This window comes from Cebidichthys violaceus, unplaced genomic scaffold (assembly GCF_023349555.1).
Source record: "Cebidichthys violaceus isolate CVI_PGR_0920_01 unplaced genomic scaffold, fCebVio1.0.p SCAF_24, whole genome shotgun sequence".
Lineage (NCBI taxonomy): Eukaryota > Metazoa > Chordata > Actinopteri > Perciformes > Stichaeidae > Cebidichthys > Cebidichthys violaceus.
In genome coordinates, this window is record NW_027176417.1 from 3,601,167 (window position 1) to 3,828,577 (window position 227,411).

Below are 227,411 nucleotides of genomic sequence, written 5' to 3' on the forward strand. Positions count from 1 at the left end.
ATGTTTTCTCTTCAAAGTACAATCCAACAGCCAATCATCATACTGAACGATATATGCCCGGGCACTAGGACCTTGGGGAGGCTGCTGCGCTGGCTTTCTCACTCTGCCAAGTAACGTCTCTCGTCAACGACAGCCAGAATTATAGCCAAGGAGTTTAACGTTAGCTCAAAGTAAATGATGCACGGAGTGAAATTGTAAGTACAGCTAGTTACAGAATGTGGCTAACTGTAGTTGTTAACGATTGTTACCTGCTTACATTTAGGTTTACTTGAGGCAAATTAAGGGAATTTTGTAGTGGGTTATGTTAACACTACGCTAGCTAGCTAGCTAGCTATTTTGTTGGAAACTGTCTCCAGTGAGCGCGAGTGTGAACGAGCCAATTAAAAATACAAGAAATAACTGTCGACATCTCTCTATTCTTTGCATTAATATATCGCTCTAGTATTTCGAAACAATAATATCAGTCCCCATAGAATGTTGTTGTTTATAATCAGTTAATGGCATATTTGACACTGAACTAGTTCATCTTTATGTCAGTGATAGTGTCCAAATGAGCATAATATATCACTGGTATGTAAAAACTACACGGACCACAAAATAGATGTAAATGTTGATCAAAATCTTATCTCACGCGGATATGAAAGCTAGTTTATCCGTCTTTCCTTTACAAGCAGGAACATTATTTCTCTCTTTATTTGAGAAAAGTTCATATTTGTGTTGTCAAATTTCACTATGAAAATCACACTCTTTCTGATTGAACCAATCTATGAACTGTCTGAAACAATGGATATCTGCGACCCCAAATGGGCCCCAAAAACAATTGCCATCTAAGCCTCCCCCCTCCCCTTTCTTTGAATCCTAGAAACGCCCCTGGTGCTCACTGAGAAGTTAAAGGGTACATTTGGGAGAACAGATTGGCTGCAGAGTAATGTAACCCTGTTATTTCAGTTGCTCTTAAAATCATTCGCCAGAGGTATATTTTATTACCTGTCAACAATTGCAAGCTCCTTCCTCAGACTATGGCGAGTGTTAAATGTATAAAATGCATACTATTCCCCTCAAAACAGCCTGAAATATCAGCTGGTAACATTGTTTGATCCTAAAACTTAATAGGTGAATGCATTATGTGGCAAAAGTGATATTTTATCTGCCTGATTTTCCATTCCCATAGTAATGTGCATCACTGTGTTTATAGTGTTTCTTTGTTTTGGAGTACTGTGATTGCCATCTTGTGGTGTTTTGTTTTCCCTCTGCTCTTTGCAGGTGATAATGATTTAAGTTGATTACTGCCTCTACAACAAATGCCTGTTTTCCCGTTCCCATCTTGACGAAAATCTTTGCAGATTGAAACGATTGAAAGAAAAATAGACTATTTATCTGGAGCCCAACGCTGCGGAGACCTCTTCTGTGCCATGCAGCAGTTTTGGCACTTAGTGGAGCAGTACCCAGGGACAATAACAAGGTAACAACATGGACATTTAACATCTTTTCTCCTTCAGCGTCCCTCTTTCCTTGTAGTCGTCTCACTCCATCCACCTCCAGTCTCTGCTGTTAATTTGACCCGCTCCCTCCTCTCTCAGTGTTGCTGTCTCTGTTTTCTCTGTCTGCTTTGCTCGGTCTGTCCTCTCCCGTTTGTCCCTCTCCCCCTTCTCTCTGCCTTTCAGCAGAGATAAGGAGATTTAGGAGGAAGGGAACTGCTCCGATGCCTGACAAGTGGGAAGTGTTTTGCCTTTGCTCGTTTTTTGTTTTTTTTCTGTCCGTTTCCCGAATGTTCTTATTTGCTTAGGAAGCAGGCCGACTTCAGTGTCACTACGTGAATTTAATGTTACTCATTGTGACAGTTTAGTATTGGCCATATCCAGTATGTCCTCTTCCTCTCGTGTTTACAGCGTATTGCTCTTTCACGTTCAAGGCCACAGTGAACTTGCTGTCGAAACAAATTCAGGGTCTGTGTGTCCAGACAAAGGACACATTTGAGGAAAAAACGTGAGGCAGCACCTTGGCTTTCAAATCTTTATTGTGTAGTGCACAAGCTTGAATGATTTTTTTTTTGTGTCAGTAGCATGGATGGATTACTGAATGGGCCTACTGGGCACAGGCCCAGGGGTCCAACTGTCCTTCGCCTACAAAATGTGACTCGAAGAGACACAAACCAAAGAGGAAGAGACTCAAAGTAACGAATAAGAGGCACAAAATGACCACAAAGAGACACAAAAACAACCGCAGAGACTCAAAACCATAAAGATACGTAACGACTACAAAGAGACACAAAAAGAGGCTAAAGAACTATAACGTCGGTGTATCGTACTCCTATGTGGGAGAGCTGGTGGGGCCTTTTGCATGTCTGTGCCCAGAAGCCCATTGTCTCATAATCCGCCCATGGTCAGTAGCATTCATCATCAGAATTCAGTCCTGTATAAATTGGTTTAATCACTTCTGAAACAAAAGGTCTGCACTTGTTAAGATTTAGTTCATAGCAACTAGGTATTAGCAAGAGTTCTACTGTCACGGATCACATTGTTGGCTTTCGCCTCTAAAGCCCAATAAGTCGACTCCAGATTGGTGCCGACAGATCTTTGCATCTTCCCGCTGCACAGTAATTGCTGGGATTAAAGCATTTTCTGGCTTTAAGTGTGTGAAGGAAATGTGCCGTTCTGCTCTGCCCGGTCTCACACGATCTGAAATGTTGTGCGATTATCCAGAAGACACTCGTCTTCTACTCGGCTTCATCCTCTCCCTTTGGTTTCATGGTGGTTTTCTCTCATCTTCATCCTGAGCACCGCAAATAGTTTCTATCCTGATATCACATCGCTGAGTCTTAGTTTACCGATGAACTGGATTGTAGTCACTTTGTCTTACAGTACAACAAAGTATCAGCAGTCAATGTTCAAATCCAAGGCTGTGATTGGTGATAAATGTGTATAATTAGACTAAGTAAGGGTCCGTAGTCGTCCTATCGATTTCTTGGCTCATTTAAGGAATTAAGGGGTCCGCAAATTCCTAAGCACGGCAGACAGGACCGGGGCTTTAACTGGAAAAGGTCCCATCTGTCAGGGCGCAAAACTCACTTTCCTGCACGTGCTCACAGATATTTGTAGAAAGTCTTGTGAGTGAGATGCACACAGGGTGCCAGACCAGTTGCAATAAGTGATCTAATTTAAGCTTTTTTTTTTTTTTTTTTGCAAATGATCTCTTTGGAGAACACCCAATATGCTTTCTGTCTTGGACTATTTGTCAATGCTCAATTTTTTTTATTTGTGCTGTGCCATTCAGAGTAAATCAATCACAGCTGAAATATGTCTCTCTGACATTGTTGCCCCTGTCCTATTTATTGTTGCCGCCACCTCTGAAGGGAGAGTGTATGATCTGAACACTATGTTCACCTTGAGATGTCTCCCCTGGCTCTGGTGTGTTTTGTCGACCACGGGGGGGTCTTTAACCTACATAGGTAGCTACATTAGCGGGGCTAAACGCATGCCACAAACCTCACAGGAAAACAGCCAAGGCAGCAGCAGGACTTGAGCTATAGCTGGATGTTCGGACATAAGGAAGGGGGGGGTGGGGGGGGATAGCTTCCCTCAGGCTCTTTCCGAGCTTGTCCCAAATGAAAATAGCCACAATCCTGCTGCTGTGTTCCAAGCATGCATCCTGTAATGACCAAAAGGAGGACAATGAATTAGATTGTATAAATTTATATATTTGTTGGCGTTATGCTCATTTCAGTGCTTGCGTTTTGAGGCGGCCATTTGTTGATAAGAGCCGGTAATTTCCTTCATATGCAGCATGATTTGAAGCAGTGTGAATCTAACTGTGAAGAAGCTAAACAAAGATATGTCTCATTTGTGATTTTTAACAGCATTGTTGAGTTTAAAGCGCCGTCTGTATTTCAGTTCTCCTTCGTTCCACCAAACAAGAATCAACCTTCCCCTCTCGCTCGTGGCTGGAGAAGGTGAAAGCTGCACGCTGTGAATGATTTGAAGGAACAGAGTGGAGAGTCAGGGGTCGATTCTAATTTGGCCTCGGACTGCAGCTGATTGCTGATAACGGTGCTGTTGAGTTGCATTACGCTGCTGTCGCCTGGCTGATACCTGATTGCAGCTTATCAGGGGCATTTACATCACTGATTACCTTCTGCCTGCTGCGGCTGAACCCAGATCGTCTGTCCTTATCCACACTGTGAGACAGTGAAACTGACAACAGAACGCCTGGAATTCTGGGTAATGACTATATGTCAAAGCACACAAATGCAATATATCGCGGGAGAAAAGTCTTGATGCATTGAAGTGAAGGGTCTGCGTTTAATAACAGAAAAAGCGTACTATTTAAAACGGTCCCCACGCTTGCGCAGGCGTGCCACTCATCAGTAACATGAAGCAGAGACCTCAGACCACAGCGACATCCTTGAAAGAGACAAGAAACATGAGCCATAAGACGAGCAGGCAGATTTGAAACAGACACCCGGGTTAGCCAAACTTATTTGGGAGAGAAGATCAATGCGAAAACCGAAAAACAGATCCATCATAGTTTACACACACTTTCGGTCTAACCTCCAAATAAACTAACTCTTTTTAGCATGTCGTCGTGTTCCCAAACCTCAGCAATTACTCTCTGCAAATTACTAAAACATCATCCTAATCCAGAATTGTCAAACCTTGAAATTTTGCAAATAACAGTGAGGGCAAATGGACCATGCTGTCGCTAATGTCTTGAGAGAGTGTACATCCACTTCTCTGTCAATAGCACCATCGTCACCACTTCCCTCCTGTCTTTTCTTCTCCCTTGGGTTTCGCAGGAAAGGTTGGAACCTGCCGTGTGTGTGTGTGTGTGTGTGTGTGTGTGTGTGTGTGTGTTGGGGGGGAAGGGAGCAGACATCACTGGATAACTGAGTTTCCCTTGGCAGCAGGCCCCGGAAGTGTCACCGCTCATAGAACTACACTCTTAAGCGCATCCAGGAGCTTCCCTGTCCCGGCACATAATTTGCTCCCGCTAAAGATGAACCTGTCACCCGGAGGTGTTTCCCCGCGCAGAGACGGACTCCTCGTGAGCGTCGTAAAAAAAGATCTTCACCATGCCTTTCCTTTCATTCTTGAGGATTATAACATTTCGCTTCAGACGGTTACAATACTGAACCATTTGGAGATCACTGAAGTACAGCCATCCAGCGTCATTGAGAATCACTGATCAAAGCACCATCACTTAATAGACTGACTCATTGATCACAGGCCATCAGGGTCACCTCTGTCTCTGCAGTGCTTTCTCTTGGATTAGATGTGATGAAGAGGGACATTTCTGAAACAACGAGGTGTCGTCATTATTATGTATTATTATGTATTATGTATGGCACCCTGCACCCAGGAGTAAGGGTTGGCACGCCTGCAGTGCAAGTGCACGGGATGCTTGTATTCTGTGTGCTGATGCCCCATGCATGTACTTTAATTTAGTCTTAAAATGATTGATGGAGAGGATTTTGGATTGGTGTGCGTTTTAAATAAGATGAATTTGAATCTGTTCTGGGCAGATTTTGCATGGGAGAAGAATAGTAAAGAGGGTACGGAGACAAAACGGTGTCTCTCTGCTGTAAAGAGCGAGGCTAATACTAATAAAATGAGAAAAGGGCAAAAAGGGATGTCGAGGAGAAAGTGAAGAAGAAGGGAATATAAGGGGCGAGGGGGAGAGAAGTGGGAGGCAGATGAGGCTGCGTGTTAGTGAATGATGAGGTGTGTGATGGGACCTAATCTGCTGTCTGCTCAGTACAGTGCACACCCTGTGCTCTGAATGTGAATGGGACGCTGGTGCAGAAAACTAAACTCTGCACCTCCTTCTGTGTCTCTTGCAGGCTGCACAGCAGGCCGTCCAGCTGTCAATCACAACCGTGACCAGACGGCCTCCGCCTGAGCGTCGTGTGACATCGCTGCGAGCCTGCAAACTGTGGCGGTGAGCTGCTTTTAATAATTATTTTGATTATGGGTGGGACAGACTTTTTCACACCTGGAAGGTCACACTTTCCGGCTGTCTTGTGTCCGTCAAATGCATAACGGAAACCTCAACCGTTTATTAAATACACTGATTCACTTTCTTGCTTATAGCTAGATGAGAAGCTTGATGCCACTCTTATGTTTGTAGCCGCTTACTTAGCTTAGCATAGAGTGGTAGCAGTTATCCTGGCTCTTTAAGGTTAACAGGATCCACAGCAAGCACTACAAATAGACACGTATACAAACATATTGTATCAGATGGTCAGGTGAAACAGAGCGTCTTCAACACTGTGTGTATTCTCATCAGAGCGGGAACTAATTTGTCGATCCCTCCTTTGAATCAACAAGAGGTTTAATGAAACATTCATTACAATCTTGAAAAGCATTAACTCAAATTAGCTTTCCTCAGATTTTGTTTGCACGCGATTAAAAATTCACACAACCTTGCTGTGAGCAAATGAAAACACCGAAGATGTGAGTGCGCAGGTGCGGCCGTAGACCGGGAGGAAGGGTTCTCATTAAGTTCAACATTAAACAATATTAAGGGACAGGATTTCATATCAAACTGTGCATATATATTTGGACAGAAGGGAAAACAGCCAACGTTCGATAAATATTGACACGCAGTGTTGCTAGAAAACCTGTGGTGCAACAGAGGATAAGAAAAGCCAACGCTGTGTCTGTTTTTTGTGCACTCGGTGAAAAATGATTCGGATCTTGCTGCAGATGACGGGGGGGGGAAGTCATTGAGGGAGAAGTTTTTTTTTTGTTTTTTTTTTGGCAGCCGCCACTTTTTCACGGGGTTTCCAGTCAAACGGATAGGCAGCGTGACAGGCCAGTCAATAGAAGTCAGCAGTGATTATGCAAGTTGCTTATGCCTAATGAGAAAGGTCAGCGCGTTGCCAAGAGAGTGGGACACAAGCCCAGTCTCACACTGAGATGTACAGAACACACTGCTGTAGAAAACTGTGCAGCACAGAAACGCTGATGAAAATGGACCTGACTGTACTGTCAACAAAATACCTTCCCAGTTTCATTTTATTACAAATATTTGTATAAATGTCAGCCGTTTAGAAAGAAAAGCAGTGAACCAGTTCAGTGTAAAAGGAGCAAGTCCACACCACCAATAATGTTGTCAATGTTAACATAAAGGGAAAATACACTGTTCGCTTTCAATTTCTGCGCCCATTTGCAGAAAAGTAGCCATTTATAGACGTGTGATGATTTTTTTTTCTAGGATGTATGTCAGGGTTTGGTGTTGGTCCATCAGACAGTGAGAGATTCTTTCTATAGAGCTGCCATTTTGCATCAACATCATACTGACATCATACGTCGACCATTTTTGTAAAGACAGATACTTCTGTTTTTCCCCCCAACAGTGGCTTCAGTAGACCAGAATGCAATGCAGCCTTAAGGATTGTTGATTATTAAGGAGTTGGCTCTCTGCATGCCCATTAATCTCACTTGAAATTGAAAGCAACAAGTTCAAACTCATTCTTGAGGATCTTGAAAGGCATTCTGGTGAATGTAGGAATTGCTATAAATATTCTAAATGCAAGGTATGCGTACCTTTATGTTGATCCATACTCCACATCTGTTGCATGAATGGGATCCCTCCGGATGTTGTGACAACAGGTGGTCGTACATTTTTGTCCCCGTCTCTGTTCAAAGATGGTCTCTGGTGTCGAGTGTGTGCGTCTTCCTCGGTCTTCCTCCGCTCGCTCTCCGACTCCTGGCCGATGTTGTGACCAGTCGTGTTGTTTGCAAACAGCTGATGTCGGTCTTGTCCCCGGGGTCCTTTGACGTCTGACCAGCGCAGCGGTCATCACAGTTGTTGCAAGCGATGTCGCGATACCACCCAGTCGTTCTTTTTGGGGGTGTCCCAGCAGAGACCAACAGTCGCTGAATGGTTGTGCGTGATTGGTCCATCAGTACTTTGGTTATGAGTGACCACAGCCCTCTACTTTTTAGAATATTTACCAATGATTTCTGTCCTAAACGGCCAGATTCCATTTTTGGGAGGAAGTCGGAAACGTCCAAGATTATGTAGATTGGAGTCACATACTGACAGCAATGCTTTATTATATACCTGTCTTTATCTACTCAGTACTTCTATATCATTAGCTACTCGAGGGACGCTGCCTTGCAGAAGCAGCTCATGCGTATGATATTTCATTCATTCATGCATTCAGTAGATAAATTGCATTAAATGCATTTTGTTCTGAATGTCTGCAAATGCTTGAAATGCTTTTTACCAAGCGAGCCATTGAGTCGGTCTCACGCAGGAACATACTGGGATGGATGGCGCACTGTGTTTATGTACTGACATGTGCACTGAATGCAGATTTCCCTTCATATGCTAGAGCAGCAGCTCTGATGGGAGCAGCTCTCTGTTAAAAAGATTAGTTTTGTTTTTTATTATTATTGCCAACGTATTTCCATTCGACCAAACAATTTGTGTAATGTCTCCCCCCCCCCTCAGGCTAAGCTAGCTCTGGTTGACAGAACAGCATCCTCTCTACACTTTATCTCCCTCGCTCATTGCTTTGATGTGTTGTGATTGCGTTGGTGTGGCGGTGGTGTGCATGGTGGGAGGGGTTGGGGTTGGGGGATTGAGGAGGAGGTGGGTGTGTGTGTGTGTGTGTGTGTGTGTGTGTGTGTGTGGGGGGGGGGGGGGGGGTATAGCAGAGAAAAGCGTTCTGCAGTGAAAATGTGCTCCCACTGAAGCGTAGAGAGACTGCAGCACAGTGAACGAGCCTGTGCACCACCTGCAGTCGTGTGTGCGTGTGTGTGCGTGTGCGTGCGTGCGTGTGTGTGTGTGTGTGTGAGGGAAATAATCACCCAAGACACAATGATTCAACACCCCGCTCCTCTTCTCTTCTGTCACCCTCTATCCTTTCTTTCTCTCCTCCCTCCGTCTCTCCCTTCGACCCAATTCTCCACACACACTACAATCACCTCACCCCCGTGCCTGCCTTGTATCCGCCTTGCACCGTGACGGCTGCTGCGTGTCCGCTTGTGTGCGTATGTTGCGCATGCTGGTTTGTGTGTGTGTGTGTGTGTGTGTGTGTGTGTGTGTGTGTGTGTTCACCAGTATTCTCTGCTCAATATTCTCAAACACAGTCTCCCCCTCCTTCTACGACTCGCTGCTTTCCTTTTTTTTTTTTTTGTCATTCTCCTCTCCTGATGTCTCTCATCCGTCCATCTTGACTCCTCCATTCACTCTTTCAGCCCGTTCCGTTGCTCCTCCATCTCCTCCACCTCTCCCAGTGATCACTACTTGATGCGCACTTTTCGTTCACACGCACATCGCCCGTCTCCGCTGGCTTCAACTCTGAAATACGAAAACACTGGATGAATACACTCAATCTGTCGTTCTCAGCAGAAACCCTCTCTGTTTTCCATCTTTTTTTTTCTTCTCTCCAACCGTTATGTTCCCAGTCATTTCTCCTCCCCCCCCCCCCCCCCCCCCCCCTCACTCTTTTGCTCCCCTCCTCCCGCGCTGGCTGAGTAAGTGCTGCAGCATCAGTGCATGTGTGTATGTGTGAGAGAGCAGCGCAGAGCAGGAGGGAGAGAGAGAGAGAGCGAGACGAGTGTGTGTAAGCGGAGTGTGTGAGCGCGAAGCACCGGGGATCCTGAGCCTGGAGGGGAGCCGTGTGACCAGAGAGGGGGGCTCTTCTGCCTGTGGATGTATGTGCCAGGACAGCGGGGCTTTTTTTTTCCTTTCTTTTTTTGCAGGCGAGCGTACATGTGCGTGAATGTGTGTGTGTGTGTATGTGAGAGACAGGGAGTGTGGGCATGCCAGCGTGCGTATGTGTAACAGTGTCGTCGATCAGCGACGGGCTCTTCGCATTATGCAGCCGACGATGCTCATCACACTTTGAGGACTGACTCATCTTAGACCCGGGCTGTGGAGACAGAAGAGACCTCAGAGAGAGGAAGACCGATGGATGCAAAGACAGGAGGGCAGTTTTAGGCTCTTGAAGCTTTCGGGTCCCCCTAGACCGTCCAAAGGTCTAGTCCATTTGTGGGACGCCAGCAGCTTCACACCGGCCCCCCCCCCTTGTTCCCCCTCAAATTGGAATTGCAGACACATAGCCAGACAGGTAGCCAAAATTGCCAAAAACAATAACCTGAAAGGAAAATACATCCCCAGTCGTCGCCCGACTTGCAGGAAGGTTTTCAATTCATTTCTGCTCCACGGAGTAGGACAAGAGGGTCTCCTGACGCTGCGGGGTCTTTTTTTCGCTTGACATCGTTCTTTTTACTGGAGGGGTGGGGGGGTGGGGGGTGGGGGGGAGGTTGCAGGATCCTATCCCGGGCACCGAGGGGGGGAGATAAGAGGCTGGCAGACGGGACGGGACGGACGCAGGCATGGCTCGCCTCAACTGGTGCCTGGCTGCCGTCATCAGCTGGGGCAAGTTCCTCTTCGCCTGCTTCTTTCCTCTGCGGGGGGCCAAGCGAGACAAGGTAAGACTTCACGGAGTGGGGAGGGGGGAGGGGGGGGAAGGGGTCGCCTGGAATGGGAGACTGAGCCGGGATTCAGTGGACTTAGATGACGAGTTCTGCACATGTCGTCTCTCATGTCTCACTTCAACGCACGCAGATGACTTTCTCCCACAATAAATGCCAAAACGTATGTCTGGAATTCTCATCCTGCATGAAATATACGTCGGGCTGGGCCTTGCTCTCAGTCACACCACTCATCCATTACATGCATCCAGCCGGTTTTTACCCTAACCACCATGTGACGTAGCTGTGAAAAGGAGCTTGGCAGCTGGTCATGGACCATGAGCTCTGGCAGACTGGTTGGTGTCCCTCTAAGTGCTGATTCAAGGTCAGTGTTACATCTCCAAGTGGTCTCCAGGCAGCCGCTGCAGATAGAAGACGGTGGGGAACCAGGAAGATCACATGTTGGATGTGCCACTAGAGACCAGGCACTCGCAGCAACCAAACCTGGAACAAATGTTGCTCCTGATACATAGGGTCACCTTGCCTTCGGAGCTGCAGAATTGTAATGCACCATTATTGGGGGTTTGCGTAATCCCCTGAAAGAGCTCTCGATTCTCCCCATCCATCTCCCGCCGTCGCACGTCATGCTGTATTTGTTCGTTTTTGATGAGGGCTGTGAGTCTTTCATCCCTTGCGCCATATTCCGATGGTCGCATGGCACATGTGTATGAGCAAGAAAGGCCAAACGGAGTTCCTTGAATGGTATCAGCTGAACGCACGCTCGGCTTCTTTGTCTGCTTCCCCGGAGCCAATGTTATCAGCAAAACATGGAGCGCAATCTTTGCTTTTTTTGGTGCTCTTCTCGAGCAGATAGTCAATCATGTGTAACAACGAAATGGCACCATATCCTCTCACACAGGCACTTACACACATGAAGGGACACCAGAAACAATACCTGAGGTCATCCTCTGATGAATGGGGATGGGTGGGATGATTTTTCATGTTTCTAAACACCATGAGCATCTCTAGAACAATCGTCTCAAGGCAGGAAACATTGACCAAATCAGCTTAATGCGCTGCGCCCTCAGTAAAGACACCTTTCGGGACTTTCACGTGCCCTCATACCTTTCATCCTCACCGTTGGCTATTTTTGAAAAGCTCCGCTCCTGAACGTGGGTGTCAGTCAAAAAAAGGTTTGAAACTTGAGTGTTGCATTGCTGCAACTCTCCCTCGACTGCGTGCTCTCTGCGTATATGCGAAGCGTTTTGGGCTAGTCTGGTAATGAATGGATTTTTTTTTTTTTTTGCTTGTGGTGACGCCGTAGCGTGCAGTGCTGCAGCCGCCCGTCTCTCCAAGCCCCAACACCCTCCCCAGCAGCACCAACACCAGCAGCAAACCCCCCCACCCCCCCCCCGCCCCATTGCCGCAGCTCCTTATCTCTACACCCGCGCTCAATCCCACCACATTCCCCCTGTCGCACTCTCTCGTATGCGTGTGTAAATGTGTGTGGAGCTTGTTAGTGCCTTTGCAGACACACACACACACACACACACACACACACACTCATTATATATATATATATATATATATCCTCGACCCTATGCAATGAATCCCCAACCCATTATGTTCGTTCAGTCACAGCTCTTGCTCAGCCGGTCCTCTCAGCATTGGCATTTTTTTTTTCTTCCTTCAATCTAGAAAGAGGATTTCCTTTTGTTTGATTGTTCCTCACTCTTGGAAACACTCATATAAAAACTATTAATGAATCAAGGCTGTAAATGAAGAGAGAGAGGAAGCTCAGGCACATCTTCTGCTCTTGTTCCTACACCGTAAAATGGGACTTGTCACCAGGGATGTACCCTTGTTAAGGTGTGTATATATATGGTATACATTTGTCCCCTTGTTCCTTTTAACTTGGAACATTCATGTAGCCCCCATACTAAAAAAAGCTGCAAAGATCAACTTGAGTCCTGAGATTCTTATTTTCTAAGACTATTTCAGTGAAACTGAATATATTTAAGGTATTTTCCAAAATTACATTTTCTTGATTCCAGTGTAGCAACAGGCTTTTCTTGCTTCAGGATACAGACACTCATTCTAAAACAATTCTTGAAAAAAATGTATTTCTACGGGCAAAAGGTTGATATTACAGCGTTGGCAGATGAAGAAAATATGTTTATTACGACTTAACATACAGTCAGATGTTACTTCAGAGAGAGTTTTTGCATTGATAATCTGGCACAGATGTGAATTTTTCCACGTCTCTCTAACAATGATACGGGTTTTACTTGGAAGAAGTGTAAACTCAAAGAGTACAAAGAGAAGAAAATGCACAGGATATACGTTTCCCAGCGCTATGTAGTTATCAGTACACATAATATATCATCATCAAAATACTGTACATATCTTGTATCTTAGTGGCTAGTAGGGTTACCCTCCAACCACTGTAGCATGTCGCTCCACTCTACAAAATAAATAAACAAGGATTTTAGGACACTTTACAAGACAACCATTCGGTCTGTCGCTCCAGCTGCAAGCGCTTCAGCTGATCACATGACCCGCTGGGAGGTGAAAGTGGAGAGGTAAGGCTCTGTGTCCCCCCCCCCCCCGAGGTCCGCTGTGAGGTGTTCAGTTGTTCAGTTTCCATGGCAACGCCGCTCACACAGTCCCCCACATGATGGGGCCGGGTTACAACGGGAGACGGGCTCGGAATACTGTCGGCGTGTGTGTGTGTGTGTGTGTGTGTGTGTGTGTGTGTGTGTGTGTGTTTGACTGTGAATGTGTGGCGGTTTTGTGAGGAAGAGATGAGGGAGGTGGAGGTTTTCTCTGTGTGTTACTATGGTGACACTACTGTGGTACAGGGTAACTCTCCTCCTCATATCCTGTCGTCTCCTCTCCAATTTCTTTTCCTTTCTTGCCTCTGTCCTCTTTCCTCCTGTCTCGTCTCTTGTCTTCTTTTATGTTCCGTTCCTTTTCTTTTATTCCATTTAATTTCCTCTTGTGTCCTTTCATCTCCTGTCCTCCTCTCTTTCTTTTGTTTTCCCCTCTTCTTCTTTCTTCTCCTTTCCTCTCCACTCAGTGTGTTTCTTGCCCTTTCCTCTTGTGTCATCTCATCTCCTTGTCTCTGTCCTCTCTTTTCCCTCAGGTACTTTTCTTTTCTTTTAATTCTCCTCCTCTCCTCATGTTCCTTTTCCTTCTATCTATATCTTGGTGAATTCTTTCCTCGTGTTTCACCCGTTGTTTCCTCTCCTCTCCTCTGCCCTCCTCTCCTCCAGTATTTTCTGTTTACTTGCCTCCCTATTCATTTAACTAATGTCCCTCAGGGCAGTAAATTCACATCAGGCAGTACTGCAGACAGCCAAAAGAGAAGACTGTGACGGGAAACCTGTGTGCTGAATAGCTCCTTATTCTCTCCCTCTAGATTGCCTCTCCAGCATATGCATGGAAACCTCATTCATTGCTCGTCGTATTTATCACACGCTCCCAACTTACCTTGAGTAATGTCGTCCGACTGTGGCGAGCTGTGTGCAGCTACCGCACCCAGAGAATTGCACACTTCTTCCCTGAATGGCTCGCTGTATTCTGGGCCGGAGTTCAGCATGATGGATGCGTTGTTATTTTAGCATTAAAGCTTTAATGTGATGGATTCTCCAGCGACAGAGGAGGAGACTGCAGAGTCAATGTGGAATTCCCTTCTCTTTTTTTTTTCTCTCTCTCTCTCTCCTTTCCTCTCTTCCATCACAGTTTTTGTTCGAGCAGTATATCTAGTGCAACCATAATATTTCAACATCTTGGGCGTTTTTGTGTCGGTGGAGCTGGTGATCAAATATCACTCTGTCAGTGTACATGTATAGCAAAGTCCCCCCAATCTTTAAGTAGGTAGACGGCTGCTGACATCATTAGTCAGGCCTTCAATGGGGAGTTTTACTGTCCCGTGATGGTCTAAAGTCCTTTTTCCGTGAGTACAATTCTGTGGGAAATAAAGTGTAAGTGAGTGCTTGTGCCTGCCTGGCTGTGTGTTTTCAGTGAGTTCTGGCATGTTGCATTGGGAATAAGGGAATAAGAACCTGACCTCACTGTGCTAAAATGTTGTACTCAGAAAATACACCACTCCCAATAGCAGACCCAAAATCAATGCTTTTTGCAGGTAGTAAACGAGTATTCTGGCTGCATCCAGACAGAAGAAAACACGAGATGCACGCATGAGCTGTATCTTTATAAAAGCTTGCTTTTACCTCACATCTGCAGACACTGTCTGAGGGTTGGTTGGAGGCCACTAGAGGCTGCTAGCAACCCAGTTTAGACCAGTTGGCTGCAGGGAGAAAGTGGCTGCCATGTGTCGAACACAGCCACCAAGTCCTTTTGAAAACCGGTTCAGGAGTGCTGCAACACAACCAGTCCCCCAATGCTCTTTGCTGACATTATGTTGATATGAGTACACACACACACACACACACACACACACACACACACACACACAGATTATGTGTCAGGTTAGCCTATGGATTGAGGTAACTGTTCCAGTGGAAGTGATGGAGTGCAGCAGGGATCAATAGAGGGTGTTTTCTCAAAATGAATTGGCTCTTAGCCCTTTATGGATCTGACTGTGGAGTGATGTAATGTGCCCGCACCACTGATATAATGTTGATTCAGAGCGGTACTGGATATAGATGTATACATGCACATGTGCTCGAGAACATTTGCATGTATACATGCATGTTAAGTATTTTTGCAACTTGCACACACAGAGGACCTGGGAGGATGCAAAACACACATATAGATACACGCAGCGAGGTGTTGTCATCAATTTATTTACCTTTATAATCTTCTGTGACACTGTAGAGAGCTCTATAAAGTCGGAGAAAGTAACTGGACGTGGGCATTTACCAGGCAAGGGGCTTCTTATGAATAACGCTACTGGGTTGCATTATGGGAAGTGTAGGATCCAGTGTTTTTGGAGCTTTACTCACACTACTGACTAAAATCTCTGGCAGTTTTAGCTTTTCTTTTCTTTTTGTGTGTTTTAATCTTATGGAAGTGTAATACTGAATATTGGAGTACTCCGTTAAGTGTTTCTTATGGGTTTTCAAAAGAAGAAGAAGAAGAAGTTATGACAGTGTTTCTCTCAAAACATAAAGGATGTCACCGCTTTTACTGCAAGAAGAGCAATGCACTACCTTACCATATGGTCATTATTGTGCATATGGCCTTTCCTTTAGTGTGACTGATGACTGCCTGTGCATCTGTAAATGCAACATATGTAGTGTATACTACAGTGATGAGCTCTAATCGCTCCTGAGCGACTTCTGCAGCGAGAACCTGTTACACTGTCACTGTTTGTCCGGCCGCTCGGCTGCGTCACGGCAGCTGTCGACTCCTGCAAATACTTCTGAAGCGAGAGTGGAGAGATCTGGAAACAGGAAGGGGTTGCCGATGAAAAATTGAAGTGACATTAGCGCAGACGTGAGCGAGCATGCTCGCAGAGGAGAGGTGGAGGGAAAGAGAGGTGAGGTATGCAGTGCAAGGAAGCCAAGGGGGTGGACGATGGTCAATGTGTGTGTGTGTGTGTGTGTGTGTGTGTGTGTGTTAAAAAGAGAGAAGGGTAAGGAGGGGCTAACAAGGATCATTTGAGGAGAGGGGAGTTTTTGGCAGGGAGAAAAATAAAGACTCACCTCCCCCCTTTCCTCCAAGGAATAAAGTTGCCACACTTCAAGAGGGACAGAGAGGAGGGCTAAAGTGAAGGCGAGAGAGAGAGAGAGAGAGAGAGGAGTGGAAGAGAGAGCAAGCAAGAGACGGAGGGAGCTCGGATGCGGGAGACTGACTGAGTCCATCCGAGAGAGAAAACGAGAGCATTCCCTTCCCCACCCTCTGTGCACCGTGCACGTCTGGCATGGATCTGTGTCGCCGAAGCCTGCGTGGAACCGCCGGGAATTTCTGGGAATACTGTGGATTTCTGTCCTGAGCCTGGAGAGCCTCTTTTTTTTCAGGATGCCCTCCGTCTCTCTGTCTCTGCCCTCCGCTCTGGCAGGGAGGGCCAGGACCTGGGTTTGCCTCTCCTGCATGTTTTGGGTAAGAAATCCCATATTTGGGACGTGCAGTGGGCAGGTCCCCCGCGATCAGCTAAAGGTCATCATGGAGCGAGGTGTCGATTTTCAGAGAGGCAACAAAAGGTGCTGTATTTTGGATGCGGTCCAAAGAAGCAGGTTGTATTTCTCAATAGGCGTGAAAGAGGTGTAACCAAAGCTACATTAGTCACATTTATGGATGACCCAATGGATTTTTTCCTGCCCACATTTTATCAAGTGCTTTAAATGACCTTCCATGTGTTGTCAAGTGGGCGGTTATGTTTATGTGTGGAGTGTAGAGAGGTGAGCAGTTCATGGTCAGTGGTGCCTTTTTGAAGCAACTACACAGCAGCACCGCTGTTGCTTCTGTAGGTGTTCGGAAGTTGGAAATTGACTGTTTTTGCAAAGTTTACTCAGGTCTAACGTCATCCTAGCCAAAGCTGGAGATTAGATTTCTCCACTGACATCCTTCATGCTTTGGGCACCAGGGGTCAGGTTCACGTTTCGCCGTACGTGGGAGCATGGCCGGTGTATCTACAGTAGCCGACTCCGTTCCGTGATCCTTGCAGGACTAATCTAGTTGACTGCTCTGTGGCTACTCGCATCGGCGCGTTCTTGCGTCGGGTCCACGCGGCCTCTGCGATGGAGCTATTTCTGGGTTCTCCTGTATAATTTAATCTGCTGCTGCTCGCTTCTCTTGCTATCTGGGACTGACTGAGTGTGTCAGGAACCGGGGGCTTTCCACGCAGCATCTTGGCTAAAAAAAAAAAAAAAAAAGACAGAAAAAGTCAAGCACGCCAACACACCTCTGGACATGCGTGAGGAGGTGTGTGGACTCTGGAAGCATGTGAATACGGACATAGGATATTGTTATTGCAGAGGAACATAAATATAGCGTTTAAGCCTGCGATGTCGTTTTGTGCTTGAGGAACACTTCTTCTATACATGTGAAATCCACAGAATCACATATTAGAGTAAGAAATATGTGGGGTTTTGTATGTTAACATATTTCCGCATACATTACCTACCTTTTTAATGCTCCTAGCTGCAGTGCAACACCGTCTTCATTAGGAAAGAAGGTGGACTTATTGCTTTTTTCGTTGTATAATGTATACACAGTGTGTAATGATCGCACCCAAGTGTTAAATGAGGCATCTGCCCTACTTTTCTGTAGCTCGCAGTGGGGGAGAGGGCCATTTAGACGCAAGGGGAAAGAGGCAGGGTGGAGGAAAAAGCTCCCACGCAGTTCATATGCAAAGTGAGACATTGAGTTGTCCAGATGCAAGGCCTCCAATCCAACATGATCGCCCTTCAAATCGACAACAAAAGGAGACGAACGGTGAAGAGGGAACGAGAGGGGAAGACATGAGTGTTGTGGGGCGTGACATCAGCGGAGAGAGGAAGAGGAGGAGAGGCTGAGTGACGTGCGAGAAGCGGGTTCTAAGAAAGCTCCTCAAATACATGCTATTAATAATGCATCTCTCCCCCCCCCCCACACACACACACACACACACACAGAGAGGGAATATTAGATTTGACATGCTGACAGAAACAGCCACAAATGCAGGCTAGTTCCTCCAGCGCTGGCCGAATACTTCTGTGAGCTCATTACCGCTCTACAATATGCTAAGCAGCTCCGCTATGAATAACAACAAGCGTTATTTGACACAGCGCAGGCGATGTGATTCTATTCACTGAAGACTTTACCTGCCGGTGTTTACCCGAGTGCAGTCAGGGCGCTCCGTTAAGACCTGGGAGGATGTTCATGGGGTTCTGCAGTGTCACAAGTTTGACTACAGATGTTCACTGATGCCAACTACTCTCTGTTTCACATTCGCTGTCTCTCTTCACTGTGAAATACTAAGGCGCGCGTGTGCAGCGCAAGTAAGTGGCTTCGCAGGGATTACATCATTTTTAAAAGTCTAATCATGCATCCCTTTTTTTTTAACATTACAGTATTGGAAAAGGTCACTTTGATAGTTAAAGGCCCAATCCGTCCTATGGAGCATGTTATTCATCTTTATTTTAATTGAGAATGATACAGAGTTTTACTTTTTGTTTAGTTTTTTACTTTGTTTGGATTTCGATCCAGGTCTGGGCCGAAATGCACTGAAAACCTTCCATATTATTGAATATTAAAGGTGCACTCCGCTGATTTTAGACGTGAACGTCAGTTTACCTGGCTATGGATCTAGTGTTTATTTTAGTTTGACTGAGACTAAAAGTCTAAAGACACTATAGCACCGCTCTCATTACATAACAACAATACGTAGACCGTCATGAGGCTGCAATGGCTTCCAGGCTGCTCAAAGACAACATCTGTAGTACAAGGCAGCTGAGAGACTGTAAGTCAAGATGTACGGTAGGTCCATCATGTCTTCAGTCGTCTAACAGAGTCCCTTATTGACTGAACAGAGTCCCCAGAGAGCTCTGAAAATCAATCGGGCTTTGATTGGGCCGTTGCTGCCTCTGCGTGTGTCACCTCTGTATGAGCGTATTAGGAATGCCGTTTCCTTCTGCTAATGACAGCTAGCCCCGCCTGCCGATTAGCTTTCGTTGAGTGAGGAGATTCTTCTGTAATGAATCTATAATGAATATCTATTCCAGTAAACGTGATAGATATAAAAAAAAACATCCTTTCACTTGAGTATAAATCCCAATTAATTGGCTGTTTATGAATCAAAGCCAATGTAAAGGGTCAAGTGCTCTCATGAGGCTTCATCAGGCTCTGTGGTTTCTGAGGTTGTGACATTCAGCGGGTAGCGCTGCCCACACTCTAATATTATCCAGTTGGTTTGGAGAAAAATAGGAGATAATATATCTGATGATGAAGCTCACCTCCAAATGACATGGAACTGCACTCAGACCTTCTTTCGGTCAACAGCCTCCGATGGGACCTCATGAGCTGTTCAGCTGCCTCACAGGCTGACTGTCCCTCCAGACATCCCTCCAACTCTCCACGCTCTCGTTTTCTAACCGCTGCATTTGCGCATGTGTCTATATACATGCGCGGCGTGCGCTACTGTATATCCTCGAGACTCAAGACCGTCCACAGAGAGTGTGAGCCGTCACTCTGGCTAAACAATGCTCTGCGTGTCCGTGACCAGGTGATTTATATGCGATGTGACCGGGCGCCTCCCTCCAGGCCTCAGGCCACCACCAGCCGGCCCGCGACCCAGCTTTGACACACTTCCCCTGGGCACCGTTGACCACTCGGCCCCCCACATCTCATACCCGAGTCTGGATCTCTGCCCGCGTTCAGCAGATCCAACTGTTGACGACTCAAACAGAAAAAAATGTTTATGCTTGTAGTTATAGGTTGACATTGGATGCAGTTAAAAATAACTAGTCCAGTCTCACCTGCCCACATGAAGTATCAACATCTGTACCAACATGTAGGGAACACAGAAACGTTTGCAATCTACCTTTCAAAGCTTCATCTCCTTTTTGTTCTTTTTCTTTTCTTTTTTTCCCAGAGATGGACTCAAGGAGAGGAGAGCTCATTAGCAAACACGGCGTTCTAAGTTCATTAGCAGCCGGCTAATGATCATAAGCAGCTCGGACTTCATGATCACAGCTCATTGATCTTTGCGTCTCTGTGTTTGCACCTGGTATTGATCATATCGCGCAAACAGAATAACGGCTGCGCCCTCACGTACACACTCTAATGCATGCGGGTTTATTTGTTGCATTCGTATAGTGTTGCACCCACACATAAGCAGGTAGTCATAGATGCACACACACACACACACACACACACACACACACACAGTTTCTACTACAATCTGGCAACCGGCCCACATGTCCGTCCACTGGGATCGGCTGTGTTCAGCTCCATAAATAAAACATCCTGAGCTCATATCTGTGTTCTTGTACGTGGATCCATACTCCAATGAAGTATGGATGCAGACAAGGAAAGAACTGTGTGTTATCAGTGCCTTCAAATTGTAAAAAATTCAAGGATGTGATACATATTTCTAGCTTCTTTTGAGTTGAGCTTGTTTGTGATTTTAATGGGGTTTCCCTGGAATGTGTCTATTTCAACTAAAAGACACACCCTGACCGTATTCTTATACTTTTCACTATTTCAGAGAAAGCTTTACAAAACTGTGCCTATGGACTATCCAGCAACAGCCGGCTCGATGTGCTTTACTATGATTATGGGTACTTAATCACTGATGTACTCATAATTCGTGAGAAAGGCCTCTCGGGGGTTATAAAATACGAGATTTCACTCTCCACCTCTGTTATTTTCCCATCCACTCGAAGATGGTTAGGACAACACCTCAATCAACCTGCATGGCTGTACATTTTTAAATTTAAGGGTCCTTGATATTTTTTAGGAACCCCTGATTTTTGTGCTGAGCAAAGTCGTTGATAGAAACAAGACCCGGCGGTGCATTTTTTTCGTCTGAACCGTCTTGATGGCCGATCTTAGCCGCAATGCTAATTTGAGCCGTTTGATTTTGCCATCTGCGTGTTGAGATCCCAGATTCAGAGAGAGTTCAAGAGCGGAGGCTGCCAATGAGAGCAGAGTTTACAGCGGGGTGACGCAGAGTCTGACACACTTTCATTGAGATGTGAAAGTCGTTTCAACAGATGAGATTACTTCTCACTCGGATTACTGCTCAGGTGGACTGGTGTGAGAAATAAGTTTCTCAGCTCAACCTGTGGATTATAAAATTCATATCGGACAGGCTCTGCGTTGCAAACTGGGGCTGTGTGTGAGTGAAAAGTTTTGCATTGAGGGAAATGTAGGATTCTTTTTCAAATCTGCCTCTGAGTTTCTTCCCCCTTAAAGCAGTTCGATGTCCACCTTATTTTTCATGTGTTGAAAACTGCTCTCTAGAATAGGAAACATATAAACGCTGTCACACTCACACGCATACAAATATTAAAAATATCATCCATGGTTCTCATTTTCCCGTCTTGTTTCCCGTTCTCGTTTTCTCTCGTCTCACAAAGGCGCCCATTGTGCCTGACAGAATTTCAATTTGGTGTAAATTGAAAGCAGGTGGTGGCTCTGCTGTATCATCCGGGGGGTGGGGGGGGGGGGGGGGGGGGGGGGGTTGCAGGACAACCCCCCCCCCCCCCCCCCCCCCCCCCCCCCCCCCCCCCCCGGCTTGTTAGTTTCTGTGGGGCCTGCGCTTCATGCTTGACTTCATTAAAGTCATGTCATCTTTTTGGCGCTCTTTGACGTCTTTTTTTTTTTATCTGGGCGACTCATTCTGTTCATTCACCTCATCCATCAGCCAGGTAGTCACTCGACAATTCACCTCACTCACTCACGTTCTCTCTCACACAGTATCTATCTTACGTTGGACAGCCTCAACAGGACAGGGACAATGTTTACTGCAGCCTAGAGGAATGTCAATTCCATCTGAAGAAGGACGTACTGTATGTTTTGTGCCACAGAGAAGAACATGTAATCCTTCCGCTAAACATACAGACAAACAGCAAAGTCAAAAATGTCTTCAACTTCTGGTTTTAATCTCTAAAGGCCTGTATTTATTTCATTATTGTACCTTGCAGATGGTTATTGCACATCGGGGGACACTCTGAGTGAGCAGTTATTGGACTACAGGGCTTGTGTGAAATTACATCATTATGCAAAATGATACTGTGCATCTTTATTCCAACATGGCCCTTTTTGTGTTTTCAAACCATTCCTTCAATCCATGCAGAAATAATCTTAACTGAGCTATGAAGAGAACCACATGTGCAGTTTTACATTAGAGGAGGCTTGTTGGCCAAACATGTGGAAATGAAGCTGGACGTGGAGAAGCTGGTGTGTGTGTGTGTGTGTGTGTGTGTGTGTGTGTGTGTGTGTGTGTGTGTGTGTGTGTGTGTGTGTGTGTGTGTTAGAGAGTGTGAATGTATAGTTTTGAGGGTCTGGGCCCAGATGTAGCAGCTCAAAATGCACCTGGCATAAGCAGGAAGTCCAGACTTCAAAACATATACCGTTATATTAACGTTTTAGTACATAATATGCTCGGCGGGTGGCGATCAAAGCAGATTTGTGTCCACAGAAAAAGTTGTGTGGACCTCCATCGTGTCAACTGTACAACGGTAAAATCTTCAATGCTCATAGATGACACACATTCATTGGTTTCTCCACTTGACTGTCGAAAACCAAATTACTGGAGTTCATGTTTACGTCTTTAGGTGCAGGACTGGATACATGTTTTGTGATTGGTTACATGCGCCAGGACTAATTTGTGTCCATGTGTCGTCCCTGTGCAGAATGAAAGAGCAGTGCCTTTGAGAGAGTGCCCTCCCTCCCTCCCTCCCTCCCTTCCCCTCCCTTCCCCTCCTTTCCCTTCCCTCCTGCTCCCACTTCTTGGCTCTAAGTGGGGTCGCGGTCGAGGTAGCGTAGTGATGCTTTTCATTAGCTAAGTGCAACTGGGGGAGAGGAGCATAGGGCCTTGATTTACTGGGCCTGCTGTCTATAAGCCAGGACAAACACACACACACACACACACACACACACACGCTCACAGAAACACCTACTCTCCTCTTCCTCCATCCTATGCTCTTAGACCACTCACTCTATCCCTTTACCCCCTCTTTTCTCTCCATCTACATCCCTCTCCCTTCTCCTTTCCATTTTCTCTCCCGGGCCTCTCCTGGGAGTGTCGTCCTAACACGACACAGAGGACAGGGCTTGTGGTTTTTCTGTTTTTCAAAAACACAGCTCCCATGAAAGATCCACACACTCAAAAGTGACTCCAAGTGTTCGTGATTATCTGATTTTAGCAGCTGGATTGTTGAAAAAAACCCATCTTGGCTGAACATTTATGAAGATTTCTGCATGATGTTTTTTTTTTTTTTTTTGTGGTTTTCTTGATTTACGGCGACCACGTTGGTGTTTGAACTCTATATGGGCTCTGGTCCACCAGATTGAATTATTAAAGATCCTCAATACAGATTTAATCTTTTTCATGCTCATATTTATTCAAAAACAATCTCACATCAGTGGATTTGTTCAGAAAAAGTTTTCCAAGTGATTTCTTTGTCCTTGCATGGACTTTTCTTTGCAAATCTTAAGCTTTTTCTTAATATGAACATCAGGAGGCAAGTTGTTTTGTATAATAAAATCTTTCATGGATGGTTAGGAATCTGATGGCATTCATTAGTGAACTGGCTTTCTGATTACATGCCTAATTGTGAGATTTACGAACATCTTTACTCCCTGAAACAAAAAGAAAGAGACCCAGCCTGTAAAACGCTGAGGGTCATTTCCACCGTGGACGTGTTCCCCTCCTTTTCTCTTTGTTGATTAGGGCCCTTTTCCCTCTTCCTCTGAAAAACAGTTGAATCCCAGATGCTGCATGGCGGCAATCCATGAACCCTTCGCCCTCCTGTTGTGGCGATACTCACCCCTGTAAAACCAGGGTCTGCAAGCATGTTTATGTATGTTTGTGTGTGTGTGCAAACTTGTGGTTGCATGTTTTTTTTTTTAATCCCACCTCATCCATCATTGTGTGACAGGACACGTTGACCCCAGTTTTCGTGGCAGCCAGGTAACCATGGCTCCTGCCTGTGGCACAGCTGGCTGTGTCTGATTGGTTTAGCCGGCGGCTTTCTGCCAGGTCGTCTTTAACATCAGGGCTGTCGAGTGGCACAAGGTGCTCCAACCGCTATTTATAAACCCAGGCCGGCCCACACTGTAAAAGATGTGAGTCTGGACTAGTTATTCAGTCTCCAGTCTCACGTTAGTCTGAAAATCTGAAGTTTCATCCTAATTTTCAGACATTTTACTTTTTATATTTTGAAATAAAATAGTCTAAATAAATATATTTGTTCCTTGAAACAAATAATGATTTATTTCTCCATTAACATGTTTTTATTTGAATTTGTTTGATCAGAGTATTGTCAGGGCATGTTTTGCCAACAGTAGCTGGTCTAATCGTCATATTTCTAATAATTTTCCTTGTTATAATCCCCTTTTGTTTTCCTTCTGCACTGACTCACATTTGTCCACCTCAGCAGTTCTCCAATGATCATGATGGATATCAGTCGGCTCAGATTACATCCCTTCACTTTAATGAAACTGAGTGAGAGAAATGTCTGCGGTCTGTTTGTGTTTAAACCTGAGCCGCTGCTCAACACATCAACCAAGTCATGAGAGAAAAAAAAGCCTTTAATGAGATGGACGGCAGACTCGTGGTTAATTAAGTATATTACGGGAATTATCAGTGTAGCGTATTGTTTGTTTGACGCTACCTGTTGTAACATGCTGTGTGCAGCCAAGGTCGGCCATGATTCCTCTGTGGAGCTTACAGCGAGCGGTCTCACAGTGTGACAAAAGCCATTAAGATTTAGGGAGATAGGGCAGCGAAAAACGCTGAGAAATACGCTTTTGTAATAGCTTTGAGCCAAATTGACTGCGGCACACGGAGAGAGAGAGAGAGAGAATAAAAAAAAGACCAGGGAGCTTCAGAAAGAGAGCAGAAAATGAGCTCAAAGACAATGAAGCAAAGGATTACACAACGTGGTCTTGTTTTCATCGGGGAGCCTCATCACACCTGGAGTCCTCTGTGGAAGGAGTAGTTCTGCTCGTAGCAGCAGCAGTAGTGATTAGTTGCGGTAGTAGAGGAAGTAGTCGTGGTACTTGTGAAGCTGAAGTTCTGAGAAGATGCACACGAATGTTCCCGCCAATCAACGCTTCATGCAGCTCGGCGTGTCGAGCGTTGTCGTAGATGGAGGGAAATTGGCTCGTTGACTTTGGGGGTTTGATTTATTTCACTTCAGCTCGTAAAAGCGGATCCTAATTAGATCATTTTATTTGGGAATTCTTCCATTTTAAGCTGCTGATCATGCAAAACTGGAATCCCCCTCTCACGGGATTGGTCACATTTCTGCTACTTATTCCTGAAGGGACTCATTCATTCATCCTTTCAAGGTGATAGTTGGAACAAGGTGTCTTTAAAACACTGTTTTCTCTAAAGAGCACTAAGGTTTACAGTCCGGCGGAGCCCAACCCAGACCAGGCCCAGCTGCACAAATACACAAAGGAAATGACGTCATCGTTATGACTCACCAAGGGGGCTGTTCAGACAGAGACATGGTGGGAAAAGAGTGCGCAGGTCAGGACTATGGGGAGATGCAGGAGGGTGTTGGAGGGTGAGCAAGAAGAAAAAGAAGAGCTTGAAATAGCTGCTTGTCCTTGTTGTTGTTGTTTTTAATGAGTTTGACCTTAAGATTAGGAAAAAAGAATCAAACTAACCCAAACAGCCTCGTGCCGTCGAATAAAACCTTAATAAAACACATGCAATATGTGATGCATTACTCACACATGTTCCATAAATGACCAATTTGATGATGCTCTCAAGTATTCAGAGTCAGGTTGAGCTGCTTTAGAGTTGAGGCACCTTCAAAGGGAATTCTAGTGACCCAGTTACAGTGTTCCTGGCTGCGTTTTGTATGCTCCTGGTTAAACTAGTCAAATCAACACAGAGTAATGCGCAGCTGTTTGGAGGGAAAATCACACTTTAACAAAGCGATGCTTTGAACGTGTTGGAAATGTCACCACATGTCAGTAATAAAAGAGAGAAGTCACGAAGTTCATTTTGCAAAGGTCTAAGTTGTTATCCTGCCAACGAGCAACATGCATACATCAACCCCACCTTCGTCATCATCGCCATCATCATCCTCATCTGTATTTCAGCGTCTTTGCTTTTTAAAGGGGGACAAGAATCACGTGCACTGTTTGTTCCTCACAGCTCTGCTCAGGTTTTGGTGCAGTTTCTAGAGCTGCTGTGTCCTCAGGCTGCTCTGAGAAATGTTCCAGCACGGCCTGAACACACACACACACACACACACACACACACACACACACACACACACACACACACACACACTCACACTCACACGATATAGTACAGTATGAACACTCACACACACATGCACGCACGCACATACATCATTCCTCGAGTTTTTGAGGTTGTTGGCTGCTGTGAGGCTTCTCTCTCTCTCTCTCTCTCTCTCTCTCTCTCTCTCTCTTTCTTTCTCTCTCTCTCTCTCTCTCTCTCTCTCTCTCTTTCTCTCTCTCTCTCTCTTTCTTTCTCTCTCTCTCTCTCTCTCTCTCTCTCTCGCTCTCTCTCTCGCTCTCTCTTTCTCTCTCTCTCTCTCTCTCTCTCTCTCTCTTTCTTTCTTTCTTTCTCTTTCTCTCTCTCTCTCTCTCCTTCATCATTAATTAGTCATTTAATTAGAAAACTTCAAAGTGAAAACATCCTCTGCTGGTGGGCGGACTGTGTCAGTGTGTGTCAGTGTGTGTGTGTGTGTGTGTGTGTGTGTGTGTGTGTGTGTGTGTGTGTGTGTGTGTGTGTGTGTGTACGTAGATGCAACATTGTGACACAAAATAATATCTGTGGTGAAAGTGTGTCTTCTTGGTCTTTGATTAAATAAACAAAACAAAACAACACATTTTATGGCCGAAGAACTTGATGAATGTTGCATCTTTATTTTTTGTATAAGCTGAGCTCAGAATCATTGTTTTAGATGGTTTAAGCGTGGCTGCAGTTAATGATTATCCATTTATTAAACTGGAAATTGTTATTATTATTATTATTATTAGTTTTGAGCCCACAGTTGCATCTTAAAATTGCTTCCCCGACGTGCCGCCATATGCGGATATATCACTTCCGAATACCAAATGTGCTTCTACTGGCCGAGGACCTGCTGGCATCAGTTCAACCGACTCCCTCCTGATCGCTCTTCCTTCCTCTTCTTCCCACAGCCCGACGAGCTGGAGGGCGTCCACACACACACCTTCAAGCTGAAGCCATTCAAGAAGGCCAAGAGCTGTGATATATGCAAGCAGGCCATCACCAAGGAGGGCCTCATCTGCAAAGGTGAGTCTCCTGCCTCCAGTTCAATCCGATGAGTGATCTGTGACCAGACAGCGATCCATTCATGAATGTGTTCTCCTGATTCCTGTTCAGGATGGCTGGCAGGGCCGAGGGCTATCCCAGCATGCACTGGGGCAAAATTCAGGGATAATGGAGCACTAACAGTCATAGCTGTTCTTAACCAATTTGAAGACAAAAAAAAGTGAATTAGACTTTCCAACATCCAACATCGTATACACACAGATGCCAATGAGATTTGCTATTGATTAAACTGATTTTAATTTTTATTCAATATACTCTGTACAATTTGAAGACCTCACAAGGCTTGTTTTGTCCAACCAGAAATCCACAGAAATTCAGTTCAAATAGATCTAAAATGTGCCTGGCAGCTGTTATTCTACATCTGTCTCTGTCTGTCTTCGCTGTGCATCCATCACCATCATTTTCCTTTACTGTGCAATACAGTATGTATGCACGCATGCGTCTGCTGTTGCGGCTTTGGCTTCTCTCCCCTCTTCCTCCCTCCCTTTAAGCCCCTGCCTCCCCGTCTTCCTCCACCATCCAGTCACATGTTTTTCGATTCTAATTTTAGAAGAACTGAGGGTTTTATTGTCACTCCAAGAAAAGTCCAGGGGAAATTAATGTTAGAGGACTCCCGGGCAGCCTCACATTTTCTCTCTTTCTTTCTTGTCGCCTCCCCTCCATCTCTCTAACACACTTTCACTCACCCTCCCCTTCTCCTTTTTGAACTACAAACGCAGAGTCTTTAGCAGTTGACACTCAGAAGCCCGACGGTAGGAGAGCGGGCCTGTATGGGGCTTTGGCTGAGGATTTGCTGTTAAAATTAGCATTGCTGCTGCTGCTGCATTAGCCTAGATAAGAGGGGAAAAAAGGAGAGAGGGGTAAGGGGTGGGGGAGTAGAGCGAGGCAGGATAAAGAGAGAGAAATTGGGGTATGGGGGGATTTGGAGATAGACATGGAAAACAAAGGAGAAAGAGTGCAAAGGGGAGCACAGGAGAATTACTTTCCCTTTCATCCCTCTTTTGTTCATCCATCCTCTATGTTAAAATACAGTAGACTGCAATAAGCTTTCCTTGCCAAATGGTAAAGCTTAAAGTCATCCAGCTAAAAACCCCAAACTGCCTCCTGAAGCCTAACAGCAGCTTTATGTGCACAAACTTGGTTTGAGCAGCAAAAAAAACAACAAGTTTTGGTGCAATTTGAATGTGATCCTTTTGCTGAACTGTACAAACACCTGGACACATGTTCGATCTGAGCATCCGTCCTGCCCGTTACAGGAAGTGTTGCTAGGCACCCTGGAAAAAAAGGTCACATTGCTGGAGGGCTTGTGGCCAAGAGATAAGATGTGACAGTAAGACGATGTGCTGTGCACTCTTCCAGATGTGTGCAGATGTTCAGGATGTACCCGCTCTAGCTCACTGAGGTTGTGTTGCCACCTGCACGGCCTTCAGGTATACTGTTTGTGCCCCTTAAAGGAATATTTCAACATTTTGGGAAATACATTGGCCTCGATCAGCTTCACACACCAAATGAACAGGTGTTCCATTTGTCACCATCACAGTTTAGATTTAGATTAACCAAAGAGTGTTTTTCCACCAGTGTGCTCCTGCGTGAGACCACCCAGCACCTACACCTCACACATCAGAAACACTCTCGCCACCTGGGGACCACCCAGGTCGACAGCGAGGCCGCAGGTGTTGGTAGGGGTTAAAGGTCGTACCTGCCCAGACATTAAAACATGTCCGTTTCGTGCCCGGAGGTCGACATGCTCTCACTGCGTCTGCTTCTCAACGATGACACGCATATTTTGCTCATCTAAATCATACTTGAAACGTATTTTGTGGTATTTACCTGCTGCATACTGAAACACAAACAAACAAATGGATGGATGTTTGCTTCATGTGGCCACTGGGGGGCAGCACCACTGCATGTTAGTGTCAGGATGGGAGCTGACCTTGTTTCCTTTTCAGTACATTCAGCAGTAAACACAGTTATTCTTGAGCAAAAGGCTCTTAAGGCACAATCAGTGCAACGCTGAAGAGCACTACCTGCTACTGTGAGCTTTATTCTCTGGTATATTCTTCTTTTAAAAATGATTGTTTGCTCTTACTTGTGCATTGATCTCATGTGGAGATTGTGTGTATTCTTACTGTCCTTCTCTGTTCGAACTACAAACCTAACGTTGTCTCTTTTCTTTCAGCGTGCCGGTTGTCCTGCCATAGAAAATGTGAAGTGAAGGTAAGACCCTGAAGATCTTTTACTCCTTATTATTAGTGAGTTATTACTTGGTATTGTTACTCATGCACACCCACATGCCAACGTGTGCCCATCAACAATCTCACGCATGCAATGCTGCAGATTTGTTCAGCAAAAAGCTCAAAACCTGCAGCGACTTTTGCCACAACTTAATGTGACGTCTTCCGGCAAGCAACTGCATTGGCCAGTACTTGAAAGCACACGCTCCCTGTAGATTACTGTGTGACTTGAAAGCCATACATTTTGGTCACATTTCATTTCCATCCTACAATTATTCGTTCTATCTCCCATTGTCTTCTATTAAAACCTGCACAACAGATGAATTCAAGCATGCACATCCTTCTCTAAACACATATTTCCTGGATCATACGTCATCCTGTTACCTGAGACAAGTTTTTCTTCTATAATTCACTTTCACACATTTATTTGCAAAAGAAGACACAGGGAACATTGTTCATATCCTGATATGTTGTTGATGTTTGAAGAGAAAATCCTGAAAACTGAAGAGGAAGTTAAACCATGCCGTCTGCTTCCTCTCATCGAATCACGTATTCCAAAGTTCTACCTCTCCTCGGTCAGACTCACCACATTCGATCCCAATCTGCAGTGGAAAAGGGAAGAATGCATGGGGAGAGTAAATGAGAAGGAAGGAAGGGAGGAATGAATGACGGGGAGACGGGAGGGAAAGGGCGGAGGGGAAGAGCGTAACAAGGCTGTTCTTAGTGGTTTTAGTTGTGACTGGTGGGGAGAAACGTTGAAATGTCTTCTCTTTTCCTCTGCAGTCTGCCCTGATTTTTACCTTCTCTCCCTTTAACAAAAACATCCCCCTAAACCATCGTTGTACCCAAATATCACGTTGTGTGTTCCCAAAACACCCGAGGAAAAATCTCCCAAATACCTCCAAAACCAGCCGAAGCCGTTTGTGGTGGCAAATTGGGGGAATAATCAGGAGAGTCATGAGTCATTCATTCTGGTGGTGACAGACGTTGGACAGGAAATGTTTTTGAGGAGAAGAAGTCAGAGGTGTGTGTGTGTCTGAGACGAGAAAACGGTAAGAAGAGCCGATAGTGCCGTGGAAGGAAATGTTTTGATTTTGGTTAATTTGGTTACAAATTACAGCTTTGGCACGATTTCCCTAATCCTTATTTGCTAATCTGCTAATCCCTAAATTGGTTTACTCGGGACCAAACATTTGTGTTGGCTTTATCCAGTGAAATGACCCCCCGGAAAAACAATAAACAGGACACAGTACGGCAGCGGCACATTCATTGTTTCAGGCTGTAAAAGTGTGGAAAAATAAAGTCTTTGTGCGAGTACCAGTGTGGATTTAGGCCTTTCCTCCTCTGACTCCACGCAGACCTTGAGCAGTAAATTTGTCATGAAGCACAATGAGGTTGTCGCCAGCGGTTTGCAGTTTCACCAGACATGAAGATAACCGCTGCGCTGCGTTGACTTGGTTTTATGTGTTTATCATTTCAAGCTGCCGCAACTTCCCTTTTTTTTATGCCGTACAGTAACCAGAACAGTGAAGACTTGTGTTCGAATGCTTTAATGGTCGCGTTGTTACGTTTTATGCAGCGTCTCTGTGTTTTTATGACATTTTAAATGGGGTCTATTCAGATTTTAATGAGTGAGTGATGAAGGTGAATGTTCTTCACATATGATGTAAGACAATATGTGTCATTTATTTATACTTAAATTATTATATGTGTTTCACATAATGAAGTCATTTTATTCCAAATCAGGATGGACAAAAGTAAGCTTTAAAAAAGTTTTGAATCATTCTGCATACATTTAATGTATTGTATGGTCATGCATTGTTTGTGAAAGTATTGTAATTTGAATAACCCCAATAGGAGTTTACATTCATCAATTACTCATGAACTACACATGCATTTCTCAAGGCTGATTCTAATATGTATTAGACTATATCATTAGTTTCTGAGGAGCACCAAGTGGCGTTTACTGATCTCTGTCGGCGACCGGAGGAATCTCAACAACATGAAAAGTCCTCTGGCATCTCACGTTGGCCTCACTGTGCGGTCGTTGACATCAAGAAGCATGAGAAACGCTGCACATCACCCTGCTAAACACTGCAATAACACAGCTACTTTTTCATTTGTTCAGTTATTTGGAAGACATGCGTTTGTTGTGATTGGTAAAAGAATCGGACTTATTGCACCTCTAAAGTCCATAAAACATTTCCACCAACCTGTAATCTTGTTGTCAGTGGAGCGATTAGTGATATGTTTCCCTTTCTCTGAAACTCTGTAACCACATGATCATTAAGCTTATGAAAATGTCTCAGCAGAACATCCAAAAGACGGATGTCCGCCGCTGTGCCTTGATGAAGACCGGCTAATCGTCTCTGGCCGCCCGTCGCATTCTGTTTTCCTTTCCGTCCGACCGCAACCCCCTCTCTGCGTGGACGTCTGTTATTGGAGCCCTGAGGACGCCGTAGCTCGGCGGGCGGATGCGTTCTCGTCCCGCGGTGCAGACTTGGTGTAGTTGTTATGGTTTGTCCATGTTGAGGTGGAGGCTTGTCTGGACAGGGGTGTTGTGGCTGCATGGGATACTGCCCGAAACCTGGCTGGTCGCTACAAGTTGTGGTTGGAGACAGATGCTCTCTGTTAGACATGAATCTTTAAATGCTGGTGCAATAAATTTGATTTATTATTCAAAATAGATTTCTAAAGGCAGGAACCGGTTGCTGTGGACATTATGTATGTGAGCGTACATTTGTGTCATCACTGTGGTTACCTGCCCACATTTCATGAATGTGTCCCACTGTTTTATGAGTAAACTCATTCACTCCACCGTCTGGATTCAGGGTTTCCATTTTGGCCCCCGTTGCAACGAAAATATGCAAACAGATCCGTGTACATGCGTGTGTGCAAGTACACGTGTTGACCGGACCGTCTGTACGCTCTCGGTTCTCCCTCTCCCTCCACGGAAACAAGCCCTCAGTATTCCTTATGATTTATCCCTGCCATGTCCTGGAGGAGCCTCCTGGAATGCCGCTGCAGCGGTTTGCGCTGTTTCGACGGGCCGGCGGGTTGGAAGACACAGGCGAGGTTTGGCAGGGGAAGGCAGGGCCGGGGAGGAATGATGGGAAGGGGTCGGACAAAGACGAGTGAGAGCGCAAGAAGTTTGAATAATCCTCACGCAAGCAACAATGTTTTGTCTTGCCCCGGCTGCATTTTATAAAATGCAGTTTACATGTTTGTTTGTTTTTTTCCCCCCCGAGCCACAAGACAAATTTATTTAGAAAACTTTGTACCGCAAGATGAAATTTGACGTTGCAGTTCAGATATTTCTGTCGTCTAGCCTTGAAGATTCAGGTTTAAAGCATTGAAAATGTGCTCAGAAGAAGAATTAGGTTGTGCAACGCAAACAAGCAAACTGTAGGCAGAGTAGATGACTTGATTTGATCTGTACTTTCAACAAGTTTTGATTCAGCGAGTACATTTAAGAAATCTCACGACTTGTTTACTTATCGCTGCTCTCAGCTGGAGCCGAACAAAGTGCTCTCGCAATCAGGCTTTTCCACTTCCTGTCGATGTTCACGGATCTGAGAGGAGCACCAGGGGTGAAACAGTGGGGCAAGGAAGTGAGTCACGGTGGCAGTCCAAGAATAAAATAGCAAGAGAGTACGAGACCCATTCAAATCCAAAGGAGCGTATTCCTGTTGATGCATTTATACTGACAGTTTTTCATAATTATTTATGTCTCTTATGCATTGTTCATAGTAATGTTTCCATTCTTTAGTGTGTCAACCCGTAGGAGGTCAAGGCAGTCGGGTATTTTACATTTGATAGTTTAAGAAATAACTGTTTCTCCAAACCTCGAGCGAAGAAAGTGCATCCTTGGTTTGAAGCCATGAAGGTTTTGCAGCAGATTTGGAAACCCAGTCACATGCTGGATTTCTATTTTTAGCAGATTCAATAGTTCCCTTTGTCATGCAAAAGAAAATCCAGGGGATATTATTGTCGCGAGGAGACTCAGACGGCCCCGTTTCATCACTAGTAGCCCAAAATCCCCTTCTGTCAAGCTGAGCTCACTGGCAGCTTACATAACACCAGCACCGATGTGCAAGAGAGTAAAGCGAAGCATTTTAGAAGAAAGCTGGAAGGAAGCTCCATGAAACTCTCAGGGTCTGAACCTGTAACAGCTGATGTTTACTGTTTAAAGGTGACTTTAAAGCTCATTTGTTTGTCTCCGAGTCAACTCATGGCACATTCCAAACCGGACTAAGCCTGACTTCAGCTAAGCTGGATCTCCTCCGGTGCAGAATTTTGAGGTCAAGTGTTTTCGAGGTCTATCTTTTTAATCAACATCCTAACATTTGGATCCACATCCTAACCTGTGTGCAACCCAGAAGCTGTTTAATATTCCAGAAGAACATTTTACCACCTGCTGTAAAACTCTGGACTGTTTATGTGACATTTATGTTTGTGTGGACATTAGAGCTTTTGAATGATCGGTAGAAAGACAAAAATGGGATGTTAGCTGTGAAACCAAACACAAAGCACAAATAAGATCATGTCCCCAAAGGGCCCCAAAGTCACTTTTGCTATCAGTGGTGTTTTACCAGCTCCCCCCCCCCCCACACACCTTTTTTTAAAAATGTGCTTTATCTTCCAAAGGTAGAAAGTGCGTGAAGCAAGACCAAAAACACAGTAAGACGTGCATAGAGACAGGGATGAGGAGCGTTTCAAGAATGTTGGCATGGAAAAGAGAGTAACTGTCCAAGCATGAAAGTGAAAAAGGTAGAACAAGAGAGGGAGAGAGAAAATGATGAGACACACACACACACACACACACACACACACACACACAAGCCTCCTCATTCCTCAGCAGCCCTTCACAGAGGCAAGTCTGTTTCCCCGGCGCAAACACGTCACATCAAAGAGCCGTCACAGCACTTCACCATAGCGACGCCCTTCAGCGGTACATAGATGCTCCGCGGTAGTCGGGAGATAGAGCTGGCAGACAAAACTGTACGGGCGGCCTAATAACCGGGCGCTAGCAGATGAGTGATGGGCCAATTTACCTCAGTCCTCGTCTGGAGGTCAAGAGCTGAGTTCACCCCGGGTGCTTAAAACCCGACGGGGCGCTGGCAAATATTTTCCTCCCAAGTATTTGAGAAAAGAGGGATTTTGGGGTTTGTCTGTCTGTCGAGGTAAACGTGCATGCATGTGTGTCTGCATAGATAGAAGGCAAAAGTACAGTTGTTTCCATTTCAGATCTAATTTGACGATAAATGCTTTGGGGAAAAAGCTGCCTGAGAGGATTCTGTTTGAACCTGCTCTGCTCATATATTATTGTTATTTATAAGCACTTTCTATGTAAAGCAGTGTGCTCAGAATCATTTTAAGATAAGATAAGACGGGAACGACATTCTTGTGCTCAGTCGTTGTAAATACTACATATGTCAAAGTGAAATGCAGGCACATACTTAAATGAAATAGAACAACTTTTGAATTGAGAGAGAAGAAGAGAAAAGTTGTCTCCCTCTCACTCTCTCTGTCAAGCATGCGTCAACAGAGACGGCTATGAGAGAGAGAGAGAGAGAGAGAGAGAGAGAGAGAGAGAGAGAGAGAGAGAGAGAGCAGAGGGAGGAATACAGAGGGATACAGTTACTGTCGGCCCCCGGACGGCTTTTGCTCTCTCGTTTTGGGTACCGGAATCATAAGGAGCCCCAAGCCACTTTCTTGGCCTTATATAGCGTGTTTTGAAATTTCTTGGCAGTTGACGGGAGGAACCGAAGCCAGCAGTACAAAGAGTGTATCCTGGTCCGGTCCACAGGCTGCACAGACATCCACATGCGCGCACATGCATACACAGAATCGAGTTCAGTAGCTCTCTGGCACGCGTTTGGGATTACTGCTGTTGTTTTGAGCGAGGGAGGCAAAGGAGGAGGAGGAGGAGAAGGAGGAGGAGGAGGAGGAAAGTGTCTGTATTTGGTGCTCCCTCTCTTGCCCTCTTTCTCTCCCAGTGGGGGGTCTGAAGGCAAGGAGAATGCAGAGGTAGAAACAAGGCAGAGGGGGAGAGAGCGTGAGAAAAAGTGGCACCGGTGTGCAGGTAAGACAGCTGGCAGAGGACTCTTTCAGATGCATGGAGGGTTTTGTTTTGCAGTACATTCCATTTGTAGTTTGCTTGGTTGGCATGTTGAATACGTTTTGTAGTTCTTTGCATTCTTTCAGGGCTTAAAATGGGTCTTCAGAAAGCTGAATTTGTGGTGTTTTAGTGCATAAAAAGGCTGTTGGTTGCATGAGTTTGTAGCTACAACAATGAGGGATTTCTGATGTCCTTTTAAAACGCTTTCCTCTGCACGTTTTGGGTGCGGGCTGGTTTCGCCACACACTCATGGGAAAGTTGCTCCCATGGGAACGGGACAGTCAGAGTTCATTCCAGTTGCTGTTTGAGGCTCGTCAGCCTTTCCTGACCCGACGAGAAGTGATTTGCGGGCGGCAGAGTCGGAGAGAGACCCGGAGCAACTGGTCAACACAGCAGGCAAACACGTGTTCTCCCCCCCCCCCCCCCATCTGCTGTGGAGCTACGACAGATAAAGTAGAGCAGTTGGTCACGTAGAACGCTCGGAGGAAGCGTCTTTCTCCTTTGCACCGTCTTCGCCTCCCCCTTCGCTTTTTCTCACACTTCTTCTTTCTGACACCTTTGAGAGGGGATGCAGACTGATGATGGCAGCCGCTCACCTTTGAACCTGAGCTAACACAAGGTTGGCAGTTAAACATGAACAGTCAAGAGGTCGCGAGGCTTGTGTGTCTCCCACTAAAGAGTCAAAAACGACAGGAAGGAATGCAGTTTTATTACGGTGCCAAGACTCAACACTTGTTTTTGACTGCGATACCTTTTTCTTCTTTCTTTTTGAATTCCATTTGAAGACGTTACACAACCTTGAACCCTAATGCTCTCCCCTGGCATTACACTTTTCAAATCGGTCGTAAGTCTCGAGGACAAACGGCCTTTCGCCACTTTCTCCACCTTGCCCAGAAACCCTCTTAAACTGCAGAAAAAGCCCTAAGTCATGCCTCCCTGGTGTCTCATAACATGAAGATGTTCTCTAAGAGTGATGCTTATAGAACGGCTGCTTTCCCTGTAGATCTATCCCTCTTGAACTAGTTGTCTCTTCCATCTGTCTCTCCCATCCCTTAATAACATGCTGAGCTTCCCTCGGGGCGGTTCATCTTTTGACACATCAAGGAGTGAAGCCTTGGCAGCCTCAGCAGAAATGCTGAGAAAAACATACCATGAATCGCAGAAAAAAAATCATCTTTAAGGCTTTTAACTTGGAATGCCAAATAGAAATTCCACTCACACGTTTGTTTGCCATGTCACGCATCGTGCTTGTTTTTCAGATTGAATTTAAAGATATTCTACGGGAGGCTTCACGAGAGAAAAGCTCTCAAACAGAACGCGTGGCTGGTAAACCTGCGATCCTCCAACTGCGTCAGCTCCAAAGTATGTGTTATAAAAGCAGTAGTGACCGGGGAGGATGGCATTTAACATGCAACCACACAAGAGGCCAAGGCTGAGTTAGCAGAGGCTCGGCCTAACCCACTAACTCATTTCTGTCAATAAGTGACAGGCTGGCAAGGAAAAAGATGTCTCGAGTGACAGGAAATCTCAATACCAGGTGATTGTTTTCAGATTTACACTTACGTAAGAAAAGTGTGCATAAATTGAGGCTTTCATAGGAATAATTGCAGCAAAAGAGCATTCACAAATCCTGTTGAGCATCTAGTGCCTTTATTTTGGCTTGCCGGTGTTTCTTTATTCTCGCTTCGCTGTGCTATTAGTGGTGGAGTGAGAGAAAGCATTCCTGTAGCCAGCACTAATTAACCAGGAACCGATCGGCGGACGCTGACCGGAACCCGACCATCAGCACCGTCCGACATCGGCTCCGTCCAGTAATGATGAAAACATGCTTGTTTTCAGCTTCTCACAGAAGCCCGGCCTTTGAAGTGTTACACGTTTGCACATGTGGAAACCCACTCACGTGAGTTTCGTTTTTTTTTTAAAGTGTTAGACCTCTCCCACGATTTAAAAGGAACTAACAATTATGATACGCGCTCATGCGCCTCCGAGGCGACCCATATTTGGAGGTTTTTCAACCTGTGTCCAAAGTGAGCACCACAATCGCACATCTGATATTCATAATTTCCATGTTTAATGGGCTATTTTGTCGTCTGTAGCTCGGCAGCGATTTGGTTGTAACCGTACAAGGGGCGAAACAAGCCAAGCCAGAACCCGCTCACTGTGGCCTGACCGTGACCAAATAGTTGCTTCCCCAGTGGTCTTTGGCCTCTTCCGCATCCACTTGATGAAGCTCCTTCGGGCCTCAAACCCGAAATCGGCATGTCGGGTTTGGAGGTGAAACATTGGCAGTGCCTTTGTTGGACACAAACCTGAGCTCACTGGCAGTCAAAACAGTTGAAATAAGAACACAATCCACTGTGATGCATCTCATTGTAAATAACCTCCTGTGTGTTGTGGTGTATTCTGTCTGAACCGTTTAGGGTAGAAGCAAATGCTTGTCGGGCGATTTTCATGCTTATTTATGCTGTGTTAACCATGTGGTAGTGATTTTCCTCTCATGTGAAAAACATATCCCCTTCTTGTGTTCATCCACGACGTTTAGACGGTGGATTCTTCACCAGAAGGACGGGGAGGAACTCTTCATTTCATTCGTCCAGTCACGGCCTCGTCGTTTGAACGGCCATCATTGGATGGATTTCATGCTGTGCGGAGACCGTGTTAGTGTTGCGCTGGAAAACAGCTGGCAGGCAGTGTGTTCTGCTTTTAACAATTATTTAGATTTCATGTCTATACAACAGCCCTTTTCCATCCTGTTTGGGTGCAAATGGACCTTTGTGGAGCAGCCCAGACTGAAGAGCATGTTTCCCAATGTTTTAAATATCCACCAAATAGCTTAGAGACCCTTGACTAAATGACATGTTAAGTGGATTCTCTGTTTCACAGGATATAGAATTATTGACTCTCTTCTAAATGAAAGATAGAAATATTCCCAAGCATCATTCTTCTTTTTGAGACATTTATTTTGCCATTATTTTTTGGATTTAACCGTCTGTTTTAAATTCTGCATCATTATTCAGCCGCTGACGACAGCACTCGCCGCTGCCAGCGCGCTCCTGCCAGCGACACACTGCCACCCAGTCGAACATGACGTGTTACACACTTGACATTATGTCAAAATGTCAAAGCGGGGAAAGGAACGGGCTCTTCACCATCACAGCAGCTCGGCGGATTTATTAGCCTTCCAAGTTAAACAGAAACCCAGCCGATGTATAAATCCCTCCAAAGGGGCCGTTTGTGCTTCAGTCCTTATTTGGCCCCCGTTTGGAAAGTGAAGAATTTACTTTCTCAGGCAAACTGCCATCAGCGCGGCAGTGGCTCTTGTGTGGGCAGGAGGAGTGCTTGAGGAATTCTGAGTGTGGTTGGACCAATGGCGGGCTTATTTATTGGAGCCAATGAGATGATTTATGCACAGTGGGAAACATGCCTTCTCCCATCAGTTAGGCTGAAGTAGATCAACTCAAGACCAGATTGATTATTGCTAAGTCTGAGGGCATAAATCTCTGGAAAATACGGCAGAGAGCATCAAAAGGGAACAAAAAAACTCAACTTCTACTTAAATAAGAAGCTTGATGGGTATGCCACGCAATATATCACATATAAATGTAATTCTTACTTTTTTTACATGTCAAAAAGCACAAAACTAAGACAATAAAAGCACTGACGATGGAAGCTTATTGTCCTTATTGTTTGACAAAGTGCAAACAGAGAATGCAAAGGTTGCTGAGCGAGCCGGTCTTGCTCCTCCTCGGCTCTCTGAGGATGCTTGTTCCAGCCTGTTTGAAGTGTGTGAGCGTGGAGAGAAAACTCTTCATCACTATCCTGCTTGAACTGCAGCACGTTTACTCATTATACGACAATTCAGCTCGGTGGACCGGGCTCCAGAGTCCTGCTTTGATATTCTGCACTCTCCATTTCCATATAAACCCACTTGAGTACTTGAGCAGCACTTTTGCTGAAGTCATTAAAGCTCTCGCTGTCGCTGATCCACGCTCTCATTGTGAAGGGGGGGGGGGGGGTGATCAAGACAGAGGAGGGAAGCTCTGTGAAGCTGTCGAGACTCACCTGAGACATTTGACCTTTGCTGCGGGTAATTCAACAACGTCCCGCCTCAGCTCACCTCTGTTTGCCCCCTAATGAGGCCTCTCGGCTGGGGTTGAAGTTGCGGAGGGGCCCCCCCGGTGGCTCGCTTGACTCCTTGTTCTAGTTCAGTGGCTTCCCAGACGCCCCTCGTGACTCGATGAGATTATAAACTCCCTCTTTTAAAGGCCTAAAAACCACTTTGAGTCCGTTTCTCTCCATGTCAGAGAGTTTTCTTTGCGGTCTGCTGGTCACTTTGCTGGGAAGGGATTGGTGAAACGCACTCAGCGCCCAAAGAAAAAGTCAACATTCATCATTTAAAAAATCGGCCGTTTGCAAGACGCATGCTGAAGAAACAATGCACGGATATAAACGGATAACTACCAGACAAAGAGGTCTTTTTTCATCCTTATTCAGCAACTGAACTGGATTATTTAACAGATGCACATGCAGTTGCACAAACATTTGCAGACGGATGGAGTTCAGGTGCTGAAGCGTGTGGCGGGGCCTCTCGGAGATTCCTTCCCTTTTATCCGTCTGAGCTGGTAAAACCCACGTGAAGCCTGTGTTAGTCTGGCTTCCAGCTGCAGCCGCCATATATGGATGAAGCCAGGGTGGCTGTTGTTCTCTCGCTTGGCTGCATGGTGATGCGGCGGGGATTTTAAGTTGACACGGTGTTAGTCTGTATTTTCTCTCTGTCTGCTGCTCCGGCCGTCTTCTCTCATGACCGCCTCACTAAAAAAGGTGATATGATAACAATATTTTGCAAGCCGTGTGCGTGTCTGATTCCTTGAAAAGCATCAGTGCACAGATGTGCTTCTGTGAGAAATAATTCAGCATTCATAAGGCTGGGAGCCGACCAGTCCTCCGGTTTCTAGAGTAGCAAACGGAAGTCTAAGTCATCGCTCTACCCTTCTGACCTTTACATCAATACTGGAGGGAGTAATCACCGGGACATTTGCAGGCGTACGCTAAAGTACAGCGCACAGAACGGCAACTAATGTCAGCTGTGAATAAAGGCAGATGCTCCTGCTACGAGGCCCCCGGGGCCAACGCTGAAATATGAATGTCAGCCGCGGCCCCCAGGTATTGCAGGCGCTGTAAAGAGCCGGCATGAGCCGACTCGCTTCTCGGACGAGCAACTCCGTCTTCTGTCGGCCTCTGTGGAGCTGCTGCCGAGTCGCTGGGTATCGACCACACAGCTGAATCAACTTTCAACAAATGCGTCCATGAATGTGGGAGTTATTGCAGCGCTTCCTTGTCATTGGATGCATGTTCTCCTCCTTATTTTGACTTTTAGCCAATTCTCTGTAGCACCTGCAGCAGCAACAGTTGTAACTCATTCACTTAATTAACCCGGGTATTCAAAATTATGCCCTCCAAGTTGTGTTTCTCAAAAGGAAACATGCACACACATGCACACACAAGGACAAAGTCCAACTGATGTTGGCCTTTTTTTTCCCCCTGAATAGCGGATATTAACAGGTTATCGGATAGATTCGTGTTAAATCTTCATTTTGTTCTGCACACAAGGCTTGCAAAAGTCAGATTTTATGACATTAAAAATGTCACTTCATGTCTTATTTTAGGGTGCAAATCATACTGCAGCAGAAACATTTTGTACCGAGTTGAAACACCTCCCTTGGTCAGCATCTTCATATTTATAGAGGAGCACATAACCGTGGCGGACTGATAACACCCTGCTGCGCTGGGTGGGATCTGCTCTGCCGAGATGTTATCCCGCCGCTGTATTCCGATACGCTTGATGATAGCATTACAAAGTCAATGAGTCTTTTGTTTTCCCAGAGCAAACTAATTACGGCGGCTTCCTTCCTGCCTGCGTCTGTTGTCTCCAGATAGCGCGCTCTCGCCTCGCCGCTCGTAAACATCCGTCAACTCGCAACCTGCACACGTATGCGTCCGCGCGCTCCCTCGTGCGCGTTTATCTGCGCACGCTGAAGTAAACACAATCAGATGGACGCCACTCAGCTTGCCAGAGAGGGCCTGTTTACCCATTGTAATCAGTGATTTGCGGCGCACGGGGTTATGTAGACTATTAGGAGCCACACTTGCCTGTCATGGATACTATAAGCGTCGAGTACCAAAATGGCCTGCTATTTAAAGACGCTACATGTAGCATTGCAACATCAGGAAATCGATACCGCTCTACTTTTGAGCCGACAGTATATTTAGGGGACGAGTGATACTGTTGCTGGGAGGTCTGGCGACAGGTACTGGGCCCGACACGCTGCATGTCGGAGCACTGGTGTGCCACCCAGTTGTTTTTGTTGGGAAACCTACTGTTGTTTTACCGAGTGGTTGCGCAGCACCGAGCGGAGCCAGGATGCTGTTTCACGAGACAAAAGGAGCTGAAGCTTTCCGTTTCTTTTTCAGTATGAGACTGCATTGCCAAAACAGACAAGGGTGGTAAAATAGTTTTCAGCAGGGAGAGATGTTGAGAGGGGGGGGGGGGGGGGGCAGGCTGTAAAACAGTATTTTATCACTTAGCAATTGTGTTGTAGTATTCGAGATTCAAGAGGTCTCCGTCTCGGAAGCGACCACATTTTTATGAGGTATTGTCTTGGTCTCAGACAAAGAGAAGACCGGTCTGGTCTTGGTCTGGACTTGGTCTCTAGCAGCAGTAATGTTGTTACATCTGCAGGCCGACTGCAGTAAAGAACCACTGGCAGCCCAGTCGTGGTTCAACGCCGTTGACGTCACACAAATCTTCTATGATTGGCCCGGCGTCCAACACGTAATCTGTCACGTTTCACTGTCAAGTCGCAGGAATAATTTATGACTCTATAATCACCTAATCTGACACAGTGACCATCTGGGACGGCATAGATATTGTGTAGTCCGACCCCGGCATACGTGGAGTCACAGAGCAGGGGAGGACAGCACTGTGCGACTGTAAATTGAATTTCTCGCACGATGTTTGACCTGAGCTGTTATCGAATACAAGTGAAATGACTTTAGACGTGTGCTGACGAGGCACCGTGTGTTTTGCGTCGTGTCTGGATTCTCTCACACGGAAAACAAAAAAATAACATCATGCAAAAAAGAGTTATGAAGTCACAGTGTCGTGCGTCAACCCGCGTGTTGTTTTCTGACTTTTACAGGAAGCATTCTGTCTCAATGTGAACTCGGTGATTTGTGATTTTGCCTGGAACGGCCCTGACATGTTTCCCACACAGAAAAACAGTCAAAAGGGGCTGTTTTATGAAGCAGCAGTTATTTCTGTGCAGTCGAGGGTGATTTAGGGAATACTTCAGCATTCAAGGGGAAACTCTCAGTGATGTCTCTCCCTCCCTGTTTCTACAGAAATATAGACACAACACAGTCCTGAAGTACTTCATAAGTACATTCATGGTCGTTTTGTTGAATTAGTCGTCTTGTCTTTGTTTAATGTGATCTACTTCACATTTACAGCTTTTTTCAGCAGACTTTAACGCTTTTCTTCACTCACGATTTCTCTGTTTCTCCATTTACAGGTCACCACATCATGTCAACTAACGACCAACTATGATCTGGTGAGTGTAACGTGTGTGTGTGTGTGTGTACCAATGAGAACCTCTTTTAAAGATCATTGTGCGTTGTTGGCGTTCTTTGGGGCGTTATTGCTGTGGATCTGTGTCAGTGTGTAAACATTGGGAGGAATGTGAATCAGATATAAATCAGTCCTAAAGTCCTTGCCATTAATACGTCATATTTCTTTTGTTTTCTGAGCTTTCACAAACATTGTTTTAGATTTTGGGACATTACTTTGCCTTTGTATGAAGACAGTAGAGAGTAACATGGACTAGAAATGGCGTACAATATATATAAGTATATAATCAACGTATAGTATAGATTTAAGACCAACCCAGAAAAGGGTCCTCAGACGTTTCAGGAAGCTATTTAGATGCAACACAGAGTAGAAGAGGACAGAAACGGAGCTGCAGTCAAAGTGATTGCTCTCCTTTCCTCTAGGGGTTGCTCCTTTATAAGACAAAATGTGATTTACGCACTGAAACACTGAGGCTCGAGTCATTTTCCCTTTAATGAGCTTGAAATGGGAGATTTCATTTACTTCCATAAAGAACGCACGCTCAGCGAACGGTGGGCCGTGATTAGAAAACCAGCAGGGAAAGCAATTTGATCGTTCTCCTGATTTCTCGTCAATAAAGTGGAATAAAAAGTGGCGCAGTCAGTCCTGCTTTGTATTTTCAAGATTAACCACCGATGATATGACCAAATTAGGAACATTCCGAGCAGCGGTAACTACTTTTCACTTATTTACTCTGGACGCCGGCCGTTTTAAATGACTGCAGCAGCTTGTTAAACAGTCCCCAGTTTTGTTTATAGAGCTCACATCAGCCTGAGACGCTGTACTTAACTCAGTTAAGAGATTTTCCTTAACACATGGATCATTGTCAAACTCTTTGTGTGTGTGTGTGTGTGTGTGTGTGTGTGTGTGTGTGTGTGTGTGTGTGTGTGTACACATTTTCTTTCCACTTCTCACATACTGTCTCTTCTTCTGCATCTCTGTCTCTCCCTGCCACTTATGGACCAGATTACTTTTATATTTGTTCTGTTTTTTTACGTGTATACCCGCACAAAATCTAAAAACCATTTCATTTCATGAGATGTGTCTAAAAGCACTGAAATATAGTAAGTCAACCTTGAGTCAAACTACCATTTCCAAGTACAAAATGGACCTTTAAGGACCAAACAATTAATGTTTTTGCATTCCAATTATCTGAGCACATGAAGGTGCTTTAAAAAAAACTCCAAACGGGTTAAAAGAATGTGGATTGAGAGTCCATTTTTCTATATCTGAAAGAGGTCTTGAGAACCATAATGGTCCACATTCAGTTGAGCCAGTCCAGGAAAAAAGATTTCCATTGCAATTCCTTTATTGGCAACAAACATTGAATAATTCTGATCATTAAAGATAATAAGCAATTGTCCGTCAACATAGTAAATGTGGATAAATGTGGTCACTAAAATGTTTTTTTATTTTGGATATTTTCTTTTGAGATATTCTGCTACCTGATATCTCCTTTCTGAGATTGATAAAAGAGGAGTTTGTGTTACATTTTAGTTTTACAATTTCTCCATTGTATATTCGTCTTTTGATTTTGTTTCAATTTTGTATAATCTATTTAATCTATTTTGTGGATTGTGTCTGTGGCTACTCTCTCTCTCTCTCTCTCTCTCTCTCTCTCTCACCATGTTGTTTCTCCCTCGGTGTGAGAGAAACAATGACTAACCCACTGACTCTGTCTCGCTTCTCTCTCCAGCCTCCCACTCCTCAGCTGCCATTAAAGCATGTAGATACACCGGTGAGTAACACCTCTTCCTTATTAGCGTTGATGCCAATAGACGTGCTTTAAAAGCTCCTCATTCATAAAGGCTGCTATTGTTATGCAGCAAAGTGCTGGAATAACAATCCTTAAGTGCACTGGTGATCTTTCTTGAGTCTGGAGTGTGGCACTGGAATAATTATACACCGATTCTGTGTTTTAAGTATATTCAATTAATATATTTTAAATTCATTACAACTTGCAAATGACCACCAGTTCCTGCTCACTGCAGAAGGTGGCAGCAGCATGCAATACATAGCAGCTAGCCAATCAGAGCTCCTGTTGCTGCTCTGTAGGTTTGACTATTATTTATTATTATTATTTTAGGACCGCTCTCATGACTTTAAATTTAAACACAACGATGGGGATTCAAATTCTTAAGTGGCAAAGTTACTGATCTAAGAGACGAAAAAGTCCTTGATTATATCCCTGACTCGATGCAACCAGGTGGCCTGAGGTAAATGATTTAACCCTCGCTCTGTTCTGTGCCAGTATAAAGAAATATTTGGTACATACCTTACAAAATGGGGAAAAGCTGCCGTGACATCTGTCGCTGCCAGTTTACTGCAAATTGTGTCTCATCTGTGCCAGAAATGGTTGCCAAGGCCTGGCCCGAGACTAGGCATGCATGTTTAGCTTGACTTTGCTAAACCATGAAGGGTGTTCGTTTCCAAGAGGGCGAGATTCCAGAAAATTAGGAGAGGAGAGAACCGCTACTGATGCAGAAAGAAAACCAGCGGTCACAGAGGCAAAAATCTGTTAGCGTGTTTCAAATGTTTTTAGATCACAAGAGGCTCATGTCTTTGTTTTCCTTTACATGAAACCAGAAGCAACATTTATCCAAAAGATAAAAGCAGCACTGATGTCCCGCGTCCCTGTTATTTCTCTCCTCTGTGAGTCACGATAATGAGTCAGTGTTTGCGTCGGACGTCGCCTGAATGTTTAGAGCGGCAGCAGAAGTCGCGGCGGTGATTCAGAGCGAGATTATAAACACAGATCGGTCTGTGTACACCCAGTCTGCGCGGAGATTAATTCACAGTCTGGGACTTCACGCACAGGAAGAGAGAAGGTCCGCAGACTCAGAGTCTGACAAGCAGGGACTGAAGGATGGAGAAGGTTCTCTGCAGGTTGTCATAAGCAGCTGTGAATCCAGACGGCACACAAAACAAGCTGCAAACCTTTCTGTGCCAAGCTTACAGGGAGTCAATGTTTTACACTCAAAAGATAATATTTTATAAATCGTGTAATTATCTACCATCAACGGGAAACTCATGCTGTGTGCAATAAGAGGTGTAAGATTGTGTTCATCCTCTTTGGTAAAACGCACAAGCAGAGAAACAATGGAAACAAAGTAGCAACATCCTCTCAACAACATGGTTTATGGGACACGTGGATGCAATTAAGAGTCTCTGCCAGCACTAAAAATACAGAGACAGAGGCTACTCATTTTTACTGTAATTATAGAAAGTTGCCACAAACAATTTGACAATGACTAAGTCGTGTTAAGGAGTAAATACTCAGACATTTCACATAAAAATGTGTTGCATCCTCAGCTGACGCTGGTGATCCTGATTTATCATCCATATGTTGCGGCTGCTACCTCTAATCAAAGCATTGTGTCGTCCCATCATATCAAATCACTTTCATTTCAACTTTAATGGAAAATACATTGGAAACCATTCATTTAAAAAAAGATGGAATCCTGGAATCCCTGCTTTCAAGAATCACCATCATATAAGGTTGCATGCATCGAAACACCCCACTGTGACCATAATTGGGTCAGTGTGGGGCCAGCGGGGGTCATCCAAGTGCACTATGGGAACTTTTTTTTTTAAAATCAGTTTGTGGCTCAAGAGAGGACAGAGACGCTGTAAATCAAGAACACTGCTGTACATTTTTACTGTGCACAAAGAATACAAAGGAAAAAAATGTCTCTGTAATGACGAGTCATGTTACTGCTTATTAAGCCAGAAGGGAAATATTAAGACAGGACAGAAAAAAATGTTGTTGTCTCGAGATTCTTAAGGGCAATTAAGGTTAAACACATGTGCAGCAGAGAAGCACAAACATACTGTACATTCATACATACACAAACACACGGCCTGGGAAAATAGGGAGTCAAGACGAGAGATGGGGGGGGGGGGGGGGGAGTCAGACATAATGAGAGATAATGAGACCGAGGGAGGAGGAGATCCAGAGAACACAAAGTGAGCGTGAGGGAGAGAGGAAGCAGGAGAAAGTAGGGAGAAGACAGTCGAGAGGAAAGGACGGAGAGAAGATGCATCAATATATAATTATTACATAATCGCTGATGAAGTCCAGCATCTTCTTCCATCATGAGGATCCGGAGCTTCTTTGTTTTGATTTCATGATCTTGATCTAGTACAACTTAGAGGAGTGGTTCCAGTTTATCTATAGCCATGCCTCTGGGCCGCTCCATTCGAAGGCGGTTCGACGACCTGCGCTCATCCTGGAGGTGCAGCACTGGGTACCTGTTCAGCAAGGTAGGCCACTCCCACACAGGAAGTGTGCAGCTTCAAATGTGTGAAATTCGTTTCGTTGACAAATTTCTTTTCCAAAGTCCGTTCAGCTTTTCTGGAGCTTTCAATCATATTTAATGAAATCTATGCTAAAATGTGCAACAAATAATTCTCGTTTTCTCTAATGAATGTGTTTGGTATTGTTATATATTTTCCTTATTCAACATATTTTATAAATGGACTGAAACCATCTATTTCTCGATACGCAAACAGCAGAATAGGGAATTTGTTTGGGACTATTTTCAGCAGCGGATGAATTCACATTTAATGTAAAGTGAGTTGGGGCACGAGGTATATATATAGGTTCATGTTAATGAAGGAACACGCCACTCATTGATGTGTTTTCTAAGGAATAAGATATGCAGTATCATGCTTTTGTCTACATTTATTGTTGGTTTTGGTCGTTTCATGTGATTTTTATTTTTATTTTTTTTGACGAGGAGAACCGGCCTTTACATGGACAGACAGTTCACTCCACTTTACATGCTGCATTGACTTTCACGAGGCGTTCATGCGCCCATGTTGCTACAAGACAACAGATTGTTCCTGTGATGTGAAACGTACCGGCGTGACACCCCCGAAGCCCCACCCGAGCAGGCTGTTTCATTTTCGCAAACACCAGCGTCCGCGGTCCGCCTAGCATCTGGTTCCTGTCAAATCACAGAGAATTATGCTTCCCATGTCGGCTCCTGGTCTTGGGGGTGGGATTAGCTTCATCTGAGAGAGAGAGAGAGAGAGAGAGAGAGAGAGAGAGAGAGAGCTTTGGGGCTGTGTGTTTAACCTCGAGCCGTGAATACAGACCCTTCTCCTGCCAATATCTCTGCTTAACCACTTGACCGCTGAAGCCGAACGCTCACTCTCTCTGACGAGGGAAAAAAAAGTGCAGGACGAAGATAAATTCTGCCGTCATTCTATCTTCTTGGATGGCTTCATCTTCTTGATGGCAGCCGACTCATACAGACAAGTTCTCCTCTGGGCCGACAAACGGTGAGAGGAAGAGCCAACTCTAGCATCTATTATGCAGCGATTCCTCGACAGTACGGCGTATTTAGTAACATTTTCCCTGTGCAGCACCCGTCACAGTACAACAGCTTCCACTCTTTCCTCCCTAAATACACGACTGGATAATTAAAGTGTGTACTGAAATCCTGACAAGACTTGAGTCAGGCTGCTTTTCTCCTGGAACACACTGATGTGTTGTGATTTGTGTCTTCTTCTCCTCCTCCTCCTCACCCTCCTACTTCCTTTCTTACTGTACTTCTTCTCTTTCTTCTTCTGCTACTTCTTCTTTCCCAACATCCTCATCCTTCTCTTTCTTTGTCTTTTCAATCTATCATTTCTCCTCTACTTCTTCAATTTCTCCTTCTCTCCTTCATCCTTTTCCTGCTTTTCTTTCTTCTTTTTCCTCTTCTTTTCTATCTTTGATTTTAATACTACTTTGTATTTTTCCCCTTCATCCTCTCTTCTTCTTCTTTTTCATCTCCTTCTCTTTCTCTTTCTGCTGGACTCTTTTCTTTTCTTTTTATTAGATCTTTATTTTTGTTTGCTTTAGCCTTCTTCTTATCCTTCTTCTTCCTCTTCCCCTGCTGCCTCTATTCTCTTTTTTCTCCCCCTGACCCTCTATTTGTTCCTCCTCTTCTCTTCTTTTATCTCTATATTTATTTTCCTACAACATAAAACAGTTTCAGTTTAACCTCTGTGACCTCACTTTTCCCTTGTAGGTTATGTCAGATTTTAATTCAATAACATCCCCATTATTAAGACAGAGTTTGCTTATTAATCATTTTTCTCTGCCCCTCCCTCTGCTTATATGTGCATTGTGTGTGTGTGTGTGTGTGTGTGTGTGTGTGTGTGTGTGTGTGTGTGTGTGTGTGTGCGCGTGCTCTCCAGGGATCTACGAGGTCCTGCAAGAGTGTGGAGATATTGCGAAAGCAGTCGCGGTAAGACACAGCATTGTTATACTATTGTGTTGTACTGAATGCGAATGTGCAGATGTACACACTTACTGAGCACTACATGATGAAGGTATATGGAATAAGTTTTCTTCAGAAAGGCAAAAAAGCATGACTCCATATGATTGTTTGGACTAAAAGTGAAATGCATTTTGTTAAAGTTATCGACTTTATTTTATGACGAACATGAGAAAAGGATCGCTTGTTCTGGATGTTTCTCCTCTTTTCTAGGAATGTAAGTGATCGTTCCACCTCTCTGTTGTGTGTCAGGCAGAGCTTTACCGTGTCACGTCAACAATCAGTGACGGATTGTGAATCTTTTCCTTTCCAAAAAACATAAGCGTGATCTACAGGAGTTTACGTTTGAATCGTCTCACAGCAGCTGTGCTTAAAAAAAAAAAACGAACGGGTGAAAAGGTGAAATCCTCAGATAAACACCTCTCGCTCCCTCTGCCTCTCCAGGAGTCAGAGTGTGGTTCCGGCCATGGAGGAGAGCTATGAGGTGGACCTGGTCTACATCACAGAGAGGATCATCTCTGTCTGTTTCCCCGCCGCCGCCGAGGAACGCAGCTACACCACCAACCTCAAGGAGGTGGCAACGATGCTGCGGTCCAAACATGGGGAGCACTATCTGGTGAGGAACCTAAAGGGACTCATATCCCTCTATTTTTATCTTATCAAATGATGTGTTTTTATATTTCAATGATCCGACTGTGTTTCTGTGATTACTTTGAGGGACAAACAACATTATTAGTATTGCTTTGATATGTTTAGATATGCTCTCTTTCTGATTTCAGATTCTCAACCTGAGCGAGTGGAGGAGTGACTTATCAAATTCAAACCCTAAGGTACAAAGCAGCTGGATCATCTTTGTTATTTGAATCCAGACACATAAAAACACATGTTAATCTATTAAGCGACTTCCTGTTTAGAGAGGAATTAAACCAAAAAGAACCAGAGCTCAGAGGATTTTGCGCTATTTGTTTTAAGTACTGCACGTCCTATTCAAAGCCGGTCCAGAACCAGGCCTGAAAGAACCCCTTCTTTCCCTCCCTACCCTCAGGTTGTGGAGTTTGGCTGGCCAGACCACCATGCGCCGGCGCTCGACAAGATCTGCAGCATGTGCAAGGCCATCGACACGTGGCTCAATGGAGACCCACGCAACGTAGTGGTGCTGCACAACAAGGTAGAGCAGGGAGGAGCGGTACACCATGTTCAGAATGTGAAGGAAAAGCATGTTTATTGTCGAGGACACACCCTCCTCCTCATGCCCAGTTGAAATGAATATATTCTGTCAAATACAGTTCAACATTACAGGTTATCCTATTGACTCGGATGATACCCCTCTCATATGTGTCCTTTCAATATGAAGATGATTAGCGTAGCTTAGCATAACGCCTATAAACAGTGGGAAGCAGCCATCGTGCCTCTGTCCAAAGATAATAAATCTGCCAACCAGCACCAGTTAAGCTAACTGATTATCACGTTTTACTTCATTTGTTGTTTGTTCAGAGCATATGTGCTGGACTATTTCTTGGCATTGGACTATATACGTTAAATGTCTTCAATGAGATACGCACATGTGGCTGCTGACCTTCTAAAATCAACACACGTTCTTGTATTTTTTTCAATCCTTGTAGTCCTTTGTGTCTTATTTATTTAAACACACAGTAGATACAAGATGCTCACATGTCTTGTGGTCTCTGTTTCTGTGTCACAGGGGAACCGAGGTCGAACAGGGGTGGTGGTGGCTGCGTACATGCACTACAGCAACATATCCGCAAGGTATCAAACATCTGTAGACATAATCCTACTACTACATTTAATTGTCATTGGCTGTAGTTTAAGCGAAGAGATTGATCAGCAGAGGTGAAGGGTTGAGGCTGTTTAAGAATCGTGATTTCCTTTGAATGTCCTCCTCACGAGGTTTCGTAAGGACAGGAGCACCAGTCAATCACAGTCAGCCCTCGAGGTCTGGGACTTGAGCAGCCTTGAAAATGAAACGCCGATGTTATTGTTATTGCAAAACACTCAAGCTTATTATTCTGGCCCTGTGAGAAGAAGCACTCCCATCATGTCATCATTCTTTAATGCGACCAGATGTTGATCGGTGGGAGGGAGCCAGGGGATTCCTCTAAAGCTCAAACTTGGGAAAAAAATGTGCAGCTTTGATACTGTAAAATGCTCTCGAGTATGACAAATAATCACAACGTCTGTCTAAATGTGTGTGACGCAGTGCTGACCAGGCGTTGGACAGGTTTGCTATGCGGCGCTTCTACGAGGACAAAGCACTTCCTGTGGGCCAGCCGTCCCAGATACGGTCAGTTATTACCTCACTTCCTGTTTGCCTGACATGAAGCTTTATGAGTCTGACATTTGCCGCAGCAGCTTGCCTGCTGTTTCCGAATGTTTGCAGCTTATGTTTCATTAGACGAATACGCTCACATTCTTAGAGGGTGAAGAGAGAAACCCCCAGAATCTGTATATACAGAGTTTTGCTCTTCATACATTCGAATGCACACAACAACAAGACAACCTGACTGATCCAGTTGTTGTTTAACAGATATTTCTGAGGAAATTCTTCCTTTTTTCCCCTTCAGTTTATCTCCAGTTTAGTTTTAATTGGGATAATTGTGAGTAAACGTCTATCTTGTCTGTCTGAGGGATTCCTCTGGGGTCTCTGGGGAGGCTGCGGGGCTCTGTGGCAGTTCATTCCTGTCTTCTGAGCATATCGGAGCATATTTTCCTGCATTTCCTCTCCACTTTTAACATCGAGCGTTTTTGAGATAATGGGTCACTCATGAATAGAGAGCAAATTCCAAACCAGAACCAATCAAGAGTGGTTTAAGGAATATCTTATTTTGATTGCAGCCCCCTCTAGGGGTAGTATCTTCTGAGACGTCCTTCTTTTACTCATAGATCTGCTTCTACCGTATTACCTGCCCCTTCTACAGTAATAGACAATTAACCGCTTAAAGGCTTGACCCCTCAGCGTCTCTCCTCTTCACCTGCGGAGAGAGGAATCCCGATCTGAGCCCGTCTTGGAAAAGATGAGCAGGAACAAAGGTTGCAGGGAATAAATGAGGAAACACAGGAAACGGCAGGGGACTTAACACCACTTCATTTCAGCTTGTGATTCAGGCAGCCAGCCATTCTGTAACAGGTCTATAGGCTTGCCCTCTGCCCCGCTGCTATTTCCTGCTTTGGATATAATTATCTCTGCCCCTGGAGTCTGCAAGTATTATGGTCTGGAATGTGTGACATTAACGTCAAGATTAGGAGATGAGCTGCTGCTGCTATAGAAGCTTGTAAAAGTTTGGATTAAAAGTGTTGCATGGAGCATTTTAGGATCATTAAATGATTAACATGTTGGTTGTGAAACGTTCCAATGTAACAGCAAACAGACTTGCTGGGAGGAATGGCTGCCACTGTGTACGCTGGAAATGGTTTCTCTTCTCCATTACCTTGTTTTTATGTGAATACTAAAGCAAAAAACCTGAATTCATTGAGTTGCAGAGAAATCATGTAGTTTATCAAGAGACTTTGCATTCAGTTTTCTAGTGGAAGAAATTACATTGTGGTTAGTTTTTAATTGTCAATAACCTCAATATCTAAATGCTTGTTTTGTATTTTATTCAGATTTCTTGCTTATCTCCTTCTGGGACTTCCCTATTTATTTTACTAACTGTATTTATTATTTGTTTATTACTATTAGTAACAACATAGTCACTGTGACAAAAGGAAAAACAACCACAGGTCTGAATGTCACACAATATTCAATAATCTTGGCTGTAGTCTAATTCAATTCATATGCTTGTGTCGTTTCAAAGGCTCCATGCAAATCCTTTAATATAGGATAATTCATTGGTAAAACACAGAACATGATTAAGTCTCATATGACACTACAAGCCCCTGCCGCCTCTCGCGGCGTCCCCCGCTCAGTCTAATTGAATTTCAGAGAGGCTAAACCATCTGGACGCTGACAGCAGAGCAAAAGGGGGGAGCGTCTGCATGTGGCGACCCCACGGTCAAGTTCACGTTCGGTGCCATCATTGTCATCATCATTAACAACCAGATCACACTAACTCAACGGACCCCCGACCGGCCTCCACACACCTATTCCCTCTGACATTTCCCGCAGTGGATGAAGGTTGTGTTATAGTCCTCTGGCTGGTAAAGGTGCATCACACAGGACGAGGGTTTAATCTGCTTGGATGTGGTGTGTGATTAAAAAGGCTTCGTGAATTGGAGACCTCATGCTTGCTCTCCTTTGTTTTTCCAGGTATGTGCGATACTTCAACGGTCTTCTTTCCGGACACATCAAGATCAACAACAAGCCTCTGTTCCTGCATCACGTCATCATGCACGGCATACCCAACTTTGAGTCCAAAGGAGGTGAGCTTCTGCCTCTGCCGAGCGCAGCAGAAAGATCCTGCTGGTTCTCTCGGAAATGTTTCACGCTTGTGGTTTTGATTCCCTTCGCAGGCTGCCGTCCTTTCCTGAAGATCTACCAGGCAATGCAACCGGTCTATACGTCAGGAATATAGTATGGAAACTTTCATTTCAGTTCAGTGCGGTGTGTGTTTTTAAATACAGGGCAGAGCTGGCCCTGTATTGGATTTTAACGCGTTATTATTGTTATTACAGCAATGTGCAAGGAGACAGCAACACAAGTATCTGCATCACTATTGAGCCCGGCCTGCTTCTGAAGGGAGACATCCTGGTAAGACTTTATCATCATACTGACACTAAAACGGATCGATGCGTCTATTCATGCGCTGATGTTTTCTTTCTTATCTCCCCCGTAGTTGAAGTGTTACCACAAGAGGTACAGGAACTCCACCAGGGACGTGATGTTCCGGGTGCAGTTCCACACCTGCGCCATCCACGACCTCGGGGTGGTGTTTGGCAAGAACGAGCTGGACGATACCTTCAAAGGTAACGGCTCTCTGGGTGGGTGTGATTTTTTTTTTTTTTTTCAAAAATATTTCTCTGTGTTTTTGTGATCATAAAGAAAATAAGTTGGCAATCACAGAACAGTAAATACATTTCCAGAAGTAAAAATGTATTGCGGGGTTATTTTTATAGTAACAGTTTCCTCTGGTGGGGAAGACTGCTCAGCACTCAATAATATGATGGAAGCAAATACTAACAAGCAGCAAACGTTTGCACCGCAAAAGATACCACATTGAAAATGATGAGCCCTGATTCTGCTGAACTGAAATCGAAATCTTGACATCTGATCTGTGATTGTCAAAGTGTTTTGTTCATATTTTTATGTCTGTTTCACTGTAATGCTCCATGCAAGTTTAAACAATCATTTCATTACACTTACTGTGTGCATTTGTGTCCATTGTTTGACAAGTAGAAAAACATGTCTCTACTGTGTGTCTCTATACAGATGAGAGGTTCCCAGAGTATGGGAAGGTGGAGTTTGTTTTCTCATATGGACCAGAAAAAATCAAAGGTAATCAATTGTTCCTGACCAATGGGAAAATGTTGATTTAGCATTTATATAACGTGACTCAACAACAAGGTTATTAAAGCTGATATATTGGGCTTCATTAACATTTTCAAAAAGGTGACAATTACCATTTTTTCAGAATTGAAGCAATCACTTTTCTGGAAGCTTTTGATTCCCAACTTATAGAGCGTTTTTGTTTTTGTTTTTGCGTTTGGCGTGAGGACTCCGTTAACCATCATGCCATGTGTTCCTCAGGCCTTGGCCACTTGGAGAACGGGCCGAGCGTCTCTGTGGACTACAACACCCAGGACCCTCTGATCCGCTGGGACTCGTACGAGAGCTTCACCCAGCGCTGTGAGGACACTGCGGATGGCGAGCACGGTATGTCCTCTCTCACATACACACACACACACACACACACACACACACACACACACACACGCACACAGTTTGATGGATTAGTTGTCTCCACTCATCCACAGTTACTAATAGAGACTTTCAGACTCACTAGATGGTTCATTTGGTATTGATCCTTTTACACACTGATTATTGTAATTTATAACGTCAGCATTATCGCCTCAAACTAAATTTTACTTCACAAATGAACAAATATTAACTATGTTCAGTATCACTAATCCACATACAGGTTTCAGGGCCACACTTAAAATTCAGTGCACATAAATCCAATTCCTCAGTCACCGCCACAGCTCCAGATCTCAGGCTTTGATGCACTCTGCACTCTACTGAAGAGAAGATCCGTCTGTCTTTCTGCTCCTCACACCACCTCTCCTCCTCTAAGCCATACAGCCCCCCCCACCACCACCCTCCTAGACCCCGGTCTGTCAATTAGTCCTTTAAATAGCCGCTGCAGAAATAGGGGGGCGTCAGTCGCCCGGCCGGTGGCTGCCCACTTCTCAGGGGGGTTGTAACCTGAGACACCACCAACCCCAAGTCCCACAAGTACCCAAACCCACCTCCATCCACTCCCAGCTTTCCCATCAGGAATTTGAAACGTGGTGGGCCTATATCGTGTACCCCTTCCTACCTATTCAGTCATCCGAAGAAGAATCAGTGCATGGAATACCACAGATATGACATACAGCAAAGACATAACACTGTTAATATCATAAAATATCCTTTATACTGTAGAGTTTTTAAGAAGTGTACCATTCCACTTAACATAAATGTTAAATCTGAGAAAACAGGAGGATGCACTCAGCATCAGTTGAGTCAGGACTTGGCAGCCATCGTAGTGCTGCATCCACTTTTATACATGGGATTTTTCTTTCTCTTTTTTTTCACACGGCTTCACAAAGACCCATTTCATTTTTTACAAACGTCCCCAGAGAACAGTTGCGGCAATTGCTATGTTGCAAGAAGGTCAGTGGGAATTGCCGGGATTGCAAGTTTGATTCTAATTGAATGGGTGGCGGCGTTCTCAGCACTCAGCAGAAAAACCTCTCGGCCAGTTTCTTCATTTCTCTGATTGGAGCCTTTCGCTCCGACACTTTGGACGCCAGAATCCGCATGTTCGGAGGACGCTGGAAGAAAGATGAAAGAAAAGTACAGGAGAGCTGTTTGAAAAGCTCTGTGAGCATTTGAAGTAAAAGTGAAATATAAGTATTTTTAGTTTTAATATGCTGTCTCAAAAAGTAGCACTAGCAGAATACACATTTGAGTTGACCACACACACTGATGACACACGAATAACACTAACATGCAGGAATGGCCTATTTTTACACGCTGCAGGATCACTCATCAGGTATCATTTGGAGAATCCAGACTTGTTTATTTGTCCGGGTGTAAAAAGAATGCTTCGTCTCATCCTGACGCCATTTTAAACAGAGTCCAGCGACCTTGGAAATCCACTTGAGAGGACTCAACGAAAGACGGGTGTCTGCAAAGCGTCTGCAGGATTAGGCAGCTTAGAGGGTGTGTGCATTTCATACTGATGCGCTCGCTCACGGCCAACGTGAGGAGAGGCGTCCTTAGCTTTCTTTGACGGAAGGTATTTGTGACGAGTGTTGCATTTCAGCGCTGGTTGATCGCGGCCATGTGACGTGTGTGTGTGTGTGTGTGTGTGTGTGTGTGTGTGTGTGTGTGTGTGCGCTTAAAGGTTCTAGTCCAGCTGTTTGTGTTTGTGTAACACAGTATTTTTGCACTATATGGACGCGCATAGGCGCCTGTACGTTTTTCTAGATTATATGACCCTTTTGCATTTTATTTTTTTTCATGTGGTATGTTAAGAGTGTGTGTGCAGTGCACCTTGTGTTTGTCGGCCTGCCTTTGCTCTACTAATAGCCCTGTGGTGTGGTGGCAGCTGTCGACCCGTAGGTCAAACCAGTCAGAAGGCCACCGTTTGGGCCACCGAGCAGCCATGCACTGATACGAGCAAATCTGCTTTTTAAAAGGGACATGTGTACCGTTTTACATTTTTGAAGCTTTATGGCACAAATCCACATGTTTGAAGAGATGCCAGAGAAGAGGGTTGGTGGCACTAAAAACACAGTTAGGTGTGTTAAACTTACTGTATGCTGATGTTTACAAGTGCTTCATTTAGCATCTTAGATGTTCCATATGTTTCTAATTTGACCGTAAGTCACACCACTTAAACGTGTTCTGGGAATGTAATGATCCCTTGAGTTCTGAAAAATGAGAATAACCACTAAAGATAGTGTGTTGCCGCAGGAGAATAAGCGTGTGTGTGTTCCAGCGTGTGTGTGTGTGTGTGTGTGTGTGTGTGTGTGTGTGGTGTACAGTAGGGCAGCATGCCCAGTGACAGCACAGGCTGTCTTCCTTGTTTACTGCCCTCCTCCCATATTTGGCTGGGGCTGAGCCCTGAAACATGTCTGGAATAGCTGGATAGAGACAGCGACAGAGATAGAGAGGCAGGCTCAGAGAGGCAGAGAGAAGCAGAGGAGGCCAAACTTTTTTTTGCACTTTGAATGAAGGAGAAAGACAAAAGGAGAGATTAAGGAATGAAGTAAAATCGAGGCGAGACGGAGATCAGCTGAACAGCATTGGTTGGTGAGTAGGTCTGTAAGGCCTTGGGATTTCCTCAAGCAACTTTCTTTCCTATTTAGAAACATCTTACCACTTCAAACTGCCTGTAACATACAGTGAATTCATATTTGATAAAATCATCTTTGCATTATTTTTGCAAAAGGTTTAAAGGCAACATGATGCAGGTTTACCCTCTAAAACGTCTGAAAACGACTTGTATGTAACTTTTTGTTCTTTCGGTCCGCAGACATGAGTCTGTGTGTCTGTTTATTGTGTTTCCATGTCAACACTGTTGCATCCTGTGTGTTTGGCACCTATATGGTATAAAATGAGTCATGGAGCGAGCAATTTGTGTGTGGAACGTTTTATGAGCGGGCTGCAATTTGGGTGTACCAAAACTATTAGGGACCTCGGTTGGTAACTTCATGTGAGCTCCAGAGAGCTCGGACCGGGATGCAATGCATGTGCGATAGCTCAGGAGGTGAGAAGTTTATTTATCTGTATGTATTTCACATATTCACGTTCTTCTCGTGGGTTTAGAGTGAAGTGTCCTCTTGACAAGAGGGGTCTTCTGGTACAAACCGCTGAATAACAAGCAACTTAAGTTGACGTCTGACAAAATATTTACTCTACACATAGAGCGTTTAAATGGCGTCATCATTTGTGTGACATTAGAAATTATTTTTTATGTCAGTGTTGCAACTTCTCAGCGTCCAGCCCTCAATGCCGTAAAGACTCGCTGTTTATCTTGGTATCAGTACATCGGGGTTTAAGGAGAGCTTTGAACACTAAAAGTGGCCTCCAAAAGTCTGCAGAAATGGAGAGCAGTCAGGTATTTTAAAAGCCTCCTGTGTGTGTCTTGCATGAGCACATAATGCTTCTAGTTAGACCTCTTGCTGACAGCACGGTGAGCTACAGCAGCAGGTTCAAATCCCAGCTCTGGAAACCCTGCTGAGCCAGTCCTCATCTCTTAATGCCTCCTTTCTCCTACTGTCTGTCTAGATGTCCCCATATGTCTCTCTCTCTCTCTCTCTCTCTCTCTCTCTCTCTCTCTCTCTCTCTCTCAGGACCTTTTCCTTGAGCCTCATTTGTAATTTCTAGAAGTGTCTTTATCAAAAACACAAAATAAGTTTGCCTGAGGTTGACATACAGATGCTTTCGAAACTTTTATTCAACTGCTTAAGATTGTTACCGAGCCTCTTTTTCACTCAGATTGAAGTGCAGTGCTTGAATGTTTCCGTCTCTTGAGTTAAGCACACAAAGCTCTCAGAAGAGACGCATCAACATCTAGCTAGACAGCAGGCAGATGCACTTTTATGACAGCTACTGATCCTCATGAGTGAAAGACAGATGGACGGACAGATGCACAGAAAACCAGCCCGCCAGTCAGGAGACAGCCAGACGCACAGGCCGGCCAATTACCCCGACGTGATCCTGTTGGTCCTGTTTTTATTGCATTATATATCATTTTCTTGTTCATATGCAAAGAAGATTACTTCACATGAGAGCAGTACACTGGTTGAGTTTAAAGATGTTTGGTGGAATTTTCTTATAAACAAAGAAACACATTGTGTTCCCCTATTTTCATGTCTTAAATCTTGCAGTGTTTACATTCACGTCGGTTAGCTTCTTCCTCGCGTTTATCGCTGCATTGCAACATTTCTTTGCACATTACCACCGCTAGCTAAGTCTTAACTTCGCTTCACCAGTAAATGTTACTCATGCAGGTTTAACCTCTCAACTAAACCCAACTAAATATCCCAATCTGACGCTTGATCTGACATTTCCTCTCTTGCAAAGTGACATGAATCAGACGTGGAGTTCAGCTGGTTGTCAGTCAGATATCTAGACAGTCAGACAGATGTATTTTTTTTTTTTTTTTATGACAGTCACTGCGATGACAGACAGGCGGATGGATGACATCATCCTGAAAGCAATCGTGGAGACAGACACTGATACAGTCACGTCACGTTACCTCAAACTGTTACAGCTGGACACGGGATGACAGACGGACTGAGAGGCAGACATGGCAAATATAAAACTGAGACAGTTTTCCTTGTGCCAGTCACTGATACGCCAACCGTGACACCTTTTTCACTGATGGGCTGTCACATCATCCCTTGATAGGGTGTAGCTCTTTCCCTCGCATGCTCTGCTGCGAAGACATCAGCGGCCCATTTGCACCCTAAATGTAGTTCTTTGTAATACCTGTCAAATAGTTCCATTTTTGGAACAGTTTGGAAGAAGTTTGTAAAAGGCAGATGTCTTCAATCCAAATGTGAGTATTTCCCTCAAATCAATGTAAATGGCTCCACGAGGATGTTTTTGCAGTGTCTCACACACACAAGTCCTTAAGACAAGTCAGTCGGCTGTCAGTCAAACCCGGTCACCCACTGCTGGCATGCAGACTGGCCGTCGTCACAGTGATATGAAAACTGTGAGGGTGAATGTCACATCCTGCTGAGAGATACTTGATGGCTCTCTTACAACACTGTGTGTGTGTGTGTGTGTGTGTGTGTGTGTGTGTGTGTGTGTGTGTGTGTGTGTGTGTAGATGTTTGTGCATGTACATGCCTGCCACTGCAAGATGCCCTTAAATCCAATACATTTACAAAACGTGTTTCTGTATCTCCTTTCCGCTGCTTTTTCTAATAATATTCTTGAATTAAGTATTCGTTTCTTTATTAATCTGCATCATTCTCTCTTGTAACTGACAGCTATTTTAGAGAGACATTTTTTTAAGTTCATCAATCTCATCCCACTCCTTGAAGTTTAAGTTTATCATTTTTTGGGTTTGTCTTTAATGCACTTTGGTTCTTTTCCTCTTTGTCACACCGGTCCTCTTTCCAGCTGGGTGCTTCACTTTTCCCAACCTCCCAGTTGTACTGCTGTCACACGCAGCACGCCCAGTTTCCTCCTAACCCATAGAGATTCTCCCAACTCCAAAGAGACCTTACTAGCAAAAGGTCAACTTCCCACTCTAAATAGCCCTTACTGTAGTCTGTATGCATGTGCGTGTATATATGCACTTATAAGCATACATGAAATCATACACCATATCCAATAAAACTATGATTGCAGACCTCTTTCCTAAGTGGGTGAGAGACCCACCATGGGACTGTTTAATTATGCGTGTAAACGTTAGGTGTGTCTCTATATTTATGTGTCTGCGTTTTGTAAAAATGGGTTTGGCCCTTTTTATAAGGTCATCATGTTCGTGTCAAGCCCGTCTTTGAGTCTCCACCAGCCCTGGAAACTTCTAAAGCAGCTAATAACAGAATTTAAAGGAGGAATCCGCCCAGAAACCTTTTAAAATATTTGGTGGTGAATATTGTCCTTTCAGGAATTAGTTTGCAAAGATGTGTTTATTTCAGGATTTTTTTTCCAGTTAATACCAGTTAACTAACAAGGTGGCAGTTCTAGCAGACTTAGATCTACATAGAGGCCAAGAATTAAGAAGTCACTTTATGATACAAAATGTCATAGAAACATATTAATAAGAATGGAAACAGAAGTGGTCCTAGAACAGAGCCCTGAGGAGCCCCTTCACAGGTCAACTTGACTTATTTTGGTCTTTTGGACCTAATTGTTAGAACCAACTGAATACAATAAATGAAGGAGGCAAGTACGAACCAAACCAACTAACATTTCAACCCTGCCCTTCTGACTTCCAACATTCAGTGCTAAACACACACAGGTTCATAAGCCGAGAACCCAGGGAGAAATATGTGTGCATGGAGCACATTAAGCTACAATGTCTAGCACCAAAATGGCCAACCGCCCATGTCCTCATTGCTTTATAGGCGTGTTGACAAATGTGTCGCCTCAATCGCCCTGTCCTGTTAATCTCAAAAGAACTAACTATGTATATAACATCCCAGCTGGTGCATTTCATACAGCAATATCAGTGGTTGTAGCACATTGTCTATTTATAATAAACCATTGGCCGCAGATGTTTAAATGGCTTTTTAATGGCCTCAAAGGCTGCAACGTGGCAATGAGACACTCAAGCGAACACTTGAGAGAATACAGCCAAGAGGCAGGTGCTGTGTGTGTTTGTGTGTGTGTGTGTGTGTGTGTGTGTGTGTGTAGTGTTGTATGAGCAATGCCTCTGGCACTTTCACGAGAGGAGAGCACCTGTCGCATGAGAGAATACAGAGAATGGACAGGTGTGTGTGTGTGTGTGTGTGTGTGTGTGTGTGTGTGTGTGTGTGTGTGTGTGTGTGTGTGTGTGTGTGTGTGTGTGTGTGACAGAGAGAGGAAGGGACCGTAGTGCTAAATTGATGAAAGGGCCAATTTAGATGCTAAATGTAATTGTCATTTTAGTTTTTTTTGTTCTTGAGCCTGATTTGGTTGTCATTGAATATGTAAATGAGTAGTAGTAAACATGTCTTTGTCCTTTGAAGCAGAGAGAATGGCATGCTACACTCGTTTAGCGCAGTAGGAAACAAGTTGTTAGCTATTTGTGTTCGCCAAGGCTTGGTGACTCAACCGATCTAATCTGGGGTCTGCTGCAGCTATTTATTGACGCCAGAAGAAAGGCATTTGTTCTGACGCAGAGTCATCCAATATTTTTTGCTTCTTACTTGGTTCATACCTGGATCACAGTGTTCATATGTTAATGCGATTTCAAATTAAGATCCACTCATTCTGGAGCGTTTAATTGTATCACGCAATCCTCCTCAGCAGTTGAAGATCGCCCATTGTCATGGAAGTTTAGATGTTCCAATTTCCAATTTTTGGAGCACTTTAAAGAAGACCATTGATCCTCTTTATCTCTAGAAGATCATGTCATACGATCAAAAGCTCTAGAAGAGCTACTGAGCTACTTTGAAGTGAGATTGTTGTTGTCAACTGGTGTCAAGAACAAACTTTAAATCTCAAGATTTTCGCTGTTATCTGAAATGAAACACTGGATCCCTGGAAGCTTAGACTTCTCTCGGTCACCTGAGCTGAAGGGCGACCTCTTTAAGCTCTAGTCACCTCTGCTGCCATCTTATATGTGCATATGTAGTTGTAGTCATGTGTACACGTTTCTCCCGACTCACGCACCTGCCATGAGTGTGGGGAAATGTAAAGGTTGTGACCTTGCAACTCTTGTTTGGTAAGTTCCTGTCATGCCCAACGTTGTTCGGCACTTCCGTTCTTTACTTAGTCAATAGGATCACACCAAACTCACAGGCCTCTTCGCCCCCGTCGGTGAGCGAGTGAAAATAGCGATCAAGGTGTTTAAGGTGGCAAGACTCACTCCGGAAGCATTCACACTTAACCAGTGAGTCACTCCTGTTCCATACATTTATTGAACCTTTGACAAATGTCAGCAAAGAGAATTATTTGTTAAAGAGATATTTAAAAAAAAATGGTGAATTAATTAAAAAATCATCTTAATCTAGAAAATAGAAAATGTATAAACCTTATTTTATTGGATTTGGTTGATTTGGATTTGGAAGATCAGCTCAAGTCGGTGCCTGTGGGTCTGTCAGGTCGGTGATTCAGTGGAAACTTAACATTCCCAACAAACGCAACATGTTGCTCCTTTTACCCCAAAAACGTTTCTTTCTTTCCTCTCTGAGCCATGACTTGTCATATAACAGTGCCTGCTTCCCTGATTTAACCTCGGGACGGGGTTGACCAACAGCTGGAAAAAGTGTCGCCCTGTCAAACTTGAGTCGTTTTTTGCCACAAAGCACTAAAAGATCGTCTTTTATGCACTAGAACAAGAGCATTGCCTATTCTGCTAAAGGTCAGGGGGAGAGAGAGAGAGAAAGCCTTTTCTGTAAGACAGGAAAGGGAAGGGGGGTGACCCTAAGTGATGGGATCCCCTCTGATGACATCACCAGGCAAGGGTGCTGCCGTTCTAGGCAAACAGATGGCGTGGGAGTTGTAGTTCATTTGAAAGGACGTGGCTTCACAGGAAGCTGGGATGTGGTGGTGACGTTGGTAGAGTCCCTCCCCCGCTGCCGGGAACAGTCCCAGATCATCCCAGAGTGCCAGCTCACCCCTTTCAGCAGCTTCGGTGGTACGGCCCTGCCTCGCTCCAGTGAAGCACATTTTGGGTGATGAGAGGACATGAATCAGAGAGGACAGGGAGAGTAAGACGAGAAGCCCAGAGGCAGAAAGTTCAGTCACTGAGAGGCTACTGAAGGACTCAAATGTGGCTATTTAGTCACAATGTAATTGGCTGAAGAAGAGGAAATATTTCATCCTTTCTTGAGGGTTTTCTGAGAGTTTACCTAAAGTACAGGTAAGGAGGATGTTTCCACTGAATTTGATGCTGTGATATAGAAATGTAATTATGATTTGAAGCATTTAAAAAATAGAAGTCACAGAAGTTTTATAGAAAATAAAACTTCTGTTATCCAGGATTCATAAATTATTGCTGACAAGATAAATTAAAAATAACAAAACTTTTTAAAAGTGAAATAATACTTTTGTATCAAAATGTTCAAAAAGCTTTGACTTCAGTCTAATTCCACACAAATTAGACCTAACTTAAAACAACGTGTAACCTTAGACCTCACAGTTTACTCTCATAATGTTAATCCTCGTGTCATTAAAAACAACCTCAGGAACAAACTGTGTTTACAACTTCCTCGCCTGCCCTCTCGTTCTTGTTGCTACTGTGCCTGTGAGTTGTTGTTGACATGGGTTTTGAAATAGCTGCGGTCCGAATGATTCACCATCTGTCCCCGGGGGTCGCTCAATTTGGAATATCCCACATACGAGCCAGCCGTGGTCATGTATATGTCATGTATCACTTTGCAAATGTACACTGGATACGGGAAGCCAGTATCTGTGTATTACTTTCTTCTGGTAAGCACAAGTGTTACCACAGAATGAGCTGTTGCTCGTGTGATTGTTGCATTTTCATGGAAGCAAGTATAGTGTTTTACTGTTTGAAATAGTGCCCTGGCCTATAATTGAAGTACACATTGTGTGTGAATTACAGTACTCTACCTGACCTCTGTTTACGTGTTCATGTGCCACTAATGAGTTGTGCTGCTTTTTCGTTTATTCAACAATTTATCTTTCAATTTATCTATTTTGTTTCCCCCCCATGCTCAATGTTTTAATTGATGTTGTCAGGAAGGAGAAAAAGATTATTAAAAATTCGTTTTTTGAGAGAATGCAAGTCACTCAGTATTACTGTGGAAGCTTACAGACTGTTTAGAAAGTTCTCAAAGGTAAAGTTACACTTCATTCCTTTATTTGAAGGCCCGAATAATTTGGTTCAGTTTGAGTTGAGATGAAATACTGTCCTGCCCCTTATAACAAGCAAAATACACCAAAAGAGATCATATAAATATGTCCATGATATACAAATGACTTTTTCCTGTGAACCAATTCAGATACTTTGATTGCGCAACATGTAGTCAATCAATCTGACTTTGCCAGCATGATTCAGCAACCAGAAGTCAACTTGAAGACAGCTCATCCTCTCCCAGTCCAGCTCTGGGCTTTCAAACTGGCACTGCAGCTCTTCTCTTTGGTCGCACAGACCAGCTGTTTCAGTGTGTTGGACAGGAGCCGCCTCAGTTCACGTCAGACCATGTGGGCCTGCACTGACGCAACGTGACAGGGGCTTTAGCACTGCAAATTGGCTATTAATAGAGCTGGAGGGGCTGTGTTGCTGGAGCTGAACCTCGGTAAAAAGAATCGTATGCAGAGGGGGGGGGTTGGATTTGAGGGATCCTGTCCTGTGAAAATGATTGGGCCCATGAAACCTTGTGAAACCAGTTTGTGTGTGAAGACAAGATGATTAAAATAATCTCGAACAGGTTGTGTACTCACCCTTTTCTCTATGTTTGGATGCTGTGTATGGTTGGAACTGCATGAAAACATGGAACTATCTTTCCATCTCTTTCAGATGTTGTTCACACCCAAGGTCCACTTGATGGAAGCCTATATGCCCGGGTCCGCAAGAAAGACTCCCTGGAGGGAGTTGTCACCATCAACGGCCTCCCAGTCCATGAAAACCCCTTGACCAATGCTGAGAACCCATCACAACACCCCAGTCATCCCCTCCAAACCACTGACCAGACCCTTCCTGTGACAGGCCACGCCTCCCTCCCTGCCGTCGATCACACCCTATCCGTGAGCAGCGACTCGGGCAACTCCACCGCATCCATCAAGACCGATCGTACTGATGAGCACAGCCAGTCCGTGCAGGGTGCCGTGAACCACAACAACCCAACAGCGGCCCACCCGACGCTCAGCCCGCAGGAGAAAAAAGAGCTCGACCAGCTTCTGAGTGGCCTCGAAGCACCAACTCACCAACGACAAGCCTACCTGTCCACGTCCACCAGTCCAGGAGGAGGTGTCCGACACCTGGTCCCAGCCCAGGTGCACGTCAACGGGGGCCACACCAGGCTAGTTGCCGCCCCTTCAACAGATGAGCGTGAGACAGAAATTCTAGACGACGAGCTACCCAATAGCCAAGAGGGCAATAGTGTGGACAGCTTGGGCACGCTCTCGTCCCTGGAGGGCCAGGCGACACCGGCTGACCTCTACTACCAATCGCAGACGCCCGCCAGCAGGCAAAACGACGGACCCTACCTTGAGAGAGTTGTTCTTGGGGAAAAGTTGAGCGAGATGCCCGTGCATGGAGTACGAACGCCCACGGCGATGCAAGAGAGGTCTGTGGACTCTGCATCGCCACAGGGGGGATACAACAACTACCAGAACGGAGAAGGGATGTACCGTTCACAGTCTTTTGGGAATCCGCCAGCCGGCAGCCCTGAGACCAACCCGAAACTGATGCCCAGGGCCCCAGAGAGGAGCACCAGTAGCCGGGAGGCTGTTCAAAGAGGTCTCAACACCTGGCACCAGTATAGCCTACCAGATGATCCCTTTGGCCCTCCTCTTCAGTCAACACATAGCTTGCCCCACTTCCCCACCTCAGCCTCGCAGCGGGACATTGAGCAGTCCATTGAGGCGCTCAACATGCTCATGCTCGACCTGGACCCAATCAACTCCCACATGTCCAAGTCCCACAGTGCGCCTCCTGGGGAGGACAACCTCAGTTCAACCCAGGCGCCCTTCTCGCAGACCCTTGCAAGACCGTCATACCAAGCAGACTCTGCCATCCATGGTTACAACAACTCCGGGTCCGTCAACAACTCCTTTCATCAGCCCCTGCGGTCGACCGAGAGAGCGTTGCCCAACCAGAGCCCCCTCACGGAGTCCCCGGTGTATTCTCCCCAGAGGTCCAACGCCGGCTACCAACACCAAAACACCACCCCAACACACACCCCAGAGCCCTACCTCCACACACGCCAAGCAGCCCACCATCACCTCACAGATCCCTCCCCTAATTTCAACCAGCAGGTGCCAGTGAAGCCTGTGAACTCGTACCCAGGAAGCGGGGTTTCCCACTCCCCGGACCCGCAGGGCTCGTCTCCTTATCCAGGCTACAGTGCCTCTTCCTCTCCTCTCCCCACACTCACCCCCCAGCCAAAAGACACGTCTTCTTCATCCTTGCCCAGAGAACAAGATGCAGAGGAGGAGACGCTTAACTTGGAGGGCCTGGTGGCTCACCGCATCGCCGGTAAGGCTCCGGGTTATTGTCTGAAATGAGGAGGATGAACAGCAGATTGCCACTCGACAATAATGTAACTTTCACAACAGATGCAGATGCATTTTGGTTAGGTACAAATCTGAAACAGGTCTGAAGTCAGGTATATTTTCTTGCCATTATGAAATGAATGAAAATGAATTAGGATCTAATATGCTTTGAAAGTAATCTGCAGCTATTGTTTCATAAATTAGGCTTTATATCATTTGAATGTTCGAGGCAAAATCTGTGCATCCAAAATGCTGACAAGGCTGACTGGATTGGACACTGTACTGTATTACGAGTTCATTTAGTTAAGTGTCAACTTCAGCTGGAGGCACTTTTAGTCTCAAGCAGCATGCAGCGCAAGAGCAGTGCAGCTTTCAGCAGTTTCTGTTACCGATTCATCATCATGGGGTGTCGCACCAGAGGAATGACCTGTAGTCATAAAATTAGCTCTGCAGCTGAAATGCAGCAGAGCGGACTCTGGTGAGAGTGGAGATGGGATGAGAGTAAGAATAGCCAAGCGTTCAGAGGCTCCAGCTTCCATGCATTGTCTGCATCCATATTTACATTGATGTGAAACCATGTGGATGCTCCCAGGCGCCACCCAGTGGAACAAACCATCTTATTTTGAACCACTTTTAAACATGAAATAATCATCAACCCTATAGTAATGGATATCAATTTCTTTTCATTTTCTCTTCACTTTCATTAGATCCATTTCTGTTCTGATATTTCTTCTCCTTTTCTGTTCAATCCATCTCTCTGCTGTATGGACAACCCTTCTCCCACCATTTGCTTCCACCACTGCACCTCTCTCACCTTCCTCCTCCACCTTTCTCCTCCACCTCCTGCCCTCCACCCTCCACCCTGACCTCCCTCCCCCGGCGAACAGAGTACAACGCTCGTATTCGGGGCATCAGTGAAAGCATGACATCGCAACAATCTGACCGCCATCGCTCCTTTTCCTTCTCTGGTTTGTCCACTCTCCCTCGCTTTTATTTTCTGACTTTGTTTAATTTTTTCCCCTGCATTTGTAGAATCTTTCTCTGCATCCCAACCATGAACTATTTTCAGATTATTTTAAGATCTCTTCTCATCAATTCCTGTTTCTTCTCTATTTCCACTGCTTTTTTATTCCCTTCACTTCTTGATCTCTCTCTCTCTCTCTCTCTCTCTCTCTCTCTCTCTCTCTCTCTCTCTCTCTCTCTCTCTCTCTCTCTCTCTCTCTCTCTCAATAAAGGCAGGTTTGTATTAAGTCCAGGCTTTACTTTTAAAAGTGGAGAATAAACCTACACATCTTCTAATTACATGCAAAATGTCATAAAGAAGCTGAGATTAAAAGGACGTTGGTCTATATTTTACTGTGTAGGCTGCTTTTTAAAAATATACCGAGCGAGTTGAAATTTTTTTTTCAGGGGTTCGATCCAGAGGAATGACCCCAGAAGTGACGCAGGAGACGGGTCGACGTCGGACAACCAGTGAGGGACAGTACCAGAGCAGCCATGATAACACGCCGATGGTGGATTCGCCGGACTTCGCCCACAATCTGGCCCTCAACCCGGGAGGACGTCCCAGAGAGGTCTGCATTTTGTTTTGTGAAAAACAATATTGGACACATTTTTCCAAAAAAAAGAATAAACAGTATATTTGTACTTTGACCAAACTTTCACAAGTGGAAGATGTCTAAATCCCTTTTCTGGTACACGTGTGTCCCCTCTTCATCTCCTCCAGGGTCCCATGCACAGCTACCGGGAGGCGTTTGAGGACGACGAGGCGGACGGGTTTGACAACAGTCCCGCCTTTGGAGGCGGTGGTGAGAATTCCCCCCAGACCCCAAGCTTCCCTGTGTCGCCACAGACTCCTTACTTCAACATGTGTAGGTTCACCCTGCCTGCAGACAGGGGCTGCTCTCCAACCCTCCAAACACTGACCTTTGACCTGATTTACTCGCTTTTGTCTTATTTGTTATTATTACAAAAATTATTTACGTATGAAAAGATGAGAAAGAAAAAAAAACAGGAAAGAATTACATAATGAAATCAACAAAAGTAATGTTTTTTTAAATTTGATTGATCATTTTATTTAATTTATTTTTTATCTAACCGTAGTTTGGTTGGACGATATTTGAACATAAAAACAAAATGATGAAATACAGCCCAAAATCTCATGTTCACACAAAAAAGTAAAAGGAACAAACTGTTTTAAGTAAATATGTACCTGAGAGAGCAAACTACTTTACATAAACAGTCAAAAATGCAGTGCTAGTGTAACTAACACAAATGAACCGGGACAGTAACGATACTGCAAATCAATTTCACAAGTTAAACTCTCAGCAGCAGAAGAGTCTCTCCTCCCATTCACTTACTTTAACATCTGCAGTCGCATCGCTTACTTAATGAATATCTAGCTGATCATGTGCTGCAATATTCACTCCTTAACTTCCTGTATTATGAGCATGAACCGCCATTGTCCCCACTGCTTATGCCTTGCCCAGAAAAATGTGGACACCCCCCCCCCGACCATATCTATTACTGACAGGAGCCGACAGCACCCCTGAGCTTCACGCCAGGTCTTTCTCTCTGTGATGTAGACGTAACTTGGCAAAAGTTGCAGACAAGCTCAGCAGGAGCAGGATGCGTGCGAAGGTCTGCTCCATCACTGTCTCGTGTTATAGATGGAGAGAGAGTATATAGTTTCGAAGGGCAGCACTTTTTGGGCGATCCGAGTCAAGTTTTGGAAACATAAACATACAGAGATAAAGATGAATGTTGCATTCTCGCTGCACCAACGCTTTCTGTGGGGGTTTTGTCTTTATTTTCGACATTGTGAGGTTCAGGAAAAGTGAAAGGAGAGGCCGCACACGCCGAATCAAATATATTACTCCTTCAAACCAAACCCGTTGAGACATCAGATTTCCAGACACCCAGTCGGTTGCAGCACCAACCACAGTGGTCAGCAGGTTGTTTGACAGATTGTGTAGACCGTGAGGTTGGTAAACCGGCCCTGCCTCCTCTCCTGCAGTCGGTCCTGAACGCACACAGCTGTTGCAGTAAGAATCTGCTCTGTGGCACAAACCTTCATATCTACGCCACCTCACCCCTCTCCGTGCCACCTTAAGTGAGCAATCCCGGTCATGCTGTTGATCTGGATTCTTGTGTAAGTGGAGGACTAATGAAAATGAAGAGTTTATTTCCAAAATGCCAGATGTCCAATACCTGGGTTATAAAAGATCTAGTCTATAAAAAGATGCCACATTATTTCCACTTGTTACTTTTAAGAAGCGTGTTTAGATTCCTCACTGACAAGATCTTTTTGGAAATAACTCTTCAGACTTTCATGAATCTCTTCCACCTAACTTGACAACATTAATACGACCCCATCTTCAACCTTCAGTGTGGTTGACTCATCTCATCACAATCTAATACGGATCCGATCCCCGTTTGGGTGTCAGCATGCTATTAATCTTTCCATGACTGAATACTTGTGGATGGATGGCTCATGGCTCATTTTCAGCTTCAGTGTCATAATTTGTAATTTTAAGAAAACTTGTCATAGTCTGAACAACACACCACCGTATGCATACATTCTATTTTTTTCTGCAAACCTCAGCCACGGTCTGCCACGATTCTTTGCACGTAAACTATTAATTACAAATCAGTTCAGTGTTTTTGAGAATGAAGTCTCACAAAACCTAATATCGTGATACTCGGGTGTCTCAATATTTTCTTTCACCCCTATTTCCTTTTGCCACAAATAAGAATATGAGAGAAATACAGTAGTTGGGACTTATAGGTGATACTGATACCTGACCTTTTAACATCAAATAATTCAGGTTCTGATGAGAGTACGAAATAGTCTGTGCTTTTACTTTGAAGACTTTCTCCTTTATCAAGCACCATGTGGGAAATAAAGATTCTAGTTTTTGCAGAGTTCGACGTGCATCTGTTTCATAGGGCCTCTGACATTGGACCTGTTCTACTTGTAAACATTTAAATCAAGTAAATTCCTGGAGTGGAAGTAAGCTCACCTCAGTGCTTGTTGACCGTTTAATAAGACACTTCATTTTAATCGTACGTTGTGTGCAACCGAGTGCACCTCAAACATCCACCATCTAATGCATTTTCATGTAGCATCGCATTGATGCTAAAGTGAAGAATTGTGTCTTTTCATGCCTTACATTGGTTGTTTTACATCCTTGCATGGCTTGTATGTGCGATTCTCATCTCCTTGTCGTCGTTGTTGGTTATGATTAATAGTTATATTCCTTTACATCCCTGTCTTTTCCCCTGCAGCTCGCTCTCCTCCAGGTTTAACCAAGACTCCTCTGTCAGCTCTGGGACTGAAGCCTCATCACCAGGGCGGATCAGGTCAGTTTACACCCATCAAATATCATTTATTCATCTTTATTTGAGTAAATGTGCCGTTCATTTGATTATTCTAACAACATTAAAGCTGCTTAAGAGGATTAAAAGGTAGAATAGAAAACATTAAAAAGCTTTATAACTCCTGGAAATGCTTCCACTAAATGCTAACAGCTAACACAAACCCAGTTTTGCTTTGCGCTCAAACGTGTCCTCCTCTTCTTCCACACATCTCCTTTTCTCTGGCTTTCTATCTTTTCCTGCTGTCAGACTCTGATTCTAATGATGGAGAGCAAGGTAAGGACATTTATACGGCAATGTACACTGTAAGCGTCTCCTGTCCTCGGCACATTTTCTTTGTTTTTCAACAATTTTGTGTTTCACTGCTGCCAAATGTTTTCCTTTTCAGTTCTGCTCTCCTCAGAATGTTTCTCGTATTAGGAATGAAATTTCAATAATTTCCTCTTTCTGTCACTCCAACTTTTTATTTGGGTCCGACGTCAGATAACTGCATCCCATTTGGTTCTGGATAAAAAAATATGAAATGACGCACGTAGTTGAGACTGACTATGTTTGTTTCTGTGATGCTTTGTGATAATCAGATAATCGCAGTTTTGGGGACTGCAGAGCACAACCATTCAACGTTCCTTTCTCCTCCAGCAGTCCCGTCCACAGCGCTGATGGGTGAGTGGGTCATGTAGTTTTATTAGCAGCAGCAAGTTTAAAATGTTTGAAGAAAAAAAAAGAAGTTACACATTCACGAATGGTCAAACGATCACCTGATCTAATCTAATACTAATCAATAGATTCATATTTATTGTATATTGTGATACTGTAGTAAATAACAGTTAAGGTGTCGACCATTGATAAAAAACACAGATGGAAAAATAATAACGACGTCTTCATATTTTGTTTGCAGAAGGAGGATTGGTTCTTCTCCGCACAGTCCCGTCCCCTCCTACCCTTACAGACCCGCCTCCCCCGAGGGCTCCCAGGTCAACATCATGGGCGTCCACACCGTCCCCGGCAGCCCCAACACCCTCCACCGCACAGTGGCCACCAACACGCCGCCGAGCCCCGCCCTGCAGAGACGCCTGGGTCAAGCCAGCCCCTCACTGGCCAGACACCCTGCTCCAGCCGGCGTCCCTTCCAGCCCTCTGATTGGCCGAAACCCTAAAACAGCAGCAGCTGGTGTGCCCCCCAGCCCCCTGATGGGGCGCCGCACGGCGGCGAGCGGCCACAGCACGCCCGACGAGCTGGGGGCCGCTTCCCGTCAGGGGAGCGCCCCACCGCCCTCCACGCCCGCCTTCCCCGTCTCCCCACAGCTGCCGGAAAAGAGGCACATGTCCAGCGGAGACGCTGAGAGGACGGACAACAAGAACCTGACGCCGGCCAGCGGTGGCAGCACACCAAACCTGTCTGGCACACACACACTCCCAGACGTCTCAAAGTCCATATACGGTGATACGAAGAAGCATGACATGGTAGTTTACCTCTCGGAATGTTTGTGTCCTCTCCAGTTATCATGTCCTTGTCTCTTTGATCCAAACAGATGGTTATCCAGACATTAAGATGAACGTCAAGTTCGTCCAGGACACCTCCAAGTTCTGGTACAAGCCAGACATCACCAGAGAGCAGGGTGAGAGTCAGATATACCAAGCAAACCAGCGCTTTGAATTTAAAAAACAAAGACAGCTGTTCTCCCCATGATTGTGTATTCTGCTTTCATCGTTTTTGCACTTCTCTTCATCCCCTTTATGTCCTCCTCATTTTGTTTTCCTCTGTTCATTTCCCTTTTCTGATCTTCTCATCCTCCTGTTTCTTCTTCCTCTTTTCTCGCCCTCGGTCTCTTCAGCCATCAATGTGCTGAAGGACAGGGAGCCCGGGGCGTTCATCATAAGGGACAGCCATTCCTTCAGAGGAGCCTACGGTTTGGCCATGAAGGTGGCCTGCCCGCCACCAACCATCCAACAGACCAAAAAAGGTAAAGAAACAAACTTTGGCAGCGCGAAAGTTTCATTTTGAAACAGAATATCAGATTTTTGAGGTTAGAACTGATCTTTTGACAACAGCGTTTTCCCATCTAAATATGTTTTCCAGTTGGTGACATGACTAATGAGCTGGTGAGGCACTTCCTGATTGAGACGAGCCCCAAAGGCGTCCGTCTGAAGGGTTGTCCCAATGAACCCTACTTTGGTGAGTTTATTGTCTTGAAGATGGGCGTTTGATATCAAAGTGATCAAGTTGAATAGAGAGATTCTTTTGTGTTTGTAGGTTGTCTCTCTGCTCTGGTGTACCAACACTCGATGACTCCGCTGGCTCTGCCCTGTAAGCTGATGATCCCCGCCAAAGGTCAGCGGTACCCTCCTATCTACTGATGAGTGTTACTGCTGTTTATTGCAATTTAAACAGCCGTTTGTTTATTATAATCTGTCCCGTAAGTTGTTTTCTGACCTAATTGTTCATTCCTATTCTTCTCTATTCTGTTCTGTCACTCACAGACCCAAATGAAGAGGCGCTGGAGCTCGCCACACCTACTGATCCAGCTGTTGAACTTCTGAAGCAGGGAGCAGGTAAGCTGCTCTGTAATTCACCTGTGGAGAGATGCCGTCACAGGTTGACACACTGTAGAGTCTCAAAGTGTCACTGATCACATAGAGCTTCCATCACGCCAAAATTCAACCATTAATATTGTTTTAATGGGGCCGAATTAAATAGTAATGCAGGAGCTTGAGTATGAAAGTGACTTTCCAAACAAAAATATGACAATAAACGATCTGTGGAAACCTACTTTTTAGGGATTCAACATCGAACCTTTCATGAATCAGTTCATCCACTCACACATTGTCACCCTTACCTTACAGTCCAGAAGGTTCCTGAGGAGGCCCATGGTAAATGCTGGTTTGCATTGCTCCGCTCCATCATGCACGCTGACTGAATGTGAATGCGGTGATGCCTGCTCTCACAATGCTTTCATGAAGTCATTCACTCCATTTTTATTTGCATCTGAGAGCAGCTTAAAATGATCCACCAAATTCAATTTGAAATGCATGCACAATACATTGAGAGTCACAGATCGTCATGTTGTGCAGTGCATGAAAAAACACACAACAGTCTTTATTGTCAGCTTCTCAAACACTCCTCACTGCATCTGCCGTCCCCTCACATTGAGCTGCATGCACATGGCTTCCCTCTTGTCTTTATTTAACAGTGCCTCTGTGTTGTCGTCCTCTAGCGTGCAATGTTCTCTACATCAACTCCGTGGACATGGAGTCTCTCACGGGGCCTCAGGCCATTGCCAAGGCGATCAGTCAGACACTGGCGACCAACCCTCTGCCCGCCGCGACCACCGTGCACTTCAAAGTGTCCACGCAGGGCATCACGCTCACCGACAGTCAGAGGAAGTGAGTCGACGCCTGCAGAAACCAGAAGTTCTGACTTAAAGATGCGAGATTTGTTTATTACCGCGTCAACGACACATTGATTGGAATTTGTCTTGGTGTGTGTCGGGAGAAGACGATATACAATAGATCAGCATGGACAAATCTTTCCTTCAACGTTCTCCTATATTTAAAATCTATTGGAAAACAAGATTTTAGAATAAGATGAAATTAGCAAAAAATCGGTGAATCTCGTAGGGCCAAAGATATTTTTTGTCGACGAACACTAAAACTGAGTTTCTCCACAGAGTCACACAAAAGCATCACTTCAAATCTTGTGTTTACTGTAGATGTGCTCATGAAATGGAAATGAGTCATTCAGCATGAAAAAGCATCAAAAACGACTAATCGACGACAGAATAATTGATGAAGAGGTGCAGCTCTGGAACCTTGTGTCATAATTACCATGATGATGAGAAAATCGTACACATGGAGGCTTTAATGGATTTACACAAGTACATGAATGTATGCGCTGCTGAGTCGCCCGGTCGTAATAACTATAATGTGAGTGTTCTTCATTTGTCTTGCTGCAGACTTTTCTTCAGGCGACACTATCCCATCAACACGGTAACCTACTGCGACATTGATCCCCAGGACAGAAAGTAAGAAACCTCAAGACCCGATTTCTTGTCAATAAAAGAAAAAATACTTTTTGATGGTTTCATTTAAAAAAAACAACAAAAAAACATCTTGTGTTTTCTTTCAATAGATGGGGCAAAGAAGGAGGAGGCTCAGTGAAGTAAGTTTATAGTTAGGATGAATAGATTATTTATTATGTTATTATGATTATGTTATTATGGTGCTGTAGGATATCAGGAAAAATACTAACTGCAGGTTGTTGTTGTTTTTTTTAACCCCACCAGGCTTTTTGGATTCGTGGCGAGGAAACAAGGAAGCACAACAGACAATGTCAGCCACCTGTTTGCTGAGCTGGACCCAGATCAGCCCGCCTCCGCCATCGTCAGCTTTGCCTCCAAAATGATGAAGCGGTGAAACCCACAACCTCCGAATGGCAGCGGCCATTTTGAAATCTTCCTTCGTCGTTGGTGTCTTTTTCCGCCAGGACTCGATGATGTCCTTTTTTTTTTTTCTGTTTCCTGTTGGTTTGTTTCTGTTTCCCTTCTCTCTATTTTTCTCTCTGCCTTGCTGGTTTGTCTTGACTTTGGACATTTTTGGAAGAGTCTCTACTTGAGGGATTTGGTGTGGAATCCAGAGTGGCTCTAGTGGAAGTGTGATGTGGAACTGTGAACGTGACAAACATGGAGGCCATTGAACGGAGGAGATGTACTAACAGGGGAACCTGTACTAGAAGAAATGCTAGTTAAAGACTAAAGGAACAACGCTAAGTTCAGTCGAGGAACACGTAAGGACCTGTATGTTTCAGGGTTTTCCGTTGTCGATTTTGTTGATTGATTTACCAAAGGTAGTTGCAATACAAGTGCAAGAAAGATGTAGCTATTAAGCCATTATTATTTCCTCTTTTCAAAAGATGAAGTGTTGAACAAAAAAAAAAAAGAGAAAAAAAAGAAAAGAAATACGGTTTCTTCTTGAACTTGTCTTCAGGAAAAAAGTTGGCCTTGATGGCTTTTAGCAAAACAGTGTCTGAAGACCTTATGCATGTTAGCTTGATCTTTAAGCTTGGTTCTTCTACCTTCCACAAAAATCATTGTGAAATCCTTAGAGTGGTCATTTTTCGGGTCTGTTGTGTGTTGGAAAGGGCTCTGCAGTGAAACAAAAGACTGATCTAAACTGCGCATAGCAAACCAGACTTTAAAAAAAACAAGAAGAAAAAAAAACGCCACGCTGAGGTCACCGCACCTTGTGTCAATGCACACTTGCATCACTTCGACGCCCGGTCCAAGCCTGATCTCTCTCTCTCTCTCTCTCTCTCTCTCTCTCTCTCTCAAAACTCACTTATTGGATTCCTGAAATCAGCAAGCTCCTGATAGCATGGCAGTCGGAGAGAGGAAGACTTGTTTGTCCACAAGATGGCGCTACCCCTTCAGGCTTGGACCCTCTCCCTACGCGTCACATTGACTCGCCCATCACCAACTGCTTGCAGTAGTGGATCTGTTGATAGACGCTGCCACTGAAACACACTGGAAATCACCAGGGACTGGCCCAATGACCTGGACCTATGCACTGTTCTTTATGCATGTTGTTGTCCCAAATTGCACCCTCCCTCATAGCTACATTCAACATCACTGAAAACATTCTATGCTGTGTGCTAAAAATGACTTAAAAACCTTTAGACAAGTACACTGAGGTTGTATGACTTGTCAAAGGCTGCATGAAATAGACAACATTTTTGTACTCTTCTCAGAGTCCTGAAAAGAAGTAGACAACCCATTGTTGAAGTAGTCACATGATGACGAGATGCTATATTTTGACTTTCTTTATGTTTGGTCCATTTGAGCCAGGGTTACCTTTCACTGTATCAAGGACGGTCCGGTCTTTGTTTTTCCTTCCACAGTGTCGTCAAAATTTACATTTAGATACTTTTTAGGGCAAAGAAGAAGAAGAAGAAGAAGAAGAAGAAGAAGAAGAGGAAAAAAAAAGTTTCCACACTGTGCGCAATATGCCTGCTTGTTGAATACACACTCAACCATTCACAATAAGCTAAGGAAAATTGATATAAATGTACATAGATATACTACTTTGAAAGGTGACATAGCGAAAAAGTATTTATTTTTGTTGCTTTGGTCCCTCATGATTACTCATATATACATATATTGTACAGTCTAGAAGATTACCTAATGGGTTGAGAAAAAAATATATACTTATTTTGGCTAAAGATTTCAAAGTCTGATGATTTTGAAATGTGTTTGAATATATGGTGTACATTACTTTGTACATGTATATGTTTGTTTTCGGCTCGTCATATTTTGTTTCGTTTTTTTTTTTCCTCTCCATTTTTGCGTTCTCTCTGAACGAGGAAGGGCATGAATGAGATAGAAGCGTCTGGATTGCATGGACAGAAGCATTTGAGCGCGTTTCAGCAGCAGAAACACGCTCATAGAAGCAAATGCGTTGTAGCTGGTAGATCCTGTCGATTTTAGAAAAAGGGAAGCACGAAAAAAAAAAAGTTCAGAAGCCAACCTCAAATGCAATATGAAAACAGCTGTATGCACCCATGACAGTTCCATCTATAATTTTGCCAAAGATTCAAACACTGCATGTCGCTTTTTTTTTTACGTTTAACCGCTTCTCCATTGTTGTGTTTCACACTTCACTCACCTCGCTCAGCTTTAGCAGCAGATTTAAGAACGCTCAACCAGCCAGTGTGTGTTATTGGTCATGCAGCTAACACAAGGGGCCCTTGGGTTTAAACAGCGAGACACTCAGCTGCAGATTACTTTTTTTATCAATTTGTTTTTACTGGTGTCTCTATGCTCCAAAAATGTGCCCACCTCCATCGGCCGTTCAAGAGAGAACAGGTCCGCTTTGCCCCAGTTGGAAGTGTGCAAACAAAGCACTTACATCTCACAATAACAAAAGACGAAATTCCACATGGGTGTCGTTTGCTGGAGGTAAATGAAGTTCGACGTGTCTCACCGCGACGCTAAAGCTCCACAGCTGCGGCTCCGTCAGACTGCCAAAGGTGTCTTCTCTCGAAAAGTCACAGATTTATTTATTCTTATTTATTCTTTTTTTTTTTCTTTTTTTTTTCTGACATGTTTTTAAAAATCTTGTTTCATTGTCGCATCATTGCAGTTTTAACGGTTGTTAACGAATGGAGGAATGTGTGGTGGCGCTTTATTGAGAGCAAAGAGGTACATTGCACTTAAATCGACTACTAACAAGCTTTGTGCCATTTTTAGTCATTTTGAGGAAAAAAAAGAAAAAGTTCTCTAAATTAAAAAAAAAAAATAAATAATAATCTAATGTTGCATTTTACCTGTTGGCTTTGAGTCAAGAGTTACCTGGTTTCAGTGAAAAAGAAGAGATTTGTGACCCCTTTGTACAGATGGGACTTGTTGTATGAATGTGATACTATGAATGTACAAAAGGGTCTCGGATTTTGTTTGCGCTTATCATTTACATTATATTGTCATGGCTTACCTGTTCCTAAGGAGAAAAAAAAAACATTAAAGCAATACAAATGAGTTACATTCAAGCTCTGTGGTGTGTTGTGACTTGATAAATAGGTTTTATAGCAGTCTTGATTCCTGGTTTTACAGCATTCCTTTGTTCTCCAAACATCGACCTCAATCATTCAGCCTCTCCGTCAGGTGTGCAGCTCCTGGCTGATCCTCGTTAGGTTCAATGTGGAACACCTTGGGGGAGTTTATTTAAGGAGCTGCTGCCTGTCAACATACTGCTGTGTGTGTGTGTGTGTGTGTGTGTGTGTGTGTGTGTGTGTGTGTGTGTGTGTGTGTGTGTGTGTGTGTGTGTGTGTGTGTGTGTGTGTGTGTGTGTGTGTGTGTGTGTGTGTGTGTGTGTGTGTGTGTGTGTGTGTGTGAGAAAGGCTTCAGACAAATCAAATGTGGCATATTAAACAAAGAGTCAAACCTCTTTCTCAAATGAAACAGCTTTGCATCGAAGGCACATTCCAACTTTTCAGTGTGGACATTGCTGCTAATTTATTTTTTATTTTCAGTTTATTTATCTATTTAATTCCCCATTTGAGCAGCTTCCTGATTTAGTAACAGATAATGAAATGAGTTTCAACCACGACCAGGAAATCAAACAAGTCCCGAGCTCAACAACTATCACACAAGGACAAACAAATTGATAGCAGGTGTGTGTTTGTGGCCGAGCCACTTGGGGAACTCCAGAGTCAACAAGGCAGCTCTCCAAGCAGTAGCTCAGTCTTGTTTGTTTGCTCGGTGTTTGATTCCAAGCTTGGGGCCCGAGCCCCGCCACGCCTGAGACCAGCGAGAGTCGGAGGCGTGGGAGATGGAGACGGGCAATAAAGAAATATAATCAGAAGTCTGTGAGGTTCTCACGGCTGCAGACAGTGTTCAAACTCCCAAATATGCATGACACACTTCCCCCCTGACAAATTACATACGCACTGTCGCTCTCCACTTCGCTGTGGCACATTATGAGCTGTGAGGGAGGTACGCTCTCACCATGTGCCTCATGGCTCTCTTGGCTCAGTTCATAGACACTACCACATATACATTCACACTTTAAACAGACGGTTCAAAAGTAGGCCGTCCACAGCCAATGTGATTTGATTTGAATCGACACCTTTATTTGACCAAGGAAATCCCTCTGACAGCAAAGTTTTCTTTCACAAGAGATCCCTCTGTGCAGAGAATAAGTCTAGCATTTCAATAAAATGAAACGGAGAGGAAATAAAGCGACCTCAAAGCAGAATCTGTCGAGGCAATAAAAACATAGGCAAAGTTCGAACGTGAGATCAGCGGCGTGGCGGTTAGCGTTTAGCCTGATAGCTTGGGGTTCGAACGGCGGCCAATTCATCGAATTCTAAAATCAGGACCAGATGCCTCTCTGCTTCCTTCAAATCGTCTTTGAAGGACGAGGGCAGGGCGGCTGCGATGGAATGACGTCCTGTCTGGTGCGCTGAAAGTGATTTATGCCAAAGAACATGCGGCGAGAGAATGAAGTGTCAAAAGTTTGTGGCCTGGGATCTACCAAGGTTCAAATACACCTGACGGAGCATTTTTAGCACTTTCCTCGTCAACTAAAACACAAGCATGTCTCCGGTCTTACATGAGTGATGAAACCTTACATTTTTAGGAGTTAAATAGAAATGGACAGATACATTTTAGCGACAGCGACGGTGGTATTTGAAAAGGCAGAGGAGCAAGTCGTTAGGATACAGCATCTGGGAACCATGAATGTCTGTACAAAATTCAACCAATCCATTGGGAACATGTCAAGACATTTTACTGAATAGGTGAATATTGTGGCCTGATGGGGTCTACTTGAATCACCAAAGTCCTTACGGTTCATCCTCAGGCAACCTGTAATGCCCGTACAAAATTGCATGGTAATGTACACAACTGTTGTGAAGATATTTCACTTCCAGACCAAAGATGAACTGCTTTTTTAAGCAAACCTTTTAAATGTCGCAAAAAATAAATGCACTGTTTTCATCATCTGATTTGGAGCAAATAAACTAGGCCATCTATTCTCAACCCCTGGGCCTCAGAGCGCCATCTAGTGGTGCAGCAGATGCAGAATTTCCAATGACCAGCTAGGTTTGACTATCGCCACGTCAGTCACCACGCACCGTCAGGTGGAGACAAACGTGGTTTTCCACTGTTAGTTAGCTAACGTTCCCCCGTATGCAGTCACACAAAATGGACACAAAAGTTGGCAATGTTTTAATTGTTCTTTCGTGTCAGCTTGTCTTGGCCGTGTTTAATGTTGCCTGGAGACAAAGACAATAACAACATACGTATAAGAGAAGACGTCAACAGCAGAAACAGCTGATCCGCCATAATTAAATGTTCATTACCTCAGAATTTATTTGGCAAAGGCGTTTCAACAAAAAACGCCTCCAGTGAGAATCCAGTTGAGAAAGCTTTAGCAGCAAATGCGACGCTTCAAAAGAAGCAAAATGTGTGAATGGACACACGGCTCATGTTGAAACTACGCCTTTTTTTTTATGACACACATGACCAAAACATGAGCCTGTGAGAGGCATCTCACCCAGGCATGACCTTCCACTCACACATTCGGTTGTCTCGGAAAAACCTCACCCCTGCACATGTAAACGCCACTGGACTGTAAATATTCAAATAAGGGAAAATTCCCACTCTCCTCTTATCAAATGGAAAAATCAACCTGCTTGTTTTGGTTTGCACTCCAACTCTTTCCTGTCTTTTACCTCCCAAAGAGGACTTATTATTGGATTTCATGAGAGACATAGGTTCAATCTTCTGTAGCCGCTCACAAAGCAGAGCAGCAGGTGTTTATAAAAGCATTGCTGTTTCGCTGCCTCATAACATCCAGACATCTTTTTTGGGAATTATTAAAAGCTCATCCGTGATGTTCTTATGCTGTTCCTGCTTGTGGTAATCTTGTCAGGAGAAGCTTGGGTTTAGCCGCTAACCCCTGAACGATTCACAGTTCCTGAGGCTTTCCTTAAGATAACAGTGCAGGCTAATTAGGGCTGGAAACGGTACACTGGGCTTCTCCTCACATCCACATGTTGTTCAGAAAGAAGGACGGCGAGCGCTTTGGCCCTGAAACGGGCCAGCTGTTCTCCCGCCAACGCTGCAGAGCGAAGCCCTGTTAGACTCTCGTCGTGTCTCACTGACTCCCCTTTATCTTCACGCTCATGTGAAATCTCTCTGGAACAACGATCGTGCATCAGAGCGCTAATCAGTGCTCATATCTGCCGCACCGACGTAGACGATCCAGTGAGGATTCGAATCCAACTCGGCTTTGAAAGGGTCAACGTTTGTGAGGCTGAGTGGAGACTATGAGGCATCTCGGTGAAGCGTGGACTTAGATTTGGAAGAAGCAGGTTTCATCTCGCCAGGATCAGAACAAGAATGTTTCCTCTGGTCTCCCCCACAAAAATATATGCAGAAGTCGTACTTATTTTGTGGTTTTAGAGATATGTTTGAATTCTAACAAGGCATGCCGTATTTCGCGATTGGCCAAGTGATTTGAATTTTAGCTTAGCATAAAGACTAAACAAAGTGCGGCACCCTCATGGCACCACAACTTGTCATCTTTACATTTGTGCAGATCAAACTAGATATGATTCATCCATCAGAGAGCTTTAGAGGGAGGTGGATTCTGCTGCCTTTGAACAGAACCAGGCTAATGTTCCTCCCTGTTTCCAGTCTTTATGCTAAGCTACGCTAACAGTCTCCTGGCTCAAGCTTCATATTTAGCGTAGAAACACAAGATCAGCATATTATATGACCACACACACGAAAAGTCATTAATGTGAATACTCCCAAACTTGAGTCATGTCGGGGCGTAAGTGTTTCTTTTTTACGACGTGGCCCTTGAGTAGCCTCGGGGCTTTGGGAAGGTCCTGTCCTCGGGCCAGCTCAGAGGAGCCACAATGTATGGGGTTACCTGCATAATTTGTTTCAGATGCTTTTATTGGAGTTTTTCTCAGGTGATATTATTCATGTGACACGTATAATATACAAGGCGCCTTTTTGTCTCCACATCCGAGATCTTATTTCTGGAAATCTTTCCAAAGCAAGAAACCTTTAACTTGAAGATTCATCTGGCTGGAAAGTGCCTTTTGAGGTGAACGTGTGCTCCCAGAGCAGGAATGATTTCTCCTTAATGGTTGCTCAGTATCAAAATGTTGAGTGCACCAAGACAGACACACAGAAGTGGCTTGGATTGATGCAACACGGTCAGTGTCTTTCCAAAGTTCATAATTTCTTTGCTTTGAACGGGTTTTGCCTTTTTTTTTTTTTTCAGTGATAATTACCAGCATGAATGAACATGACCACCCCCAGTTACTTCCCGTGTTTAAGGCAGCACCGATTCCATTACACAACCATTATTTAGTCTATGAATTCTGCCAATAGCAACAAAAATCGAGACGATCTCCTCCACGCTGGAACTTACACCCCTCGACACACTCATTCAGAGACGAAGCTGCCAGAAAACTACAAAAAGTGTCTCTCCTAACGTTCCTTTTTATCTCTGCCTCACTTTTAAAACAGCATATTTCTCCAAAACTTGGATGACCATTCTGCTTTTCTGTCCATTTAAGATCAATTTGTTTGAATCAGACAGGAAAGTATGCACACACAGACACCCTGCACACTGTATATGCTGTAAATTCCTTGATGCACCTTGTAAATCTGTCAACATAGCAGGAATTCTTTCAAGACAGGCGTTCTGCATTAGTATATATAGGATATCATATGTAATATACAGTATATATTCAGTATGTATATACGTGCGTCATTTTGGGAGAATATCGGTTTCGCTGCGAGGAGAAAACCGCACGAAGGATAGAAGAGCATCTCCTAGTCGCAATTCAGCTCATGTCTGTACGAAAAGCATAACCGAGGCTTAACCCTAGGATGCAAAAGTCCATGTTAGTAGGAGGTCGGGGTGGAAGGGTCAAACAAACACAGGACTGTCACCCAGGAGACTGCTGTGCGTCTCCCAACAGGATATCTGGGGCTTGACCCCTGCTCCAGACAAACAGTCCGATTTTCTCTGCCTCCCTGCTTCAATTTTGACCTTTTGTGAGTCCTCCTAAACACCAAATATTTTACCCAGAGATCTTTTAGGGTGTCAGCGTTTTTTTACGTCTCCATTTCATTTTCTCCCTTTTGGTTTTAAACTTGTCTAATTACTTCTACACAGATTTGAAAAGCCATCAATCTCAGCAGCCGGCAAAGTAATCAATGAATCACTAGCATTTGTCATCGGACCTGTCAAATCCCCCAAAGATACATTCAAAGAAACTCCTATGTGGGCTGGGAAAACACACACAGGCTTATGTCTGCAAGCTCCGACCGCTTTAAATCCCCAGTCTGCCTGGAAAGCTGTGGGTAGAGGAAGCAAAAAAGCATAATTCACCCTTCTCTCAGCACTGACTGTCAGAAGTACCCTTGAGCAAAATACTCAACCCACAACTGCGCCAGAGGAGCAGCTCCGGCGGTTACCAAGCGGCTCCCGGGTGTGATGCTGTGAAGCTTTATGAGCCGGCTGGCGCAGAGAGGAGGGCGTGCCTACTCAGCAAAACTTCTCTAGATAAATAAAGGTGAGAAGAAGAAACGCATGAGTCATTGGAGAATATCTCCAGAGGTGCAACAAGAGGAGCCCAGAATGAAGAGTCCGTCTCGACTCTTTTGTTGAACGCGCCTCTGGACCTGAGCTGAACTCGCTGTTGGCCAAATCCCTTTACGTGAAAGGAAGAAGAAGAACGAGCAGCGGAGTCTGGAGTCTGGCCTTTGGCCTCTGGCCGTTAACTAAAAGGTCACCACTTTAACCCTGACAACAACCAGCGTGTCCATCAGCCGCCTCTTGTTGTCCTGAAGCAGTTACTGTCAGCTATTGTTTGTCTCCTCAATGAAGCATTGTGTTTGTGGCCTTCGTCACAGGTTGTGTCTGTGTGCAAAAAAGTCATTTTTCCTTCTTTGATTGAATTATTCGCACAATTTTTAGAGATTCGAGATTTGGCACAACTCCATCTTTACTTCCAGGATGCATGGAGAAGGGAACAAGTTCATACATGTCGGGAAGCCTACATGGCAGCTGAGAAGAGGGTCAGCTCTTATAAACACTAAACTAGAGGTAGATCAAAATGTTAAATAGTCTATAGACAAATCCCAGGGAACGATTACTCTGTTTTTGGACTTTCATTTATCTCCAGGCTACAGTCAGGGCTGTCCTCTTCCTTCATCATCCTACATTGAATGGACCGTTGCTGATCTTGGATCCTTACGTCTGCCTTGTTTTTTGTTTATTGCAAATTGTTGGTTTAGCTGTGACGGCTGCCCAGACTGTGCTTGGTTATGTAGTTGTTTACCTTTGACGTCACGTATGCATGCAGGTTGTTTTCACCGTCAACAACAGAGTTCCGGTACAAATACGGGAATCAGATATGGGTCGCAGGAAAAGCGTTTGTATAAACAGGAGGTCAACGAAATCAGACACGGGTGAAACAATCCAGAGTTGAGCTTCATGTGGTCGAAGTTACGGTGAAGGGATGAATCCATTGTGAGTAATCGTTACCAGTAGGCTGGAGTATTTTTAACTCTGAGGAATGTCTGAAATTCACTTAATATGGAGCGAGCATCATGTGAGGTGAAGGGAGGCAGAAAATCACAGGCCTGGACACAACAACTCCCGGACAATATGAGCATGCTACGGCTGCTTTGTCTCCCCCTGAGCCTCTTGTAGAGAGAAACTGATGATGGAGACTTTGATGACAGTTTTGCAGTCCACACACACACACACACACACACACACACACACACACACACACACACACACACACACACACACACACACACACACACACACACACACTCACTCACACACACTCACTTTAGGAGGCCTTTCTTTTAACCAGGATTGTAACAAAGCCATTTAGGTCTCAGCAGGATCCTGCTTTTTTCGGGCTGTTCATTTTTTGTTTTATAAATCATTTATATCTACATTCAAAGATTCCATCTTTTACATCTGCAAAAATGAGCCAGACCCTATATTTATTTATATGGGCCACAACTGGTTCATGTATCAGTCAGTCAAATGTTCATGTCATGTCAACTAAACCCACAACAGATAGTCATACATTTCTGAAAGTTTATACTTACTATTTATTAAATGGTATGGTCGAACCTATAATTAGTTCCAGACTACATGACTCTTTCCACAAAACGTATAAGAAATCATTAGAACATAACGGGGCCTGTAAAATGAAGTGTTTCCAAACGTGTTTTATACAGTTTAATGGTTTGAAATGTTCTGTGTAATTGCACAGTGGCTTCAACTTCCTGCCGTCAATAATCTGAATGCCTTAAAGTTAAAACACGCACACGCTGAGCTGGAACTGTCATCATATCCCACATGTGCAGCGCTGTAGTTCAGCCGTGAGAGTTTCTCCACTCGGGGACGATCCCCAAACCCTTCTGGGACCCACAAATCCACTGTTCGCACAAAAACGGCAGCGGTGTGTTTGCGGCTCCGCTGTCACTCAAAACAGCCCACTGGGTATCATCTCTCTCAGGCACATCTCCCTCCACATCTCTCCATCAAAACAACACGGCCGAGCCTCATCCATCATCCTGACACTGAGTGCTCTCCCTTTGACTGCACAGGATGTCCTCTGCTCACAGTTTGCAGGTAATGTCAAAGGAATAATGGCTATTTACGATGTCTTTATGCACAGCACTGCGGGACGTTGTCGAGGGGCCCCTCGCTTTAGAGGCTCAAACTGTAAATTAACTGAAGGACCGTCAGTAACTAAATCCCTTTCTAGCTTAATGAGGGTGACTTGCTTGACTTCGTTTGATGGTTTTGACCTTCAGTAAAGATTAAATGCAACATGTTTTCAGTCAAACTGTATTTGAACCACCTGCCTGGGAAAAATCCAGTTTTATCATCACATCTCTGTGGTCCTTGGCCAAAATGTAACATCTTGAGTGCAATGAACGCAATCCTCTCTATCCTCCTCCTCCAGGGTTGATATGGTGTTATGCATGTTGAAAAACTCCCAACCTCCCACACAACCATCTGCTATCGCAGACTGTATTCATCGCGCACTCCTGCGATCGGATTCTTCCGATGCTGCAGAAGTTAGTTGCAGATTGTGAAAGTTCCAAGCGGTCGCTTTTTGCGTGTCGCTTTCCTATCAGTTTTGGAGTCGAGAAGTGAAGATGAAATGGGAATTAGGATGCTGCAGCATGCATGATAACAAACCTCCCCTCCTCCCTCGCTCTGATCTGCTGTAAGAGGATCTGTGGGCCGTGGATTTGGCATGGCAGCTGTACAAGGCACCAAGCTTCCAAGCACACCGTATCTGTTTGCTTTGGAAACTGGTGTTGCTGCGAACCTCTCGCAAGAGGATAATATTTCTTCGTAATTAATAGCAGCCTGTTCTGTCTTTTGGCTGGGGAAGGATGCTGGTTTGCAAACACAGAGAGACGGAAACTTCGCTTCCCATCCTGCCGTGGTTGAGTTGGATCAGCTGGATGGAGAAAACTCTGCTTCAGGCCTCCGGTGGCGGGTTAAGATCTGTCCTGCCGTCTCACTTACCTGCAGAAAAGGAAAGGATTTCCCAAATTCCTTTTTCAGTGAAAAAACAAACTCACCACTTCACTAAACCAATGTAGAGTTTCCAAGTTCCTGCAGCTATTAAGAGTCTTTTAGACTGGAGACGCAAAATTAAAAAAGTCCAAATAACCTGAAAATCAATAGATGTCATGAGTCTGACCAATTGTTCCATAATGCATATGCGATACATCACGAAAAGACTCTCTTCCAACGATCTTGAAATTGAGTTGACACTGGAAGTTGTGAAGTTAAACTGCCTGTTGTCTTCACATCTCCTGCCTCATCTAATGTCAGCAGCTTTATGAACTCGTCTTGAGCTCTACTTGGATTGGCATCAAGAAGAGTACAAGCAGTACGTGCAGCGTAATCCCAGAGAAATGCCACTGTCTAAAACCGTAATCCTGGAAGGCTTTAAGACTCTCGCTTTGCAAATACGCTACAACAAAAAGCTCTCTTAAGATATTAGTTCAGGCCTGAATGCAAACGTCGCCTATGTTTCTGTATTTAGCGAGTGAAAGAAAACCTCGCGTAAAGAATAAGCCCTTCACACAATGGCCAAAACGTCAACGTGCACACGACACACATCCGGCTCTGTCCAAAAACAAGAGCGGCTCTGTGCGAGTGGTGAGGAAAGGTGCATCCCTCTGACAGATTTCCATCAACTCCCTCGTGTGATTGTTAGAGCCTCGTCTCCGCCAAGAGGAGTGACTCAGGCCGCACGTATGACATGTCATTAAATCAAGACTGTAGTGGGTATTAAGACGTGTCAGTGACAGCTTAGTGAAAGGTTTGTTTTGCGTTGTTTTTCTTTTCAGACGAGTGCCGGCTGTTGTCGTTCAGCTCTTGACGGATCGAGGAAGAGAAAGAGGTGAGAAATTAGGCCTTATAAGTTGCAGGTGTGGAAGATTTAACATGTGGAGGGTGGATTATTTCCATTAAATCCACCAAAAGATGATTAAAAAAAGGGTGTCCAGCTCCCTTTAAAAGGCAAAAGTTTGACATTTTGGTGAATATGTTTATTCACTTTCTTGATCTTCTCATCTAACTCTATGGAAGAAATCCAACAAACAAAACATGGGGGAACAGCCAGCCAGCTCTGTCAGCTACAGGGACCTCTAAAGTTCGCTAACTAACACGTTACATCTCGTTTGTTAAGTGTAAAAAGGACAAGCTGAGGTTTCAAAGAAGCGTATATTCCACATTTTTTCCGCCAACTTTCTTTGGAAAGTGGCTTCTGTCTTTGAGTCATCTCGCTAGCTGAAACTGAGCACTTGAAACACAAGACGACAGTGTGTCTCTCAGTGAGTATGTGCGCTCACTCGCTGTTTGAGAGTTTCTGTCTACAAAGCAGAACACCCCCTGACTCAGTCGAGCCCGACAATGCCCTCCTGTTGCCGTATCGCATGTCTTGCAAAGAGACACGGCTCTGGCGGCGGCTCACAGATCCCCAAACAAGAGCTTCAATCCAGCTGACTTTTGGAAGCACTGCACATATCTGATACTTGACAGATTTCAGAGGGGGGGGGTGGGGTGGTGGTGGTGGAAGGCACACTGATTACTCAAAACCAGAAAGAGAAGAGACGGGCAGCTTTTGTTTGTTTAGTTTTTTCCTTGCAGGAGACATCATGCACATTTCCATGACTCTCATCGGTGGACAATCTCTCGGTATCTTGGCATCCAAAAATGCGGAACTGACAAGCTCAGCACCTCTGATAGGAATCTGCAACGCTCACGGAAACCTCTTCTTTTTTTTTTCTTCTTCTTTCTCTCTCGTCCCCTCATCATGCTGGTCTCCTTGGCCTCTCACATCGCCATGACATGCAGGAGGAGCCACAAGGACGCTGACAAAGGCTGTCTTGAATGGTAGAGATGTCTTTGCACCTGATGCAAACCGCGCCAGGGTCATAAAATAAAGCCCCACTCTCACCGCAGATTCTTCACACACTGACACATCATTTATACACAAGGTCAAATTGTTGAGGATAATTAGCCTCTGAGGGTGTAAAAACCACAGTGTGACACTGTTTTCACAAGGCCACAGAAGAGTTGATGTAACATTTATGAGTTTTGAGCGCCTATCAAGTCGTTTCTCTGAATCAGACGGCGTTGTGAAGGGACTGCTTCGGTCAAACTACATGGTTAAGGTTTGAAAAGAGACCATGGTTCGTGTTGAAAGAAGAATGTAAAAACCTTAACGGACTTTCTTACGTTAACGACCGTAAATTCAACACTGACTTTTGGTTTCGCACGGGACAAGAACACCGACCTTCTGGGAGAAAGTCATGTGTTTGCTTGACCCGACCGCCACCACTCCCACCAATCCAGCACTCTTGTTCTGCATGAATCGGTCCTAAAACCCAGAAATGAGTCTTTGCACAACGCAATCTTTTTACTTCTGCCGATTGCATTCACGCTTAAAAAGTCATGTGAAGATTATCTTCAACGTTAAGTATTCTAAATGTTGATTTGCTAAAAGAGCGTCTTTTCTGCAATGATCCCTGCAGCTCTCACACCCCGTAACTTACAATAAAGCTACGTCACTTGCTCTGACCAAATGCGGGAATCCGTGGTTCTGCAGAAACACCCAATGCCAACATTTCTTCCTGGCGACCGGGCACGACTGCAATACTTTTCCAGATTCAATCCTAGCATGCTGAATTTGGAGGAGCATGCCTTTGTGTCAAGAAACAAAGTGTGTGTGTGTGAGGAGTAAAGTGTGGACATGGGTATGTCAGGGAAACAGAGCTTCATTTTGCATCTGCCCCAAAGCACGCTTTTCAGTTTGACGCACATTCTTTTCCTCGAGTCAAGCTGAAGGATGTGCCCCCCTATATAATGCCATGCTATAGCCAAACAAGACTAAATTAGGGGTGTTGCTTTATGAGCATTCAAACCTGACATATTTACTACTTGATTGAAGGTTGCAGTGAACCGTGTGAGCGTTTCCTTCGTCAGCAGATTTCAAGGAATGATTTAACTATTTCGAACGAAATTACTTGGTTTAATGGAGACAGGAACCAACCTGATTAACCTGATTACACAGTTGCTTTATTGCGCTGAATGAGGGGCACAAAGTCCTTCATTGTGAAGACACAGCCTCCGGTTATTTGTGGTTGGGACGAGTTCAAAGATCGAGGCTGTAAGGAGCTTCATTGTTTATTGTTTATTGGGATCCATTAGACGTTGCCTTGGCAATAACTGCTCTTCCTGGGGTCCATATTCAAATAAACACCCCTCACATGGTTACAACTTTAACATGCAACAACATCAAACCCTACATCTACAAAGCATCATGACTGTTACATTGATTGACAGGTCTCCTTGAGGATCAAGAACTCATTTTATTTGGTGTTAATTGATATCATGCTGTTCATGGCAAGTTAGTAGTACCAGTAGGATCATTTTGAATCATTAAGAATTCAAATGAATGAGCCCTCAGAGAATCCCAGCAAATATATTGGTCACATTATTAGGCTGCAGCTCAACTTAGACACAAACAAGCTCTCACGCAAAGGTCCCTGAAGGCCAGTTGGCCAGCGCATGTTTCTTTCATCTTCCATATTATCTGTCAAACGGCTGCTTGTGCATGTGCACGATCATCTGTTTGTGTTCGTGCCATTAAAAGAAGACGTTAACTGGAGGAAACGCTTCTCTGGCGCTTCATAGACACACTGACTGAAGCGATGCACGAGCGAGGCCAGGAAGGGACGAGTTTAGCTTCTCCAAATCACTCTGACCTCGAACACCACAGTGGGACTCATTCTGGGAAAGACCCTTTAGAAAGAAGCTAACCATCACGCCACTGGGAAAGCAACAAAGCGGAGGACAGGGTGACCGCAAGTTCAAACTGTTCGGGCCCACAACAAGGGCTGAAGCCTCGGAGCAGTAAATCAAAATGATTCCTCGGAGAGACGCTTCTTGCCAAATTCAGCCATATTTTCTTGGGAGATGTTCTGCATGCCACGCTGCAGACGAGAAGAAAACCGCAAATTCTGAGAAAGCATTTTTAAATGACTGTTAACTTGCAACAAGGATGCCAAAATACTGTTTTCCAAGAAATGTTTTGCTGGTTTGCAGGTGCTACATTAGGGCTTGCTTTGGATTTAGTTTGCTAAGAGAAGGTGTTCACTGCTTTGAGTAAAAAATAAGAGTGTGAGAGTTAAAGGTTGATGTAGATGTCCTCGCTGCATGTCAGCGTACTCGTTATGGATCAAATCCAAGTTCCCTCTGAGAGAGACACCACCTGACACAATTTGTCTTCACTGCAGGTCATTTAAAGACAGCTCACTTTTACAAGAGATGGATGATTTGCAGACAGATTTGAATATTCAGGTTCCACGAATTCGTAGAAAAAAAAGCACTTGTTTCTTCGAATAGAATCGCCGTGGCACAGACGCACCAAAAGCTTTTCCAACATCTGGATGCAATGATCTGCCTTTGTCCAATCCACAGTTGCCAGGGCCACACAGATGTGCTGACATGGTTTTAGCCAATCTGCCATCTCACGTACTGCTTCCTATAACCTCCCCCTTCACTGAACGCTGCAGCCTGCAGCTCTCTTCAAACGCCGGTTTCTTACCTTGCGCTATAGTTTTGCATGCAGATCACAGCACCCTGCCGATTTGCGGTTCCCATTTCCCAAACTGCCCGATGTGTAATTTGATGTTGGGGACTGCAGTTGCTGTGTCATGGAAATAAAAGTGCACTGTCATCTTCACAAGTTTGTGAATCAGAGCAACCGCAGCCATGCAGTTTACAGTAAAAGACAATTTTTGGCCGAAACAAATATGGATTGGCACAAGATTTGTTTTCTTTACTGCAGCCTGTCAACAACACATTATGTTGTTGTTGTTTTTCTGATTCAGATACCGTCATTGATGCTGTGCAGCCATTGATGTGGTAGCGCTGCACTTCACTTCCCACATGTTAAGTGGAAATCTGACAGTGTGGCCGTGACCCGGACATGTGTTTTTCCCGGGACTTTCCCTTGATTAACTCTCTGTAGGTGGCGTTGATTACTGCTCATGCTATTTACCCAGTTCTTCATGTATTTACTCCAAACAAACACTGCAGCTGATGCCAGAAAGATGAAATAAATCACTTCCTGTGACACAATTATTCATACGAATATGAGTTTGTTGTACTTACAGAGCCATTAAGCATGCTTAAGAAATACAGTATATCTTATTCATTAGTCTTTCACAGTCATTTTCTTCCCAGCATGCCTTGTGGGAAACATACAGGGGTCAACCCCCATGAGCTCCACCTGTACGTCAAAACCCAGACACGATTGCATTTCTTGGAGCTTCAGCCTCAGTTTAGTTTTTCACTCCTCTAATTGTTTCTGAAAATCAAGTGCTCACAGTATTCTGGGAACTGACTCTTTCTCTGTGTATGGGGGAGGGCGACGCGTGCCGCCTCAGCACATTTCCAGCGGTTTACTCGGCTTTGTCACTTACAGTAAGCTCTGACTGTGTCATATGGCGCACATCAGTCACACAAACGAGTCATCTGCTGATCCACATCAAGCTGCATACAGTTGGAGTGATAACTAGCGGCAGCTTCAAGCCAACCCACAGTAAAAATCCACTGTGGGTTATTGCATTCGATTTAGATTAAACTTCATACAGACCGAATGTAAATCACTTTTCTATCTATTCTCTGGAAAGTAGCCCGCACATTCTTCGTCCTGGCTGCAGACGTCGTCCAACCCGTAGCGGGCTAGATGAGAAATGTGATGATCAAACCTCCACATGCTGCAGATACCAGCCCAACAATATGATCAGAGATGCCCAACAATAATACACGTTGATGCATGTAAATAAAGATGATAAAAAAGAAAGTCGGAGGCACAAACAAATACTACTACCAAGAAAACGTCTCGCTGCACATGCCTTTCAAGTTATCACTTTCACGAGGATTATTTCATCGTCTGGCACACTTTGCAGCAGGTTAGCCCGAGGGTTCCGGGGCTGGAGAGAAACGCGACACTGGAGCGCTGTATCCCATAGATTGTATCGCCGCTCCGGACCGTTTTGTGCTGAGGTTGCTCCTTTTCTCCGCTTTTGATCATTTTCTCAAGTTGACTCCAGCTCCATTATCTCTTCCAGAACAAGCTTCAGTGTCTTCCAACGGATAAAGTAGGTCAGGATATGAACGCAAAGAGGCAGACGAACAATGGTGGAGAAAAAAGTAGGGAATCGTACATGAGAGGGGCAAAAGATGGATGATTTGAGCCCTACTGTATCTGAAAAGTACCTCTCAAACCTCTTGAGAATCCATAGTGAACCGACCGTAGAATTGAAGATTTTTTTTTCTGACTTAAACAACATCTTGTCCATGTTGGTTTATGAAAACATAGTTCTGAATATCATATTCAGTTTCTGCTAATAGATCCCCTGAAATGCTTCACACTGGCCCTTTAAAAGCTGAAGTTCAAAGTTCACACATGACGGTCAAAGAACCGTGACCCATACCACGTGTTGCTCGTCCAGCGAGGAGTCGTCAGTGGGAGAAAAGGAAAACTAGAGCTTGAAGAGACTTTTGGGAGTGTTATGGTAACGCTGGGATGAGAGCGGTGGAACAGACGCAAACTGTGCACCAACAATACTTAGCGAAGTTAAACGGACCGAACCGTGGAATTTGTGTACCATGACACCCCAAACAGCTAGCGTGTTGCTAAAGGAGCTTTATAGACGTCGTTAAAATAGACACCCAAAGCATTAAAGCCCTCCCATTTATAGTCCTGGCTTTAATTTCCAGGGAAACCCCGAACCATTCCCCTCTGTGGAGAACAGCTACGTCCACCAGCTGCGCATCATATGGCCCATATACACCAACTGACTCAGAACCAAACTACACAGGAAACCCAACCTTAGCAGAACGTAGCGTCGGGGTTTATGAACCCTAGCAGCCCTTGGAGCACAGCTCCTCATTGTCTCACATCTGTAGAAAACAAAACAAGGGTAAAAACACCAGCATTGCCAATATGCCACTGGGTAATAACTCACCAATTTATGAATCATTAATGTGTAGGAGAGTCTCAGGACGTGTTTTTTTTATTTTTTTTTGTTGGAACCTGTGAGAGACAGATGTGTCGCACAGGTTTACAAGGTGAATGGCGCTCTTTCTTCAGATCCGGACAGGTAGGCGAGGGAAATGAAAGGGGTGCGTGGGCGACGCTGAGCTGACCTTTCCGGCACCTGTGACATCACCTGACACCCGATGCGGCGCGAAGGTCAAGGGAAGCGGCAAACAGGGGTCGAATGATCTGAAAAGAGTTTGCCGACAAAGTTTCGCGAATGGGGGAAGGGTGAGAGAGGAAGTGAAACTCGAAGCAGCGAGGAAATAGAGGCTTTGATCAGTGTGGGTCTTTCAAGGTCAGTTTCAGTACTGACTGACGTTGGAGTTATCCTGTCACAGGACACCAAAACTCCACTTAAAGTGCAAAACCAAAAAAAGAATAACAGGATGTAAACAAAGAGGCAAATAAAACCAAATAATCATGGAAGTATACACAGTACTTTTCCAAATGATGACCAGGGTCAAAAGCATGAAATGAACTCCTCCTGGACTCTGGATAGTAAAAACAAAGACATGCAGATCTTCTAAGATCCTCAGATATATGTTGGTATCTGCCAAAACACCAAGTGAATTATGAGCGTTTTGTTACAATCCATGAGAGCTGACCACTTTTCTCACTGGACACTGACCTCGCTGAGTCATAAAAAATGGTCGGTCCGAGTACGGTTTGTCCCGACCTGGACCTTTTTACAGTCATTGTGCAGATCATTGGAGAATACATTTGTTTTGGATAAGACAGCATCGCACAAATATTTAAAGCTACAGTACTTTGGCAAAAGAGAGAAACCCCAAAGATATCTGTAGGGAATTATAAAAGCGTTCTGGTTTCACAAGCAGGAACCCACCCTTAACTTTGAAAGTCTTACTTTAGTTTAGTGCCGTGATAAGATTTCTGATATAAACAAAGAGAGAGGAAAATGACACGTTAGGGTTTAGGGGGTTATGTATCCATCTCGTAGCTGCACATGGGAACAGTGAACAGTGGAACATGAGTATCTGAATACTCTAATTGCATTTTCCAAGAAGGTTATGTCGAACAAGTATGTCGATTTTGATGGAGATCAGAATCTGGGGTTTCCAGTGAAAGTAGCAGAGACGGAGACCAACCTCAAATGTGAACACTAAGAATAGGGGTCAAGTACAAAACTAGGACTGTAGCTGTTTTATGAATCATTAATGTACAGTTTAACCTCAAAACCCTCCTCCCTATGTGGATGAACACTGTTGGAAATAAGTCGGAGTAAGAGCAGGAAGTGAGCATTAAGGGACCAGTAACACACCGGCCAATAAATATGTTGTCAGTCATAACCTCTCCATGGAAATGTGCTCCACAAAAACTTAGACAGAAATCTATTCACCGTCAATCTCTGTCTCTCAACGAGTCGCTCGGTTTTGTTAACGCTGAATTATTTTTCTTTAAGCAAAACAAAACACGTTTGCATGTGACATGAATTATGTTGCATAAAGTCACATTTTCTTCTTTTTCAGCCAAGTTGTTGTGTCTCTCTTCGTGCTTGCAGTAATGGCACCACTTTTATATACAAGAGGTCTGTAAACACTAAAACTACTTTTCTTTCCTCTCCTAAACCCAGCAGCATGATTTGGGAAGCTCATTGGCTGCAATTCAAACGACCTCATCAGCGATTTCAAATTGAGTTTCCAGAATATTCTTGGTTGAAGTGACCTTGGAAGAAGTGATCTGCCTTCTTCTTCAGCAGAAACAACTAAACTAAGAATACACGCGCTGTCTTCCAGCCTGGGGATACTAAATGGCCCCTCTGCAGCGAGAGAGATTAGTTCTTATTCAGTCGCCTTCAGGAGCATCGCTTCGTATCTGGCAGATCTGGAGGCATGCCAGCACCCGCCCTGTGAAATCAACATCGCAGCGCACCGAGTTGACAAGTGCGCCTCCCCCTCCAAACGTTGTTTGACATACCCATCGTTGTAAGCTTCGCCTCTGGATGTTTCTTTTTTTTAAAAAGGCAGGCTCAAAGCTACAGATTATACATTTTGCTCTCAACCCGTGCGGGTTAAATAACCTACAGAGGGAGCGACAGCGGGAATCAGGCTTTCCATCTCTCATTTGGAGACAATCAGCTCGCGCGTAAAAACGGCTCCGGGGCATCGCTGAAGGGAGAGATCCGTGGTGTCTGGATATTTTGTTCTCTTTTTTGAATTCATTTGCGACTGCAGGGTTGAGGGACGGCGCAGGGGAAGCAGCAGAGTGACTGTCTTTGTGGATTGCGAGCATTGGATGTGCTGACATTTTGGGACTTGAGCGCGCAAGGCACCTGTGGATGCAACTGCCCTCCTCCTCCCCTGACGTTTGGACTCCAATCTTTTTTTGCAAAAAAAAAAAAAGGGTTCAGCACAAGATATAGTTGACACTCGTTGCAGTTTCAATCAAACAGCCTGCAGTTCAGACAAGAAGCACGCCATGCTGTTGAGCGTTTCCTTCCTCGTGGTCCCCCTGCTCAGCATTACCGGCTGCGGCTCGTCGTACGTGCCGTGCCAGCCGTGCGACCAGAAGGCCCAGTCCATGTGTCCGAAGGTGCCGGTGGGCTGTCAGCTGGTGAAGGAGCCCGGCTGCGGTTGCTGCCTGACGTGCGCGCTCGAAGAGGGCCAGCCGTGCGGCGTGTACACCGGGCCGTGCACGCGCGGGCTTCGCTGCCTGCCCAAGAACGGCGAGGAGAAGCCCCTGCACGCGCTCCTGCACGGCCGGGGCGTATGCAGGAACGAGAAGTTGTATAAACTGCTGCATCCGTTGAAAGGTAGGCCTGTGGGGAGGTGACTGATTCAGATCACAAACATGTTTTAATCATTATAGTTATCATCATTAACAATAACAATCATTATTAAGATTACAGTAAACCTTCTCTCCTCCTCCCCTTATTCCACTATAGGGCTTTCAAGTCTATCCAGCACTAAATGTGCAGTGCTCTGCTTGGTTTACTTTGTGTCCGCTCTGCTGATGTTTCTGTTGCATTTGCACATAGTGTGTCATCAACCTCTGATCTAAAAGGCTCTGGTGCAAAGAAACAGCAAACAGCTGGATGGAGATGTTTCTCCTCTCTTGTTAATGCAAGAATTTTAATGAAGCCCTCAAGTGACACACAGAGTGAGCCAGTGATGCAGTGGTGAATTTAAAAAACAAACGACCTCCAGAATGGAATCACCAGTCCAAAAAAACCCACTTTCACTATTTCCCCTCTCTGTCATAAAACATTACTCCAATATGCATGAGTTTGCTTTTTGTTTTCTAAAGTTGGGGGAAACAAAAGAAAAGAAGGTGAAGTGAGTTTAGGCGCCCTCCTCTGACTCTATGGGAGCCATCGAGGCTGAAGGGTGTCAACTCACAGCCCTCTTTAAGACGGGCTGACACCTGTCATTACCGAGGCACACGACTCAAAAGCCCCCGTGCGCCTTGACCCTGTGAACTCTGTCAACAATGGGTGCCGAGCTTCGATCGACCTGTCATCTTGCTTTGAACAGGCCGTGTGGGGCTGCGAGCCATAAATCAGTAGGTTTCGTGTGAGTGACCCGTCGCCCCTGGGCCCCCAGCCGACATAAAACAAGGGAGAAGATTACAGGTGGTGCTCCGCGAGACTCCTTTTTGGCTCCTTTAAATGGCAGTTCAGGGACAGTCACTGTGTCTGCGCTTTGTGGGAAATGTTGCACCAACTCTCTTCAAGGTGTGAAATCAGATTTCCCTTACTCAACAGTTTCTTTTCTTTTTCCTTTTTGTCTTATAGCCATTCTTTTGTCACTTCTCCCGCACACCTCTACTTTTTCTACATCCACCACCTGTTTATTTTTTTTCCCACACCTAACCCACCTTTTTGTCTCCGTCTCTCTATTCTCTCCCACCACACTGCCTCTTCTCCTCTTTCCCTGCCTGGCTACTGTCCCTCTTCATCTTTTACACCCTATTCTTCTTCTCCCCCCCCTCCCCCCCTCACCCCATCCCCAGTTTCACCCGTTCTGTGTTAAGCTTTACTTTGCTGCAGATTGGAGTTTTTAAAGCTACTCTGGAAACATAAATAACCTCACTCGCTGTGTTAAACTTCAGCCAAGGAGCCGCAGTTCTTCCTGCTATAAGTCCAGTAACAAAAGGCAGAAGATAAAAAAGGATGGAAACACTGAAATACTGTCATACAAATGTTTCATTCAAATTCGCCTTGTTTCAGTCCATTTATATTGTTTTTATCATTACATTTTCTGTTAAATCTTTGGCTGCATTCACTCCAGCAGAGTAAGATCAATCAGAGCAGCTCCGTGTCTGAGAAATTGTTGTTTAATACAAAAAACAACAACTCCAATCTTCTATTCATCTCCCCTTCCCTTTTCCACCCTTTCCCACACTATCCACTGCTCCCTCCCACCCGTCTTTGTTAGTCCCACCCTGGTCCCTTCATCTGTCTCCCTCCCCCTCCCCCTCCCCCTCTCCCTCCCCTCCCCTTCCTCTCTACATCTCGGCGCTGCAGGCAGGCCCAGGCTGTGCAGTGATTCAGCAGAATGCAGGCTGAGCGTGGGTTACTGATCCCCCATCTGTCCGCCCGTCAGCCAGCTTCTCCATTAACTCCACATCTCCTGCTGGGCGCCTTCTAAACGCATAAATTAAACAAAACCCATATGCACACTGATAAACACACACCACATACACAAATTACATTTCATAGACACTGGAGAAGATCAACAAATGTGTCTGCATACACGCTGTGCATTCATAAAATGTAGTGCCAGTCTGTTTTAACACATCCTACCATTAATGCACCATTATGCATGTGTGCATTTTGCACAGTTATAATGCAGTGACACAAGTTGTCATTCAAATCTGGATGAAAGCTGAATAAAACAGTAGCGCGTGAACCATGAAGCTCAAGTTCTTCTTCTGCAATATTATCGGCACAGATTTCATGTTAGTTTCCCACATGAAGCGAGGAGGAAAAAGTCAAGAGCAAAGAAAGGAAGGAAGCAGTTTTCTGTCACTTCCACCTGCAGGGATACGGCTCTGCAGGATCCCCACGTCTCACAATTCAAACACGAAGAAAAGGGAGAGGAAGAAAGAAGAAACGAAAGATGCGATCAGTCAGCACAGGTCAGATTAGACAAACTCGAGGATTAGCAAGTGAGGACTTGATTGGGTTTACGCTTGCTGCTGATCTGCCTCAGCTTTCTCTGGAGGAACAAAAAAAAAAAGAACTGTGTCAGCAGGAAACTGCAGGATGGGGGAATCTCTTGCTTTTTCCAAGAACCTGCCATTATGTGGATGGATGACATCATCTTCATCATCATCAGTGGAGGGGCTCGGCAGGTTTTCAAGGCATCGCTTGCAACGTGGCGATGACCTTGTTTCATCGCCCAGTTAGCTTAGTAGCTTAGCGATCACGCCAGTGCAGAAACGGAGGGGTTTAAAAGCAGAATTTGCAATCTGCCAAAATGAAAACGGAAACAAGTGCGTGACACAGCAGTGGAAACGGGCCAGCTGTGGCTTAAGACACATACAAGGCTAATGCTATAGCTATAACTGAAGGGGAATATCAGTTTAAAGGGCTTTTGGGAAAGAAAGCCACAGCCACTCACTCTGGCCTCGACACAGCCGTTGCGGTCGTGTGAATGGAGGGTGGGACGAGGGAGAGGGGGGAGCGCTGAGGTCTGAGCGACTGTGTGCGACTCCCCAAAATGTAGCAAATGAGCTGTATTTTTGCACGGATGAAAAATGCATGTACATGAGGGTTCCTGTGGGGGTTGGGACCCAAAATGGGCTGCGGCTGTTTCTGGTGGCTTGCCACATGACAAGTGTAATAGCATGTTTTCATGGGTCTGGGTGCCAGGGTGAGACTAAATATCTCATTTAGGTCACCGGCTATAAAAGTTTTTAAACCCCTGGTCTACATATACCCCAAACTGGCAACCTGTCTTGCCATAAATGTAGGCTATGTTGTTCTGTATGTCAACACTTCCAATCTGTAACTGGCCAGTGGCCACTTACTGCTAAATAAGCATTCAGCTGGTGCAGTGAAATCGTCACGTCGTATTGTGACGTTGCTGAATTGGACTCTGCTGTCTGTTGCCCTCACGAGTTAAGCTTTACTTTTTTTAAATTGAACTACTCAAAGAGGTGCTTTTCAAAGTGGGAGCCATCACAGAGCTTTTGATTTTGAACCTTCTTCACACAGCCTCTCAAAAGCAGCGGATAAATGCTTTGAAGCCCTGTTTTGGAGGACTAACTGGACTTCTGGTGCACATTCATGTTCTTGCTTCTGTAGTTGTGTTTGTGTTCTGTCAAACCGTGCATCTTGTCGTTCATGCAGTAAAGCTACTGATTCTCCAAATTAAAGATTTTGGCCAAGTTTTGAATTATAAAATGTTTAAAAAAATGAAAGCACATGTTTGACAGAGACTTAATGTATTAAATCTAGTGCACAGGGAGTAAGGCTTATAGGCAGTGCGTGGAGTTTTTAAACACTTGTAGCGCCACGTATGTACAGCATATGTACAGCATATGTACATGCACGACCATGCATGTGACACACTACACAGTCATTGAATTGCATGCAAGCTATATGACGTCCCTCAGCTAAATGGTGACAGTTGTTGGTGGCGACGCGCCAAGAACTTCAGTGAAGCGCCAGAAAAAAGACCGAAAAGTAAAACTGCTGATGAATGCAAACAATCCAGTGTTCAAAAATATTCAAACCATCAGCTTTGCAAATGATTTGTGACGAAGGAAATGCATTGAACACTTCTGCAAGGCTTCAGGCGTACACGCAGTTTATTTTGATGATTTATGAGCTTAACTTGCAGTTTCCAAGAAAACCTCATAAGGCACCTTTTAATAAACCTCAAACATGCATCATAACGACGAGTCTTTGCACTATATCAGATGGAGAATCCAACGATGACGCCGTGCTACCCGTCCCAGAGTCCATGCAGCCCCAAACCAAGGCGCCTTTGTATGGGAGGGACCACATCGGCAGCCGGAAGGCCCATGCCATGAAGCAGGCCAAAGACCGCAAGAAGCAGTTGGCCCGGCTGGGACCCGCCAGCAACCTGAACTTCTCCCCGCTCAGCCTGGATAAACTGGAGCCTGAGTTCGTAAGTGAAGTAGAGATTATAAACTCAGCTCACAAGGGAATCATTATAAAGAAACCGGTTCTGACAAATCATCCATGATGCCCTGCAGGGCCTCTTACACACAAAAGGTGTGAACAAATGACTAAAGTCCTCATTAGTGGACGTATTTGCCGCCTCCTTACATTTTTATTTCTGGGCCATTTTGAACCATAATTTTAAACTCACATTGTGACCATGCAAATACTCACGTGTGTGTGTGTGTGTGTGTGTGTGTGTGTGTGTGTGTGTGTGTGTGTGTGTGTGTGTGTGTGTGTGTGTGTGTGTGTGTGTGTTCAGGGCCCCTGTGGGAGAAGACTAGATAATCTCATTCAGAGCATGAAGGACACGTCCAGGGTCTTGGCTCTCTCTCTGTACATCCCCAACTGTGACAAGAAGGGCTTCTTCAAGCGCAAACAGGTATGAAAAGGTCTTTTTGTGGGTTGCATCGCATATCTGCTTCTTACTGTAACTACAGCAGCTTGGTTTTCGAGACAATAATCTGATAAAGCAGAAGTGCGACAAGCGCCTCAATCCCTTTTCTGCGAACTCTATACTTGCAGTGTAAGCCGTCTCGCGGTCGGAGGAGGGGGATCTGCTGGTGCGTCGATCGGTTTGGCGTGAAAATCCCCGGCATCAACTACGCCGGAGGAGACCTGCAGTGCAAAGAGCTCGACAGCAGCAGCAACAGCAACGAATGAGGGGGAACTGGTCGCGTCTTCTTAAAACCTGCCAATCAAGCTAGCACACTTAATGACTGCCAATCAGGAAAATATAGCACAGATTCTTCTATATATGGTCAGGTGTGATGAACTGTGTTTTTTTGTTGTTGTTCTTTAGAGGGGAGCTGAACTGAAAAGCTCTCACATGTGGCTCCCCGCTGATCGTACTACGTTTGAGGTTAGCTATCACCTCACCTCTTTATATCCATAGATAATAGAGGATTATATATATATTTGTATGATATCGATACTATGTTGTTTATTGATTGTGTTGCTAGATTTAGTTCTGAGACAAGACATATTTTCCATGTGGCTAAAAAATTAACACTTCGTTCTAATTTCTTTGACAAGCAACGTTTTATTAATTGTTAATCATGTGAATGACATAGATGTGAGAAGCATTCTTTCATACATCATACATTGACTTCTAACATCTTAATCCTGCCTCTGACCCAATGTCACTGAACACTTTCTCACCTTTGGGCTACTTTTTCCAGGCAGGGAAAGAGAGAAAGGTTCTGCAGGATTCCTGTAGGAGCCATGTCAGCATGATGGCTTTAATTGTTTGTTCGGCATAGAGTCAGGAAAGCATTTGTCTGTTTTCACTAATTGGAGCCAAATCTACAGACTTGCAGCTAACAGAAGCCAACACACTTAAGGGAATAGTTTGGCATTTTATATTCATAACAAGTGAGATGAATCGATTGATACCACTCTCGTATTAGTCTGTTAAATATGGAGCTAACGCTGTAAAAATCTTAAATATTCAGCTTTAAATTTTGGAGAATCAAATCAGAAATGAGCACCAGAATGCATCTGAATTATGTAAATGTTTCTTGCCAGTTAGAGATGATTATTTTCTACATCTCACGTAGCTCTCAGAAACTAACATACTGCATTGTGCTGTCAAAGGTGAGATATTTGACACTCTGCCTCCTTTTTCAAGTCCAGACAACTGCCTCCTCTGTTTTGTAAATGTATGTACAGTGTATGTGTGTGTGTGTGTGTGTGTGTGTGTGTGTGTGTGTGTGTGTGCATACTGTATGTGCCATGCCCTTATAGTTCTCAACTCCAACAAGCTCTGGTTTAAATTCTCACAAGGCCAGCCTACCCCAGCTACTGTCCCACAAATGTGGTGCATCTCCTTTCTTTGGCACACAAATCGTATGCAAAGGCACCGCGTTGTTTTATTTTTCCACCTGAAGGGTCTTCACTGCCACCACACAGGCAAATTTGACTTGCTCTCTGGGTTTATCGGGTCCTGTATCCTGCAGAGAGCAAGGTCGCCGAGTTTCTATGTAAATTGAAGTGCCTTCTGCTCCACGCCACTTTGAATCCCCATTTGCATGTGGACTCCTTGTGTTGTTGAATGATTGTTGTTTTTCTGTTGGTTGCTGACAAAGATCGCTCAGTCAAAGCCCCGGTGGACAACATTTTTTTGTTCTGTGATTCAAATTTTGCTCAAAGTCTTTTGTCGTTGTTCTAATCGTAACTTTCATTTCACGACCCTTGTAATCTCAGACATTCCTACTAAGAACAGCCAGTTCTTCTCTCTGTTGATTCTAGCGCACAACACAGTGACACTCTGAGCATTTCAGAATCTCTTAAAAAGACTAATGTGAACATTATGGTGAAATATTTATCAGGCGTGTAATTGATGTACTCGTTTTTGTTTTTTTTATTGACAAATCACTATTTAAATAAAGCTCATGTACTCACAAAAAAAAAGGCATAACTGCACTTTTGTTTGAACTCTGTTGAGTCAGTTTTCCTCTTTTTTTTGCGGCTGCTATCTCTCTAACCTTGAGACTCAGGTTGTTTCTATCTGCCGTCAAAGGCGAAACTGCCTGCGGAGACATTTCTCGTCGGGGAGTTTCCAAAGGTGAGTTATGTTTTGAAAGACTCAACACACACAGAGGTCAGCGCAGCATAGTTTGGTGCTAAATGTGATTCATTCTGACACAGTAATCATAAATAAGGAAGGTAAGGGAGTCCTTTTATTTTCTTTTAAACAGACTCTGGTCAGTTGCAACGTCTCAACAAGTATCGAATGGATCACCGTTACATTTCATACAGACATTCATGCTCACCAGATGATGTATCCTACTGACTTTAGTGATCCCGACTTCTCCTCCACCAGTATGAGGGCGACGTTCTCTGTTTTTGACAGAAATGACTAAAAAATTGGATGCTCTTTTTCGTGAAATTTGGTACAGATTATTTGTGTCCCCTTTCCAAAACAACCCTGCATCGAGTGCGCCAGATTCAAAGTGTGTCTACAAATTAAAACACAGGCGGGCACACATTGAATTTATTACCATTTTAATAGCGTTATCTGTTAATGAGGCCAGTAGTCTGCAAGCTAGGACAACGAAAACACAACGAAAACCAAATATGTTGAAGGCGTTTCACTTTTCAACACAAACAGAACAAAACACCGATAACAGAGCAAATCTGAGCAAAGTCACAATTAGTAAAGCAAAAGTCACCAACACTCCAGCTGACGCCTACTGAAAGTCTTATCTTTACTTCTACATTTTACTTGCATCCTACGCAGCAAGCTGGATTCTATCCTTTAATCCTTTTAGGTGGTTAAGATTTCAAAAGTCACTGTCATCAAATGAACTACAGACACATACACACAGAAAGATAATACATAGCTTACTCAGATGTTTTTTTTTTTTTGTTCCCAAGTACTTTACAGTTTTTTTGATTTTTGTTTTCATGCCACTTTAAATCTGGTCCATGTCAGGGAGCTCCAGCTCCAGCTCTCTGAGGTACTGGCTGCAGTTGGGGTCGCCCCTCACAGTGGGGGCTGCTGGGATAGGTTGGCCGGTGTGGGGGTTGACGCACCAGCACTCGCCCCTCTGGCCGTGCAGAGACATCTTGCACTGGAACACAATATGCTGTGTTTATTCCTGCATGTTTTTACGCTATTTTAGATGACAACACTAAATATGCATGTATGTGTTGTGCAAAACTATGTGTAATATCAGTTTTATGTCGCACATGTTTCATTTAGATCCCCCTTTCTTTTCTATATACACACACACACAGTATTTAAATACATGTATGTGAAATAAGATGCTTTAATAAGACAAAAATAAAGCCACATGTTACTGTTTAAATTGGTGGTTATGATGCTTTACCCACCTTTTCTCCTTTCAACACCTGCATAATATCAAGTTTCTACACCTTCTCCGCTTACCACCCTGTTTCCCACAATGCCTGGAGTCACCTGTTTGAGATTATACTGCCCCCTCTTGTCACAGTTGGGGATGTGCAGGGCGTACAGGTCTTCCAGGGGACCTCGGTTATCTCTGAAGGGCATCTTGGATATCCTCTCCAGGATCTGGTCGAGGTCCTGCTGACACTGAGTCTTAAAAACAACAGCAAAGGTTATGTTAACACACCCGCATAGCGAACGCTTGGGTTTGTTAGAGTCACCAGGTTTCTGTGACAGTCGGATAAATTATGGTTGGCCTGCGGCAAAAGAAATGTTTACAATTATTCAAACCTCTGTGCATGGAGATTTGTTGTTTTCTTTGGAAAATAAGAAATCAGATCTTTTATATAACCTTTTTTCCTTTATCTATTTAAAAAATGTCCATAAGTTCAGTTAAATCCATGCACACAGCAGAAATGCATTCATCAACACCAAGATGTGTTTGCGAGGCATCAGCACATTTTTGACATGCTACATAAAATCTCACATAAAAGGCACACACACATAATAAAGCTGAAGGGGCTTTCTGTAATGAGCAAATGAATCATGTTTTCTTGCCAGTAATGAACAACAACTCTTGCCAGTGACCTCAGATTTACCTCACAATTCCACACAGCCAAATGTCTTGTTGAGACAGTTATAAGTTTTCTGGCTGAGCAATAACCTTTAACTGATTTTTATAGCGGATGGAAAATACCACGATGCCGGTTAGAAATGCCCAGAGTTCACTCGAGAGTCCCCGCTCTGGATTACGGAGCCGGTCAGGTGGATTCAATATCTGCCTGGTTGGTGGAAGAAAAGCCTTTTCATTGCGCCATGACATGAAATTGTTGTACGGTGTTTACATTATTTCCTCCTCAGGCTTTAGAGTGAATTTAACTATTACTTATCAACAGGTTCAAGCATTAACTGCACTTTGAATGATCCTCAAATAAAACACTTTTCAATGCAGCAGCCAAATATCCACAGCTGCTAAACCAGAGGGAGGCGACACTGACCTCCTCTTTTCTTAGGTCGTGCAGGGAAGTCTCTTCTGGAAAAGACTGCACCACTTACACGTTCTCTGCAGTAATTTAGTAGAAGCTGACTGTCATTATTACGCCATGTATTACAGATTTACACTATATTGTACCAGGTTGTGCTTAAGTCATTACTTATTCTAAAAGTTATTCACCGTGTGACTTCACACACAGAAGAATGAGCTCAATCAGTTTCACAGAGAGGTTGAAAAACAGTTGCAGTGCTATCGACGGAGACAAAATCTGTCCACAGAAGGACAGATAAACACCTGGCAAAGTACTTTACTGTTTTTATTTAATGCTGCATGTCTTTTGCCGATAAAGATTCAAGGGAGAGAAAAAAAAAGAATTGGCACAAATTGACACACTCCTCTTTCTCGACTTCTTCTGGTTGATTCCAGGACTTAAACTTAACATTTCTAGAGCTATATCCAAAGCGTTTCCTGTGGAGCAGACTCTGTTGTGCCTCACCTGTTTGGGCCGCACGGGTTTCACTTCCTCCACCTTGTTGGTCTTCATCTTGGTCTTCATCTCCTGTCTGTGCTGGCGTACGGCGCTCTCTTTGGGTCCCAGCCAGGTGGTCTCTTTGCTGGGCTTCCGGATGGCCGGGATCTCGCTCACACCCTGTTCAGGCAGCGGCTCCACAGCCTCGCCTGTGGAGACACGACATATAAATCCATCGAAATCTTAATCTAAGCATCCTAAATTTCTATTGCGTTGATGCATTTAGTTGTTTAAAAAAGTGCCATATTTCACACTTTAAACTACGTCTTAGCAGTGTCCCCAGAAGAGTAGAAAATAAACTGGACAGGACTCAAGGACACTATCATGGACACATTGGCTGCTGAAAGCATTAAACCTGTGACTTTTCAGGACCGTCTCTCTCACTGAGCCGCTCTGATGCCCGCTTGCTGTCACCGTGGTAATGGATTGTGCTTTTTACAGGCTGGAAGTACAGAGCTCATTTGTCAGAGCGACAAAGTAAGTGGCCTGCTTTTGCTAAAAAGGAGGAGGAGATTTCTCTCTCCGTTCCATGAGGACTAGTCGACATTAGATGGATGGGAGAGAAATATAAAACACAATTCTCTGGATTTTCCGACGTCCCTCCCACCGTGTCTGATGATCCTAATTCAAAGGTGACCAGCTGATCTAGCTCACCTGCACCCTTCAGGATATAAAAGCCCGACTCTTGCTCTTTGCTTTAGATTGAAGTATAGTTCTCGTGTTTGTGACCATTTTCCCTCATTGACCCAACTGACACTTTCACTAAACATAATGTTGGGGGGGGGGGGGGGGGGTGAAGTGTCCAAACCGCTGTTAAAGTGCTCTGAAAGGCATCAGCACAATCAATGAGTCACTACAATCCTTTCCTTTTCTCTCAGAGCGAAGCAACCACATGCAGCTCCGTTAACAAGCTTGTGGGCTCAGAGAAGTTGGCCTCTGCTGAACTTTTAGTCACAGTCAGGTTTCCATGATTGCTTTTTTTCCTTAGTGGTGTGATTTAATTTCATGAGCAGATGTTAAAAGTGGTGATAAATGAACAAAATCATCAGACATTTACACTTGCGTTAGGAAGACCTCATGATGAGTTTGACCTAGATTTGAGGTCTTCGCAGGTCCAGAGACCTGATCCTAGTCCGGCCCGGTCAAAATGATGAGGTTTCAACACATCTAATGCTTGGTGCATCAGAATCATAAAAGAAAAGGAGGTTTTTTTAGGACAAGTGCAGATGAAAACGACCAAAATTGCTCAATACTTTGGGTCCGTGAAAACCTCTCATCTAATGGCTAAATCTATGAGCGCATTAAAAGGATGTTATATTGGGAAATATATAATTTCTTAGTTTAAAGCCACTGCATGGATGAAATTCACACACATACTACAACACAGTTGTGACTTTTAAACAAGGCCAGAACTACTGCCGTCACTGAACAACAGTAAAAAATAAGGCCAGTTGTTTATGGGTTTAAATATATGGAAATAGCACTTAATGAACAAGGAATTAGTCATGTAGCAAACTAAACCAACATCAAATGCATGTCCTGTTTATGTCACTGAAACTATGTGAAACAGCAGAGTCACTGCAGCCGCCCAGTGATTCCTCCACGCTCAGTTTGACCGTCTCCCCTCTCCTTGGAGTCTTGTTAAACATCAACCTAAAAAACCCCTCTCTTCAAACAGATGGAGCAAACAATGTGAGAGGCCATCAGGTTCAACAGAACATGTTGTTTCTGACAACAGAGCATACTTAGGGGTTGAGGGTTGACGGGGAGGGGAGTGGAAAAGGAGCGTCACTCCAAACCAGCTGATTATAGATTAAAAAAATGCCTCAGAAAGCAACATGATCACATCTCAGCTCAGTTCAGCCAGTAAGAATATATTTAAAATATGTCAGGAGACTGTTTGTTTTCTCTGATTTTCATTTGAGCGTGGATTTCATCTATGCAGGAATTCACTTGACGCCTGAACGAAAGAAGGGAAATAAGCACAGACAGTAGAGAAGGTCAAGTAGTGGGCCAGAGAGTGGATAGTTTGAGTTATGCAAGGGCCAAGCTGTAACGTGCAGACTTGTGGAAAAGGCGTTTGCAGGACAGAGAATGAAAGCGAGTGTGTGTTACTGCTGCTGGTGGTGGTGGTGGACTGGAGAGGCATTCTCTGCGCTCTGCAAGAGGTAAATTTGACATCCGCTTGTAGAATATGATTACAAAAGGCCTAAGAGAGAACGGGAGAAAGGAAATTCCAAACGAAGCAATAACACGGTGCTGGCGCCTTTTGCCGTCAGATAGATCTGGTGTTGTTGGACTTCAGTTCCCCTCATGACGCTCCATCGTACTCGCTCCGGCTTTTCTTTGAAGGCTGGGTTTCTTTCCAAAAAGGGGCAAAAGTCAACTGGAATCAGGTGTGTGCTCGCATGTGTGTGTGTGTGTGTGTGTGTGTGTGTGTGCACAAAATATTAGCGGCTGGACACTTTTTGTTTTGCCGCATTACATAATCCCGACAGTATCCAAGAGCATCAGCATCACATCCGTCTTCTAAGGAAACCTGAGATGTTCACTCCAATACACAGTCTGGCCACTCATAGGCGTGAACGCACAGTTTATACTCAGTGAATACGGCGATCTCCCACTCGAATGTACACACACACACACACACACACACACACACACACACACACACACACACACACACACACACACACACAAACACAGAGGGTCAGGACCCCACTTTCAGGGGGTGCTAGGCTTCTGCAGTCCAAGCCGTTCCACAGCGGTGGGCTTGGGATCAGCAGTATCAACAGAGCAGCAGGCCTACTGTCCAGTCTACTGCTTGAGTTAATCCTCACACAATGGCTCCAGAGGCTTTCTTTCTATATCTGATCCATGTCAAATTCCCAGATGGCACGTAGGCCAGAGGTGTCATGTCTGATTGTCCAGATTCTGGTCGACTGAGCAAATGGCAGAATTTGGCCGCGGGGTGGAGAATGGAAAGGTTGAAGAAGGAAAGCCATCAGCATTCTCGCTCCATCCTATTTCCATCGATACGAACTGACACCTTGTTTTATTGTCAGACAAACTCGTCTTTCTTTTGTCTCGGCGTGCAGTTTAAAGGGACGTTGACTGGTTAGCTTAGCTCTCCAAAATTAGTGGACGTCAACGGGAGCATTTTCTCACAATGCACATGGAGCATTTGGGTAACCCTGTATTTCAACGGGTCGCTTAGTTTCATAACATTTCGTAGAGAGGAACTGAAATGTGAAATTGATCTAAGCTAAGATCACCGGTCGTTATACCTGCACAAAAAGACACCCGAGTCACTTGCAAAAAAACTGAGCTATCCCTTTAAATGTTGGAATGTAGAAATCAGGAAGAAAAAAAAGTCTTCTCTCTCAATATGGCTTTTAAGGCAGCTCTGGGATGTGAAACAGGTCATGTGCCACTTGCAAAGTTGATGAAAGGAACGGCGAAGAGTATCTGCAGCCCATCACCCACTGCACGGCCAAGTGGGACTGTTTTCCTCGAAACACAACCTCAGCAAAGTGCAGATATGTTTACCTTCCAGGCTTTCTGGCCCGCAACAGCCATCTAAAAGCAGGCTGTGGACAGGCTCTGGCACGTACGTACACACCGAGGTATCCGAGGCCAGGCATCTTGCTCTCTACCTGCACCGCTGGGTGAACTCTGGGGGGACTGTTCAGGACCTAAACTAGGACATGGATTGAGGCAAGCTGGAACACATCAAACTTGTAGCGCATCACATGCATCTACTACCACAGACAGTCATTCTCAGCCGCTGTGGGAGAGATACGAGGGATGTGAGTGGACCTCTGGGTTAGATAACGTCAACGTATATCATTCAACGTTAGTCAGAGCAGAACAATTTAAAATGAGGTTATATTGTCTTAAATTGCCGGATTTACCGGAAGATAACGACGACAACAACAAAAAGAAGAACAACATGAGAATTAGATCAGGCATCAAAAGTTCCACTCCCTTTTTTTCTAGGAAATTTGGTCGGGAGGGATTTGCAATATAACTTTATAACTTTACCAACTAATTTGACTTTCAATACCGCAAGGGTAAAAAACATAACTCACTAGCCTTAGAATAAAAGCATTCAGAGACTATGATTGCACAGCAACTGAGAAACTCGGTCCTGTTTTGAAAATATGAACATCTCTATCCATAAAGTGAGCATCTGTTTTAATAGAAAGATATGGTGGGGGAAAAAACCATCAATGTGCAGAACCAACATCTTTGTTAACCATGTGGATCCTATTGACTTTAGTCATCCCTCCCAAACTTTTCCATATTTTAGTGAAGCATCTCAACTGTTGAATGAGTTGCTATGACGTTTGCTACAGCCAATCATGTTGCCCGGAGGATGAATCCTAACAACTTTGGTGATCTTCCTGGCGGACTCCATCCTCACCGCCATTAGGATAACGGAATAATTGATAAGAGCGCGTTCATGTACTTTTTTGAATGCAAACAAAGGTTTTTGCAGATAAACACACTACTCTGCAAGCTTCTACAGTGTACCAGCTAACAAAGTGAAGTGTGATTGTATATGATGCAACAAGTTTTTTCCAAACTCACCATGTAAAACTCAGCAAGCTAAGAAATTGTCCCTCTCCCCTGCATACGTGCCCTTCCCCTCCAGTGTAAGTAGCCTTTCAGACAGGGTTTGTATTGTCTTGAATCACCCTTGTCCAAAAAAGGAGGGTGGGACGTTATTCTGGATCTCAATAGGCACGAGGAGATTCTTGGCACGACTAAACGTGAAGTCGACGCCTGGAGGGGAGATGGCACAAAACGCCCCTGTTTTTGGAGAAGCCTGGGATTATCTGGGAGCTATTTCAGTCCTGCGGGCTCCGTCTGGATGCCCCCGCAGGTACACAGGAATGCCCCTCGTTAGCTAACAATGTGATTCCAGCGACCAGACGGCACAGGAGTTTTCCACTTTTCTTTCCACCTCGTTTTATCCTCTTCATAAATTTTACAACAATATTGAAACAAAAAGACTTCTCGTTGTCAACATGTAAAGCTGAATCTGTCCAGGTTTGGACGAAATGGCAATTTTGAGGAGTAATAACCAATCAAGTGTATCCATTTTTTTCTAATTCATGAGATATTCAAGCTACCACCTGAGGGCTCTGTTTGGACTTTGTTAATCAACTTGTTCCCTGTCGAGGTCACATATGGTACGATCCCAGTCATAACAACTAAAGGCCCTTCCAGGCTGATTAAAGAAACCTTTATTTGGGTCCAGGTTTCCCTGGGAACAGAATATCAAGTGATACTGTGCATAAACAGAGAGGCTAGTGGGAAAGTTGTGGGTGTTAGTTTGGAATAGGGAGGCATTTCAGCTTAAATTGTAGGAAACGTGGAATATTCATGTTATTAGTAAAAGTCTGAAATTGAAATGCAAATATACTTTGTTATATTATTGAACTATTCAAATGTTAATCAGTTCTTGGGTTCATGAGGGAGTAGCTCATTGAATCCGCCTAGTTCCCCACATCACAGAGAAGGATTTAAATCCATGAGATATCGTGATAACGCAAGATTTTAAATTGCATGAATGTGTGCAAACATCTGGATTAAGAGTTAAACATCTATATTCATCTATTCTAAAATATGCACATTGTTTGAGACACTTCTTGCACAGAATTAAGCCAAAACGTGACACATTTTTTGGAATCTATTGTGTCAAATCCTCAGTGCAGTTGCCTGCAGTGTAACACGTGGAGGCAATCATTCGTGCAGCACACACAAACACACAAACCAGAGTGAAGGCCAAAAGGGAGGTAATCACAGGGTTTGGTTTTATGCATTTTCATATATTTTAATGTTTTCAATTCAGATCTTCTGATGGATCCACATGTCTACATGTACCCATCCAATTCAAGTCTGGTTTAGGAGTGTCACAGAAACATCTCCATCTGCATCTTGCAGCCCTACTTACGACACACTGTTCACTAAGACACTTTCAAACGCCTTACTTTTGATATAGCAAACGTGAATGTCCATCATAAGTGAAGTTTGACTGTGGCCAAAGCCTAATAAACTTCCTGCTGAGCTAAACAAGACATTACTGCACTCTGGGGACTTCATTATAGGAGATTTATGAAGCAATATCAGTTTCTTACTTTCTGAATTACTAATATGTTGTAATCACTTGCTTTGGCCATTTAAAACAGGGAACTAAAAAACCGCCTGTGGCTTTGAGAAGAAACTAAGCCAGTACATTTCATCCAATCGTTTTATTAAAAACTAAATGAGTTCATTACTCCACTATTTTTAAGCCTCACTCATAAGTTCTTTAATGTTTGGTATTATGTATTGTATGCAATCTCTTTGTAGACACTTAAACAATAAAGTAACTGTAATATTGAATAAATTGAATAAATACTTGAATGCAAATATCAGAAAACTAAATGTGTAATCTCTCCTACATTTCCATCCTTCCTCTCACTGTCTTTCCTCTTCCATGATCATTCTAGGGACAAAAGAATATTGGCTCTGACCTTTGACTTCTTTGGTTGTTTTTCGTGCTGATCCAGCAGTTTACAAGGATTCTGCTGCTGCTGTCATTGCAAGTTGCGACGGATACGACCATCAGATCGATTCTTAAAACGCAGTAAATGCTGTAACGCCTCTGTGAATTTCAGCGTAATAAGTTTTACAATGTGTTATTTGTGTCCAAGATATTTACTTGGACTACAATAAGCAAGAACAACAGGATGCCAGGATGTTGAGGCTTATAAACATCCAAATAAAGCAGCTGCAAAACTTCACCCTTTGATTCTTTGCCCAGGGTTTCAAATCCACTCCAGAGTCACTGCTCCCCCTGCTCAGCTAAACACAGCCACTTAATTATTGTATCATAATCAGCCTTTTCTTCTGTCATTTACACATTAATTCCTGGAACAAAGGAGCTGCAGTGGGACGCAGCCAGAAGTTTCCCCTCAATCTTCCAACAGCCGCCGTGAGCTGAGCTCTATCAGGGATTTCATTACTTCCTCTTTTTGTATCTGAGAAGAATTTTTGACAGGAAATCAGGTCTGTGCAGTCTCAAATTTGGCCAACTGGAAAGCAGGAGACTGACAGTAAGCATGTGTAACACCAACAGTAAGTTTATTATGTTATATTTATTGGATGGGCAACTTATTGTGAAGCTGAAACAGAGGTTGAGGACCCAAGAAGAAGAAAGTCTGGTGCTTCCTGTTGATAAAAATGTGTTTCTTTGATCTTTTGACCTGGATAAGTCTGTACACTTCAGTTCGACCACTCCCTGTAACACTCTTCCATCCTCTTTTATCTATCCAGCCTGTCTAGGCTTTTAGCACACATCTAACTAAATCTCCAACCTTTCAAACTGCGAGGCGGAGCACAGCCTGAGCCAATCCTGAGGAACAATCAGTGACACCAAACAAATTGCCGTCTTGCAAGCAAGCCTTTACATGATGTTCTTGCAGTTTGCCCTCATGTTTTACTCTTATGCAACTCTGCAATTCACACCTGTTTTATTGCTTGTGTGTTATTGTTTGAAGGGCGCTGTGTGTGGTTACATAAATGTGGAATTGACTCATTTGTGGTTTTTAGATCACAAACGTGTCACAAACATTTTTTTGCACTTTTTGTCAGAGTGCTGGAGAGTGCTTACTGAGTTGCAGGGGTACTCTTCTGTAGTTTCTCTACGGAGTCCGCTGCCAAAACAAACACGTGTCAGTCTGGAGGTAAACTCTGACAAAGCACGGATTTGTAAATGAGTAGAAATCACAGCGAGGCTGGCTCCGCTGCACACTCGTCGACTGTGTGTGTTTCTGCAGCTTCGAAAATCAGCCAATTAATGAGGAGGGTTACTTTTCTTTCTTCTCTGCGACCTGTCCTTATTCAAACACAAGCCACACGAGCCTTGCCGGCTCCAGGCCTCACGAAGCTTTATTGTGAGCCTGCACATACATCCAGCTTGTTTTCCGGGTAGACAGCCCGGTTAATGCAGTCACTGTCAACACCACTTTATAGCTATTTCTGGTCAAAGCCTAAAGTCCACTTTTCCAATCAATGCTGCATTCCTCCTGCTGTCTCTCTCCACTCCTTTCTCTCCACTCCCCTGTGGAAATGTCAACATCAATACTATGATGTTTTCTGCAACCATCCCACTGAGTAATTTCTGGGAATCTTGCAGGCCACTACCTTGTTCTCTGTCACTGTGTTTTAAAGTGGGGATACTGGGAGAGACTGGAGGTTCCAGCTGTTTTGGAGCATAGCTGAGGTTAAACTTGGGCTGGGTGACTGTTCCTTTTGTTTCTCTCTCCCCATGCACATTCACAACACTATAAACAAGTCAATGCAACACAGACTTTAACATGAGTGTAAGAATACCTCATGCAACAGGCAGAACAGAGGTCCTTACTGCAGACGAGTATGCAGAGCAGCATACTAATGCAACAATAGATGCAACAAAGTGCTGAGAACACAAACTTCCAGATTATTTCAAGTCTGTGATGGCAAAGGGCATAAAAAGGCTCTAAAGGGGCGCGTAATTGTCGGATGCACTGCAGACACTATAAATAGAATGCATGATATAACGTGAACATATCCACTTGTGCAAAATGGTGACACAGTTTTGGGCTCAGCCTTCATGACAATGCAAAATGTCTACACTATTCCTCAAGCTGCCGTCTAGACAGTGTCATTAAAAATTGATAGAAGAAAACCAGATTTCCAGGAAACAGACTGACCGCTGGTTTGCTCCCGCTGCTCCTGGCTCAAAGTGGCCGTCTCGGTGTCCACTTTGCGCCGGCACTGCCCCTGGCCCTGCACCAGTTGCTCCAGGGGAAGCTCCGAGTCGGGAGTCGGGTAGCATCGCAGACCGGTGGTGCACCTCGGGGTGTACACGCCGCACATCTCGCCCTCTTGTCGGGCGCACACGGGGCAGCACCCGCAGCCGGGTTCGCGCACTATCTCTGAGCAAGTCTCGGTGAGCCTCGGGCACAGCGCCTGGCGCTCCGCGGTGCAGCCGGGGCAGCGGAACACCATCTCGGCCAGGGAGGCACCGGCAAAAGACGCGGAGAGGATCAGCAAGCTGCACGCGTACGACAGCATTGTTAAAGGCATGAGGGCTTTTGTCATTATCATGGGGCGATAGAAGGCAATCCCAAGTGGAAGAAAAGGGGAAGAAATGTGCACGCGAACAGGTGAAGCCGGGGGCTGGGAGGTCTGCTGGGTCCTACAAATTCCCAGGTTTGCTCTTGGGGCCACATGTGGGTGTTAATATGGGAAGACAGAGGATTTAGTTCAAATGTCGTCCTTTGGCTGTGCTAAAACGTTGGAGGTAAATTACACTAATTCCGTTTTCCGTATGTTATCCTAAAGTTGGCTGGCCCAGAAAGAGAATAAATGGTCCTAAAAGTTGAAGTGAATTGGCTGAATTAAATGCATTTGATGTTCTGAGAATACAGCCGTCTGATTGGACTAAAATTACCTTTCAGTTTGACCCATACAGTCTATGGGTTAGATCCGCTGCTAATGGCTTTTCACTTTCTGCAGCAAGTACTGCCACTGAAATATTTAAAAGTCTTTCCTTTTGACAAACATATATTGGTCACACATTTTTTAATATTAAATCAAAGCCTCATCATCATCTTCTCTTCTTCGATCCTGACCCCTGACCTCTTTGTGGTCAAGGGGAAAAGAACTTCCTCGAGTCAATTATAAATAAAACTGCTTTGCAGAACAGAATTCATAGAAATAGAAGTCGATGTGAAACTTGAGCTCGTGCTCCAGTATCAAAAACAAGGCAGTAAATTATAGCTCCCTGGCTGGAAGACTCTGCATTGCCATACATACTGTGGAGTGTTTGTTTCAATCAGCGCAGTCTACCCCGACTCCCAGAATGCATAAATAAATAAACAAACAAACAAAAGGACTATGTGCAGAGCATTCCTTACATGGAAAGACCTCCCCACCGTGGCAGACATGTCCATTGACACTCAATTAAAACTTGCCAGCTGCTACCAACTTATATGCCTGTGCACAGTAATGCTACTGTGCACGTACTCAGCAATGTTTCCTATCGATCGGTGAGGCCAAGCCTTGAGGTGTCGCGCTTACCCACCGAACAAGCTCCTATTAACCCTGTCCAATGCGGTACACTAATCGGTGTTTATCCAAGTCCCCAGAAATAGAAGTGGCATGTGTAATCTTACTCCGCAGATTTAAATGTAGATTATTTTGTTTTGTGGGTGCACCCTGATTTAATGCTATTTGGCCCTATTCACGATCGGCATCCTGGCTCACCTTGGGGGGCGTGAGGAGGGAGAAAGGGCACATTGGAAGCTGTCTTGTATCTCAGGGGTGTGAGTCAGGAGGATGCCCAGAGGGCTGTTTGCACATAGAACCTCATATGTCATTTTATGAAACCATGGGTGGAAAAGCAGCAGGATGGCCACTAGCTAATAGGCCTAAGAGGCCGCAGTATCTGCCCATGTGTGCAAAGTAATCCCCACCAAGGTCAGTTACTTAAATTCCTCCCCGTGGAACTGTAAAAACAACCTCTGGATAAACTCCACATTGATAGAGGAATGGCATCACTGATGTGCTGAGGGCACATACAGTACAGTAAGTATACAGAGAGTGGTTTATAAGCCAGAGCTCATCTTCTTAACCAGAGAACAGCAAGTCCCCAATACTCTGCCCAGCCTTTTAACCAAATCGCAACATTTTCCTTTATGTATGATAACAACTAGTTGTTGTCAAGTATTCATTATACAGCAGTAATGGATGCTTCATGATGGGTTATTGCTGCTGACACATCAATAGACACTTAAAAATGTCTTTAAATCTGTTTACAACTGAAGTGGGTTATACATTATCTATAAGTTGCTCATAAATATTAAAAAGGAGTTGTTCAGATGAAGTGTTACAACTCATACACAGCATTCATTTATAAATTACATGATGTAATTCGCACAGGCTGATGCTCATCAGCATTTTTTTAGCGCCTACACTAAATTAAATATCAAGCTGGAAACATTTGTAAGTTTCACTCTTTGATATTCTGCCTCAGCCACCTCCCTGTATCGGCCAAACGTTTGAATCCTAATCAATCGAGTGGTGACGTAAACCGCTAACTCGGTGATTAAAGATGGAAATGCTGCACTTCATCCAGCCTAATTTTGAGCTGCAGCCTCTCGGCAGGCCTTCTGGAAGACAGCTGCAACAATGGCTGCAGCCTGTTTAGAAGTAAGAATGCTGCAGAGACTGTAGTGTCCTGGAAACCTTTAACTTATGATGCAAAGCTTAAGCCAATAATTTCACATCTGTCTCTAAATCCAAAATGCATATTCCTAAAGCAAACACAACTAAGTGTATTAGTGTAATTTTGGCTCTATACTTGGTTCTTATCAACCCAAACAGGTCCCTAAAGACATCCCCATGTTCATTTTTTAGGTTTTGATAATGAATGAGTGCACTGTTTAGTGTTTGGCTTTGATTATACTTAATTAAGGCTCCCTTTGCTTGGACTACTGATTAGATAACTAGAGGCAATGAGTCGAGGGGTTGAAAAGTAATTCATCATCGGATTAGTGGGCCTGCATGAAATGAAGTCAAACGTACAGCATCTAAACAGCTGGAGTATGTGTTTATATCCTCAACTAAAATGTTGTAAAAGTTTTTTATTTGAACGCAATAGGCCTACTTCAAGAGATCATACGGGCAAGAAAACTGTCAAACTAGCTTTCATTCATGCACAGTTAACCAACTGGTGTAATGTGCAACATCTCACCGAATGGAAATGTTTACCAAATTGCAGTACATAAATCCTTACATGGAAATGTTCGCATCACAAGTCCCAAATGGAAAAATGCTTATGTGTGTGCGTGTGTTTTTTGTATGTGTGTGTGTGTGCCCAAGTGTAAGTGTGTTTGTTTGCGCCTAGCAACAAGTGATGCATGTTCAAATTAGGAAAGTTCTTGCTTTATTTGCTCATGCAAATCTTTGTTGAAGTGTCTGTTATGGAGCCACAGCGTTACGTACCGCTCAACGAAACACTGCTCTCCTAATGTGTTGAGTTAATGTGTGGGTTTACGGTCCAGAAGTTGAAGCTCTCCGTCTGGTTGTATGCTGATGTCAGCATTACACTATTCATAGACATTGCAGTTTTTCCTGTAACAAAGTTGATACCTTCTTCTTCTAAGCAGTAGCACCTAACAGGCATTTACAGTCTTTCTACTATAGCTTATACACGAAACAGAAACAAGACGTTTTGGTTAAATCTGTTTTATTCAGAAATCAATGCACTTTCTTCAGCCATGCAAACCAAGCATTAATTATACTCACTCTCCTTGGCCAACCAGTTACCCAGCTCTGTTTTTTATTGGTGCCATGACTCGGATATGGTTTGACCAACAGCTGCCAACAGGCAGATGTGGTATTAGACTCAAGTTGGTAAATTTTGACTGCTGGCATTTATCAAAACCACGAAGCCTGCGCTTTCTGGCTTGGGTCTTAAATGCTCTGAGCAGCAAAAGGTGTAGTATTGGACCCTGTTGAGTCCATACATTCAACATTTGAAATGCTGTGTTTGGCTTTAAGGTTGAAACAAAGATCTCATGTTTGCTTCAGGCTGCATAAAAGAACAAAACACTGTTCTGTGAACCTTTCATGCATGTTGCAGATGCTCACTTTTCTAACATAATACGGTTGGGAGGATTTGCTGGTCGTAGGGAGGACTTCATTTGACGTTTTCATTTGCACTGCATCGCGTCTGTATTGTGAAGTCTGGGATCCTTGCTAAAGTGCGTCACCTAGTGGCCACCTGCAGTAATTAAACAAGAGCAACTCACTGAAAAAGCAGCACAGAAATCTACTCATTTAGTGTTATTTTGAGATTAAGCTCATACAGTCGGTTGACTTTATATGTGAAGATTATATTAGCATTTTCTAACAAGAAACAACGTTTGTCAAGCAGTTTTGTTGAGTCAGGAGGTTTATTTATTTATAGGTTTAGTTTATTCTCTTTGGGAATTTAAAGCAGTAGGTGATACAGGTCTAATTAGAGGCAACAATAAACAAACTAAACACTGTCATTTATTCTTTGTGTATTTGACAGTTGACATCATAGAGATTGGAGACGTTGCGATTTATTTTGAGTGGCTATACTTATTGGTACATCGGGGCCACCGTAGGCGCATTAGGCAAAGTGTCATGTGACGAAAAAAATGTCAACATCCCCGTAAACTGCTCTACGAAACAAACAAACTACCACTTAGACGTTGTTTTTCCTCACATACAAAAATGAACACGTTGTAGGACTGCCTTCTCGAAGTAACACTTTATGTCAGCTGTCTACTTTTTGGCTGTCACTGCACAGGTATGTCGTTTTCTTTAGCTTCTCTACCAGGAAATCGGTTAGCTAGTTTAGCTGAGCTAACGTTAGCTGCGGCTAGTGTGGTGTTTTCAACGTTAATGCGAGCCAACGTTGCAATAAACGCATTGACAGTTGATGAACGCTGTGTAACGGTTATGTCTCCGCTGCGTCAGAGGATAAATGGACTTTTATTGTGTTGCTATATTGTGCTAACGCCATCCCTTAATTGTTTCAGGATGGCTGTACCTCAAAGTGGCCAGTCGTCCCTTGTACACAGCTTGGCAACACTCCTCAGAAATGATGGTATGTTACAGTGTGACACACAGACTCACTATCCCCCAAATGTAGTTAATGTATAATCCAACCGAAACAGTAGCAGGTGTATTCACTCAAACAGGTACTTATTAAGACAATAAGAGCTACAGACTCTCCAGTTATCTTGTTTTGTCTTTTACATTTTTATTCATTTAAACATTAAACATGTATACAAAAATTAGGCTTCACATACAGTAATACAAAATGCAAAGCTTATTATGTGGCATGTTTACCTTATTTATCTTGTAGTTTATGCAAAACACACACACACACACACACACACACACACACACACACACTGTCAGCACAGACTTTTTCTTCACATGTCACCTGTCCACCAGGTATGTGTTAGACAACACTCAGTTTGATCATGTTATTTAAGATTAACTCTTGCTGGGGATTGAAATTGGATTCCTAAGAGTTAAATGACTCGTCCCTCCAGGCGACTTGGTGCTGGACGGCACCAGCACGCTGACCTTGCCGGCGGCCAGCCTGCAGCAGCTCACCAGGCTGTTTGAACAGCACTTGCTGTCCAGGAGCCAGCAGCATGGGTTTCTGGCGTTGCCCTCCCACCCTGCCGACACCGCTTCGCTGCTGCAGCTGCAGTTCCTGTTTGACGTCCTGCAGAAGACCGTCTCCCTCAAGGTGAGCTGGGGTCTCTGGAAATGGGTGATGTGTGACTGACGTGTTGAAAATGGAAAGAAATGTATTTATTTTATGAACTTATAAACTGAGCCCTCATTCCTTTCTTACCATTGAAAGGAAGTTTGTTTGTTAGAGACGGTTGCTTACCTATTTACTTGTATCCCTGTGTTGTGTGTCTTGATTGTTAAACGCAGCTCATCAACCCGTCAGGGATGAGACTTCACTCTGTGGTGAAAATCTTCCCGTTCAAGTCTTTAAAATATTTGGAGGTAGAGTATGAACCATAACTACAATAATTCCTTCATTCCCTCCTCAGTTTCCATCACTTTACCTCTCACTCTATCTGTCCCAAAAACATGTCCTTTTGTTTCTCTTCCTCTCCAGCTGAAGCGAGTCCCTCCACACTGTCTAGAAGGACTCAGAGGAGTTTACTCCCAGTTGGAGGTCTTCACATGTTCAAACAGCCTCAACTCCCTGGAGGTACTGTCAATGTGCAGTATATCTGTCAGCAAGTGTCACTGAGTGTATTTAGGCCATGTCTGGCAATAAAAAAGTCAAATGTGAAATGATATATGGGTGTCTGTTTCTTTAGGAGCTGCTTTCCCTGTGTGGAGGTGACCTGAGCTCCGCACTGCCTTGGCTGGAACTGCACACACTCAACTTCAGCTACAACTCCATTGTTTGCCTTGACGAGTCACTAGTGAGACAAATACACACAGATGCATCGTTACAGACTTATTGGCTGATTTTATCTTCACCTGACTTCAACCGTCTCTTTCTTTCATAGAGTTTACTGAACGTCCTGAAGTCCTTAGATTTAAGCCATAACAAGATTCAGGAGTGTGCCGAATTTCTAATGGTTTCTATTTGTTTAATTATAATTCAAATTCATGTATATATATATTTCCTGTATGTGACAACACCTTGTTTGGCTCGGGCGATATCTTATTTCCTCATTGCTTTTTCTCAGCCCTTGAGTGAACTGGAACACTTGAACCTGGGCTACAACTGCCTGCAGAGGGCGCCAACGCTGAGCCTGAGTGCCAGGGCCAAACTCCTCTCACTCATCCTCAGAAACAATGAACTGGAGACCATTAACGGTAAAGTCGACTGATGAAGACAGTCTCATCTAAACACACACAGTCAGTCCCTGGTCAGATAAGTCAGCCAATAGAATCACAGAGCTCAGAGCAGCAGTGAGCCAAAGAAACGTGAAAAACAGGAAGCTGATCGCTGTGCAGTGACCCCCACCTCCAGCTGTTTCGGTCGTCCCTCTGTTTGTCTTGGATTGTTGTTGCTCATCACACAGGGAAGCATCAGATCATGTTTGGATGGGAGAGGAGAGTTAGAATGGACATTTGTGCTGCAGGTTCCTCTTGTGTCGCTGACAGTCTGTTCCCGTGTTGCTTTGCTGTCTGATTGAACAGGTGTGGAGCAGCTGTCTTCACTCCAGCACTTAGACCTGGCCTACAACCTGCTGTTGGAGCACTCCCAGCTGGCTCCTCTCTCCCTGCTGCACTGCCTCAACATGGTATGGAAACACATGCAGAACCGTGTCATTTGACGAGACCCAACTCACTGTCAGATGAATACTTTTTTGTTTTAAACGGTATGTTAGGAGTTAAATTGAATGGTGTAGTATGTAATAATGCATCTTCTTTCAGCTTAACCTGGAGGGAAACCCGCTGTACTTCCAGAAGACCCACCGTACCTGCACCGTCCGACATCTCTCCCCAAAGGCTGCAACCCTCAGAGTGAGTGCTGAAGCACAAACAAATATAATACAATGACCCTGACTGTTACTTTCTAGATTAATCGATTCATCTTTGGTCTATAAAATGTCATAAAATAGAGAAAATGTCCATCCCAGTTTCTAAAAGTCAAAGGTGATGTCTTTAAATGTCACTGATATTCAGTTTAATATGAAATAGAACAGAAAAACAGCAAATCTATATGTTTAAGAGGCTGAAAACTTTAAATTTTTTGCCATTTTTGCACGAAAAATAACTTTAACTAATCATTTTTTATCACCACAGTTGGCGATTATCTTTCTGTCGATCGAGTAAAGATCACTTTTTGACGTTTTCTTTTTCTTTTCTTTTCTTTCCAGCTCAAACTTGACGGTTCCTCGCTGTCCTCGTCTGAGTTATCAGTAAGTTTCTCAATCAATTCATAACAGATATTTCTGGGTAAATAAATATAATCTAAATGTGTAAATTGTATGACTAAATGATCTCTTCTGCAGGTTCTGCCAAAACAAAGCCAGCTGATCTTTCAGGTGCCGCCTGCACCTCCGGTAGCCATGCCAGCAGAACGGAGCAACCAGGATGTGTCCAGCGGTGCTGGGGAGCTGAGTGACAGCATGTCGGTCGGAGAAGTGGGAGTCTCACACATCCGGAAGAAGAAAGCCAAGGTGAGAGAGAGAGAGAGAGAGAGAGAGAGAGAGAGAGAGAGAGAGAGAGAGAGAGAGAGAGAGAGAGAGAGAGAGAGAGCTTGATTCTCTGTTTAAGTCACTTAAGTTTTATGAGGATTTTAACTCTTTCCTGATCTATCTAAACTGGAAAATACTGACAAACTGAGTACTGCGACTCATTTTTGTGTTTCAGAGTAAGGTGAGAGTGCGGAGGGCCAGCATATCCGAGCCCAGTGACACCGACTACGTGCCCATCCTGCGTTCCTCCTCACAGAGTGGGTATTAAAAGCATGCCTGCCCAAATATCTAAATTCACCTCCTTCTCTTGCTGACTTTTATTGTTTCATCCGTGTTTTCCACTACTAGCTGCATCTGATGTTGGCTCATTCAGCTATTACATAGATATTTAAAACATGAATGTAAATATGTTGTTCCTCCACTAGGCATCGTCCTCCCCCACCAGCAGGAGATCGAGCGCATGTCCAGCTTCAGAGACCAGATAGGAGAGGATTGGCTGAGGTATCAACATCATCTCGATGGATCTTCCCCCTCCACCATCAACACAAACCAGCCACCTCCTCATGGTCAAACCCTCCCCAACGGCTTCAACGCCACCACATGTCTGTCCACCAGCCCTGGGCATCAGCCGTCTCCACTGTCCCTGGAAGTCCCAGAGGTCCTCCCTCCACCGCTGCTCTCATCTGAGCCCAGATTAGAGACATCCACGGATGCAGACCAGGAGACAGAGTCTACTCTACAGTGGCCCGGTCAGAGCTCACGGTCCACCTTGGAGGACAGCACGGTGGATGGCCTGGTGGTGAGTCAGGTAGGGGTGAGCTCACCTGGGCCCAGTCCAGAGTCCCAAAGATCGGCTGGAGGAGAGAGAGGAAACACCAGGGAGGAAGAGGAGGAGGAGGAGGAGGATCTGGGAGGTAGGGTGGTTAAAAAAATCTGTATAATGACAACACAGAGAGACACAGAACAGATCTTACGGTTCTCTTCTCTTTCTTGTTGCTAGTGGACCTGTGTCACCCCCTACTTGTGGGTGTCTTATCTGACAAAGAGGAAGAAGATGACGAGGGACGGGGGGAGAGCGGGACGAAGAGGAGGGAGGTGTTCCTGCGCATCAAACAGGGCCTGGTGCTGGAGGTGGACATGCGGCGCGGCCGGGAGAGATGCCGCCTGGAGCTCGGCAGCCTGGCTCGCGTGGAGAGCACAGAGGCTGCCTGGACCCGAGGGGTGAGAGGAGGACAGGAGGGTTGGAGAAAGAGATGGAAGGATGGGAAGTACTTTGGAGGTTCTGGGGCCGGTTGCACAGAACACCTTAAGTTAAGATTTTCCGAGTTAAAGTGTCAAACTTCAGGAGATGACGTAAGGTGTTTATCTGCAGCTGTCCCCTGGGGATTAAGAGATCTCTTATTAATCCATCACCATTTGAATGAAGAAAACTAAAATGGGTTTCCTCCTCAGTATGTTGTATGTTAAACATCGCTAAATAAACATTGTTTATTGTGATCTTGATTTCAACCATATTGATTTTCTGTCTCTCTCTCTCAGGAGGCAGAAGAGATGCTTCCAGCTGTGGAGCTTCAGTTCGACTACATCAGCCGGGAGAAAAGGAGGCGACTCTACGTCCTGCTCGATGACGACCCACAACAGGCACTGCAGGTTAATGACACACTCCCCTGAGTCCTTCTCATTCAGTCCTTCCAGAAGAGACATTTGACAGCTTGTGTCTCGTAAGATGACACACAAGTTCAGAGTTTAGACCTTTAACCCAGATATGTTCGTCTACGCACGCTCATACATGAAGCACCTACATGAGAACAGCATCCACCCACTGCATCCAGTATGAGTCTGAGCATGCTCACAGGCTGCCCTTCACTCAAACTATGTGTCCTACTTTTGTTTTTCAAATGTGACGTCGGCACCGAGCAGCACACTCTGTACCATATTTACTAAGTTCGACTTTTGTCCTCTCACGTTGTGCAACTTAAACTCCGTGCCAGATATAGTTTGAACACGGTGAGCCAATACAAATTCCAGTCGGTCTCCAGATTCAGGGACTTGAATTATGTATTATAAACAGACACATAGCTCAAGTGAGAAGTCTAAAACCTCAAACAAACACCTTCAACTTAACCGTAGCCGCTCATTATGGCCTACAGTACCAGATATGATTTACTCCTCGAGCTCTACTGAGCTTCAGCCCTCTGTGAAGCTCCAGGAAGCTGCTACAGTTTCTACTTTTTAGGCTGCAAACTTTTGAACATGCAAATAGCTTTCTGTTTATTTTGTACTCTCCATAGAAAGCTTTATTTAAGACCAAAATATCAGTTCGCTGGTTTATCAGACAGGCTGTAGACAACCGAATAAGTCAACTTGTTTTGTGTGCTCTCAACTGTTTTATAGCGCTGTGTCAACACAACTTTTACCAAAAAAAAAACAACACAACTTTTTTTTTGCTGACTAGGCTCTGACTGACGTGCTGACTCATGTGGCGGAGGAAAACCAGCGGCGCCACTCTGAGCTCCGTCCCAGCTGTGTTCGCCTGCAGTGCCTTCGCTGCAGGTCAGAGTTCACGCTGAAGGAGGAGGCGGGGGGGACAGCGAGGAGGAGAGGGGCTGCCTTGCTTCCAGAAGGTGTGGAAGAACAGGATGAGGAGGAGCTGACTGAGTATAATAATGAAGACACTAAAGGTGAGAGTGATGAATCGGCATTTACAGTACTTTTACTTACGTTAAATACTCGCATTGTTCAGTTCAAATTTGTGAAATCTGGCTGCAATTTTTGGTTTCCTTTCTTTGTTTTCGTCCGGTATGTTTATTTGGTGGAGTCGGTGCCTATTGATCAGCAGAACAAATAAATTTGCATCTGTAGACTTTGGCAAGATGTTAAAAGCATTTACAAAGTTTACATGGGCAGAGGAACAAATCAACAAATACAAGACAGTACGCCGCTTTTACTAGACGTAAAAAAGCTTCATCAAATAGAGGGAAATCCTTAAAAGAGTAGAAAAGACAAATATTTGACAATGGAATGCCCTGAAAGCCCAGCTCATAGGTGAAAAAGTTGCCCAAGCAACGTGATGTTTGGCTTGAGTTTATAGCTCAACCTTTCAAAGAATCACACACACACACACACACACACACACACACACACCACCGCCTTGAATGTTGGAAAACCTTTTTCTGATTCATCCCTCATACTGAGTCACGCTCAGCCTCACAAACTCTACACTATCCCCAAAAAATGCATTTTTATTTGCCTCCACTAAAAACTGTGCTTTCAGCGTCAGCTGGGTGTGTTGTTGAAAATCTTGAGATAAGACAGAAAAGAGAAGGTCGCACATTACACCTGAAACATCATTTGTCGTCCAAGCGCTTCAGGACTGCTGCTCAACTCTCATGAACCCGTTGGTCGTCGGCTCGGGGCTGCATTTTTTTTCCCCCAAAACAAACGTTTGGCTTCAGATGGCCCCGAGTGACTCATCCCAGGAGTTATCTCTTGTCTTTCATTGCCAAGCGGGCCGCTGAGCTCCCACCTCTATACTTAACAGCATATAGATAATACCCTTCGCTCCAGCAGCCGCCTCCTAGCGCTTCAGCCAAACCTAACATTAGGACCTGCTCCAGCTTGCACAGACTGCACGCATGCTTTGTTCAGCAGATGTTTTGAGGATTTGTTGGATCTGTGCTCCGTTGTTAGTGTTAGTGTTTCAGGCAATGAATACCTTTTCCATCTGCACGCTTCTGAACTGAGGCTTTTGTTTGCTTGTGGGTTTCAGTGATACATGCCCTGCAGATACAAACAAATGTTTCTCCCTCATATGAAGCTTGTTAGGAAGGAAGGCGTGTTTCCTGTCCGTCTTCTTGCATTACGGGTCATTTGGTTCTCAGCATTATTAAACTTTCACAGTAGAGTAAAAGGGCGAACATTTTATTTCTTAAATGAAAAAATTTTCATTTCTTTAAAGACTGGCAACTTTCCTCCATTGATGACAAAATCAATGGCAATAACCATTTTAAGGCCACAAGGGGGAGCACCTCTTATTCGTTGTAAGCGATTTAGATGTTTTAACCAACACTAGTATGAAGCTTTTTGGCAACAACTTCCTATTTTTTCCCCTTTTTTTTCCTCCAGGTGACAGTCATATTTGTCCAGAATGTGGTAGCGATCATGTGGTCCAGCTGGCTGGCCAATCAACTCCCTACTCCAGTACGCCCATCCAGCGCTCACCAATCCCGGAGACAGAGGACGACCATCTCGACGTAAACCAGAGCACTCGGCGTACCGATAAGGTCTTTTCCGATCATTTTCCCCTCTGTCTGTTTTCTCTTTTTGCTGTGATTTATTCTCATCATTTCTACGTTTCGTCTTCATCGCAGCAGGATGAGTACTCAGACGGCAGCATTCGCAGTAGTCCTATCCTCGAAGCTGCGGTGTCTTCAGAAGACCCCACCTTCGTCACTGCTCAGGGAAGCTCCTTCTTCATCGGGAATGATCAGGTCGACGCCTCCAGTCTCTCCTACAGCACCGAGCACCAAAGTAAAGAGGGTCTGGCTGGAAGCTACCGCTACACCCCTACGGGTACACCACCGGAAGTCCACGCCCCACCTGCGGGCAGATCCACCCCGAATGGTGGGTTTTCACTCTGTCGGCACTTTTTGCCGGGTCTGAGGAATTCAGTTTCCTCAAAGATAGGCAGTAAACGGTATCAACAATGTTGCAAGCCAGCATCCTTTTCTGGCTATTCCGACCCATAATCCTCTGCGCAGCGGAAGATTCGTCGCAGCGACCGAGACATCACATATAGATGAGACCCTGGTCATTGACAGATATCACATATATCAATGTATATGAGCAAGAGGGTCAAAGTGGAAGTGCCGACTTATGACAAAGAAGCGTGTCCCAATTGTATGCGTACAGAAGGCGACGGTGCGTACTTTGTAAGGGCAGCTGCAGTAAAAGTACACGCTTTGGAAAGCAGGCAGTGTCTCGGAGCCAAAACTGACTTCTTCAAGATGGACCAATAGTCCAAAAGACTTCTTTTATTTTCACTGAAATAAAATCAAATCCTCCCATTTTAAGAGCTGGAACACACTGTAACAGTTAATGGATTCCCTTAAATGGACAAATCATGTCAGCCATAGATCTTTTACATCCATAATAACACTGCGATGTTGGCAGCACTGCTTGTTGGAGGAAAGCCCAAACAGCAGGAAAATATAAATGATATTTTATTACTCGATTTGAATTCTGCAGTTCATATGGTCAGTGTAAGACTCATCAACTGTGGCATGCGATATAAACTGTTTACGTCAGCTCCATTGGCTTTCCCTAAAGATACATTCAAGTCTTAATTGAAAGTGAACAGAGATGGGAAGTATTTGGATCTCGCGGATATTGTGTGGCAAAGAAATCCTTGGAGGCACTCTGTATCTCTGACAGCATCTGATTTCCCCCCAACATCTGTCTGCCATTTTTAGATGAACCGCATGGTGCAACGAGACAGATTGGAATCATTACTGGAAGTGATGGGAGAGGAATGAAAGCATAAGAGTAATAATAACTGAGTAATAATAGCTTTCTGCAGCGCTGTAGTTGCTGTGCCAACATCATGTCATCTGTCCTTCTAAACCACAGGCTCACACTGGAGACACTGTACTCATCCTAAAACACTGACTGATGCTCATTATAGTATCTTTTGGTGGCACAGTGCAGCCATTGTTGTGGAGCAGAGGCCTTCATTTTCTCCTTGCTGAAGAAGTGCTTTGTCTCTCGAGATAAATCAGTGTGTGTGTGTGTGTGTGTGTGTGTGTGTGTGTGTGCACCTTTCACCTCCACGAAGAACCTTTTTTCTGAAGGTTCATAAAGCCTTTTTTTTAATCTGATCTCTCCAAATGAAAACGTTGGGTGTATTTTGGCCCCTGCGGGTCAGCGCCCTATCGTTCTTGATTAGTTGTGAGCATTCATCAATTTTTCAAATAACCTCCATTGCTGGATTTATTGCTCTCAAATGTGTTTTCTGCCCGAGGGCTGTTTGGCTAATGCTGCATGCTGCTGCAGTAAAATCTGTGGAAGGTTTCACAAGAGCCAAGAAATATGTGAGTCTTTGCATCGCTGCCAGGAACTTCACTTTTAATGCAAGATATATAATTTGAGGGAAGAAATAATGTAGACAACAAAGATGTATTCATTGAACTGTATTTCAGCCCGAATTCATTTCCCATTTAGTGCTGAAATATGCAAGCGTTAATAATGATGGATGTTGGCTTTAACTGCTATCAACACCATCTTCAGTTTGGACTTCATGCTAGACCCAACAATTCTGAGGCTTACAAACGGTTTATGTGTCTGCAGATGATTTGGACCTGCTGTCGGAGGACTATGAGGCGGTGGACCATCGGCTGCAGCTTTTCCTGGATGTGGACGTCTTTGAGGAGGAAGAAGAGCTTCACTCTTTCCTCAAGGTGTGTATGAGTGAGCCAAGCACATCTTAAAGCTCCTAAGCAACAGAAGATTATTTATTCATTTATATATTCTTAACAAAATTGTATATTAAGCATTAGCAATAAGAGATGAGAAGGTTTCATGAATAGAAACCTTTTTTATTGGGGTTGTGTTTTACGTCAGGCTAGCCGTTTCCCTCTGTTTCCAGTCTTTGTGCTAAGCTAACTAGCTGCCGGCTGTATATTTAAGTTTAATGTGAGAGTGGAGTAGTGTTTTGTCCAAAATGTCAAAAACACAAAACAACTTTAGTGGTTATTTATGAAGTTTAATCAGGTTTAAAAATGTTCCTCAAGTCTGATTGGTGCATGGGAACATGTGACATCCCCTTTTATCCAGCTGAGCCCTGCCTTGTTATACAACAAGCAGAAATTCAGAAATCTGTCACGTGAAATAACCAAAACTTTTCAGACTTTGGCAGGAAATAATATTTGCATGTAGGACTTGGTTGCTCACAATAAGAAGCTTATTATTATTATTATTATATTTAAGGTTTTTAAAAAAAGTCCTCTCACGTATCTCTACTGATGGCCAAAAAGATTCCAGCTTAATGGGCGGTGACAGCTTCAAGACCTGCAACACTTCAGCTGCGGTTTCACCACAGTCAGTAAATCTGCCCTGAGCTCATTCAACACCCAATCTTCTTCTTTCTGACGAATTTCATGCCCCCCTGCTGTCACTCCTTAATATGCATTGCATCCTGGGAGCTCTTCAAATCAGCAGGCTATTGCTCTGTCTCTGTCAGACACCTGGACGAGGAGCAAAGAGCGGAACAGGACCAAGCAAACCACAGCTGGAAACAGGAGGTCCCGCTCCATTCATCTTAGTTATGTTTGTTTATCCAGTGACGGCTCGCTGTTTCACTTGTGCTTTTACTTCTTATGTTATTTTAGAGGACATTAAGCAAGATTTAAAAGCACTACGGAGCTTGTGAAAAAATAAAAACCGGTGACAGCTGAGAATATGGTTCATCATTGAATCCAAAGCCCCATGATGCTCATTATTGTGCCAAATGTCCATTCTGGACAACACGCATTGACCTGCTTCATGTCATGTTTCTCTTTCTCTGTGCCTTCAGATGTCAGCTGTTAAATTTGGGGAGCCGGGGCAGGTTCCCTCTCTGTTGGTGGTGTCAAACCAGCGACTCTATTTCTTGGAAATGACGTCGGAAACCCAGTGAGTAGAGCACTTTTACATTCTAAAGAAAATAAGTTTGAGTTGCTCACACTGCAGTTATTTGCAATCTGGCAGTATTATATGTTTTTTGGATTAATTATGGATGTATTGTCTGCATGACAAAAGAAATCCATGCTTAAGTAGGACTCATAACAATATCTCGGAAGTTTCAAGTCAGGGACATATTGACACGACACATTGAAATGTAATCAAATCCTGCTGGAGTGGACAGCGATTCAAAAGAAGGCGCCACTCTGCCGTCAACAACTATGGCTTTTAATGCTGGTGTGTAATTCCACACCCTCTCCCCGTTAGGTATGTGGATTATATTGCAAAACCTGCCCAGGTTTCTGGGTCACATCTTGAGAACACATTGACCTTCGCAGTGTCTGCAGACCGTGGAGTCTTTTCGCCTCCTCGTTTCCTCCGTCACACAAATGAAAAGCTTTTCTTCTCTCGTCAAAACAAGAACTCTGCTCCTCAGACGTGAGCTCATGCTGTGATGGCTGTGGCAACATTACTACAGAGTTGATTTTTAACCATAGGTAATGTCTTCTCTGTGCAAGAAGCCAATTAATTATGTTAACCGTATAACTTACTCCTTGAAAAATGCAGGGAATACATAAATTGTAAAAGTAAACTTTGGCTTCAACAAACAATAAAGTGTTCTTCTGGCAGTCACACCTCCGAGTGTCAGAGATTAATCCATCTTATTGCAGCGGTACGTTCGCCGCACTTTCTGATGCCTAACGTCGTTTCCTCCCAGCAGAGGCCAGCTCTCTGATTGGCTGCAGAAGCGGGACAGCCACCCAATCATGGAGCTCAGCTACCTGGAAGTGGGACTGGCCTCTCAGAGCATCCACATGGAGTTTGGGGGAGTGGCCTACACCCTCCTCGTGAGGGACAGTTCACGCTGCAAACGCTTCTTTGGCCTCTTGACAGGTAAAAGGAAACTCTGCCAAATACAAGCAAAGTGGTTTCTGTTTAATGTATGGAAAAAAACATAGAAGGAAAAAATGTATAAAAGGAAGCTTTTGAATATAGTCGGAGAGAGAAACTCGCTGATCCTGCTCTTTCTGAACTTACTGGTTTTCAGCACTTCCCTCTGGGCGGTCTGAGGGAAGATGCTGCAATCTAAACCTAATTTAGATTTATTAAAAAGTTGTAGAGTACTGTTGAATCCCTGAAGCAGGTCCTAGAACAGCATGTTCCTCTCACAGGCATTGTGCCACAGAAAGCCCACCTACTCCCCTCACAAACTAATACTATACCATATGTGTGCTACGTGACGCAAAGCTCTGCCCCCCTTCGGTATTGGGTTCACGCAGACGGAGTACATCCTGCCCAGACCAACGTTTCTGCAAGGGAGGACTAGCAGCTGAGAGGAAAACCTTTTATTAGACGGGGGCTCCTGCTCGGGACTGGAATGTCTGGGAAAAATATGGAAAATTTATCCGACAATCTCCAGCCTCTAAAACATGTGCAGAAAACAACTTATGGAAAAGCATTGCTGCTCAGCTGTGGTACACATAACTCTACATTTTAGGACATTTGTAACGGAGAACGTGACGTGTAAAAGTATTTTCCCCATAACTACTGTTTCATATTACCAATTTCAGGGTCCAAGATACTGAACACGGGCAAAAAAACCCCGTCAAATTCAGCAAACAGACATGCTGATTAGAAGAGCAGTCCCACTTTTTCCACAACTCTCTGCCTCCAGCTGCTGTCTGATGGAGTTTCTGTCCAGCTTTCGCTCAAACACAATCAAGCAAGAAGAGTTTTGGACGTACATGAAAAGTGATGTTTCATATATAATCTTCTAGCATCTCGTACAGTGTTTTAAAACGTTTATTTTTTCTTGATTTAACTTGGTAAAAGTCTGTCACGACAGACGAACACCCAGAAACATGTCGTCCATCCCCGACGTCACATTCGATCCTCTCACTGTCCGGTGACATTTTAGATGCATCTCCCACTTTTTCCTACACATGCTTTTTCTCTTATCTCTCTCACTCTTTCTCTAGCTTCCCGTCTGTCCTCTTGAGAGCGTTTTCTTCTTTCCGCCTAAATTCATAAACAGCTCATTTTGTGCGTTGTGTTCTTCCTGTCTGAAAATGATTCCAGATTGTTGTCCAAGACGGAGCAGATAAGGGAAAAACACCAATCATGGTTTGCTTTCAGGTGCATCCCAAAAAAAGATAACACCTTCACATAAAGAATATGTTTTTATTTCCTTTTGATCTTTGAAGACAAAGATAACCAACTCTCTTTTCTATCGCCAAATTAACTCCAAAAACAGCTGTTGTAATATTCTGTCAGAGGAAGTATAACAAACCCCGTCTATCGTCCAAGCTGGCTCCTATCATGTGGACGAAGATGAAAACCACAACTGGAATGACGGAGGGCTGGCTGGAGGGGAAGAGAGAGAGAGAGAGAGAGAGAGAGAGAGAGAGAGAGAGAGAGAGAGAGAGAGAGAGAGAGAGAGAGAGAGAGAGAGAGAGGGAGAGAGGGAGGGAGAGAGAGAGAGGGAGAGAGGGAGGGAGAGAGGGAGGGAGAGAGAGAGAGAGAGAGAGAGAGAGAGAGAGAGAGAGAGAGAGAGAGAGAGAGAGAGAGAGAGAGAGAGGATGTGGTTGTAACTGGGACCGTTTGGAGCTCAGAAACCAAAACCGAGTCTGACACAACTTCATTGAAACATGAGAGATAACACGAGAGCTCTGGACTCTGCAGCCAAAAGAAACATAAAAGAGTTACCGATCTTCTGTTGTTTTCGCTCACTTAGGAGGGAAATTTGTCAGCTTTTCATTGTTGCACTCCGACAGAGTTACATGAGACTTGGCAAGAGCAATGGCTGCTTCACCCCAACATCTTTATGCTTTTCAGTCGTAGCGAGAGGACGTGGTTTAGGGTGACACGCACCTTCGGCTGTTGTTTTCTAAACTGGAATCTCAGCCTTCTTTCATTCTGCCCGACGCATCAAACAGTGTCGTGGTATTTGATTTCATGTGAAAGTCATCAGGGGCATTGTTGGTGGTGGTGGTGGAGGCAGCCAAGGAGTCTGGGACTGAAACGGGAGGAAGCTGGAACACTGACACAGACCAGAGCAACAACCAAAATCCGTCCGCCGCAAACTTGGTTCCGAACACGCTCGGCCCGTCACCTCTGCTTACTTGTGATTGCGATCTTGGATGGCACCTCGATAAAACTGTCCATGTTAACACGCTATTTAAGCTTTTGCACCGTTTCTCCTCGACACGCGAAAATGTTCTGCCTGTAATAAGGAGGACTCTTGATGAAAGTGATCCAGCCGTTTTTGTCCAGAATACGAAGCCGCTTACTGAACATTGAAATGATTGCAATGCTGATTACAGAAATGAATCTTATTAAAACTGACCGTTATATTTCACAGAGTATTTAAAAGCACTCAAGGCACGAATGTTCAGCAATTCAACAGTCAACGATTTAACAACCAAATATGATTTTTATAAAAGAAGCAAAGCAGCAGCATGTGGCCCATGTGGGAAAATGATATCTAATTATGTTTTTCTGTTCCTCGCACCTCCTTCATAAGAAGGATGTGAAGTAGGTTTTGTTTTGTCATATAATCTTATTTTCAGTCCCCAGTGTTCAGTGTCCCTTTAAATCCTTCTGAAGTCCGCTCCATTCAAACTTGACTGTGAAGCCACACCACAGTTGTCCTCTCTGCCCTGCATTGTTGTCACACTCAATGACACGCTACGATCCGTGGATGTGAGCGTGACCCGGCACATTGTGTTCCCAGCATTTTCTCACCCGCCGATTCTATGGAGGCTGAAATCTTATACGTGCAACGGGAGACCTTTTGGCTTTCTTACCGTAGTTACAATAGCAGAAGAAGAATTTGGCTTTTGTGTTTTCTAGACCGTGAATGTCTGGGTGTGACATTTTTAGGCTATACTGTACCTTTACAAGATACTTTTACTACTCCATTTGCCACGTTGATGAATATTTACCCTGCAAAAATCACTGTGACTTTCAAATCCAAGAAGTACTTCCACCATCTTTTTCCTTCTTCTCTTTTGTCTTTTGCTTTAGTTTCCTAAATGCCTATTGTAGTATTAATGTAGTACTAAAGAAGGATGACTTCACAGACAACTTTATGTAATAAATATATATATTATTTCCTCAGGAGTTGTGCGTGAGATGGCTCACAAATCCGACAGCAAGCTGAAGTCCATCTCCACCACGAGACTCAACCCTCAGCACCATCTCTGGTACGCAGTGAGAACACGGCAGACATCTTTGATTTTATTTGTTTGCACGCTGGAAGATGTGGTCTGAATAGTGTGTTGCCCATTTGTATGTGGTCGGGAGGTGTGAGTTAAAGGGGAGTTCTAGCGCTGCACATATCTGGCACATCTTTAGTTGATTACAATCAGCTTTATTTTGTAAAACTGCACCGCTAAATGAACTGTTAAACCACATCTTAATTTGTAACACATGTAGCGCTGCAAATCCTGAATCATGCATGTCATGTGGTCTAGTTTTCTATCACCTCCAGTTGTTTTTCTACAACTCTCTCTCTTTGTATGTTTTTCCCTCTGAAACAGAAGATGGTAGCTTTCTCTGAAAAGGAGTGTGGTTATCTTTTTAAAAATATTATTTCAGAGGAGCACGTGTTTCTCATGATGAAGAGCAAAATGGGCACACAAAAAAAACCGTGCTGAGGATAATCAAACATTTCCCCGTTTGTTCATCCTCAGTTCCTTTCCTCGCCTCCTCTTGCATCATAGTCCCGCCCAGAGGAGATAAGAGTGGAGGAGGCAAGGAAGGGGAGAGAGGAGTCGAGACATTTGATGAAGTGAGACATCTTTACATCGGAGCCATCATTTTATAACGTCAATTTAACATGACGTGTAGCACAGCTGCTCTTATATACGTCACATGTGCCGCTGTATCCTCACTTATAGCTCCTCTGGCAAGCCTCCTGCCTCCTGCCTCCTCCTCCAAGGAGAGGAGGAGGAGGAGGAGGCACAAAAGCCGGAAATGAAAAGAGCCTAGGTGCCTTTTTGTAGAAGACTGGACAACCTGGCAAACGTGCTTTATCCAACTGACAGGTTGAATATAAAGCGAATTTCCTTTAATTTTTAATTTAACTGCTCAGAAGTCAAATCGAAGCAGCCCCTTCCAGCCACACTCAGGAGAACACACACACACACACACACACACACACACACACACACACACACACATCAGTGTTTTCACAATCCAAACTCTGTCAGCTATTATCATGTCAATTATCCCCTCCGCTTCACAGTGGCTGTGAAATTCACCCCGTGATCTAGAAGGGCTTCCATGCGAGACAGCACCTGTCAGCCAACAGTGTCTGTGCTTTTAACTACACACTGCGTATGAATGTGGATGTAATATTATTGCTTTCTTTTGATCCGTTAGGCCTCTAGTGTGTGAAGACATCCAGGCAGATGTGGAGGACGGCCAGCTGCAGTTTTTCTACATTCTGGCTTTTGTTCTGCAAGGTGACAAATCCACGAATCCTGCAAAAACATACATTGTAATCTTTATCGTGCGTCCTTATATGCTCCTTATATTCTTCTCCACATATCTCTCTGATATCAGTAGAGGGTTCTGCTCCCATCTGCATTCCTCCATCTGTTTTCTACCTTACTGGGGATACGAGGTCTCAAGACTCAACATGTCGTGCGTAATTGCTTCTGAAGGTTCAAAGATCAGTGCTGTTCATGCTAATTACTTTTAACGCTGCGGTCTTCCTGATATCTCTTCTGGATTTACTGCGGGGCTCTGTATGCGTAAAGGCAACTAAAGATATTTCTCGTTTGTATTTCAGTCATTTAGCTCGCAGTCTGGGGAACATGGAGAATAAGCTAGATCGTAAACATTCCTTTCAACCAGCTGGAAGAAAGCAAGGAGTAAATGCCACAATAAAAGCCCTCATAATGTTCCTGCAACCGTAGAAATATATTTTTTTGAAATAAGTGCCGGGAGATATATGCTAAATGGTAGCAATAATAACAAAAAGGGATTAAGCCGATCTGCTGCAGGAAGAGGAGAATATGATAGAGAGGATGTGATAAAGGTCCATGTTAACAAACTTAACAGAAAATGAGTTGTCGTGGCTGAACTGAGTGGCAGGCGACTACATGCGTGTTCACCGGTGCTGCAGGAAGCCTCGCCGTCTGCGCTACAGCAGACACGTATAACGGGAAGGTAGCTGCAGGCTACACACGGCTGTGCGCGGCGTTGGAATTTCAAGTGCTATAATTCTAGCATGCCTAGATCTGCCTTTTCCCCCTCTGCTTGCTCTACTGAAGACGGAGCTTTCTGACATGAAATATTATCCCAAAACTGATCTTTGCTAAGCATTTTATGTCTGTGATTCATGAGTGTTATCTATAGTACTAAATCAGAGGCTAAAATCAACACTGCTTTATGACTACAGTCATTGAAAAAGAAGTGATTAAAAGGTTTTCCTTCACCATTTCGGTAATGTGAGACGGCTCTTGTTTTCCTGTTTTCCTCTCAGAGGTTATGTGGATGCCGCTGACCGTCCTGGCAACCCGGGAAACCCTGTACCTGCTCAGAGAGGATCACCAGTGGAGGAAGAGCTCAAACAGCCTGACGGAGAATGAAGACCAAGAGCCCAACAGCGGAAGCGTTGCCATTTTAGAAACGCTCCCAATCAGCTGCGTCAGCTCCGTCCACCTGTGGCCTTCAGACCAGTGCAGGCTGGACATCAAGCTTTACGATGAGGTTGGTGTGCAAATGTTTTTGGGGGGATTTCTTCAGGAATAGGAAGAAATGCACAGTCTGTACTGTGTTTTCATGTGCACTTTTGTATAATTTAAACTACTTAGATCGACCATGTTTCTGATTCATTCATGTGAACTATTATTTGCAACATGTGTAACTGATAGAAAGTCCAGTTTGTCAGCAAACTAAAATTATATTGTCTTCTTTCAGACAACATGAGGAAATGCCTGTTTTTAACGGTTAACAGCTGTGATATCACTTTTGATCCGTGCAAATTCAGCAGCAGCCTGTTGCAGTTTGAATGTGTTGTAAAGCTGATTAACTTGTGATTACGTGCTTTGACACTCACGGTTTCTCTCGCTGCGTTTTTTCTTCTCCTGCAGACGGTGAAACAGGAGAGGACGTGGTGCGTGCGCTCGGAGAGCGCCGAGCTCCTCCAGGGTCTGCTGGCCTGGGTCAGAGCGCAGTGGGAGGCGATGTTCGGAGTGAAACTGCACACAAGCCTGCAACACAAAGATGCATAAAAGAGGGGAAGGGGGGGGGCATGAAAACAACTCCCGTGAGTTTTATGTACACGAGTCTGCGTGTTGGTACTGGGAAATGTTTATTGAGCGCGAGCGAGTTCGTCTTTATTTTCTCTCTGCGCAGTCTGCACTCAGTCTGGTCCCATTACGCTTTCATCGCCTTTTAGGCCAACAAGTTGGAAACGATTGCACTCCTTCATGTGGTACACAAGCCTGTAAAAGCACTGGTTGCATAATTCTTCATCCTCCAGATAAATGGAGTGTGCCTTTTTTTTCTTTTTTTTTTTTCTTTCACAGATGTTGAAATGCACCTTAAAGTAGAGTTCTTCAATCGCTGTAGCGTCCACTGATGCGGATCAGATTTGGGTTTTGGGAGCTAAGATGGCATTAAGTTGGGGGGTTTTTTTGGAGCCTAAAATATGTGCACCCCCCTTCATTAAGCTGGACGGAGCCTTTCCTCGCCGTCGTGTTGTGACATCACGCGCTCAACACGAGGCTGGAGTGGAGGCTCCAGACGATGTCACCGAGGGTCACCTCCCTCCCCAATTAGGGTCTTGTGATGCGTCTGTGCGCCGCGGTATGTGACCTGAGAAGGATAGCAGAAGTGCAGATGTGCAGGAACTCTGTGAACTTGTGGAGGATGAACAGTTATTTTCTCTACATATTGGGGACCTTTTGTTTGTATTCATTTGTAACCTGAGTTTGTTTTTGTTTATTTTCTGATCTCATCATTCAATAAGTGCAGTGGCGTTACATTACTGAGTATTAAACTAACTGCTTGTGTTCATATAAGTGTAATACAGAACCTCTGCTGCAGTGTGCATTATGTATGGAGCCACTGCGATGCGTCTGTAAATAGAATCATGCAGTAAAGATCTAAATTAATTTAGATTAACCAGTTTAATTTAATTTATTTCTTTGTTAGCATTGTTTTCATATGGGTTAATGCAACAAAAGTCTTTTATTTTTGTATAAAACGTGGTGTATGACGTGTATGAGTGAATATAAAAGTAATGTGTGTGTTTGTGAGTTTTTTTGTGTGGCTTCTTTTTCACAAACTTGAAGAGCTACACATTTATTTTTACGGAGTGAAATAAAAGTTGAACTTCACTGAACTTCCCTCAACCGCAGAAAGTCTCTCAGTTCTGTCGTTTCCATTTGGAATTATTGACGGAACAAATCCAGCTTTCAACAGGGCAGCTTATCGCCATTGTACGCGTTAAAGATCAACCCGCAGAAACTCGTCAATGACGTCACTTTAACTTCTTCTTTTACGGTTGGAATCCTTCATTGGTGCTAAATAATAGCTGCTGCCTTCACCAGCCTCTTCTACTTTACTGGGTCAGCTTAACCACTGCATTGTTTCTGGCTCCGGTTAAAGGCGGCACCAGTGAAGGAATGCTAAAGAAGCTGCAGAACAATTCGGCGATGTTTGATTATTGGATCAAACTTGTGGCCTTTTGCTTACACAGCATTCTTTTTGCCACTCGGCACCAAACACCCTCCCGTCCCTCCCGCCCCTTAAGCAAAGCTCTGTTTGAGTCCAGGCTCAGCTGTGTAAAGGTACGTTACCCAATTTCACAGAGTAAATATTTCTTCAGCCACCGGTGATGGACATGTGCTGTGCACGTGCTCGAGACCTGGATCACCTTCAATTGCACCCACGTGGCCGACGAACCCCCGATTCCCCCAAAAACGCAAATGACTGGTGACGAGTCGCCCGCTTCCTTGTGCCGCCTGGTTCTAATGTTCTTCACATTAATCTGATTCAGACAGTACAACAACAGAGCACTTAGTGGTTGAGCCTCTTTTTCACTTTCCCTGCAAAAGAAGGCCAGAGGTCAGGTGCAGAACAGCAGCTGACGTGGATGAAGACGCTGCAGTGAGGATGCTCGCTGCTAAAACCTCCAGGAGGAAAAGGGGACTTTATGGTTTCTGTTAAACGAAGATCCGTTCACGGTGAACGGATCCAAAAGGAATTACAGGATATGTGCGGAAAAAAATCGACAAAGCTTTCATATTAAGAACTCATGTTACAGCTGCAGCTCCCCTTGTTGGGATTTTAGGATTTCATTTAGGCGCTCGAGTTGGAATCAGAAAGTACAGTTCTACACGTGCACGGTGCTTTTATGAAGAGGGGCTGATTTATTCGACTAGAGAAGTTTATCTTCGTCTCATAACGATATCTAAGTCTGTTTGTCTTTATCTGAGTGAAGATCGGGATTAAGTAAGTGCCTAAAAGTAGTTTACATAAAAAGTAAAGAGAGCAGGTACTTAAAAACTGAGTAAATGGTGAAGTAAATTGTACATCATTAATTCTACTTTATGTTTCTAATATGGCAGCTGGGATCATTTTCCTCACTCTCACATGCCCATATTACGCCATGTATTTCATTTTTTTTTTTATTGCTCTCCATGTGTTGATTATTCATGTTCTGTTGTGTTTTCTGTAAATGTCTCAGAGCATGCTCCATGCTGCCAGGATGCCTTTTTGTTTTTGGCCGAAAATACGGACAAATTAATGAACCCAGAAACTTGGCCTTAAAACATCCATGAGTCATAACGATTGCACGCCATGAATTTATGTCACAAAGTTTTATGATAGGGGAGGAAATAGGCAATCGAGTAAGATGCTAAAACATGACCGCAGCATTTGTACTTTCGATAAGAAAAAGGGCTTTAGGCCGTACAGCTCCGTACCAGTGAGTCCTGGCCTCACTCAAGCAGTTAATATATTCACTGCAGGGGTGAAGGGAGGAATTTAGAGCCCCAAGAGTTTTCCATTTTGGCTTAATGCATAATCTCTTTGTCATTTTTCAGCTCCGGAGCACTAATTGTCACACCTTTCACTCCCCAACTACCGTAAGTCAGTGGTATTTAATAGGGCTACCAGGGGGCCAAAATAAACAAAGCTCAAATAAATCCCTGGGTTAAAATGAAAAACAAGGATACCAGGAGATTCATTATTTGTGTCTGTCAATAAGTGAGGATAAAAAGATGCAGGTGACTGAGTTCGTGCCTCACTTGGATCAGATGTGAGAAGCACGGAGGAGAGCTGGGATGCAGCCATGGAGACTTGGCCGGGCGCAGACATCTGGCCTGATTCGACTTCCCACAACCTCCCCCCCCCCCCCCAAAAAAACATTTCGGGTCCTCTGGTGAATCAGGAGCACTATACAGCTGCACCGTGCATGACAGCAAGAAATCTGTTGTTTTGCTGAACGCCCGAGTCAAGTAAATTCTTGGATGGTGGGCCTCGTCGTCTAAAAGCTACCAGTCACGCAGCGCTCTGTCAGGCCGGTGGGCTGCCAAACTGAGGGCCTTGTGGATAACACAGGGTCCTCAGCAGAGAGACAAATGATTCGATTATGCTGTCATGGCACTCTGTGTACTTTTTATCAACAAGAATGTAAACTGTTCTAACAACATAAATCTTCTCAGGTGGAGTGTTTAAAGGGGCAGTGCACTCATTTGATAGATCAATACATGAGGAAAATACATCAGATCATTTGGGAGGATGTCGTTAGCCAATCATTTGTCCATCCAATTAATATCAGAGGGTAAATATTAGTAACATAGAGCAGTCAACAGCCTCAAAATGCTCAATGGAAACAAATTATAACCTTCATATAATGAATCACAGGGCAGCTGTATTAGGTGCATTAGGAGAGGTCTGATAGTAAAGTGTATGTCATTTTGTATCAACTTTACCAACTTTTAACTGTATTTATAAGGAAGGCATGTCCATAAACTTTAATATATTTTTGGCAGCCATCCATTTGGTAGCATGAGTATGTGCTAAATGAAGGTATAGGCACTATTTGCCAATAACAGCTGCAGCAGAAGCGGCTTCACTGTGCCTCGTGGTGTCTTTTTAATTGCTTTAAAGTCCCTTTGGAGAGCGGAGGTTTAACTGTGACACTTGCATAGCATCATCTTATTCTAAAACGTATAATAGGACTCCCATAGCTCTGTCGGGGAGGGCAGAACGGTAGTCTTGGATCTCAGGTTTCAGGCGAGGGGCCTCCTCTTCTTGAATGGGGCCGAGTTACGTGGAGGTGGTGCGGGAGGAGGAGGAGGAGGAGGAGAACAGGAGCCTGCGGGATTCAGAGATCTTTCTTTTGTCCTCTTGTTCGGGACCCCGACACATGGGGTCAAGGCGGGCTGAATGGGTTCCCACTGAACGACTGCCTCGGACGCGGACGCACGCAGAAGCCAATGAGAGCGCGCGCTAATTAGGAAAAGCTGTGTTGAGCAATTAAGCGCGAGAGGAAGCGAGAAGCCACGCGGATTGGGGCGCAGAAGGTTGGTGTGTTTTTTTTTCCCGGCAGGAGAAGTTTGTTGCGACAGTTTAGTTTCTTCCTACTACTCCGTTGAACCTCAGTTGAGTTGTTTTGCCATCCGACGGTTTTACCAGAAGAGTTTAGTCAGAATTTGCGAAGTGGGTTTCCACGGAACGAAATTTTGGATTGCGCGTGCCAGAGTGCGGTGAGTCGCTGCGAACTCCTATTTGTGTTAAACTCAAATGAGAACCTATCATCTGTAAACATTTACAGAAGTCACTGTCAGTTCGACTCAAGGTGTTTATAAGAGCATATAGTTTGATAAAACTGCTAAAAAAAAAGCTATTTTTGCATAAATTAACATCTGAATGTCTAAATAAACTCACACCGCAGACTAAAAGCATTACAGGGATTTTCCTTTTTGTTTTTCAATGAGTAATTCTTCTAACAGCCGAGTGGTTTTAACTTTCTAAACTAATCGTGTCTGACTCCTTTTTGAAAACGACTGCTTCATCTTCATCACCGGGTTCTAGTTTCCCCTCTGAAGCTTTGTTTTCCTCCAGGAATGCCACACTTTCCAAAACAATTGAGTCTGACTCAGCAAAGCGTGTTCCGAGCCTTCAAACAGCCCTCCTTTGGGTCTTTTTAAACGGTTCTTTTTATTTGGAACAGAAAAGGGAAACCAGTGTTGTGAGTCTGGATGTCTTGCAAAGTGAGAACCACAGTGATTGACATCTGTAGGTGCTGTGTTCCTGCTGCTCAGACTGCATGGGGATTTCATGTGCCCTCTGTCTGCTCCCTGAACCCTACAAAATCCAGCTCTCTGCTTTTGGTTAGGCAGGAATGTCTGCTCGCCTTCGCTTTGTCCAGATCCTTTGCCCAAAAAGCTCTCCAACCCCCTCCATCTCCTCCTGGAGCCCAGTGACTCCTGGAGCAGAAAAGCCATTAAATCAGTGGAGCTGGGTTTAGCCCACATGAGCACATAAGCTACTGTTTGAAAGCTGTCTTTGGTTTGCTTTCGGGACGGTGGCATTGACAAAAAGCAATGTTTGCGTTTACTTGAGCTAGGAAACCCGTTTGTCCGAGTCAAACGGATTGTTTGGTGAGATCTGCTTTCCTTCTTGTCTTTATTTAGAGCGGAGGGTGGCACATTTTACGGTGTGTTTACAAGGGCTGCTGTAAAAGTCTCGGCTGAGGACATTTGGTCCGTCTGCTGAGGAGCGAGACAGAGGAGTCTTTAACCTTCTGTTCTTAACCTCTCGTGGGCCCTTAGCAGGAGCTAAACCCACCTGCTGTACGGGGTTCACATCACGAAGAATTAAAAGTCCACCATGAGGAGTCAGAGGCTGAGAGTACACAACGGTTCTGTCTCTCCTGCCAAGAGTCGGGAGACAAATCTTTTAGTTCTTGGCAGAAGGACACTGAAGAATACACCACCCAGGCGATGATACACTTTCAACTTCCAATGTTTCTTTTTGTTGTACATTCATTTTGTCCTTGCGGAACATAATATTTAGAACATGTGTTGACACTATTCAGAAATACTGACCCTGCGGACGTTCGAGTGACTTAATTGGAGCTTTGAAGCAGTCACTCATTGGATACCGGGTGAAATGCTGCATCTCTCACCTCTGTTCTTAAGAGCGAGTCATATCCAGCAAGTGTCGATTTTTCCAGGCGACTCTGAAGTGCGGAGATAAGTTTGTTTATAGTTTGATAAAAGTTTGCACAAACGGAGGTAGAACCCCGTTAGAGGTCAAATTTAAGCGTACGTTTCCTGTTTAGGCAGGACGGCATGTGTTTTGATTACACTGGTGAATCCACGGCAGTCGAACCACTAGTGGACGTCTAATATGACCGCTTCCTTTCTCAAAAGATGCTTTTGGTCAGCGTGCAGTGTGTTCACCGGAGATGGCTGAATATCGGATCACAAGGAAGAGTTTGGGATGGATGACGTTTTAAAGGGACAATCCGCCTCATTGAGCACAAACTAACATACATGTTTATTTATTTGACCAAGTACTGCATTTTCCATGTGGAATGTTATCTGCATCTCCACTGAAACACCTACATACATCAACATAGGTGGGGTTTGTAATTATATGGTGGGTGAAGCAGATGTCCCCTCGCGGCTGTGTGTGTTCCCATCTCACACTTTACTTCAGGGTCACAAAGTCTTCTCAAACAAGCTACGTGTTTGAGGTACCGACGGGACGTCGCCGGAGCCTTTTCAAACCTCTTTTCAATATGATGCAGTGAGGAAACTTCTCCGGCTTAATTTTAGATCTGAGAAGTGTTTCGAGGCCTATAATTTTCCATGTCTGGAATTTGGATCTCGCCAACTTTCGAACATGTTTTCATAGCTTTGGTGTAGCTGGAGAGTATTTTTAACATTTAAAGTTCTCTTTTTTTCCATTTTTATTTTTTTTGGTGGAATATTTTTCTGGTCAGGCTCGGGCAAGTCGGCCTCACCTAGTCTAAGCTTGAAGGTGCCAAATGGAAGAAGGGTTTCGTAGGAATGGATGAGTAACCTGGCGAGTGAGGGCCTGACTCTCGCGCGCTGATCCAAGGAGACGTGCCTACAGATGCTTGTAATGGCCACAGCCTTGTCCTGTTCCATGAGTCATGAAAAGCTGGTTATTTTCTTAACTACACCCTGTTCTTTTTTCTTTTTTTTTAAGTAGCGTGCAGAAGGTAGGCGTAAAGAGTTCGTTTAGCTCCATTAGTGTTGATGTCAGTGAATAGTTATTTTGGAGTAAATCTCAGATATTTAACCAAACCGATGTCTTTTGAAATTGTATTTGATTTGCTTCAAGACAACTTTTTTGGCTGGTTTTAGAGAAAGAAACCTAATATTTGTATGTTGTTAAGTTATCGAACTACAACACGACGTCTGAAGTCAGATTTTTGTTTCTAATTAACCTGCAGAACTTTAAGTTGAGCTTTTCTGCAAACGATCCCCTTTTTAAAGAAGCAATCACTTGAAATGTTCACTGACCGGACAAAACACCTGCTCAGTTCTTTTCTTCATGTCAATGTATCAAACTGTGCTTCTTACAGAATTTAAAGGGATAAGCTTTTGCAATGTGGAAGGAAATAAATTCCTAACCACATGCGCTGCTTTAGTGTCATAATTCCTGCAGTCCAAAGCCACAGCGGGTCTCCTCACGGCGAGCTGCGACTTGCGAGCCGACTCTTTGATGTTTTGATTAAGCAGCTCAGGCTTAGCCGGTCAGGATGCTGTAAGAATGTAGGTTTACCAAACCGCTACCAGGACCAACGAGTTTGTTGTGTAGTTTCCGCACGAATACCTCCATGTCTGAGAGATCTGTGTCTGATTACAACAAAGCATGTGGCTGTGTTTGTTCCTCAGCCCTGCGGTTGAGGTTTACCTTGCATGGCTGTATTTGCACTTGCATTCTTTAATCATTGTGTGGATGTGTAAACCTGATGCATGTGTACACTTCCTATTAATCCAGTGAGGAGTATTTGAGTTATGCCTCAGGATTGTTGTTTTTTTTAATTTGACTAAAGACTTCTTTTTCATTGTAGAATATCTAATAAATATCTATTTTCTAAATTAATCAGTTGGTCAATAACATAATCAGGAAGTAGTGATTCATTATTTGTCATTTAACATCAAAGGAAACTTAAAAAACGCTGCAAATATTCACATTTGAGAGACCGGAAATGATGAATTAAAGAAATGGCAGAAATGACCAACAAATGTAGCAAAATAGTTGACAAAAATCTGATTTGATCCAACTTTAATATCAAACTTTGGCCGTGTGAGCTGACTCAATGCCATGTCAATGTCAGTTCCTAGTTTACGCAGTGGAAGTAATGCAATGATATGTCACTGCATTAGGTGGCTCATTGAAATTAAAAAGGAAAATGAAAGGAGAGTAAGAGTATTTAATTGCTCGTGACATCGGTGTTTTTCTTTTCATCCAGAGCTCGTTTAGCTCCCCGGTCATCTTGGCACCATGAGTTGGAGCTTCCTCACTCGTCTGCTGGATGAGATCTCCAACCACTCCACCTTCGTGGGGAAGATCTGGCTGACTGTGCTCATCATCTTCCGCATCGTGCTGACAGCCGTCGGCGGGGAAACCATCTACTACGATGAACAGAGTAAATTTGTCTGCAACACACAGCAGCCCGGGTGTGAGAACGTGTGCTACGACGCGTTTGCTCCGCTCTCGCATGTCCGGTTCTGGATCTTTCAGGTGAGCCGCACGTCCCGTTTCAATGAATGCTCACTAAATGTATCTGCAGTCGTGATTTCAACACTATCATGTCTCTTTGTGTCCAGGTGATCATGATCACCACCCCCACCATTATGTACCTGGGCTTCGCCATGCACAAGATCGCCCGCATGGAGGACGGCGAGTACCGGCCTGTCCGGAACCAGAAGAAGAGGATGCCCATCATCACGCGTGGGGCAGCTCGAGACTACGAGGAGGTTGAAGACAACGGAGAGGAAGACCCCATGATCGCTGAAGAGATCGAACAAGAGAAACCCGACAAGGAGGAAAAAAGTACGGAGGAGATCTGAGCAGCAATCACAAGCACTTCCAATGTTCTGTCTTCTGTGTTCTTTCTTTGGATGCCAACTGCTTCAGATTCCAACCAGTGTCTCCTTTTTGTTTTCAAGGCTCAGAGAAAAAGCATGACGGCCGTCGGCGGATCATGCGTGACGGCCTGATGAAGGTCTACGTGTGCCAGCTGTTTTGGCGCTCGTCCTTCGAAGTTGCCTTCCTCTTCGGCCAGTACGTCCTCTACGGCATTGAGGTGATCCCCTCCTACGTCTGCACTCGCTCGCCGTGCCCGCACACCGTGGACTGCTTTGTGTCGCGCCCCACGGAGAAGACCATCTTCCTGCTGGTGATGTACGTCGTGTCTTTCCTCTGCCTGCTCCTCACAATCTTGGAAATCATCCACTTGGGGATCGGTGGCATCCGCGACACCTTCCGCAGGCGTGCCGCGCTCGGCCCTCGCGCCCCCCTTCCATCCTCCTCGCGCGCCATGCCCACCGCTCCGCCAGGATACCACGCCACCATGAAGAAGGAGAAGCTGAAGGGAGGGCTGAGGGACTCGCCAATAGGCGACTCCGGGCGGGAGAGTTTCGGGGACGAGTTGCCGTCGTCCAGGGAGCTGGAGCGGTTGAGGAGGCACCTGAAGCTGGCCCAGCAGCAACTGGACCTGGCCTACCAGGCAGATGAAGGAAGCCCTTCACGAAGCAGCAGCCCCGAGGGCAACACGGCTGCACAGACGGCCGTCGAGCAGAACCGCCTCAACTTTGCCCAGGAAAAGCAGGAGGAGGCAAGCGAGAAAGGTAATGAGCACACGTATACAAGTAGTTTAATTTAAGTGTTTTCTAAAAATGTTTTTCACATGCAGTTTTTATATAGTTAGGTGTAGTAAAGGAACAAATTAGTCCATTAAAAGACTCAAAACTTAAAAAAGCCAAACATTCACGAGTTTTAAGGATTTACTAATTTTCTGTTTTTAGGACTAAAACATGATTTATGCTTTTGTAATTTGAAGAAAATAACAATGACCTCAGGTCAGCGAAACGCCATGTTACCCATCATGCTGTTGGTTTTAAGTGAACAAACGTGCTAAATATTCGTCTGTCATGTCTCTCCTCCTAGGAATACATGCCTGAGCCTGCCTCCTGCCTCAAACGTCTGTTCTTCCATTCCTACTGGCCTTACACATGGGGGGTGCACATATGGGAGTGCAGTCAGACCACTGAGGGAGACCAAAGCGCGTGTGTGTGTGTGTGTGTGTGTGTGTGTGTGTGTGTGTGTGTGTGTGTGTGTGTGTGTGTGTGTGTGTGTGTGTGTGTGTGTGTGTGTGTGTGTGTGTGTGTGTGTGTGTGTGTGTGTGGATGAGAGAAATATGCCTTTCAGTATTAGAGAGAGAGAGAGAGAGAGAGAGAGAGAGAGAGAGAGAGAGAGAGAGAGAGAGAGAGAGAGAGAAAATGCTGACCTACCATTTGTATTGTGACAATTGGTTCATCTCCACGACTCTAAACTTGAAAGCCTGCCGCATCTCCAGTTTCTGCTTGTTGACCTGCGTCCAAACCTCGACTGTGCCTTCGGCTAAAAACATTGTCTTCACCCACTCTGTGTTTTTGTGGCCATTCAATAATCCTCGTCCATTTCAGACCTTGGAAGGATTATCGAAAGCTTAAAGCTCCTCTGGCCAAGTGTACTTTTGTTGTCTTCATCTCAAAAGAGAGGCTCTCTGTTTATGCAACGTCGCCGAATGTTACCGTCTCTCTTTGTCGAGGCTCGCCGGCCCTCGGAGAGAATCTGGTAATGTCTTTTCTGGAGCGTGTGCAGCAGCGCTTCTTTGCAAACGAGGGCGGTTTAACCTGCGCTGGATGAGTCGTGTTTAATTTAAACAGATTTGATGTTGGGGATTATTGGTGTTTCTTATCCACATGCCACACCATTTCAGAAATATTTGACAGAATTTTGAAGCTTGTGTATTTGCTCGAATCGGCCAAAATGTTTACCTGGGAAATGCTTGAATTCTTTATCGACAGGAAATGTTCCAAGGAATTTCAAAAAATCATTTTTTTGTACAATCAATTCATTTAAAGCACTCCATATATTTTACCGGTTTTACTATTTCTTGTCCAAAGCTCCAGAATATTTACTTTTGGCATCACTAATGCCACCGAATTCTGAAAAGTAGGCTCGTGGATGTTAGTATATCTCTCCCCTAAATTGTGTACTAATGAAAATGATTCATCTTTGCAGAAATTGAAAGAATAATTTCACATTTTGTGGGTTTTTTTGCTAACCGGCTGGAAACATCTGTCTTCTGCTCTACCGTCAACAATGAAATTCCATCCTTGTCTTTTTGAAATTGACATTCTTCTTTGGTGAGACACATTTTCCACCCTTGATGTGCACCACCAGCCCTCCGTTGTGCTGAAACATGGATGCTTTCATGTGTCCTGGAAAAAACCCAACCCAGCTGAGGAAAGGATGACAGTTGGCTTCTGACGCACAGCCTGTTGCCATGTAAACATGTATAATCTTAAATTCATGGTGAGGCTTTTGATCAATAGCTTTCAGTGTTCATACAGAGTTCACACTTTTTCATAGCCTGGTTTTATGATCTTTGGCTGAAATAATGAAACTACATTGCCAAAGAGCGGTTTGATACTGTATTTTTGTAATCATCTCACTATGAGTTTTGCTACTTGTGGCAAGGTACGACATTCCATTTTGAATATGATATTTTGTCAATGGTTAATACTTTTTTTTTTTTTTTCTATTGTATGTTTTGTAGTTTTTGTAACTGTAGAGAGTATTTTGTCTTCAGAGTAAATAAATATATTTGAACGTTATGCTTTGGACTCGTCTTTCTACTCATTCATTTTTGGTGTAAAATGGGATGAAAGATATGAAACCTTTAATTTATTTGTGGTACTTACAGAACACGATTGAGTTCCATGTTTAAATGAATGCTTTAATATCGTACATCATTAACAGAAGTCAGACTGTAAAATGAAGCAGTGGAAAAGTAGACATAGACTGCCCTCTAAAGGTCAGAATCACACCAATGAAAAGCAATAAAATGCTGGCCTTGCAGTATTTTTACTTTCAGATTGTAGCTAAATGAAAAATAACTTTTAGAGTGTGTGATTAATAACACAAGTGGCATGCACAGCTTTAAAGGGTCTGTTCAGAAACTAAGCAATGTCCTTTTTGTTTGGTTGTACTGGCTCTTTAAGCTTCCAGGTTCAGATACAAGTACACTCTTCAGGTATGATGTTGGGCAAGGTCTCATACATGAACGAGTACCCGCCGTCGGATGTTGTGGTGATCCTCAGGGACTTCATGGTCCCTGGGACCGGAGCGCAGCACTGTGTGATGCCCAGCATGGCGGCGGTTCGATCCGAGGCTGAGCAGTTCCCGTGACAGTAGTAGAAGGTCAGCAGCTTTGGGTGGACGATCCAGCTGCCCCAGCCCAGCTCCTCGAAGCTGATTTCGATCTCTGCCCTGAGGCAGTCGCTGTGCTGAGGTCTCTCCTGAGAGGGCCGCTGGAGCAGGTCGAGAGCAGAGGGAGACCAGGGAATGGTTACTGGTGCGTGGCGGGGTGAGCGGACAGGCCCACGGGGCTGAGCGTGGAGGTGAAGAAAGGGCGTCTTGTCCGGTTCGTCGGCATGGCACTGACAGGCTGGACAGCGGACCTGGAGCAGAAAGGGGCCCTCAGCCACAGAGGCCAGCGGGCTTTGATCCAGGTGGTAGGTGGTCCATCCGTCTGAGCTCGTCTTCGGCGGAGCCTCTGCCGCCCGAAACAGCTGCTGCGCCGAAGTTAGAATGAACAGCTGGGCGGAGGAGTTGGCTCCTTCGCCTGCATAGAACCAGAAGTGGGCAGATGTGAGCAGCATCTCCAGGTTGTTCATGGAGGGCTGGAAGTAATACGTGAAGTGGCTGTTAGTGGTTTCTCCAGGAGCTGAGTCAGATGTGGCACAGGATGAGTCTGCCAAAGTGAGATAAGAAAGCAGTCGGTGAAGTGCATTGCTTTGTAACAGGGTAATTTGAGGCTTCATCCTCATTGTCCTGCTGTTGTCTGGAGGAGGCTTCTGTGTACTCCCTCAGATCAACACACTCAATAACTTAGCTCCAAAACAGACTTTGAACCAGAGGGGGTGAAACCAGTGGAACACAGCTGTTTAGCCTGGTGATAAATGACTCTTCTAAAATGCTCTAATCCTTTTCCATTGTTCGCATGTACTGCTTACTCACATTTATTTGCAAAACTTGTATATCATGAACTAATATACAGTGCAAGTATTTGGCTTTATTTGTATCTGCAGCATGCATGTAGTGAGTTTACTGCCGTATGAATTAGTATGATTTCAACATTAAGATATGCAATGACAATATGGAAAATATAGTCCAGGCAGTGTAGTTTCAAAGGAGGAACAGACCTCTTCATGCAAGCACTTTGGTTCCCTTTGAGTCTAGTCTTGTGCTCAAGTACCCCAGAGAACAAAACGATTTATTTTTACATGATCAGGGCAGTTTTATTGTGCAGATGTGAGAAAAATCTGATAAAAAAATGTTCTACCATGGGAATGTAATTCCAGAAAACTAAATAATTTCTATAACAGGACAAAAACACACATTCTCCTTTGAATTAAGGATCCAAAATGATTTGGCGTTAAACTGGAAAGAGTATTTTAACTGTTATTTGGGTAAAAGACAAAACGGCAGCAAAGCTTCTCACCAGAACTGGGGAAGAGAATGATTTCAGATGTTTCCTGGGTCGGACTGGTTCGACGGTTGACCCACTCTGTCCTGCTTGTTCTGGGGGCCCGCCGGGGTGCATGCCTCGCTTCTGGCTGTGCCGTGTCCCTATCAGGACCCTGGACTGTGGTCAGAGGGGGTTCCTCCAGCCCGAGGCCCTCCAGGACCCGCTCTCTGAACCAGGACAACACAGCTTCCCGGGTCAGCTCCTCTCCCCCGCAGGCTTGTGTCAGAATGTGGATCCACAGAGGGCCCAGGACGAAGAGAGCACAGGACACCATGACTGCACTGCTCGCAACTACTTGACACTGTTGGGGAGTGAAAATACCCTCCAAGCGTAACAAGAAAAAAAGTCCAAAACAGAAGTCTGGCGATTTTCCAGTGATGCACAACCTTTCTATAAAGATGGCTCCAGAGAACAGATCCTCGTCTGTGACTTTCCTAATTCTCACTCATATTTGTTTGGCTCCGCAGCTATCTGAGTCTGAGTGAAGTCTGCAAGCAAAAGCGTTTTGTTTCCAACACATAAGTGGAAGATAGCAAAGGACGGCCTTGACGATTGGGAAGTTGCATTATCTGTTTTGGTGTCTGTTTCACACAGAATTGAGGGAATTTGTCTGTGTTTTTATTTTATTTTAAAGCATTGACGGATGGTATTAGAAAGGTTTTGCACACTCTACTGCAGAGTGAGTGTCAAGTCTTCCGAGTTATGTTGCGTTGCCATACATAATCCTGATCATATTAGTCTAATAAAAAGATTGTATTATCATCTGCAGTAGGTGGATAATAAATGTTTCACAGTCATAATAAAAATATCTATTTGAGTTTGTATGAGCTGTATTACCTTCTCAAGATGCTGAAAACCTGTATTGCAGAAGTGTTATATTATGCACACTTTGACTACATCACAGCGGCCATATCTAACACACACCTGTTTTCCCACTAAACAAAAAGTCTTTGTCTACTGTAAGGGACGCCTCCGTGGGCCCTCTTTATCTGACTGGCCTTGAATCAGTCTCAGAGAAACGTTTTTTCATGAGGTGTGTTTCTGTACAAGAACATTTAATCAGCTATTTAACAGGCCAAAGACCAGATGTTACCAGACGCTTTATTTTGAACCAACCAATTGCATTTGATTGTATTCATCAGAACAGGAAGCTTGCACCGTTTTCTTGGAGGAAAAAAAATGGCACGAGGACTGAGCATCCTCTGATGCTTTATTCAGTGTGGCTTTGTAGCATAAAGGCAGGAAAACTACCTGTGCAAAAGCACACTGATTATAATCGTGCAGGCTTCACTATTATTGTTGGAATGCTGATTCAGCATTCTTCAAATCTTTATTCCACTATTTCTTCCGTACGTTTTTTGGCCCCTTTCTTCATCTACATTTTTTAAGCTACAGAAACAGAAAATTTAGAATTTCTGAGTCAGAAATGACACTTGACAACGGAAGAAACTCAGTGACCCCCTTTCCGCCGAGAGCGAGCAGACCGGAAGACAACAAACACAACCCCATGGTCGCGTGCGTTGCTAGCTAGCTTACAGCTGAGTTACGCTAACGTCTGTACAGTTGGTAAGTTGGCTTTTTGGGACGAATAAATAAACGACACGTCGGTCAAATTTAGCCGAATAACTAGAGTCGAGTATTGTAGATTATTGTGAGAAGGAATATGGCGTGTTATATCCACTTTGTTCTAGTTTCTGCTAGTGTTATCGTCAGGTAATCAACGCCACCTGTGGATGAGCTCTTAGCTTACAGGCTCTCTAACAACAAGAGTAATTAATCAACACAATATTCACAATAAGTGTAACATTTTAGAGTTAAAGAAATGAAAATGACCTGTGTACTGATAGTAAATGTTGGTGTTTTCTCTTTGTTTTTGGTCCAGACTGCTGAATGAACAAAGAGACTTGAAGCTCCTGGAGGAGACGACAACTGCAGCGCTTGAAGCAAACATTTGGTAAATATCAAGTCAAATTTTACTAGTTGTTGTAGTGTTCATAGAAATGTCATAGTATAGTATTCCATAACAATAAAATAGCATATTATAATAAAAACATAAACATGTCATGAAATAGTAAGTAACTTACAAAATTAATACTATCGTATTATAATATAAAACATAGTATTGTATGCCATAACATGTTGATGTGAGCATAGAATTCCATGTGAGCATAGAATTCCATAAAACAATAATAATTGAGTATGTTATTAAAATATTATTTTAAAAAAACATAGTATAGTATGTATACAATTCCATAATTTAGTTTCATTAATTTAGTATAAATGTCATAGTATAGTATGTTATTAATACATTTATAAATAAAATGTAAAACTAAAGTATGCTATAGATAAATCATATTATTGTGTAGTATGCTTTAAATATATTAATAGAAAAGTCATACTTTTTCATAATATAGTGTCTTAAAAACAAAATCCAGATCATAGTTTAGTGCTATAAAAATCATAATATAATGTTAAGAAAATATCATAGTATAGTTTGACATAAAAATATAATATTGTAAGCCGTAAATGGTCATAGTATAGTATTTAAAAATAAATATTATAGTATGCCGTAAAATAAGTCATATTATAGTATAATGAAAAGTCATAGTATAGTATGTCATGAAAAGTCAAAGAAAATTAGTATAGTGTGTCAAAACAAAGTCTCGTATATTATGTCATAAATTGTTAGAATAATATCTAGATATGTAATGTGATAGTAAAAAATAATAATGTAGTTTTGTAATATATTTTTTTAAATCATAGTATATGTCAAAGGTTTTAGTTTAGTATTCTATAAAAGAGGCATAAAAATGTCACGTGTCACATTTCATAGTAATGTCATACAAATACCATAGTATAGTATGCAATACAAATATTAATAAAATATTCAAAATATCCTAAAAAAGTATCTAAAAAATGTCATAGTTTAATATAGCATCAAAAATATTAGTGTTTGTTATAAAAATGTCATTTTGTAGTATAATGTAGTTCATTCAAAGTATTTTCAAAAGTCACAGTATAGTTTGTCATATAAATGTACTCATATAGTTTGCACTCAGTCATCAAAACGTTGATAACCTTTGTTGTATTTATTGTTGCAGTAGTAATAATATAAATGTCATATAAATATTATAGTATGCCATAAAATAAGTCATACAAATATCATAGTATAGCACACAATACAAATATTATTAAAATATTATTCAAAATATCCTGTCAAAGTATAGTAAGTCAAAAATTTGATAGTTTAGTATATCATCAAAATATTTGTGTAGTTTGCGAGAAAAAGTCATAAAATGTAATTTAGTAGTATAATATAGTTCATTCAAAGTATTTTCAAAGTCACAGTATAGTTTGTCATATAAATGTACTAATATAGTTTGCACTCAGTCATCAAAATGTTGATAACCTTTGTTGTATTTATTGTTATTGTTGCAGTAGTAGTAATAATTCCTGTATGTGATGCATGTTCTAACGTTGTCCTTCTCTTCTTCTCTCTCCAGATGAGTGCAGACTTTCCAGACCAGACCTGAGGACGACGGGGTTTCTTCTCTTCATCCACGTCTTCTTCTGCTGCTCTGCGGTTACTCTGAGATCTAACTTATGAGAGTGGGGGGTGGTTCGAAAGTTGAAAATTTGCTGTGCAGCAAATTTTTTTTCCATAACCAGCTCCGTTCATGTCTCTGAAAACCCAGGAGGAGACGGACGTCTCGACCCCTGGGGTAGTGGACATTGATGTCCTCACATAGGTGAGGAGCGAACCCGGGTCGACGCCATCCTAACCGGGTACTTCGTTTCCACGCCACCATGTCACTCACACTTTGACCTTTTCTCTTGGTATATTTGTCTTCTTCCTTTGGCTGTTGGACCTCAAAAGTTACTGCACCGCATAAGAATTGAACCCATAACCTCCTGTCTCCTAAGCAGTCATCTATCACCTTAAGCTATCTGTTATCTGATACTCATGTCTGTGTCATTGCATATTTGTCTCCTCTGTTTTGACTGGTTGACCTTAAAAGTCACTGCACCACACAGGGATCGAACCCATAACTTCTGGTTTCCTGACCAGTCGTCCATCATCCTGAGCTATCTGATTGGTCCTTCTGCTGAGACTTTTGGAACTTATTCACCTACTTTATGGTGTCACACTTCAAAATGTAAAGCATTACTGAAGGTACAAACTCATAACCTCCAGTCACTCATAACCCAGCCTCACTTATGTCAAGTCGTACATCTTCACAGAATGTATGACTTCCTCATCTTGGGTGTTGGGCATTAAAATTAACTGTGCCACAGAATTGAGCCCACAACCTCCAGACTCCTGATCAGTCCTCTATCACACTGAGCCATCAGATCTGACAGGCTCACCTGCTGTAGCGTCACACATTGTTCTGTAAAAATAAACTGTCACTCTTCTCTATAAAGCTCCTTCACTTTTGTTGTTAGTGTTTCAAATGTGTGGAGGAAACAGACTGGACCTTCCTGAAACACAGTTAGGGTTTGATCCTTTCACCTCATGTTGTCACGCATCACTTGTGTCAGCACTTTCACTCAAAAATCACTGCTCCTCACAAGGAGTGAGCTCATAAACTCAGGTCTTCAGAGCAGTCTGCTAACTGACTGAGCTATTCAGTCACACTGCCTTCACTCAGCTCTTAAACACAGAAAACATCTGGAAAAAAAATAACATTTCATTTACTTTACAAGAATGAGAGATTGTTCTGCACATTTCAGATTCACAAATAAAACACCAGATCACATTATGAATCATGTTCAGCTCTGGTGTCTCTAATCGGCCGTGGAAACAGACCAGACCTTCCTGAACCAGAGTTTGGATTTGATCCCTTCTCGTTAGGATGACGCGCGTCGCTCACTGTCAGCTGCTTATCTCAGTGAGCTATCCATGAAGATCGAGGCCCGTCCATTTGTTCTGGGATTTGTTCTTCACACGGTGGGCCTCGAGCAAATTCCATGCCGCGAGTCGAGAGCTTTTACTCATGAGAAAAACTGAAATTTCTACCGCTTGACCATCTATGACGTTTTAGTAACCCTAACCCTAACCCTAACTAAGTAAACTATGTATAAACTTAGTTAGCTTCCATTGCTAAATGTCTACAAATAGATTGTAGAAGAATATCTTACAATTTACTGTGTTTACCACAAGAGGGCGATAAAGTACTACATCAAATGGAGATTGTTGCTTCAGGAGTTTTACTGTATGCATTGAATGACATAACTTATATAATTAGTTTCCAGTCTGTCTGTCAATAGGAGGCACACACTTTAAATTTGGCAGTTTTTTAGAGTTTTCATATTAAAAATCCCAGTGAGTGTAATATAGAGATAAATGACAGGTAGAAGCTCTGCTGGCTATACAGTGAAGATCAGTGTATTTAGGATAACAATCTTTGTATTTGCTCAGTGTTAGCTCGCCTCAGGGCACAACAGCTTGTTAAAGACGAGTTTGAACACATTGTGCCTTTGGGAAGCTGGGAATACAGGCATAAGCAAATACCCACAATTCACCCTTCGCTAAGCCTCGTCCCTCACTGCAACTCTGTCAAGCTGTCGGAGCTACAAACAAGGTGCACTCCCTGAATACATATCTACTGTTTGAGGAAACAAAGAAGGGATTTCAGAGAGAAGTAGACAGAAGCGTCTACAATATATGTGTGAAGGATGTATCCAGCGTGTCAAACTGACTCAGCAGTGAAGAAGGTGTATCAAAACATTATATTCTATTGTGACTACTGCAAATATTCCAACTTCTTGCATTGCATTGTATTGTTATATCACTGCCCTACAGTTGTATGAATCACTGTCCTGTCTTTATTCTTAGACTTTCTTTTTATAGCAACTCCAACTGTCACACACACACACACACACACACACACACACACGCTGTCTTTGCCTGTCTCACACACACACACACACACACACACACACACACACACACACACAACCTTGTACTTCTATCTTTGTGACGACACTCGTTGACGTAATGAATCCCCTAACCCCTTTACCTGAACCATCAAAATACAGACCCCTAACCTGAACCTGAACCTTAAAACCAAGTCTGAACCCTCAAACAGGCCTTTGAAGGTCTGTCCCTAAGTGAGGACCGGACAAAATGTCCTCACTCACACACACACACACACACACACACACACACACACACACACACACACACACACACACACACACATTGGTTGATAACATTATCTAAAGGGAGCTTGTGTGTGTGTGTGTGTGTGTGTGTGTGTGTGTAGGTCATACATGGCAGCCGAAGAAATGTGACCTATCCGTGGTGGTGCAGCTGTCATTCCCAACCTGAGGGAGTTGAAGCAGTGAGATGAGAGAGAGAGAGAGAGAGAGAGAGAGAGAGAGAGATAACATGAGCTGCTGTAAGTACCAAAAAGCTCAAAAGTTGTTTTTTTAAGTAATCAAATGTAGTTACTGAAAAGACACCAGAGCAGAAGGCCTGAGTGGATGACCTTTAGGAAGAAGGATCAGTCTCAGCAGTCTTCAGCGGTGTTGAAGCTGTTGAAAGGGACCATGGCAGCGGCTGCTAATGCTACATGATCTCGGGTGGACTTACACCTAGAGCCTGAGCTCGCTAAAGGACAAGTAGAGACGCGGGCTTTAGCAAATGATTTGAGATGAAATATTTTGCTCCATGGATCTTGTTACCTTAACTTGGACTTCGCGGGGATGTCCAAAGGGATTCCTTTCGTCTTTGATGGCAAAAGTGAGGTAAGATGCATTTCTTTCGATTATCGGGTAAAGTCTATTTTAAGCAGCTCTTTGGATCAGCGTATTAGCGGGACATCATAAATTAGCATATGCAGCAAATCCAAATGCCGATGTTTGCTTTGATCAGTGATTATGCTGTTCTGTGTATTGCCATTTTGAATAATTATTACATCCCCCCCCCCCCAATTATTACTCAAAGAATGATTATAATTGCAGGAAGTCCGAAAACCAAAGCCAACAAAATTGGGGCCCATGTCAGCTTTTCTTCCCATCAGAAAAAGAGGCAGGGACATCTTGACTTTAAGGCCTCAGTATGGATTAAACTCCCAAAAATCTGGATCATACACTTCCCATGATTTACTTATGACTATATCTATATATATTTTGCCTCTTTTTTGTGTTTTGTGAAACATTTGTTGTCACCAAGCCAAAGCTGTGATACCAGTTTTAGAGTTGGCGTCTCAAGCCTTCACTGAACGTAGAATGTCTCCTTTTATTAAGCATTTTGTCCACCAATGATGTCATCTTTATGGACAGGAAGTCATTATTCACATAACTGTAAAAGGTTGCTTGTCATAACAATGTATACAAACATGGGTTGTTGCACATTCACCAGCAAACACCGTGTCTAAACATAACTGCGATGTCATTCTAATGGATGTGCTCTGGTCATTACAGTCCCCAGTGCAACAGACCGGGTCAAACATCCTCTGCACTCCCCGTGAGCCCAGAGACATCAGAGGCCATGGAGCCTTTTAGAAGAGGCCTTCAGTAACTGATCTCGATAACCCAATCAATTACCAGATTAAAAAGCCCATAAAGAAGTCTGACAGAAATCAAGATGGCAGAAGGCCCCGGATCCAGTCCCAGTCTCAAGAGGCCCAAAGTCACCAAGGACCAGATTTGTCCAGATGAACCGACGCCGCCGGTTTTCATCCGCAAACTCCGCAAAGCAGCAGTAGGAACAAGTTGTGATATCCGACTGAGGGTGTCGGTAGCAGGATCTCCCAAGCCGTCGCTGACCTGGTACCACAACGATGAGCCACTCCCTCCGTCGGAAGCCCAGGACTCGGGCGGGCTGTGGATTCGGGACTGCCGCACGAGCGACGCAGGCTTGTATACTTGCGTGGCGACCAATGAGCTGGGAGAAGCAAGCTGCAGCGCCGTCTTGGCCATTATGGACCTCGGGGAAGGTAATCACAAGCAAGCGAAGACATTTCATTCCATTTTAAAGCTTTAGTCATATTTTCTTTTAAACAGGTTAATGTTGGGTAATAGTTTCTTTAAGACCCAATAGGGTCCTCAAATGGACCAATAATGCATTTTAAATGATCTTGCATTTCCTTTAGTGTACAGAACACCGGCTGATTCATGACAAACGTTGGAACACCGGTGTATTTCTATTTAAAATATGAAGCTGTTGTTTGATCCATTCATGTTGGATCCATGACAAAGCAGCAATCGTAGATCCAAGACCGTGTCTTCATCCTCAGACAGTCCCCGTGTTCTCCATGTCTGCAGAGCAGCACTGGGAGATGTAAGTAGAGACTTTTTGGAGGGGAGCAGTGTCACCTGCAGTAGCTTTCTATTAGCTGCACAGCTGACTCTTTGGTCGTTGTTTGTTGTGTTTACTGAGCTGAGGAAGTTGGGATTTGTGCAGCTGGTAAAAAAAAATCCTACTATGATATGTTGTATCTAATTTAAGACAGGAAATATGGGAACGTCCCATTTAATCTTAAAATAATTAGGTCCAAAAAAGATGTCACAGTTGCATTGTGCTACAGCCGTTTGAAACTGCAGTCAAGAATATCCAAACGTCCGATTCAATTGGGTGGTGATTTTCTACTTTAAGGACCTAATAAAGAGAAAATGTTTTAAGAGCTGGCTCGTCAAATGCATTTACAAGGATATTAACGTCACAGTTGTTGGTGTAAGTACTCCTGACCGGTACGCAGCATCCATTTCAATCACAGATTCCCATGCGTGGAATACGGAATGAAACGATCCTTGTTTTTTGCGGGCTGGATTTGATCGTGTTCTCGTTGCCTCGGCCTGTGGAGAAAGTTGACAGTTGAGCTCTCATGTCAACAGCTCTCACACTATGAGCTGGCACACATGGTTCAGCTGGCACATCACTCAGCAGCTCTCTGTCTCGCTCTCCTAGTTTTGATCTTCTCACTGCAATCCAGCATGAGTTTCTACTTTTCGACTTACCTTACAACGCTAAAAGACGGCACAGATCACATGCATGTTTACATTTCTTTCTTGTCCCTATTTTCATTAAATCAGTGTTAATTCCTTTTTGGTCTGGTGTTACTTTCTTTCTCTCTATGTCCAGAGCTGCATGTTAAGCTCGACTTAACTGTTGTGAAACCTGCTGGAGACTTCATACAAAGACTTGACCTAAAAACAAAAAACCTCCTCATCTCGCCCACGAAAAAATCCTGGAACAATAAAAAATATATAAGACTTCGGCAGTCAGGCCGTGCATAGCTGCGACACTTAAATATTTAATTTTCAGTCTTATGCATTGAATAGACCTGGGAATTGTATATGTAATGCATGAGGGATCTATTATGAAAGGCATGACATTTTAACATAATTACTTATGAAGACTCCTGGCTTACTGTCTCTTTGTTTCTTGTGTAACTTTCGGTCAGTTAATGTTACTATTTACATGAATGGCAAAAGGCTGCAAAACAACATTCATTTTCTGGATCATGGCTGTCTTACCATCTCTCTGACCTCTGCCTCCCTCCCACACCTCCCCTCCTCTCTAGCTCTCTCTCTCTCTCTCTCTCTCTCTCTCTCTCTCTCTCTCTCTCTCTCTCTCTCTTCTCTTGTGGTTATTTATGGCCCGGTATGTGCCGTGCTGGCCGGAGGGCTCGTGCTCCAGTGATGTGTGGATGCCGCCGGCCCCCCGTCTCCGATTGCACCAGCAGACATCACAGATAATTATAGCATCACCACGGTCAAGACGCGGCGCTGTCACTCTCAATCACGGTCAGGGTGATGAAAGAGAGACAGGGGGGGGGGGGGGTGAATGTGTATTTGTGTTGGTGTCTGTTGTGCGGTTAGCTTTTAAGCATCACTGAATTAGCCAGACAGACAGACAGACAGTCAAGTCTGTCACTTTAAGATATCACCCTGAGAGATCAGACCAACCAGAAAGCACAGTAGTGCCGTGTCACATGTCTAGACCACTTTACTGACGTCACCCTCTGGCGTATAGCTTTTGATTAACATACTGTCAGGCATCTACGGGCCGGGTGCTCTGAGGAAGAAGCAAAGTATTATAAGATACTTTTACAAAAGCAGATTATTGTCATATTGTGAGGCAGGGCCATAAGTGTCCCAGACAGGACTTGCAATTACTCATAAGATAATATCCGAGAGATCTTTGTTGAGTAGAGCAGTGGTTTCCAGCCTGTGGGTCTGGACAACATAACAAGATATGAGAGCAGAAAGAAAGCAGCTTTCAAAAGCCGTAGATGTATGCATCCTTTTCATTTTAGGGGGTCACAGGTGGGAAACACATCCTCAGGCTATCGAATCATTTCAGGCCCGTCTATGCTCACGTGTTCTTTGTTTCGTGTCGCTGACGTCACATCACAACAGTGTGGTTGACAGGTTAATTGCGTTAGGGACGTGTTGGACGTTGAGGATGGATGGATTTGAGAAAGCAGGAGGAGGAAGTTGTTGGGTTGAGCTGGTCTAGACACAGTGTAGTGAGAGAGTCAGAGTATGGGACCCGGTTTTAGGTGTTCTGTCACCCGTTCCTATAAGAGATGGCTTAGAGAATTAAAAAAAAAACAGATGTGGTGATGATGATGCAAGGATGCATGTGATGCAGTGTAAAGGTGAAGGATGAAGGAGAGGAGAGGATGTGTGCCCCAGGTATTAGTATGCTTGGCAGGTGATTAGGGGAGCGGTCTGCTTTTTTCAAGTCAACGTTTTTTCAAAGCGCAATTTGATACTGGCGTATTGGAGAAACATTAAAAAGAAAAGTTAAACTCGCAGAGGCCAAGCTATATCCTGATTTCTTTTTTTATTGTGTTGCATCATCTGTCTATAAAGTAGTGACATGTTGACAGAGAGGACTCAGGCTTACTGAACAGGGCAATCAGCTCTAACAAGTCTTGCAACAAGACTGTGTCTGATGAATAAGAACGGCGGCGTTATCGGCTGTAACCGCTGTGCGGGGCACGCTCACGTGCACGCTCACGTGAGCGTGCACTAAAAGGCACGCCCGGCCGACCCGCGTATGTACACAAAGCACAGAGAAGCTCAGAATACAACGCACTGAGGGGGAGATTGTCTTCCTTCTCTGCTTCTCTGCTCAGGTTCTTTTCTTCGCTGTCTGAAATAGACGCACCTCTGTTTGACTGGTGTCCCTGTAACTGTCCCATTGTCCCATAATGTATGTGCAGTTGTAGCCTGTGCTTAAACGGTGTATAACAAGATGTCTGCATAGGAGATTTAAAACTCCCTGCAGTCCAAGCAGAGTGACTCACAGAGGACATCAGAGGTTGTCCGGTTTCTGTGTCGCGGTGTGTTTAATCTCCTGCTCTGACTGCGGGGGGGGGGCAGGCTCTCTGAAAGGGGGTGCAAAGGGAAAGTACACTACAACTGGAGGGGTTGTACTTTGCAGGACTGGAAATAGACTACAGTCAAAGTTGGGGAGGACTGGGGGAAGACAGGGAGAGGGCAAAAAAGACAGACATGGGCTCAGGAAGATAACGTGTAAAAGGTCCAGCAGCCATCTTAAGACGACACCTCCGTGCCTGGACAATTTCTCATTTCATGCTGCAAGGGAAGCCATTTTAAAGATATTGAGAGAAGACGAAACTGGGAGAAATAGGCCTTGTTGGAGTCATGTTGGGAAAGTTCCCTTGTTGAAAGTGGTGCGTCTCAATGGAAAGGCCCAGTTGGAAGACTTGTACACAGAGGAGGAGATCTTTGGGGCAGAAGTTGCCAGCTGGTCGTTTTTTTTAAAGGAACATACTGAGGAAGACGAGAGCGATGTTCAGGAAGGAGCTGCTCGATGCACGGAGAGCTTTGAGGAATGCTGGGGAAGGAGCGCGTGGGCCGAGAAGCAAGAAGCAGAGAGGTGAGTGGGAGCCGGCATCAATACGAAATATGTACTACGATAGCAGTAGGATCACACCGAGGCAGGGAATGTATCAAACGCATACTCAACTAAGTGGAACAGCGGTAATGGAAATGAAAACAAGGTCGTGCACTTGATGCTGCTGCTTAATTGGAGTCAGTGTCTTCTACACCTTGTCCTGCTCTGCAAAACCCCAGCTATACGTGGATGATGCTTTTCACTGCAGGCGATGCTTTAAGGTATATGGCTGCCCATAAACACTCAAGTTATCTGTTGCTTTCTCTCAAACATCCCCTTAAAGGCCCCTTCACATGATCAAACGTAAACAAAGGGGTCGCCCCACCCCCGAAGTCCAGATAACAAGATTTGAAATTAGACTCCCCAAACTAATTTACAGGTGTATAAATACATGGACTACCATTAGACTAATAGCTAAATCGGAGAGTTTGCTGATGCTTTTAAAGGTTTGTTTACATTGGTGAAATGTTTAACTGAATTAAAACAGGCCTCGCAAGATGTTTTAGGAGGTGAAATGTGCCATAATGTATATTATATGGTACACATGTATGTATCTGGGCCGGTACAAATTGGGACTTTTAAAATAAGCAAACATGAAAGAACTGGCAGTTAAGCTTGCAATTCCAAGGGCTTTAAATGTGATATTTAATAGTTGTATATATCTGCAAATGTGTTGCAGTTGAACCAGCGGTCAATGTCTGTTGACACATAGCACGGCGTTCCTGCTCTCACCGTTTCTTACTGACCCGGTCTGTCTTACGTTGGCATCCTGGAGCACTCTATAGCTGCTTGATGATTTCACATTCCCTAAATGTTACGTTCAAGTGGATTAAGCATACATTACAATTAGTTAGGTTGTCCGTTCTCATGGGGCAGCTGAGGCAACATGTGAGGGTAAAGCCAGCGCTGTTTCCCTGCTGTTTGGTCTGTGTGTTTGTGTTCCATCCCGCTGGTGCACAGTCATTCACAGGAACCCTCAGGGATTCGGCGAGGATTAGGTGGTAGGATCGGGTTGCAGTGTGACTGTCAACATTCGCCTCTGAAGGGTTTTGGGGGGCAAATGAAGAAGCATCAGCTAGACGACCGTTTTTCTCCTTTGTTCAGACGAATGGCCGCCAAATGCGGTGTAAGACAAAAGTCTGCAGGATCTCAACTTCAAATGCGTTTTCTCATGTTCTTCACATATTTCTGTTTTCAACACAACTCTCACATACAAAGCAAAACATCTGACACAAGTGCAGCCGTGGTTTGAGTATGATGTGGTAGAAATCTGTGGCCAGATGTTCAGCCGGGACTTGTTGGTGGATACCACCATGAAGAGTTTTAAGAACATTCTCATTTTGAGCATGAGTTTCTTCAGCGGAGCAGCTCGCCGTCTTATAGTTCTTTTCCATGCAGGAGACTGGTTACAAAGTGGACGTGCATGAGATGGAAGGTCTGGTGGGATGTGAGAAACAGATTGATCACAGCGTGATGTAACAGCAGCAGGATCTGTTCTCCGTTGCGGGGAGATTCTGCCAGACTTGCTGCTGATAAAGCTGCATGCCTGGAAGGCATCCATCAAGGCGGCTCCACAGAAAGCAGCCTCTGCCACAAAATCAATGGGTTTCCGTGAAGTCTGCCTACTCTATTGTTCTTTTAAGATAATTAAACCACAGCGCGCTCCGAATTTCACCTGTCCAAAAAATGTTTTTAACGCTCATTCAGTGTAAATGATTTCTCCATCTGCTTTGAGATCACAGGAGCCAAATTGTGGAGCCGTCGGGCCGGGCTGCTTTAAATGTGACTTTTCAAATGTTTGCACAGGCATCTCTGGTACATGTTGGACGTCAATAATGAGGATTGGCTTCTGTCCCGGTCTGTGTGTACCGCAGGTTTATGCGGTGCAGAGGAATATGTGGCCTCCTGAGCCGTCAAACAAAACCAGATTCAGAGTAAGATAAATGACACGCACCGATACAATCTAATCATCTCTTCTCAATGGCTGATGCGTTATGATATTCCAGCCAGAGATTGGTGGAAGCTGAGTCGTTGTGGGTTTTTAGTGAGGATAAAAAAACGCTTCCCCATGAGAGATATTTCCAAGCAAATGGAAGCTTCACGACCGTAGCTGCCCTCTGATTGGGTGACGGTCATGGAATCTTGTGTTATGATGAGCCTATTGATCCGGCTGCCTTTGAACTGTTACTTGGGGGTGTATCCCATATCACGCATAGAGCACTGGTATTGATTGCTGCACTTTCTGCCCGGACCGAATGCCTCTCAATGATGGAGGAGGAGTGCGAGGCGGGCGAGGGCGAATAGAGGGAGGTTTGTGGAAAATACCGAGTGAAAATCCGCTGCATCTAGGTTTGTGTTTGGTGAAAAAGAAAGACTATTTAAGCTTAAATCTAGATAGGGATGCATTTAAGATAAAAAGAAATATAAAATACCACATACAGCTGGGTGGTTATCGTCAAAATAAAGTAGGAAGAGGAAAAAGGGATAATGAGCAGAATTAAAATCATTCACGGAGCATCTCGTGATTCATGGCAGGAGTAAATCTCTCGTATTGATTCTGTGTTTACAAGGCCATAAACAGTAACATGCCTCACTTTAACGACGCTAAAAAGCACATCGTTCAGCGGAGCTAGTCAGCAGTCAGGGAAAGAAGGGCCGTCCTGAAAGGTGGACATGGACTCAGGGTGGCCAGTTAGAGATCTGGGTCTGCCTGTACTTATTTTTAGATTCGTTTGATGGCGGTGGTGTGGGGAGCACAGATGTGTCTGAGAGAACAATTAACGGGTGTCAGAGTGTGTTTCAGAGACGGAGGCTTGAAGGACGGTGGGAGGCGGTTCATATTCTCGTCACGTTTTTCTCCACAAATCAGACGTCCTGAAGGATGATACAAAGGCCTCTACGGAGGAATAGATATCAGTAGTATATACATAATGGTCTATTGAGATGAAAATATGCTCGCCATATCAACTACAATCTGTCACTGTGTCTAACATTGTGTAGGCAGACACTATATCTTGGTTTTCTGTTGTTGGTTAGACAAAAAGATATGGAAAATGAGCATTTTGCTTTATTTGAATCATCATTTAATAGACTACAAGATTAATCCATAATGAAAATGATGATTGTTCTGAGGCTGTGGCTGCTTGTTATGTACCTGGAATAAGTAACGCGCGTCATGCTCCAGAAGGGGAACGTGTTTGCTCTAAATAGCCCTCGGCGGCTTGAGGCGGGGGTAACCTTCACCCCATCTATGTTAAAGCTAACAGACATGGACTCTATAGATACATAATTGATAGCTTGTGGGTTTTGTGGGGAGGAAAACAAAGATAATAGGAGAATAGACTGAGAGGTAGAGGGTGTAACAATGAAGCGAGGAGTTGTTTGTGTTTGTATTCAGGAGGAAATAGAGACATTTCATCCCCTCTATCCTGTCATCTATGCCTCTTTGCCTCCTCCCTCGTGAATTTGTTCCCCACCAACCTCGTCTCTAGCTCTCGCCTCTCCATCTCTTCCCTTTGTCCACGTCTCTCTCTCCCTCTTTCTTCTCTCTCTGACTCTTTCTTTCGCCTCAATCTGTCTCTTTGTCGCTCGCATCTTTCCCTCGTGCCGTTCCAAAAAAAAACATGCTCTGTTGAAGCCAGTTGTTTTTTCTTTATACATTTTTGGTTTTCCCCACCTCCTCCTCCTCTTCCTCTTATTCACCACTCTCATCACCGCAATCAAGAGCAGCACACCCCTTATGCTCAGACTTCCAACCCCCACCTCCTCTTGCACTGAGCGTGCTCTCGATCGAGGCAGAGAGGGAGGGGGGGGGGGGGGGGGGGGGGGGGTTGGACAAACCAGCTGAGCATTACCCCTCTAAAGGCAGCGTCTACGTCAGAGAGACGCTGTTCACATCAGCGGATACACGCTCAGACACAAAGACACCTGGCTCCGGCTTATTTGCATCTCCTCTCTCTTTCTCCCCGTCTTGCTGCCAGACTGGAGAGTAAACACACCCACGCACAAAAGGCGGCTCAATCCCGTTTTTTGAATCTTTATTTCATTATTTATTTTTTGATGATGCCACACCCTGGGCTTATTCGGGTTGTGGGGATGATTTTGTGAGCTCATGCCACAGGTAATCTCGCACGCTTGACGGGACGCGCTACTTGAAGAGATGAAGAAAATCTGGTCCAAGAAGAGATTTCAGGTGAGTTTGCTCCTTTTATGAAAAGAAAAATGAATTGATTGTGTTGTAAAGCTATATCCAGGTTGAGATTATTGGTTTACATATTAGGATGTCATGCCACACCCTTTACCTGATAATGAGATGCAAATGTGCTGATTTGTGAGAGATAACCGTGGTAAAAGAAAGATTTTAGGAATATTTTCTAGGGAATATATTGTTTACAACCGAGCACCACTGGGGGGAAAAGCCAAAAGAGCAAAAGTATGGGTGTCCTGTTTTCCACTTTCGTTGTCTGTTATCTGTCAAAGAAATTGAGGGCAAATCAGGACAACGTGACAAAGAAGGTCAGCTCAGGAGATCTCTGGTTGCCAGGTAGAAAGATGAATCTAAATGCATGAAAATCATCTCTTAAGACCGTCACACTGACACGGAAAAAAAGGCACAACAATCCACTTACGACTTCTGCTGTACCCCTTTTTGTGTTGTGAAATATGCATCCCGCCTTGGAAGTCGCGGCAGTTTTGTTGTATAAATAAGTCATTGTTAGAACAGGTTTCCCAAATTGGTAGCAGATGAGAAGTGTGTCAGTAGGCTACACTCCACGGAGACATGAGAATCAGGGCAGCCAGTCAGAAAGGCTACGAAGTGAGCAAAGCTCATGAAGCTGAGTTCTGGTGGCGCTTTGCCTCCCCTCAGCTCTGCATCAGTGTCAAACCCTTGAGACCTGTTCTTTCGCTTCCAGCAGCAGATCTGTGAGAATAATGCTGGCAGGATTTGGATTATACCCAGTGAATATATTTTGGAAGTATTTGCCAAATGCAGCCTTTTCAAAGGGATGCAGTTTGTGCCTGGCGTTTGCTGATATGATTGCCTTGAGGCCATAACAATGGAGATCACGACAACGATGGAAGCTTCTAGTGGAGTCAAGCAGCAGTTACCACCAGGCAACAGTTAATCAAATGACACTCAAAAAAAAGAAAAAAAGATGAACCAGTGCGCAGCAAACGTGGGGGGAAATGAGTGTGAAATGAGTCATTTCATTTCGCACTTTTTCTACTTTTGCTTTCCATCTGCTGCGAAGCAGTGAGTCACTCTGAGGAGCTCTGCTCGGCGCTGATTGACAGACAGCAGTTCCGCCAACTGCTTCATCAGCAGGGACACTCGCTGGAAAAATGGCCTGGAGAGTTTGTCAGATATTTATCATTTTAGGAATTCATCCGTGATTATAGATGTGGCTGGGCGAAGATTCAATATTCTCCATTTATCAACTCTCAGCTGAATCTTATCCTGATACGATCACATCATCCTCTGGTGCTGCAGAAGTCTGGTGTCTTCAAACGAAATGAGATAAAAAAAAAAAGAAATGTAGTTATTGAAGGTTTTTTTTGACTGATGTGATGCTTAAGTGGAAGAATATTCACTGCAGTTAGACCAACCGCTTCGTAAAACAAGACAAAATGAATAAGCAGCTGTCATTTTTCTTAGCTTTTCCAAATACATTAAGGTTTTGGACTGTTGGTCAGACAAAACTGGACATTTGACAACTCTGGAGAAAGCTCTAAAAACTAGTGCATCTTTTGGTTTGTGGATTATTTTTGTGACGCATCAGCAATAGACCTCATGCTCAAGGGAATACGCCAGTAGATGGCATTATGATATCTAGTGTTTCTTGCCATGCAGTTTCCATACAGTCAGCTGTAGATCTGTGCACATTTTTATCACTTTTGGAAAACATTTCTTCGTCCACATTGGTGATTTCTAAGCGGCAACAAATTCTACTACGACTCCAGCATGTTTAAAGTGTTCACACCTTCTGCTGCTTAGAGTTAAGGGTGTGACAACAACAGTGCTTTTGGGCAAAAGGGACCTTTACAGTTTTCACTCTCGTGTTTTGTGTATAACTGAATCTTTGGCTGTGTTTGCTGCTGAATAATAAATTGTACTTTGTATCTTGTTTCAGAGAACTGGGCATTCCACGAGGACATTTGGCAGATTTACCCATGGTGTGTTGTCAGTATAAGCTTCACACCCAATCTACTCTGTTCCATCGGTTGTTTTCTGTTAGAAATCTGTAGCTTTATGATTTTCTCTTGTGTTTAGCCTTCGACAGCATATGCTTCACTTTGATTTATTCCTCCAATGACTCTTTTATATATGAAAGATGCTGTTGTAGAACATGTAAATTGCTTTATTGTATTTATATGTTTTTTACTGCTTACAACGAGAGTGGGTTTTATTGTTGTACATCCACCCCCACAAAGCAATATTTTTGTAATCACGCTGTTGCCTCTCTGCATAAAATGCTCGAGTGAATAATATGTGGCCTCGATGATTTATGTTATAATATTTGTTCCGTCCGTGATCGAGCCAAACCAGAGGCTCGCTGTACTCCCCTCCAAATCATATTTACATTTCAATACAATCCATACAAGGTGATATATATACGTTCCCTCATAATTACATAGCTGAGTCGATTCCCCGCGCCTGCTGTGCAAACTATTTGACACAGATGGGTGGATCTACATACCCACTCCCAGGAAGTAGCGCTCATGCTGCTGCTGTTACCAATGTAATGAGTTGATGGTGATTTGTTCCTGTTACACTGGCTCTCTTATCATTAGGCTTCTGGAATTATCTAATCAGGATCTGACTCCATGTGAGGCGCAATGAGGTGCAACCTATTTTGTGGTTGTCGTCGTCGTCCTCCTTCGCCAGCTCTCTAACCAGTAAACGTATCTGTCAGCCGCCCAGCAGTTCGGCTGCTGATTTTTTAGACTCTAATGGGTACGAAGAGGATTGGTCGTGTGGGTGAGAGAGATGCTGGTTTCCATAGTAACGGTGCTCTCCCGTCTGCCCTCTCTTGCTGCCACTATGGAAGTGAAGTTTTCCGCTCCTGCCGAAAGCAAAGCTATGGTAAACCTGCCTGTCTTGATTCATCTATCTCTCTTCTTCTTCTTCTTCTTCTTCTTCTTCTTCTTCTTCTTCTTCCCATCCGTCCCTCTTTGACTTCATCCGTTCACCCCGCTGACATGCCGTGATCTCAGCCACAGAGATGTGGTTTACTGTGACCCCCACTGTCTCTGTGCTTTCTGTTTCTCTCCGTCCACTTCCCTTCATTGTGTTTTCTATCCCTCGAGAGATCAGTGCTCCATATTATTTTATTTGTCTTCCTCTGTATTTGTCTCTGCTTTTGAATGTTCCTTATATAATCGAGACGACGATCAAATGTTGTCCCCGTTCGTCTTTTTGTTACATTTTTGTGATTTCAGTTGCTGTGACTATCTACCATTTATTGTCATTTTCTTCACTGCTGCACAGAAACATCACTTCATCCTTTGAAAAGGTTACTTAGTAATCATCTCATAATTATGCCATCCAGACACATTTTAGTTTGGTTTGGAGTCACGATGTAAAAAGATCATTTCTAATACCCACTTTTCTGTCATTATTATTTATTTTTCTATTTTTAGGCTTCATTGAATTGACAATCTGCTTTGCTAAGAGGTGCTGTGTTTTAGAAGGGTGCTAGCAATGATTTTAGCAGGTGACATATTTATAGAAACATATATATAAATAGGAATAAGAGGAACAAAGCGTTCAGTCTAACGAAGGAAACTAAGCTCAGCCTGCTGTTTTCTTACCAAAGTCAAATGGCTCCAGACCCGAGGAGGGAGCATCTATACATACCCCTCCCTCCATGTATCAGCCATGTATTTTTGTGAGCCACAGCTGGCTTCATGTCACGCTCCAGCTTCAACCCATTTTATCTCCCTCTGGGGGCCCTCCAGAGGGCCGTCAAACTCTGCGCCGCTAAGCAAACGTGAAATGTCATTTTCACCGAGACTCCGTTGTTGTTTTCAGCCTCCTCTTCTCCTCCACCTCAGTTTCTCTTTCCTGAATTTCCACCTTCTTCCTCCATCTTAACTCATCGTTGTGTTCTACTTCTTCTTTATTTCAGACTCTGAGAACACAGAGGATGAGACCACAGAACCCCAGATGGAAACCAAAGAAGGGCCCGGGAGGCACCAAGACAAGGCTGGACGGAGAGGACCTTCAGGTATCTCATCTCAAGCACGCAATACTTGCAAAAGATGCGGCATGCACATATTCAGTAGCTCCTCAAACCTTATTTAACATCGCTGCCAAATACACACTTCTACAGAATTGTGATTGAATGCGGTTTGATAGATTTAACAGAGGGTGGTTATCAGCTTGGCCCGAAACGTGCGTTGGATAAAATCCGATATGGCAGAATGCATGAATCCCTCTCGGTGTGATGCAACAGCGTGACACACTGCCCTAGTTTCAGCAGGGAACCTGTCTCAGGTCTGGATCTCACTGCGAGGCCCCACAGGGGACATGCAGCGTAGAAAACTGAGAAGAAAGAGGTTGAAGAACAATTCTTTTACTATTTTGTGTACAATTAAGTTTGTACACAAATTGAGTATTTTTGTGGTGTGGACTGTTGGTCAGACCTGGGTAATTTTCTGACATTTCACAAACGATACAACAGCAGATTAATCAATAATGAAGTTAGTTGCCGCCCTGCGTTTCTTCATATTCTTCGATATTTCTGTAATTGCGGTCTAAAGGTTTGGTCACCCTACCACAGGTCTTTCATCCATTTCCTTTAAAGTCCGTGACACTTTAAAATTAGAAATGACTTCCCCGTCAGTGTGAGTTCAGATGACTCCAGCAGATCTTCAAGTCAGCGTTCAGAGTTGTTGCTGAACTCTGACATTTAGCATTTTCTGCCAACAGAAGCAGAGTCATGAGTCCTCTTGTATTTAAAAATGGAGGAGTCATTGTTTAGAGCGGTGTCCCATCAACCCTTTTGGTCTAATATGACACTTAGGCCAAATCGGATTAAGCTTAAAGACCTCATTCCATTTTTTACAAGAAAGGGGCCAAATAATGATTCACTTACTCGTGATCTCTTAGCGTAAATGTCCAAAAATGCAAATGTCAATACAATTTAAATGGAAGACGTTTCCCCAGTTCTAACCTAACGAGCCTGTTCCTGTCAGCGTTACACAGGTCAAAAGAAGCTGAAGCTGAAGTGGTGTTGGGGGACTGGCGTCCCAGAACCTGCGTGCCCTCACCGCTCGCTCCCAGCCAGGCAACAGGACGTCTGAATATAGATCAGAAATATTGACACCCTTCTCCTTCCACCGGGAAGACATTTCATATTCTTCTCTCGCTTCTACACAGTGTTTGCACTTTCTAAGCGCTCGTGTTGGCGTGCTGACTACGCCCTCATCGCGTCCCTCCAGAGACGAGCAACAAAAAAAAAAAACGAAAAATAGAAAGAGAATATCAAATGAGGGAGGGATGAGGTGATGCATCGTTTGCTATTGGAACTGATTCTGGCTGCCTCAGCTGCATACAAAAACTAGAATGCCTTGTTAAACATTTCTGCAGGAGATTCAGTTTTGTGTCCAGCGGACAAACGAGACAAGACTGTTTGTGAAAATGATGTTTCCATTAGTGTCAAAACACGGCACTAAAAGCTTGTTCTGCTGTTCTGCCTTTCGAGTATTTATGAAAGCTTCTGCAGAGAAAAGAAAACTGGATTTTGAAGCTCAATATGTCAAGGCCTTGAAGTGTGTAATATATTCCTCAGTGGCCCCCTGAACGATTTTTTATTTCTATTTCTTATATAGCTTGTTGGTTGTGGCGCTGAGTCGTTTTACATCCCCGACACCATCGCTGTCTCAAGGTTTCCGTCGTTAACAGAAGATGCTGACCGCTCGTTCTTTTTCGCTGCCAAAGCATTTCTGTCTCCTTTGCTCATCACTAAAATGTCAATCATTACCTGATTTGCGATGGGGGGAGGATCTCTTTAAGTGGTGCGCGCTCCGTTCTCTTTCATTTCCTGTTTTCTAGCAATCAATAGAGTCTTGATCCATCCTGCCCTTTTTACGCTTAGTGCATGTTCCTGCACTCCGCTTTACGTCAGTATCATTTTCTACCAGCTCAGGATTCTTGCTCTTTGTATTGCATTCAGTTAATTAATTACATTCTTTTGGGGGATATAGTGTGGTAATAATACAGACAATTGGCCCCTTCTTGTCCATGCTTTCTTGTACATTTTACGCCTTTTTTTTTTTTTTTTTTAAATGAGTAAAAAACTAAAGAAAATAGTCTAGAAATTAAAGTGCAACCACAAGAGTGTAAGGGTGTTCCAATATTTAATTTACGAAACGTTTGAATAAATTAACACGATTGAAACATTCTATCAATAAATACTCACTAGACCACCAATTGTGTATTAATCCACAGTTTAAGTGAGTCCCTAACAAACGCACCATTTACTCCTGTTTGTGTAACTAACCCACACTAACACATTTTTGTTTTTGGTCCTTTCTCTCTCGCTCTCTCTTCTCCCTCCAGGTGAGGGAGGCGGGATGATGGACTATAACCCAGACCCTTCAGATCGCAGGGCCACCCTCCCTGGTGGCTATGACCCTGTGGTGGAGCGAGAGCTCCGCGCTCTGGGCTCCCGTCCTCCGGGGCTCCACTTGGACCCCACAAACCCTGCCAGGCAAGCCCTCGGTGGGGCTCCCGCTGAGGGGGCCCCCCCTGTCCGTCACCTGGGTGTGGAACCGCTGATCCGGGCGTCTCACGCTAACCTGGCGCGGCCTGTTCAGGGCTCGGAGGAAAGTGTTTCTGTCGGCAGCGACTACTATGGGAGCATGTTCAGCCTCTACAGAGGGAGGACATTTTCTATGCCGTTATAGCACATGGCATTTCATTTTTAGGATTCCACTAAAAAACAAAAAAAGACTGGCCACAAACCCCAAATCGCAAAGAAAACTGACACATAAGACAAGACATTGCATCCTACATAGACCCAACTCGCAAAAATGTACTCCATATGTAATAAGTTACATGAGTGACTCTTTTTTTTACTCTTACTTCATATATTCAAACTTTTTTCATACAGCTTTGTTACTTCCCATTTTAATTTTGATGTCACACTTTCCTTCGACTCTGATTTGTATTGCTGTGAGTGTGGTTTCTATCTAACGGTGATTACAGGTCTTAAAAAATATCATTGTTAATATTTCTTAAAGCCATTAGAGAGGACACGATGGTACAATCTGCTAATATGTATTATTCAGCACTTCTGAAAACTGTGATTACTCTTTTTACCCACTGCATGATTTGTAGAGCGGCCCCTCACTTTTGGATTAACACCATATCTTTATAGGTTTGCTGTGGCATGCATGGGTTGCTGGCTTTGATCCGAGCTAATATTAGCATGAATGTTCTCACAAATTAATGATCATGTGATTCACAGGTTCTTTTTAGGCATGTTTTTGTATTTAAAGTTAAAGCAGCAAGCTTTTTTTCATGTCGTGAATCTGCAATTTTGTTGCAGCAACATTGCCTACAATTTCCAATTATTACTGTCTTATGGTGTCTTCCACTTCACCACAGTTAAGTTCTGAGGAACGTTTGAAATCTAACATGTAGGCGACATTGTTTCATTTTTATTCCTTTCTCTGCCAATTCATTTTACACTGTCAGAGCACAGACACAACACAAGGGACTCGCTGGTGAATATAAAAACATAAGACAAAATGACACAAATGGACGTTCATCTGCTTCTTTATTACTCTCCCAACGCCTCCGGCAGCTGCACCAGAGCTCTAACTTCACACCTCCATTTCCCCTCAATCCTCACCCCTCTAGGACTCAAACTGCTGACGAATCACAGGGGCTCTCCTCCCGTGTCCCCCTGTCTTCTCCCCAGCCACCTCCCAGTACGCACAAAAACAGCATCAGTACCCCAGACCAAGACCCGGATAAAACCAAACCTTCAGATCCCCAATCTGCTAAGACAGAGCAGGCGTCAAGTGTCAACAGTGTTATCATGACGCCCAAACTGTCTCGTGCAGGGCCCAAGATCTTTGACAAGGTCCTTGCTTTTGAGGAACGAAGGGCTAGCGTTGATCTGCCGGGAGGAGTCGGATCTGTATCAGGTTCTAGATTAGGACGAGCGGCTTCCTGCGACTCGGACGACAGCGGAAAGAAGACAGGAGGCCCCGGCAAAGAGGGCGACCGAATCCTGCAGAAGCGAGCGGCGTTCAAGCAACGCGCCTCTTCTTTAGAGGACAAGACGAGCTACTCCCAGAGGGTCCAGAGCTACCAGAGCAAGTTTGCCGAAGAGCTCCAGAGGATCAAGAAACTTGTGGGGAAACCAAGCTTGAGGAAGGCTTATTCCACTGAGCAGCTGGCGCAGAAAGAGAGGCTCACCACGGGGAAACTGGAGCCCATTCCTCCCCAAGTGGTTAAAAAGTTGGAGGCGAGGGAGCGAGCCCTGGAGGACGCAAAGGCCGGGGACGGCAGATTGCAGATTTCTCCACAGGCGCACGGCAAAGGCCCGGGGAACCAAAGTAACAACCCTGAAAAGAGTAAGATGACACAGCCAGATTCACGGGGGATGCCAGTGGAGGGCTCATCACACGGGAGCACAGAAAAAAAAACCTATGTTACCATGGAGACGGCACCAGTTCACCAGTTACCAGGGCAACCATTGCCAACAGCCACAAGGAAAAGCCTCAACAGGTTTGGATGAAATTTGTGTGTTTTAACTCTACGCAAAATCAAAATTGTCAAAATTACAGTTTTCTTGTCTTTTGTAGGGAAACTCTACAGAACTCTGCGGGAGCTGACAAAGACACACTGGTCACCACGTCGCAGAAATCCTCATCTGCCGTCAGAGGTTTGAGAACGGATTCAAAGAGGGAGGCGGACAACAAAGCAGACCATAGAGCACCGAGCCCGAATGGGAAGAGAGTCTCCCCACTCACTGCGAGGGAACCAGGGTCCCAGTACCCACCCAAGCCCCCCCGGCTCACCCCGTCACCCACTCCTCCCTCCATCAGCCCTCTCGTGAAGAGGAGGAAGGCGGAGGCGGGGCGGACGTCTCCTGCCGTGAGGGTGAACATCCCCACTATCCTGGTGGAGGACGAACCCATGGAGACGGAATGCGTTGAGGACGGGAGCAACGCGAGAAGCAAGACCAGAAGGAAAGAGGGGAAAGTTCACCAGAAAGGGCGTTCTGTTCAACCCGGGTCTCCAGAGGAAGGTATGAGTCCATATCGTGTGAGGATTGTTGATAAGCGTCTTTGTAAAAATCTAAATTAAGTCGACACAAGCAGCAGCCACCAAAGCTTAACTTTGAATTGATGTGGTCCCTTTAATGGCCACAAGCTGCTGGATCCAGAACTACTTAGACCCCAAGGTCAATCAACAAAATCACTGTATTGGTTTTCTAGGTGGCTTTTATATTTCTAAGGGTTGTAGTGAAGTATATTTTTGGGGTATCTTTGCCTCGATTGACGGGTCTCTCAGGCAATTTCACACAACGGTGGCCGCTGCTTGCATGAGCGACCTGAACCGAACTGAACCCAGAGAGTCACATTCAAGGCATCCCTTCAGAAATCCACATTGTGGGAGCTGTATCCGTCTTTTTCTAGATTTTGTGAACCCAACATATGAGCCATCGTCCTTTAAGTGTGTAAAGTAGCACTTCAGCTCTATTAGCCTAAGTGAGTGGTTCCTAACCTACTAGATTGATTGGAGGGGTTATGAGATAATTAAACAATTAGGAAAGAGGAAATTGCTTATGCACATTCAGGATAGTTGGGGTTAGTTTGGGTTGTTGTTAAGTGAACACTCTGAGACAGAAATCCTTTTTTTCCTTCAAGAGCTCACAGCTTACAGAAATATGTCGCCTTTGTTTATGGATCTTTGGTGACTTTTGGTTTGGAAAGCTTAGTATACCTACTGTAAATGAAAATCCCAATAAAAGTAGAACAAATAAGCACAATAGCACTAAAAACAGCAACTTAAGAATGATCACTTCAAACTAATAAACTGACCGATGAAGTAGAACATGTATCCATCCTGTTGTCGATATAGAAAATGTATCAAACACTCACCGCGGGGCTCAGACTCATTGGCCCAAAAAAGAAAGTAGCCCATGAGTGATTTTTTTTGGGCCTGACCCATTTATGAAACCAGGTAACAGGAAACAGGCAGTGACACATAAACCTGACCTGTTGTTTCCAGGGGCCTCGTCCGATGACTCCGACCTGCCTGCTGATGAGGAGCCGGCGGAGGGCCCGAGGTTTAAGAGGACTCTTGTGGACACCGCGTCATCCAGCGGCTCGGAGGTCACGCTGACATGCGTCATCACCGGGAGGCCGCCTCCCACAGGTACAACTGACAATATGCTGTATACAGTATTGATTAGTAATTGATTATTTTGGGGTTTTTTTGTTGCTGTTGTTTTCTGTATTTTTTCATCCTTTAATTCACTGTTTTCGTAGGAAGAAAAAAATGTCCAATGTTTAAAATCCATCAAAAGACTTTTCAGTAAAACCCCAAACTAATGAGCTTTATTCATTACTTATCTTTGTAAGGTGGATTGTGCTTTACCCGCTTTTCTGTGGGAGGTTTTATTATGTGTGTCATCCGTGTTTCTTCTCTGCCTCCTCAGTGACATGGAGGAAGAGTAATGTGGAGATACGGAGCAACGCGTTCCATGTGGTTCAGGCTGACGGGGAGAAGCACAGTCTGGCGGTGAAGCAGATGAGGCCGAACAACGCGGGGTCGTACTGCGTCACAGCTGTCAACGCGGCGGGCAGAGCGTCCTGCAGCGCCACGCTCCATGTCCAAACAGGTGAGACGAGGCCAGAGATGGAAGGATGTCCCAACGCGCGCTGCGATTTGCTGTTTGATTTACAAAGATGCGACACAAATTTAAATGAAGACGGACGCGTTGAGGCACATGGAGACGATGCTCTCCTTGAAATACATGTTGACTCACACACACACACACACACACACACACACACACACACACACACACAAACTCGCTTTAATCCACTGCCAGCCCTCCTCCGCCTGACATTCTGTCTTAATGACTACAAAGGCCCGCTGGAGCTCAGCATCCCGACCGGGGCTCCTCGGCAGCGCGATAGTTGCCATGGCAACCTATTAATTCTTAAAAGGCGCTGAGCTCCCCCTTCGGTGCGGATTCACAACGCAGACTTGTCCCCCGTCACACACACACACACACACACACACACACACACACACACACACACACACACACACACACACAAAGGTCTCCCGTGTCTTAAAGGCAGGCATGGCATTCAGAACGAGGTGTAAACAAAATAAATATTCCTCTTGGAAGAGGCTGCTGTTATGAAGGAGCCTGCGGTGGATGTGCTGAAAAGCTTGTAGCGCTCCCAGAGTGTTAAATCAGCTCATGTAAATGCAACCTGCACTTCCCCAGTTTTGTCAACAAATGTGAGCGTACACTCTGGTGCCGACTCACCAGCAGCACGAGGGCCTGTGTTTCCATATTAGGCCAGCGGAGTCTTAGCTTGCAGGAGTATTTTTAGCCGCCCTCTTGTTCTCTCGGGTAATTGCAGTCTGCTTTATGTCCCTGTGTGAGATTAATCAGGCAGTTTTTCATCTCTCTAGATTTCACGCTACAGAGTTGCCACAATGTGCTGGGAGATTACGTGAGTCGCTTCAGCTGGTTAAGCTGGGAAACTGAGTAGATCTTTGACAGGAAGAGAATGACGGAAGGATGTCAGACCTCAATATGGTGAAAGAGATTATCAGTTCATTCACCAGCTGTTTATTCATTTAAGAGCAGCATCATCCTCTGTGGATTCTGGTTAGAAAAAAGAAAGAAATTCAAAACTTTATACGATATTTAACTTTTCAGATGCTATTGCGTGATCTTCGGGATGTCAGGAATGCTGGAGACTATTGACATAAACGTGACGGGAGGCAGAGAGAGAATAGAGGATGAGACTGAAAAGGAAGGTTCGTTGACTCGGACTGTGCGGCAGCAGTTGTGTAAGACTTGGCAGGTCTGCGTAAATACTCCCGGGACTTATCCTCTGGTGCACAGACGCCGCTCAGAGATGTGACTCTAGGTAGGTTATTTTGGCATTTTTCCCTTTTCTAATGCCAGCGTGATGACAATCCATCAGAATACCTTCCTACCGAAGACAAATAATCCGGCATCTTTGTGTTTTTCGGTTTTATTTTTAACTTTTTATTGCTTTAAGTCAGCTCTTGTATCTTTTATCTGCGCATGTGGACAACCTGTCTTAGACTTCTTCCACCTGCAGCTTTAAGCAGACGAGCCAGTTTCCTTTCTTTTTGGACTTTTGATTTAGTTTAATAGCAGCACTCCTTGTTTTCTCCTTAAGAGACGACACGACTTGATGGATATTATTCCTTCTCCGTTGTCACAGTGTTATCTGCTTATGCCAGATGTCTGAGATTCAGGTTTTACAGAGAAAATGAGAAGCAGGGAGAAAAAGAAAGCGACAAGGCAGAAAGAGAACGAGCAGAGCAGTCTAAAGATGTTTTATATTTCTCTATCCAGCGGTGAATTCATTCTGACTTTAGTGGAAGCTGCCACGAGTCCAGACACAGTGTCTGCTCGGGAACTCCCTGGGAATAAGCGAATGATTGGGTCAGGGATTATGGGATTAATTCATTATCTGTTCAGTTACAGTCACTTCAGAGAGGTCCCTACGCTCTCTGTGCGTATATGTGGGTGCACATGGCCCACTCATCTCTAACTCTGCACTCTATGTTGCCAACTGCTCGCCTTGGCAAAGATAATCATCTCCAGAAAAGCAAGCAAAGACTGTAAACATCAGAGCCCTGACAGATTGTTCCGATCTAAAGGTTTATCGGGCCACCCTGTTGCCATGTTAACAATATTTCAAAGAGATGTGCACTTAATTACACAAATTAAGTAGCGAGCGAATCAGAGTACATTTTTTCATGAATTAGACGATGTTTGCTTTATATGTACGTCCAACATCACTCTCCTGTTCTCGCAGAGCCAACCCACATGCAATGTGGGAAACAAGTCGGGGCCTTGGAAGTCAGAAGTCCAAAGCAGCCAGACGAGGAGGATCTGAGCCCTCAGGAGGAGGCAATGGAGCTCCGGCACTCAGCTGCTCCGAGTAAAAGAGTCCACTTCAAAGAAACTCCCTCATTTAAGGTAGGAGAGCCTCCGATGCAACGTCTCGATATGTTTTTCACAGCTGATCTTTAGGACTGACGATCAACATTAAGGATGCATACGTCGGGACGGATCTATCTAAGAAGAGGAGGAGGAGGAGGGTTGATAACGATGATATTCGTAATCATGATAAGATGTTTTGAATCTGAAACGTTGGCTTTGATCGTCAGACTGAAGGAATTCATGGAAACGTTAGGGACCACCCTCTAACCCTTAAAGTCTCTGTACATAAGTATGTTGTGATTTACCTTTAAAAGGTGGCGCCATGTGACCAGGAGGTGACTCAGGGTCAAGATGTCGTCGTCTCAGCGAAGGTGGCAGGAGAGCCCAAACCCATGGTTTACTGGTAAGAAATCTTGATGTCAGACAGACACTCGAAGCTATTATCTCAACCAAGGCCGCTTACTGTCACACACACACGGCCCTCTATTAAACACCCGAGTGCAATCGACTGTGACAGCCACTTTATGTTGACCCAGGTTGAAGGACAGAGTCACGGTGAAGACAGCGGGGCGCTTCGCTGTGAGAGAGACCGGCGACGGCACCAGCGAAATGAGAATGGGCTCAGCTCAGAGGTCAGACTCGGGGCTTTACGTCTGCAAGATCGTCAACGAGTACGGATCCAAGCAAGCGGAGTGCCGAGTGGAGGTCAAAGGTGAGTAATGAAGAATTGAATCTGTCTCGTTTAATCATGTTGTGAGAAATATCGTGTAATATTTCATCGCTGCTTTATCAGCGTCTGCAGCACAAGCGACACTGAAAATCACCCGGGAGGTAAAAGGTGTGGCGGTGAAAGCCGGAGAGTCGGCCATGTTCGAGTGTCACATGACAGGACCTCCAGACGTCGATGTGGACTGGCTCTCAAATGGGAAGCTGATCCAGCCGGCGCTGCTCAACTGCAAAATGCACTTTGATGGCAAGAGGTGGGTTCATGTCTTCTGGTGATGTGTATGACTTCTCTGCTTTACTTCATTAGTTTTGTTTCATTATTATTATCATTTTTTTAAAAGCTGTCTTGTTTTGTCTTACAGGTGCCGTCTGCTGCTTAATTCAGTTCACGAGGATGACAGTGGAACATACACCTGCAAGCTTAGCACTGCCAAAGGTGAACTGCAAACACTGGTATTTAAGAGAAGTTGGAAAACACACATTCATATCATAGCATGAATGTCCATTGCAGCTTCTCAAATGAAGGATTCTCTACATTTGAATGATGCTAAAGCTAAAAGTAAAATGAGTAAATAAACACATGATACATTAGTGAAAAAGGAACGACGTGTCATTGCATTTACAGAGGAGTTGACCTCGAACGCAAACCTGAGCGTCGCCCCGTCCAAGGAGCCTCTGTTCACCCGTAAGCTGGACATTCTGGAGGTAATCGAAGGCCGCACTGCCCGCTTCGACTGTAAGGTGAGCGGATCCCCCGCTCCTCGAGTCACGTGGATGCATTTTGGTAAGAATCCCCAGTGTTGCGTCTGATATTCGATGAACGTGGTGTTCTGCACGCTTCAGAGGAAACGGCGATGTCTGATTTTGTTTCACGCCGATCTTCTTTCAGAGACGAGAGTGGAGGAGAGTGACGACGTTCGCTTCCTTCAAGAGGGGGGTCGTCACTCGCTTGTCATCGCCCACGTTAGCAGCGACACGGAAGGCTTCTACACAGCAGTCGCTCAAAACGTTCATGGAAAGTCTGAATGCACCGCTGAGCTCTACATGCAAGAACCTCGAGCTGCCATCTCTTCTCACATGTAAGAGAAGTAGCTCATACATTGAATGAAGTGCACATGCTCAGAGTTTTAAAACTCAATCCCTCGTTCCTTCCTTCAGGGCCAAGTTGGAGAAGATGCCATCGATCCCAGAGGAGCCTGAGGTTCTGGAGAGTGAGGTGGAGAAGAGGACCATGCCGGACTTCGTCAAGCCTCTGGCTGATGTGGAGGTGATTGACGGCAAAGAGGTGCTGCTGAAATGCAAAGTGGCGGGTCTGCCCTACCCAACCATCGCCTGGTACCACAACGGCAAGCGCATCGAGAGCAGCGAAGAACGCAAGATGACCCAGCGTAAGCAAACGACAGACAAACAACAAGCAAAGCATTTTGGGATCGAATGACGGTAAATCAAAAAGTTGTGCGTCTGTTCTTCAGACAGGGATGTCCACAGTATGGTCATTCGGAGCGCTTGTCACGCTCACGGGGGCGTCTACAAGGCCGTCATCTCCAATAAACTGGGCAAAGCGACCTGCTATGCACATCTATACGTCACAGGTACAGACGGAGGCTTAATGTTTGATGCCATAGCTGAGAGATCCAATATTTCCCATTTGATATGTATACATTTGTGTATTTATTTGGAAACAGATATCGTTCCTGACCCCCCCGATGGTCCTCCAGTGATAGAGGCCATCACAGGGAAAACTATAAGCCTCAGCTGGAAGCGACCAAAGAGGCTCGACTCTTCATTTGGTGGGTTCATTAGGTTTCTAATGAATGTCGTAGATGTTTATTTGCTTTCTTTTCATTCTGAGATTATTTTACACCCCTTTTGGATTTCTTATATCATCAGCACAAACAAAACAAAATCCTTTTCTCTCTGAATCTTAAGCACCTCACTATGTGTTTCATTGCCATCCACATTGAGTACCTAAACACCGTGTGTGTGTGTGTGTGTGTGTGTGTGTGTGTGTGTGTGTGTGCAGATGCCGGCTCCTTGCTATATGTGGTCCAGCAGCAGCCTCTGGGCTCGATCCAGTGGTCTGTCGTGGCGTCCAACCTGAGGGAGACCAGCTACACCGCCACCTCCCTGTCCAAAGGAGTCCGCTACGCTTTCAGAATCCTGACGTCCACCGTGAAGACGCTGAGCAAACCATCACCCTCCACTGACCTGGTCCAGCTGCTGGACAGAGGTAACAAAGCCGAGGCAGGCCTTGGTATATTTGCATTTTCAAAGAGACGATGTTTAGTTGATATGATTTCTGTTACCCTCGGTAGGACCCTATTTAAGGAAAGCCCCAGTCATTTTGGACAAACCTGACATTGTGTACGTCGTTGAGAACCAACCTGCGAGCATCACCATCACGCTGAACCACGTGCACGCAGTTGTCACCTGGAAAAGGTCAGTTCTCTTGTGGCACAGTGTGAGGTTTTTTTTTGGGTGCAAAAATAATACAAGCAGTAACATCCAAGTCTGCAATATAAAGCAGGAAGCTTATTTTAAACAGAACCCGAAGAACAGAAGAAGTCTCTGAGGAGCTGGAGCTCATGCTGGTTTTCATCCCATTTCTCTTCTCATCAGAGACTGTTTCATACATCGAGACAGGACATATTGTGAACAGGCTTATCGTAACCTCTACAGATTCCAATTAAAATAGCAGGAGCCTAGATCCAGCGGACCAGGACTGAGGAGCTCCGCTGTGCAGTGGTTCACTTTGCTTTGATTTAATTCAACATTTCACGTTCGAGCACATGTTCTCCGTGGAGCTCTGGAAAAGCTTTGTTCCCTGCAGGGTGTCTGGTGCCCAACTGCTGAGAAAGGTCCTTGCACACACACGTCACATAATGTTGATATGTTGCCTCTGTCTTACCCAGGAGGGGGGTGGTGTTGGTCAACCGACTGGGGATGTATGAGATGAGCATGCCAGACGACGATCAACACACCCTGAAGATCCAGAGAGTCAGGAGCTCAGACATCGGTCAGCTTGTGGTCACGGCCAGCAACCAGTTTGGCAGCGACCTCTGCACGCCTCAGCTGGCAATGGCAGGTCGGTTTAGTTGAAGCAGAACACCACGTGATAAATTTAGCATTTCAGCTTGAATCCAATGAACTTACTACTTACTCCTGGCAGCAGTTAATGCCAACAAAGAGGAGCTGTGTGTCATTTCATTTGAGCTGTAGCTATTTTTGAAGTAAAGCATCATGAATATAGTAGAGCTTTCCTTTTTACTCAGCCATGATCTAAATGTGAGATTTTTAGATAGATTTTCTAATCTTCTAAATCTTTTCTCTCTCTCTCTCTCTCTCTCTCTCTCTCTCTCTCTCTCTCTCTCTCTCTCTCTCTCTCTCTCTCTCTCTCTCTCTTCTCTCTTTTTTTTCTTCCATAGTGTCTCCCAAGTTTGAAACCATCATGGAGGATGTGGATGTGCACATTGGGGAGACGTCCCGTCTGGCTGTGGTGGTTGAAGGGAAACCAGACCCAGATATTCTCTGGTATAAGGTACAATTGTCCTGAAATCAGATAAAGAGGAGTTGAAGTGATGCAGCACAACAGCTAGAGAAACGTGACATTGAAAATAGCAGAATTATTAGTGTAATCCAAGACCATATTAACCATGTTAACTGTATTTGATTGTTCTGTCGCAGGACGATGTGCTTCTCTCTGAGAGCAGCCACTTCACATTTGTGTACGACGACCCCGAGTATTCCCTTGTTGTCCTCAATGCCCGCCCCGAACAATCCGGTGTGTACACCTCCACTGCGAAGAACCTGGCCGGCTCCAACTCCTGCAAAGCTGAACTCACAGTCCATACAGGTCTGCTGTCCAACAATACCGTCTGCACAAACAGACAGAATCACCCTAGTAATTATGATTATAATCCTGTGAGATTGAAAGATATGAGGAGGTAGCATCTTTCCATGATACATTCTCAATCTGTTTTGTTTGGAGAATTAACGGCCTGTTCCAAAAATGGTTTACCGGCAGGCTTTTCCTCTGTTTGCTTTTGATCTTTACCATTTAGTCTAGATTATAGCCATTTGCTGATGCCAAACAAAACAATATACACTGGTTGTTGTTGAAAATTGCACTTCTAAATCTACACCATATGGGAAGGACCACCTGATGAAACCATCTGTCACTACTCTGGCACACATGTACAGCCAAACACATACACACATAAAAATGCCTGCGTTGTTGCTCCCTGCAGAGCGAAAGGAAGCAGCAGAGCCAATGGAGGACGAAGGAACCATTCTGAGGAAGATGAGGCGTTTGACGGATTACTATGATATCCACAAGGAGCTGGGGAGGTGAGTGTGTGTGTGTGTGTGTATGCGTGTCTGCCCATCACACACAGCGAGTACTTTGCCGTTAACGGCTGATCGAGCGCTGATGGTCGGGCTGTGGGACGGCGGGGAGTCGCACCTGCTTATCAACGGTAGACGGCAAGAGAAGGAGATGAGTCACCGGCAGCCTGAGTGCAGCGAATACATTAGCCGACAGATGATTTGTTTTGGTCTGACTTGGTGGAGACACGGTGTTTACTGGGAATTGTCGAGTGATCAGAACAGGCAGGCGATGTGTTTCAGTTATTAAGCAGAGCAGCAAACTCAGATGGAATTCAGATTCTGATTTATTTTCCCAAACGGCTCAGAAAAACAAAAATTAAATTATACAACGGCCTCCCTCTTTGTCTCGCCATTCTCCTGTAGCAGTGCTGCCTCTTGCGAAGAATAATGTATTATTTAAATGTGGGGGAAAAGGTCAAACCTAAGACTTAAATCCTCTCAAGGAGTATTCTGTTGACTCCACAACATTGATGTGAGATTATGTCTATTTAAATACCTTTAGAGCCATTTTTATTCTCTCGGTTTAAAGCTCCTAAAAGCCTTCAGTTGACATTTGAGCTGATGCTATTTTGTCAGACGCACTGTTCTCAAAGGTCAAAATATGCTCTTCTAGCTGTATTTTGATCTGTGCCCTGTAACGAGGCTTTTACTGTGCTGTTGAATAGAACATGAACTGCTCGTTTGGTATTAAAGCATAAATGTTTTCCGCTGTCTGATGCAGGGGTGCCTTCTCCTATGTGAAGAGGGTGATTCAGAAAAAGGGAAAGGCCGAGTTCGCTGCCAAGTTCATTTCTGCGGGAGGAAGGAGGAAAGCCTTGGCCCTCAGAGAGATGGACCTGCTGTCTGAGCTGGACAACGAGAGGATCCTCTACTTCCATGATGCCTTTGAGAAGAAGAGTGTGGTGGTGCTCATCACAGAGCTGTATCCTTTCAACGCAATTGTATTATCTCTGCTGGGAAATACTATGCTTTAGGTTTTTTTTTAATCTCTTATGTCTCTAATGTTCATATCTATCAAAAAGGCCCTACCTTTCCTGCAGTACTGTTTCAAATTTTATCTTCACTGTCGAACAAAAGTGCTCTCAAACGCATCTCAAGGACACGAAAGATCCAGAGCATTAATCCTAATGTCTTCTGCGCTCCCCCGGAGGCATGAATACAGCGCCGCACAGCTTCTTCTCTCTGACTCATTGCCGATGAGTGGAATTAGCAAGAGATAGGATGTGTGGGAGTTTTGCTCATTTATAATTCATTTCTCATGCACCTACCACTTGGACTGTGCAGTCAAGCCACAGCTCTGTTTTTTTTTTGTTTTTTTTCTTAACTATTGCGTGAAGATGTCACGAGGAGTTGCTGGAAAGAATGGCCAAAAAAACAACAGTCAAGGAACTGGAGGTTTGTGTGCCTCTGCTGCCTGCACTGCGCTATCATTATGTAACAGGGACTGTTAAGTTCATTCCACGGTGTTTTCTCCGCAGATCCGCTGGAGCATTCAGCAGCTTTTGGAAGGTCTTCGTTATCTTCACCAAAAAAGCATTGCCCACCTTGACGTAAAGGTATCTGTCCACCTCTGACACCGCATCGAATCTATTTCATCACATTCTTTGATAAGAGCCTAACATTGTTTTTTTCGGGGGGCACTCTTCCCCAACTCTAGCCGGAAAACATTTTAATGGCGAGTCCTGGGAGCGACCTGATCCGCATTTGTGACTTTGGTAACGCCGCGAAATTGGAGACTTCTGAGGAGCACTACTGCAAATACGGCACGCCGGAATATGTCGCACCAGAGATTGTTAACCAAACTCCGGTCTCTACAGCAACAGACATATGGTGAGCCACCTGTTCTCCAGCGTGACTACACAATGCAGCCACTACCTTGTTATCTGCAGCAGAGTGAAATCTTTTGTGTTGTTCCCAAAAAAATCCACACGTCATTCGTCTGTCCTGCTCTCCCACAGGCCCGCTGGTGTCATCACGTACCTCTGGTATGTTATGTGGATTTGTCATCATTTGTTTTTACTTTGAGTAGTTTCAATATAATAGATAACAAGCACAGATATCTTTCTCTGTTTCGTTCCAGCCTGACTGGCGTGTCTCCTTTTGCTGGGGAGAATGACAGAGCAACGGCCTTAAACATCCGGAACTACAATGTGGCGTTTGAGGAGAGCATGTTCGCCGACCTCTGCAAAGAAGCGAAGGGATTCGTCATCAAGCTTTTGGTGGCGGACCGACTGTAAGCATCTTTGATGGCTTTGTCTTTTACCATAAACATATGTAAATATATATAATTTTGTGTCTAAACAGTAACAAGCTCCTTCCTCATGTTTCATCTTCTAGGAGGCCCAGTGCCATCGAGTGCCTTCGTCATCCTTGGTTCAAGGTGAGTTATTTTTTAGAAAATACATCACCCAGCCTCAAGGTAGAAGAGGGTAACATTTTATTTAACTATTAGACATCACCATGAAACTTCGCCAGCTGATTCCTTACATAAAGACACATTTTTTGGATTACAAAATACATGAAATTCTATATTTCCAAAGTACAGAGGGAATTTTGGATAGCTGTTTTTATCACAACAGCCATACAAACAACTATTTTCACCATGTTTTAGGGATAAAATGTTTTAAATGTAGACAGGAATGAAACCGGAACGTTTGGTGTATGTAAGTGAATGCTGACACTTCTCCTTTTGTCTTGCAGTCGCCAACGAACAAGAGCATCAGCACAGCTATGCTGAAGCAAGTTTTGTCTCGAAGGCGATGGCAGGTAAGCCACTGAACGTGAATTTATTACGTGGAAATTAATGTTTTCTTAATGCAGGATTAGACAGAGTCCATAGGCCTAAATTATGTTTATTATTAACTCATGTTGTCCTCTATTTCTTTTTTTTTTCAGCGTTCCCTTATCAACTACAAATCCAAGATGGTGATGCGGTCGATCCCAGAGCTTTTGAATGAGTCATCGAAACACGTCTCCATTGCTGTGGCCCGGCATTTGAAAGAAGGCTCCCCACCACCCTCCTCTTCCTCTGACTCCGATGCAGATGTAGATGAGCTTCCCTTCATTCCGATGCCGCTGTCCATGGTCTTTTCTGGTTCCAGGGTCTCCCTTAACGAGATCCCGGGGGACGAAGACGTCACTGCGTGGCCTAGTGCTGCTGCTGATGGGACAAGGAAAAGGGACAACATGGAGACGGCAGGTACGAGAGGAGGGGCTAATAAAGGCGTGAAGAATGAAGAGGGAACCCAAGATGAGGAGAAAATGGAAAAAACAACACAAGCCTCCCTTAAAAAAGGAACAAGTGTGGAGGAGGACGAAACGCCGACAAAAGCCAGGAGGGCTACGATGAGGAGAGGCAGCTCTGCTGATTCAGCACTGCTTCTCCACATCGACCCAGAAGAGGGAAACGCAAACAAGGATTCAGAAGAAAGTAACAAGAGCCTGAAAAAGGCTGTTTCTATGGAGCTACCCAATCGCAGCCCGAGCCCCGGGGCGGCCAAGTTAAGCCAGGAGGATTATGCCCTCAAACTGGAGCTGATGAGACAGCGGCTGCTCAGGGGAGGAAACGCGGACAAAAAGATGAGCGGCCTGCGAGGGCCCTTGTTTGAAACACTCGGCATGGAAGACGAGAGGCGGTCTGGCTCCCTTGATCGGAACTTGAGGAGATCCAAAGCGGGGCCGTCGACACTCGCCAGAGCAGCGTCTTCAGAGAACCCCGGAGAGGACGCGCCAAAGACCAAAGTTTTCCGTAAAAGCGCCTCCTTCACTCAGGGGGATTCTGAGCCCATGCCCCTGCACCGCCGGTTTGGAGCCCCCTTAGAGATCCCATCGGTGGGCAACGGTAGCATAGAAGGGAAAAAGCTCCAGGAGGCGACCTCGATGTCTGCAATCACAGAGCAAACTCAGGAGTCCATGTCTGCCTCGCCTACAAAGAAGACTTCCTTTATACTCTCAACACCAGGAAGGTTGGACCAACAGCAAAAACGGATCAATGTGGAAGAAAGTGATGATATGCAAAGTATGAACGAGAAGAACATGGATGGTATAACGGAGAAAAGGACCAAAACCCAGTTAGAAAAGCCAGATAAAGTAGAATCTGACTCTAGATCACCCTCTGTTATTACTCCTATAATTGTAATAGAGGAGGATGATGATGATGATGATGAAGAAGAGAAGAAAGTGAATCAAGAGTTACGTATTAATGAAAAGGATATGAAGGGAGATAAAACGCAAAATAGTAAACCCTCCTCTGCATATGCAAGTGTTATTCAAGCTGTTTCGACCTCAACAAATGACGCAAAGTGCACAGAAATCCCCACGTTACCTGAACATCCAGCAGTATTTGCCAAAGTGGCGGCTGCTGATCGATCTCCTGATTCTGTTTCCACCTCGCCAAACCACGATCTTGCTGGCATCCACCGCCAGCCCGTGCTCAGAACAGACATCCAAGACATCGACTCGGAGGAGGTTTTCGAAGCCAGGTTTAAGAAGCGGGAGTCGTCTTTGACCCGTGGCCTCCGGAAACTGACCAGGAACAAGTCGGAGGAGAAATCCCCTGTGCTAAACCGGAAGGGGGGCGAGGGGGGTGAGGAGGTTTACAGGCCGGGGCCAAGGGGGGCGCCTCTTGAAATAGTTTCTAAAGGACTACAGGAGAAATCCAAATCTGTTCAAGATTTAAGACGAGAAGAGAAAGAAACAGGCCTCAGCCTGATTGGGAGGTTTTCCTTGCGGGCCAAGAGGTCCACATCCGTTGATAAGAAGGGTGAGAAACCAAAGGAGGATAAGCATCAGGATGTGCAGGAAACTGCTGTTAACAAGAGGGTTTCATGGGCCATTGGACGCAGCAAGTCCCTGGATACAAAAGAGCTGAGCAGCGCAGGAGCACAGAGGCAGCTGGACGAGAGAGAACAAAGAAAAGCTGAGGAGTCATCGGTTTCTGCTATGAGGCGCAAGTTTGAGTCCAAAGTGGCAGGAATCTCTGCCAAAATAAAGACCCAGTCTGAGGAGAGGAAGGACCGAACCGCCGGGGGAAGTCAGAAAGAGCTGGTGCTAAAGGATTTGAAGAAAGTCACCGATTCCCCCGTCCTGGCAATGCGACACAAGTTCGAGAACAAAGTGGCAGGAATTACCTCGAAGATCCGCAGTCAGTCTGAGGAGAGACAAGAGGGTGAAGAGGGGAAGAGGACGCCTCTGTTTACCCGCCATCGTCATTCCCAATCTGAGGGCCGAGGACTCAAAGGAATGGGCATCCCCGAGAATCAGCTCGCGAAACAGACCGGCGCCGCTGCGTCCAAGGAATCGATTGAATCCGCCTCCAGCATCCATTCCGAAAAAGCCTCAGAGACCGACAGGCGATCCCGGTGGGACAGGTGGGGTTTGACGAGGGGCAAGAAAGACAAAACCCCCTCTCAGTCTGATCTGCCTTCCTCCGTCCCCAAAGAGGGTTTGTCAAAAAGCCAGCAGTTCATCCGCTCTGCCTCGGATTTTGCCCCCGTGTTCCACATCAAACTGAAAGACCACATCTTACTGGAGGGGGAGTCGGTCACTCTCAGCTGCCTCCCAGCTGGAAGTCCACATCCAGAGATCACATGGACGATGGGTATGGTGCTTAAAGCCTCCCAGAACATTTTTGCCTCGTGGTTTTATCCACAAAGTGCCGCTCAGTTTCTCGAATTTGTTGTGCGTTCCAGATCGGAAGCCGCTGGAGGTGGACGACAGGATCAACCTGATGTCTCATCCGGATGGCAGGCAGCTTCTCATGATCATGAAGTCCAGCCGGAGGGATGCTGGAGTCTATGAATGCGTAGCTACCAACGCCATAGCGACCATCACCACCTCCTGCACACTGACCATAGCTTGTAAGTAGCTTATTCAGCCCGTAGCTCTCCACAAAGTGTTGTCCTTAATGTTGTTATTGTTAATTATTCATTAACATAGAGCGAGAGCTCTTCCAGGCACAGCTGCTCCTTTGCCTTCCATGGACACACACTAATTATCCTCATGATGTGATGTATTTTACATGATTTCATTTTAATTGCAGGAAGAATGGAATGAATATTGATACAGTTTCAATGAATATTAATGTCAAGGGATTAACTTTTACAGTAGATTGGCTTAATGGATTTTCGTCTTTTCTCATATTCATCACGTAATGGGAACAAATGATGCTTCCGGGGATTTGGGAATCGTCTGCGGCGGGTCATTATTTAAGACTCCAGTCATGCCTTTGCACAAATAGTGTGTAAAGAAAACAGTGCTGCTTAAAAAAGGAACGATAGCAATGAGACTTTTTGAGGTTTCAGTGGAAAATACATTCCCCAGATGTCAGGCGTAATTGATTTTTTTTTTTGTCATGGCTTTGGACGTGTAATATTTCTAATCTCAACCACTGATGTTATTCGTGTCCCCTTGATAATCTTGTGCTGTGAGGAAAATACTTCAGACAGCTCATCTCGCCTGATGCACAGGCTCGATGGGAAATACATTTTCAAATTACAGAACGACACTGTTTGTGTCAAGTCTGGTTTGGTGTCACTACAAAACACCATCGTCTGCACCCTTTCTCTTTTTTTTAATCCTGCTCGCGAGGAAATGAACATCTTGTCTTTGGTGTCTTCAAACCTTAACGTGATTTATTTATTAAGTGACGTTTGAATCTATTGAATCAGTGATTGCTGTAACGGTTTGCAATGTAAAGCACTTGAAATATGCGACAGCAGCTTTTATGAAAGCCTGTGAAGGACGCAATTCAATCCTGCTCACGCAGTAGTAAAACCATGCACACGTTACGAAACCACCCACATACACACACACACACACACACACACACACACACACACACACACACTTAAAACCACATGCAAATGAAAATCCTTGAGACTAAAAAAACCCACATGAATATCTTAAATTCAGCACTCACATCTGCCCAGTATAACTACGGAACTCATGTGTGTCTGCATCATCTCATTTGTTCTTTTTCACCCTTTTTAAGGTGTCCCAAAGCGGCCTGGGACCCCTGAAATCCCCCAGACCTACAACAACACAGCCCTGGTGCTCTGGAAGCCAGCGGACACCAAGTCTCCGTGCAGCTACACCCTGGAAAGAAGAACAGAAGGCGAGTCCCCTCACTACTGTTTTATCCATGTATCATTGAGCAACATTCAGCTCATCCAAATGAATATGGAGTAAGTTGTGAAACGCGTTGCTATTAATTGGTTTGTAGGTCGTTTCGATGGTTTATAAAACCACATTCCCTTTGGGTGTTTTTGTCAGTATGTACTCTAGGTTTCGCAGTGTTTGAAAAGCTTTGACGACGTTTGGCTTTGTAACATATGTGGAGAACGCCCGGAGATATAAGTCTCAATACCCAGAGACACAACCTAGACCGAGTAAACCGAGTCGTCCCTCGAGGGCATAGTGACTGTAGCGGTGCTGCTCTCACAGCTTTTTGCCATTTAACATGATGAATCATCACTGTCTTATAATGTGGTGGGTGAAACACACAAACCTGGTGCAGCAGACTCAGACTTTTTGCTCAGATTGATTTCCTTCTGGCTGTTATTGCCTTGTCGTCTCATTCCAAATGTATTGTTTGCCTGGCAGCATTGATTCAGGTGCTCACAGAATAATTTGTCACTTCTAAATTTACATTTGACTCCAGGTCTCTTTCACTGTGCCAACATAAGAAATGTTTGTTGATGCGTAACGTTTTACAAGCGTTATCATCAGTTTGACAACACCGCCACCTGGTGGTCAATATGTGAACTACAACGAGAACAAAACAAGATTCTTTTCTAACTTTTACTTTTTGAGACTCGTCTTTCTTCCCTTCATAATTCCATTTACAATAAGTATATATATATATATATATATATATATCCAATATGTATACTTCGGTTGCCTCATTTATCCCTCTATGCTCTATCCTTAAAGATCACAGTGACATTATATGAAGATCACTTTCCCTCTGTGCTGCAGGTGATTCTAACTGGCTGACTGTAGCCACTGGCGTTGTGGACTGCTACTACAATGTCACAGACCTGCCATCAGGTGGCACTTTTAGGTTCAGAGTGGCCTGTATCAACAAGGCAGGACAGGGACCATTCAGCAACTGTTCTGCTCCGGTCAGCGTGGACTCAACAGGTACAGTTGGTACCGCATGCTTGGTCCACATGGTGGATAAAAGCAGCAATTGAAGGTCCTTTCTTAAAGGGTTGTATTTCTGTTTTCTCAGCTGGAGGAGCTTCACCTGCCATGGCCGTCGTAAAGACAGTCCCAGCTCCACCTGAACCAGTCGCCCCCTCCTCGGTGACGGTGCCTGCGTTGAAGCCGGTCCAGAACAGCGCTCCCAGGACAGCCGTCTCCACCTCCACCTCTCCAAAAGATGCAGCCTCCCCTGCTGCTTCACCTCTTCCGCCCTCTCTGCCCTCCGGCCTCGTGACAAACCCCCAACTGCCATCTGCAGGCGCAACCACCGAAGACGCTCCAAAAATAAGCTCCTCTCATCCCTCTTCACCCGCAGTCAAAGCACCTCCACCCTTTGTCCTCCCCAAACCCCAGAGTCCAGTAAACGTGGTGTCTCCCATGACCCAGAACCCTCCGATATCCCCGCCATCGGCGCCAATCAAACCAGCAGTGGCCTCTGTGCCCACATACGTCCCCACCGCCACCGCTCGTGTCACCCCGACTCCTGTCGCCTTTTCCCCACAAGTGCTCCAGTCCTCCAGCCTGAGCCCCATTGGTGACGGGGTCAGTACCCCGACCAGAGGCACCCCATCAGGACGCACCACGCCCTCCACGGCTCTACGACAGGGGGTTCCTCAGAAGCCGTACACTTTCCTGGACGAGAAAGCCCGGTGAGACAGAAGGGCTTGAAATCATAGAACACCTGCACTGAGTTAATTAATCCTGTTTTTTTATGCACTGCTTTATTGCCTTTATGCACTTTCAGAGTTTCCAACATGATGAAACTGTCATTCTGAGGACAATTGCATGGGTTTTCTGGTTTCTGGATCCTCTCCATCTCCTACTTCTGTAGTAATAAGTTCATATGTTCCTTTATTTTTTTTGCCAGGGGTCGCTTTGGAGTCGTCAGAGAGTGCCGCGAGAACACGACGGGCAAAATCTACATGGCGAAGATAATTTGCTACAACCAGGAGAACAAGCAGGAGGTCCTGAAGGAGTACGAGATCCTGAAATCCCTTCACAATGAAAAGGTCATGGCTCTGCACGAAGCCTACGTCACGCCGCACTACTTGGTGCTGGTGGCCGAGTACTGCACCGGCAAAGAGCTGCTGCACAGCCTCATAGACAGGTAGGAGGACGGAGACGTCGCCTCGTACTGAGAGACACAAACTCACACAGAGTTAAGAACCTCCTTTTGCTCTCGACAGGTTCCGTTACTCCGAGGACGACGTGGTGGGTTACCTGGTCCAGATCCTCCAGGGGGTCGAGTACCTCCACAACCGCCGCGTCCTCCACCTGGACCTGAAGCCCGACAACATCATGGTGACCAACCTCAACGCCGTCAAGATCGTGGACTTTGGAAGCGCCCAGAGCTTCAACCCCCTCAGCCTCAAACCCTGGGACTCCGGAGCAGGAACACTGGAGTACATGGGTGAGGACGAGAACCTCTTCTGACTTCTCTGAAGTCCAGATATAAGTCGCCTCTGACTCCAACATTTGAAGCAAACTCACTTTTTATGCTACTTTTTGTGCAAAAAAAACAATTTCTAAATGTTCATCTTCTTGACAAAAGCTCCTGAGATGGTAAAAGGTGAAGTGGTTGGTCCTCCTTCGGATATTTGGACTGTTGGCGTTGTCACCTATGTCATGTGAGTGAGACGTCTCATGTGTGTGTGGACATATTGCTTACATTTGAAGCGTTCCCAAAAAACATGCTCATTCGTTAACATTAAAGACGAGAAAACACTTCATGTTTCCTTGATGTGTGTTTTTAATGTGTCAAGAGCTCAAGTCCCTTGTTAAAGTAGGCGCCACATTTTAATTAAGTGCATTACATTTTGGAACTATCCTGCTCAACTCTGTTTTTCCCGTCTTTCCCTCCAGGCTCAGTGGTCGACTGCCCTTTGAAGATAAAGACCCTCTGCAAGTCGAAGCCAAAATCCTGATGGCGAAGTTTGACCCGACGAAACTTCACCCAAACGTGTCCCAAAGTGCCTCCGCCTTTCTCAAGAAGATGTTGAGCAGTTACCCATGGTGAGAGTCAGCAAAGTCAGATTTTACACTTCCTGTAATACAGAATATGAACTGCGACGTCGTGTGTATTTCTGTGTGTATTCCCAGGGCCCGTCCGACGACACGGGACTGCTTCACACAAGCCTGGCTGCAGGACTCTTACCTTATGAAGCTGAGGAGACAGACTCTCACCTTCACCTCCGGCCGACTCAAGGAGTTCCTGGTGGAACAGCAATGCCGTCGCTCAGAGGGCGCCACCAAGCACAAGGTGCTGCTGCGCACCTACCAGAGCTCGCCGGCGTCTGGGACCGTTCCCAGCCCCAAGTGAGACGACGGTGAAAACGCAGCACCACAAACGCACGGGTTTGCAGGGTCGGATTCTGCCAAATCGCACCTCTGTGAATCGCCTCTGCGTCAAAAAAAAGTCCGCCTGACCAGTGGGGCGCAGGTCAAGGCTCAGGGGACGGGCAGACTCGCACGATAGAGCGTGAGTATCCACAGGACAGACGGGAGTCCACGTGTTATTTTGGGAGCCTTCAACATTCAACGCTAAAGGGATTCTGAGAGGAAACTAAAGAGACGACCGCCGTGACACGTTTGTTGAATTGAAGAAGTTCAGAACTGCTCAGAAGCAGTTCATTTGTGAGGACACAGGATGTTCTTTGATTTTCTTTGATTGCACAATTTCTCGGTCACCTTGTGAATTCTGAAAGTGCACATTTACTATTTGGTTTAGATAAACGTTGGTCTCCACTCTGCACGATCTGCCTGGAACATGTGTTTCTGCCTTGTTTATGTCACTAGATTTATCAGTAAACAACTCATGTGAATGTACCATGATTTAAGCTGCTAATTTATTTTTGCATTTAATTACACATTTTAAAACTCAAAACCAAAAATATAATTTTTTTCTTGAAATTGTTTACTTTTTACATGTTAATTTATTTGCATGTGTGTGTGTGTGTGTGTGTGTGTGTGTGTGTGTGTGTGCGAGAGCATTTTTGAATCACTTTTTGAATTCTGATCGATGCAAAAAAAAAAAAAAGAAGGAGTGTCTTTGTGATTGGTGTTAAGAGTCACACCGTTAAAATGAACCGTTTTAGGGTGAGCTAGGAATTTTTGGTACAACTTCTTGTTCTGTGGTTGAAACTGAACTCTGTAATAATCGATGAAAAGCAGTCTGTAATGTAGGTTTTACATTGTACGTGGACAAGTCATCCACTGGTAAATTGCTGTGGTTTCTCAGTATTGCCCATCGGTTGGTCAGGTTGCTTCAATCATGATCACCCAATCAGTGCCTAAATCGGATTGATATCCAAAATACTTCTCTTGTAAATGCGTCTCCAGTGGTAATAATTCACAATTGATACAACAAATGTTTGACTCTGAACAAAGCAAACGTTTGACTGCAATATTTGGACTTTAGATTCTTACATACATGCATACAGTACACGCAGTCCTTGTAATACTAGAACGTCTTGTGTATTGCTCTATCACAGTGTTCCTTTTTGTATGAATTTGGACGTTTGAAGATTTATAAATGTACCAATTTGCGGTGTTTATATGTGGGGGGAAAAAAGTTGAAGATGTTTTTATGAGAAGGTATGTAATAAACTATTGATACAATTGGGGAAAAGTTACTTGTTTTGAGCTGTGTGGAATGCAATTTTGGGCTTGGGTTTAAAAATGAACCCTTGAGTACTTTGATGGGATTATTTTTATACTTTAAAGAAGTTTGCTGCTATAAAAATGCATTTCTACACTTGAACAACATAGAGCTTGCAAAGTAAAAGGTAAGCTTGCAACAATAATGCTCCTATTTATATTTTGTGGTAGAACAGTATAAGGTTGTGCAATATGACAACATTTACTGTGACACAATATAAATGTGTCTACCATTAGACATTTTGCAATTGAATATGCCTGATTGTGTAGCATTAAGTTGCAAATCAATAAGCAGTACTGCTTTCTGGCTGTATTGCATGTTTTATTAACTTTACCTTATGATGATATAGGATTATATTCACATATACAGATAAATAAAATACATGACTCAATGTAAAACAAAAAAACGTGAAAAAGTAGATTTTTGTTTATCAATAACCTCTTTCTGCAAAGAAACACCACAATAATGGCAAATGAAGGAAAACATTACACTTCTATGACAAATAAAGGCAACATATTTCCACAAAACCTCTTTATTTGACAAACTATGACATGCAAACTACACTAAAACGACAGTGTCTTCTCAAGCAGTCAGACTTTTAACCCTGCTACTGTATTTTGGGGGAGAAAATTAGTGCACACCAGTGACGGAGTTGGAACTTGTGCGACGGTCCCTGGATCAAGGCAGTTTCAAGGGGACCCGAACTGGGCGTTTCTTTACCGCTACTACAAAAAAAAGTTTTCATTAATATTGTCCGTTACACAACAACTACAGTACTACAGACACACATATACATAAACGTGCCGGACTAGAAAGTAGCAAATATGGTGTAAATATGTGTCTATCTATCTATCTACGGTATCGTACAATGGTGGTATCGCAGGAATAGCCGTTAGCTAAAGTTAGTTAGTTTTGCTACATGTAGCCTATTTGTAAATAACCGTTTATTTAATCTTTTACCGTTATGGTTGTATAGTAAAACATTGTTAATGTTTTGTAGACTAACATATTCACCGATATCAGTGTAAATACATGTTTTTTATGCAGTATATTTGACTATAATATGTTCAGTAGCTAACCTGTTAGCTTAGCTAACTAGCTAAGTTTCGAGTAACTTTGTTTCGGGCTACTTTAAGGGATCGTCGTCAAACTCGTAGACTAACCAGAGAGGAGGGAGTGTGTTGCACACGGCCTCTCTCTTACTGCGCCACTTTAAGTGAAATGGGGAAGCCTTGAAACCTCCATGTTTGTATCTTGAAATTGCGAGCGGAGTTGAGGCACCATATTGAATCAAAGTTTCTACCTCCTTGACAAATGTCTTTGTAAGTTTCAGACTTCAAAACGTTTAGCCCGAAGTGTAATGGCTGTGCTGTAGGCGAACTTGTTGCGATGCTTTTCCGTTTTTGTTCATGTTAAGTTGGTTTAATGCACCGAGTCAGCGAACTATCTGTAACTTTAAAAGTGTGAGATCAGCACTCTGGAGCAGACCTGGATGTGATGGACAACCCGTCCTCAATAATCACCCAAGTCAGCCGGGATGAAGAGGGGAATAACGCCGCAGGAGAGAGGGGTAAGTGGCTTTATAAGTGGCTTTATTTTTGCAACAACAACAACAAAAAAGTTTTGCAGAGCTCCGTGACGTAGAAACCGCTGCAACAACCTCTGCACAGACATATGAACACCGCTGTTTGGTGTAAAGTGAACTGAAAACAAGCCGCAGCGCTAAAACTGTCACATTGTCTCACTTTTCAGCACAAAGATTCACGTCTGCGGCCCTTCGGCCTGTGATGAAAGTCAAGGAAATGACGTACCAATGCTTATAATATCGCAATAAAAGCGTGAGAATACCTTAAAGCCACCACAAACCCACTTTAAATCATAATAGTATATTATAGATGTATATTACAGCACCGTACGTATATAAAACAATCACAAAAATGTGTTTATTTTGGCATCAGTGTGATAATCAGTGTGTTTTTATCTCTTCCGTCTCGCTGTCATGGCTCTCAGTGCTTATTAATTTCTGTTTATTTTACTACAGTGCTCCTCTATTTCCCCCCTAACTTCATTAACCGGCTTGTTAAATTGTGTTTTCCTCAATGCAACACTTAACTTTTTTTTTTTTTTTATCAGTTGTTGTGTGTTCAACCACCCAGCTTCGCTCAAACCAATGAGAGGACGCGCGCGGGGGAGTGTGTGAATGCAGGTTACTGAATAATCTGGTGACCTGTCAGTCATCATCCCTGAGAAACCTGCAGCCAGCCTGTCTGGTGTCACTTTGACCGACACTGAAACATCTGCATCGTGGAGTCACGCGCTCATTATTGCATGCATATCGCACACAAGTGTATGGGAGATGTGTGATTTAGTTTCTAAGATTTCATGCAGCCTAATCTTTTGCATAACCTTGTCCTCACACATACTCACTGTCTCAAACTGACTGTTGACTTTGTCCCGCTTCATTCTGACATTCTGATAACCCAAAGCTTTTTAGTTTCACTTTCTCCGTAGTCTAGAGGATCGACATGAGGTGAAGCTTCTTGAGGGTTATAGATTGACACATAAGTCCAACTTTAAATGAACTGTAGCCCTGTGGTGTAAAATAAGTCTATGAATGAACGGCTTGTCATGCCGGGGGGGGGGCTGTTTTTTGATGTGGCGAGTGAACGTTTCTCAACTTCACAAGCTGTTGCTTAATACGCCGACGGTCCTTTGAGATCACTACGGCTGATTGTGGCTGTTTGTAAATGCAACAGAGGTTATGACAACTCAATTTTTTAGGCCTAAAAATTGTGTTAAAGGCCAAAAAAATGGCGGTCACTGTTGTTACTAGACATCTACCTCTTCAGATATGTTTTTGACGTCTGTATTTATTAGATTAGCTCGGTGTCATTGTCTCAGAGTGATAAATAAGAGATGGATGAAGTCTGCATGAAGCTCAATCACAGGAAGTTATTCACAGGGTCGGGCTTCAGAAATGGATCCTCGGCTGATAAAACGCTCTAAAAGGGCGAAGCGTCTAATCACGAGTGCATGGAGTGTGAATTATTCCACCCTGATGTTCCGCAGTGATAAAGCGGCGTTTGAATTATTCATTTTCAGTAAGTCGTGTAACGGGAGATAACATGTCGAGGGAGGCTGAAGATTTTAAAGACTTGACTCTCAAATATCAGACGATTGTTTCATCTTGGTTTGAAGCCAGATGTGTTAGAAACCACAACTTAAAACACCGCAGAACGAGGTTCTACTCCTCAAACAACAGTGTGTGTGTGTGTGTGTGTGGCACTTTTATATGTATGCTAATTGTTTCTATGGTGCATTTGCACATAGGTGAAGGAGATGAGCTCATGGTAAGAATGCAGCAGGTTGAAGCCATTTGGTTCCTTTAAAACAGAGACTGGTGCTGTAGGTGGGTGCTTTCCACTGTTACATGTATTAAAATGTGTTAGAAACATCAAAACAAACGTCAAAAGAAGGAGGATTGAAGTAGATCTGAGAAGGTTTGAGAAACGCAGATTCCTTTGAGACTTGATAACTGGTCAAACCCAAAGTGAGTGTTCGGTTATTCATTTCTATTCTGGAACATGGATATTGAAGCTAGCGGAGACTAGAGGGAGCGATTAAGGACAAGGGAGGGAACGCTGGAAATTATATGGACACGAGGGAGGGAGTGAGGGCGCAAGGGAGTGAAAAAGGAAAGCAAGCAGTGAGGAGCACAACGAGTGAGGACACGAGGGAGTAAATACGGTTAATTTCACAGCTGGGATGTGACAAATTTACAAATCTCTACTGCTTGAGTTCTTAGTTTTTGTGAATGAATTGAAGCTAAATGAATAGTATCATAAAGCCGGCTCCTGCTACACTCAAACATGATGGCAGGCAGCTTCCTCCGCTGATACCCGTCTGTTTCCTCTTCCTGTTTTGGATCCGAGCGCGCCAGAGGCCGGCGGAGGGTCAGACGGAGTTTGAATCCACAAATGGCGTAGGAGGGAATGAAAGAGGCGAGAGAGAGACGCACAACAGAGGGTTGTGTGTTGGTAACACGGTCACGTCCGAACACAGAGAGAGAGAGAGAGAGAGAGAGAGAGAGAGAGAGAGAGAGAGAGAGAGAGAGAGAGAGAGAGAGAGAGAGAGAGAGAGAGAGAGAGAGAGAGAGAGAGAGAGAGAGGCCGAAACAAAGTGTAATAGGAGACAGAAAAGGAGGCGAGGAGGAGTGTTAATGAGAGATTTATGGGACACGGAAATGGACCAATGGAGTTCAGCTCAATGGATGACAAGCTTCAGGGGGAATCCCTAAACAACTAAAGTGAACAAAGCTTAAAAAGTCTTCCTCACTGCTAACCTAAATTCATTTGAGGGTCCCCTGTACGAGCATTTCACCGTTTTAAATTGCCGTCAATGGTGAACTTTTATTTTGTAGATTGTTTTTGTTGCCTGTTAACATCTGCCACGAGTGTTCCTGAACGCCTGATGTGCTCATGATGTCCTCATGATACCTTCATAATGCCGTTAAAAGTGCTGCGACTTCATTGGTGATGTTTGCTGCTGACGTCGGGAGCGTTACGCAAGAGCCTGTTGGCAGCGCCGCGTGTCTCCAGGAGGGTTTTGTGCACATGACTAAAGTATGAGGAAAGCTGCTGGACGCACTTTGTACTGTTGTCATGCATTCACTAGATGGAGTCATCGGCGTGAGGGTTGTTATCCCCAAAATCCAGTTATCACAGCTTCGTTTTTCTTTTTTGGGAAGGCAGAAATCTGCTCATGGCAGGACTTTTGTCAGTGTTTTAAGAGTTTAAGTGGATTTAAAAAAACAACACAAACAAACAAACCTTTTTAAATAATCAATAACTTTAATCTATTGATTGACACAAATTCAATCAGCTCTAGCTTCTCAAATAAGAGGTTATTTGGGTTGCAGCTTGGTGACCACCTCTTCTTCTTCCTCCTCTTCCTCTGCAGGCTCCTCCCCCTCTCTGTCCTCCAAGAAGCCCAGGAGCAGAGGCCTCTTCTCCGGCCTCTTCTGCTGCCTGTGTCGGGACCAGCCCGAACCCCCGCCGGTCAACAACAACGCCCCCCTGCTGGTGGAGGAGAACGGCACCGTCTCCAAGGTGCGTTCACTGGAGCGATTAGCAATCTGTGTTAAACAGGTCTTCTTCTCTGCTTTGTCATCTCTCAAATAGTGTCAATGTATTTCCTATTGCTGCGTCCCAGGTTGAAATACATATTGTGTGTTTCTTTGTCCCAGGTGAAGCCTCTGCTGCCTCCAGTGAAGTCTAAAGACTCCGGAAAGATCTGCGTGGTTATAGATCTGGATGAGACGTTAGTTCACAGCTCTTTCAAGGTGAAGAACGATATTGTTTTCGTTGATTACAAGCGGTGTGCGGGAACGTTTCCACGTCACGCAGGCTCTCAAAAGACGTGATTTGGGCCGTAAAGCGCACAGTCGTCGCCCGTGATCACGTGACGTCACGAGATCGGTATGTTAGATAATAAAACATCTCACATCTGGTTGTTGTTGGCTCTGACGGGGACATTTCTGGTGCTCAAACCCAAATAACCACTCTGCAGAGTGTGTGTGTGTGTGTGTGTGTGTGTGTGTGTGTGTGTGTGTGTGTGTGTGTGTGTGTGTGTGTCTACCTGCATCCGTCCTGTTCTATACTGTCAGAGTCTCCTTTCCTGGTAGTAGACACACTTCCTTATGATTTGAAAAGCGTCAATCTTCTGTCTTGTTCACGTCGACATCGATATCTTCTTTTTGTCATTCTAACAGCCTGTGAACAACGCAGACTTCATCATTCCTGTGGAAATAGATGGAACAGTACACCAGGTAATGTTGGCGTCACGCTCCCACTCAAAACAACAATGTCCTCACTCTTAACTTGTCGTCGTGCGCCGTCCTCTGAAGTGACGGCGCCTTGTGGTCCTGTGATAGGATGAAGGCTCTCCGGTTTAAATTGCCGAGCGTAGTCGGTGCTGTCTGCGTTTTTTTTGTTTTTTTTTTAAGGGATTTGGAGACGGATGACATACCGTGGGTCTGGGCCTGATTCAAGTAATCCAGGATAGGTTTGTTCAGACAAGCACAGCCTATTCCGGATGACTTGGTTCAGGAACGCTACCCTCATCCGCCGACACCGCAGGAGGAAGAAAACTGGAGGAGCTTCAAGGGAACAAGTCCTGGGTTTTTACTTTTGGAGCCAAATGTCTGTCAGTGATCCATACGATTATATTTAGTTTATTCAGCATACGAGTCTTGAATGCCTGAGATTGAAGTGTATGATTCATGCATGCTCGTTCTTGTACCCCTATGTTAACCTTTAATATGTACATTTTTATGTCATAGTTCCTCGGCAGCTACGGTTTGTAGAAACATGTTTTTTTTTTTGTTTGCATATGTAAGCTGTGTAGGAACCTGGGTTAAGATTCCTGTGTTCTCCAGGTGTATGTCCTGAAGCGGCCCCACGTCGACGAGTTCCTCAAGAGAATGGGGGAACTGTTTGAGTGCGTCCTGTTCACTGCCAGTCTAGCCAAGGTGAGGAAACCAGCTGCTGCTCACGGTAAATTACCGTAAACATCTGCTTACGGCTCATTTTTATTATTTGTTATTGCTGCAGTATGCGGACCCCGTCTCCGACCTCCTGGACAAGTGGGGCGCTTTCCGCTCCCGCCTGTTCCGGGAGTCCTGCGTCTTCTACCGAGGCAACTACGTCAAGGACCTGAGCCGCCTGGGTCGGGACCTGAACAAAGTCATCATCGTGGACAACTCCCCCGCCTCCTACATCTTCCACCCCGACAACGCAGTGAGTAGAACGCGCAGCGCCCGAGTCGCGCAGCGGTGACGTCTTTTGGGTGGTGCTAGTGACTCCCACGTGCGCTCGCTGATAATATCCCGTCTCCACCCAGGTGCCCGTGGCCTCGTGGTTCGACGACATGTCCGACACCGAGCTGCTGGACCTCATCCCCTTCTTCGAGAGGCTGAGCAAAGTGGACAACGTCTACACGGTCCTCAAGCACCAAGGGGCCGCCAGCTAACGGCGTTCGGCGTCTCATCTCAGCTCTGAACAAGAAAAAACGGCGTACAACACGGATTTACCCACACCGGCGAGGCTCCAGGCGGCAGCGCTCACCGCCCACCAGAGTGACTTTAAGTGGCCTCATCACTGCCACCTACTGGTCAAACAGAAAACTCCCTGATATTTGTAACTCCACGTCGGCTTGATGTGGGATGGAAGGATGAATGGTTATTAAGGACGTTTCTGCGGCGTCGCTGAGCTTGCAGAAGACGTCCGTCGCCGTGAACCCTCTGGACACGGACTGGGTTCTTCTCACGGGTTCATCAGTCTGATTCTGCACAAGATGCCGGATTTGGAAAGATTTAATGGACTTCGTTGAAAGAGCAGATGGTGTACACGTACTGTAGATGTCTTTTTAAACATTATCTTTGTGTCAAATTCAGTCAATTATCACACCATGTGTCTGCAGACAAAAGAGCACGTGATCCCTGTGAGTCATTTTAGAGTTTTTAAAGCGATTTGATCAGGTAGTTCTGAATAATTGGGAGTGTTGTGGATGAATCTGATCAAGTACAGTCTATAGTCCTCTTTCACTGTGATGCAGAACATTATTTTAGCACAATTTTTAAACTGGCAAAGCAGCATTAGATCATTATTTGGGATTGTTTGTTTTAAAATGGACAAAATGTCCTTTTGCAGCAACTTTTTGAGAAAAATCAACATGCACAACTCTAATCCCTTTTTAAAATTAGTGTATATAACCAAAAACAATGAGCCAAGTAAGACACTAATATGAGTATCAAACCATCTGCACGTGACGGTGAGACAGCAGCTGTTTATCGGACGTGGATTTCCAACGGTGGTGTAGAGATTGATGGACGGCCAGCATGCAGCGCGTCTGCACACGTGTTGAGGACCAGGGTGGACTCCTGGTGGCTTCTGGTCCTCGTTTTTAAAGCCACACACAAAACTTGAATTCTGTTGAAAGTTGTGTGATACAGGTCACAGCTTGTCAGTTTGGTTCTTATAAGCTTCAAAGTATTCTTTCCTAAGCGGTACACATAGGCTGGAAACAAGTTCAGGACTTTGTAATGAAATGTGTGTGGAGCTGGTGTGAGGTGTCTGGTGAGCAGAAAGTGAGATTTTAAAGGAGAAATCCACCCTGAAACACTTCCACTCGATTGTTTTCACGAGATTTATTTTCCACCTCTGGCTCTGTTGGTGGTGACGTGATGTTGGGATCATTCTAGTGCAGCTACGTTGGAGTTTAATATATATATTAAACATGTCGGGTTTCCTTTAGTGTCGTTGCTATTAAATCACAGAGGGTGGAGAGAGAGTCACAGTACTGCTACTGAATTTGCTATTATTCATTCAAAGTTGCCAAAAAACGTAAAGAAATATGATTTTTAACTTGGAGTTTTCCTTTATAAGCTCTTGTTATCTCCCTCGTATGCGTTGACAATACCATGTGTTGACTGAAGAATGAAACCGTGGGTTTGACTAAGAGCCTCCATAGCAGGCTTGTGATGTGACTTTACTGAGACGAGACAATTAAATCCCACATATTAAGAGCTATTGCATTATTTTTCTATGTTTAACAAATTGTTGTCAATCAAATTAGCCTGTTTCTTTTCTAAATGAGTGTTTTTTGTTGTTGTTTTTGCCCAGGAGTGCGACTGACACAATATTCACAGATAGTTTTGTTTTCATGCAGGACCTGGTTGTTTACCTCGTATATTAATAGGCAATATATGGATCAGAAGCACCAGCCAATTACTAAAAGGTTTAGTATCTTACTGTTGTAGACACGTAACAGGGTAATTCCTTTGATAGGCGTGTTTCATGTCAGCCATCATCACACGGCTCGATTAGGTTCAGTGCCGATGACTGTTGTTGTTTTTGGAATTCTTCGGCAAACAGGAGTATTTATAGGAACGTTAAGTCATTTGATTGCATATAAAACAAGTGTTGCCCATTCACTGATACTGTACTTCTTACACATTCAGTAGATATGTATATTTTGTTTTGCACAGTAATAAAGCAAACAAATTGTCATTAATATATGGAATATTCATGTTACTGTACTCATGATTGAATAGATGTAACCTAATTTTTGACCTGTTTTATCATACCAAATTATATATAAACTGTATGTAATAATGTTTTTTCCCCCATAAATGCTAAATGAAAGATGGTCCAAGTGCTGTTTATTGTTTATGGTAATTAGTATTTTCTGGAATACTGGAATCAAACACAAGTTTTCCCCTAATTCCTTATCTTTGATTTAACAACCATGCTAATGAACGCTATGCTTATTATGATATCAAAACATTACCTTATACGGAATGTTACAGCAACGTCAATTAGTTAACTACTTTGTTTGTCCACTAGGGGGCAGCACCGGCCGTGAACACGATATCGTCTGCTTTTAATTACCGTTAATTAGCCTCCTGGTGGCTAACCTGTAAGCTAACAGGTAAGCTAGCTGCAGCTAGCAAACACGGAGCAACATTAACGTGGAGTCGTGCTTCTGGACACCTGATAAATGTACGTTTAATATCATCAAATACACTGATTATAGATCATATTTAGTGCATATTTTAATTATGTTGCCTATAGTATGCATTTGGTTAATTATTGTTTCAGAGAATTAAGCTTATTGTGCGTCTTAGCTCACAGTCGGTAAATTAAATTAGCTTTTAGTAAGTTTGAGAGGCATATTTCCTTTCCCTTCTTTATTTACCAATTATATATTATTAAACATTATTATTTCGATGTGGCATTTATATGAACGGTTGAAGCAAGTAGGACAAAATAAAATACCTTTTAATTGTTAAATTTGGGGTGAAAGGGCGTTGGTTGGGCTTTTCCAGGTAAATTATAAAGTTTATAACAAATACTGCTGAATGCAATTTTAACGTTACATTATCAGTTTATTTATCATTGATATATAGATGTTACCAAATTGTTTGTGTTCTTATTCAGAAAACATAAATGACACGTGTTTGACACCATTTAATTACTGTTTTATTTTGGGGAATTTTCATCAGAATACAAGAATATAAAGTCAATTAGAAATCAGGCAAATAAATATAGACTACACAGTAAAAAAAAAAAAAAAAAGGAATAACTTGGCGTCACTGAATCCCCTCAATTTGAAAGAAAATCAGAACAGGGCTAATGCAGGTTATCCAGACATGACAAATGGATGTTGAAAAGTTTCGGATGGGAAATCCCCATTTTTGCAGTCAGTTTCTTTCTTTGTCTCGGACTCACTTGCGTTTCTCTCTCTTCCCCTTAAGTCTCCGTGACGCTGAGCGTGGCGCTGCTTTTGGCCTTGCCCGTGGTGAACTTCACCACCCCGCTCATGTCGGCGCTGGTGTGTTTCAGGGTGAGCTTGTGGACCGTCCCGTGGTTTTCCAGGCGGACAGAGGGGCCGTGCTGAAGGGTCTCCCCGTTCAGAGTCCAGAGAGGGGGCTTGTTTATGGCGACGGACACCTCGCACTGGAAGGATGCAGGCTCGGGCTCAGCTACCTCCACGTCCTCGAGCTCTGTGACCATGACGAGGGCTTGGGCTGCACAGAGGGAAACAAGCGTTATCACGGCAAGGTACATAAGAGAGAAGTACTTTTTACCTTATTATATCACATTAGTATTGCTACAAACCCATCACCCCTCGCTCCCAACCCTGCGTACCTTCCACCATCAGCTTGGCTTTGGATGTGTGCTCCCCGACCTCGACGCTGTAGGTGCCCTCATCCTCCACAGCCACCTGCTGGATCACCAGTTTGTGGGAGCACCCGTCAGCCAGGATCTCCACCCGATCCGAGGGAGCCAGCTCCTCGCTGCCCTTGTACCAGACGGCGCTGGAGCGAGGCGTGGAAACGGTGCATTCGAGGATCACGCGGTGTTTCTCCAGGGCTGTTCGATCTCGCAGGGGTTTTACAATAGAAACGGGGAGTTCTGAAGTAAAAGGAAACGTTTTTTTTAACATTTTGTTTGGAACATTTTCAAGCTGTTAATGTGAGCGGTAAAGATGTACTTACCTTCTATTTCTAAGTAAGCTGTAGATTCAACGTCCCTGGCTACAAAGCGGATTTCCCCAGCATCCTCAGCGTTGACGTTACACATCAGTAGGAAGTGTTTGGTCCCTGAAGGAGAACAACAACAGACTTGTAGAATCTAAATTGAAGCGGTTAAGGAGGCTCGAGGTGGTCAAACACCTTAATAAGACACTTTATGTTCTATTGTCCTTTGATTTTTAATCATACAATCAACAGCCTCCTTCTCTGACCTTCAGTGCGGATCTTGATGGTGCTAGTGGGCCGGATCTTGTGGCCGTCTTTGTACCACTCCCCGGGAACGTTCTCCAGAGAGACCTCACACATGAAGACGGCGTTCTGGTCCTCCTGAATGTAAAGGTCCTCCAGGTCGTGCGCTATCTCCAACTTGTGCTCTGTGAGGTTAGTAAAGAGATTTAGATCTTTCTCATTGCAGCCTCTAGGTGGAGACACACACACACACACACACACACACACACACACAACGTGACGTATAACTTGGAGTTAACGTGACATGTGTCGTAGCAGCAGATACTTACCATAAACCTCCAGTGAACAGGAAGTGTTGATGTCCCCTGCGTCACATGTGTAGGTACCAGAGTCAGCCCGGCAGCACTGCATGATCTGACAGAACCGCTTGCGGCCCATGGAGTAGATCCGACAGCTCTGCCCCGGCTTCAGCTCCGTCCCGTTCTGATCGGCGGAAGCAAAGGAACAGAGGTATTTCTCACATCCTGCAATTTTCCACGGCGAGGCTGAACATAGTCGAGAGCGACGAGAGCATTTGTTGCTTTGTTTTACCTTCAGCCATTTGACTTCGATGTTTTGTCTGGAGAACTCACACTCCAGAGTGGTTGGAAATTCCTCCTCCACACGGACGTCGGCTAGCGTCCTCAGGATCGACACCGGAGTCTCTGTCGGTTTAACAAATCCAATCGATGAATCAAAGGCTTCCAACGCTTAACGAGCGAGTCCACGGGCCGGTGCTTACCTTTGACAGTGAGCCTGGCAGAGGTGCGCACCCCTTCAGCTGAGAAGACGATGGTGCCCGTGTCCTCCAGGGTGAGGTTGGACAGGGTGAGGCCGTGGACCAGCCCGTTGGTGCTCACCCGCCACTGGTTGTTCGGTTTCACCCGGATGCCGTCCTTCTGCCAGATTCCCTCCACGTCCGTGTGGGACAGCTCCACCTCGAAGGAGGCGGTCTCTCGCTCGACGGTTTCTTGGTCAGTCAGGCCTTTACGGATGGAGATCTTACGGGCTGGATCGGAGGAGATGAGGGAGAGCAATGTTTTGTAAATTACATCCATAAATTATAAAATTGCTGAATCCAGGGGAAATACAATAAGGGCAACATTTTGGCATCGAATGTGCATTTTAAATACAAGCTTCACTGTACATTGAAAGAACGCCCTGTTTCAAGGAGAACAAAAGGTGGTTCAAATATAGACCCAGCTCAGTTTATCGCATTACAAAAACAACACCTACAGGAACTCCATAATTCATTCAGCACACTATTGTATATCAGCATGGCAGTGTTTCAAAAACCTTTTCACACGTACAGGTCTAGTCCTGCTATTCTTAGTATCTCTTTGCACTGTGTGATAAACACCGTCAGTATGAACTCTTCTTTGGTTCCCTTGAGCTGTGTCACACAGTGGTACACTATACTGATATCCTTAATATCATTCCTGCTTATTATAGTCTCCAAATATTAGAAAGTATTCAAAAATAGTATTTGGATAGTGCTGAAACAATTAGTTGTGTGTTGGCAAAACCATTTTGATAATTGATAAATCATGAAGGTAATTTATCAAACATTCATTCAAATGTTCATGTCTCAACATCTTACGTTCTACATTGAGCTTGACCTGCGCCCGGTCATGCAGCGTCTCGCAGCGATACGTTCCCCGGTCTGACAGAGTCAGGTTCTGGATGATCAGACTGCGTTTACAGCCGTTCTGGGCCAGCGTGTGTCGGGGACCGGGCTGGATGACCACCCCTTGCCTCATCCACTGGACCTCTCCCATCTCAAGGCTGATCTCTGTCTCCAGGGTGGCGTCGCCAAACTCTTCCGCCATGACAGCCTCCATTTTCTTAGTAAACATGACCTGAGCCTCTGGATATAAGGGAGGAGAGACAGAAACAGAAATTACAATGAACCGCGGTTAGTTCTGGTAATACAACCTATCCTTTCTTTTCATGAAATGGCCTTACCTTGAACTTTGAGGCTGGCTTTGCTGATCTGTCCCTCTGCCTCTGCCGTAATCTTCGAACAGTCCAACATCTGGCATTTCTTGATAACCAAAGTGTGGCACAGGCCGTTCTGATTTGCCCAGAACCGATCGCCAAGGGTGATGGCCTCATTGTCCATGAGCCAGACCAGCTGGACATCCTCAGGGGAAACCACACACTTGAAGGTGGCATCTTCTCCTTCAAGCACGGTGGTGTTGTGGAGCTCTGTGAGGAACTCCACCACCCGAGGCACTGAAGAGACACAAGAAAAAGCTCATGAACCTGCTACCTCACGTGAGAAAAGACAGAACATCTGAGCACAGGCATACTTACACTCTACTCTCAGCGCCGCCACGGTCCGGTCATCTCTGGACTCACAGACGTACTCCCCAGCATCCTCTCTGGTTAAACGGTGGAGGGTCAAGCTTCGCTCCACACCGTCCGCCCGAATGGTGATCCTCCTGCTCGCCACCACCTCCACGCCGTTCCTCAGCCACTGGACGTCTGCTTTAGGCTTGCACACCTCACAGCGGAGGGTCACCATACCGTCAGCGTGGGCCACCGTGTCCCGGAGCGGCATCACAAACCTGATTCTCATTTCTGCGATGCAAAGAACATCGACGCTAAAAATCGCTTTTCAGTCCAAAACAATTTTTTATCATTTTATCGGGTGAAAAGATGAGATTCTAACCTTTCACCAGCAAGCTGAAGCGGATCTGGTCCGTGTTGGCATCGCAGGTGTACTCTCCAGCATCAGAGCGCCTCAAAGGCTCGATGGTCAGGGTGCGTTTATGGCCCTCCGTGAGCGCTCGGGAACGTTCGCCTTCAACAGCCGTCCAGTCTTTCATCCAACGCACCAGAGCGCTTTCCTTGGACACGTAGCTCGTCAGTGTTACGCTCTCTGCTTCGTACCCTGTCACGACAATGTCCTCCTCCTTGTTCACGAACGTCACAGCGGGCTCTTCGACGGAAGAGGAAAGAGGGAAAGACATTAGGCGATCGTATTGATAATCGTATATCTCCGGAGACATCAGTGTGAGTTTTCACCTTGAATCCTGACAACGCTGATCATCTTGTCGTCCGCCGCATCACACACGTACTTCCCAGAATCTGAGGGCTGGACATTTGAGATGATGATTTTCCTCAGCGTGCCGTAGCTCTCAATGGAGGTCCGGGGGTCACCGGTGAGCAGCTTGTCGTTGCAGTACCACTGGACGGGGGCGCTGGCGCGGGACACTTCACAGGCCAGGATCAGGTCGTCTCCTGCCACCATCTCCTGGTGGTCAGCGTCATTTGAGTTTCCCACAATTGTCACTGGAGGCTCTAAGGCAAAGAGGAAAAGACAGATGATTCATTTAAGGAACAGTTTTAAAACAAAATCATTTCATTACTAACATTCAGGAATGTAACTCTACCTTGTACCGTAACCTGGAAGCTGATATTGTCGTCTCCAGCATCCAGGAAGTACTCTCCCGAGTCTCCGAGTTCGGCGCTGAGGATGACCAATGAGCGGAAAGCGCCTTCTTCCTCTTCGCAGAACCTTTCATCGCCCTCGACGCGACACTTACCCTTGTACCATTTGGTGACGGCATTGGCTCTGGAGAGCTCACACTCCAGCACGATGTCATCAGAAATCATGGATTTAAGAGTTGTCTTAATCTCTGTCTTTCTCAGGATCTTCACAGGAGGCTCTGATGATGCAGAATTACACATTGACACTCAATATGATATTATAGCCATCTTGAAAATTGCATTTTGTTACGGAAAGCATCTCCAAGACGTTGCCTCTTACCTGAAACTTTGACCTGGAAATCAATTTTGTCATCAACAGCGTCACAGGTGTATTTCCCAGAATCCTCTGGGGTGGGACAGTGGATGGTCAGACGGTGGATGAGCCCGTCCTCTGTGATGGTGACGTTACCGCTCTCCTCTACTTCTCTGCCATTCAGCCTCCACACGACTTCAGCGCCGAACCGGGACACTTCGAGCTCCAGCACGACCGGTTCGCCGGCAAAACTCTCCAGTTTGTCTGGCGTGTTTTTGGGACGAGTAAGCGTCACTGGTGGCTCTAAATGAAAAGGAATAAAGTCATTAAAGAGGAAAGAATCATAAAATATTATTCAAAAGTCTTAGATCTGTCCTAATGTTCCCATTCTTACCTGCAATAGTGACCAGGAAGGCCACAGAGTCATCATCAGTGTCGCACACATACTCTCCTGTGTCGTCCACAGTGGTTATGGGTATAACCAGCCGGCGTCGCGCCCCATCCACCTCCAGGATCAAGTTCTGACTCTCGTCTACCTCCAGGCCGTCTCTGTACCACCGGACTTGTGCGTCCGCCTGGGAGATCTCACAGCTGAGCTCCAGCCTCTCGGAGGCCAAATGAGTCAGTTCCAGCTCTGGTTCACTGGGCGAAACGATTCTTACCAGCGGCTCTGGTGCAGGAGGACGACAGTTAAACACTTCCACGCATTTGTATTAGATGTATGGTTCAATCAGAAGTGAGCGCTAAGGGACATTTCAGCCTTACCCTTGACACTAAGCTGGAAAAAGACAGAGTCTCCATCTGTTTCGCAGACATACTCTCCACCGTCCTCCACCGAGCCGCTGAGGATGGTCAGCCTCCTGTACGGACCCTCGCATATCAGCTGGATGTTGTCGCCTTCCTCCACCTCCTGGCCGTCCTTCAACCACTGCACCTTCCCAACGCAACGAGACAACTCGCACTGCAGGTTGATCTCCTCTGAGATATAGCTCTCCATCACAATATCATCCTTGGGTTCCACAATCATCACTGGAGGCTCTGTGTAAAAAGGCATTAAGAGAGATGTTCTGCACTTGCACTAGCAAATCAATGTGTCTTGAAACGCTACTCAGCAGATGTCAGACAGGTATCTATACCTCTGACATTGACGGTGAACTCCATGCTATTGTTTCCGGCCTGGCAGGTGTAGCTGCCAGCATCTGAGGTTTCTGCAGAGCGGATGATCAGCCTCCTCAGGCTTCCTTCTGCCTGCAGCGTGATGTTGTCAGTGGGCTGGATCTCACAGCCGTCCTTATACCTGAGACGCACCGAATCACACACAGGGTTTCAAATAATATACTAGACACAAAATAATGAAATTTAAAACTGACTATCAAAGTACAGATGCTTTTAAGTGAACAGAGAATAGAAAAATATTTTTCTGACAGGACTCGTCGTCGTCTTACCACACGACTTCAGCATCGTCTGTGGAGACATGGCAGAGCAGCACCACGGGGTCCAGCTCCATGCTGCTCTTATGGAGCTCCTCCTCCGGGACCGGCTTGAACTCCACCGCGCGACCTGCAAAAAAAAAACCAGGAGGAGCGAGGGACGGATCAACAGCTGGAACACAAGGTACCAGAGATGCCTCCTTATACGACGTGAATGAGTACAGAGTATAATAAGACCTGATCTTTATCAACTTTTCAAAAACCTTTTACCTGCAACGTCCACGTTGAATTTGATGACGTCTCCTGAAGTTTCGCATGAATAAACTCCAGAGTGAGATGCATCAGCTGATTGAATCACAATCCTCCTCATGTTCCCGTCTGACTGGATGTTGAGGCCGTCGGTCACCTGGAGCTCAATGCCATCTTTGAACCAGGTTACTTTTGCGAAGGGGTGGGAGACTTCACAGTAGAGAACAACGGGGTCACTAATGTCCACCCTCTTGTTGCTGTCTAGGTCTGACAGAGGACTGAACTTCACCACAGCAGCTGCAAAGAAATAAACACAACAAATGTACTTCAAAGAAATGCATCCGTCACATGCTGAATAAAAGGAAAAGCAGATCGCTACACCTACGTTGAACCTTGAGCACAGCTGAATCCCTGACTCCATTGGCGATGAACGTGACTTCTGCTGCGTCCTCCGTCGAGCTAGTTTCACGGATAACCAGCGAGTGCTGTGTTTGGGACTGTTGTATGGAGTATCGTTCGCCATGCTGCAGTTGAGCGCTGTTCAGAAACCAGGTTCCAACCATCGGGGCGGACAACTCGATGGAGAAGGGAGCGTCTTCTCCTTCCACTACCTCACAGCCTTTGAGCCTACTGCAGATCTTAGGTCCAGGAACTAAGGAAGATGGAAAAATTTGAATCGCAAGTTAACAAAAAAGTCTGTTTTTTATTTTACCTTCCTGGTAGCGATTGTTTTCCCCTCATTACAATACGAACTTGGTCTATTTGTAGGCAGTCTGCCATCTAACACATGTACAATTCTACTCTACAGGAAGTTCCTCACCCAGATGGACAGCTTTGGGAAACTCCACATGGCCGCTTCGCCCGTACTTGTTGATGCAACAGACACGGAACCGGTAGTCGCCTTCGCACGGCACGCTGTCGCTGGTGATCTCGGCCGAGGCGGTGTTCTCCGAGGTGAAACACTTCTGCCACTCTTGGGAGCCCACTTCCTGTCTCTCCACGACAAAGATGGATCGGGTGGAGGTCTGGCTGTTGGGGGCAGGAACCCAGGTGAGCAGGGTGCTGTTGGGTCGGTCCACATCCATTTTCACTCCCACAGGGCAGATAGGTGGGCAATGTCTTGTAGCTAAAAGTGGGAAGAGACAAAGAATATAATGAGGACGAAAATGAGCAGAATAAGTGTTCAAATTTCAAGAACTAAAACTCAAAGTTTCAAATCTTTGCAAACCGAATCTTGAAAGGGTGAAACAACCATGTACCTTTGACTTTGAGACGCGATGAGGTCTTGGAACTCCCCGCGACAAAGGTCACTACCCCCGAGTCTTGATAGGCCACGTTGACAAAAACCAGAATGTGAGTTTTTCCGAAAGACTTGAGGATGGTCTGATGAGACTCGTGTAGCTTCAGACCGTCTTTGAACCAGTGGATCTCCATGTCGTCGCTCTCCACCTCCACGCAGAACGCCGCGTTCTCACCCTCCAGGACCTCCAACTTCCGGGGAAGTTTACGAACAATAGTCCCTGTAAGTAGAAAATGAATTTGTATTGTGTGACAATTTTATTTTGCTAAAGTTAGTGGGAATCTTTTTCTCTGTAGCAAAATTCCAAAAATGTAAAAGTGTTACCCTGTCTTATTGCGCAACATACCTTTAACTGACAGCTCTGCAATGCTCTTTGCTCCATCTGGCATCTCGCAGAGATACACTCCATCGTCGTCCGTCCCCACATCATGGATGGTCAGCCTCCGCGTGGCTCCTTTCTGCTCCATCCCGTATTTACTGCTGGGCATCAGCCGCTGGTCCTCCAGGTACCAGGCAGATGGGAGCGACTCATCGGGCACCTCACACTCCAGCACGGCGACGTCCCTCTCCCTCGCCTCTACGTCTTTTAATGGACGCCTGAACCGCACCGCCGGGCCTGAACAACAACAGAAACGGGTAAGTGTAGATGTTTAAACTTGTAGTAATAAACCTCTCAATACTTTTTAAGCCGTGCTCCTTTGCTGTAATGCCACTCTATATTATCTGTACATTAAGGGACTGAAATGTTGACCCCAGCACTAAACTTGACACTTAATGATAGAGGCAGCTGGCACGGTGCAGGACTGAACGTATGAATAGGCATCTGACCCTGACAATTATCTGCTCGTTATGAAGGGATTAGGACAAAATAGTTAGCCACTTTAAAAGGCGATGCCATGCATTTCAACAATGCTCACGAGCAATTAGCGCGCACTAGTGCAGCGTGTGGCTGGATGCTTCAGTGACACAGTGATGTATTCATTTGGACCGTGAGCAGTTTTCATCGTTATTTATAATTGCATTGGCGTTACATCCATCTCACAATCCTTTGGCATTTTAATCTATGATATTTACATTTATAAATCACGCGTTTATCTCCTACCTTTGACGGACAGGTGAACAGCACTGAGGGTGTTTCCGAGAGCGTTTGATGCCGCGCACACATACAGTCCCGCATCTTGCACTTTACAGTACAGAACCTTCAGCGTGTAGTAACCCTCTCGGTCCTCAAATATCAGATGACGTCTCCCGGGTTCTAGGGGAACCCCGTCTTTCTTCCAAATGATCTCTGGCTTGGGCTTCCCTGTCACAAAGCAGCGGAACTTGGCGTGTTTCCCCTCTGCCACTGCAAACTTCTTGGCTTTAGAGGCTCTGACAGGCGGCTCCTCTATGACCCTCAACAAACTGAGCCTCCCGCCCCTGTGCTTCGGCGACCACTGACTGTTAGTGTGACCGTTTGAGGACATTTTACCCTCCTCTCGTTCCGGTACGGGCTGGACGAGAAGGACGGCGCCGGCCAAGGCCTCGCCGCGGCAGTTGACGGCCCTGCAGGTGTAGACACCTTTGTCCGGCGTGCGCGTCCTGTAGATCTTGAGCTGGAACCAGCCGCCGTCTTGATTGCTCACGCTGAAGTGTGCACTCTCGAAGATGTCACTGAGCTTCTTCCCGTCTTTCTCCCACGTCACCTCGGGCAGAGCGCCCCAGATTTTGCAGGAGAAGGCGGCATCTTCTCCCCGATCCACGCGCAAAGAGAGGGGCTTGATGAGGAATCGGGGTTTATCATCAGACGCTAAATCAACCTCCTCTCGTCTTTCACTTAACTTCAGCTCCTCTCCATTTTCTTTCCTGTGTTCACCATTTCCCCCTGTGCAGTAGCCATTCTGGTGTCCTCCAAATTCTCCATTTTCTCTCAGTGGTTGCTGCACACCATTGACTCCTAATTGCGTTTGCCCCCCTTCCTGTGGCTGGGCCTCTCCTTCCACTTTGAGTGAGGCTGCAGCATAGGTTTCACCTATGCTATTTTTGGCCTTGCAGATATACTGGCCAGCATCCTGTAGAGTTACTCCGGTAATGGTCAGCAGGTAAGCTTTTCCGTCATCAGAGAGCTCGTAGTGTCCATCAGACACGATCTGGATGTTTTTACGCTCCCAGATCACATCGGGACGAGGGTCCCCACCAATTTGGCACCTCAGTGTGGCGTCTGAGCCACAATGTGCCACCACAGGGCGCGGGTAGCCCAAAACACGAGGAGCTCCTCCAAAAATATCCATGACGAAGTCACCCTCTCTGTGGTTTTGAAGGAAGGAGTTTCTTTTGTTGCGGGATCGCCTCAGCAAGAGCCTCTTATCTCTGGTGAAGGAGCTGTAAGATAAAGAAAATGGTTATTTCATTAGGCGTTCGACTTTAATGGAAGCTCACCCCCAAAGTCACAATCTCTTCAAATCAACATTGAGGCTAAAGTGAACATGTTCAGTGAGGTGTTTATTATTCACATGCTTGGTGGTTTAGTAAAGTAGGTTCTGAGCAATCGTAAACCACTCTTGGTCGTCTCTCAGCTGGTGCTGTAGCTCACTGAAGAGTGTATTTATAAAGTAGTCTGTCCAAAAACAGACCAGAGACCGTGTGCCACATAGCAGGTAAACTGAACAGTCTGCAGCCACTAAAGAAGACACAACTGACTCATTAGTTTAATGTCTGTATGGAGCATGAATGCCAGCTGGATCCCTCCGGATGGATTGTCTTTGTCTCTTTGCATTGTTGCCATTTTTGAATAAGTCATTCACTTCTTTAAGCTAACTTCCTCTTTCTTGACAGCGTATGGTTTGATCATGAAGCAGCCAGTGGGAAACGTTATCTCATGTGTTTCCCTCTTGTTGTCACCATCTTTCTTTTGGCGTTAACCGTCCCGGGCCGTGTGACGCACCGACACTCGCATCTGATGCGTGTCCTCTGCACGCCGTGGATCATGTAGTCATGCTCGTGTCTTGGCTGGAAAAATAGCTCTCCGGGTAGCATGTCAGATATCTCTAAAGTCTTATGATCAGTGAAGAGGAAGAGGCTCAGCTACTCATTGAGCATCGTGTCGGCACATGGGTGGAACTCACTCTTCTGAAGCGGTCAAATGATAAACTCACCGCTGTACGAGTCGCTGTCTTTAAAGCATTCTGTCACGGATGTGAGGTTTATGTCCTCTAAACGTTCATTGATGTGTCCCTTCTTTAAATTCTTCTTTGGTTGGTAGAAATGGCAGATGTTCTGTCTCCTCAGCTCTTGTCCGTTGTCTCTCTGGTTTGTTGTTTTGTCGATTCTGGCTCACATTCGGCAAACAAAGTCATAAATCCTCCATTCACACTTGGCGGCCCATCGTCACAGGTATCAGGTCTTGGTCGCGTCCCCTCGGTTTGGCGTGAGGTTGCAGGTGGCAGAGAGGGAAATGGCCACAGCCTGGTTTATGCGTCAGCTCTGATAGTGTCATTGTCCAACGGCTAAAGAGTGAGAGAGAGAGTTGGAATGGAGAGGGGGGGGGGCATTAAATGCTTTCGCAGCTGCTGCCACTGCAAGCCGCCACCTAAAAATACCAGCAGCTTCAATGACAGAGGTCCAGATAAAGTTAGGCCCCCCCCATTCACAAGCCGTGGCTCACTAAAGATAGAGGGGAGGCCTCAGATCAGCTCAACAGACACGCAGAGTTAACCCTCCGAAGAGAAAGGACACCCCACCTGCTTTAGCTCCTTGAGTCATGAGTCACGCTGACCCATAGATAAGGTCAAACTGGAGTCGCATCAGTATTAGTAAATGATTTATACAGAGCAGTGAGCTATAGAATGGGCAGAAACAACACGTATGTTTGGGACACTGATAAGGAAAAGTGTTGGAAGCATTTAAGCCAAACGACGGTATCCCGCCGTGGCAGATTTGAATCCGGTGTTGACACGCGTCGCCTGCATTCTCAGACAATAGCTCTCGAAGCTATCTCTCCGAGTGGAGTGTTTCGGACCCCCAACACCCCTTACACACACACACACACACACACACACACACACACTGCGAAGTGTCGTCATAGCTATGTGACCTTCTCTGCAGGCCACATAGCTTTAATCCCTTTGTGACACAGATGTTCTCTACAAGTTCCTGGAACAGATATTGAGTCATTTTAAAGGCAAAAGAAACACGTAACCGCCGCTACCGTCAGTAAATGCTAAATGGATATCAGAGTCATTTGGAGGACTCGCACCACACTAGCGGCTCCATTTAAGGCTGCTGGTGCTGTGACATTCTCATCCATGCTGTCATCCCTGCAGCTGTTCGGTACAATGACACCAGGAATCGGAAGCACTGGGCTGCTCTTTGTCCTGAGATTGGGTTTCAATATCAAAAGCCGAAGAGGACCGTCGGAGTATGCAGGCTTCTTAGCAGGACCCGGACACAGACTTGCATGTGTACAGGTGTGACTGTCTTGCACAACATGGTCCACTAGATGGAGCTAGAGATTTATGTTACGAGGACGAATAACTCGACCTGAGACATGAAATCAAGGTGCTGCAGGATTGAAAGATTAAAGACGCTTCACTTTTTGAGAGAGACGACTTTGTCCTCTAACGTCCCTGATTGAGGACGGCAGGAGAGTTTTCATCAGCAATAAATAAGCATCGTATTATTGACATATAATTGCTCATATTGAAGACACACTGTGAACTCTTCGGGACTGCTGTGTGACCATATCTGGAAAAAATTGTAAAGTGAATTTAATTTAAAAATATAAAGACATTTCCTTTGTCAGTTGTTTGTTCAGAAGACATTCTCTTAAAAAAATGTCTAAAACTTTAATTGCATAAAAGCAAAGCAGAGCAGAAAACAGTGTACAGATTCGCCATGATATTGCTTCTTGTCGTTGTGATCTTATCAAATGGGAAAAGTCTGGACTTTTTTTTGATTTGTGACCCCAGAGAGCAGAGGAAGTGTGTTAAAGCGCACGTACACATCCCTCCATCCCTCCATCCCTCCATCCCAAACCCGATCACTGAGTGAATGTATACTGGGGAGGATGGGGGGGGGTAGAGAGGTGGTCGATGACGTGCAGAGAGGAAAAAGACGGATCAAACATTTCTGTCAGGTGACCTCTGACATTGTGGCTCCTCCTCCTTCTCCCTGCAACCTGCGAGCATGCTGGGAGAAACAACAAGGGATTCTGGGAAAGACAGGAGGAGGGCTTTCCTTAAATATAAACAACATCTGTGTGTATGTGTGCGAGGCAGATAGAGGAGCGTGTGTATGCGATCAGAAGTTTTTTATTAGTTTTATTATTATAGAATACTTTTAGCTCTGATTTTACATTTGACCCAGATTTAACTGCAGTGCATGCAGCGCTGAATGGACCGACACATGCTTGGATTCAGTGTTTTCATATACAGTATATATTTCAGGAAGAACAATACAGAGCGATAAAATAGGCTGACCTCTTCCTTTAATCAGAGCGGACCTTGGACCTTGTCACGGAGATCAAACATGTGACGTTCAGGTTACAGTACCTCCACCTCCAGCCGGCACTTCTGCTTTTCTCCGTCAAATTGTTCCATCCCCATGATTTGGGCTGCGATGGCAGAGCAGCAGAATTTTTAAATTCCGATTTGATTCTCTTGTTTACGTTTAATGAACGGTCGCTGTTGATGACTGAGCTCACAGTACAGGGGTTAAGATCTCAGAGCCGCTCCAGCGTTTCCTCTCGAGCTCTCAACAGTTTGTTTTGTGTGTAAACTCAGACCCGTATTTTGTGTTCTGCCGCGTAAAGCTGATACACTCCGATCTGGGGATCTGGCCTTTAACTCGGCTCCGTATTTTATTTGTTTTAATAATGAGAGTCAGATGTTACGTTGGATAAATATTGCATTACTTTTCATGATCAGAAGCAGATGTGGAGCAACATGTGGAGAAAAAAAGGGCTCCCTGATGAGAGAACACAGCAGACAGAGGACGCACTGCACTGTCTCTTCTCTTAACACTTTGAAGAAGTGTGGATCGATCAAGTCTCAAGTTTACAAAATACCTTTTTCTAGCTGGAGTTTTGTGTGTTGTCTCATCAAAGCAACCAAAATGTCTTCTTTTTTCTTCTTAACTAGAAGTGCATCGCTGCCTCCCTCGTCACTCGAGATAAATGTGGAGACGCACTCAGGTGTGAACTGATCACCCAGGATGCATTGCAATGCCAGATGTAAACAGGGCCTCAGACTTACTCTTGTAGATTTGAATGTAAAGCCACACTGCTGATCTATAAGTCCTGCGTCGAAGATTGTAAATGAAAACCAAATGAACGGCGTTGCGTTAATCTTACCATCTGCATGTCGCGCCGCGTTTCACACCGCTGTAAATAGTTGCAGTTGACCGATGACACTATCTCGCGCCGGTCCTGTCTATAATGTGACGTGTTGTTCCCGGAGGTCAGCGGCCCTGAATGCGGCCAGAGATGAGATTTACAGCAAACTGACATTCGCACTCAAGCAGAGTCACGTAACGCACAAAGGTCTGTCGTGATCGCACACTCAGAGGGACGTGGTGACAGATGTGAGGGGAGCAATAGATGCCGTCACGTCTGCCGAATACGCCGACCCTGTTCTTCAGACGGTCCGTCTCCTCTGACTCTCTCTCGCTCTCACTTCCTCCCTCGCTTCTGTTCTCGCTTTGTCTCACGTTTTTGCTTCGAGCAAAAGCATACAACATGTGTCTAAATATTGCAGTTTCATGTCTTGTATGTCTGTCTGTGTGCAGCATGTGTTCAACTACACTCCCAACACATGTCAATCATGTGCTCACACACACACACACACACACACACACACACACACACACACACACACACACACACACACACACAGCTGCTCATTGTGAAGTCCATGCGGTTAGCTGGCCTTAATTAACCGATGTCTGTAATTAGTGGCAGGTTATCTAACTAGGGTGTGTGTGTGTGTGTGTGTGTGTGTGTGTGTGTGTGTGTGTGTGTGTGTGTGTGTGAGAGAATAACTGAGGGAGAAATGTTAAAGCTGCAATGTGTGTAACTACTACTGTAGTGTAACATACCTTTTTATACATTCAACATCCTTATTCGGATGCATAAAGATGCGGGGTGTATAGACACGCAGACAATAAGATATTTGGGCTGCAGGGACGATGTATTTTGAATGTAAGCGTCGCTCTGGTTCCCTCAACAAAAAGCCAGTGGGATTATTGCAACAAATAAGCTCTGTGGCAAGCAAGCCTTTATATTTACCACCTTCCGTCACGTCGCTTTCTACACAGGCCACGCTGTTGCTTTTGCCCGTTTTTCACATTCAAGTTGCCAGCTTGTGTTGCCTCCCACACCGACGAGATATTCATAATCAACGTATTTGTAATTGTTGCAACTATTGTGTCAACGCTACAATTCACCTTTTAACAAACTAAAGTGCTGTTTAGCCACATGAACCCATGAAGTCAGCAGGTTGTCTCCAAAATATCGGAACAACTTTCTGTGATTTTTCTTTTTTTTGTGCGGAGGGATCGGCCTTGAGCCAAAAAACAATCGATTAGCTGGTGGTGGAGATCCACATCTGGGGTTTCTGCCGCCAGATGATGATGATGATGCAGATCCTGTGGGTATGCATGCAGAGTTGGGAACACAATCTCCCAAAATGTACAGTAAACAGTAGGAATTATATCTGTGGCTCTACAGCAAATAATCCTGACAGTGTCGAATTCAGTTGTCAGCCCCAGAAAGCACTCACACAGCTGCAGCTGCACATTATGGATGGTTGATTAGTTGTGGAATCTCATTATACCAGAGGACCATTTTCATATTTTTTTTAACTATATCTTTACCTTCTTTATGCAAATCTCGTCCTCGCTGATTCATTAAGGACTAAGTTGGCCCACTTCTTGCAGCTCCGATGAGGAGAGATAATGAACTCTGGTTAGTCCAAGGCGATGGGGCACACACACACACACACACACACACACACACACACACACACACACACACACACACACATCTAACTATAATGAGACACGTGGCATTGTCATCATTATTGCACTTAGCAACATTCACACAAATATACATGCAATCTACCTGTCAGTCTCCATTTAGTAGAAAAAAAAGAATAGAGGCAAAGAAAGTGTGTGTGTGTGTGTGTGTGTGTGTGTGTGTGTGTGTGTGTAGACAGGCCTGATGATAGTTGTCTTCCCTCATTAGACGCTTTCTAAAAACATCTTTCACCACTCCCGCTCTCTGATTTCCATGGTTACCTTTACACCTGTCAGGTGCAGACACACTCAATCTCAAAATAGCACATTTTTGCAGCGGCAGTCTGGCAGAACAGCAACAAGCAGCTTCTTCACAGACTTTCAAAAACACTGTGATTTGTTACATTTGCTATTCTCATAAAAAGACAAAAATATGACTTTACATGCATGTGTATGTGTGTGTTTATATATAGCAGCTGTAATTGACAAAAGACCAGAATGCAGTGCGTTTACAAGCGACGTTGTGCTAGTTTCAGGGATATCAGTGTTGCGACTACAATAAAAAGTACTGCTCATTAAGTGTCGTGTGTATTGCAGCGGGGGTGAGATGTGTCGTAGGTTTCGCTTCGTTCAATCAGATGAAATGAACTGGAATGTTTCTTTGTTGATTTTAAATTGTGAATGGCTGGCAGCAGAGCGGGATGAATGGATGAAGGCATGAGGGAGACTGAATGGAGTACTCTTCCTGATTGACCTTTCACTAAGCTCCATTAAATATCTTAAACCCACATTACCAGCAGATAACGCCAGGCACAAAATCCCTCTTTTAAGTTTTGTAAATGAAGTGCATGGGATTACTATTTATTTGTGTTTTCTACCAATTCATGCGCACTCCTAATATTTCCCACCACCGTTCTACGTCCAACGTATTTATCGCGTGTTTATGAATGAGGCGATGTATATCAGACGTCTTCTATATGTCTTCCTAGTTTACAAGCTCTAGTGCATCTCTTTGGCTCCAAGGTTCATGGAGCACTTAGTGCACACGACACCTTTCCAACTACACCATGATTAGACTGTTACATAACAGTCCGCACGTGCCCGCTGTGTTAAACTGGTAGCTTGGTGATTCATTGCACACATGGATAACTAAATGGCAGAAAGTCAGAGCCGGGAATGAAGCGTTATGTAATGTGAACGCCGTGCACACGTGCACTCGATCGAGTAAACCGGGGATAAACAAAAATCCCTCGTTCACTGACCAGATTTGCGTGTATGAGTGTGCGCATTAGTGTGTGTGTGTGTGTGTGTTCGCGTCCAACTCTGACTGGCAGATTGCTTGCAGTGAAATGTCAGCTGCCCACACCATACGACATGCTGCGCCGCTGCTATGTGTGTGTGATCTGAGTGTGTGTGTGTGTGTGTGTGTGTGTGTGTGTGTGTGAGAATCTTCATTCACAAGAGCGTGTAGAAGAGTGACAGGCAGGAAAACAGATGGACAAGGAGTTGGAGAGACAGCAGGGAGTGGAAAAATCAATACTAAATGTCACGAGACATTCATTTTTTATCATACTTTGACACAGTATGAATGATGTTTGCCACATATGTATTCATTCTAAAGAGTCAGCTGTGAATGTGAATGTTCCCCTCAAGTAACCACATGAAAATATTCAGCCTCTAAATGTTAAAGCGCCCTGCAAATCCCGCCGTGATCAGATTGAAAAATGAGGCTTTGGCGAAACGGCTGACCTGCAGCAGACTGTAATCCACAAATATATTCTTGTTTTTCCTGATTGTCAAGGCTGATGAAAAGAGATTAAAATGAATACATCAAAATATGGCATACAGGATATACAGCAGGTGCAACTCGTGCTAGATGAAAGGATGCACCCAGACGGGAGCGTTGCTGCAACAGTCCCTAATTTATTTCATTTGTTCTATCAAGTCATTTATTTTGATTGTACATATACTCATATGTACGTTCATTTAAAGGGAATAACAGCTTGCAGGATAAAAGCTGATACAAAGAGCTAAAAGAAAAGACAGAATATACATTTCATAATTCTTTATTTTGCTTTCCACTTGTTCCACAACGCTGTATTAGGAAATCTGCCAGTGTTGTCTCAGATATGTTTGCCGCTGTATCTAAATGAAGATGTGACGACGTCGTCTTAATTTGCAA

At 44.6% G+C, this 227,411-nt stretch overlaps 9 protein-coding genes and 1 long non-coding RNA gene across 19 annotated transcripts; 7 read left to right on the plus strand and 3 right to left on the minus strand.

Annotated features, from left to right (window-relative positions):
- The first annotated feature begins 10,285 nt into the window (after positions 1-10,285).
- tns1a (tensin 1a) lies at positions 10,286-79,602 on the plus strand. 3 transcript variants are annotated; one of them, XM_068719627.1, is made up of 34 exons: positions 10,286-10,445; positions 27,234-27,348; positions 29,567-29,604; positions 43,314-43,352; positions 45,105-45,146; positions 49,598-49,647; positions 50,122-50,293; positions 50,457-50,507; positions 50,723-50,845; positions 51,380-51,444; positions 51,896-51,979; positions 53,942-54,054; positions 54,145-54,205; positions 54,307-54,382; positions 54,468-54,612; positions 55,061-55,126; positions 55,379-55,504; positions 65,993-67,672; positions 69,100-69,263; positions 69,416-69,560; positions 71,977-72,051; positions 72,316-72,342; positions 72,648-72,729; positions 72,965-73,506; positions 73,598-73,684; positions 73,901-74,029; positions 74,146-74,241; positions 74,320-74,397; positions 74,547-74,618; positions 74,910-74,936; positions 75,281-75,449; positions 76,019-76,087; positions 76,195-76,224; positions 76,349-79,602. In XM_068719627.1, the coding sequence occupies exons 1-34, from the start codon at positions 10,350-10,352 to the stop codon at positions 76,476-76,478; spliced, it is 5,064 nt and encodes a 1,687-aa protein (XP_068575728.1). In that variant the 5' UTR covers positions 10,286-10,349; the 3' UTR covers positions 76,479-79,602. The 3 variants fall into 3 exon arrangements, with proteins under 3 accessions (XP_068575728.1, XP_068575729.1, XP_068575731.1); XM_068719628.1 differs by having other exon boundaries at positions 54,468-54,597; XM_068719630.1 differs by lacking the exon at positions 74,910-74,936 and having other exon boundaries at positions 54,468-54,597.
- A 17,424-nt stretch (positions 79,603-97,026) lies between these two features.
- On the plus strand, positions 97,027-104,818 carry igfbp5a (insulin-like growth factor binding protein 5a). Its single transcript, XM_068719655.1, has 4 exons — positions 97,027-98,032; positions 102,148-102,359; positions 102,675-102,794; positions 102,938-104,818. The coding sequence occupies exons 1-4, from the start codon at positions 97,699-97,701 to the stop codon at positions 103,073-103,075; spliced, it is 804 nt and encodes a 267-aa protein (XP_068575756.1). The 5' UTR covers positions 97,027-97,698; the 3' UTR covers positions 103,076-104,818.
- A 583-nt stretch (positions 104,819-105,401) lies between these two features.
- Positions 105,402-117,065, minus strand: igfbp2a (insulin-like growth factor binding protein 2a). Its single transcript, XM_068719309.1, has 4 exons — positions 116,590-117,065; positions 107,813-107,994; positions 106,335-106,475; positions 105,402-105,987 (listed from the first exon to the last, which is right to left on the minus strand). The coding sequence occupies exons 1-4, from the start codon at positions 116,984-116,986 to the stop codon at positions 105,829-105,831; spliced, it is 879 nt and encodes a 292-aa protein (XP_068575410.1). The 5' UTR covers positions 116,987-117,065; the 3' UTR covers positions 105,402-105,828.
- Positions 117,066-121,065: 4,000 nt separating this feature from the next.
- Positions 121,066-140,686, plus strand: stk11ip (serine/threonine kinase 11 interacting protein). 7 transcript variants are annotated; one of them, XM_068719304.1, is made up of 26 exons: positions 121,066-121,223; positions 121,456-121,523; positions 121,978-122,180; positions 122,375-122,449; positions 122,565-122,660; positions 122,773-122,880; positions 122,968-123,039; positions 123,151-123,280; positions 123,608-123,711; positions 123,845-123,934; positions 124,291-124,332; positions 124,426-124,593; positions 124,787-124,868; positions 125,037-125,525; positions 125,612-125,832; positions 126,151-126,261; positions 127,067-127,292; positions 128,737-128,894; positions 128,982-129,234; positions 130,957-131,066; positions 132,182-132,279; positions 133,046-133,221; positions 136,448-136,532; positions 137,713-137,795; positions 138,821-139,047; positions 139,431-140,686. In XM_068719304.1, the coding sequence occupies exons 2-26, from the start codon at positions 121,457-121,459 to the stop codon at positions 139,569-139,571; spliced, it is 3,615 nt and encodes a 1,204-aa protein (XP_068575405.1). In that variant the 5' UTR covers positions 121,066-121,223; position 121,456; the 3' UTR covers positions 139,572-140,686. The 7 variants fall into 7 exon arrangements, with proteins under 7 accessions (XP_068575405.1, XP_068575409.1, XP_068575407.1 ...); XM_068719308.1 differs by having other exon boundaries at positions 133,049-133,221; XM_068719306.1 differs by having other exon boundaries at positions 128,985-129,234.
- A 2,957-nt stretch (positions 140,687-143,643) lies between these two features.
- LOC137879037 (gap junction gamma-1 protein-like) lies at positions 143,644-151,223 on the plus strand. The gene is made up of 5 exons (XM_068719605.1): positions 143,644-143,876; positions 147,809-148,080; positions 148,167-148,392; positions 148,509-149,189; positions 149,509-151,223. The coding sequence occupies exons 2-5, from the start codon at positions 147,841-147,843 to the stop codon at positions 149,520-149,522; spliced, it is 1,161 nt and encodes a 386-aa protein (XP_068575706.1). The 5' UTR covers positions 143,644-143,876; positions 147,809-147,840; the 3' UTR covers positions 149,523-151,223.
- inha (inhibin subunit alpha) lies at positions 151,100-153,798 on the minus strand. Its single transcript, XM_068719606.1, has 2 exons — positions 153,113-153,798; positions 151,100-152,362 (listed from the first exon to the last, which is right to left on the minus strand). The coding sequence occupies exons 1-2, from the start codon at positions 153,411-153,413 to the stop codon at positions 151,620-151,622; spliced, it is 1,044 nt and encodes a 347-aa protein (XP_068575707.1). The 5' UTR covers positions 153,414-153,798; the 3' UTR covers positions 151,100-151,619.
- Positions 153,799-154,602: 804 nt separating this feature from the next.
- Positions 154,603-157,577, plus strand: LOC137879039 (uncharacterized). Its single transcript, XR_011103692.1, has 3 exons — positions 154,603-154,705; positions 155,022-155,093; positions 156,643-157,577. It is a non-coding gene; the product is annotated as an uncharacterized lncRNA (long non-coding RNA).
- Positions 157,578-159,450: 1,873 nt separating this feature from the next.
- Positions 159,451-199,150, plus strand: spega (striated muscle enriched protein kinase a). Its single transcript, XM_068719790.1, has 42 exons — positions 159,451-159,892; positions 160,571-161,085; positions 173,150-173,248; positions 175,585-175,735; positions 176,890-177,765; positions 177,843-178,288; positions 179,275-179,421; positions 179,705-179,887; positions 182,088-182,251; positions 182,530-182,618; positions 182,752-182,927; positions 183,009-183,195; positions 183,304-183,377; positions 183,567-183,725; positions 183,831-184,020; positions 184,100-184,329; positions 184,414-184,533; positions 184,627-184,731; positions 184,965-185,171; positions 185,257-185,380; positions 185,854-186,026; positions 186,367-186,479; positions 186,626-186,794; positions 187,189-187,288; positions 188,049-188,249; positions 188,665-188,722; positions 188,806-188,883; positions 188,985-189,157; positions 189,286-189,312; positions 189,408-189,560; positions 189,665-189,707; positions 190,028-190,093; positions 190,223-192,926; positions 193,018-193,185; positions 194,319-194,441; positions 195,305-195,469; positions 195,561-196,182; positions 196,401-196,640; positions 196,720-196,943; positions 197,085-197,160; positions 197,396-197,545; positions 197,633-199,150. Exons 2-42 carry the CDS (start codon positions 160,734-160,736, stop codon positions 197,850-197,852), a joined length of 10,125 nt encoding a protein of 3,374 aa, XP_068575891.1. The 5' UTR covers positions 159,451-159,892; positions 160,571-160,733; the 3' UTR covers positions 197,853-199,150.
- A 783-nt stretch (positions 199,151-199,933) lies between these two features.
- On the plus strand, positions 199,934-208,398 carry LOC137879153 (carboxy-terminal domain RNA polymerase II polypeptide A small phosphatase 1-like). The gene is made up of 7 exons (XM_068719766.1): positions 199,934-200,760; positions 204,150-204,298; positions 204,436-204,531; positions 204,961-205,017; positions 205,627-205,719; positions 205,802-205,987; positions 206,091-208,398. The coding sequence occupies exons 1-7, from the start codon at positions 200,688-200,690 to the stop codon at positions 206,217-206,219; spliced, it is 783 nt and encodes a 260-aa protein (XP_068575867.1). The 5' UTR covers positions 199,934-200,687; the 3' UTR covers positions 206,220-208,398.
- Positions 208,399-209,207: 809 nt separating this feature from the next.
- Positions 209,208-220,726, minus strand: obsl1a (obscurin like cytoskeletal adaptor 1a). Of its 2 annotated transcripts, none has more exons than XM_068719762.1 (25): positions 220,375-220,726; positions 218,343-219,601; positions 217,587-217,856; positions 217,200-217,460; positions 216,761-217,066; positions 216,326-216,592; positions 215,962-216,237; positions 215,707-215,821; positions 215,398-215,558; positions 215,027-215,299; positions 214,656-214,931; positions 214,289-214,564; positions 213,912-214,187; positions 213,544-213,819; positions 213,188-213,457; positions 212,830-213,096; positions 212,479-212,748; positions 212,114-212,380; positions 211,256-211,522; positions 211,066-211,178; positions 210,804-210,957; positions 210,498-210,659; positions 210,250-210,354; positions 209,900-210,166; positions 209,208-209,778 (listed from the first exon to the last, which is right to left on the minus strand). In XM_068719762.1, the coding sequence occupies exons 2-25, from the start codon at positions 219,508-219,510 to the stop codon at positions 209,501-209,503; spliced, it is 6,621 nt and encodes a 2,206-aa protein (XP_068575863.1). In that variant the 5' UTR covers positions 219,511-219,601; positions 220,375-220,726; the 3' UTR covers positions 209,208-209,500. The 2 variants fall into 2 exon arrangements, with proteins under 2 accessions (XP_068575863.1, XP_068575864.1); XM_068719763.1 differs by having other exon boundaries at positions 219,920-220,726.
- Positions 220,727-227,411: the final 6,685 nt, after the last annotated feature.

What these genes read in the sequence shown, in the direction of transcription:
- tns1a (XM_068719627.1), top strand. Translation starts at nt 10,350, where the DNA reads ATGGCTCGCCTCAACTGGTGCCTGGCTGCCGTCATCAGCTGGGGCAAG. An exon ending in TATCAAATTCAAACCCTAAG is followed by an intron (nt 50,508 to 50,722) that starts GTACAAAGCAGC and finishes CCCTACCCTCAG; the next exon opens with GTTGTGGAGTTTGGCTGGCC. An exon ending in GGCCAGCCGTCCCAGATACG is followed by an intron (nt 51,980 to 53,941) that starts GTCAGTTATTAC and finishes TTGTTTTTCCAG; the next exon opens with GTATGTGCGATACTTCAACG.
- igfbp5a (XM_068719655.1), top strand. Translation starts at nt 97,699, where the DNA reads ATGCTGTTGAGCGTTTCCTTCCTCGTGGTCCCCCTGCTCAGCATTACC. An exon ending in ACTGCTGCATCCGTTGAAAG is followed by an intron (nt 98,033 to 102,147) that starts GTAGGCCTGTGG and finishes GCACTATATCAG; the next exon opens with ATGGAGAATCCAACGATGAC. An exon ending in ATAAACTGGAGCCTGAGTTC is followed by an intron (nt 102,360 to 102,674) that starts GTAAGTGAAGTA and finishes GTGTGTGTTCAG; the next exon opens with GGCCCCTGTGGGAGAAGACT.
- igfbp2a (XM_068719309.1), bottom strand. Translation starts at nt 116,986, where the DNA reads ATGATAATGACAAAAGCCCTCATGCCTTTAACAATGCTGTCGTACGCG. An exon ending in GCAGCGGGAGCAAACCAGCG is followed by an intron (nt 107,995 to 116,589) that starts GTCAGTCTGTTT and finishes GTGTCTCCACAG; the next exon opens with GCGAGGCTGTGGAGCCGCTG. An exon ending in GGCAGTATAATCTCAAACAG is followed by an intron (nt 105,988 to 106,334) that starts GTGACTCCAGGC and finishes ATTGTGTTCCAG; the next exon opens with TGCAAGATGTCTCTGCACGG.
- stk11ip (XM_068719301.1), top strand. Translation starts at nt 121,457, where the DNA reads ATGGCTGTACCTCAAAGTGGCCAGTCGTCCCTTGTACACAGCTTGGCA. An exon ending in AGGCTGCCTGGACCCGAGGG is followed by an intron (nt 125,833 to 126,150) that starts GTGAGAGGAGGA and finishes TCTCTCTCTCAG; the next exon opens with GAGGCAGAAGAGATGCTTCC. An exon ending in TAATAATGAAGACACTAAAG is followed by an intron (nt 127,293 to 128,736) that starts GTGAGAGTGATG and finishes TTTTTCCTCCAG; the next exon opens with GTGACAGTCATATTTGTCCA.
- LOC137879037 (XM_068719605.1), top strand. Translation starts at nt 147,841, where the DNA reads ATGAGTTGGAGCTTCCTCACTCGTCTGCTGGATGAGATCTCCAACCAC. An exon ending in TCCGGTTCTGGATCTTTCAG is followed by an intron (nt 148,081 to 148,166) that starts GTGAGCCGCACG and finishes CTTTGTGTCCAG; the next exon opens with GTGATCATGATCACCACCCC. An exon ending in ACCCGACAAGGAGGAAAAAA is followed by an intron (nt 148,393 to 148,508) that starts GTACGGAGGAGA and finishes TTTGTTTTCAAG; the next exon opens with GCTCAGAGAAAAAGCATGAC.
- inha (XM_068719606.1), bottom strand. Translation starts at nt 153,413, where the DNA reads ATGGTGTCCTGTGCTCTCTTCGTCCTGGGCCCTCTGTGGATCCACATT. An exon ending in CATTCTCTTCCCCAGTTCTG is followed by an intron (nt 152,363 to 153,112) that starts GTGAGAAGCTTT and finishes TCACTTTGGCAG; the next exon opens with ACTCATCCTGTGCCACATCT.
- spega (XM_068719790.1), top strand. Translation starts at nt 160,734, where the DNA reads ATGGCAGAAGGCCCCGGATCCAGTCCCAGTCTCAAGAGGCCCAAAGTC. An exon ending in AGAGATCACATGGACGATGG is followed by an intron (nt 192,927 to 193,017) that starts GTATGGTGCTTA and finishes TGTGCGTTCCAG; the next exon opens with ATCGGAAGCCGCTGGAGGTG. An exon ending in AGGAACACTGGAGTACATGG is followed by an intron (nt 196,944 to 197,084) that starts GTGAGGACGAGA and finishes TCTTGACAAAAG; the next exon opens with CTCCTGAGATGGTAAAAGGT.
- LOC137879153 (XM_068719766.1), top strand. Translation starts at nt 200,688, where the DNA reads ATGGACAACCCGTCCTCAATAATCACCCAAGTCAGCCGGGATGAAGAG. An exon ending in TAACGCCGCAGGAGAGAGGG is followed by an intron (nt 200,761 to 204,149) that starts GTAAGTGGCTTT and finishes CTTCCTCTGCAG; the next exon opens with GCTCCTCCCCCTCTCTGTCC. An exon ending in TAGTTCACAGCTCTTTCAAG is followed by an intron (nt 204,532 to 204,960) that starts GTGAAGAACGAT and finishes TCATTCTAACAG; the next exon opens with CCTGTGAACAACGCAGACTT.
- obsl1a (XM_068719762.1), bottom strand. Translation starts at nt 219,510, where the DNA reads ATGGATATTTTTGGAGGAGCTCCTCGTGTTTTGGGCTACCCGCGCCCT. An exon ending in ATCGCGTCTCAAAGTCAAAG is followed by an intron (nt 217,067 to 217,199) that starts GTACATGGTTGT and finishes TCCCACTTTTAG; the next exon opens with CTACAAGACATTGCCCACCT. An exon ending in TCGAAGTCAAATGGCTGAAG is followed by an intron (nt 210,958 to 211,065) that starts GTAAAACAAAGC and finishes TCCGCCGATCAG; the next exon opens with AACGGGACGGAGCTGAAGCC.